We start from the raw sequence: 288,358 nt of genomic DNA, 5'->3' as shown, positions 1-288,358 counted from the left end.
TGATACCTATTCTTAGGGCTCAAATGTGAAATCCGCAACTACCATTTCAATCTTTTAAATATATTTCAATTTTGATTCATTTATGTTGTGTCTACTCACTCAGCCTAAGACATTGTGCTCATTGCTGAGAATATCAAGGTAAATGGAACCTTATTCTTGTCCATAATGTCATATAGACATTAGAACTCTGAGTTCCTTTTTTTTCTTTTTTTTAGAATATATGCTGTCAAATTAAGCATCCCCCTTTTTTTTTTTAACTCAAGTACATAGAACTAGTTGTGATCATCAGTTTAAATATTAAACTTTCCTTGTGTTTATTACAAGTTTGGGGAAGCTAGTTCCTCATGATATCTCTGATTTCCAATTTGCTTCCCTATCAGCTTATGAGAGAATTTTCCCATGGTAAAGTCAAAGTCTTTCCTTTTCTGTCCTTGGGACCAATGTATTTCTCTCTCCCCAGAAGCTATGAACTAATCACTCATTACAAGGCCCCTGTAGCATAGCTTTCAACATGTTCTCTACCAATTAGGCATGGTCTCCTTTATTATAGGCATCTTTACTCAAGCTTGGTTGAAATCCTGTTTTCATGAGGTAATCTTTAAATATTCCTAAAGAAATTGGAGCAACTTAGCACAATGGATAGAGCACTAGTCCTGGAGTCAGGAGGACCTAAGTTCAAATTTGACCTCTAGTCACTTAATACTTACTAGCTATGTGACTTAACACATAACCCAATTGCCTCACAAAAAAAAGAAAAAAGAAATCTGAGAAAACTTTATGATTCTTGTCCTTGGAGCATTTTAATTTTTTAGAAACTTGGCCTAAGCTTGGACAATATCACTTATTGCATTATCAGTACAAAGTGGGTCCTGGGGAGCAGACACCCTTCCAAACTTACTACTTAGACATCAGCAGCTCAAGCCAGGTTACAGAACCTGACTGTAACATTTGCTAAATGGGGACAGACACCCAAACCTTCATTTTGTCATTTGTAAAACAGATGACATTGGTCTCCATGGTCCTCAAGGTCCCTTGAGCCAAAGAGGCAGTGGACTGAGGAGCACCCAAAGAAACTGCCCTTCAGACTTCTGGGGCTGAGCCAAGATGGTGGTGCAAAGCTAACTTGCTCCTGGAGCCTTTCTCTGCCAAAGATAAATGAAGCCTTTACTCTGACATTCATGCTACAGATCTCACCAAGAAAAAGAGAAGATTCAAAGAAGTTTTCAACTGCAGCCATTGTGGAGGATCTTTTGTGAAGGTCTCTTTCTTTGGGGGAAAAGGGGAAGTAAAGTCCAGGAGGCGGAAGAGTGGAGAAAGCCAGCAGGAGGCTTTTAGCCACAGTGCAATCCAGGGACCGACCCCTTAATATTAACAGAGGTCCTGGCAGCTAGATAGCAAGCCAACAGGGAGGATCCCAACCTCAAACAAAGTCTGAACCCTGAGAGCACCAGGGTAAAAGACAGGACTGGGTTGTAAACAATCCTCTGTTAAGTCAGAACCTGGACATAAAGGAGGAAACAAACCTCTGCAAAGGCAACGCCTGGACTGCATAGGCAACATTTTGGTGAACAACAAGCCAGGGATGGGACCCCAGCCCTAGCAAAATAAAAGCTTGAATCTCTACTCCACATACTCCAAGAGCAGAACTAAAACAACAAAAATGAACAAAAAAGCTAAAAAAGTGCTCACTATAGAAAAATACTTCATAAATTAAGATGACAGCAATGTCATCTTTGAAGAGGAGAGCACCAAAAAATTACTCACAGAAGTATCAAAACAGTTTATAAACTGAACTCAAATACAAAAGCTCATCAAAGAGCTTAAAAAAATAATTTAAAAACCAAATAAGAGAGGATGAAGAAAAAATGGAAAAAAGAAATGAAAGTCATGCAGGAAAATTGTGACATATTGACCAAAGAAATCAAGTCCATTAAAAATAAAAATAACCACCTGAAAAGGAAACACAGAAGATAATTGAAGAAAATAAAATCTTAAAAATTAGAATTGAACAATTAGAAACTAATGAATCTGCAAGACTACAAGATTCCATCAAACAAAATACAAAGGCTGAAAAAATTGAAGAAAATGTAAAGTACCTTCTGGGGAAAATGAATGACTTGGAAAATAGATACAGGAGAGACAATCTACAAATCATTGGACTACTAGAAAGCCTGGACCAACAGAAGAACCTGGAAAACATCATGCAGGAAAGTATATGGGAAAACTGCCCCAACCTACTAGAACAAGATAACAATTTTGTAACAATTGAAAGAATTCACAGAACCCCTCCAGAAAGAGACCCCAGGATAAAAATTCCTAGAGCTGTAATAGCCAAATTCCAGAACCCTCAAATAAAAAGAGAGAATATTGCAAGCAGCAAAAAAGAAAACAATTCAAATACAAAGGGAACACAATCAGACTAACACAGGACCTATCAGCCTCAACATTGAAGGATCAGAAGAACTAGAATAACATATTTCAGAGAATTAAAGACCTGGGATTACAAACCAAAATGTACTGTCCTGCAAAATTCAGCATATACTGTCAGGGGAAAAGATGGATGTTCAATGAAATATAGGACTTCCAGAACTTCCTGACACAAAGACCAGAACTGAATAGAGAATTCAATCACCAAATACACAACTGAAGAGTTACATAAAAAAAAAAGTAAATGAAAAAGGGGACTGAAAAACAAAATTGTTTTAAACAAATGTTGGTCCCTAAAAGAGAAGATATAACAATTCTAATTCTTTAGAACTTTACTTCTTTAAGGAAAATCAGAGGGTAGAATGATATTGAAGACAATGAACCTAAAGGGATGGGTATAATTGGGTCTTGTCTCTCAGTTGAAGAGGTTCAAGATCACATCATTACTTTTGAGACAAAAAGTCCTGAATAAAGAGGCAGGAGTGTTAACTTCGACTCACTTCAATCACAAGGTGCTAAGTACCTTGTCTAATAAGGGCATCATAAGCTGCTAGGACCTGAGACAGTGTCTCTGTTACTTACAATCATTTGTAAAGTTCTTAGTGAGATCTCCAGAGCCTCCCAATACTTAGAGATCTTCAAGATTCTTACTGTTAATTAGATCTGCATCCAGTGCTTCACTTAACAAGGGGGAAAGTACCCTGGGTGGGGAGGGGGTGTAAAATGTGAAAGAAAATAGGCCTGGGGGAAGGGGCACAAATAGTTGAAGAAATGATATGGCTTTGGATGATACTTTGGCTCATGAAAAGGATTGTGTGTATTTGAAAGATACTTGAAAAGGGGTAAGGTAAAAAAAAATGTTTATGATTACAATTTGATGTAATTTGAGTCAACATTGCTTATCAAGCAATCAAGCAAATAATCTGTGATGCTATCTGGATCACAATAGTATCTTATCAAGCAATCAGTTATTAGAACTGTGATTGATGATACCTGATTAATAATATCTGAAAGATTTATAATTTTAGAGGGAAAGGGAGAATGTGAATACTGAGTAAATCCTATTCAATGGATTTAGCTCAGTGGGGGGATTAAGATACATTCCCACTTGGGTTTAAAAATCTAGCTTAATCTACAGGTGGGGAGGGGACAGGGAATGGGAAAGATAAGGGAAGAAGGGACTGATAAAAGGAAAGGAAAAGTATAAGTGAAAATAAACTGAAAGTTAAATTCCTAAAAGAAAAGTCAAAGGGGAAAATAAAATAGTAAAATTTTGGTGAGGAGGAATAAGAGAAAGGAAAGAGATAAATATAAATGGAAAAATATAACATGGAGGGAAATATAGGATTAGTAATTTAACTATAAATGTGAATGGGAGGAACTGTCCCATAAAACACAAGTGGATAGCAGAATGTATTAAAAATCAGAATCCTACAACATGTTGTTTACAAGAAACACATTTGAACCAGAGAGATGCACACAGGGTTAAGGTAAAAGGTTGGAGGAAAATATATCATGCCTCAGCTAAAGTGAAAAAATCTGAGGTAGCAATCCTAATCTCAAAGTAAAAGCAAAAATCAATCCCATTAAAAGGGATAAGGAAGGAAACTACATCTCCTTAAAAAGCACCATTAGTAATGAAACTATATCATTACAAAACATGTATGCACCTAGTGGTATAGCATCCAGATTCCTAGAGGAAAAGTTGATTGAACAAGGAGAAATAGACAGCAAAATTTTAATAATGGGAGACCTCAATCTAACTCTCTCAGAACTAGATAAATCTAAAAACAAAATAAACAAGAAGGAAGTTAAGAAGGTGAATGAAATCTTAGAAAACTTAGACATGATAGACCTCTGGAGAAAATTTAATGGGGAGAGAAAAGAATATACTTTTTTCTTGGCAGTCCATGGCACCTTCACCAAAACTGACCATGTACTAGGGCACAAAATCTTTCAAATCAAATGCAGAAAGGCAGAAATAATAAATACACAATTCTCAGACCAGGGAAAGATAAACCAAAAGCTAATTGGAAATTAAATAACTTTATCTTAAATAATGGGTGAATCAAACAGCAAATAATAGAAATAATAATTATATCTAAGAAAAGGACAAAATTAGATATACCAAAATTTATGGGATTCAGCAAAGGTAGTTTTGAGGGGAAACTATATCTCTAAATGCCTGTGTGAATAAAATAGAGAAAGAGGAGATCAATGAATTGAATATGCAACTAAAAAAACTGAAAAAGAACAAATTAAACAACCCCAATTAAATGCCAAATTAGAAATTCTGAAAATCAAGGGAGAGAGTAATAAAATGGAAAGCAAGAAAACCATTGATCTCTCAAATAAAACTAAGAGTTGGTTTTATGAAAAAGTCAGAATAGACAAACCTCTGGTTAATCTGATTATTAAAAAAAGAAAGAAGATAACCAAATTACCAGTATCAAAAATGAAAAGGGTAAACTAATCATCAACGAGTAGGAAATTAAAGAGATAATTCAGAGCTACTTTGCCAAACTATAAATCAATAAATTGAACAACTTGAGTGAAATGGATATTTACAAAAATACAAACTGCTCAGATTAACAGAAGATGAAATAAATTACTTAAATAACACCATTTCAGAAAAAAAACAAATTGAGAAAACCATCATTAAACTCCCTAAGATAAAGTCTCCAGGTCCAGATGGATTTACAAGTGAATTATACCAAACATTTAACGAACAATTAGTTCCTATTCTACATAAACTGTTTTTAAAAATAGGAGAGGAAGGAGTTCTACCAAATTCCTTTGATGATATCAACATGGTGCTGATACCTATACCAGGAAGAACCAAAACAGACAAAGAAAAATATAGACCAATCTCCCTAATGCACATTGATACAAAAATTCTAAACAAAATTTTAGCAATGAGACTACAGCAAATTATTACTAGGATAATACACCATGATCAGGTTGGATTTTTACTAGGCAGTCAGGGATGGTTCAACATTAGGAAAACACTCAACATATTTAAACATATCAATAGTAAAAGCAACAGAAATCATATTATTATCTTAATTGATGTAGAAAAAAGCCTTTGATAAAGCACAACATCCGTTTCTATTAAAAATACTAGAAAGTTTAGGGATAAATGGAGTTTTCCTTAAAATAATAAATAGTACCTATTTAAAACCATCAACAAATATTGTATTTAATAGGAAAAAACTCAGAGCATTTCCAATAAATTCATGGGTGAAACAAGGATGTCCAATATCACTATTACTATTCAATATAGTATTGGAAATGGTAGCAGTAACAATAAGAGAAGAAAAAGAAATTGAAAGAATCAGAATTGGCAATGAGGAAGCAAAACTTTCACTATTTACAGATGATATGATGGTATACCTAGAGAACCCAAGAAAATCTTCTAAAAAAAACTCCTTGAAGCAATTAACAAAGCAAAGTAGCAGGATATAAAATAAACCCATATAAATCATCAGCATTTCTATATATGAACAACAAATCCCAAGAACAAGAAATAGAAGAGAAATTCCATTTAAAATAATTGTACCTCCCAAGACAAACTCAGAAACTGTATGAACACAATTATAAAACTCTCCTCATCCAAATAAAGTCAGATCTAAATAATAGGAAAAATGTCAAATGTTCTTATTAGGTCGAGCTAATATAATAAAAATGACAATTCTACCCCAATTAAATTACTTATTCAGTGCCATACCAATCAAACTACCAAGCTAGAAAAAAATAGTAACAAAATTCATCTGGAGCAACAAAAGGACAAGAATAGCAAGGGAACTGATGGAAAAAAAATGTAACAGAAGGTAGCCTAGCTCTACTAAATCTAAAACTATTCTATAAAGTAGCAGTCATCAACGCTATCTAGTCCTGGTTAAAAAATAGAGTAATGGATCAGTGGATTAGGATAGATTAAAAATAAACTGCAGTAAGTTACTACAGCAATCTATTGTTTGACAAACCCAAAGACATCAGCTTCTAGGATAAGAACTCACTATTTGATAAAAATTGCTGGGAAAACTGAAAAATAGCATGGCAAAAACTAGGCATAGATCCACATCTCACACCCCATACCAAAATAAGGTCAAAATGGGTACAGGATCTAGACAGAAAGAGCAATACTATAGATATGTTAATAGACTAAAAATTATCTATCTGATCTATGGAAAAGGGATAAATTTATGACCAAACAAGAATTAGAGCACATTAATAAACTGCAAAATGAATGATTTTGACTATATTAAATTAAAAATAAAAATCAGTGCTTGCCAAAATTCGAAAAAAAAAAGTGGAAAGCTGGGAAACAATCTTCACAACCAGGAGTTCTGATAAAGGTCTCATTTCTAAAATATATAGAGAATTGCACCAAATTTATAAGGTCATAAGTCATTCCCCAATTGATAAATGGCCAAAGGATATGAACAGACAGTTTTCAAATGAAGAAATTAAAGACATATATAATCATATGAAAAAATGCTCTAAAATCACTATTAATTAGAGAAATGCAAATGAAAACAACAATGAGATATTCATCTCACATTTATTAGATGAGCCCAGATGAGAAAAAGGGAAGATGATCAATTCTGGAGAGGTTGTGGGAGGATTGAGACATTAATGCATTGCTGCTGGAGTTGTGAACGGATCTAACTTTCCTGGAGAGCAATATGGAACTATGCACAAAGAGCAATAAAACTGTTCATACCCTTTGACCCGGCAATTCCAGTTCTAGGACTATATCCAGAAGAAATTGTAAAAAAAATGGGAAAAGTCCCACATGTTCCAAAATAGTCATAGCAGCCCTTTTTGTATGGCAAAGAGTTGTAAATTGAGGAGATTCCCATCAAGGAATGCTAAGTAAGATATGGTACATGAATACTATGGAATATTATTGTTCTATAAGGAATCATAAACAGTTGGATTCTACAGAAGCATGGAATGATTTACAGGATCTGATGCTGAGTGAAAGGAGTAGAGCCAAGAGAACAATTTACACGTCAATATTATGAGATGAACAACCTTGATGGAAGCAACCCCTTTCCGCAGTCCAGAGAGTGAAGACAACTGTATTTGATGGATTATGGACTAGATTATCCCCAACCAGAGGAAGAAAAACAAAACAAAAAACCACCCCTACCAAATTGGAAGAACACTTTATAAAAAGTATCTCTTATGTGTCTCTTTCCTTTAATCCTAATTCTTCATGCCAAAATTACTAATTTGTAAATATTTTTAACAAACTATGAGTGTAAAATACTAACCTAACTGTTCCCTACTGAGGGGAGAAGGCTGGGAAGGAAGGGTGGAGGGAAATTTTGTAACTTGGAAATATGCATGTACAAATGGATGAAAATTTTAAAAATGCAAAAAATAAAGAACCTCCCCTTCTTTGGCTCAGAATTCTCCTCTTAGTGTCCTATGTCCTGTGTTGATTATTTCCCTCCCCACATTGTTTCCTGTTAATAGTCTGAAAGATTATAATGACAGAGGGTAATTTGTGCCCACTATCGCTTCTGAGGTTTACAACACCCGTGTGAAGCATTGGTGCAAATATCACTGCATTTATACTTCAAAGGACCTGTAATTTCAATTGCAAGTTAATTCCTAATTTTTATCTAATATAAGTTTCCAAAAGCAGGGGAAGGAGATTGGTGGACCTAAGGGATCATTGTATTGCCCTTAGGCTTTTCCATTGAGCTAATTATTATAATAGAGTATAGTTGATTGTTGTTTTTCACTCTTGTCCAACTCTTTGTGACCCTATTTGGGGTTTTCTTGGCAGAGACACTAGAGTGGTTTTCTATTTTATTCTCCAGCTCATTTTATAGATGAAGAAACCGAGGCAAAAAGGATGAAGTGACTTGCCTGGGGCCACACAGCTGAAGCAGGATTTGAACTCAGGTCTTCCTGACTTTTGTCTTGACACTCTCTCTCTCTATTCACTGTGCCACCTATTTCCCTGATATTGCAATTAGTCACTCAAAAAATATTCATTAAGGGTCCACCATGGGCTAAGCAGTATGATAAGGAGCTTATATTGTGGTCAGAGAGATAACAAGTAAATAAATATATGACAATTGTATACTTTGTAAATTGTAAACACAAATTGTAGAATTGTGTACATATGTACGAAGACAGGGCTTTAGGTTTTAGGAACCATTTTCTAATAAGCAAAAGTATTAAAAAGTGAAACAGATTGCCTCAAGGATTATTTGTTACCAATCTCTGCAGGCCTTCCCGCAAAGGATAGATGGCCAGTTTGGGGGACTTACTAAGGGAAATGCTATTTCTGTGGAGGTGACTCTGTATGGCAAAGAGAGGAAGAGATTCACAGGAAGAGAATTTGATTTTAAATCCCATCCTTGTCAATTAGTATCTGTGTAATCTCTGTGGACCTCTATTTCTTCATGTGTAGCATGAAGGATTTAGACTCAGCACTCTTCTAATCATAAACTATGATGATAGGAAGATAACCTCTTTCCCTCAAATCTTCTCCTGGATGGCTGCCTCTGGTTCACAGATTAATCAGGACTAGAATATAGATTTCTTCCTCAGAGTGGTGTTCCATCTCAGTGTTGGAGATTTGGAATGAAAGTGAGAAGAGTACCAAAAACTATTTTGCAGAGCTAGAAAAAATAATAATGAAATTCATCTGGAAGAATAAAAGATCAAGAATAACAAAGGAATTAATGAAAAACATGCACAGAAGGTGACCTAGCTGTACCAGATCTAAAACAATATTATGAAGTGGCAGTCATTAAAACATGTCTGGTACTGTCTAAGAAATAGAAAAGTGGATCAGTGGAATAATTAGCTGTAAAAGAAAAGGTAGTAATGATGTAATCTACAGTTTAATAAACCTAATAACTTTAACTTCTAGGATAAGAAGCCATTATTTGACAAAAACTCCTGGGAAAAGTGGAAATAGTATGAAAAAAAAAGTAGACATAGACCTACATCTATTCTAACATTGAAATGGAGCAGGATTTATACATAAAAGGTGATACCATAAACCAAATAGGAGAACAAGGAATGGTCTATCTATCAAATCTATGGAATAGGGAGAAGTTTATAACCAAAGGAAAAGATAGATAACAAAATAAAATGCAAAATCTAGGATCCTATGACATATATATTCAAGCTAGATTCCAGAAAAGGTTTTCTTCTCTAGTTCCTGGGACTGACTGAGTTCTAGAATATGGGACATCCTTCTAAGGTAGATCCTAAAGTACACATATGGTTGAAAACAATGTGACATTTTTACAGCAGACATTATTCCAGGACTCATTTCTGTAGAATGGGTATATATATATATATATATATATATATATATATATATATATATATATATATATATATATATGATATATATATTATATATATATGCCAGATATTATCATATAATATTTAGAAATTCTATCTCATTTACAACAATTGTGCAAGGCAGATGCTGTTATTATCCTCATTTTATAGTTGAGGGAAAATGCAGAAGTTAAGTGATTTGCCCAGGATCATACAGTGAGGAAAGGATTTGAATTTTAGATTGATTGATTTTAGATTGATTTTAGACCCACCATTCTATTCACTGAATCATCTAACTGTCTCAAGGCATGCCAAACAAGATGACCTGGACACCACTGGAAATGTGAGTTCCTCTGTTGACCTTGGTTACCTGGTCATGGAAATGATCTTTCTCTTAGGACCTATCTTAATAGACATATCATGATGTGGAAAGAATCATGGAATTGGAGGCAGAGGCCCTGGGTTTGAATACTGACTCTGCTCTTGTTGACAGTTTCTGTGATCTCAACTAACTCCTAACCTCTATAAAGGTCTCAAACTCCTCCTCCAAAAAAATGAGGTAAAATTAATCATATTGATTCATGAAAATGTCACTAATCCCTGAGGTTGCTTGGACACAATTTGTCCGTGGTAGAGTCATACTAGTAGTTCATATTTTTTTATTAGACTTTTGCAAGGCAATGGGGTTAAGTGGCTTGCCCAAGGCCACACAGCCAGGTAATTATTAAGTGTCTGAGGCCAGATTTGAACTCAGGTCCTCCTGACTCCAGGGCCGGTGCTCTATCCACTGTACCACCTAGCCGCCCCCATATTTTTCTTAATATCCTGTCTGCACTTTGACAAAATAATTGGTCTGGTTGCTTCTAGTTTCCCTGTTCCTAAAGTGCAGCATTGATTATGTTAACTCTCTATTAATGCTAGCACAAAATGTAATATCTTCTTCTTGATGCATAAAGACTTAGTTTCATTTACAGCTCAGTTCTCATGTCACCTCTTTTCTGAAGTCTCCCTTGATCACTCTAGCTGTCAGGGCTCTTTCCCTCTTCAAATAACCTTATATTTACTTCTCTGTGTACATGCTGTGTATGTAGTTGATCTCTAAGTGTTTGGTAGCTCTGTCTAAGTCATTTCAGTTTCTGTGAAACTAGTACTGTTTTATGACCTTTTTTCCAGATCAACAATGTACTTCTCCCTTGGTCAACAATAGATTTTTATGGCTTTTATGATCACATGGAGGATGGAGCCAAGCTAATCTCCTAAGAGAAATATCAATTAAGGAGAATTGGTAACAGTTCACACAGAATCAACTCTGCAAATTAGAATCTCAAGGACTGTCTAGATCGGCCCATATATATGAAAGGAATATCCATTGTAATATATCATACCAACAATTGCCTTCCTCTACCTAGAGATCCCTAAGGAATGGAAAACCACCATTCTTTATATGATCTGGAGGTTGGATAGAATGGGGGGTGGTGGAAGGAAGGAACCCCTGAGTCCCTTCTCCTTTCAGTACTATTTCAATCATCACTGGGATCAAAGGAGTCATCTCAATCCTAAAGATGAGAATGAAGCCAAGAATTGGTCAAAGCTGACTCGTGTGGATCCTTTGGAAGATGCTTATGGCTCTAGCTAAGTAGCCAATAAGGAAAACCACCCCCCTCCCCCCCAATCACAATAGGTCAGTTGGAAACAGAATTTCCACACGTTCACTTCCCTCATATGTTACCATTACATGGTAACATCACTTCCTTCACATGTTACCAAAATTCTGCTGGAAGCAACTCCCTGATATTTTCCACATTAGCTGATGGGGCTTAACATGAACCAAACACTCCTTACACTTGCTTAACCTTGCTTTGGGACATGTAAGTTTTCCCATGCATTTCTGAATTCTTACAGCACAGTCACCATTCCCCAATTAATGGGCTTCTACTGTGATTATAATTCTTTGCTGTTACTATAGAAAGTATGCTACATGTTGATGTCTGCAAATTATAATGAATGGATGAATGGTTGGATAAAAATACATTTAACACAAGCTTGCCACTATTCTAGGAGTCAGGGCAAAAGTACAAAAGGGAGACAATCCATGTCCTCAGAAAGTTTATATTTGGATAGGGGAGACATTAATTATCATTATTTTAGTTATTATAAGTAGAAGTAATGAACATCTATCAAGTGTTTTGAGATTTGGAAAGAGATTTATAAATATCTCATTTTATCCTTACAGCAATCTTATAGTAAATAAGAGGTAGGGAGTATTCTTTTTCCCATTTTGCAGATGAGTAAGCAGAGGGAAAACCAGGCTGCACAGGGGATTAGAGTGGCAAGGCTGGAGTCAGGAAGTTACATCTTTCTGAGAGCAAATCTGGCCTCAGACACTTACAATTTGTGTGACCCTGAGCAAGTCATTTACACTTGGCAAGATCCCTGTTTGTCTTAGGTTCCTCATCCATAAAATGATTTGGAAAAAGAAATGGCAAACAATTCCAGTATCTTAACCAAGAAAATCCCAAATAGGGTAATGAAGAGTTGGAAGTTGCTAGAAAAAAAATGATTAAATGACAATAACAATAAGCTGAAGCAGAGAGAGGTTAGGTAGCTAGGGGATTCAGTAATTACAGACAACTCAAAAGTAGATATGCAAAAACAAAATATACTCAGGATGAACTGGAGATGTTCTACAGAGGAAAAGCATTAGCCTAAAGGGGGATCAGGAAAGTCTTCCTATGGAAGATAGAACTGAGTTGAGATTTGAAAGAAATCAGGAGTTGGATATGAGGAAGGAGAGGATTTTAGGTAGGAGAGACAGCCTAGAAAAATTTCCTGAGCTGAACAATGGAGTATCAAAAACAAAACAAATACAACCAAGTAACCAAGAAATGGAGTCCCCACACTTTATGGAATCAAAGAGATGAAGCAATGTGTTAAGAGGAAGCTTTTGAGTCTGACTTTGGGGAACTGAGAAAGTCTTCCACCTCGTGATCAAGGTAGTACACTTGTTCATGAGGGTGATAGGATCTCACTTCCTAAGTGAAAGGTCAAATGTAAGATCAGAAAGTTCCCAGTATAGGGACAGCAATAAGAGATGAATGGAGCAGGGTGGAAAGTTGTTTATTGAAGGAAGGATTGGCAGGCTGGCTCAGAAAAGACTCCAGCAGTGGAATTGGGGTGCACATTTTTATAGAATATGTAATATAGGAAGCAGGGTGTTAGATTCAATAGGGATTGAGAGTCCTTTGGGGTCTCCATTTGAGGTTGTGGATTGTTTCGGGTGTCTCTGGAGATTGAGAATTGTTTGGAGCTTCTAGGGAAGTTGAGAGTCATAATGTTTTTTTCGGGAAATGATACTCATAGGGGTTCAGCTGTGCAAGAATGAAATCTAATACTAAGTAGTGAGATAGTTTATGTGCAAGTACTCAGATCTGAATGGGGAAATGAGACCAGAATTTACAGGAAGAATTGAATTTAGATGTCACTCCAGGACTTGTTACCTGGGGTTGCCTTAAAGAAACTCCCTGGGAGGCCCTACACTTTTACTCCTTTCCATATTCCAGTTAGGTGCTGCAATAGGTAAAGTATCAGCCCTGGAAACAGGAGGAGCTGAGTTCAAATCTAGATTTTTGTTGTTTGACCTTGACATTTACTAGTTATATGATCTTGAGCAAGTCACTTAAACCTGATTGCCTCATATCCAGGATCATTACCAGTCATCCTGATGTCTATATCTGGCCACTGGACCTAGATGCTCTAGAGATGAAAGAGAGGCTGGTGACTTTAGCCTCACTCAAATTCAATTCACTTGCTTGTCACGGCATCATGTCCCTGATGTCATGATCTTTTTGAAAATGAGCCAGGTGGTGCAGTGCATAGAGCACCAGCCCTGGAGTTAGGAAGACCTGAGTTCAAATCTTATCTCAAACACTAGAAACTTACTAATTGTGTGACCTTAGACAAGTCACTTAGTCTCATTGCCTTGCAAAACAAGAGAGGGGGAGAGAGAATAAAGGATGAACATTATCATGATCATTCCATTGACTGTGATTGCAATAGAAGAGGTGCAAGATTGAGGAGAGGAGGAGATTGGGGAAAAATACTCATTTGGGGGCATCTTTTGGGCATCAATGTTGAACATTTACTCCGAGGTAGCAAAACTGGCTAGAGGGTCTTTTCTTGGGAACCCCTCTGGGCAGCTGTACCTGTAGATAGATATCCCACCCACCTCCTACCTCCCTGCAGCTGAACCTGAGAGTCTGAACATTCATTCAGTAAACACTGAGACCCCCATTCCCTCCCCCTGTTACAAGCTAAAACAAGTTTCAACATTTACTTGCAAAACCTGGAGTTCCAAATTCTTTCTCTTCCTCCCACCTCACTCCCCCCTCATTGAGAAAGCAAGTTACTTGGCAAAGGTTAAAAATGTGTAGTCAGGAAAAGCATTACTATAACAGTCATGTTGTAAAAGTAAATGTAATCCCGCCCCCCCCAAAAGAGAAACCTCAAGAAAAATGAAGTGAAAAAAAAAGGTATGCTTCAGTCTGTATTCAGACACAAGCTCTGTCTTTGGGATGGATAGCATTCTTTATCATAAGTCCTTTAGAGTTCTTTTGGGTCACAGCATTGCTGAGAAAAGGTAAGTCATTCACAGCTGATCATCCATTGCTTTTAATTTGTATCAGGTACATGTCCCATTGAATGTGTCCATGTAAGTTTTTTACTGAGAGCATCCTGTTCATCATTTTCCATTACAGAACAGCATTTCATTTCAATCACATACCACAATTTGTTCAGTCATTCCCCAACCTCTTTGCATCATCTCAATTTCTAACTCTCCTCCACCTCTCTCTCTCTCTCTCTCTCTCTCTCTCTCTCTCTCTCTCTCACACACACACACACACACACACACACAGAATTGTTGAATCATTTAATAGTGCATCGATGTCTTCAAAATAACCTCAGGCAATATAAGATACTTCGGAGTCTATTTGCCAAGACACTCAGAATCTTTTTGAAAACAATTATAAAACACTTCTCACACAAATTAAATCAGATTTAAATAACTGGGCAAATATCAACTGCTCATGGATAGGTAGAGCTAATATAATAAAAATGACAATTCTGCCAAAACTAAACTATCTGTTTAGTGCCCTACCAATCAAAATTCCAAAAAATTACTTTAATGGGTTAGAAAAAATTGCAAGTAAATTCATATGCAGAAATAAAAAGTCAAGAATTTCCAGGACTACCTGGTCTAAAATTATATTATAAAGCATCAGTCATCAAAACTGTTTGGTAATGGCTAAGAAATAGATTGGTGGACCAGTGGAATAGACTAGGTGCAATAGCAGGAAATGATTATAGTAATCTGCTGTTTGATAAACCCAAAGAGTCCAGCTATTGGGATAAAAACTCCCTCTTTGATAAAAACTTCTAGGATAATTGGAAGTTAGTATGGAAGAAACTTAGATTAGACCAACACCTCACACCCTTTACCAAGATAAGATCCAAATGGTTACAGGACTTGCTGTGGAGTTTGAACAAAGTTCAAGGACTATTCCCTTTAATTTAGGAAACAAACAGCTAGCTTATTGTCTGATCTTGTTACCTCTTAGACTTCTCTTTAAGGATAAGATTTCTCTCTCATCACACCCAATTTGGAGCAAGGTACAACATGGAAACAAAGTAAAGACTGACCGAGTGCTTTCTGTGGGGGGAGCTCTTCTCTCAGCTATCTCCGTTTGCTTAACTTGATTACACACCTCCTTTCCCAGCTTGTAACCATCTCTTTAAGATGACTAGCCCCTTGGTTGTTCTCCTCAGCTGTTAAAGTACCTAAACTTGATTCCGCTGACTACTTTCCCTCATCAGGGACCAGCGGTGTCTTGCTTTCACTTTGGTCTTTCTTAATCTCAACTTCTGCTAGTCTGTACTCTGAGAAACTCACGGGCCGGCTGCTGCTGCCGCCGCCGAGGCAGCTGGGTGTCGGGCTGGTGGCGGCCGCGGGGCAGAGCAGCGGCAGCGGCGGCCGGGCCGGCCCAAGCTCGGAGGCGGCGGCCCGGGAGAGCCCGGCGGAGGCTGCGGCCGCCCCGCTCCGCCCCGCCCCGCTCCGCTTCCCCGCGGCCTCGGCGGCCCCGGCCCCGGCCCCGGCCCCGGCCCCGGCCCCGGCCCCGGCCCCGGCCCCGGCCCTGGCCCCGGGCCCGGCTCCGCGGAGGGCAGCGCGCGTCGGCTGCAGGGCGGCCGCTCCGGAAGAGAATATCTTGGAGCCAGAGATAAGGAAGGGATCAGGGCTCTCTGGAGGAGTCGAGCATCCAGCACCCTAGGAACCCAGACGGTCTCTGACAGGGAGTGTCCCTGGAGCTGAACAAGGCAAATTTGCTTTGGATGACCTGGGAACTGGAATAGTGGGAAGTCCTGATTGATTCTCTCGCCCAATAATACAAATAGACCAGGAGCCCTTGGACTGTTTGGAGCCAGTTGCTAAAGGCGGAGAAGCACCATGGAGGGCGACTGTCTCAGCTGCATGAAGTATCTGATGTTTGTTTTCAATTTCTTCATATTTCGGGGGGGGGGGGGGTGCCTGCCTCCTGGGCGTCGGGATCTCGGTCATGGTGGACCCCACTGGGTTTGGAGAGATTGTGGCCGCTAACCCCCTTCTCTTCACGGGAGCCTACATCCTGCTGGACATGGGGGCCCACCGCCAACTCTCCCACAGTGCAGGTAGGATCACAGGTCTAGAGCTGGAAGGGGCCTTGGAGACCAAGCTTTGCCCAAGAACACAGTTTCTGTCATGCCATGGCACGCTATGTCGTTTCTGTCGTGCTATGACACCTCATGTCGTTTCCGTCCTGCTATACTATCCCATGTCCTATCTGACACGCCATCCAACCCCATGTCGTTTCTGTCACGTCACAGCATCCCATGTGGTTTCTGTCACTCCACGTCACAGGGGTCCTAGAACATGCCAGGCCGCCCCATCTCATGATGTTTCTGTCATGCCGTGCCGTCCCATGTCATTTCTGTCACGCCGTCCCATCCCATGTCGTTTCCGTCATGCCGTCCGACACCATGTCGTTTCTGACACGGCATCCCACCCCGTGTACTTTTCTGACACGCGATGCCATCCCATGTCATTTCTGACACGCCATCCCATCCCATGTCGTTTCTGTCATGCCGTCCCATCCCATGTCGTTTCTGACACGCCATCCTATCTCATGTCATTTCTGACACGCCATCCCATCCCATGTCGTTTCTGACACGCCATCCCATCCCATGTCCTTTCTGACACGCTATCCATTTCCGTTTCCTCACCTATAGAATGAGCTAAAGAAGGAAATGGCAAAAAATAAAAATAAAAATCCTTTAGTATTTTTGCCAAGTGAAACCCAAATGGGGTCATGAAGAGTCAGACAGAACTGAAACAACTAAAAAATAACAAATTAGTCTTTATCCCACTTTTATTGGTCTTGAGGCCAATACTCTGCAGAGAAATAAATGCCTCATTTCCTTGGGGACAATGGGAAGGTCATTAAGGACCAGGGAGATCAGAGAATCTTCCATAAAGGAAGTGACATCTCAATTGTTCCCTCTTTTTCCTTTCCAAACACCATGTGCATTTCTCCCAATAAATGCTATGCAATCTGGCTTCCAACAATCAATAGGGGAAAGAAACCTCAGGCTGATACACTGAGTCATTTCCACAGCTCTCCTTTACCTCACAGGGTTCATTCTCAAATGACTTTGAATAGAAGAGAGGTGATACCTATTCTTAGGGCTCAAATGTGAAATCCGCATCTACCATTTCAATCTTTTAAATATATTTCAATTTTGATTCATTCATCTGACACGCGATGCCAACCCATGTTCTTTCTGACATGCCATCCTGCCCCATGTCGTTTCTGTCACGCCGTCCCATCCCATGTCGTTTCTCACACGCCATCAGATCCCATGTCCTTTCTGACACGCCATGCCATCCCATGTCTTTTATCACACGCTATCCCTTCCCATGTCGTTTCTGACACGCCATCAGAGCCCATGTCTTTTCTGACACACGATGCCTGCCCATGTGGTTTCTGACACGCCATCAGAGCCCATGTCGTTTCTGACACGCGATGTCATCCCATGTCGTTTCTGACACGCGATGTCATCCCATGTCGTTTCTGACACGCCATCCCATCCCATGTCCTTTTTGACACGCTATGCCATCCCATGTCCTTTCTGACACGCTATCCCTTTCCATCCCATGTCGTTTCTGACACGCCATCAGAGCCCATGTCGTTTCTGACACGCTATCCCTTTCCATGTCGTTTCTGACACGGCATCCCATCCCATGTCGTTTCTGACACGCCATCAGAGCCCATGTCATTTCTGACACGCGATGTCATCCCATGTCATTTCTGACACGCCATCCCATCCCCTGTCGTTTCTGTCACGCCGTCCGACCCCGTGTAGGTTCTGACACGCCATTCCATCCCTTCTTTTTTAGGACACGCCATCCCATCCCATGTCATTTCTGACACGCCATCCCATCCTATGTCGTTTCTGACACGCGATGCCATCCCATGTCGAGGGAGAGGGAGGAGGTGAGAGGAGGGTAGGAAGGGGGGGAATTATAAAATTCAAAACCTTGCAAAAAAATGACTGGTGGAAACTACTATTGTATAAAATTGGAAAACAAATAAAATATTTATATAATTAAAAAAAGAAAAAGAAAATTTAAGTGACCTATCCAGAGTCACAAAGTTTGTTTGCACATGCCCTGAAGGAGAAGCTAGGTGGCAAAGTGAATAGAACTGTGCTTATCATCAGTTGAATGATAATACATGTCCATAGATTTCTACAAATCAAGAAAGGGTATTTTTAGAAGTAAGCTTTCTTTACCTTGCTTGTGTCATAGACCCCCTTGAGCATCTATTGAAACCTATGAGTCTCTTCTCAGGCACAAAATAAAATACAAGAATTATAAAGGAAACTGCTATCTTAAGGGCAGAGTCTGTTTTTCCTTTTTTATCTTTGAATTTGCAAAGGGGGAGCTAGGTAGTATGGCAGATAGAGTACCCAGTCTGGAATCAGGAAGATCTAAGTTCAAATCTAACCTCGGACACTTATGACCTTGGGCAAATCACTTAACCCTGTTTGCCTCAGTTTCCTCACCTATAGAATGAGCTAAAGAAGGAAATGGCAAAAAATAAAAATAAAAATCCTTTAGTATTTTTGCCAAGTGAAACCCAAATGGGGTCATGAAGAGTCAGACAGAACTGAAACAACTAAAAAATAACAAATTAGTCTTTATCCCACTTTTATTGGTCTTGAGGCCAATACTCTGCAGAGAAATAAATGCCTCATTTCCTTGGGGACAATGGGAAGATCATTAAGGACCAGGGAGATCAGAGAATCTTCCATAAAGGAAGTGACATCTCAATTGTTCCCTCTTTTTCCTTTCCAAACACCATGTGCATTTCTCCCAATAAATGCTATGCAATCTGGCTTCCAACAATCAATAGGGGAAAGAAACCTCAGGCTGATACACTGAGTCATTTCCACAGCTCTCCTTTACCTCACAGGGTTCATTCTTCCTAGGGTTCAAGGTACAAGTCTTTGATAAGAAGCAAGTTTAACTGGTGAAAAGTTTGAAGGGGATTAGGTCAGGGGATTCAGGGTTTCCAAGGAAACCCGTTTCCTTTGGCAAATGTAGAAACAAGGTCAAAACTGGTAAAAAGCCACTCTCTAAGTCTCTAGCTCACTCTTAACTCCTTGACAATTATTACTTCCTATTTCTAATTTTTAATCAATATTGGATCTTTAATAGAGTATTAGATGAGACTCTCTAACCAAAGGAAAGGTGTTAAAATGATAATGACCATATATTGTGTTTTGCATTTGTCCTCTGGGAAGGATCTCTTTCCACCCCCGACCTGTGTTTCAATTATTTCCTTCCACTCAGAAACCATTGTGGAAGTGGCTCAGTTTTTCAGGGTGGACTTGGAACCATGAGGACAATGTGGCCATTTTTATTTCTTATCTACTCTCTTCAAAGAACTGTGATATCATTCTGGAAGTGTTGTTGTTCATTTCTGACTCATGCTGTCCATGGAGTTTGCCATATTCTCGGGTAGATTAAGGGAAACAGAATTTCCCAGGGTAAGATGTCTAGTAAATGTCTGAGGCTAGATTTGAACTCAGGTCTTCCTGATTCTAGGTCCAGCAAGCTAGCTGCTGAACTACCCAGTTGTTTGTGGAGAAGGGAAGGAAATGGTCTTGCTACAGATGTGTAATGTTGCATGTTCTTTCAAATGAGCTCATTGTATTGCTCTTGTTCATTTTTTTCAGTTATTGGCTTGATGTGAGACATAAGTGCATCTCTGATTAAAAGTAAAAGAAATCAATACAACAAATGACGTTGAATAGAAGAGAGGTGATACCTATTCTTAGGGCCAAATGTGAAATCCGCATCTACCATTTCAATCTTTTAAATATATTTCAATTTTGATTCATTCATCTGACACGCGATGCCAACCCATGTTCTTTCTGACATGCCATCCTGCCCCATGTCGTTTCTGTCACGCCGTCCCATCCCATGTCATTTCTGACACGCCATCCGATCCCATGTCCTTTCTGACACGCCATCCCATCCCATGTCGTTTCTGACACGCCATAAGAGCCCATGTCATTTCTGACACGCCATCCCATCCCCTGTCGTTTCTGTCACGCCATGCCATCCCATGTCATTTCTGACATGCCATCCCATCCACTGTCGTTTCTGACACGCCATCCGACCCCGTGTAGTTTCTGACACGCCATTCCATCCCTTCTCTTTTAGGACACTCCATCCCATCCCATGTCATTTTTGACACGCCATCAGAGCCCATGTCATTTCTGACACGCCATCCCATCCCCTGTCGTTTCTGACACGCCTTCCCATCCCCTGTCGTTTCTGTCACGCCAACAGAGCCCATGACATTTCTGACACGCGATGCCATCCCATGATTTCTGACACGCCATCCCTGACACGCCATTCCATCCCTTCTATTTTAGGACACGCCATCCCATCCCATGTCATTTCTGACACGCCATCCCATCCCATGTCGTTTCTGACACGCCATAAGAGCCCATGTCGTTTCTGACACGCGATGCCATCCCATGTCTTTTCTGACACGCCATCCCATCCCCTGTCGTTTCTGTCACGCATTCCGACCCCATGTCGTTTCTGACACGCCACCCCATCCCATGTCTTTTCTGACACGCGATGTCATCCCATGTCGTTTCTGACACGCCATCCCATCCCATGTCCTTTTTGACACGCTATCCCATCCCATGTTTTTTCTGACACGCCATCAGATCCCATGTCCTTTCTGACACGTCATCCCATCCCATGTCGTTTCTGACACGCGATGCCATCCCATGTCGTTTCTGACACGCGATGCCATCCCATGTCGTTTCTGACACGCGATCCCATCCCATGTCGTTTCTGACACGCGACGCCATCCCATGACGTTTCTGACACGCCATCCCATGTCCTTTCTGACACGCGATGCCATCTCATGTCGTTTCTGACACGCTATCCCTTTCCATGTCGTTTCTGACACGGCATCCCATCCCATGTCGTTTCTGACACGCGATGCCATCCCATGTCGTTTCTGACACGCCATCAGAGCCCATGTCGTTTCTGACACGCGATGTCATCCCATGTCATTTCTGACACGCCATCCCATCCCCTGTCGTTTCTGTCACGCCATCCGACCCAGTGTAGTTTCTGACACGCCATTCCATCCCTTCTCTTTTAGGACACTCCATCCCATCCCATGTCATTTTTGACACGCCATCCCATCCTATGTCGTTTCTGACACACCATCCCATCCCATGTCTTTTCTGACACACGGTGCCTTCCCATGTGGTTTCTGACACACCATCCCATCCCATGTCATTTCTGACACGCCATCCCATCCTATGTCGTTTCTAACACGCGATGCCGTCCCATGTCGAGGGAGAGGGAGGAGGTGAGAGGAGGGTAGGAAGGGGGGGAATTATAAAATTCAAAACCTTGCAAAAAATGACTGGTGGAAACTACTATTGTATAAAATTGGAAAACAAATAAAATATTTATATAAATAAAAAAAGAAAAAGAAAATTTAAGTGACCTATCCAGAGTCACAAAGTTTGTTTGCACATGCCCTGAAGGAGAAGCTAGGTGGCAAAGTGAATAGAACTGTGCTTATCATCAGTTGAATGATAATACATGTCCATAGCTTTCTACAAATCAAGAAAGGGTATTTTTAGAAGTAAGCTTTCTTTACCTTGCTCGTGTCATAGACCCCCTTGAGCATCTATTGAAACCTATGAGTCTCTTCTCAGGCACAAAATAAAATACAAGAATTATAAAGGAAACTGCTATCTTAAGGGCAGAGTCTGTTTTTCCTTTTTTATCTTTGAATTTGCAAAGGGGGAGCTAGGTAGTATGGTAGATAGAGTACCCAATCTGGAATCAGGAAGATCTAAGTTCAAATCTAACCTCGGACACTTATGACCTTGGGCAAATCACTTAACCCTGTTGGCCTCAGTTTCCTCACCTATAGAATGAGCTAAAGAAGGAAATGGCAAAAAATAAAAATAAAAATCCTTTAGTATTTTTGCCAAGTGAAACCCAAATGGGGTCATGAAGAGTCAGACAGAACTGAAACAACTAAAAAATAACAAATTAGTCTTTATCCCACTTTTATTGGTCTTGAGGCCAATACTCTGCAGAGAAATAAATGCCTCATTTCCTTGGGGACAATGGGAAGATCATTAAGGACCAGGGAGATCAGAGAATCTTCCATAAAGGAAGTGACATCTCAATTGTTCCCTCTTTTTCCTTTCCAAACACCATGTGCATTTCTCCCAATAAATGCTATGCAATCTGGCTTCCAACAATCAACAGGGGAAAGAAACCTCAGGCTGATACACTGAGTCATTTCCACAGCTCTCCTTTACCTCACAGGGTTCATTCTTCCTAGGGTTCAAGGTACAAGTCTTTGATAAGAAGCAAGTTTAACTGGTGAAAAGTTTGAAGGGGATTAGGTCAGGGGATTCAGGGTTTCCAAGGAAACCCGTTTCCTTTGGCAAATGTAGAAACAAGGTCAAAACTGGTAAAAAGCCACTCTCTAAGTCTCTAGCTCACTCTTAACTCCTTGACAATTATTACTTCCTATTTCTAATTTTTAATCAATATTGGATCTTTAATAGAGTATTAGATGAGACTCTCTAACCAAAGGAAAGGTGTTAAAATGATAATGACCATATATTGTGTTTTGCATTTGTCCTCTGGGAAGGATCTCTTTCCACCCCCCACCTGTGTTTCAATTATTTCCTTCCACTCAGAAACCATTGTGGAAGTGGCTCAGTTTTTCAGGGTGGACTTGGAACCATGAGGACAATGTGGCCATTTTTATTTCTTATCTACTCTCTTCAAAGAACTGTGATATCATTCTGGAAGTGTTGTTGTTCATTTCTGACTCATGCTGTCCATGGAGTTTGCCATATTCTCGGGTAGATTAAGGGAAACAGAATTTCCCAGGGTAAGATGGCTAGTAAATGTCTGAGGCTAGATTTGAACTCAGGTCTTCCTGATTCTAGGTCCAGCAAGCTAGCTGCTGAACCACCCAGTTGTTTGTGGAGAAGGGAAGGAAATGGTCTTGCTACAGATGTGTAATGTTGCATGTTCTTTCAAATGAGCTCATTGTATTGCTCTTGTTCATTTTTTTCAGTTATTGGCTTGATGTGAGACATAAGTGCATCTCTGATTCAAAGTAAAAGAAATCAATACAACAAATGACTTTGAATAGAAGAGAGGTGATACCTATTCTTAGGGCTCAAATGTGAAATCCGCATCTACCATTTCAATCTTTTAAATATATTTCAATTTTGATTCATTCATCTGACACGCGATGCCAACCCATGTTCTTTCTGACATGCCATCCTGCCCCATGTCGTTTCTGTCACGCCGTCCCATCCCATGTCGTTTCTCACACGCCATCAGATCCCATGTCCTTTCTGACACGCCATCCCATCCCATGTCGTTTCTGACACGCCATCCCATCCCATGTCCTTTTTGACACGCTATCCCATCCCATGTTTTTTCTGACACGCCATCAGAGCCCATGTCTTTTCTGACACACGATGCCTCATCCCATGTCATTTCTGACACGCCATCCCATCCCCTGTCCTTTCTATCGCGCCATCCGACCCCGTGTAGTTTCTGACACGCCATTCCATCCCTTCTCTTTTAGGACACTCCATCCCATCCCATGTCATTTTTGACACGCCATCAGAGGCCATGTCATTTCTGACACGCCATCCCATCCCCTATCGTTTCTGACACGCCTTCCCATCCCCTGTCGTTTCTGTCACGCCAACAGAGCCCATGACATTTCTGACACGCGATGCCATCCCATGATTTCTGACACGCCATCCCTGACACGCCATTCCATCCCTTCTATTTTAGGACACGCCATCCCATCCCATGTCATTTCTGACACGCCATCAGATCCCATGTCCTTTCTGACACGCCATCCCATCCCATGTCATTTCTGACACGCCATCAGATCCCATGTCCTTTCTGACACGCCATCCCATCCCATGTCGTTTCTGACACGCCATCAGAGCCCATGTCATTTCTGACACGCGATGCCATCCCATCTCTTTTCCGACACGCCATCCCATCCCCTGTCGTTTCTGTCACGACGTCCGACCCCATGTCGTTTCTGACACGCCACCCCATCCCATGTCATTTCTGACACGCCATCCCATCCCATGTCTTTTCTGAGACACGGTGCCTTCCCATGTGGTTTCTGACACGCCATCCCATCCCCTGTCGTTTCTGTCACGCCGTCCGACCCCGTGTAGTTTCTGACACGCCATTCCATCCCTTCTTTTTTAGGACACGCCATCCCATCCCATGTCATTTCTGACACGCCATCCCATCCTATGTCGTTTCTGACACGCGATGCCGTCCCATGTCGAGGGAGAGGGAGGAGGTGAGAGGAGGGTAGGAAGGGGGGGAATTATAAAATTCAAAACCTTGCAAAAAATGACTGGTGGAAACTACTATTGTATAAAATTGGAAAACAAATAAAATATTTATATAATTAAAAAAAGAAAAAGAAAATTTAAGTGACCTATCCAGAGTCACAAAGTTTGTTTGCACATGCCCTGAAGGAGAAGCTAGGTGGCAAAGTGAATAGAACTGTGCTTATCATCAGTTGAATGATAATACATGTCCATAGCTTTCTACAAATCAAGAAAGGGTATTTTTAGAAGTAAGCTTTCTTTACCTTGCTCGTGTCATAGACCCCCTTGAGCATCTATTGAAACCTATGAGTCTCTTCTCAGGCACAAAATAAAATACAAGAACTATAAAGGAAACTGCTATCTTAAGGGCAGAGTCTGTTTTTCCTTTTTTATCTTTGAATTTGCAAAGGGGGAGCTAGGTAGTATGGTAGATAGAGTACCCAATCTGGAATCAGGAAGATCTAAGTTCAAATCTAACCTCGGACACTTATGACCTTGGGCAAATCACTTAACCCTGTTGGCCTCAGTTTCCTCACCTATAGAATGAGCTAAAGAAGGAAATGGCAAAAAATAAAAATAAAAATCCTTTAGTATTTTTGCCAAGTGAAACCCAAATGGGGTCATGAAGAGTCAGACAGAACTGAAACAACTAAAAAATAACAAATTAGTCTTTATCCCACTTTTATTGGTCTTGAGGCCAATACTCTGCAGAGAAATAAATGCCTCATTTCCTTGGGGACAATGGGAAGATCATTAAGGACCAGGGAGATCAGAGAATCTTCCATAAAGGAAGTGACATCTCAATTGTTCCCTCTTTTTCCTTTCCAAACACCATGTGCATTTCTCCCAATAAATGCTATGCAATCTGGCTTCCAACAATCAATAGGGGAAAGAAACCTCAGGCTGATACACTGAGTCATTTCCACAGCTCTCCTTTACCTCACAGGGTTCATTCTTCCTAGGGTTCAAGGTACAAGTCTTTGATAAGAAGCAAGTTTAACTGGTTAAAAGTTTGAAGGGGATTAGGTCAGGGGATTCAGGGTTTCCAAGGAAACCCGTTTCCTTTGGCAAATGTAGAAACAAGGTCAAAACTGGTAAAAAGCCACTCTCTAAGTCTCTAGCTCACTCTTAACTCCTTGACAATTATTACTTCCTATTTCTAATTTTTAATCAATATTGGATCTTTAATAGAGTATTAGATGAGACTCTCTAACCAAAGGAAAGGTGTTAAAATGATAATGACCATATATTGTGTTTTGCATTTGTCCTCTGGGAAGGATCTCTTTCCACCCCCGACCTGTGTTTCAATTATTTCCTTCCACTCAGAAACCATTGTGGAAGTGGCTCAGTTTTTCAGGGTGGACTTGGAACCATGAGGACAATGTGGCCATTTTTATTTCTTATCTACTCTCTTCAAAGAACTGTGATATCATTCTGGAAGTGTTGTTGTTCATTTCTGACTCATGCTCTCCATGGAGTTTGCCATATTCTCGGGTAGATTAAGGGAAACAGAATTTCCCAGGGTAAGATGGCTAGTAAATGTCTGAGGCTAGATTTGAACTCAGGTCTTCCTGATTCTAGGTCCAGCAAGCTAGCTGCTGAACCACCCAGTTGTTTGTGGAGAAGGGAAGGAAATGGTCTTGCTACAGATGTGTAATGTTGCATGTTCTTTCAAATGAGCTCATTGTATTGCTATTGTTCATTTTTTTCAGTTATTGGCTTGATGTGAGACATAAGTGCATCTCTGATTCAAAGTAAAAGAAATCAATACAACAAATGACTTTGAATAGAAGAGAGGTGATACCTATTCTTAGGGCTCAAATGTGAAATCCGCATCTACCATTTCAATCTTTTAAATATATTTCAATTTTGATTCATTCATCTGACACGCGATGCCAACCCATGTTCTTTCTGACATGCCATCCTGCCCCATGTCGTTTCTGTCACGCCGTCCCATCCCATGTCGTTTCTCACACGCCATCAGATCCCATGTCCTTTCTGACACGCCATCCCATCCCATGTCGTTTCTGACACGCCATCAGAGCCCATGTCTTTTCTGACACGCTATCCCTTCCCATGTCGTTTCTGACACGCCATCAGAGCCCATGTCATTTCTGACACGCCATCCCATCCCCTGTCGTTTCTGTCACGCCATCCGACCCCGTGTAGTTTCTGACACGCCATTCCATCCCTTCTCTTTTAGGACACTCCATCCCATCCCATGTCATTTTTGACACGCCATCCCATCCTATGTCGTTTCTGACACGCGATGCCATCTCATGTCGTTTCTGACACGCCTTCCCATCCCCTGTCGTTTCTGTCACGCCAACAGAGCCCATGACATTTCTGACACGCGATGCCATCCCATGATTTCTGACACGCCATCCCTGACACGCCATCCCATCCCATGTCATTTCTGACACGCCATCAGATCCCATGTCCTTTCTGACACGCCATCCCATCCCATGTCGTTTCTGACACGCCATCAGAGCCCATGTCCTTTCTGACACGCGATGCCATCCCATCTCTTTTCCGACACGCCATCCCATCCCCTGTCGTTTCTGTCACGCCGTCCGACCCCATGTCGTTTCTGACACGCCACCCCATCCCATGTCATTTCTGACACGCCATCCCATCCCATGTCTTTTCTGACACACGGTGCCTTCCCATGTGGTTTCTGACACGCCATCCCATCCCCTGTCGTTTCTGTCACGCCGTCCGACCCCCGTGTAGTTTCTGACACGCCATTCCATCCCTTCTTTTTTAGGACACGCTATCCCATCCCATGTCATTTCTGACACGCCATCCCATCCTATGTCGTTTCTGACACGCGATGCCATCCCATGTCGAGGGAGAGGGAGGAGGTGAGAGGAGGGTAGGAAGGGGGGGAATTATAAAATTCAAAACCTTGCAAAAAAATGACTGGTGGAAACTACTATTGTATAAAATTGGAAAACAAATAAAATATTTATATCATTAAAAAAAGAAAAAGAAAATTTAAGTGACCTATCCAGATTCACAAAGTGAGTTTGCACATGCCCTGAAGGAGAAGCTAAGTGGCAAAGTGAATAGAACTGTGCTTATCATCAGTTGAATGATAATACATGTCCATAGCTTTCTACAAATCAAGAAAGGGTATTTTTAGAAGTTAGCTTTCTTTACCTTGCTCGTGTCATAGACCCCCTTGAGCATCTATTGAAACCTATGAGTCTCTTCTCAGGCACAAAATAAAATACAAGAATTATAAAGGAAACTGCTATCTTAAGGGCAGAGTCTGTTTTTCCTTTTTTATCTTTGAATTTGCAAAGGGGGAGCTAGGTAGTATGGTAGATAGAGTACCCAGTCTGGAATCAGGAAGATCTAAGTTCAAATCTAACCTCGGACACTTATGACCTTGGGCAAATCACTTAACCCTGTTTGCCTCAGTTTCCTCACCTATAGAATGAGCTAAAGAAGGAAATGGCAAAAAATAAAAATAAAAATCCTTTAGTATTTTTGCCAAGTGAAACCCAAATGGGGTCATGAAGAGTCAGACAGAACTGAAACAACTAAAAAATAACAAATTAGTCTTTATCCCACTTTTATTGGTCTTGAGGCCAATACTCTGCAGAGAAATAAATGCCTCATTTCCTTGGGGACAATGGGAAGATCATTAAGGACCAGGGAGATCAGAGAATCTTCCATAAAGGAAGTGACATCTCAATTGTTCCCTCTTTTTCCTTTCCAAACACCATGTGCATTTCTCCCAATAAATGCTATGCAATCTGGCTTCCAACAATCAATAGGGGAAAGAAACCTCAGGCTGATACACTGAGTCATTTCCACAGCTCTCCTTTACCTCACAGGGTTCATTCTCCCTAGGGTTCAAGGTACAAGTCTTTGATAAGAAGCAAGTTTAACTGGTGAAAAGTTTGAAGGGGATTAGGTCAGGGGATTCAGGGTTTCCAAGGAAACCCGTTTCCTTTGGCAAATGTAGAAACAAGGTCAAAACTGGTAAAAAGCCACTCTCTAAGTCTCTAGCTCACTCTTAACTCCTTGACAATTATTACTTCCTATTTCTAATTTTTAATCAATATTGGATCTTTAATAGAGTATTAGATGAGACTCTCTAACCAAAGGAAAGGTGTTAAAATGATAATGACCATATATTGTGTTTTGCATTTGTCCTCTGGGAAGGATCTCTTTCCACCCCCGACCTGTGTTTCAATTATTTCCTTCCACTCAGAAACCATTGTGGAAGTGGCTCAGTTTTTCAGGGTGGACTTGGAACCATGAGGACAATGTGGCCATTTTTATTTCTTATCTACTCTCTTCAAAGAACTGTGATATCATTCTGGAAGTGTTGTTGTTCATTTCTGACTCATGCTGTCCATGGAGTTTGCCATATTCTCGGGTAGATTAAGGGAAACAGAATTTCCCAGGGTAAGATGGCTAGTAAATGTCTGAGGCTAGATTTGAACTCAGGTCTTCCTGATTCTAGGTCCAGCAAGCTAGCTGCTGAACCACCCAGTTGTTTGTGGAGAAGGGAAGGAAATGGTCTTGCTACAGATGTGTAATGTTGCATGTTCTTTCAAATGAGCTCATTGTATTGCTCTTGTTCATTTTTTTCAGTTATTGGCTTGATGTGAGACATAAGTGCATCTCTGATTCAAAGTAAAAGAAATCAATACAACAAATGACTTTGAATAGAAGAGAGGTGATACCTATTCTTAGGGCTCAAATGTGAAATCCGCATCTACCATTTCAATCTTTTAAATATATTTCAATTTTGATTCATTCATCTGACACGCGATGCCAACCCATGTTCTTTCTGACATGCCATCCTGCCCCATGTCGTTTCTGTCACGCCGTCCCATCCCATGTCGTTTCTCACACGCCATCAGATCCCATGTCCTTTCTGACACGCCATCCCATCCCATGTCGTTTCTGACACGCCATAAGAGCCCATGTCATTTCTGACACGCGATGCCACCCCATGTCTTTTCTGACACGCTATCCCTTCCCATGTCGTTTCTGACACGCGATGTCATCCCATGTCATTTCTGACACGCCATCCGACCCCGTGTAGTTTCTGACACGCCATTCCATCCCATGTCTTTTCTGACACGCCATCCCATCCCATGTCGTTTCTGTCACGCATTCCGACCCCATGTCGTTTCTGACACGCCACCCCATCCCATGTCTTTTCTGACACACGATGCCTGCCCATGTGGTTTCTGACACGCCATCAGAGCCCATGTCGTTTCTGACACGCGATGTCATCCCATGTCGTTTCTGACACGCGATGTCATCCCATGTCGTTTCTGACACGCCATCCCATCCCATGTCCTTTTTGACACGCTATCCCATCCCATGTCGTTTCTGACACGCCATCAGATCCCATGTCCTTTCTGACACGTCATCCCATCCCATGTCGTTTCTGACACGCGATGCCATCCCATGTCGTTTCTTCTGACACGCGATGCCATCCCATGTCGTTTCTGACACGCCATCAGAGCCCATGTCATTTCTGACACGCGATGTCATCCCATGTCATTTCTGACATGCCATGTGGTTTCTGACACATCCCACTGTCGTTTCTGTCACGCCGTCCGACCCCGTGTAGGTTCTGACACGCCATTCCATCCCTTCTTTTTTAGGACACGCCATCCCATCCCATGTCATTTCTGACACGCCATCCCATCCTATGTCGTTTCTGACACGCGATGCCATCCCATGTCGAGGGAGAGGGAGGAGGTGAGAGGAGGGTAGGAAGGGGGGGAATTATAAAATTCAAAACCTTGCAAAAAAATGACTGGTGGAAACTACTATTGTATAAAATTGGAAAACAAATAAAATATTTATATCATTAAAAAAAGAAAAAGAAAATTTAAGTGACCTATCCAGAGTCACAAAGTGAGTTTGCACATGCCCTGAAGGAGAAGCTAGGTGGCAAAGTGAATAGAACTGTGCTTATCATCAGTTGAATGATAATACATGTCCATAGCTTTCTACAAATCAAGAAAGGGTATTTTTAGAAGTAAGCTTTCTTTACCTTGCTCGTGTCATAGACCCCCTTGAGCATCTATTGAAACCTATGAGTCTCTTCTCAGGCACAAAATAAAATACAAGAATTATAAAGGAAACTGCTATCTTAAGGGCAGAGTCTGTTTTTCCTTTTTTATCTTTGAATTTGCAAAGGGGGAGCTAGGTAGTATGGTAGATAGAGTACCCAGTCTGGAATCAGGAAGATCTAAGTTCAAATCTAACCTCGGACACTTATGACCTTGGGCAAATCACTTAACCCTGTTTGCCTCAGTTTCCTCACCTATAGAATGAGCTAAAGAAGGAAATGGCAAAAAATAAAAATAAAAATCCTTTAGTATTTTTGCCAAGTGAAACCCAAATGGGGTCATGAAGAGTCAGACAGAACTGAAACAACTAAAAAATAACAAATTAGTCTTTATCCCACTTTTATTGGTCTTGAGGCCAATACTCTGCAGAGAAATAAATGCCTCATTTCCTTGGGGACAATGGGAAGATCATTAAGGACCAGGGAGATCAGAGAATCTTCCATAAAGGAAGTGACATCTCAATTGTTCCCTCTTTTTCCTTTCCAAACACCATGTGCATTTCTCCCAATAAATGCTATGCAATCTGGCTTCCAACAATCAATAGGGGAAAGAAACCTCAGGCTGATACACTGAGTCATTTCCACAGCTCTCCTTTACCTCACAGGGTTCATTCTTCCTAGGGTTCAAGGTACAAGTCTTTGATAAGAAGCAAGTTTAACTGGTTAAAAGTTTGAAGGGGATTAGGTCAGGGGATTCAGGGTTTCCAAGGAAACCCGTTTCCTTTGGCAAATGTAGAAACAAGGTCAAAACTGGTAAAAAGCCACTCTCTAAGTCTCTAGCTCACTCTTAACTCCTTGACAATTATTACTTCCTATTTCTAATTTTTAATCAATATTGGATCTTTAATAGAGTATTAGATGAGACTCTCTAACCAAAGGAAAGGTGTTAAAATGATAATGACCATATATTGTGTTTTGCATTTGTCCTCTGGGAAGGATCTCTTTCCACCCCCGACCTGTGTTTCAATTATTTCCTTCCACTCAGAAACCATTGTGGAAGTGGCTCAGTTTTTCAGGGTGGACTTGGAACCATGAGGACAATGTGGCCATTTTTATTTCTTATCTACTCTCTTCAAAGAACTGTGATATCATTCTGGAAGTGTTGTTGTTCATTTCTGACTCATGCTCTCCATGGAGTTTGCCATATTCTCGGGTAGATTAAGGGAAACAGAATTTCCCAGGGTAAGATGGCTAGTAAATGTCTGAGGCTAGATTTGAACTCAGGTCTTCCTGATTCTAGGTCCAGCAAGCTAGCTGCTGAACCACCCAGTTGTTTGTGGAGAAGGGAAGGAAATGGTCTTGCTACAGATGTGTAATGTTGCATGTTCTTTCAAATGAGCTCATTGTATTGCTCTTGTTCATTTTTTTCAGTTATTGGCTTGATGTGAGACATAAGTGCATCTCTGATTCAAAGTAAAAGAAATCAATACAACAAATGACTTTGAATAGAAGAGAGGTGATACCTATTCTTAGGGCTCAAATGTGAAATCCGCATCTACCATTTCAATCTTTTAAATATATTTCAATTTTGATTCATTCATCTGACACGCGATGCCAACCCATGTTCTTTCTGACATGCCATCCTGCCCCATGTCGTTTCTGTCACGCCGTCCCATCCCATGTCGTTTCTCACACGCCATCAGATCCCATGTCCTTTCTGACACGCCATCCCATCCCATGTCGTTTCTGACACGCCATCCCATCCCATGTCCTTTTTGACACGCTATCCCATCCCATGTTTTTTCTGACACGCCATCAGAGCCCATGTCTTTTCTGACACACGATGCCTGCCCATGTGGTTTCTGACACGCCATCAGAGCCCATGTCGTTTCTGACACGCGATGTCATCCCATGTCGTTTCTGACACGCGATGTCATCCCATGTCATTTCTGACACGCCATCCCATCCCATGTCCTTTTTGACACGCTATCCCATCCCATGTTTTTTCTGACACGCCATCAGATCCCATGTCCTTTCTGACACGTCATCCCATCCCATGTCGTTTCTGACACGCGATGCCATCCCATGTCGTTTCTGACACGCGATGCCATCCCATGTCGTTTCTGACAAGCCATCAGAGCCCATGTCATTTCTGACACGCGATGTCATCCCATGTCATTTCTGACATGCCATCCCATCCACTGTCGTTTCTGTCACGCCAACAGAGCCCATGACATTTCTGACACGCCATCCCATCCCCTGTCGTTTCTGACACGCCAACAGAGCCCATGACATTTCTGACACGCGATGCCATCTCATGTCGTTTCTGACACGCTATCCCTTTCCATCCCATGTCGTTTCTGACACGCCATCAGATCCCATGTCCTTTCTGACACGCCATCCGATCCCATGTCGTTTCTGACACGCGATCCCATCCCATGTCGTTTCTGACACGCGACGCCATCCCATGACGTTTCTGACACGCCATCCCATGTCCTTTCTGACACGCGATGCCATCTCATGTCGTTTCTGACACGCTATCCCTTTCCATGTCGTTTCTGACACGGCATCCCATCCCATGTCGTTTCTGACACGCCATCAGAGCCCATGTCATTTCTGACACGAGATGTCATCCCATGTCATTTCTGACACGCCATCCCATCCCCTGTTGTTTCTGTCACGCCGTCCGACCCCGTGTAGGTTCTGACACGCCATTCCATCCCTTCTTTTTTAGGACACGCCATCCCATCCCATGTCATTTCTGACACGCCATCCCATCCTATGTCGTTTCTGACACGCGATGCCATCCCATGTCGAGGGAGAGGGAGGAGGTGAGAGGAGGGTAGGAAGGGGGGGAATTATAAAATTCAAAACCTTGCAAAAAATGACTGGTGGAAACTACTATTGTATAAAATTGGAAAACAAATAAAATATTTATATAAATAAAAAAAGAAAAAGAAAATTTAAGTGACCTATCCAGAGTCACAAAGTGAGTTTGCACATGCCCTGAAGGAGAAGGTAGGTGGCAAAGTGAATAGAACTGTGCTTATCATCAGTTGAATGATAATACATGTCCATAGCTTTCTACAAATCAAGAAAGGGTATTTTTAGAAGTAAGCTTTCTTTACCTTGCTCGTGTCATAGACCCCCTTGAGCATCTATTGAAACCTATGAGTCTCTTCTCAGGCACAAAATAAAATACAAGAATTATAAAGGAAACTGCTATCTTAAGGGCAGAGTCTGTTTTTCCTTTTTTATCTTTGAATTTGCAAAGGGGGAGCTAGGTAGTATGGTAGATAGAGTACCCAGTCTGGAATCAGGAAGATCTAAGTTCAAATCTAACCTCGGACACTTATGACCTTGGGCAAATCACTTAACCCTGTTTGCCTCAGTTTCCTCACCTATAGAATGAGCTAAAGAAGGAAATGGCAAAAAATAAAAATAAAAATCCTTTAGTATTTTTGCCAAGTGAAACCCAAATGGGGTCATGAAGAGTCAGACAGAACTGAAACAACTAAAAAATAACAAATTAGTCTTTATCCCACTTTTATTGGTCTTGAGGCCAATACTCTGCAGAGAAATAAATGCCTCATTTCCTTGGGGACAATGGGAAGATCATTAAGGACCAGGGAGATCAGAGAATCTTCCATAAAGGAAGTGACATCTCAATTGTTCCCTCTTTTTCCTTTCCAAACACCATGTGCATTTCTCCCAATAAATGCTATGCAATCTGGCTTCCAACAATCAATAGGGGAAAGAAACCTCAGGCTGATACACTGAGTCATTTCCACAGCTCTCCTTTACCTCACAGGGTTCATTCTTCCTAGGGTTCAAGGTACAAGTCTTTGATAAGAAGCAAGTTTAACTGGTTAAAAGTTTGAAGGGGATTAGGTCAGGGGATTCAGGGTTTCCAAGGAAACCCGTTTCCTTTGGCAAATGTAGAAACAAGGTCAAAACTGGTAAAAAGCCACTCTCTAAGTCTCTAGCTCACTCTTAACTCCTTGACAATTATTACTTCCTATTTCTAATTTTTAATCAATATTGGATCTTTAATAGAGTATTAGATGAGACTCTCTAACCAAAGGAAAGGTGTTAAAATGATAATGACCATATATTGTGTTTTGCATTTGTCCTCTGGGAAGGATCTCTTTCCACCCCCCACCTGTGTTTCAATTATTTCCTTCCACTCAGAAACCATTGTGGAAGTGGCTCAGTTTTTCAGGGTGGACTTGGAACCATGAGGACAATGTGGCCATTTTTATTTCTTATCTACTCTCTTCAAAGAACTGTGATATCATTCTGGAAGTGTTGTTGTTCATTTCTGACTCATGCTCTCCATGGAGTTTGCCATATTCTCGGGTAGATTAAGGGAAACAGAATTTCCCAGGGTAAGATGGCTAGTAAATGTCTGAGGCTAGATTTGAACTCAGGTCTTCCTGATTCTAGGTCCAGCAAGCTAGCTGCTGAACCACCCAGTTGTTTGTGGAGAAGGGAAGGAAATGGTCTTGCTACAGATGTGTAATGTTGCATGTTCTTTCAAATGAGCTCATTGTATTACTCTTGTTCATTTTTTTCAGTTATTGGCTTGATGTGAGACATAAGTGCATCTCTGATTCAAAGTAAAAGAAATCAATACAACAAATGACTTTGAATAGAAGAGAGGTGATACCTATTCTTAGGGCTCAAATGTGAAATCCGCATCTACCATTTCAATCTTTTAAATATATTTCAATTTTGATTCATTCATCTGACACGCGATGCCAACCCATGTTCTTTCTGACATGCCATCCTGCCCCATGTCGTTTCTGTCACGCCGTCCCATCCCATGTCGTTTCTCACACGCCATCAGATCCCATGTCCTTTCTGACACGCCATCCCATCCCATGTCGTTTCTGACACGCCATCAGAAGCCCATGTCTTTTCTGACACGCTATCCCTTCCCATGTCGTTTCTGACATGCGGTCTCATCCCATGTCATTTCTGACACGCCATCCCATCCCCTGTCGTTTCTGCACGCCATCCGACCCCGTGTAGTTTCTGACACGCCATTCCATCCCTTCTCTTTTAGGACACTCCATCCCATCCCATGTCATTTTTGACACGCCATCCCAGACCCATGTCGTTTCTGACACGCGATGCCATCCCATGTCGTTTCTGACACGCGATGCCATCCCATGTCGTTTCTGACACGCCACAGAGCCCATGCCATCCCATTCCTGACACGCATGTCCCATGTCATTCTGACACGCCATCCCATCCATGTCGTTTCTGTCACGCCAACAGAGCCCATGACATTTCTGACACGCCATCCCATCCCCTGTCGTTTCTGACACGCCACCCTGACACCCATCCATCCCTTCTATTTTAGGACACGCCATCCCATCCCATGTCATTTCTGACACACGATGCCATCCCATGTCTTTTATCACACGCTATCCCTTCCCATGTCGTTTCTGACACGCCATCAGATCCCATGTCCTTTCTGACACGTCATCCCATCCCATGTCGTTTCTGACACGCGATGCCATCCCATGTCGTTTCTGACACGCGATGCCATCCCATGTCGTTTCTGACACGCCATCAGAGCCCATGTCATTTCTGACACGCGATGTCATCCCATGTCATTTCTGACATGCCATCCCATCCACTGTCGTTTCTGTCACGCCGTCCGACCCCGTGTAGGTTCTGACACGCCATTCCATCCCTTCTTTTTTAGGACACGCCATCCCATCCCATGTCATTTCTGACACGCCATCCCATCCTATGTCGTTTCTGACACGCGATGCCATCCCATGTCGAGGGAGAGGGAGGAGGTGAGAGGAGGGTAGGAAGGGGGGGAATTATAAAATTCAAAACCTTGCAAAAAAATGACTGGTGGAAACTACTATTGTATAAAATTGGAAAACAAATAAAATATTTATATCATTAAAAAAAGAAAAAGAAAATTTAAGTGACCTATCCAGAGTCACAAAGTGAGTTTGCACATGCCCTGAAGGAGAAGCTAGGTGGCAAAGTGAATAGAACTGTGCTTATCATCAGTTGAATGATAATACATGTCCATAGCTTTCTACAAATCAAGAAAGGGTATTTTTAGAAGTAAGCTTTCTTTACCTTGCTCGTGTCATAGACCCCCTTGAGCATCTATTGAAACCTATGAGTCTCTTCTCAGGCACAAAATAAAATACAAGAATTATAAAGGAAACTGCTATCTTAAGGGCAGAGTCTGTTTTTCCTTTTTTATCTTTGAATTTGCAAAGGGGGAGCTAGGTAGTATGGTAGATAGAGTACCCAGTCTGGAATCAGGAAGATCTAAGTTCAAATCTAACCTCGGACACTTATGACCTTGGGCAAATCACTTAACCCTGTTTGCCTCAGTTTCCTCACCTATAGAATGAGCTAAAGAAGGAAATGGCAAAAAATAAAAATAAAAATCCTTTAGTATTTTTGCCAAGTGAAACCCAAATGGGGTCATGAAGAGTCAGACAGAACTGAAACAACTAAAAAATAACAAATTAGTCTTTATCCCACTTTTATTGGTCTTGAGGCCAATACTCTGCAGAGAAATAAATGCCTCATTTCCTTGGGGACAATGGGAAGATCATTAAGGACCAGGGAGATCAGAGAATCTTCCATAAAGGAAGTGACATCTCAATTGTTCCCTCTTTTTCCTTTCCAAACACCATGTGCATTTCTCCCAATAAATGCTATGCAATCTGGCTTCCAACAATCAATAGGGGAAAGAAACCTCAGGCTGATACACTGAGTCATTTCCACAGCTCTCCTTTACCTCACAGGGTTCATTCTTCCTAGGGTTCAAGGTACAAGTCTTTGATAAGAAGCAAGTTTAACTGGTTAAAAGTTTGAAGGGGATTAGGTCAGGGGATTCAGGGTTTCCAAGGAAACCCGTTTCCTTTGGCAAATGTAGAAACAAGGTCAAAACTGGTAAAAAGCCACTCTCTAAGTCTCTAGCTCACTCTTAACTCCTTGACAATTATTACTTCCTATTTCTAATTTTTAATCAATATTGGATCTTTAATAGAGTATTAGATGAGACTCTCTAACCAAAGGAAAGGTGTTAAAATGATAATGACCATATATTGTGTTTTGCATTTGTCCTCTGGGAAGGATCTCTTTCCACCCCCGACCTGTGTTTCAATTATTTCCTTCCACTCAGAAACCATTGTGGAAGTGGCTCAGTTTTTCAGGGTGGACTTGGAACCATGAGGACAATGTGGCCATTTTTATTTCTTATCTACTCTCTTCAAAGAACTGTGATATCATTCTGGAAGTGTTGTTGTTCATTTCTGACTCATGCTGTCCATGGAGTTTGCCATATTCTCGGGTAGATTAAGGGAAACAGAATTTCCCAGGGTAAGATGGCTAGTAAATGTCTGAGGCTAGATTTGAACTCAGGTCTTCCTGATTCTAGGTCCAGCAAGCTAGCTGCTGAACCACCCAGTTGTTTGTGGAGAAGGGAAGGAAATGGTCTTGCTACAGATGTGTAATGTTGCATGTTCTTTCAAATGAGCTCATTGTATTGCTCTTGTTCATTTTTTTCAGTTATTGGCTTGATGTGAGACATAAGTGCATCTCTGATTAAAAGTAAAAGAAATCAATACAACAAATGACGTTGAATAGAAGAGAGGTGATACCTATTCTTAGGGCTCAAATGTGAAATCCGCATCTACCATTTCAATCTTTTAAATATATTTCAATTTTGATTCATTCATCTGACACGCGATGCCAACCCATGTTCTTTCTGACATGCCATCCTGCCCCATGTCGTTTCTGTCACGCCGTCCCATCCCATGTCGTTTCTCACACGCCATCAGATCCCATGTCCTTTCTGACACGCCATCCCATCCCATGTCGTTTCTGACACGCCATCAGAGCCCATGTCTTTTCTGACACGCTATCCCTTCCCATGTCGTTTCTGACACGCGATGTCATCCCATGTCATTTCTGACACGCCATCAGAGCCCATGTCGTTTCTGACACGCGATGCCATCCCATGTCGTTTCTGACACGCGATGTCATCCCATGTCGTTTCTGACACGCCATCCCATCCCATGTCCTTTTTGACACGCTATCCCATCCCATGTTTTTTCTGACACGCCATCAGATCCCATGTCCTTTCTGACACGTCATCCCATCCCATGTCGTTTCTGACACGCGATGCCATCCCATGTCGTTTCTGACACGCGATGCCATCCCATGTCGTTTCTGACACGCCATCAGAGCCCATGTCATTTCTGACACGCGATGTCATCCCATGTCATTTCTGACATGCCATCCCATCCACTGTCGTTTCTGTCACGCCAACAGAGCCCATGACATTTCTGACACGCCATCCCATCCCCTGTCGTTTCTGACACGCCAACAGAGCCCATGACATTTCTGACACGCGATGCCATCTCATGTCGTTTCTGACACGCTATCCCTTTCCATCCCATGTCGTTTCTGACACGCCATCAGATCCCATGTCCTTTCTGACACGCCATCCGATCCCATGTCGTTTCTGACACGCGATCCCATCCCATGTCGTTTCTGACACGCGACGCCATCCCATGACGTTTCTGACACGCCATCCCATGTCCTTTCTGACACGCGATGCCATCTCATGTCGTTTCTGACACGCTATCCCTTTCCATGTCGTTTCTGACACGGCATCCCATCCCATGTCGTTTCTGACACGCCATCAGAGCCCATGTCATTTCTGACACGAGATGTCATCCCATGTCATTTCTGACACGCCATCCCATCCCCTGTTGTTTCTGTCACGCCGTCCGACCCCGTGTAGGTTCTGACACGCCATTCCATCCCTTCTTTTTTAGGACACGCCATCCCATCCCATGTCATTTCTGACACGCCATCCCATCCTATGTCGTTTCTGACACGCGATGCCATCCCATGTCGAGGGAGAGGGAGGAGGTGAGAGGAGGGTAGGAAGGGGGGGAATTATAAAATTCAAAACCTTGCAAAAAAATGACTGGTGGAAACTACTATTGTATAAAATTGGAAAACAAATAAAATATTTATATCATTAAAAAAAGAAAAAGAAAATTTAAGTGACCTATCCAGAGTCACAAAGTGAGTTTGCACATGCCCTGAAGGAGAAGCTAGGTGGCAAAGTGAATAGAACTGTGCTTATCATCAGTTGAATGATAATACATGTCCATAGCTTTCTACAAATCAAGAAAGGGTATTTTTAGAAGTAAGCTTTCTTTACCTTGCTCGTGTCATAGACCCCCTTGAGCATCTATTGAAACCTATGAGTCTCTTCTCAGGCACAAAATAAAATACAAGAATTATAAAGGAAACTGCTATCTTAAGGGCAGAGTCTGTTTTTCCTTTTTTATCTTTGAATTTGCAAAGGGGGAGCTAGGTAGTATGGTAGATAGAGTACCCAATCTGGAATCAGGAAGATCTAAGTTCAAATCTAACCTCGGACACTTATGACCTTGGGCAAATCACTTAACCCTGTTGGCCTCAGTTTCCTCACCTATAGAATGAGCTAAAGAAGGAAATGGCAAAAAATAAAAATAAAAATCCTTTAGTATTTTTGCCAAGTGAAACCCAAATGGGGTCATGAAGAGTCAGACAGAACTGAAACAACTAAAAAATAACAAATTAGTCTTTATCCCACTTTTATTGGTCTTGAGGCCAATACTCTGCAGAGAAATAAATGCCTCATTTCCTTGGGGACAATGGGAAGATCATTAAGGACCAGGGAGATCAGAGAATCTTCCATAAAGGAAGTGACATCTCAATTGTTCCCTCTTTTTCCTTTCCAAACACCATGTGCATTTCTCCCAATAAATGCTATGCAATCTGGCTTCCAACAATCAATAGGGGAAAGAAACCTCAGGCTGATACACTGAGTCATTTCCACAGCTCTCCTTTACCTCACAGGGTTCATTCTTCCTAGGGTTCAAGGTACAAGTCTTTGATAAGAAGCAAGTTTAACTGGTGAAAAGTTTGAAGGGGATTAGGTCAGGGGATTCAGGGTTTCCAAGGAAACCCGTTTCCTTTGGCAAATGTAGAAACAAGGTCAAAACTGGTAAAAAGCCACTCTCTAAGTCTCTAGCTCACTCTTAACTCCTTGACAATTATTACTTCCTATTTCTAATTTTTAATCAATATTGGATCTTTAATAGAGTATTAGATGAGACTCTCTAACCAAAGGAAAGGTGTTAAAATGATAATGACCATATATTGTGTTTTGCATTTGTCCTCTGGGAAGGATCTCTTTCCACCCCCCACCTGTGTTTCAATTATTTCCTTCCACTCAGAAACCATTGTGGAAGTGGCTCAGTTTTTCAGGGTGGACTTGGAACCATGAGGACAATGTGGCCATTTTTATTTCTTATCTACTCTCTTCAAAGAACTGTGATATCATTCTGGAAGTGTTGTTGTTCATTTCTGACTCATGCTGTCCATGGAGTTTGCCATATTCTCGGGTAGATTAAGGGAAACAGAATTTCCCAGGGTAAGATGGCTAGTAAATGTCTGAGGCTAGATTTGAACTCAGGTCTTCCTGATTCTAGGTCCAGCAAGCTAGCTGCTGAACCACCCAGTTGTTTGTGGAGAAGGGAAGGAAATGGTCTTGCTACAGATGTGTAATGTTGCATGTTCTTTCAAATGAGCTCATTGTATTGCTCTTGTTCATTTTTTTCAGTTATTGGCTTGATGTGAGACATAAGTGCATCTCTGATTCAAAGTAAAAGAAATCAATACAACAAATGACTTTGAATAGAAGAGAGGTGATACCTATTCTTAGGGCTCAAATGTGAAATCCGCATCTACCATTTCAATCTTTTAAATATATTTCAATTTTGATTCATTCATCTGACACGCGATGCCAACCCATGTTCTTTCTGACATGCCATCCTGCCCCATGTCGTTTCTGTCACGCTGTCCCATCCCATGTCGTTTCTCACACGCCATCAGATCCCATGTCCTTTCTGACACGCCATCCCATCCCATGTCGTTTCTGACACGCCATCAGAGCCCATGTCTTTTCTGACACGCTATCCCTTCCCATGTCGTTTCTGACACGTGATGTCATCCCATGTCATTTCTGACACGCCATCCCATCCCCTGTCGTTTCTGTCACGCCATCCGACCCCGTGTAGTTTCTGACACGCCATTCCATCCCTTCTCTTTTAGGACACTCCATCCCATCCCATGTCGTTTCTGACACGCCATCAGAGACCCTGTCATTTCTGACACGCCATCCCATCCCCTGTCGTTTCTGACACGCCATCCCATCCCCTGTCGTTTCTGTCACGCCAACAGAGCCCATGACATTTCTGACACGCGATGCCATCCCATGATTTCTGACACGCCATCCCTGACACGCCATTCCATCCCTTCTATTTTAGGACACGCCATCCCATCCCATGTCATTTCTGACACGCCATCCGATCCCATGTCCTTTCTGACACGCCATCCCATCCCATGTCGTTTCTGACACGCCATCAGAGCCCATGTCATTTCTGACACGCGATGCCATCCCATGTCTTTTCTGACACGCCATCCCATCCCATGGCGTTTCTGACACGCTATCCCTTCCCATGTCGTTTCTGACACGCCATCCCATCCCCTGTCGTTTCTGTCACGCCAACAGAGCCCATGACATTTCTGACACGCGATGTCATCCCATGTCATTTCTGACACGCCATCCCATCCCCTGTCGTTTCTGTCACGCCGTCCGACCCCGTGTAGGTTCTGACACGCCATTCCATCCCTTCTTTTTTAGGACACGCCATCCCATCCCATGTCATTTCTGACACGCCATCCCATCCTATGTCGTTTCTGACACGCGATGCCATCCCATGTCGAGGGAGAGGGAGGAGGTGAGAGGAGGGTAGGAAGGGGGGGAATTATAAAATTCAAAACCTTGCAAAAAATGACTGGTGGAAACTACTATTGTATAAAATTGGAAAACAAATAAAATATTTATATAAATAAAAAAAGAAAAAGAAAATTTAAGTGACCTATCCAGATTCACAAAGTGAGTTTGCACATGCCCTGAAGGAGAAGCTAGGTGGCAAAGTGAATAGAACTGTGCTTATCATCAGTTGAATGATAATACATGTCCATAGCTTTCTACAAATCAAGAAAGGGTATTTTTAGAAGTAAGCTTTCTTTACCTTGCTCGTGTCATAGACCCCCTTGAGCATCTATTGAAACCTATGAGTCTCTTCTCAGGCACAAAATAAAATACAAGAATTATAAAGGAAACTGCTATCTTAAGGGCAGAGTCTGTTTTTCCTTTTTTATCTTTGAATTTGCAAAGGGGGAGCTAGGTAGTATGGTAGATAGAGTACCCAATCTGGAATCAGGAAGATCTAAGTTCAAATCTAACCTCGGACACTTATGACCTTGGGCAAATCACTTAACCCTGTTGGCCTCAGTTTCCTCACCTATAGAATGAGCTAAAGAAGGAAATGGCAAAAAATAAAAATAAAAATCCTTTAGTATTTTTGCCAAGTGAAACCCAAATGGGGTCATGAAGAGTCAGACAGAACTGAAACAACTAAAAAATAACAAATTAGTCTTTATCCCACTTTTATTGGTCTTGAGGCCAATACTCTGCAGAGAAATAAATGCCTCATTTCCTTGGGGACAATGGGAAGATCATTAAGGACCAGGGAGATCAGAGAATCTTCCATAAAGGAAGTGACATCTCAATTGTTCCCTCTTTTTCCTTTCCAAACACCATGTGCATTTCTCCCAATAAATGCTATGCAATCTGGCTTCCAACAATCAATAGGGGAAAGAAACCTCAGGCTGATACACTGAGTCATTTCCACAGCTCTCCTTTACCTCACAGGGTTCATTCTTCCTAGGGTTCAAGGTACAAGTCTTTGATAAGAAGCAAGTTTAACTGGTGAAAAGTTTGAAGGGGATTAGGTCAGGGGATTCAGGGTTTCCAAGGAAACCCGTTTCCTTTGGCAAATGTAGAAACAAGGTCAAAACTGGTAAAAAGCCACTCTCTAAGTCTCTAGCTCACTCTTAACTCCTTGACAATTATTACTTCCTATTTCTAATTTTTAATCAATATTGGATCTTTAATAGAGTATTAGATGAGACTCTCTAACCAAAGGAAAGGTGTTAAAATGATAATGACCATATATTGTGTTTTGCATTTGTCCTCTGGGAAGGATCTCTTTCCACCCCCCACCTGTGTTTCAATTATTTCCTTCCACTCAGAAACCATTGTGGAAGTGGCTCAGATTTTCAGGGTGGACTTGGAACCATGAGGACAATGTGGCCATTTTTATTTCTTATCTACTCTCTTCAAAGAACTGTGATATCATTCTGGAAGTGTTGTTGTTCATTTCTGACTCATGCTGTCCATGGAGCTTGCCATATTCTCGGGTAGATTAAGGGAAACAGAATTTCCCAGGGTAAGATGTCTAGTAAATGTCTGAGGCTAGATTTGAACTCAGGTCTTCCTGATTCTAGGTCCAGCAAGCTAGCTGCTGAACCACCCAGTTGTTTGTGGAGAAGGGAAGGAAATGGTCTTGCTACAGATGTGTAATGTTGCATGTTCTTTCAAATGAGCTCATTGTATTGCCCTTGTTCATTTTTTTCAGTTATTGGCTTGATGTGAGACATAAGTGCATCTCTGATTAAAAGTAAAAGAAATCAATACAACAAATGACGTTGAATAGAAGAGAGGTGATACCTATTCTTAGGGCTCAAATGTGAAATCCGCATCTACCATTTCAATCTTTTAAATATATTTCAATTTTGATTCATTCATCTGACACGCGATGCCAACCCATGTTCTTTCTGACATGCCATCCTGCCCCATGTCGTTTCTGTCACGCCGTCCATCCCATGTCGTTTCTCACACGCCATCAGATCCCATGTCCTTTCTGACACGCCATCCCATCCCATGTCGTTTCTGACACGCCATCAGAGCCCATGTCTTTTCTGACACGCTATCCCTTCCCATGTCGTTTCTGACACGTGATGTCATCCCATGTCATTTCTGACACGCCATCCCATCCCCTGTCGTTTCTGTCACGCCATCCGACCCCGTGTAGTTTCTGACACGCCATTCCATCCCTTCTCTTTTAGGACACTCCATCCCATCCCATGTCATTTTTGACACGCCATCAGAGCCCATGTCATTTCTGACACGCCATCCCATCCCCTGTCGTTTCTGACACGCCATCCCATCCCCTGTCGTTTCTGTCACGCCAACAGAGCCCATGACATTTCTGACACGCGATGCCATCCCATGATTTCTGACACGCCATCCCTGACACGCCATTCCATCCCTTCTATTTTAGGACACGCCATCCCATCCCATGTCATTTCTGACACGCCATCAGATCCCATGTCCTTTCTGACACGCCATCCCATCCCATGTCATTTCTGACACGCCATCAGATCCCATGTCCTTTCTGACACGCGATGCCATCCCATCTCTTTTCCGACACGCCATCCCATCCCCTGTCGTTTCTGTCACGACGTCCGACCCCATGTCGTTTCTGACACGCCACCCCATCCCATGTCATTTCTGACACACCATCCCATCCCATGTCTTTTCTGACACACGGTGCCTTCCCGTGTGGTTTCTGACACGCCATCCCATCCCCTGTCGTTTCTGTCACGCCGTCCGACCCCGTGTAGTTTCTGACACGCCATTCCATCCCTTCTTTTTTAGGACACGCCATCCCATCCCATGTCATTTCTGACACGCCATCCCATCCTATGTCGTTTCTGACACGCGATGCCGTCCCATGTCGAGGGAGAGGGAGGAGGTGAGAGGAGGGTAGGAAGGGGGGGAATTATAAAATTCAAAACCTTGCAAAAAATGACTGGTGGAAACTACTATTGTATAAAATTGGAAAACAAATAAAATATTTATATAATTAAAAAAAGAAAAAGAAAATTTAAGTGACCTATCCAGAGTCACAAAGTTTGTTTGCACATGCCCTGAAGGAGAAGCTAGGTGGCAAAGTGAATAGAACTGTGCTTATCATCAGTTGAATGATAATACATGTCCATAGCTTTCTACAAATCAAGAAAGGGTATTTTTAGAAGTAAGCTTTCTTTACCTTGCTCGTGTCATAGACCCCCTTGAGCATCTATTGAAACCTATGAGTCTCTTCTCAGGCACAAAATAAAATACAAGAACTATAAAGGAAACTGCTATCTTAAGGGCAGAGTCTGTTTTTCCTTTTTTATCTTTGAATTTGCAAAGGGGGAGCTAGGTAGTATGGTAGATAGAGTACCCAATCTGGAATCAGGAAGATCTAAGTTCAAATCTAACCTCGGACACTTATGACCTTGGGCAAATCACTTAACCCTGTTGGCCTCAGTTTCCTCACCTATAGAATGAGCTAAAGAAGGAAATGGCAAAAAATAAAAATAAAAATCCTTTAGTATTTTTGCCAAGTGAAACCCAAATGGGGTCATGAAGAGTCAGACAGAACTGAAACAACTAAAAAATAACAAATTAGTCTTTATCCCACTTTTATTGGTCTTGAGGCCAATACTCTGCAGAGAAATAAATGCCTCATTTCCTTGGGGACAATGGGAAGATCATTAAGGACCAGGGAGATCAGAGAATCTTCCATAAAGGAAGTGACATCTCAATTGTTCCCTCTTTTTCCTTTCCAAACACCATGTGCATTTCTCCCAATAAATGCTATGCAATCTGGCTTCCAACAATCAATAGGGGAAAGAAACCTCAGGCTGATACACTGAGTCATTTCCACAGCTCTCCTTTACCTCACAGGGTTCATTCTTCCTAGGGTTCAAGGTACAAGTCTTTGATAAGAAGCAAGTTTAACTGGTGAAAAGTTTGAAGGGGATTAGGTCAGGGGATTCAGGGTTTCCAAGGAAACCCGTTTCCTTTGGCAAATGTAGAAACAAGGTCAAAACTGGTAAAAAGCCACTCTCTAAGTCTCTAGCTCACTCTTAACTCCTTGACAATTATTACTTCCTATTTCTAATTTTTAATCAATATTGGATCTTTAATAGAGTATTAGATGAGACTCTCTAACCAAAGGAAAGGTGTTAAAATGATAATGACCATATATTGTGTTTTGCATTTGTCCTCTGGGAAGGATCTCTTTCCACCCCCCACCTGTGTTTCAATTATTTCCTTCCACTCAGAAACCATTGTGGAAGTGGCTCAGTTTTTCAGGGTGGACTTGGAACCATGAGGACAATGTGGCCATTTTTATTTCTTATCTACTCTCTTCAAAGAACTGTGATATCATTCTGGAAGTGTTGTTGTTCATTTCTGACTCATGCTGTCCATGGAGTTTGCCATATTCTCGGGTAGATTAAGGGAAACAGAATTTCCCAGGGTAAGATGGCTAGTAAATGTCTGAGGCTAGATTTGAACTCAGGTCTTCCTGATTCTAGGTCCAGCAAGCTAGCTGCTGAACCACCCAGTTGTTTGTGGAGAAGGGAAGGAAATGGTCTTGCTACAGATGTGTAATGTTGCATGTTCTTTCAAATGAGCTCATTGTATTGCTCTTGTTCATTTTTTTCAGTTATTGGCTTGATGTGAGACATAAGTGCATCTCTGATTCAAAGTAAAAGAAATCAATACAACAAATGGCTTTGAATAGAAGAGAGGTGATACCTATTCTTAGGGCTCAAATGTGAAATCCGCATCTACCATTTCAATCTTTTAAATATATTTCAATTTTGATTCATTCATCTGACACGCGATGCCAACCCATGTTCTTTCTGACATGCCATCCTGCCCCATGTCGTTTCTGTCACGCCGTCCCATCCCATGTCGTTTCTCACACGCCATCAGATCCCATGTCCTTTCTGACACGCCATCCCATCCCATGTCGTTTCTGACACGCCATCAGAGCCCATGTCTTTTCTGACACGCTGTCCCTTCCCATGTCGTTTCTGACACGCGATCTCATCCCATGTCATTTCTGACACGCCATCCCATCCCCTGTCCTTTCTATCACGCCATCCGACCCCGTGTAGTTTCTGACACGCCATTCCATCCCTTCTCTTTTAGGACACTCCATCCCATCCCATGTCATTTTTGACACGCCATCAGAGCCCATGTCATTTCTGACACGCCATCCCATCCCCTGTCGTTTCTGACACGCCTTCCCATCCCCTGTCGTTTCTGTCACGCCAACAGAGCCCATGACATTTCTGACACGCGATGTCATCCCATGTCGTTTCTGACACGCGATGTCATCCCATGTCGTTTCTGACACACCATCCCATCCCATGTCCTTTTTGACACGCTATCCCATCCCATGTTTTTTCTGACACGCCATCAGATCCCATGTGCTTTCTGACACGTCATCCCATCCCATGTCGTTTCTGACACGCGATGCCATCCCATGTCGTTTCTTCTGACACGCGATGCCATCCCATGTCGTTTCTGACACGCCATCAGAGCCCATGTCATTTCTGACACGCGATGTCATCCCATGTCATTTCTGACATGCCATCCCATCCACTGTCGTTTCTGTCACGCCGTCCGACCCCGTGTAGGTTCTGACACGCCATTCCATCCCTTCTTTTTTAGGACACGCCATCCCATCCCATGTCATTTCTGACACGCCATCCCATCCTATGTCGTTTCTGACACGCGATGCCATCCCATGTCGAGGGAGAGGGAGGAGGTGAGAGGAGGGTAGGAAGGGGGGGAATTATAAAATTCAAAACCTTGCAAAAAATGACTGGTGGAAACTACTATTGTATAAAATTGGAAAACAAATAAAATATTTATATAATTAAAAAAAGAAAAAGAAAATTTAAGTGACCTATCCAGAGTCACAAAGTTTGTTTGCACATGCCCTGAAGGAGAAGCTAGGTGGCAAAGTGAATAGAACTGTGCTTATCATCAGTTGAATGATAATACATGTCCATAGCTTTCTACAAATCAAGAAAGGGTATTTTTAGAAGTAAGCTTTCTTTACCTTGCTCGTGTCATAGACCCCCTTGAGCATCTATTGAAACCTATGAGTCTCTTCTCAGGCACAAAATAAAATACAAGAATTATAAAGGAAACTGCTATCTTAAGGGCAGAGTCTGTTTTTCCTTTTTTATCTTTGAATTTGCAAAGGGGGAGCTAGGTAGTATGGTAGATAGAGTACCCAATCTGGAATCAGGAAGATCTAAGTTCAAATCTAACCTCGGACACTTATGACCTTGGGCAAATCACTTAACCCTGTTGGCCTCAGTTTCCTCACCTATAGAATGAGCTAAAGAAGGAAATGGCAAAAAATAAAAATAAAAATCCTTTAGTATTTTTGCCAAGTGAAACCCAAATGGGGTCATGAAGAGTCAGACAGAACTGAAACAACTAAAAAATAACAAATTAGTCTTTATCCCACTTTTATTGGTCTTGAGGCCAATACTCTGCAGAGAAATAAATGCCTCATTTCCTTGGGGACAATGGGAAGATCATTAAGGACCAGGGAGATCAGAGAATCTTCCATAAAGGAAGTGACATCTCAATTGTTCCCTCTTTTTCCTTTCCAAACACCATGTGCATTTCTCCCAATAAATGCTATGCAATCTGGCTTCCAACAATCAATAGGGGAAAGAAACCTCAGGCTGATACACTGAGTCATTTCCACAGCTCTCCTTTACCTCACAGGGTTCATTCTTCCTAGGGTTCAAGGTACAAGTCTTTGATAAGAAGCAAGTTTAACTGGTGAAAAGTTTGAAGGGGATTAGGTCAGGGGATTCAGGGTTTCCAAGGAAACCCGTTTCCTTTGGCAAATGTAGAAACAAGGTCAAAACTGGTAAAAAGCCACTCTCTAAGTCTCTAGCTCACTCTTAACTCCTTGACAATTATTACTTCCTATTTCTAATTTTTAATCAATATTGGATCTTTAATAGAGTATTAGATGAGACTCTCTAACCAAAGGAAAGGTGTTAAAATGATAATGACCATATATTGTGTTTTGCATTTGTCCTCTGGGAAGGATCTCTTTCCACCCCCCACCTGTGTTTCAATTATTTCCTTCCACTCAGAAACCATTGTGGAAGTGGCTCAGTTTTTCAGGGTGGACTTGGAACCATGAGGACAATGTGGCCATTTTTATTTCTTATCTACTCTCTTCAAAGAACTGTGATATCATTCTGGAAGTGTTGTTGTTCATTTCTGACTCATGCTGTCCATGGAGTTTGCCATATTCTCGGGTAGATTAAGGGAAACAGAATTTCCCAGGGTAAGATGGCTAGTAAATGTCTGAGGCTAGATTTGAACTCAGGTCTTCCTGATTCTAGGTCCAGCAAGCTAGCTGCTGAACCACCCAGTTGTTTGTGGAGAAGGGAAGGAAATGGTCTTGCTACAGATGTGTAATGTTGCATGTTCTTTCAAATGAGCTCATTGTATTGCTCTTGTTCATTTTTTTCAGTTATTGGCTTGATGTGAGACATAAGTGCATCTCTGATTCAAAGTAAAAGAAATCAATACAACAAATGACTTTGAATAGAAGAGAGGTGATACCTATTCTTAGGGCTCAAATGTGAAATCCGCATCTACCATTTCAATCTTTTAAATATATTTCAATTTTGATTCATTCATCTGACACGCGATGCCAACCCATGTTCTTTCTGACATGCCATCCTGCCCCATGTCGTTTCTGTCACGCTGTCCCATCCCATGTCGTTTCTCACACGCCATCAGATCCCATGTCCTTTCTGACACGCCATCCCATCCCATGTCGTTTCTGACACGCCATCAGAGCCCATGTCTTTTCTGACACGCTGTCCCTTCCCATGTCGTTTCTGACACGCGATCTCATCCCATGTCATTTCTGACACGCCATCCCATCCCCTGTCCTTTCTATCGCGCCATCCGACCCCGTGTAGTTTCTGACACGCCATTCCATCCCTTCTCTTTTAGGACACTCCATCCCATCCCATGTCATTTTTGACACGCCATCAGAGCCCATGTCATTTCTGACACGCCATCCCATCCCCTGTCGTTTCTGACAAGCCTTCCCATCCCCTGTCGTTTCTGTCACGCCAACAGAGCCCATGACATTTCTGACACGCGATGCCATCCCATGATTTCTGACACGCCATCCCTGACACGCCATTCCATCCCTTCTATTTTAGGACACGCCGTCCCATCCCATGTCGTTTCTCACACGCCATCAGATCCCATGTCCTTTCTGACACGCCATCCCATCCCATGTCGTTTCTGACACGCCATCAGAGCCCATGTCCTTTCTGACACGCGATGCCATCCCATCTCTTTTCCGACACGCCATCCCATCCCCTGTCGTTTCTGTCACGACGTCCGACCCCATGTCGTTTCTGACACGCCACCCCATCCCATGTCATTTCTGACACACCATCCCATCCCATGTCTTTTCTGACACACGGTGCCTTCCCATGTGGTTTCTGACACACCATCCCATCCCATGTCATTTCTGACACGCCATCCCATCCCCTGTCGTTTCTGTCACGCCATCCGACCCCGTGTAGTTTCTGACACGCCATTCCATCCCTTCTCTTTTAGGACACTCCATCCCATCCCATGTCATTTTTGACACGCCATCCCATCCTATGTCGTTTCTGACACGCGATGCCATCTCATGTCGTTTCTGACACGCGATGCCATCCCATGTCTTTTATCACACGCTATCCCTTCCCATGTCGTTTCTGACACGCCATCAGAGACCATGTCGTTTCTGTCACGCCAACAGAGCCCATGACATTTCTGACACGCCATCCCATCCCATATCGTTTCTGTCACGCCGTCCGACCCCGTGTAGTTTCTGACACGCCATTCCATCCCTTTTCTTTTAGGACGCTCCATCCCATCCCATGTCATTTCAGACACGCCATCCCATCCCATGTCGTTTCTGACACGCGATGTCATCCCATGTCGTTTCTGACACGCGATGCCATCCCATGTCATTTCTGACACGCGATGTCATCCCATGTCATTTCTGACACGCCATCCCATCCCCTGTCGTTTCTGTCACGCCGTCCGACCCCGTGTAGGTTCTGACACGCCATTCCATCCCTTCTTTTTTAGGACACGCCATCCCATCTCATGTCGTTTCTGACACGCGATGCCATCCCATGTCGTTTCTGACACACGATGCCATCCCATGTCTTTTATCACACGCTATCCCTTCCCATGTCGTTTCTGACACGCCATCAGAGACCATTTCTGACACGCCATCCCATCCCCTGTCGTTTCTGACACGCCATCCCATCCCCTGTCGTTTCTGTCACGCCAACAGAGCCCATGACATTTCTGACACGCGATGCCATCCCATGATTTCTGACACGCCATCCCTGACACGCCATTCCATCCCTTCTATTTTAGGACACGCCATCCCATCCCATGTCGTTTCTGACACGCCATCCGACCCCGTGTATTTTCTAACACGCCATTCCATCCCTTCTTTTTTAGGACACGCCATCAGATCCCATGTCATTTCTGACACGCCATCCGATCCCATGTCGTTTCTGACACGCCATGTCCCATGTCATTTCTGACACGCCATTTCACCCCTTCCCTTTTAGACACGGCATCCCATCCCATGTCCTTTCTGACACGCCATCCCATCCCATGTCGTTTCTGACACGACATCAGAGCCCATGTCTTTCTGACACGCGATGCCATCCCATGTCGTTTCTGACACGCCATCAGATCCCATGTCGCTTCTGACACGCCATCTGATCCCATGTCGTTTCTGACACGCGGTGCCATCCCATGTCGTTTCTGACACGCGATGCCATCCCATGTCGTTTCTGACACACTATGCCATCCCATGTCGTTTCTGACGCGCCATCCCATCCCCTGTCCTTTCTGACACGCGATGCCATCTCCTGTCGTTTCTGACACGCTATCCCTTTCCATGTCGTTTCTGACACGGCATCCCATCCCATGTCGTTTCTGACACGCCATCAGAGCCCATGTCATTTCTGACACGCGATGTCATCCCCTGTCGTTTCTGTCACGCCGTCCAACCCCGTGTAGTTTCTGACACGCCATTCCATCCTTTCTTTCTTAGGACACGCCATCCCATCCCATGTCATTTCTGACACGCCATCCCATCCTATGTCGTTTCTGACACGCGATGCCATCCCATGTCGAGGGAGAGGGAGGAGGTGAGAGGAGGGTAGGAAGGGGGGGAATTATAAAATTCAAAACCTTGCAAAGAAATGAGTGGTGGAAACTACTATTGTATAAAATTGGAAAAGAAATAAAATATTTATATAATTAAAAAAAGAAAAGGAAAATGTAAGTGACCTATCCAGAGTCACAAAGTTAGTTTGCACATGCCCTGAAGGAGAAGCTAGGTGGCAAAGTGAATAGAACTGTGCTTATCATCAGTTGAATGATAATACATGTCCATAGCTTTCTACAAATCAAGAAAGGGTATTTTTAGAAGTAAGCTTTCTTTACCTTGCTTGTGTCATAGACCCCCTTGAGCATCTATTGAAACCTATGAGTCTCTTCTCAGGCACAAAATAAAATACAAGAATTATAAAGGAAACTGCTATCTTAAGGGCAGAGTCTGTTTTTCCTTTTTTATCTTTGAATTTGCAAAGGGGGAGCTAGGTAGTATGGCAGATAGAGTACCCAGTCTGGAATCAGGAAGATCTAAGTTCAAATCTAACCTCGGACACTTATGACCTTGGGCAAATCACTTAACCCTGTTGGCCTCAGTTTCCTCACCTATAGAATGAGCTAAAGAAGGAAATGGCAAAAAATAAAAATAAAAATCCTTTAGTATTTTTGCCAAGTGAAACCCAAATGGGGTCATGAAGAGTCAGACAGAACTGAAACAACTAAAAAATAACAAATTAGTCTTTATCCCACTTTTATTGGTCTTGAGGCCAATACTCTGCAGAGAAATAAATGCCTCATTTCCTTGGGGACAATGGGAAGATCATTAAGGACCAGGGAGATCAGAGAATCTTCCATAAAGGAAGTGACATCTCAATTGTTCCCTCTTTTTCCTTTCCAAACACCATGTGCATTTCTCCCAATAAATGCTATGCAATCTGGCTTCCAACAATCAATAGGGGAAAGAAACCTCAGGCTGATACACTGAGTCATTTCTTACATGTGATGCCATCCCATGTCCTTTCTGACATGTCACAGCATCCCGTGTGGTTTCTGTCTCTCCAAGTCACAAGGGGCCTAGAACATGCCAGGCTGTCCCATCTCATGACGTTTCTGTCATGCCGTGCCTTCCCATGTCATTTCTGACACGCCATCCCATCCCATGTCGTTTCTGACACGCCATCATATCCCATGTCCTTTCTTGCACGCCATCCCATGTCGTTTCTCACATGCCATCCCAACCCATGTCGTTTCTTACACGCAATCCCAACCCATGTCCTGTCTGACATGCCATCCCATCCCATGCCGTTTCTGACACGTCATCCCATCCCATGTCGTTTCTGACACGCCATCCCATCCCATGTCGTTTCTGACACGTGATGCCATCCCGTGTCCTATGTGACGTGCCGTCCGACCCCATGTCATTTCTGTCACGCCATCCCATCCCATGTCGTTTCTGTCACACCGTCCGACTCCGTGTCGTTTCTGACACGCCATCCCATCCAGTGTCGTATCTGACATGTCATCCCATCCGGTGCCCTTTCTGACATGCCATCCCATCCCATTTCCTTTCTGGCAGTCATCCCATCCCATTTTGTTTCTTACACGTGATGTCATCCCATGTCCTTTCTGACACTTCACAGCATCCCATGTGGTTTCTGTCACTCCACGTCACAGGGGGCCTAGAACATGCCAGGCCGCCCCATCTCATGACGTTTCTGTCATGCCGTGCCTTCCCATGTCCTTTCTTACACGCCATCCCATCCCATGTCGTTTCTGACACGCCATCAACTCCCATGTCCTTTTTGACACGCGATGCCATCCCATGTCTTTTCTGACACGCCATCCCACCCCATATCCTTTCCCATGTCGTTTCTGACACGCTGTCCCATCCCATGTCGTTTGTGACACGCCATCCTACCCCATGTCGTTTCTGACACGCCATCCCATCCCATGTCGTTTTTTGACACGCCGTCCCATCCCATGTCCTTTCTGACACGTGATGCCATCCCATGTCGTTTCTGACACGTCACAGCATCCCATGTGGTTTCTGTCACTCCACGTCACAGGGGGCCTAGAACTTAAGTGACTTGCCCGAGGCCACACAGGCTAGGTCATTATTAAGTGTCTGAGGTTGGATTTGAACTCGGGTCATCCTGACTCCAGGGCTGGTGCTCTCTCTACCGCACCACTTAGCTGCCCCCTGGCCTCTTAATTTCCACCAGATGGCTTTCCAGTTTTTCCAGCAGTGTTAGTTGATTAGTGAGTCCATAGTCCAATAGTTGGAAGACTTGGCTTCTTTGAACACTTTCTTATGATGTTTCTTACACTGATTACTTCAGGGTTTTGTGTCTTAATCAACTTTTCTATTTTACAACTACTACTTAATAGATTTGGTAATTATTGTTTTTAGGGGGGTTTTGCCCTTTGTATCTCTCCTTAGCCCCCATATATTCATGGTACTACTGAAGGATAATTTACCTGTATACCTCCTTCTTCATCCTCTCAACGATGTCACACTTTGGGCCACATGGTTGATATTCATTGGTCCTGGCTGCAATGAAGCAAAAACTGACACGGACTCTGGAAAATTATGGTTCAATGGAGCACAACAATTTTATTCACCAAAGAGCTCTCCAAATAATCAGAATTCTATTGGCAATGGAGGGTCTCCTGCCAGTAACATATGACTAATACAACATACTTGTTAATAACACTAACCTTTTAATTAAATTAATAGCATCTGTGAAAGACAAACTCAGTTGATAGAAAATATAAAAATTTTTGCTGTACAAATTTTACATCACATTCAAAAAAGGAAAAAAGTCCATTTTTTTTAACCCTATGAGACTCTGTTTACATAGACAGGTGAAATCTCAGGGGATGTTACCAGCCCCCCCCTCTCTCCCACACCATTTTCACATTTATGTGTCCCCAAAATAGCAAGAAACAAAAACAAACCTACAGGCACATCTTTAAATATCATCAGAAACATCATAAATGTTGCAGAACGACTCCATCGTCTCATGCATAAGTAAAGAATGGTCATTGAGAAATCCAGTCAGTAACCGCCATCCTTATTGGAAACTAGAACCTACTAGAATTCAAAACGCCAAGTGAGCTGTCCAAGTTGGACATCCAGATAGAAAGAATGGCAGCCAGCATCAGGAGGGATGGTGAAGGGGTGGCTAGAAGACAGGATTTCCCTGGGGAATTAGGAAGTGACTTCTAAGGCCTTAAGGTTTATTCCCATCTAAAGCAAAGTTTGCATTTGGGCCTTACTTTAAAAAAAAGTGGGTAAGGACCAGTTCCCAAATAGGGTGAAGGACTCCAGGGTTTTCTCCTCAAACAGTTGTCAATAATTCACAGTTTATTTCATAGACAAAACTGGGGAAAACAAACATGCAAGCAATTCAGTTAAGTTTCATTTCACAGTCACCTCAAAAAATGAACAAAAAAGTCAACTGGGGGTCAAATATTTCAGTTGATTTCCTCATCTTTAAAAACAGATCCACCCCCTCAAACACACACACACACACACACACACACACACACACACACGAGTCAGCAGGGAAAAGAGAGGAGGGAAATTTAGATGTTTTCTAGCTCCTTCCTTTATTAAATAAAAAGGAAATGAATTGGAAATGGGCGGTTAAGCCCTGACAAAGAAATGGAGTCACTCAGTACCTAAGGGTTTCTCTTAACTGCCGAAGCTATACCAACATCCATCCTACCCACCTGTGAGGGAATCCTTGAAGGTGTTTGTTCTATTCCCATGAGCCCAGTCACAAGGCCCTGACCCTGACCCTGATTCAAGCTCCTACCTATTCCGCCACATTATTAAATGTGCACTTTGTCCCATTTTTTTAAGATGGATTTAATTTATTGGTGTAGGGGTCTCCCAGTGAGGAGATTCCTTATATCATGCAGAATGATTCCTATTCTTAGAGAATTAATTGGGGGGGGGTGATTTGCTCAGTCACCTGGACAGGATGGGATACAATATTGTTCTTTGTACCTCCCCCCAGACTTAGCATAGTACCTGGATAATAATAGGTGACTAATTAATAATTGACTATGATACTTTGAAAGAGGAACTTGAAACAAAGGGCTAGGATTTGAACCCATAACTGACTTCAGGTTTGGCTGTCTAATCATTCCATCACACTGTCTCTAATTTACTCCTTTTAGGTTACTAGAGTGTCCTTCTTGGCTCTATCTTATCCATGTGAGGCACAAATCCTCTGGGGAGGCAGTGGCTTGTGAAATTTCAAGTTGAAGGGGGAAGAGAGTCAGCACTGGAAAGGTCTGGGGAAAACCCTTTTTCCTTAAAAAGGGAAGGTGGAGGGGTGGCTAGGTGGCACAGTGGAAAAAGCACCAGCCCTGGAGTCAGGAGTAACTGGGTTCAAATCCAGTCTCAGACACTTAATAATTACCTTTCTGTGTGGCCTTGGGCAAGCCACTTAACCCCATTTGCCTTGCAAAAACCTTTTTAAAAAAAGGGAAGGTGGGGTAGACCCAGCCTGGAAAATCCCCATGGAATCGGACACACATGAACACACTCAACTCAAATGCAACAAAAATAAGCAGCTCTGCCTCCTGCCTCTAGCGTGACCCACCTGTGGTCCCTATTAACTCATTAGCGCTCTTTTCCTCTCCCTGGGTTTTGGCTTCATCCATTTTAAACAAAGACTTAAAGGCTTCTGAGGTCTCTTTTTGGCTCTGACATTGGATGACACAGATATTAAGATATGGGACAAATGATATAAAGTGGTCAGAAGGAAGATTCCTCTCGGCCAAGGTGGGTGGAGATGGGGCAGAAGGGAGAAGAGGGGGATCATCGGGGCCTAAGATTCCTGTGATCTTCCCTCAGATTACTGTCCCTGGGGCTCTGTAAGCTGAAAGGCTTTACTTCCAAAGGAGGGGCTGAAACAGGGTGATTTCTCATCTCCTTCCCTATTCCCAGAGGGGTTTCCTCCATCAGCAGATAAATGGGAGTTCTTGGGACCCTCACAGTCCTGGAATACTATGTGAATGATTGGGTGGTGATGTTTGATGGCATGCCACTGACGAGAACATTTATGAAGAAGGGTTTCAGGGAGCTTGTACCTTCTTTCGAGTGGGGATGGGAATGGGGTTCTTCAGGTCTGGACTTACTGACAGATGGTGAAGGTGAAGAATAAGAGAAGAGGGATGGGTACCCACCAGGACCAGAATGAGCATGGGGTGTTTGACCTGTACATTACAAACTCCCAAGGATTTTTCGGGAGCAATATGGAAAGTCACTGCTTAGGAACCTGGCCCTAGTCAAACTCTGGGCTGGGCTGAAAGGTGGGGCCTCCTAAAGTTTTTCAAATCTAAGCCTAAATAACCACGACAGCATTGGCCTTCATTGTCCAAGTCCCATTTGGGAGGATGGGGGCAAACAGCAAGTGTTATCTGGGTCTAAACTCAGAACCTAGACATTGAATTCACATCCATATGTGAAAGAATAGTCACACTCCAGTCTCAGGGGACTGAGATTCAAAGCCCACCTTAGAGACTATTTGTGTGACCTTGTTCAAGTCATTCACCTTTCTAAGGCTATTGCATCAGAACTAAAGGGTCGGATTAGATCAGCAATTCATGAATAGATTTCAAAGGCTTCTCTGAAAGACCACCTCTGTAGGACAAATTCATCTATCTACACTTAGGGGTTTCTCTCAACATGTCACAGAACTATTCCATCTTTTTTTTTAGTTTTTTTTTGCAAGACAATGGGGTTAAGTGACTTGCCCAAGGCCACACAGCTAGGGAATTAAGTGTCTGAGGTTGGATTTGAACTCAGGTCCTCCTGACTCCAGAGCTGGTGCTCTATCCTCTGTGCCACCTAGCCGCACCAGGACTCTTCATCTTAAGTCGGGTCTTCTCAAATCTGATACAGCTGCTGATACAACCTCCCCACAGCTTCACCGGGGTGTTCTTTCTGGGAAAAGGGTGGGAAAAACCAGATCAGGTAGTCCTCTTACATGTTACGTCATAGATTTGAGCTGGAAGGGACCCTAGAGGGCTCTATCTAGTGAAACCCCCTTGTTTTACAGTTGGGGAAACTGAGTGCAAGGGAGGGGAAAATGATTTCAGTCCATTCTACAGGTAAGGAAACTGAGGCTCAGAAAATACTGCTTGCCCAAGGTCACATAGCTAACAAACAACAGAGGTTGGATTGGAATTCCAGTTCTCTAGTATCAGATACCATATTTTTCATTGTATTATGCTACCCCATGTGTCTCAAGGTTCTCCCCTATTAAGAGTCATTTTTCACTGGTTCATGGAAGGCAACAAATGGTAAGTTTAGGGTTTAGAATAAAGGGGCCAATTGAAGGTCAGAATGCCCGAGCCAGAAGGGATCCCAGAGACCATCTAGTCTATAGCCAAAAGGACTCTCCTCTATACTGTACCTGATAAGTGGTAAGACCTCCAAGGTGGGGAGAGTAGGGAAGGGCTATGTGAGTGTGTGGGGGAGATATGCCCTCTCCCCCCCTGCCCCAAAAGACCCAATCTTGGTTTACTGGGTCCTGCATCTACCCCAACTTGGGGAGTCTGATGGATTTCTAGGATTCACTTTGCTAAGGAATGATCCTTTCACCCCAACACCACCATTTAGGCCAACCAAACATTCATGCTATAGACACTTGGGTCACTTTTATTATTACCTAGTTTAAAAAAAATAGTTCATTCAACAGAAAAGTTACATGTAAACTTATTATCTGTCTGGATTTTACACATACACATATACATATAAAATCCATATATATGTGTGTGCATGTGATCACACACATATATTTTGTATGTTGTATGTGTCTGTACACACACACACACACACAATGTGCAGCTCTACATTCAGGAGACAAATGCATATCTGTACAAACAGTCTACACGATAGCAGGTCATCAGGCTCCTGGCTGGCTGTGTTGGGATGATTCTAAGAAGGTGGCTGAGGTTTTGCAGCGTTGAATTCTTTTTTGGGGGGAGGGGAAAGGGGCAGAGATGGAATATGGGAGAACAACAAACCCACAAAACAAAAACTTAAAATAAATCAACAGCAGTGAGAAACATTGCACACCAGGCTAAATCTTTGGATTACTGGACTCCGGGATGCCCATGCCAAACCTTTCAAACCGGGACACAACTTTGCTACTGTTAATGCTGAAAAAAGGAAGAAAAACACAGTTTTAGCTTCTTGGGGTTTTCCATTGGAAAGCTTCAAAACAAGGGAGGCAGGGGGGGTCTCTCCAGCCCAACAAGGAGCTCAGACCTCTGACAAAAAGGTTGCCAGTATTCCACCAGTCACAAGACCTAGTCACCCTTCTAGTACTTGCCCCTTGGAAGAGATGGAAGGCGAGTGCCATTTTGTTTTCATGGATATTGGTCTTGGCAGACCAAAAAACATCTTAGGTTTGGAGGAAGGTAAAAAGAAGGGGTGAGAAGGAAGTGAAGTGAAACGACCGAGTCTCATGATAAAAAGCATCCTAAGGCAGGCTGCTCCAGGGGGTAAGGTTCCCATCTGATAAGCAGAGGAAGTCTAGGAGACAGGAAAATTGAGGTTCAAGTCCCAACTTGGTGATTTATTGCACTCAGCCTTGGGTGAGTCATGTAACCCTCTCTTAGCCTCAGGATCACAAAGATAAAAGGATAATAACCACAGAATGTTATCTGTAAAGTGTTTCACCAATCTTAAAGCACCCTAAGAGGCCCAACTTTTTGAGTGGAGAGCCATTAAAGGGTATTGAAAGCAAGGGACATTTTTGAAGTAAGGAAATTAATCTTTATAAATTACATTTGGGTGAAGAGATGGAGGCTGTGGACAAAGGATATGGCAATCACCATCACTGTGGGGTGGTTTGACATCATCATCATCATCTTCAGACTGGCCCACAATAAATTTTGGGTCAGAAGGGATCTCTATGAAATCATTTCCCCTATCCCTTTCATTATTACAGATTGGGTAACGGAGGCTCAGAGAAGCAAGTGACTTCCTCAAGGTCGCAAAGTAGTTAAGAACTGAGAAAGGAATGGAACTTGGGACCTTGGACTCCTAATAGAATAGTTTTTGCCCCTGCAAAACACACCCTCTAGATTTACTATATTAAAAGGAGGGTTGCATTAAATGTGAGGCCCTTAATGTTGGGAAAAACTCCTGAGGATGTATAATGACCCCCCTGGTGCTTGCAAAGCAAATTTAAGGGTAGCCCTTGTGACATCGACCCATCTGACACAACTGTCCACAAAAGCTGCAGCCACAGGAAATTTTCTTCCATGGACATTCCAGGCAGGGGTCCTCCTGATCATAGGACCGTGAGTTTAAGGTGGAAGTCCATGAATTTTTCCTTTATAAATTCTGATCATTGTATTTCAAAAGAACTGGTTTCCTTTGTAATCCTGTATATTTTATTTTAAGCTTTTTTTTTGCAAGGCAAATGGGGTTAAGTGGCTTGTCCAAGGTCACGCAGCTAGGTAATAATTAAGTGTCTGAGGTCGGATTTGGACTCAGGTCCTCCTGACTCCAGGGCCGGTGCTCTATCCACTGCACCACCTAGCCGCCCTTTATTTTAAGCTTTTAAAAATATGACTCCACAGGCTTCATAAGACCACTGTCTAAGGAGTCCAGGGCACAAACGAGGTCTAAGAGCCTCTAAAACTTCAGAGGCCCAGATGGATTCTGTGCTTTGCCCTAGGTCACTCTGGTGGCAAGGCTGGAATTTGAATGGTTCCAAATCACTTGGGTGAAGGGCTGAAAATCCTTCTCAGATTTATTTACGTTTATAGGTTCTTGCTACAGCCTTAGACCTTTGATATTGCCTGTAAGATAGATGAGCAACATCCCACACCCCTGTACATGGGCTCCAGTCCACTGCCTTGGGAAGAACTGCCCAAACACAGAAGTTACATTCAGGAGAGATCCGAGTGCTAGAGGGGAATAAACATAGGCAGCCATATCCAACAGTTAGTGGAGTTACTTCCCAAAAAGGAGCATGTGTTACACAAGCAAAAACAACTATAACACGCATAAAAACAATAACAAAACAAGAAAGCTTTTTTGTTTTAATAAAAAAATACTTCTGGAGAAAGGATTCGGTGAGGCGGAAGTTACATCCCCCTTGGTTAATGCAAAGAATCCACGTTTGCATTTTAGTCAGTAGAGGCAACTGTTTGGAGTTGAGAAGTCGATTAGAAGAGAGGGAAAAAAGGCGAGGAGTCATGCAAGGCAGCGCCAGGAGCTACAACCTAGAAAAAGAAACAGACAGACAAAAACAGCAAAATAGACACAGACACACACCGTTGGAAAATAGTGAAAAATACTGGGAGCAAGCATTAGAGAAATGTTAGCTTGGGAGTCCCTAAGAATGATGAGGGCAGGGGATTAGATCTGGAGGAGTGGTGTGGCCCACAGGTCATTGCCCTGAATGTTATAGTATTATTTCTACACAACCCAAAGCCAGCCCCAAAAACTCCCCAAAACCAAATATTCTCTGAACAGAGGGCTGACAAGTGATTATCAACTGATCAGGAAGTAGACTGACCACCAGACCCTCAAATAAAATCTTTTTGGTTGACTTATAATTAAAGTAGATTAAAAAAAAAACCCATGGCCCACTTTTTGACTTTCTTACCCAGATTCAGAGAATAAACAGACTAAATGATGCCCTATGAGGTCATACCTGGCCTACCATGATTAGCTTAGAAGGCATGTTAGCCTTGACCCAGGAGGCTTGGCTTAGATTTTGGACCTCCAACCCCAGGTGGTCCAGTCTGAGGAGGCCCTAATAAGTTCCTAATAAATAGTGGTTGTGCCCAAAATTTGGGACATTATGCTACTGCAGATAAAAGGAAATTTAGAAATAATTATCTTAACTCTAAAAGCAACTTATCCAGCATACATTATAGAGCAAGTTTTGGCTTAGAAGACAAAGGAAGGAGCAGAAATGTGGAATTCCCCAGTCTCACTTCCAAATGAATCACTCTATTGTCATTAAAACTCAAAAGGGTAACTAGGGCTTTGTAACCTGGGCTCTGTCTTACAGCACTGAACAAAAGAGGGAGCAGACAGTGATTGTGCTTTCCTTCCACAGGTGAAACCAGTGAATTTCACATCTTAAAAGAGGTTCCTTTCTAAAGTTCACCCCCACAACTCTTAAACTGATTCAGGGACATCTTTTGTGTTGATTGGCCTAGGACACTTTTAGTGGTTGGCACCAAAGCAAGAGACCCAGTTGGGCTGGCTATGGTAGCAACCTTCTTATTTTTCCTACCAACTCAATGTAGTAGGATTGTTTATTATATGACCATATCTACAGAAAGACTTTCCCAACCACTCTTAATTTTCATACCTTTCTTTTCTTAATCAGTTCCTATTTATCACATATATAGATTGTTTGTACATGGTTGTTTGCTTGCTGTTTCCCTCATTAGATCATAAGCTCCTTGAGGGCAGGGGTTATCTTTTGACTCTTTCTGTCTCCCAAGAGTTACCACAGCATCTGGTTTAGAGTTGGCACTTCATAAATGCTTATTGAAAGGAATCTAACTTTACTGATGTAGCAGAAAAAAAAAGACTAGACTTCGAGACAAGAAGTTTTAAGTTCAAATCCTGCCTTCTATGATTAATAGCTTTGTTAGCCTTGGTAAATCTCTTTACATCATTTATTCATCTGTAAAAGGGAAATAATAATGGTACCTACATTCCAGGGTTGTTCGGAGGAGAAAATGAGAAAACCTATAGAAGATGTTTTGCAAACCCTGAAGTGATACAAAAATCCTAGTTATTCAACATGTGATTTTATCCATGATTTTATCCATTTTAACCTGGATCAGAGATTTAAGAAAGACAGGAAGGCTCCTACTTGGGTTGATAAATTCAAGGATTTCACCTGGAGAAGTTCTACCAGTGTTATTGGTACCCCCTAAATTTTGGCACTCTGGGTCAGAATCCCAAGTGCCCCACCCTAGTTAAGCTTTTGCACTTAGTGATATATAGTAATTTAGGGTAAGATTTGGGGATTCAGAAGGTTTCTGGTTCAATCCTGAGAATGAACACTTTGAAATGATAGGTCAAATTCTGTATCATGATGCTACAATTCTCCATCATAGTTAAGATTTCCAAGCCCCCATGATAATCAACCTTGATGGACTCACTCATTCCATCAGTGCAACAATCAGGGACAATTTTGGGCTATCTGAAATGGAGATTACCATCTGTATCCAGAGAAACAACTGTGGAGTTTGAACAAAGACCAAGGACCTTTAATTTAGGGGGGAAAAACCCTGATATATTATTGTCTGATCTTGCTATCTCTTTTACTTTATGTTTCTTCCTTAAGGATATGATTTCTCTCTCATCACATTCAATTTGGATCAATGTACAACATGGAAACAATGTAAAGACTGGAAAATTGGCTTCTGTTGGGGGTAAGGGGGAGTAAGATTAGGGGAAAAATTGTAAAACTCAAAATAAATAAAATCTTAAAAAAAAAAAATTCCAAGTCCCAGCCCGGCTCTGGCTCATATGGAACCTGTATCTTCAATGTCTGGCACAAGTTGGACTGTAAGATCCTTGAGGATAGGGATTGTGTTATATTTTCATATATATATATATATATATATTTAACCACACAAAATAAATGCTTGCTGATACTGCTGCTGTTTATTAATTCCTATTGATTGATTGATGATGGAATAACATGGTATTTGCACTATTACAATTTGCCCTTCATTTTGGAGAAGGAATGTAACTATGTGAAGTTTCCAAAATTCAAAAAAAATCAAATTAAGTGATCATCCCCAAAGGAAATTTGTCATTGGCACCTCTCCCTCCCCCAAATGATGGATAAGGTCAAAGTCAAGAGGAGAGACAAAGTCCAGTGTATCTGGGTAGAGCTGGGAATGATTGGACAAAGGAATTTAGAGATGAAAGGGAAGCCTATACAGGCAGAGATGCTCTTCTTTAGGCAGGGTCCAGAGAAAAGTACCATCTTTAATCCAGAGGGGAATTTTAATATGAACAAATGATGGGAAAGGTGAATGGGAGAAGTGTCTAAGGAGGAGGTGAGCCCTCTTATGTGTGAGACACAGAAACATAAACAGAGCCTTTCTGGAATGGTCTTGTGCCTCACAGAAGGGGCTGTGTCTTTCAGTGGTGAACTTTGTCTAGGATGTTGTGAGGCCTCAGGCCAGACCATACCAATAAACTGCCCCAAGGGGATCTGAATGGAGCTAACATCTTTTTTTTTTTTTGGTCAGTCCACTGTTACCTTTGCTTTGGTCTCCCAGGAGTCCTCTCCCCAAAGTAGAAAGATAGCAGAGAAAACTGGAAAGCCAGAAATACTTCCTGACTGATCCTGGGGTTTTATTTCCTTGGGGAATATCCATGATGGAAAGTCCATTCACTGATACAAATTAGTAATTCCTCCATAACTTAATTCAACTGGAGCACTGAGAGTCTAAGTGACTTGACCAGAGGCACAAAACTAAAATTATAATCAAAATGACTAGATTTACAATAGTATTCATGCTGGCAAAGGACTTTACAACTACAACCCGATGATCTAGTCAATATTGGATCCAGGTCTTCCTGATTCCAAGGCTAGCCCTCTGTCAATTATTCTTTATTACCCTTCTCCTTTAGTCAGTGAAATATGAATTAATTTCTGCATTTTCACAGAGGGAGAATATTCTAAAAATCTCTGAGGGTCTTAGTCAATGCAAAGACCAAATTCACATAACTGTTTTTCTATTTGAGGGAGTAGATAATTAATTCATTGGGAAATAAGAAAGCATCAATCCCTCAAGTAGCCAGTTCAATTTTTTTAAACCCACTTTGTTGTATGGGAGTTAAAAAAAAACAACAAAAAACAAAAACCATGAATCAGGAGCCAAAAGGGGAAGGGGAAGAAAGAAAGGATGTAGAACATGTGAAGGGCAAATCAGTACAATGGTGAGAAACAGACAATCAATAGAACACACACTATTCCTCCAAGAGGGGACAGAAGGTCTCCTTAAATTCGGGGTGGTAGTAGCGCCCTTTGGAGTAGCGATTCCGCCAGCGTCTGAGGCTAAACCATGCCGCCATATTGATGTTTGGAGAGATGTGGAATGCCATCCAGGACAGTCAGAAGCCAACAGGATGGAGGGTTGAGATGAGAACAAGATGAAGGACACGACAGGAAATGGAGTGGTAGAGAAAGAGGAGATGTGACAGGCCAGATTTGAGGAGAATTACACCCCAGGATAGATGTCAATGGAAAAGAGAAGAGAAAAATGAGAATTAGAAGCCAAGTTTGGGAAGACAGGAATCAAGAATAGAAAGGTGCTGGTGTTCACCAGAAGCAGATATATTGGCATTTGGGTCCTTGGTCCATTCTGTTTCAGGGGATCTTTTTTTTTTTAAAAAAAAATCATTTAAAATTATTTTTATATAGTTCATTAAATATTTCCCTATTATATGTAAAATAATTTTTAACAATCATTTTTTCAAAAATTTGAGTTTAGCATCTCTCCCTGATGTACTATAATATTAGATTATTAGAGGTAAAAGGGACCTGGGGGGGGGGTCACAGGTTCTTAGATCTAGAGGTAGAAGGGACCCGGGAGGTCAACTAGTGCCTCAGTTTTATAGAAAAGAAAATTGAGGCCCAAGAGGTCAAATCAAATGTTCAAGGTGTCAGAGCTATCTTCAGTCACTTATAATGCATCAGTGCCTATCTCAAGAGAAATTGCCAATCTGTATTAGTGAGAATTCCCTACCTCAACAGATCATTTCTGCTCTACCCAAACTGCTCTGTGGGGCACTCTTCCGACTTTTAAGTAGAAGACTTATGAAGTGCTTCTAAAAATATCATAATTAGATGACCTCTAAAGTTTCTTCTGCCTCTAAGTTAATGATCTAATGAAAGGTGAAACATTTTTTTTCTTTGTCCATTATTCATTCAAGCCAAACCTCAAGGAGGAGATCAGAATAGAAGAAAAGCTCCCTGCTAACACAAGCTGACATTATCTAGGTTGTATTTTTTAGTTATTTTATTCAACATTTCCCAATTATATTTCTGGGCTGACTTGAGTTTGAGATCTCAGGTTTGAAAGTTAAGAGATTTGCACAGGGTCCCACAGCCAGTGACTATTAGGGTATCTAGACTCTAGGTCTGGGTGAACTGCTTATTCTTACCATGTTGCCTCTCTCACTTGTAATAGAAGGGGGAATGGACTGGATGACCCTGCCCCTCGATTTCCCTTTCACCTCTAAACTTCACTAAGTCAGAATTATGATCTCTCCAATCACACTCAAAGTTGGAAGTTTGACTTCCTCCCTTTCCAAAGCCAAAAGCCCCATGGGCCCCTGATGAAATGCAGCTCAAGGATTGAGTTTAACCTAATGCCTTGGCTCTAACAATTCACTGAGGGCCACCATTTTATCCATCAGTGTTCCTATCCCAGGAATGCCAATATATCTTTGACAAATGGAAATGTCCCACCAACACAAGACTACAATTGAACTAATTACACCAGACAGTTGTTTGAGATGAATGCATTTGGAAACTAGATTCTAAGCATATGGTCTGAAATGGGGCATCATGAAATTAAGGAAGAAGTAAGTGCTTTTGGTCAATACATATGACTTAGAATTAAATTAGGGACCTAATCTAGGGGATTTAAATTCTGTGTGTGTGTGTGTGTGTGTGTGTGTGTGTGTGTATACACTATGATTAGAACACATTGATTTAGAACTGGAAGGTATCTAAAATCATCAAATCTAAATTTATTTATTTTACAGGTGAGGAAACTGAGGCCCAACTGGCTTAAAGGATTTGCCCAAAGTCACATAGCAGTTAAGGCACCAAGCCAAGATTCAAACCTAGGTCTTCAGCCTCCAAATCCAGTCTTCTTCTAGGTTACAAATGGCACTGGATATTGATGTGAACTGTGGCTCAGCTAGTTACTTGCCTGCATCAAATGGGATAAAGTACATCCTCTCTCCTGGCTTGTGTCTGTGTGTGTGTGTGTATCTGTGTGCGTGTGTGAGGAGAAGGCTTAGGGGTGCCCTTAACATAGACAAGTGAGAAATCCTATTTTTACATAAAGATAATTTTTTTAGGTGGGGGATATAGAGGAGGGTGTAAATGATGCTTCCTCATTTCTCACTGACCTTTAATATTTGCAAAAGTCATCCCTTCCATGGGAGGAAGGGTTTCAGCACCAATGGTCCCCCTCCCCTTCCCCTTCCCTAAGGTGAGAATTGGATACATGTGGGAGAGCACTGAGGGAAAGATGTTCACCATGCCTGATCTCCTTCCCCAAAGCCCCCCCCATCATAGCAGTGATCCCCTCTCCCTCGCTGGCTCCTGTTGCAACTTTCATCCAGCAGCAGGGCAAGGGCAGGCCTGCATAGACTTGTTCAGGCCTCTGGCACTTTAGAGCAGAAGGTGCAGGAGAGGGGTGGGCATGGCAACCTGGGGAGAGACCCTCGGGCTTCCAGCCTGGCTCTAGGGGATACTTACTCAGCCGATTTCCAGAAGTGGCCTGGGTGAGAGAGGCGACGGTTCAGTTTGGGCAGTTTTTCCATCATTTCCATCAGAAGGGGAAAGCTGGGTCGCTCCTGCAGGTCGAAGGCCCAGCAAGCAGACAGGATCTCCTACAACATAAGTCATTCATTTATCCATTCATTCCACAAGCCTTTACTGTGTGAGACCTCTTAAGTTAGACAAAATTGAGGGAAACAAGGATGGAGGGACTAAAAGAAACTATTCCTATCTATGCTGTGAGGGCTGTAGGTGTGTGTGGGGGGGGGGAGGGGGGACTCGTAGACAGACCAAGAAATACTAAGTCATTTAGGAGTGAGGAAACACTAAAGTTGGAAGGATTGAGAAAGGCTTCCTACAGGACCTGAACCATGGAGGACAAAGAGGATTTTTAAGGAGCTGTGCTGAGGAGGGCTGTGCTTGGGGGACTGGGCAAAGGTGCAAAGGCTGGAGATGGAGAGTGACAAGTAGACTGGTTTGGAGGAAGGTGGAAAATTGAACAAAGAAAATTAAATTAAACAAAGGGGAAACATTCCTGGAGAGGTGAGTTTTAACATCAAACAGAGAAACAAACATCCTTGTAAGACACATACTCGCTTAGAAAACCACAAATTAACACCCTCTACAGACACTTTTCTAGAATCACATTTCTTTAAATGCATAAAACATATGACAAGAATTGAAAAGGAAACTAATTTTACCGAAATGTCATTAAGCAGAGTTTTTTTTTTAAAGTTCACAGACCCCAGATTCAGGACCCTTGTCTACTTGTGGGTTCTTCTGACCCTCCCCTACAATTGTCTTCAGAATCCTGCTGGCCAACCCACCCCCTGCCCCAGCTCCTACTTGAAGTCTCCCAGAAAGGCGGCCACCATGGCCAGAGGGTGGCCTGGTGCTGCCGGCGGCCACTTACACTGACTTCCTTCCCCAAGCTGATCCCCGCCAGGACGTGTTTGACTCCTTGCCCGCTTCCAATCTGCCAGATCAGGGCCTCAGCAGCTTGGGTCTGGAAAGGCCAGTCTCTTGCTTGTAGTTCATACCAAACCGTCCTGCAAAGACCATCCATACTGAAGTGGGACAGTAGGGAAAGCAGAGTAGGCCAGTGGGGACCAGGCTGGATTCTAGGTAGGTCTGGATGGCCTCTGGGGTCCTTCTCCCTCCAGGTCTGTGAATCTATGACCCCAAGTCTTCCTTGAACCCTCTCCCTCCTCCCCCACTAAGATTACTTGAGACTTTGAGGGTAGAGAAGAATCAGCACAGAAAAGATGCCCGAGGTCTAATAATTCACTCCCAAATCTTAGCCTATTCTATATGTGAGAATAGTTCAGAGGTAAGGTGATCTGTAGAGTCACTGAAGGAAGAAAAGAAGGTAGGGGAGGGGAAGAAAGAAACAAAAAGGGAGGAAGAGAGGGAGGAAGAGGAAGGAAGGAAGGAAGGAAGGAAGGAAGGAAGGAAGGAAGGAAGGAAGGAAGGAAGGAAGGAAGGAAGGAGGAAGGGGAGGGAGGAAGGAAGGAGGGAGGGAGGAGGGGAGGGAAGGAGGGAGGAGGGGAGGGAAGGAGGGAGGAAGGAAGGAAGAGAGGGAGGGAGGAAGAAAGAAAGGAAGGAAAGGAGGGAGGGAGGGGAGGGAGGGGGAGGAAGGAAGGAAGGAAGGAAGGAAGGAAGGAAGGAAGGAAGGAAGGAAGGGCTACAGAATTAGAATAACACAATTTCATAGTCAAAAGGGACCTTAGAGCAACTAGGGCATAGTGGATAAGACCCTGGAGTCAGAAGGACCTGAGTTCAAATCTGAACTCAGACACTTAATTGCCTAGCTGTGTGCCCTTGGACAAGCCACTTAAACCCATTGCCTTAAATAAAATTTTTTAAAAAATTTAAAAAGGGGACCTCAGCAGCCATTCCGTTTTACCCATCTGACCAATGACCAACCAGCTCTGACCCAAAGGTCTCCAAGGAAAACAAAACCAAGACAATCCCTTTCAGTCCTAAACCCTAAAGTTTGGAAGTTTTCTCTTCCCATCGAGCCTAATTTTGCCTCTTGGCTGCTTCCTCTGCCCCTCCTCCACTACCTCCCAAGGGGCTCTGGAGGAATCTCTTCTCTCGTGCCCAGACTAACCACTTGGATATTTGGACTCTCATGGCCTGGAGTCTCCTCCTCTCAAGGTTTTTCTTTAGTTGACTCAACTACTCATAATTGAGTTGGGTCAGGAGGCACTTTGACTTGGGGGGGGGGGTCTCCAAAGTAGATCAGTCACCCAAGGTACTGGACCTTGAGGCTAATAAAAATAACACTAATCAGCATTTCTATTGCAATACCTAGGCTTGCAAAGGGCTCTACAAATTGTATCTCATTTAATTCTTGCAACAAACTTGGGAAGGAGGTGCTATGCTGAGAACCATTTTACAGACAGAGAAAATGAGGCATTTTGTTGTTCTTTGTCCAACTTTTCATCATGTATGTACTTGTTCATGGGGTTTTCTTGGAAAAGATACCATAGTGGTTTGCCATTTCCTTCTCCAATTTATTTGAAAGATGAGAAACCAGAGGCAAACAAGGTGAACTGACTTATCTAGGATCTAATAAGTGTCTGAGGCTGGATCTGAGCTTAGCTTTCTGGTACTCTAGTCACTGTGCCACCTGGTTACTCCCCATGCCCACCCAACATGAGGCACGCAGAGGCTAGTAGACATTTGAAGGAAGATTTGAACTCAGGTCTTCCTGACTCAAGGTCCTGGGCTCTACCCACTGCACAACCCATCTATCTGCCTCTAGTGAATGGTACATGCTGGGCTGGTGACGCAGTAGACTATGAAGTAGTAAATTGTTGAATTTAAGAGTCAGGCAGACCTGGGTTCAAATCCTGCCTCTCCCACTTCTCAGCTATGGAACCTCTGGCAAGTCTGGCCATAACCATTTCTTTGCCATGCCTGTCAGTTTGAATAAAAGGAAAGGTAACCTTTTCAAGCCTCAGTTTCCTCATCCAAAAAAGGGATTGACAATACATATCCCTCCTTTACCCCACTCCTATATAGACAGTGCATAGATATTCCAACTTTTGAAATATTGCTAGGTTTTCCTAAGTTTTTTTCCCTCTTCTTCCTGTTTTCCTTTTTTCTTTACAATATTATTAAGGGCAGCTAGATGGCACAGTAGATAGAGCACCCACTCTGGAGTCAGGAGTACCTGGGTTCAAATCTGGCCTCAGACACTTAATAATTAATCACCTAGCTTAATAATTACCTTGGGCAAGCCACTTAACCCCACTGACTTGCAAAAAATTAAAAAAAAATATTGTTATATTTGATGGCTATCTAGAGGGCTAAGAAAAAGAGATATTCCCAATAGAAATGTAGGGGATGTAAAAAGAATAGATACTAAGGAAAATGCATTCCAGTAAATAAAACTTGTCATAATGGGGTGGGGCTGGGAGTGCTAAAGTTAGTGAGTAATATTTGGGTTCAAGTCCTGATTCTGACACAATCCAGTGTCTGACACTTGCTAGCTGTGGGACACTGGGGAAGTCATTTAATCCTGTTTGCCTCAGTTTCCTCATCTGTAAAATGAGCTGGAGAGGAAATGGCAAGCCCCTTCATTATCTTTGGCAAGAAAACTCCAAATGGGGTCACAAAGAATTAGATACAATTGGAAAACAACTGAACAGCATAGACCTAGTAGGTATGGAGTCAGAAGACTTATCTTTATGAGTTCAAAACTGACCTCAGACACTTACTAGTTGTGTGACCTTGAACAAGTCAATTCACCCTATTTGCCAGTTTTCTCATCTGCAAAATGTGCTGGTCAGGGAAATGGCAAACCAAGAAAACCCCAATTGGGTCATAGGGTTGGTGAAAACAATTAAACAGCACTAACAGTTCAACCTCTTTGTGCCCTCAGATACTATAAGGTTATCAGTTGCAGATGAGTTGCCAACCTATATCAGTAAAGGGAGTTTCCATACTGGAAGTTCTCGACTGATAAAATCATAGATCCAATTCATCCCCTCCCTCAAAAATCTGCAATACCTTAACCAACTCTCTCATAGGGTTGTTGTGACAGTCAAGTCACGACATTAAATTGTGTATATATATATATATATATAGAGAGAGAGAGAGAGAGAGAGAGATAGACATACTAACATATATAACATACATATTATATTACATATTGTTTATATTAATATTTTATATTGGATAGACACATAGGTGGATAGCTAGTTAGAAAGATAGAGTCATGTCAGCTAGCATCATCATCATCCTCAGCAAAGGTTCCCAGGCTCCCAAGGCTCTTTATTGAGTGACCTCTTTGCCATCATTCTCTGACTCCAATTGCATATTATTACTTTCTAAAGTTTCCTTCGCTCATCAATTTAAACTGTTATCGTTTGAGTCACCTTTTCTCTTCACAAAGCTTCATTATCCCCATGATTTGTTCATGATGGCTTATGGTGGCCAAGGGGCCCTTCAAGGACTGTATGATATGACTCAAGCATCAAAGGGAGTTAATCATCAGCAGATCTACCACTGGCTTCCTTCAGGTCTCACATTCTGCAAGAAGCCGCCTTCCTCTTTCTGCCCCCCCCATTAAGATTTCCTCCTTTCTTAATCTTGTTGGGACCTCCCCTGTTAGACTGTAAGCTCCTGGAGGGCAGGGACAGGTTACTTCTTGTTGAAACACCCATAGGAGCCTAACAAATACTTGCTGACTCACTGACCACTAACATGGGGAGCATTTGGGGGGGATTTGCATTGCCATCGATGTTCTATATTCTTGGCCTAGGTTCCCTCATAGCCCAAGCAAGGAGAAAATAGAAGAAGAGCCCAGGGCATCAGCTCACCCAAAGGCATACACATCTGCGGCTCTGGAGAAGGGCAGTTTATCTTCATCTTTCCCAGGAGTCATCTCCCGGACGATTTCAGGGGCCAGGTAGCACAGCCAATCGTGTGGCAGCTTCAGCTCATTCTCTCGCCTGAATTATAAAAAGACAGAAAAAAAGAAATGGGAGAATTTGGCATTTCCAGGGTTCCCCTTTGCTTCCATGAAATAAATTTCCTATATTGGCTGATCTAGGGAAGGCAATAAACAGATTAGATCAGGGATTCTGAACCTGGAGTCCATGAACTTGGTTTTTAAAAATACTTTTATAACTGTATTTCAGTGGAATTTATTTTCTTTGTCACCCAATGTATATTACTTTATGCATTTAAAGTAAAGATTCTAAGAAGGGGCCGACAGGCTTCATGCTGGTCCAGGACAAAGACAAGGCAAAAAATTCCTGTCTCCAAGCAGCAAATTTAAACTGTAAAATCCCAAATCAGAATTAGACTGGGATTCTGGGTTGCATTGTTGTAGGCCTAACACAAAAGGAGTAAACAGCTATCCCCAGATGGTTGGGTAGTTTGGTTGATTTTTTTAATTACCATTTCACTGTCTTTAGTGGTATGGGAGCTGTCCAGCCACTGAACAGAATATAAGTCTGCTCTGCTAAATGAGGGAGCTGGATCAGGTGGAACATCCCTGGCTCCTGGGCCGCCTCACCTGTCCTCCTGCACCACGCCGGAGATCCCAAACAGCCCGAAGTCCGTGATGACCACCTTGCCATTGTCATAGAAGATGTTCTTGGACTTCAGGTCTTTGTGTACAATGCCTTTGGCGTGAAGGTAGCCCATGCCCTGGAGAAGAGACCCACACAGACAAGTCAGAGTCCTGAGTCTGTGGGCTTCCAGACCAGAAAAAAGGACTGTGGCTCTGAAGGTGCCAGATTTAGACTTGGGTCCCTTGAAAATGGGTGTTGGAGCATGGAGGGTGTGTGTGTGTGTGTGTGTAAGGTAATAATAGGGCAGGGCCATTCCCTGCCATGCCACACACTGAGTCTTCTTTGAAAGACATTAACTAGAAAGAAGGAAGTGAATTCTTCCATCTCGTTTTCTTGGATCTGTCAACTCTCCTTCTTTCTATTTTCTCCATGCCAGCCTGTTTGATATCCATACTCACCTTTGGGAAGAAAAAATTCCTGTTGTTTTTTTTTTCAGACTAGATTTATCTTGTACATTCTGATTTATATATGCTATCTCCCTAATAAAATGGAAGCTCCTTGAGGGCAGGAATAGTCTTGGTTTTATCTCCAGCTTAGAACAGTAGCACAGTGACATATTTTAAGAACTTAGTTGATGGTTGACTAATTGATCATTGATTATAAGAGGTGATGGATGGGGAAGGAGAGGGGCTGTGAATGCAGAAGCAGTAACCTAGGGTGAGGCTGACCCTAGGCTAAGCCCACTCTATCAGCTCTGTCTTTCTCTGAGAGTATCAGAAAAGCATTTAAAACAGCTCCTTGACAGCCCTCCCCTGACTGCCTAATCTTGAATGAAGCAAGAGATTCCAGGAAAGGAGAGTTTCCTGCATCCAGATTGACCCCAACCAAGCTCCAGGGTCCATTTCCAAAACAGTGAATTAGGCCATGTTCATTTTCCCCACCCCACCCTTCCTTACTCCCTCGATGTTTCCTTTCTAGCTGCCAGAGACTCCTCTCATCCCCTCCAGGAGCGATGACCCTAGCTAGACCTTGTGAAAAGGTCTCCTCTTTTCATCCAGACCAGAGAAGCTAGCTAAGGGAAGGGAATGATATCAGAGACATCAGGAGTAAGATGGAAAATGAGTCTGTTCAGGCTCTGAGAATCCTCAGCTTCCTTCATCTTTTTCATGAGGTCTTTTCTGCCTGGCGTATGCACACACACACACACACACACACACACACACCTCCAAGTGCCCACTCCCCAAATAACCCTGTATTCTGTCTATGTCCTGTACTTCCTTAGAGGTGCCAGCATCAACACGTGGAGGGCAGGCTGTTTCACTGAATGTGTCTGGTATATGGTAAGAATTTACAATGCTTGGTGATCAACTAAAGTACAGTTGGGAAAGATATAGCTAATGGACAGGGGACCTTCGGACGGCTGTCACTCACTCCGGAACATCTCCCAGTTCCTTTAAAGCTCATAGATCTAAGTCCATGTTTATGACTCATCTCAGGATTTGGTCAGGGAAGAAGGCAGGGGTCACCTCTTTCAGGGGAGATTTAGACTTTGTACAAATCCTGAAGTAGAGGAAGGGGGGTTCAATCTCATTTAAACCTCAGGAGTCAGCAAACACAAAATCAGGGTTTGATCTCTCTTTTTGTTGATTGCTCAGACTTAAAAAGTGATGGAGAAAATATGAAGATGCACATTCCATTTTAAAATGTGTCCAGAGAACGGGCTTTCACCCCCCCACCCCCACCTTGAAGAAGTAGTTGTTAAACATTTATCAGCACAGTCTTCAGTGGAAACAATTATAAGTTCATAGACTTTGAGCTAGAAAGGACCTCAGAGGCCCTCATTTTACAGATGAGGAAACTGAGCTCCAAGGAGGGAAGTGATTTACTCAGGGTCACACACAGAACAACTGGCAAAATTAGGATGGAAGTTGAGGTCTGGGGACTCCCAAACCAACAGCTTTCTACCACTTCCCTGCTGTTCCTTGATTTGTATGTGGAAGAGATGGGGGAGGGGGGCTGACATACAATAAAAATTATGAAAATAGTTGACATTCACAGAGAGCCCAATTAAAGTCTGAAATATTCTACATAAACTAGCTCGCTGGAGTTTCAAACAACACAGGAGCTAGCTGGTGCAGTGGATACAGAGCTAGGCCTGGATACAGGAAGACCCAAGTTCAAATCCTGCTCTGACACTTACTGGCTATGTGACCTTGGGTAAGTCATTTAGCCTCTGTTTGCCTCAGCATTCTCATCTGTAAAATGGGGATAATGGTAATATCTAGCACCAAAGGTTATTGTGAGGCTTAGATAAGATAGTAATTGTAAAGCACTTGACTAAAAGGAAGTAAATATTAGCCATTATAATTATTATTAATTTACAAAAGAAGAAACTGAGGTACAGCAAGATGGTCTGCCCAGGGATATGTGGCTTATCAATGTCAGAGACAGACTTTCGGACTCCATGTCCAGAGCTATCTATTACAGCATGGAAAGGGAAGAAAATAGAAATTTTAGGAATGTTCTTATTTTTTTAATACTGGGCCACGAATGAAGTTTTTTTTGGGCTGGGGACACAACCATGCCCTTTGCTCTGCCCTGTGACTAGAGACAGATTTTGTAAGACCCCGACCAGTATTAGGTCTGTAAGCATCTTCAGTAGGGGCAGGAAATAGCTGGCCCGAGGGCCATAAAAAGTCCATTAAATCATTTGATCTAGTGAGGGCAACTGCAATTAGCATTCTAAATTCATTAAATCTAGGAGCTTTTAGGGTAAATTAATTAAACATTTGAACATGTAGCAGGCTAATTTTTATGTTAATAAGTTTGTATGGCCTGTGAATGATGTTATAAAATATCTAAATAGCTCTTGGTAGATAAAAGGTTGCCCACTCCTGGCACTCTGTTCAGAAACATAAAACAGATTAGGCCCAAGTTAACTTCTTTATCAAATAATTTTATTTGATGATGATAATGATAATTAATTGTATTTGATACATTTAATGAGTGGTGGACTTGTCTGAGCAAAGACTAGATCTGTGTCTATGGGCAAGAGGCACCTCTTTGGGCCCCCAGGAGATTCTCTGAAAAACAAGGGACCAAACTGTAGCATCCGTGGAAGAAGCTTCCATGCTAGGAGTTATTTTAACTGAAGAAATCCTAGAGCTAATATCTTCTCCTCCTCCAATCTTTATATAGACATAGAGAAGAAGGGGAGGGGAAGGAAAGGGGAAGAAGAAAAGAAAAAGAAACCAGGAAGGCAAGAGAGAGGGAGAAAGCAGGGAGAGATGGAGGGAGAGGGGAGAGGAGAAAAGGAAGAGGTAGAGAAAAGAGAAGGGGAAGAAGGGATAGGAAAAGGAAGGAAATGGGAAGAGGAGAGGAAAATATGGAGGGAGAATAGAGGAAGAGAAAAGGGAATAGGAGAAAAGAGAGAAGAAGGAATAGAAAGAAGAGGGAAATGGGGAGAAATAGGGATAGGGAAGAGAAGGAAGGGGAGAAGGAGAGAAGTGAAAGAGAAGGAGGGGAAGATGGAGAGAGAGAGGGAGAGAGAAGAAAGGGGAGGGGAGAAGTGGAAGAAAGGAAGGGAGAGGGGAAATGGAAGGAGATTGAGATTGAGTCGGGTGGCCACTAACTCCCTCTGTGATGCTGAGAAACTCCCTTGCCCTTTCTGGACATGTTTCATCCTCTAAAAAAACGGAGTCGTCTAGATCAGAGTTTTGGAATCTGGAGACTGTGAATTTGTGTTTGACAAGATTTTTTTTTTAGGTTTTTGCAAGGCAAATGGGGTTAAGTGGCTTGCCCAAGGCCACACAGCTAGGTAATTATTAACTGTCTGAGACTGGATTTGAACCCAGGTACCCCTGACTCCAGGGCCAGTGCTTTATCCACTGCGCCACCTAGCCGCCCCCTGACAAGATTTGATAATTATATTTTGCTTTGGTTTTGCTTGCCCAAGTTCAAATCCAGTTTCAGACACTTCCTAGAGCTGAGTGATCACGGGGAAAGGCACTTAACCTCTGTTTGCTTCAGTGTCCTCAACAGTAAAATAGGAATGATAATAGCACCTATCACCCAAGATTATTCTATTTAATGAGATCATTTAGCACTTATAATAGAATCTTAATAAATGCTTGTTCCCTTCCCTTTCCCCTCTTATATATTTAACTTTATTCGTAGTTCTGAGAAGGGGTCCAAAGGTGTTACTAAAATGTGACCAAAGGGGTCCAAGACACAAAAATAATAACAACCTCTAATTTCGTCATTTTTATAGATCATGGGCAGAGAGGCTGAAAGTCACCCATTTCTGTCAGCTACGGGCTGGGTGCTGGGGACAAAAATAAACCAACAGGCCTTGCCTGCCCTCGGGAAGCTTACAGATTATTGCACAGCATCGCAATGGAGGGGAGGCAAAAGTTGGAAAAATCATATTCCATAGAAAGTTGACCATCTGCTTACCTTGATGATCTCCTGAGCAATCTGTCTGGTTTTGTTGATATCCAGGCTCGTCTTGGGATCCCTCACAAAGGAGTGAAGTGTCCGTCCTTTACAGAAGCTGTAGGAGAGTGAAGGGGAGATGGAAGAGATAGGAAAAGACCCCATGAACGGCTGCCCTCCTCTGTCCAACGAGAAGGCTGTCCCAGGAGGGATCTCAGGCCTAATATCTACTGAGTGGAGGGCTGAGTCATCTGGTGAAAAGAGAGCTGGTTCTGGTGTGGTAGGGCTTGAGTTCAAATTCCTCCCCATTTATGAGTCCTGTCATCTTAAGTGTCACCCAGAGACTCAGTTTCCTCATCTGTAAAAGGCTGGGTGAATGAGGTACAGTGGGAAGATCATTAAAATTAAAAGTCCTCAGGCATCCATTTTGCCATCTATAAAATGAATTGATCAGACCAGATACCTCTGAGTATAGCATATCAACTTTAGATCAAGAATTCTGTGGTCCTATGATAATAGCTCATATGTCTGCAGTGGTTTAAGGTTTGCAAAGCCTATGGCAGGAGTTCTTACTATCCCCGTTTTACAGATAAGGACCAAGAGGTTAAGTGACTTGCCAACGATCACACAGTAAGAGAGGTGAGATTTGAACTCAGGTCTTCCTGGCTCCTTGCTTGGTGTTCTATCCACCATGCTACCCTGCTGCCTTCAAGACCTACAAAGTTAAAATGTGGGCACTATGATATTGAATGTGAACATGTGGTTCCTTCCCATCTTTGCAAAGGTTGGGAGTTACAGGTATGGGATGCAGCATATTCTATTGAATTTGGTGTGGAAACCGTGGTGAATTTTGCTAAACCAGTTTTGTTTTTTTATCTTTTGTGAATACGAGATGACTTTCTAGATGACGAGGATGAGATGGATACATTGGGGCATAAAGGTGATATAGAAACAAGATAATTCAATTGCCTTTTAAAAAGAAAACGAGCCTGCAGTCCCAGATCCTCTGATTACCTGGTGATGATGGCAAGGTGAGGGGGATTCATACAAGCCCCCATGAAGAGCACCACATTCTCATGTCGCGTCTGTCTGTAATTCATCACCTCCTTCTTAAACAGCTTGAGATGGTCCTGGTTGTTGCCGTCGATCTCCAGAAGACGAATGGCCACTTCCCCATGCCATCTGCCCCGGTAGACTTTCCCCCACCTTCCCTGCCCGATGGGCTCCCCCAGTTCCACCTGCTCAAAGGGAATGTCCCACTCCTGCAGGTAGACACTAGTCTTGCTGGCTTTTCGAGAGATCATCCCTTTCCATGGCTTCCGGGAATTGGGGAGGTCTTCCAACTCATCCTCATCGTCTTCCAGCTCTGACTTACTTGCCTCTTGTTCTTCCACCTAGGAGGAAAAAAAACAAAAAAAAAGGAGATATGAGTCAAATCAGAAACTGTAGGGTCCAAAGAGGGAGCCACTGGACAGGACATCATAGAAATCCAGACTCAACCTCAAAAAGACATGTAAGTCCCAGCTGGTTGGGATTCCACCAGCTCCTCTGAGATCCTTCCAGCCCCAACATTCCATGATGCATGATCTATCAGTGCCTAATGAACAGTACTGAAGAATTCTACAGATTTTTTTGCTAGTGGTCAGAGCAAAGAGGAAGAATGATCAATTTAGGTTTTGTTGTTGGGCTTTTTGTAGATATTTTTATTATCAAACGATTTCTGTTCTTTAATCAAACCTCTTATATCCAGAAACCAGACTACAGAATAATAATATAGTAATAATGGTAACAGCTAGCATTTCGATAGCACCTGGATCCTCACAACATCCTTGGGAGGTAGATGTTATTGCTACTCTCATTTTATCAATGAGAAAACTGAGGCAGGCAGAGGTTAAGTGTCCTGCCCAGGGACATAATCTAGTAAGTGTGTGAACTCACATTTGAACTGAGGTCTTCCTGATTTCACTGCTCCACCTTACTTCCAACCTGCATTTCAAATTGGCCTTAAGGAAGCAGCTGAAGTGGAGAAAAAGAGCAAGAGTGGACTTGGACGTAAGATGACCTGAATTCTAATCCTGCCTCAGACACTGCTTAGCTGTGTGACCTTGGGTAAATCACTTCACCTCTTCCTCATCTAAAAAATTCTTCTCAGGAGTGTTATGAGGATCAAATGAGATTAATATATGTACTAATACTTTGCGGATCTTAAGGAACTCATGTTAGCTGTCATTAGTTTTAGGGATAAAAATGTAAAGGGAAGCAAAACTCATGAATTTTCTAATTGTTCTTCTCTCCTGTGAGCATTAGCCTAGAACCTACTGTAACATATAACTGGAGTTGTTCCTTTGGCTCTAAGGGTAGCACCATTTCTCGATTTTCCCAAAGGGTAGAAAGCTGCTTTATGCCCATTCATCTGATAGTGATATTAAGGCATCCATAAGACAGGGAAAGGAAGTGATTGACCTAGGGATCTCCGCTGTGCCCTCTCCAAGCTCACCTCTGTTTCATGGTCCTCAGCCCTGCTGGCCTTTGGTTGGTCATTGACCCTAGAAAGAGAAGGATTTATTAAAGAGTTTTAAAAGCAGACCTTTCTGGTTTTCATGGAGATGGAAAGTTAAACTGCAGTCAAGTCTGCTGTTTTCCCCCAAGTCATGATTTTTTAATTTCAAATAACTATCTATGGTGAAGTTACTAAAAGTTTCTGGGAAAAATACATTTTTAATCCACCTCTATTTTTCCCAGTTCAACACTGAAAAGAGTATTCAGGTTCATTTTGGTGATGTTTTAATCCCACAGGATTAGAATGAGGAGATCAGGGTTTAGCCTTAGCTGTGCTAATGTTGTGTGTGACCTTGAAAAAGTCACTTCCCCAATATGGGCTGGTTTCTTCTTTCTTTAAAGGACAGAGTTGATATGGAGTACAATTTATACAATAGCAGCAACCAAGAAAAAACAAGCAATTTCAAAAGATTTAAAAACTCTGATCACTTATGATTCCAGATTCAATGATGAAGTATGCCACTCCACCTCCAGAAAGAGATGGATGCATTTTGTTTGACTATGAATATTTATTGCAAAAGTTAGTTTTTCTTTCTTTCTATTAAATTGGGTATGGGGAGGGGAAGTAAGTGCTTGTTAATTGATAAAAATGAGACAGTTGACAAGATTGGTCCTTTCCAGCTCTGAGCATTCATTTTCTCTCTCCCATATCCCAGTCACAGTTTACCACAAAGCCCTTCAGTGTTACATATGAGCAACAAAAAGAAACACCACCATTGAATAGACAGGTTGAATAGATACTAGGCCAATAAAACATTTTTGACCACAAAGTGGGTGACTTATTTGAATGTCTACACTGATAACAAAGTTTGACTTTAATCTGCTGGGTACCCACTCAACAAATACCAAGAAATACATACCAAATACATACATCCACAAGCACTGCTACTTTGAAAAAAAAGTTTTGGTTTTTCTTTTTTATTAATTTATGAAAGGGCAGGGAGAGAGAAAAGCAAATAGAGATTAAGAAATTCTCTGTTTGGGCGGCTAGGTGGTACAATGGATAGAGCACCGGCCCTGGAGTCAGGAGGAGGACCTGAGTTCAAATCCGACCTCAGACACTTAATAATTACCTAGCTGTATGGCCTTGGGCAAGCCACTTAACCCCATTTGCCTTGCAAAAACCTAAAAAAAAATTCTCTGTTGAACTGAAAGGAGGGATATGAATTTGAGGGAGATGCTTACCGCGTTTCTTCAGCTGCATCAGGGACTTGGGGTGCTTGGGGTGGGTTGGAAATGTCTAAATAAAACAAAAATATAATATTAAGAATGAGGGGCCATGTTTCCTATTCACTGAAGGTCAAGGGGACAGAGAAAGGGTGGGGACTAAACCTTTGAAAATAATTTCTTAAATTAATTGATTTCTTTCTCCTAAAGGAAATCTACCCAAATGGAAAGACTTTAATAGACTTAATTCCATATCCCTAATGCATTCCACTTCAATAAAAGTATATTTTTGCAGTTGTGATCAATCAGCAAACATTTATTAATCACCTTGTGCCAGGCTAAGAGGTAGAGGCAAATCTTTTTTCTGACACATAATGGTTGTGAAACCTTGGGCAGGTTGCTTGATTTCCTTGGGTCTCAGCTTGCTCATCCAAAAAAGGAGAATGGTTGGACTAGCTGGCCTAATGCTATCACTCTGATACTAAATGAACCTCATCCACCAAAACTGCTGCCATAACAGCCCAAAAGATCTTCCTGACTCTCCTCTTTCCTCCCTCCAGTCTACCTTTTACCCTTCTAGATGAATTTTCTTTATGCAGGTCATGTCATTCTTTTGCAGAAGACAGAATCTTTGCCTCTATCCTACTCAATGAATATAATTTAAGAAGTGAGAGCATGAGAGGTCATAAATCTCGTAAGCTCAGAAGTTTAAATGTATTGTCAGCAATATGATGAGCCCCTGTGAGGTGGAAATCAGTTTACTTTAAAGGTTAGAAACAGGCCAAATCAAGGGCAAGCCAATCAGCAGTGGTGTTGGACCAATGAGTAGGTCAAGTATTTCCAGTCTGGGATAAATGGGGAGGTCTCATCTTTAAAAAAAAAACAAAAACAAAAACAAAAATTCTGACCCAGTCTTATTTTACCTAATTCAACAGAAGCATTTGGGTAGATTTCTATGAACTTCAATGTAGAAAGTTTTGATTGTGTTCAATTCATATTTAGAAAACACAAATATTCAACTGTTAGAATATTATAGAGATTCTCAATGACACATGATAACTCAAGTTTAGAATATGTTCACATATATAAAGTCTTTAAGATACAGAGAAGTATGTAGTATAGACAAAATACTCTAGAAGAACCAAGATGTCTGAATTTTATTCTTGGCTCTGTTACTACCTAGCTGCCTCCCTCTGCTATAGAGGATCATAAATATAGAGCTGGAAAGGAACCATCAACGGCTAGTTCAAGTTCTCACTTTAAAGATGAGGAATCGAGTCTCAGAGTGATTTTCTTAAGATCACAAAGCAGAACCCAGGCTCGCTGCTTCCAAATCCATTTTACAAGTTGTCTACCTGAGTGTCTCCTCCTCTGTAAAACGGGAAGAAGAGGAGGAAGAGAAGGAGGGAGTGGAAGACAGTATTGCCAGTTGATTAGAACAGGCTACTTCACTAAGGGGAAAAAATGTGGAGGTGGGGAGATGGAGACAACTCAGAATGATTAATAAATCTCCATCAATATAAGGTCTGACTTTGAGAGAATTTGGCCAATTCCTCTTATCAACTGAACTGTCTCATGTCAATTGCACTGAGCCATGTCAGTCGCACTGCTGTCCTGTCAGCCGCACTGCTGTCCTGTCAGCCGCACTGAGCCGTGTCAGTCGCACTGCTGTCCTGTCAGCCTCACTGAGCCGTGTCAGCCGCACTGCTGTCCTGTCAGCCGCACTGAGCCGTGTCAGCCGCACTGCTGTCCTGTCAGCCGCACTGAGCCGTGTCAGCCGCACTGCTGTCCTGTCAGCCGCACTGAGCCGTGTCAGCCGCACTGCTGTCCTGTCAGCCGCACTGAGCCGTGTCAGCCGCACTGCTGTCCTGTCAGCCGCACTGAGCCGTGTCAGCCGCACTGCTGTCCTGTCAGCCGCACTGAGCCGTGTCAGCCGCACTGCTGTCCTGTCAGCCGCACTGAGCCGTGTCAGTCGCACTGCTGTCCTGTCAGCACTGAGCCGTGTCAGTCGCACTGCTGTCCTGTCAGCAGCACTGAGCCGTGTCAGTCGCACTGCTGTCCTGTCAGCACTGAGCCGTGTCAGCCGCACTGCTGCCCTGTCAGCAGCACTGAGCCGTGTCATGCTGTCCTGTCAGCCTCACTGAGCCGTGTCAGTCGCACGCACTGCTGTCCTGTCAGCCGCACTGAGCCGTGTCAGTCGCACTGCTGTCCTGTCAGCCTCACTGAGCCGTGTCAGTCGCACTGCTGTCCTGTCAGCCTCACTGAGCAGCTGCTGTTGTCAGCCGCACTGCTGTCCTGTCAGCCGCACTGAGCCGTGTCAGTCGCACCACTGCTGCCCTGTCAGCTGTCCTGTCAGCCGCACTGAGCCGTGTCAGTCGCACTGCTGTCCTGTCAGCCTCACTGAGCCGTGTCAGTCGCACTGCTGTCCTGTCAGCCGCACTGAGCCGTGTCAGTCGCACTGCTGTCCTGTCAGCCGCACTGAGCCGTGTCAGTCGCACTGCTGTCCTGTCAGCCGCACTGAGCCGTGTCAGTTGCACTGCTGTCCTGTCAGTCACAGTGAGTCCTGTCAGTTGGCTCTATGCCAGTCACTAAGCCACTTTGCACAGTGCTCCACCTAAATGTCTTGGGGACTCTGTTTCCTCATTTGGAGCATGTAAAACTCCATGTTTATGAACCTACATTTGCTTCTTTGAAACTTTCAGCCATTGCTCTTGTTTCTACCCCTTGGAGTCAAAGAAGAAGCCAAATTCTTCTTCCATAGGCCAATTTTTCAATTGCTTGTTCCTCCCAACTTCCAGTGCTCTCTTCTCTCAGCTCCTTCAGACAACCCTCCTATGCCATCTGGCTAAAGCTCTTTGTCACTCTAATTGCCCCCCTACAGAGGCTCTCCAGCCTACCACTCTCCTTCCTAAAATGTGACCTCTGCAAAAGAACATATTACTTCAAAATGAGTCAGCTTTCATTCTCTGTAAAACAGGGATACTGGAGGTCACTGATCTCTTCTTTGCCATTCTGATATTTAGAAGCGGTATCATTTCTCTGATACCAGAAGATGTTGAAAGAGCAAGTCTGTACATACATACATACACTGAGTCCTTAGCGCCATCCAGTGGCTGGCAGCCAAGGAATTTCCTATTTAAAGTTCTTTCCCTTGTAGGATGCCTCATAGACTAAATGGAAAACATTTCTCTGCTACATTCCACAGTGGATATGGAATTTAAATCCAATTGTTAAGGTGGCACATCAGGAAAAGTGTTGAACTTGGAGTCACAAGTCTTGGGTTCAAATGTCAACACTGCTACTCACTTCCTGGGTGACCAAGGGTAAGTTCTTCTTTTCTTTTTTTTTTTACAGGTTTGGAAAGCATAGAGATTTATTAAAGGAAGTTACAACATATTAAGAAAGTAATAGAAAAGTTTAAAAGAGTTTAAAGAGAAGACCATGTGGATTGCTGATTGAATTGGCCAGGTCAGCTGATCAGGGTTCAGCAGGAGACTGGAAGGTAAAAAAGCAAGTTCTTACTTTCTCTATGACTCAGTTTCCTCCTCTGTAATAGGAGAAGACTGGGACTCAACAGTTTGTAAGGTTTTTTTTCCAGTTCTAAAGCTTTGATCCTATAATTAAAAACTATAATCTGTTCTCCATTCATGCAATTGCTTTGAAACCCTTTTTGGGGGATCTAAAGATATTCCTCACGGTGGCCAGAAGGTGGCACTGTGCAGCAAGTCTAGGCAGGCCAATGGCTGTATCTTATGAATTCAACAGTGCACCAGGGACTCAGTTTCCCCACCTGTAAAGTGGAATAGCATCTGCCTTGCAACTACAAGTAGGGAAGATGAATGAACAAGAAAACAATCAGCACAGAGGGGGTGGGAGAAGAGGGGCACTGCTTATCTTATGAGTTGAGAACCCATCATATCTCAGGAATGTGTGTGTTGGGAGAGGAGGATGTAGCTTGGTGGATATGATCATGTGCTCATGAAAGTCACTTCAACTCCCTGGGACATAGTTTCCTCTTCCAAAATCTTGGCTTCTTCCCCTAATGCCTATAAATATATATTCCCACCCCCATACTTAAATAAACTTCCATTTTGCACCATTATCCTTTATCTCTTCATGATTCAGCTTCTAAAATGGTCTACCCTTTCCTCATTGCCCCTTCCCTTTTCAAGCCCTTGCAACCTGTTCCCCAGCTCCACCTTTAATGGATATAATGTCCTCCATCTGTCTCTCACCTACTAAGTCCAATGGTATACTTGGTCTCTCCAGTTTTTGACACTCTCCCCACTTTTTCTTGCTTTCTATGATACTGTTCTCTCCTGATTCTCCTCTAACCTATCAGACAATTCCTCCTAAATAATTTTTGCGGGATTATCATCTATCTCCTTTTTCCTAACCCCAGTAATCCTTCAAGGCTCTATCCTGGACTTTTTTTTCTCTATATACAGTCTAAACCTGGTGAGCTTTCATAAATCCAATGGCCATATCTTTCTGCTCAGCCCTAGTCTCTCTCCTGAGCTCCAGTCCTGTTTGCTGGATGATTCCACCTGGATACCCCATGGACAATTTAAGTTTAACCCTTTCTAAATAGAACTCATCTTCCCCTCTAAACCTCTCCCTCTCCTCCTGATTCTTCTCTCTATCCTTCAGGACCCCTAGGGTAGCAAACTTTGAAATCATCCCCAAATCGTCCTTCTCCTTCCCTTTTATCTCCTAGAGGGAGGTAGGAAGCAGTGTATATAGCACGGGGCCTGGAGTTAGAAAAAATGTGAGTTCAAATCTGGACCAGGTATATACTAGCTGTGTGACCCTATGCATGTCACTTCATTTCAAAGAGTACCAGATAATTCTCTAAGGCTATAAATTAAGTAGTCGAAGCTGTCCTGCATTGCTAAGTCATCCATTATACCAATGAAATTACAGGTCCAGTGAAACACACACACACACAAAATGCTATATAATCAGGAAGAGAAAAGCACCATTGGAAACCAGTTAGTATAATCTTGTTTTGTGGAGGAGGGAACTCAAGATCCAGAAGAAACAAAGCTAAGTCTAGACCTTGGGTCACCTGACTCTCAGGCTAGACCTGGGTTAACCATAGCTCCCCCTCCAGTGGCATGGCCCCTTCCAGCCCTCCTCCTCCTCCTCTCCCCATCATATAGTGTCCACTGAGCTCAGGGACAGCTCTCACGAGCCATACAGGGAGAGGCTCACCCAAGACAGGAAAGGCAGAGGTAAATGGGGTGACAAGTGGTTAGTAGAATCCATACCAACGACTCACCTGGGAAGATAAACTGCTGTCTATGATGGAAGTAGTGGGCAGCTTGAAATAAAAGAGGAAAGCGAATCACACAGACAAACAACAAACACAGCCACGAGAAAAATGTTAATAGAGATGGTCAGTGGCAGGCACGTGCATTAAATGACCTAGACTCGGGGGTAACCTGGGGCACCTGGTTAATTGAGATCTTATCCTTTGCCCGCTCCCCACAGGCCTCTCAGAGAAGAAGGCAAAGAGAAAAGGGTGGATGGTCCAAGGTTAAAACAGAGCTGGCAGAGAAAAGGGGAAAAGGAACTGTTTGGAAATGGGGACAGGTCCCAAAGTCCCAGTGTCAAAGGATTTTGCATTGTTGTCTGTGTGAAAAGAATGGAGGCCTTTGGGGGCAGCTAGGTGGCACAGTGGATAAAGCACCAGCCCTGGAGTCAGGAGTAGCTGAGTTCAAATACGACCTCAGACACTTAATAATTACCTAGCTGTGTGGCCTTGGGCAAGCCACTTAACCCCATGGCCTTGCAAAAATTAAAAAAAAAAAGAATGGAGGGCTTAGAGAGAAGAGACATGTGACCTTAGATAGTCTGCCCCTTTCTCGACTCACTCCAGTAAATATATGAGAGACTGGAACAGATCACTTGTAGAGGCCTGACCCCTAAACTCTACACCTCTCAGCTAACTCATGGGAACCAGTTTGGGGTCTGACCCTCACTGGATCTCCCTGGGAGATCTCATTGGATTCCCCAGAATCCTTTTTTCAAAGTATGGCTCTCGGTCTCAGTTTATATCTAAAAATGGGGCTAATCACCCTTCCTCCCCCAAGTTACAGGTGTGTGTAAATGGAGGCTGGGCATGGCGGAAAGCACCTTGGAAAAGTTAAAAGGACCTGGAAAGTCAAGGCATAATCTTCATTATTAATGACAGCCCTAATCAAAGAATCAAAGCTTGGTTTTGAGGGGTCCATTCAACTGGGCAGGGTTATAAGTGGGTGAGCCTTCATTTATGACTTTTGGCTGAAGCTGTGCCACCTTGGGCAAGTCACTTATCCACACTGCCTTGCAAACGCCCCCCCCAAAAAACATTTAGAGGTACCTAAGGGGCATAGTAGATAGAGCACCGGCCCTGGAGCCAGGAGGACCTGAGTTCAAATCTATCCTCAGATACTTAGCAATTACCTAGCTGTGTGATCTTCGGCAAGTCACTTAACCCCACTGCCTTGCCAAAAAAAAAAAAACCCAACAACAAAAGACAACTTTCGGCTATAGCTTCCACCACTGAGAGGGCTGAAGACATCTCTGGGGTTAGGTTACCTCCTCAGTCATTCACACTTCAGTGAGGATGGTGGGTGATTAAGGTTTGCTTATGGATCAGAGCAAACTCTTTGTACTGGGTCTATACAATGGGGCTACAGCAGACATTCAGAGAGAGATCCAGAGAGCTGATTTCACACAAGAGAAAGAAATCAGATTTAGGGAAGCTTGGGCAATCACACAGCCCCTACCCCGACCCTGGGAGTCACTTATGGCAGCCAGGAAGATCAGAAAGGTGGAAGGAGCAGTGTTGGGACCCTAGAAGAAGAGGGGGGAGGCATGTGGGGCCCCAGGAGAAGAGGGAGCCACAACCCAGCTCCTCTGGACTGGTTCTAATCCATATTAGCCTCAGCCTACCAAACTATCCCTGAGCCTTAAGATACCCCCATCCTCAATAAGGGGGTGAATGGGTCGATAGAGAAAGATTGAAGCTGCTCAGAACTGAGTTGAAGAAGCAGAAGAGAGAAACAGGAAATCCATTGGGACTGAGATCATTCAGTGCCACGAGCTGGCAGAGATTTATGTTAGCTCCCAATTTAAGTCACAGAGAATTCCTGTGGCATGTGCAGAGCTCTGAGAAATGATCTCAAGAGGGAAGCAGTCCTCAGCTATTTCTGCTCTCAGGATCCTCCTTCCCCACCCACTCAATCCTCCGATCTCCAACCCCCCCCCCCCAAAACCCAGTCTCTCTCTTCAGACAGGCAGAGGTGCTTCAGGGAAGGCAGCAAACTCATAATACTTGAAGATGAGCCAAAGTCTTATCTACACCAAGAAGGAAAAGCCTATGAGATCTCCTCTCTGGGTTAGATCACACCCCTGCCACTCCCTTTTACTGTCCTTTATCCATCAAATAAATATAAGAGAGATGCAGGAATGGACCATTAATAAAGGCTACTAAGCCCTGACTCTCCCAGATGCCTCATTCTAGACAGATGACCCCCCACTCTCATCACCACCCACCGAATCTCACATCCCTTCTAACCTTTTCTCAAAATGTGGCTCTAAGATGAAAACCTGAAATTCAAAAAAGTATTTTGAGGTTTCAAAGTATTTGGAGAGCATTAGCTCAGTGGGCATTACCATGCTGGAGCATCATAATATCCCTGTGAGTGGTATTATCCCCATTTTACAGATGGGGAAACTGAGATTCTGAGTGACATAGTGACTTGTCCATTATCCCCACAGCTAATAACCAGGTCTCTCCTCCTGACCCCGCATTCAGTGCGCTTCCAAGGATAACAAACTTTCCTACTATGAAAGTTGCTGCGCTTTCATTCTTTTCAGTCATGTCTAACTCTTCAAGATCCCTTTGGGGATTTTTCTGAAAAAGTTACTGGAGTGGTCTGTCAATTCCTTCTCATTTTACAGGTTAGGAAACTGAGGCAAACAGATTAAGTGACTTGCCCAGAGTCACATAGCTAATAAGTATCTGAGCTGGATTTAAACTCAGGCCTTACTGAACCCAGGCCCAGAACATTATTTTACTGTAATGGTATAATCTTAAAACTGGAATAAATTATATGATAAGGATTTTTGAAAATTTTGATCAGAATTAAGCTTTAGCCAGTGGGGTCTGGTAGGAATAGGCCTGACAAATCCAATACTACACAACCCACTTGTCAAAGAAAGAAATCTTAAGTCCAGACCAAGGCCAGACAGGGCAGACCTTGACCAACAGCAGCTGCACGTGGTCAATGAAGGAAAAACTCCAAGGTGCTATAAAACCAGGGCAGAGAGTTCCTCTTCCAGCAAATACATTTATGAGACTGAATTTCAATACAACAAAGAACAAAGCCCCAGTGGGGAAGCCTTCTCTGCCGATGTGGATTGGGAGCCATTCTCTGAGAGCGGTCACAACTCCAGGGTCCGAGTCATACTTGAACCCAGGCCTTTTTGACTCTGAATTTTACTCTCATTCCCCACCCCCCATGCTGCTCTCCTTGGGGATAAATGGAGCTGGGGTCAGCCTCTACTAGCTTCCTTCTCCATCACTGCCAACTCTGCCTCATTTCTAAGCCCAACTGGCCAACTGGCCAATGGAGGTCACTCCTCGTAGGGGAAGAGCTGGGGGATAGAATTCTCACTCTTCTCACACAATTAAATGCTAATGAGTTAGAGTCATGCTCCTGGCATGAACCTGAAAATTGTTACTTCTCAGAAGGAAGTGCTTACCTGGCCTGCATTCATTCTCCAAGTGGCCTAAGCCTACCCCTGACTACATATTCTGCAGCCCAGGGGATAGCCCTAAAATGACCATTCTTCAGCAGAATCCACCTTCCATGAAGGGAGAGAAAGTTCTGCATAGTTTCAAAGATCTAGCCAGTGGGCCTGCTAGGAATAAAGCTGAAAATCCAATACTGTGCAACCCATTTTTTAAAGAATGAAATCTTAAGGACAGACCAAGGTCAGACCTGAGGTAACAGCAGTTCCCCTAAGACCCAAGAAGAGCCAACAGAGAAAGTTCACTGGAGACATAGAAAATCCAGATTCCACCACCCAGACAGAACCTGCCAAGAGCTCCCCAAGCATCAGACCCCAAGCAGTCACCTGGGAAATTAAACCTGCTGTCCCGCTGAGCCATCGGGGAGGGGTTCGGGGGTGTCGTTGCACTGGGGGGATTGGAAGACTGGAAGGGTGCTGGGGAGGAGGGTGTGGAGGAGGTGGTGGATGATGGATTACTGCTGGAGTCCAGGTGATTCACAGCCGGGGGGTGTTCCTGAAAGACATGAGGGATTAGATGCAGACATTCTCCAATGTGAGAGATCTAATGGTGGCCCACTTGAGGACCCAGCAGATCTGCCAGTCTGGGAGAGGCTCTCCTGTCCATGAAGCCACTAAAATCTCTTCTCCTAGAGCGACCAAAGAGTGTCCAACTGGATTGAAGGGACCTTGCTGTATGGGAGTCCAGATAAAGAGGTGGGAATTGTGCCAGGTCTTAGAAGAAAGTAAGATCTGGATAAGCTAGGAAGAGATTGTGTGTGTGTGTGTGTGTGTGTGTGTGTGTGTGTTTATGAAGGAGGGAAGATTACATCATGAGCAAAGGCAAGAGGGTGGGGAAAACTGAAACTGAGCAGGGGCCAGAGAGGAGGAGATAGACTGGTGGAGCAAATGCTCATGTTGAGGAAATGGAAAAAAATGGGACAATAATAGTAATATTAATAATAGCAGGGGCAAGTAGGTGGTGCAGAGGATAGAGTATTGATTCTGGAGTCAAGAAAATCCAGCCTCACACTTACTGTGCCACCCTGAGCTACTCATTTAACTTTGCCTCAGTTTCCTCATCTGTAAAATGAACTAGAGAAGAAAATGGCAAACCACTCCTATATTTTGACCAAGAAAACCCCAATTTCTTCCTCACAAAAAATATAATAGTTGGAATATGTTAGAATAGTTCAAGATTTCAAAGCCCTTTCAGATGTGATTTCATCTGACCAATAGCAGGAGCTCAGGGAGCATCAAATTTTGGTACACCCTGAGTGACAGGCAAAGGGGTCTGGACTGTCTATAGAAGCCACAGAAAATGACCTTGGCCAAGTTTTTTGTTCCTGGTCTTTGAGGAGGGCAGTGACAGGATGAAAAATTGCCCATGTACAGACTGAAGGGAGAAAGTGGAGGCAGGAAGCCTGCAAGGAGGCTGCTGAGCCCTTTCCACTGAACAGCCAGAACCCAACTTGCCCTTTTCCATCTGCTATCTTTAGCCCCTGCTCGACTGACTGGGCCTTGGTGTGCTGACCAGGGGCAGGCACCACTTGTAGTCACTACGGCCTTTTCCTCATACATCTGTAGGCACTGACACGCAGGCACTGGGAGGGAGAATGAGGAGATGCCTTCAGGCTTAACAAGTGGGGGAGCCAAGGGCATACTAAGCCAGGGCAGGATAGCATCACAGGTCATTAAAAAAGACAGACATAGGGGTGGCTAGGTGGCACAGTGGATGGAGCACTGGCCCTGGAGTTAGGAGTACCTGAGTTCAAATCTGGCCTCAGACACTTAATAATTACCTAGCTGTGTGGCCTTGGGCAAGCTACTTAACGCCATTGCCTTGCAAGAAACTTAAAAAAAAAACCATATAAGAAAAGACAGACATGCCCACATGTGGGGTGCAGAGAAAAATACCTAACCTAGTACCAGTACCTGAGTACCAGTCCTCAGGGAAGGGAGGTCACAGCATGCCCTCTGCCCTGGTTCAAGGGTCATTTCTTGAACCATGCCAGAATTAAATCTATATGAAGGACATTCTCCTTGCTAATCAGTTTGCTAAAAAACAGTGATGGGTGGCTCTGGTTAAGTGAATAATTTTTCTATTTTGAGTCTGAATTAGCAGAAAAAAATGAACAGAATTATAAACTCATGATGTAAGTTCCAGGAATTTAAAAATCATGGCCCAAGGCTCAAACTGGGACCATTTTCTGTTTAAAGTAAGCTGAAAAGATTTAAACATTTTACCTAACATTTATCACTTTAAGGCTTGCAAAGCATTTCACTGATACTTCAGAGTAGCTGGGTGATGCAGAAGATAAAGCATCAGCTCTGGAGTTGGGCAGATTTGAGTTCAAATCCCACCTCAGGTTCTGTGACCTGGGCAAGTCACTTCTGTTTAACTCAGTTTCCTCTTTTGTAAAAGGGGGATAATAACAGAGATTACTGTGAGAATAAAATGATTGGAAACATTGAAGCATTATATAAATGCTAGTTATGATTATTGCTGTTATCATTATTTTATTATAAATCCTAACAACAATTACTATCATTATGATATCCTCACAACAACTCTTTAAAGTAGCTGCTATTTTGGGATGGCTAGGTGGCACAGTGGATAAAGCACCGGCCTTGGAGTCAGGGGTACCTGGGTTCAAATCCAGTCTCAGACACTTAATAATTACCTAGCTGTGTGGCCTTGGGCAAGCCACTTAACCCCATTTGCCTTGCAAAAAACCTAAAAAATAAAATAAAATAAAATAAAAAAATAAAAATAAAGTAGCTGCTATTCAACATGGGGGTGATGATCAACCTTGATAGACTTGCTCATTCCATCAGTGCAACAACCAGGGACAATTCTGGGCTATCTACAATGGAGAATACCATCTGTATCCAGAGAAAGAATTGTGGACTTTGAATAAAGACCAAAGACTATTACCTTCAAATTAGAAAAAAAAATCCATTATCTTATTATGTAATTTTCCTATCTCATACTTTATTTTTCTTCCTTAAGGATATGATTCCTCTGTCATGGCATTCAACTGAAATCAATGTATACTGTGGAAACAATGTAGAGACTAACAGACTGCCTTCTATGGGGGGGCAGAGCAAGAATGGGGGGGAATTGTAAAACTCAAAATAAATAAAATCTTTCTAAAAAAATAAAGTGCTATTATCATTTCATTTTACAGATAAGGAAATTGAGGCTGAGAGGGGTTAAAAGTTTTGACAAGAGTCACATAGTAGTAGAGTATCTAAGGCAGGATTTGAACTTGTCTTCCCAATTCTAAATTTAGGGCTTTACTTCCACTAAGCCCTCCTGTGTGGATTACCTGCCCCTACAAGAATGGGAGTGCCTTTTGAGCAGGGACTAATTTTGAAATTCTTTTTGTACCCATAACACTCTGCAGCACAATCTCTGCCATATGGCAATATCTTAATAAATCTTTTTTTTCTATCATTTGTTCATTTTGTCCAGAACAAGACTGGGAGATGTGGCTACATAGAGACAAATGGAATCAATGGACTTTGAGGTCCTTTCCATCTCTGATACTTTGTGATTTAAAGATCCTCTAAATTAATTCCCAAGGCAACTGAAGGCAGGACTCAAAAGTCAATAAATCTAGGAAGTTTTAGGGATGAATTAATTAAATATTTCACCACATATAGTCCTGGAACGATATTATAAATATCCAAATGGCCCTTAGCAGAAAAAAGGCTCCTCATCCCTGCTCCAAATAGTTATCACTCACCTGTATTTATCACTTTTAGAGTTTTAAAATACTTGAAAGATTCAAATGCCCCTTTATTATATTCAGACTATGCTAACACTCAATTTCTCATTAAGCCATGGGAGCGACTATGAGTTCTCAAAGGCTGTGCTTTTGGAAGGTGAGTTCTACAATGTTCTACCAAGCTGGAAATGATGATTATTATTCAGTTGTTTTCAACAAAACTCCCCATTTGGGGTTTTATTGTCAAAGATTCTGGAGTGATATGTCACTTCCTTTTCCAGATCATTTTTATAGATGAAGAAACGGAGGCAAGCAGGGTTAAATGACTAGCCGAGGGAGTATCAGAGACTGGATGTGGACTTAGAAAGATGAGTCTTCGTGACTCCAGACTCAGTTCTCTGGTCCATATGCCCCTCATCTGCAGATTATTCTCATTAGGTCCAAAGACACTTATCCATCCATGAGCCATCCACCAGATAACAGATTTTGGGGGCCACAAGTCTCAAGATACAGTGACTAAAGCAGGAAGGGTTACAATCTGTGTTGGTGGAAAGCACATCCAAGTCCACATACTTAGCATATTTAAGTGTACACAGCAATGGAAAATAAGGCTTTGTTCATTGAAAGTTTTATTAGACCTGCTTTAATGCCCACTTAAGAATCATTTGTGATATGGGCATTTTTTGCAAATCTCCACAAAGTCATCCCCAAGTGGCCAGACCACCTGTATAAAGTGAAGCTGCTTTGGACCACTCCCACACGGACTCAGAATTACAGTTTGGAAGGGGGTGGAGGCTAGATATATCCATACACAGGACTTGGGCTATAAGACAGAGCTCTACCTGCTACCTGGGCCCTGGCTCTAACCATTGGGACCACTCTCTATTTACCTTCTTTGTCAGTGCTTTGGGGAGGGTTCCAAAATGGGACTCTGTGGATCTATCCACTGGGTTGTTGATGTCTGAAGGCACAGATTCTGTCCTCCGGAGTCTTGATACTGGGGAGAAAAATCAGGGTGGGTCAGAGTCTCCATTAAGTCTCAACTTAGAAGAGCAGACAGGACTAAAAACCTGAAGACTCACCTGGTAGGAATGATATTCTACAAACAGGGACTTCTTTTGTACATTTGTTATGGCACTTTAACCTAAAGAGGAAAGAGAACCAAGAGTGCATCAAAGGGCTCATCTAGTTTTGTTTTTATTTTTTTCATTCTGAACTTAAACAGCAAATAACCCAAGCATTTTCATAGATAAAGGAGAAAAGGAGAAAGAAAGATTGGATATGAAATTGCAAGTCTCCATTATGTACGAATTGGGTTTTTTTCCTGAATATATGCTCCTATCAATATTTAATGTTCAAAGCCGTCCCAATTATCTGTGATTCTTCCTGGCCTTCCTTCTATTCTGTTAGGTACTTTTAAAAATGATTCAATGACTTTTTTCTTTCCTTCTTCCTTCTCTCCTTCCTTCCTTTCCTTCTCCCTCTTCCTCTCTTCCAAACTGAAAATACAATGAGAAAAAAATTCTAAGGACTCTTTCAAAGCAATAATCTTTATGAGACTCTCCTGAGGTCATCTGGGGATAGGTCACAGGTGATCCTGCCAGTGATTCAGCTGGGATTGGCCTGGAGAGCAGTTTCTCAGGTTTTTCTCCCCACTGCATGGATCCCCAAATTTCAATGTTCCAAAATGAGCATCCTGTTTTCCTTTCCCTTATTGCTGGGTTTTCCTTAGAGCTAACCATCCCTTCCTTTCTCACCTGCCCCACTCTCTTAGCACAGGTAGATTCCATTTTTAGAACTAAATTAGAACTAAGAAACCAGACAAATTAGAAGATAAGTAATTGCAAAGAGATTGGAGAGATTCCTTTAAACTAGGGCGGGAGGGGGCAGGAATGGGATAAATCAGTGACTAGCTCTATCGCAATAGGATCCAGGAGGTAAATGGGCCTGGAGTACCCAAGGACTTGTTAACTATGTGAAAGAGAGCCCAGGAGAGGTGAGGAGGAAAAGCTGATGGAAAAATTTAAAGGGGAAGTAATTGGGACAATTGAGGATAAATTCAGAGACTACAAAGAATCTCTGAAAGCATAATGGAAATCATAGAGGAAAAAAGGATGGAAGGATAATAATTGACAGATGCCAGCTGGTCCAAACTCCTCATTTTGCAGAAAGGGAAACTGAGGTCCAGGAGATTAAGTGACTTGCCCAGGGTCACACAGAGACTAAAGAGCAGAGCCAGAATTTTAAGCCAGGTCTTCTTATTCCAATTCTATTAATAAATAATTTACAAGATCACATCTTGTTCTTAATAATAGTTATTCATTTTAGCCATTAATTAAAGCTAGTAATAATAATAGTTCTTAATAATAATAAGACCTAACTTTTTCTGGCACACGTTATCATTATTAGGGATGGGACTTGGACCTATGATTTCACTAGTTTAGGGAAGACCTGAGTAAGGAAATTTCTTCTAAATGCAGGTCAGCGTCTTCTCTGTAATGATAAGTCTCCAGTAGCCTAGAGGTCTTGTCCAGAGTCATATAGCCATATTAGTGGTGGATCTTACCCCCAGTCTTCCTGGTTTTTACGGTGAACTCTAGGGGATATGAAAGGCAGTCAAAACAAAGATGGGCCTGAAGATAGAAGGCTCATCTTCCTGAGTTCAAATCCAGCTTTAGAAACATACTAGCTGTGTGACTCTGGGCAAGTCACTTAACCCTGCCCGCCTCAGTTTCCTCATCTTTAAAATGAATTCATGAAGAAAATGGCAAACTACTCCAGGAAAACTCATTCACAAAACCCCAAAGGGGATCAGGACTGCAAAAACTGCGCCACGACAATAACAAATTTGCTGTGCCGCAATGCCTCTTATTATTATTTGTAATATCGATCAGATGACTTTTCCTAGAAAGGGGGGAAAGGCAAAAGGAAATGAAAGAGAGGGGAAAGGAGACCAAAAAGGAGAGAATCACCTAAGTAAGTCTTCCCCTCCGAACCTGCGCATCTGCCCATTTCACACACATCCTGGGGGCCATTTCTGCCCCTAGCCCTGGCCCCATCCTCACCTGCAGTGCTTACACTTCACTCCAAACATCCTGGGGGCCATTTCTGCCCCTAGCCCTGGCCCCATCCTCACCTGCAGTGCTTACACTTCACTCCAAACATCATGCTCTTCTGGCACACATGACAAATTTGGGACAGCCAAGACTTTGTGGAGAATCTGAACAAAATAAAATAACACTGAGTACCCCACCACCACATAATGAGAACCAAGCTAGGGAACCCCTTCCTCCCTGGCTCTCGTAAGCTAAGCCAAACCCCAGGAAGGTAGATGAGGAGAAGCCTCTGCAATGAACAATGACCTGAGGAAAGCTATTTCCATAGAAGAATGGCAAGCTGGGGAGAAGCTACAGTGGGGTCCTGATTCCTGGATAATTGTTTGGTCCACAGATTCAATATCAGGTGTCAGAATCCCAGAATTCCAAAGATATAAGAACTCAGGGAGTTCTTAGGGACCAGAGAAGCCAATTCTCTTCTTAGACTGAGGAAGACATTGAGAGAGTGAGGACATAGCTGCTCAATAGAGAGGTTTCTTGACTTCCAGTCCAGTGTCCTCTCTGTTCTTCTCTCTCTCTCTCTCTCTCTCTCTCTCTCTCTCTCTCTCTCTCTCTCTCTCTCTCTCTCCTTGCCTGGAACCCAGGCTAGTAAACAAACAAACAAGCAAGCAAATAAAAGTCCCCCCTGGCATCTTGTCTGATTCAACCTAAATATAAAGATTCAGATGGACAGAGGGAGACTGAGGTAATAGAATTAGAGTCACTGAGCCCTTTGAGGTCTCTCATGGAACTGCTCCCCTCTCTCCTCCATGTGTTCAAGACCCTGTGGGAAGGAGGAAGCTTGAGTGGCCACAGTCAACTTTTCTCAGGACATCTTTCACCAGTGGGCTTACCTGTGGGTCACTGAAAGGCCGATGTCTCTTCGTACCATCTGTGGGGATCCGTGGGGGAGATCTGATGGCAAAGAATGGGGTTTGGGCAAGGTGAGGGGTGCCTTCCTCTCTGGGTACATCACAAGTCAGAAACCAATCTCAGACTAGGAAAGGGGTGGGAGGAAGAGGAAAACCAACCATCTCTCTTCTTTCTATGAGGGTCTCCAAATAAGCTTCCAGATTTCTCTTGGGGAAAACTTATCTAAGCTGCCTTCAACTCTTCTTCCCCTCCCTTTTTCTCCTTTATTGGAGCTGCCAATATATCGTGGTGTCATGAGATATCTGAACCTCAATCATCATTAACATTTCATAAGTTAACTAGGGAAAAATAAAATACTAAATAAATTATTTAAAAAGAAAAAAAGAAATTCCACAAATTTTAACATGGAAAAACACAAAAGAATCATATATTTCAAATTGGGGTTATGTGAATGACACATTCACATATTTAGGATCACAATTTGGACCTGGAAGAGACCACAGAAGCCAACTCCCCCATTTTACAGATGCCAGAGAGGCAGAGCAACCAAGCTCACATAGGCAGTAAATGGCAGCACTGGGACCTGAATCCTAGGTTAAAGCTTCAAAGTAAGATAGATTTAGGACAGGAAGGGACCATAGAGACCATCTAGAACAGGTCTCTCATTTTACAGAAGAGGAAAAAGAGGACCAGAAAAAAGCAATGACTTATCCAAGGTCAAACAGGTAGTAGGTGACAAAAGTATTATATTAACTTACATGTTCTGAGTTCAAATCCAATAGTTTTTCTACCTTAGGTTGGATGGGTATGTCACTCTAACTAGCTGGTCCTAGACCATGTTTCCAGTCATCCAGGCTGGCCATCTTCTCACCATCTGCCCCTAACACCTGCATGTATACCCTGTCACCCCCTTCCCTTCTTCTTTGCTTGAAGATTGTCATCAATTCAATCTTGACATTGCCTCTGGAAAGATTAAGTTGAAACCAACTACATCCACTCCCCATTCCCATGACTTTCCAAAATAAGACATGCTTTCCAGGTCCTGGCTCTATTAAAATATAAACTCCTTGAGGTCAGGTAATGTCTTGCTTTTGTATTTTTAGCATTTATGCTTATTAAGGCATATATAGCCTTAGTGATTTTCATTCATTCACTATAATGACATCCCACAGATTTAGAGCCCTTTAGTGGAGAAACTGAAATTCAGAGGTTAAATGACTTTCCCAGGGTCACACAGATCAGACATGTCTAAGACAATTCAAATTCAGGTCTTCCTCACTACAGAGCTAGCACAGTGCCTCTTAGCCTCTCTAACTCCAAATCTGGGGCCTTTTCCTCCATACCAAGGTGTCTCCTCACACAGTTCCTTCCTGAACGAGCCCTGGTGGGAAATGGCCAGGGAAGGGAAGGGGGTTTTAGCTTGATTTGCTCTGAGGAGGGGAGCCTCCTTCACCAGGCCCCACAGACCAGCAAACACCATGCCTCATTATGAAGCCCCCAGATGACTAAGGCATGAACCCCCAAGGTAGGCAGGGAGAAAGGGGCAACTACAAGGGATGGTTCACTCAGGCACAGAGATACCAGACAAGGTTAGATGGTGAAAGAGTCTGCTAGGTTTGTTCATTTCACCATGGCTTGGTACATAGTAGGGGTTTAATAAATACTTAGTGACTATCAATCAGGGCTCAGAGATGACAGATGGAGAAAGAGTCATTAAAGATTTGTTTACTCCATACAGGGCTTAGCATAATCATTGGTACACGGCAGGGGCTTAATAAATGTCTATTCTGTAAAGTCAAGTTCAAAAGTGTCATTTCTTGATATTTCTTGATATTTCATCTCATTTACTGAGGGGAAAGAAACGTACAATAGAAGCTCCACGACAGGCCCTGGGGGGAGAGGAGGGTGAAGGGAGATAGGCGTAGATCTGTGATTGCCTGTCCATAAGGAATTCCAAAATAGGGAATCAAGTACTCTTTCCCAATCCACTCTTCCTTCTGGGCTCATTCCCTGGAGGAAGATCATATGATAAGGGGGGATAATTATAAAAGGGATAGTAATAACCTTGAAAGGGATAGGGGGAGCCGGTTTGGGAGTCAGGAAGCCCTGGTTCTAGGTCTATCTCTAAAAAAATTGGCTCTGGGCCCTTGGAAAAGATGTCCAAACAACTCTGGAAGAAACAGTATAAACTTGTCAACTTTTTTTTCAAACATTTTGATAACTATATGCTGATATAATTAGTTTCCTTTGTTATCCTATGCATTTTATTTTATGCCTTTAAAAACATTGTTCTGAGGACTCATAGGCTTCACCAGAAGGAATCTGTGACAGAAATCTAAAAACCCCTGCTTGAAGACTTTAAGTCATGGGTCACAACATCATCATCACCATCACCATCTCCACCATCATCACCACCTCCACCATCATCATCACCATCACCATTTCCACCATCACCACCACCATCATTATCATCGCTATCACCACCACCATCAACACTATCATCACTACCATCTCCACCTCCATCACCACCACCACCACCATCACCATCTCCACCATCATCATCACCATCACTACCACCACTACCATCCTCCTCTTCCTCCTTCTCTTCCTCCTCCTCCTCCTCCTCCTCAGTCTTGAGGCCACAATTGCCTTTATAACAAGGGATGACTTGGAAAGTTCCAAGTGGACATCCCTAGATGGCGCTCCTCCCTCTACAATTTCAAGGTCACATACCTAGCCATTCATGTCTGTTTCCAGACAGCAACAGCTATTGAGATACAAACACACATCCAAACCTTTCTATCTCTCCTTTCAACTGATAAAACTCATAAACTTTAGCTTGGTCAGGAAAAAGCCCACAGTGGCTGATGGTTTCTGCATAGACTTTTTTTTGTTTTTCTGCAAGGCAATGGTGTTAAGTAACTTGCTCAAGATCACACAGCTAGGTAATTATTAAGTGTCTGAGGCCGGATTACAACTCAGGTTCTCCTGACTCCAGGACCAATGGTCTATCCATTGCACCACCTAGCCCCTTCTGCATAGACTTCTTAAGAGGAAGGGATACTAGCAGTTTTGATTTAAGGATCTATTGATAACAAGTTATTAAGGCAAATTAAGGATGGCTGGACTACAACGATGATGATGATGATGATGATGATGATGATGCCTTTTCTATTGCTGTTTTTAACATTTACAAAAAGTTCTTCAGAGGATGTGTATCAAATTCTACTTGATGCTTCCTTTCTGGTCAAGTCCCTTTTCTATACTTTACTTTCCTCCTTTGCAAAGTGAGAGGGTTGAAACAATCCTGCCAGTTCCAGAACTAGGATCCCATGATCTACCTTTGGCTTTTTTAATCTTAAAATATCTCGCTAGTCTTTCCCAAACACTGGGAAAGGCAGTGGTGCTGATATTATCTACTTTTTACAGATGTGGAAATGTCGGCCAAGAGGGTCTAAGTGACTTGCCTGTGGCTGATAAAAGGGCGGGGCCAGGAGTCTTTCCTGACTCTGGGGCTAGAACTCTTTCTGTCCTACTCTACTTGAGACAGATGGCGTGTTTCTGAATAAAAGCAAAGAAAACCAGGCTAAGCACACATTAAATGCTTGGCCAACCCATGCCTCTTGACTGAACTGACTCTTAGATGACTTGAGTTGAGAATGACTTTTGAACCTGTAAGAGGCTTCCCTTTCAGGAAAAGGAAGGAGATTCAAGAAGCAACTCTGGCATAAAGGCAAAATAGCTAGGCAAGGGTAGGGGGAGGAGAGTTAGAAACAGCTGGAAGACTCAGGCTGGTCTGCCCGACAAGATGCCCTAGTCTATCTGAACATAATCAGGAGCAGCCCAGAGGTACCACACCACACCACACTGCAAGCTTCCAGGCAGGTCCTCCCCCTCCTCCAAAACCCAGCTGCTTCACGGGCAAATAAAGAAAGCATCCAAATTTCAGAGAAGACACATGTGGGTACTCAAGGGACCACAGTGAACATGGAGCACACGTCACACTGGTTGTGGGGTCCCTGGGGCCCACGGGCCTTCTCCAAGTTATCGTTGTAGCTGAATTTCACTGGTTTCCGAGCCCCCAGCTATTTCACAATACATCTGGCCACATCATTGTTTCCAGGCTCCAAAGGAGGATGAAGGAAGGAGGAGCCCAGAAGGGCAGCCCCAGTGTGGGAGAGGACGATGCTCTCCGGCCCCCAAGGAAACATATGCACACATCATGGGGAAAGTGAACTCTCTTACCGAACCTAGAGGAGAAAAGAAAAAGAGAAAATGCGTCAGCACTTGGACTCAAGGTCACAAAGCAAGACAAGCTGCAGATTGGAGACAGCTGGTTTCTAGAATGTTCCACCTCTGGAGAAGAGGGCATGATGGTGATCTCAGTTCTAGGCTAGAACTGGAATCCAATCCGGTCAGGATGCTTGGGGCAAGATCTGCCAGCTCCTGGCTCAGTTCTAAAGGAGAGGTTTGAATGGGAGGGTCCTAGAAGGTATTTCATTGCCATCTCTTAGAATCCTTGTTTTTCTTTCAAGGACTGACAATTAAATGTTGCCTCCTCTAGGAAGGCCAGAGGAATCTCTTCCTTTTCTAAGATCCTAAATCACTGTATCCTTTATAACACACTTAAACATGGCAGCTGCCCTTGGATGTATTTATTGGTATACTTTTATGTGATTTTTTTCCTTTATTTCTATTTTCCAATTATATGTAAAGACAGTTTTCAAATTCATTTTTTGTAATATTTTGAGTTCCAATTTTTCTCCCTCCCTCCCTTCCCTTTCCCCTTCCCCTTTATTTTATATAAACATTTCTAGGTACATGTGGTCTCCCTCAGTGGAGTCTATACTCCAACAGCACCCAATACAAACTCTGGTTCACAGTAAGCACTTAACCATTTGTTGATTGATTGATTTGTATCCCCAGACCCTGGCAAATAGCAGCTGCTAAAAATAATGGCTCCTTTCTTGGTTAATTTGAGTCCCCAGCACCTAGGACAGCTCATAAGAGATACTTAATAGGACTCATTGATTGATTGATTGACGTACATGGACCCCACCTCCATCCCCAAGATCACTGATAACAGAAGTAGGGCTCTAATGTCTTTTTACCTTCCCATAATAGCTTGTGTTCAAAAGACACTCAGAATATACCTATTGATTGTTGAGAGAGGAAATATAAAAAGTGAGTATAAAAAGACTGCTGGGACACGCCGACAGACTGCCAAGAATAACTCACATTTCTAAAGGCTTCCAAGTTCACAAACTGGGCCCTGGCCACCGGGTCTCTTGGGATTTTCACCAAACTTGAAGTGGATGGGTACAAGCCTTATTCCCATTTTACAGGTGAGGAAACTAAGGGGTTAAAGCAACTATCCCAGAGTTGGGCAGAATTTGAATCCAGGTCTTCCAAGTCACAGAGCCCCAGCCCTCCCTACCTGGGCTCCAGGGAAGTGAAGGTACTGGTCCATAGACACAGGGGAGTAAGCAGCAGAATGGATTGGAACCCACGTCCTCTGACTCCAGAAATCTTCCCATTCACTCTACCCAGTGGGTCTATAGTAGTTCTCAGATTCGTGGTTCTCAGGACTCCTATTGCTATTCTGTTATTTCAGTTGTATCTGACTCTTCATGACCCTTTCTGGGGCCAGAGACATTGAAGTGGTTTCGCCATTTCCTTCTCCAGCTCATTTTATAGATGAGGACACTGAGGCAAACAGGGTGAAATGACTTGCCCAGAGTCACACAGCTAGTGAGTATCTGAGGCTGGATTTGAATTCAGGTCTTCCTGACTCTAGATCCATCACTCCATTCACAGTACCTCAAAGTGCTTCTCTGTGTGTGCCTATGTGTATGCATACACTGTATGTGGTACACACATGCTATGGGCATGTATTTGTATGTACACATCTAAATGTATATATACATAAAGATTTTCTGTCTATATGTGCATGTATGTATTAAACTATTTTCATAGATTTAATGAGTTCCATGTAGGAAATATTCTCTGTTGGTTCAGGTGGAAACTAATCTGCAAGTCTTCAAGAGTGAACCCCAGGGTCTCACAAGTTAAGTGACTTATCCAAGGTCACACGGAGCTCCAGGTCTTCTGGACTCCAAGGCCTGCTCTCTAACCACACAGTCATCTCTCTCTCTCTCTCTCTCTCTCTCTCTCTCTCTCTCTCTCTCTCTCTCTCTCTCTCTCCTTTCATCAAATGCTAAAGTTTTAATTATTCTCTGTCACTTTAAAAAAGGGAGGATCATCCCTGGGGCCCAGGGACTGCAGGACAAATCAACTAACTGGTGAGAATTCTCTTTGCCTGGGATTCTGCCTGGGATCACCCAGGCCCCACCCTCCAGAGCAGGCCCCACCCCACCTCCTCTCAGGATACAGCCCTTCTCTGCCTCTAGGACAAAGGGCACTGCAAGATCTTGCCAACTGGGCCATCACAGATCCAGGATGTGTCCATGCCCAAGCACACCCATCAATAAGGAGTCCTATTATTGATCCATTTATCATTTACTGTGTTTACTTAGCTTTCTAACTTGCTGAGCAACAGTCAGTGACAAGCCCCAAGTCTTAGTTGGCTTCCCTCCCTAGCTTAGGTTGACTCTTCCTCCCACAACTGCTGAGAAGGGAGTTCTTTACTATGTGGACAGATCCCCTGCTCAGTGTGAGGCGACACAGGCCTTTAGAAGAACATGATACCAACAGAGGCAGCCTGAGGAGTGGAATTAGAACCCCAAAACTTGGGGCAGGGCAGGTGGACTCCCACCTGGAGGGCCCCCCTTTGCTTTGCCTCCTGGTTTCCATCAAGTCTCAGCTTAAGTGCCACCAATTCCAAGGAGTCTTTCTCAGACCAGCAGCTGCAAATACTTCCTTCTCTCAAGAGATCACCTTCCACCCTCTTTTTAACTATCTATCCATTCATCCATCTATCAATCACCTATCTATATCTAATCTAGCTAGCTAGCTATCCTTTTGATCATTCTTTCTTTTTATCTTTCTATCAAAATATCTTTTTTATCTATTTTTTGAGCTTTCTATTTATCTTTCTATCAAGATATCTTTCTATCAATCTATCTTTCGATCAGTTTATCTTTTTATCTCCTTTTCGTTCTATCAAGATGTCCTTTTACTTAGCTAACTTTGTTTTTTAAGGTTTTGGTTTTTTTTAGCAAGGCAATGGGGTTAAGTGGCTTGCCCAAGACCACCCAGCTAGGTAATTAATTATTAAATGTCTGAGGTCGGATTTGAACTCAGGTACTCCTGACTCCAGGGCCAGTGCTCTATCCACTGACCCACCTAGCCACCCCCTTAGCTAATTTTTGATCATTCTTTTTAACATTCTTTTTATCTACCTTTCTAGCAATCTACATTTCTTTTTTTTAAAGAAAGATTTTATTTATTTTGAGTTTTACAATTTTCCCCCCATTCTTGCTTCTCTCTCCCACCCCCCACAGAAGGCAGAGTGTTAGTCTTTACATTGTATCCATGGTATACATTTATCTAAGTTGATAACATTTCTTTTTTTAATCTATCAACCTTTTATCTATCCTTCTATTTTATCTTTCTATCAGGTTATCCATCCATCTATCTTTTGATCATTCTCTTTCTTTCTATCTTTTTATCTACCTATCTTTCTATCATCCGAATAACTTTTCTATCCATCCATCCATCTTTCTTTCCTTCCTCCCTCTTTCTCTCTCCCTTCCTTCTTTCCTTTCTTCCTTTCCTTCATTCCTGCTTTCCTTCTTTTCATCCTTTCTTCCTTCTTTCTTTCCTCTCATTCTCTCTCTCTCTCTCTCTCTCTCTCTCTCTCTCTCTCTCTCTCACACACACACACACACACACACATACACACACACAAACACACATTCCACTTCAAACACCCCCTCCTTGAAGAATCCTTCCCTGACTCTTCCCATGAAGCAAGAACCTTTTCCCTAGATCTTCAGCCCACAGTATGACCCATGTTCAGGCATTTACATATCATTTCATGTTACTGATAATGTCCCAAGACTCTATATACATCAGGCAACTTCCCAGGACTTATCTATTCAATCAAAAAAAGGTGGTGACTTGCACAGGTGGAGGAGATCCCACATTGGGAGAATCTTAGACGGTTGAAAACACAGGTCTTTGAGTCTAAATAGACCACCCCATGGTCCAACCCTCAACTGTACCAGCTGTAGGAGGGCAGAGGAACTCTTTAAGCTTACCTTCTAGCACAAATGCTTTGAACACTAAATAGTTAACAAATATTTTGTAATTGTTAAATTGAATTGAGGGAAGGGAGTAGAAAATCATAAAAGAAAGGGCCTACTGCAAAGGTCTCCTCTCCTACCTCAAATCAAGGTCAGGGAGGAAAGCCCCCCCTCCCCAGAATTGGGGAACCTTGGAGTTTCTTACTAAGGTAGAGTTCTGTGTGAGAAGCTAGCCTTGGGGCATCTGGGGAGAACTAGGAAGAGAAGGAGTGGCTACCAGGCTTGACTGAAGCTCCTTTCTGGCCAGAGACTAGTGGAGTTTAAGACTAGTGGAGCTTAGAACATCTGTTGTCCTCCAGGGATGAGGTGGAGAAAAGGCAGTATTTGTTGTCTGGAAAGATGCTCAAAATGATCTGCTTTGATATCCTAATAAGGCAAATTGGTGGTGTTTTGGATAGAGCCCTGGGCTGAGACTCAGCAAGACCTAAGTTCAAATCCAACTTCAGACACTCACTGTATGACCCTGGGCAAGTTGCTTAGCTTCTGTCTGCTCTGTCTAGTTCCTTATCTACAAAATGGCAATAATAACAGTCTTTCCATCATAAGAATCATATAAGAGCTCTACAAGGCACTTTGTAAACCCCAGAAATAGTATTATCTTGTAAATATTTATGCATGTAAGTGGAAAGACCAAATAAAATTTAAAATCAAAAAACAAATAAATACATAAATACCTAAATAAATAATATTATCCAGATCTCTGACAACACAAACCCCAAACAAACACCACAAACAAAGGATCTCCATCCACCTGGTGACCTAGGGAACGGCCTCCATTCTACAGACTGGGAAACAGGCATAGAAAGTCTTGGGTCTATGAGTCAGAAGAGACATCTAAGCCAATACCCATCGAGCTTCAAGAAGACAAGGGGCAAATAAAATGTACCACTGGTAATAACAATGGCAGTGGGTGATAATTATAGGCTTTAAGATGTGTGTACAGAGCACTTTATAATCCTTACTTAATTCTTACTACCCTGTATTATTATTCCCATTTTCAAGATAAGAAAATTGAGTCCAGAGAGGCTGAGTCATTTGCCCAAGAGTCACCCAGCTAGTATGGGCTCAAACCCCCATCGGCAGACTCCCACGCCCTCTGGTCAACCCCTATCAGCCCCCCAGAGACACTTACTTGATGGCAGGAACCTCGTCGATTCTGTTTCCAAGTTGGGACTCATGGGATTTGCTCCTGGTAAGGGCTGGGAAGTTGGGAAGTAATTGGAAAACTTTGCGGCTGGGCGGGGGTGGCGTCCGGGGGGGCTTGAGCTTGTTCTGCCGTCGCAGCTGAGGCGTGGTTGGGGGGGTAATGAAGCTGTGAGGGCTCCGAGGGGTGAGTCTACCGCTGTGATGCAGGGAAATATAGCTGTCCGAGAGGCCCTCGCCATAAGCAGAGAGGCCCTGGCTCTGGGACAGAGCCTCCGACGTGGGAAGGGCGGACACGGAGACGGAGCGGGCCTGCTGGCCGCTGTTGCCTTTACTGAGTTGGGAAGCCCCAGGAGTCAAAGTCAAGCCAGCTGGAGAAAGGGTGTCCACCGGAGGTCCTGAGCCACTCTCTCTCCTGGCTTCTAGCGGGCTCCATGTTGGGTCATCCTTGGGTTCCCCACCTGTGGGCCCATGGGGTCAGATCATAGACCCATAGAACATCAGGGGAGGAAGGCACCTCAGTTATCATCTACTCCAACCCTCTCACCTGACCAAGGAGGAGGCTGAAGCCCAGAAGAGGATAGGGGCTCGCCCAAGGTCACACAGTAAAACCGAGGCAAACTAGCCAGGACTAGAAACCAGGCCTCTTCCTACTAGGCTCCTCTAATCCCATTACTGAGCAGAGTGTGCGAGCAGATAGAGGAGAGGTGGATCTGTAAGAGGTTAGTAAAGGGAATCCAGGTGTGTTGGAGGCATCCTTGCATTGAGAAATCCTAAGCTGCCAAAATACACCACTGAAGGCTTTTTCTGCTACAGACACAGTCATAGGATAGAAAGATGGGGTTCTTAGACCTATCAAGGCCCTTGGAGATCCTTTTGTCCAACCCTAGCCTTTGACCAAAAATGAGACCAAAGTGCAGAGTGGAAGTGACTTGTCTAAGCTCATTAACTCAGAGATGGAATTCAAAACCAGACTTTCTGTTTCCAAATCCAAGGGGCTTTTCCCCCACCCCAAGACATGTCCTTGTTTTGAGAAAACCAAAGCTGCCAATTTACATCACTGAAGAGACTCAGATCTCAAAAGGTAGGCCTCACTCAGCCACATAGAGCTTTGTGTGACCAACAGCAGCTCTCCCTTGGTGTATTTTAATTATTTAAGATATACACACATATGGGGCGGCTAGGTGGCACAGTGGATAAAGCACCGGCCCTGGAGTCAGGAGTACCTGAGTTCAAATCTGGCCTCAGACACTTAATAATTACCTAGCTGTGTGGCCTTGGGCAAGCCACTTAACCCCATTTGCTTTACAAAAACCTAAAAAAATATATACACACATACCTTGGGGTGGGGAGAAAGCCCCTTGGATGTGACTAGCTTTGAATTCCATCTCTAAGCTATATGACCTTAGACAAGTCACTTCTACTCTCTGCAACTCAGTTTCATTTTCTGTCAAATGCAAAGGTTGCAACAAATGATCCCCAAGGTCTTTGCCAGGTCTAAAAATCACATCTTTCTAGCCTATGACTACATCTGAGGCAGAAAAAGCTAGGGCTGCCAACCCAACCTTACGTAACTTCTCGGGTCAGGGCAGTCAAGGACTGGCTGCAATCTCTCGTGATGCATCCCTGGTCAGAGATGGAATTCTAAGCTCAGAAGACCAGGGTTTTCAGATCCTCCTGTTCCAAGTGGGCCTGCCCCTAGCCCACAGGCAAGGACTGTTCTCCATCTCAGCCAGGACCCAAGAGGAAAAGGTCTAGATTCTAGTCCTGATAGGGATGCATCATAAATCTAGATCTGGAAGGGGACTTAGAAATGATTTCATCCAGGCCCCTCATTTTATAGAGGAGGAAATCCAGGGAGGGTGGGAAGCGCCTTGCCCAGAGTCACCCAAGTTCGATGTGACAGTTAGGATTCAAACTTTGGTGCTTTGACCCTGATTCTAGACCTCTTTCCACTGCAGTGCACTGTCTCCCCCATGACCTGGGGCCAAAGTAATTCACCTTGCTGAGCCTCAGCCTCCTTAGCTGTAAAATGGGGACATGAGATCCTAGAGCACACAGCCGCTGGACCGAGGTTGGGTTGGGGTGGGGTCTAGGGATTAAAGGTCATCACAGATGATCTCCAGAGGTGAAAAAAAATCATTCATAGAGTCTACAAAAGATTAGTTCAGGTTAAGTAAGTAAAGATATAGACAGGAAGACAGACAAACAAACAGGAAGACAGATGGACAGACGTGAGGTTTCTGGGTTCAAATCCTGGGTCTGCCACTTACTACCTGCTGTGAAACTGGGCAAGTTACTCCCCCTTCCTGGGCCTCAGTTTCCTCATCTGTAAAATGGAGGAGTGGGACTAGATGGTCTCTAAGTGCCCTTGCAGATCTCAGTTACAATCCCATGGCAAATCATAAGCTCAAGACTTCCAGGACAACAGAACCAACCCCAAGCTTCCCTGACAGAACACTCTCCAAATTGTCATTCTGTGCTCTTCAGCCTACTCCACTTCTACCTCCCCCACCCCAGGAAAAAAGTCCCTGGTGGTTTCCAATCGAAAGACCAATGAGATGCTGAGTCAGATCTCATCGTCTCCGCCACCCTTGCCCTCTTTGTGGGGCAGCAAGGAGCAGACTCTGACCCTTTAAGAGAGCCCCCCCCCCCACGCAGGCCCATCCTCCAGGAGCCCTGAGTGACAGAGGAGGATGGGAGGGGGCTGGGGAGAGTTTCAGTTACAGGCCCACCTTGGAAAGGCAAAGGAAGCCCTACCTAAGCCGGTCACTTTCCGGAGGCAGGAGAGGGCGTAATGTATGCGGCTGACCTCATCGGAGCTGGCACCACAATGCCTCATGGTATCCTTCACTTTCGTATCGTTCATCTCCAGCAAAGCATCCAGTGTGAGCTCTCCGGAGATTTTCTGGGAGAGAGTAAGAAAAGAGAAGAAAGAGAGAGAAGAGAAGAGAGAAAGGATCTGTGTGTGGCCAGACACGTCTCCTGGGCAACTTGGGAGCATGAAGGGGATGCCCCTTCTGACTGACACCCCCAGCTCCAGAGTCACAGCCCCACAAAAAAGAGGGTGGGTGACCAGAGACCCAAGGATGAACTTCTCCTCCCTCTGGCTGCCCAAGTGAGTGGCAGCTGAGTGGCAAGGGCAGCTGGTGGCTAAGTTGGCCCCTTCCCAGAAGCAGCTGCCTGTCTGTGGAAGCAGACAGAGAACTCTGTACCACCCCCTCTCCACGCCTACTTTCTCCAGAAAACAGCAGCTGAAACAGAAGGGTGAAGGCCCAACAGGGTTATAGATGGGCAAAGAAAAATCAATGGTTGGGAGTTCAGGGGGGAGAAGTTATGGGACATTTCCTGTGGTTATTTTTCCTACTTGCAAAGTAAACTTTAAGTATTTTTTTTTTCAAAAATTTAAGAATGACAAAATGATTCACCTAAGGTAAAAAAAAATAGTAAAGATTTTTCATGTAGTCAGTCCATCTGGTGCCATGGAAAGGGGGTTTGGATTGGCATCACAAGAACTAGCATTCCTGTCTCCACATCTCTCACATACACGCTTCTCTCCATTCCCAACTCCTTGGTTCGATCTTCTTACACCTTCCATCGCCCTATGGATGTTAGAGACTCAGTTACACTGACCTCATCCTTTTCCTTGAATAAGATAATTCTAAGGGTGTTTTCTCTGACTTTCCCCCAAATGCATGGAATGCTCTCCTTTTTCACTGCTATCTCTTGAAATTCCATGATTTCCTTCAAGACTCAACTCAAACACTATCCCCCCAGGCCCTTCTTAGTTCTCCCAGCTGCAAGAGACTTCCCCCTCTAAAGCTGTTGTCATTGTTGGGTCATTTCAGTTGTATCTAGATTTAGGATTTTCTTGGCAAAAATACTGAAATGATTTGCCATTTCCTTCTCCAACTCATTTTACAAATGAGGAAACCAAGGCAAATAGGGTGAAGAGACTTGTCACAGCTAATAAGTATTTGAAGCTGGACTGGAACCCAGGTCTTCCTGATGCCAGGGGCTACCCCTTCCCACCAAGCATCTGAATCTGCCTTTGTTCTGAAAAATGGAAAAAAGGCCCAAATAAGATCAACTGCTATAGAGACTCTCAAGAGCATTTCCACTTACAAGGAGAGAAAGCATAAAGATTTTATTTTAAGAAATAGGATGAACTGTTTCATGAGTCAATTCCTGCTTCAGCAGAACTATCAGGAGCAAGAAGGAACCAACAGAAATTGGCATGGAAGGCGCCCATGACCAGATGACAGAACCAGCAGCCCATAGGTCATCAGGCTGGGCACGGGGTTTTCCAACAATAAATGACATTCTCTTAGGCACCAAGGAGACTGTATAGGGTCTGATCGAAGCCTGCAATTGGGGGTTCTGCCAGAGACAATCATCCGGCAATATGCCTGTAATCTTCATGTCCTCTGATTCAGTTTGTCCTCAGAACCCTCCATTCAGCAAGAAACCAAGATGGTGGGGGCAGCTAGGTGGTGCTGTGGATGAACACCAGCCCTGGATTCAGGAGAACCTGAGTTCAAATCTGGCCTCAGACACTTAATAATTACCCAGCTGTGTGGCCTTGGGCAAGCCACTTTGCCTTGCAAAAACCAAAAAGAAAAAAAAGTCTTATAAAAAAGAATGAAACTAAGATGGCATAAGGGGGAGGGTGCTAGTCTTAGACTCTGAGGGGCCTGGATTCAAGTCCTATTTCACACTTCCTTACAATGTGATCATGGTCAAATCCTTTAACCTCTGATTCAGTAGAATTAAAAGCTGATAGATGTAACATCTACTTCAAAATGTTGTTGTGAAGCTCAAATGACATAATATGTGTAAAATATCTCATAAATGTCAGCTTTTATTAACATATGAAATGGGAGAAAAGCTGGCTTGCCATCCTGGCCAATTTTCAGTTTCCTAAAATCTGAGAAGTTGATGCAAATAAAGTTGCAGACCATTATGGTTCAGACAAATTCAATTTCCTCATCTGTAAAATGGAAGAGGGGCTCTTTCTAACTCTAACCAATCTATGGTCAAATATTACAGAGTTGAAAGATCACTGAATTTGGAGTCAGGAAAGATCAGCACTTAGCACAGTGCCTTAGCATAGCATATGGTAGGCATTTAATAAATGTTTACTGATTGACTTTATTATTGATCTGGAACTGAATCCCAAACAAGCTACTGCTTGCCTACTAGGGTAGGTCACCTTAACTCTGGAAGCCTCAATTGTGATCTCTGAATATGCTAAGTGCAGGAGATACAAACAGTAAAGTAGAGATAGTCCCTCATCTCAAGGAGTTCATATTTTGATGAGGAAGACAAGCACATATGATTTTTTTTTACAGGTCAGATGGAAAAGGTCCATGATCCTTAGGATTCAGCAGCAAAACATCTAGTAATCTATCATTTTTAGTGCTATAACTACTGATAAAAATAAACATATCCATTTCTGATTCCAAACCATAGCCAAAGACTTTGATGGGAAGTATTTCTATTTTATTTTCTATTATTACCTTTAATGCATTCTCTATTGTGACCAAAATGATCTATTTGCTTTGCTCTATTTTTTATATTTTATTTATTTGTTTTTTTTCAACTACATGCAATGAGTTTTTACCAAGCATTTTTTGCAAGGTTTTGAGTTTTACAATTTTTCTCCCTCCCTCCCTCCCAAAAGCAATCTGAGATAGGCTCTACATTTGTAACCATGCTAAATATACATCAATACTGAACATGCTGTGAAAGAAGAAGCAGATCCAAACAGAAGAAAGAAAACATTAGAGAGAAAAAAATGAAATAATACATGAGACAAGTTTAAAAAATTGAAGATAATAAGCTTTGGTCTTCATTTAAACTCCACAATTCCTTCTCTGGATATGGATGGTATTTTCCATCACATGTCCCTTAAAATTGTCTTTGATTATTGTTCCGTTGAAATAAACAAGTCCATCATGGTTGATCACACTTGCTACTCTCTTTATATGATATCATCTCCTACCACTAAACCTTTGTACAGGATGTCCACTATTCCTAGCATGCCTACTTTCCTCTCTTCTACTTCTTAGAATCTCTACCTTTCCTTCAAGATTCACCTGAGATACCACTTATCCCAGCAAATTATTGCTACTCGCACTCCTTCTTCAAATAACTCTGTATTTTGTATTTACTTCTCTTTCTATGTGGATGGCATATCCTCCCCCTGCAGAATGTAAACTTGCTGAAGGCAAGGTTTGTTTCAATTGTTTCTTTGCATCCCAGAGAAAGTCAGAGGACCTGGAAAAAATAATTGTTTCATAAATGTTTGTTGATGTGAGCCAAATTGCTTAATTAACAGTTCTTTTCTTGTTAAATCCCTTTTAGGGACTTGCCAGATTGGTATTGTTCAATTGTTCCAGTCATGTCTGCAGTCATGCCCAGTCATGCAAAACCATCTGGGGTTTTCTTGGCAAAGATACTGAAGTGGTTTGACATTTCCTTTTCCAGTTCATTTTATAGATGAGAAAACTGAAACAAAGTGACTTGCCCAGGGTCATATAGCTACTAAGTGTCTGACGCCAGATTTTAACTCAGGAAGATGAATCTCTCTGGTTTCAGGTCTGGCTCTCTATCCACCATGAAGCTGCCCCATAGACCATGGCAGAAACTATGCCTGAAAAACAAGGCCATCTTTCCTCCTGAACTACCACATCGATGGTTTTTTCCACTTCCATTTTACCTGCTTCTCCTAAAAATCATAGAAATTAAAAGATGCTTGGTACAGTCAATAAATCTGTCTCTAGCAGCTACACAGCCAACCAAAAAAAAAAAATTAAAATATTCCAGAGTAAATTCAATTAGCATATTTGTCACCACCACCCAAACAAACTATGCTTTGAAGTTAACTCTGCTCAACACACAATGTCATTTTAAGAATCATTTACACTTTACAGAATCCAATTTCTGCCCCTGGGCTAATAGGGAACCAAACAGGATGATTTTTTAAATATTCCATATTTATTTCAAATTTTTGTTAAAATGACCTTTTGTTTTCTCCCCAAGGGGAAAAACACAAACATGTTTATAATGGCTTCAAAATTTCTGGAACTGTTCTGCATCTAAGCTAAGAATTCTTAACCTTTTTATTATCATGAAGCCCTTTGCAATCTGCTGAAATCTACTAAACCTTTTCAAAAGAATGTGTTCGGGTTTTTTTTAATAATTAAAGGAAATAATAACTTTCAGTTAGAAATTAGTGAAAAGAAAAATGTTATTTTTTTACCCTTCCAAGTTTATGGACTCATACACTGAAATCTATTAAACTTCAGGTTAAGCACTCCTAATCTGGAGTAGCTAGGTGGTGCAGTGGATAGGGCACCAGCCCTGGAATCAGGAAGACCTGAATTCAAATTTGACCTCAGACACTTAATAATTACCTAGCTGTGTGACCTTGGGAAAGTCACTTAACCCCATTGCCTTGCAAAAACAAAATCAAACAAACAAACAAAAAAGAACACTTAATCTAAGGAAAGATTTCTCCTCTCAGACCCAGGGAAATAGAGACACTGGAAGCTAGGCAGGGGCAGATAGGGGATACAAGGAGAAGTCTATCAGCAGTTGGAGCTTGGCAAAAGCAGAACAATGAGGTAGGTTCCTCTTCCCTGGAGACCATCCAGCAAAGATTTGTCTCATTGACTGATTGATAAGTTGAAGGAATTGCTTGGTGGGGTAAGGGAGGCTACTGGGGTCCCTTTGACTGAAATTCTGTGATTCCAGAAGGCCACAAAAGACACAATAGGTTACATTAAGAAGGTTCCATGAGCAGTTACCTCCCTGAATAGAATAGACTCTGGAGACACAAGTTTCACCTTATTAAAGTGAGTTATTTATATTTATTCTACATTTCCATGGGGCAAGGATGGGATATCATTAGCAGATCAGAATTCAGTTGTAAGAAATAAGTTCTGGGAATCAAGTCTTGCTCTGAAAAGTCCCACCAAGATTGCAAAGTTTGCATGATTGATAAAGGTCTTCTATCAAAAATAGGGGGAAAAAAATTGACCATGTGCTAGGACATAAAAACCTCATAATCAAATGCAGAAAGGCAGAAATATGAATACATCCTTTTCAGAACATAATGCAATAAAAATCACGTGCAATAATGGGCAATGGAGAGACAGACCTAAAACTAATTAGAAACTAAATAGCCTCATTTTAATGAATGAGTGGATGAAACAACAAATCATGGAAAGAATTAATATTTTCATCCAAGACAATGACAATAACAAGACATCATACCAAAATTTATGGGATAGAGCCAAAGCAGTTATTAGGGGATATATTATATCTCTAAATGCTTGCATGAATAAAATAGAGAAAGAGGAAATCAATGAACTGAGCATCCAACTAAAAAAGTTAGAGAAAGAACAAATTAACCCCCCCAATTAAATACCAAATTAGAAATTCTAAAAATTAAGAGAAATTAATAAAATCAAAAGCAAGAAAACTATCAAACTACTAAATAAAACCAAGAGTTGGTTTTATAAAAAAAACAATAAAATAGATAGACCTTTGATTAATTTGATTTAAAAAGGAAGAAAACCAAATTACTAGTATCAAAAATGAAAAAACACCATCAATGAGGAGAAAATTAAAGTAATAATTTGATACTATTTTGCCCAACATTATGCCAATAATTTGATAATCTAAGTGATATGCATAAATATTTACACAAATATAAATTGCCCAAGTTAAATGAAGAGGAAATTAAATATCTAAATAACCCTATCTCAGAAAAAGAAATTCAACACATCATTAATGAACTCCCTATGAAAAAATCTCCAGGCCAGATGAATTCACAAATAAATTCTACCAAACTTTCAAGAAACAATTGGGTGGCTAGGTGGCGTAGTGGATAAAGCACCGGCCCTGGAGTCAGGAGTACCTGGGTTCAAATCCCACTTCAGACACTTAATAATTACCTAGCTGTGTGGCCTTGGGCAAGCCACTTAACCCCATTTGCCTTGCAAAAAAAAAAAAAACTAAACTAAAAAAAAGAGAGAAACAATTGGTTCCAATTCTATATAAACTATCTGGAAAAATAGGTGAAGATGGAACTCTGACTAATTCCTTCCATGACACTAATATGGTGCTGATATCTAAACCAGGAAGAGCCAAATGGAGAAAGAAAACTAAAGACCAATTTCCCCAATGAATATGGATGCAAAAATTGCAAATAAAATACTAGCAAAACAATTACAACAGGCAATCACTAGGGTAATACACTATGACCAAGCAGGGCTTATTCCAGGCATGCAGGGTTGGTTCAATATTAGTAAAAGCTGTCAGCATAATTGACTATATTAATGCAAACCTAACAGAAATCATAGGATTATCTCAATAGATCCTGCAAAAACCTTTGACAAAACACAGCACCCATTCCTACTAAAACACTAGAGAGTTAGGAATAAACGAATTGTTCCTTAGAATGATGAGCAGCATCTATCTGAAGCTATTAACATGCATTATATGCAATGGGGATAGGTTTGAGGCATTCCCAATAAGATCAGGAGGGAAACAAGGCTACCCATTATCACCACTACTATTGAATATTGTACTAGAAATGTTAGCTTCATCGATAAGAGAAGAAAAAGAAATTGAAGGAATTCGAATTGGGAAGGAAGAGACAAAACTCTCACTCTTTGCAGATGATATGACAGTATACCTAGAGAATCTTAAAAAATCATCCTAAAAAACTACTGGAAATAATTAGTGACATTAGCAAAGTTGCAAGATATAAAATAAACCCACATAAATCCTCAGCATTTCTTTATATTATTTACAAGATACAACAGCAAGAGCTAGAAAAAGAAATTCCATTTAATTTAACTTCAGACAACATAAAATACTTTGGATTCTACCTGCCAAGGCAGACTCAGAAACTCTATGAAAACAACTATAAAACACTTCTCATACAAATAAAATCAGATTTAAATAAGTGGGTAAATATCAAGTGCTCACAGGTAGGCTGAACTAGCATAATAAAAATGATAATTCTACATAAATTAAACTACTTATTTTGTGCCAAATCAATCAAACTTACAAAAATGTACTTTAACGAGCCAGAAAAATAGTAACTAAATTCATTCAGAGAAACAAAAAAAAAAAAATCAAAAATGCAAAAGAAGGTTGGCTTAGCCCTACCAGATCAAAAATTATATTATAAAGCATCAGTCATCAAAACTGTCTGGTATTGGCCAAGATATAGAGGGGTGGATCACTGGAATAGCCTAAGTACAAAAGAGACAGCAGGAAATGATTATAGTAACCTGCTGTTTGATAAACCCTAAGAGGCCAGCTTCTTTATTGAATTCATTCTTCAATAAAAACTGTTAGGAAAACTGGAAGATAGTATGACAGAAACTAAGATTAGACATCTCACACCCTAGACCAAGATGAGATCAAAATGGGTGAAGGATTTAGATATAAAAGACAATATTATAAGCAAATTAGGAGAACAAGAAACAGTTTACCCATCAGATCTATAGAAAGGGGAGGAGTTTATGACCCAAGAAGTCATTAAGTCATTAATGACCCAAGAAGACACAGAGAACACTAAAAAACAAACTGGATAATTTTGATCATGTTAAATTGAAAAGCTTTTGAACAAACAAAACCACTCTTACCAAGATAAAAAAAAATGTAGTAAACTGGGAAACAACTTTTACAAGTAGTATTTCAGATAAAGGATTCATTTCTAAAATATACAGAAGTGAGTCAAATTTATACAAAAATATGCCATTCCCCAATTGACAAATGGTCAAAGAATATGCATAAGAAATTTGCAAATGAGGAAATCAAAGCTATCTATACTCATATAAAAAAACTGCTCTAAGTCATTAATGATTAAAGAAATGCAAATTAAAGCATCTCTGAGGTACTACCTCACACCTCTCAGATTAGCCAATATGACCAGAAAGGACAATGATTAGTGTTGGAAGGAATGTGGGAAATCTGGGACACTACCGCATTGTTGGTGGAGCTGTGAACTGATCTAACTTTTCTGGAGAGTAATTTGGAATTATACCCAAAGGGCAGTAAAAATGTGCACACCATTTGATACAATAATATCACTACTGGGTCTATATCCTGAAGAGATCATGACAAAAAAACACATACAAAAATATTCATAGCATCTCTGCTTGTAGTGGCAAAGAATTGGAAATTGAGGGGATATTCATCAATTGGAGAATGGCTGAACAAATTGTGATAATATATGTTTGTTATGGAATACTATTGTTCTATTAGAAACCAGAAGGGATGGGATTTCAGAGAAGCCTGGAAAGGCTTACATGAACTGATGCTGAGTGAGATGAGCAGAACCAGAAGAATATTGTACATCCTAACAACAAGGGGTGATGATCAACCTTGATGGACTTGTTCACTCTATCAGTACAATGATCAGGAACAAATTTAGAGGATTGGTGATGGAAAATACCATCTGTATCCAGAAAAGGAACTGTGGGGTTTAAATGAAGACCAAAGTCTTCAATTTTTAAAATATTTAATTTTTAATTCAATTTTTAAATTTTTTAAATTTTTAAAAAGTTGTCATACGTTATATGATTTTGCTAACTAATATTTTCTTCCTTATGAATATGCTTTTTCTCTCAACACATTCAATTTTTGATCTTTGCATATGATGGAAAAAATGTAAAGACTATTATCAGATTGCCTTCTATTGGGTGGAGAGAGAGAAAAGGGAGGGAGGGGAAAATTTAAAAATAGCAAAAAAAAATGGTAGAAAATTCTAAAAAACATAGGAAAATTCAGATAATGCTGACCCTCCTCTCCATTATTTCTTCACCCCTCCCTAATCATCCTTCCTCCCATGGATGGTTTATGGCAAAAGGGCAGGAAACCAAGAGATAGTCCACTTCCAACAAATAATATTTATCTAGAATCGAACATTAAACATAGCATTCACTGTTCAAGGTGCTAAGATGAGAAGATGAGAAAATGTCCAGCACCTACTTTCAAAGAGCTTCTGGTCCCAAGGGGGTTAGAAGAGTTAAGAATTGTATAAAGACAAGGTAGGATGTGATGTGATACAAGGGAGAGTCTGATAAAGGGAAACAAGAAGCCCAGACAAAATGGTCATCTGAAATAGAAGAAGGTGGAGTTCATTTTCAGTGAGAGGGTGGATCTAGAAAGACTTCAAGAATCTAGGTGGCACCAGAATGTTTTCTTAAAGGAGAGGATAAGTTTTTAAAAATTTAAATAATATCTTGTGGTTTTTACATCACCTTCATTTCCAAATATATTGTGTTTTGTTTTCCTTCCTGGGCAGCTAACCCTTCTGACTAAAAATTATTTTAAAAGGGGGGGAAAAAGGGAAGTTTAGCAAAAATAAATAAATATCTAACCAGATCTGAGAGAATCTCTGTAAAAAGAGGGAAGTACATTTCACAGGATGATAGCTTTACAGTTGATCCGTCAAGTCTAACCCTCCCATTTTACAGAGGAAATGGGGAAACTGAGGATCAATCTGATAAAGCCTGTACCAGAATCATACCACTAGTAAGTGTCTGAGTAGAATTTGAACTTAGAGTTCAAAAAACAATTTATTGCCTGCCACTAAGACCTGAGATACGCTAGAAGGTACTCCAGGCTTGCCTTCAAATTTCATATAGAGGCAAGACAGTCCCATGCCAGTTGTTATGTAATTTGGGGTAAGTCCCTTTCATCAATCAATGAATCTTGTTGTGCTCATCTGTAGAATAGGTATAATAAAACTTGTACTACCCACCTCACAAGGTCATAAGAGACAATGAGGAAAATGTGGTCAAAAAAACTTAAAACTACTGATTTTTAAAGTGGGTGTCATTACTTCTCTTTTTCCTCCCCCCCTTCAACTTCTCCCAGTCAATTCACCCTATATCCTCTAACCTTCTTCCTGAAGCTTCCCCAATTCTACCAGGTCACCATACTCTCTCCCTTTTCCAATATGTTTTATCCTTAGAATCACAAAATCATATATTTTTAAACTAGAAATAACCCCTGGAAATCAATTGCCTGGCTTAACTCTTTCAACTCTTAATAAAACTCTTGCTTTATTACTATAATTTTTAAAAAATTAGTAAATTTTTTCTTCTCTTTTGCCTCAACTTTCCCTTTGGAAAAAATAAAAATGGGGGAAAAACCCTTTGTAATAAATATGCATTATCAAGCAAGCAAAAATATTCCACATTGGTCACATCCAAAAATAATGCACCCTGAATCCATCATTTCTCTTGTAGGAAGAGAGTAGCATATTTCATCCTTGGGCTCAGGAATCAGAGTCAGTCCTTGCATCAAGCATTGTTTTTCAGCCTTCCAAAATTATCTCTACAATGCTTTTTTACTAGTGTAGAAATTGTTCTTCCCTTGATTTCCTTACATATAAGTCTACTTCCCCAGGTAATTTCTGATTTCATAATAACATTCCATTCTGTTCATCATTTGTTCAGTCATTCCCCAACTGATAAGCCTAACCCTATTAGTCCTTTGTCACTACAAAAATAGCTGCTCTAAATATTTGTGTACATATTTTCCCCTGCATTCTCCTTATTGTATAGATGAGGAAATTAGCCCAGAGAGGAAACATATCTTATCCAGTATCACACAGGGAGTAAGAGATTCAGGGCAAGAAGCTAGGTCTTTTGTCTACCAGTCCAGACTGTCCCCCCCCAGTTTTCCCTCTAGTAATGATAATGATAATAATGTTGTTTGTCCTTTGTTTCTGAAGAGGACCAATGACATCATAAACAAAATATGAGTTGTGTTGAAATGAATCAGAACTGCATGAAGTTATCGGTCTTACTCTCTCTTCCTGAGTCATTGAAGTCTAGTGGCAGGACAAAAGTGAGGACAATGGGTGACAGCCCAGGATGCAGCAGACGACATCTTCAAAAGCCCAAGCTAGCTCTCAGCATTTACCTTCATGGCTGTAGGACAAACCTAGCTTCTGTCCATTCCACTAGGAAAAGTCTTCACGTGCTTGGAGCAAACATCCCCCCCACCTACCGATGGGTTTGAAACCTGTGGGTTACCTTCAGCCTGGTTTAGCTTGTCTCCCCAAACCAGAATGTGGCTACAGTTACAGCTTCTTGAAGCCACAAGTGAGAGTCCAATGACAAGTGGACAGCAAAGGTGGATGAGCAGCCCTGAAAAGGGTTTGACAAGCCTTCACATCAGAGGTGCTAGTCCCTGAATATCTCATATACCCCAAATGATAATAATACTAATAATAGCTAGTATTTATATAATGCTTCAAAGTTTGCAGAAGTGAATAGAGTGCTGGGCCTGGACTCAGAAAGATCTGAGTTCAAATCTGACTTCAGGTTCTAACTAGCTGTGTGACCATAGGCAAGTCACTTAATCTCTGTTTGCCTTAGCTCCTCATCTGGAAGAAATGGGGACTCACCGGAGAAGGAAATAGCAAACCACTCCTTTGGATGCTGTTTTACCCTCTTATTCTCAGGATTAAATAGGTCAACAAATTTAGAATTGGAAGAGACCCTCAAAGGAATTCAGGGTTCTTTCAACTGTACTATCTGACCCTTTTAGACTGAAGGGAGGAATAAACTGGAACATTTACTTTTCCCCCCAAAAGAGATGGCTCACATGCCAGTGAGGACTTGCCCTGTGTCTAGGGGTAATGAAACTGTGAATCACAGAATGTCAGAATTGGAAGGAATATGAGAAAGCATCATCCAACCCAACCCCCTCACTGGAGAGATTTGTGAGTCAAAAGTGATTTTATTTCAACTTTTCTTGATAATACTGAAAATGGAAAGAGATGAGTGAGCCAGTTTCACCCTCTGTGGGAAGTGAAATCTTAGGAAGGCACCTACCAACTTTGAAACTCTCTTGGTTTGACCAAGCCTGAGCCAAACTAACAACCCTTGAGGCCTAAATGCATGTCAATGCACTACAGAGTCAGTTAATGACATATTTTCTGTGAACTCTTCCCTAATCTGCTAAACTGTAATAAACATTCCCCTATCACCCCCTTACTTTCCCCTCAAAAATTTTATAAAGTAAGAGCTTCATGCAAAACCATGTTTTTTTTACTTCTCTCTAACATACTTGCATTAACCATGAAAGACCGAGGAACTCAATTAACATGGTGACCAGTGTTGATCCTGAAAGATTCATGATGAAACATGTTATCAACTTCCTTTGACATATTTGTAACAGGTTTTGTTTTTCTTAATTTCTCAATGGAGGGAGAAGGTAAAGATGGGCGGGAAATGGAGGAAAAGAATAAGCATTTATACACGGCCAACCATGGGCCAGACACTCTGCTAAGTACTTTATAAATAATATCTCATTTGAATATGAACACCAAATAAAATTGATTTTTAAGACCAAAAAATGTATAGTTACATTATATTACTAGGATGTACTATTATGTTTTATAGTCAAATCAATTATTTATTATATTTATGTTACTTAGTATTTTATTTTTATATATAACTTAAGCATTCATTCAATCTAATTATTTAAGTATTTATTAAATAGGGGCGGCTAGGTGACGCAGTGGACAAAGCACCAGCCCTGGAGTCAGGAGGACCTGGGTTCAAATCCTGTCTCAGACACTTCATAATTACCTAGCTGTGTGGCCTTGGGCAAGCCACTTAAACCCATTTGCCTTGCAAAAACCTAAAAAAAAATTAAAATTAAAAAAAATTTAAAACAAGTATTTATTGAATACTTACCACGTCCCAGGAATTATGTTAGGTGGAGGAAGGTACTATTCTCTAACTAAATTTTTGAGGGAGTTTTTTTATACAAACTTGCTAGTGCCCCTGACTTCACAGTAAAATATATAGTAGGCATTTGATATGTATTTGCTGATTTAAATACAAAGCAACAAATTGGATTTAAATCCAAGAATTTCAATCCCTGTTAAGTTGTTTTTGGCAAATCTTTCAAAAGACTGTCTTTGGGGGATTGAATGTCTAGATTCCAGCAAACCCAGTATGAAGGAATTGCTTCCAAATCACAAAGTGACAAAAGAGAGAATGGAAGGAGCAAATATTTAAAGTTGGAAGGGTTCTGAGAGGTCATCTATTTCAACCTAAGAGGTCATTTAGTCTAACTTTAAAGATGAAGAAATGAAATACCAATGTTCTACTTAGGTAAAACTGGGCTGAGAATAGATCCTTTTGTCTAGATTGGGAGGTGGTAGTCTGGATAGGGAGGGGGTGGTCTGTGTAGAGATGAGTCTCTTTGTTCAAGAGTGACATAATTGGGGTGGCTAGATGGTAAAGTGGATAGAGCACTGACCCTGAAGTCAGGAGAACCTGAGTTCACATTTGGCCTCAGATACTTGATAGTTACTAGCTGTATGACCTTGGAGAAGTCACTTAATCCCACTGCATCACCAAAAAAAAAAAAAAACTGACATAAACGGAATCCATCTCCCAGACCATACTTAGAATAAACCTAACCCTCATTATAATATTCATTCTCTCATCAATTGTGAGCCAATCAGAATTGATTACAAGGGTGAGCAGCCCACAAGATTCAGATCTTGCTGCCAAGAAAGTCACTGGGCTAAGTTTGTTAATCATTTGCTAGCCATAATTAGTAAAATGATTGTTAATCACCCAGAAATTATCTCTCAGAATTTTTCATTACTCAATGAAAAAAATATAAATTATCAATAAAAATTTATTTTTACATGGAAAGAGGGAGAATGTGCCACTGTGCCCCTAGTTGCTCCCTAGAGGGGACAGAGGTGTAGAAGAGGGGGTAGTCAGACAGACACAGACAGAAAAGGGGAGAAGGAGAGGGAGAGAGGGAGAGGGGGAGAGGGAGGGGATGGGGGAGGGAGAGGGGGAGGGAGAGGGGGAGGGGGAGGGGAGGGAAAGGGGGAGGGGAGAGAGAGGGGGAGGGGAGAGGGAAAGGGGGAGGGGGAGGGGGAGGGAGAGGGGAGGGAGAGAAAGAGAGGAGAGGAAGGAGAGAGACAGAGAAAAAGATGGAGAGAGAGGGAGGAGAGAAAGAAGAGAAGAAAGAGACACAGACAGGGAAGGAACAGAAGACAGAGACAGACAGAAAGGAGTAAAAGAGAAAGGAGATTAAGACAGAGAAAAAGGTGAGGGAGAGAGAATCAGAGACAGAAAGAGGAGACAGAGAGAGAGAGAGACAGAGACAGAGATGGAGACGGAGACGGAGATGGAGAGGGGAGGGGAGAGGAGAGAGAGAGAGACAAACAGGCATAGAAAAATGGGGAGACAGAGAGAGGAGAGAAAGAACAGAAAGGAGGGGAGACTAATAAACACAGAAGGGGAGAGAAGCTAGAGAGAAACACAGTGAGAGAGAAAAGAGAGGGAGAAACAAGCAAAGAGGAGAGGGAAGGAGAAGTAGAGAGAGAGAGACAGAGAGAGACAAAGAGACAGAGACAGAGGAGAGAAAGAAGAGAAAAAGAGGAGAGGGAGACAGACACAGACAGAAGGGGGGAGAGAAGCTAGAGAGAAGGAAAGACAAACATAAAGAGGAGAGGGAGGGAGGGAGAGAGAGGGAGAGAGAGAGAGAGAGAGAGAGAGAGAGAGAGAGAGAGTTATTAACCCAGAATAAAAGACAAGAGACTGGGAAAAGCCAGAGTCAGAGCCAGAATATCTAAACATTATTTTTTAAAATATTTAGCTTGCTCTCTTGGAGATGGCTACAGAGCCGATAAAGGAGATCCAGCCGGCAGGCAGAGCTTATCTGTGGCATCCCTGAGCCTTGGGGCATGGGAGCCCAGCAGCCTGGCAGCCCCCAAGGTTGGCATGGAGAAGGAAGCGGGTAGCCTCTCCTAATCCCATGGAGATCTCTATAGCAGAACACTCCCTCAGATGCCCAGAGCAGGTAGCAGCCTCCCCATTCTACTTCAACTCAAGCAGGTAGCGCCCACAGAGCCTCCCTGGCCCTACTCTTGCCAGTGTCCTGACACTAGGGCTGCATTCCCTACCCTGAAGGTGAAGTCCCGGACATCAGGCTACGCTGGGAGCCAGGAGAGGCAAAGCACACGAATCCAGATGCCACAGTTGTTGGGGGGATGGAGTCAGAAAAGTCATTCACTGTCCTCGGCAACACAGTGGCCAGCTATGGAAGTATCCTCAAGGCTACCTGAAGGGCACGGGTAAGCTGGAGGAATTACCTTTTCCATTTTCCACATGGGGAAAATAAGGACAAGACAGGAAGCTTAATTTTCTTGCCTGTAGTCAAACAAAAAGCCAACAGTAGAGCTAGAACTTGGGTTCCAGGATCAACTCTCCCTCGTCATTCAACAAGCATTTATTAATCACCTTCTACATACAGGACACTGCGTGGCAATGAGGGGTAGACAAACAAAATGAAAAATCACTCCTGCCCTTAAGAAGCTTACATTTTTAGTGGAAACACAATCCAGAAACCTGGCAATAAATAAAAGAGGTACAGCTCCTGGCCCAGCATTTTCCAAGTCAGGAAGACGTGGGTCTGTCTCCCCTTCTGATCCAGAAGCAATCCCCTAAGACCATAAACTGTAGAGCAGGTTTCCATTGATTGATGGAGTGTTCATCATCCACAGACTCACACTTCAGGACCATAATAAGTGAAAGGGCAGTCATTTTATAGATTGTCTTATTGTTACAAAGACTTGGATTTGAATCCCTTATCTGACACATCACAATGAAGGGCCCTTAGACCTTGTGTAAAATAGGATTAGAGTTCTCCTGGCTCCACATCTCTGACCTTATGCTTTCCTGAAGAAAAACAATGACTTTGGTGAAGAACTATCAATGAGGGGTTTTTGTGAGGTCCTCTGTCCCAAACTGGATGAAGCTAGAACCCCAGACAGATCCTAGCCAGGTTCCAAGTCACCTTCTTCTAGCAGATGCACCAGGCCTGCCCTGCTCCTTCTACCACTACCACTTACCTTGCCCACAGGAAGCCTTGATAGAGGATAAAACCCACAAAACCCCAGTCCCTTCTGCTTTGGTTAGAGCTATCTATAGAACACTCCAGGGCCTCAAGCCACACCTCAACTAGTAAGGAAGGCTAACAATGTGTGGTCACTAAAAATCCAGAATTTACCCAGTAGCTAAAGGATCAAGCAGGCAGATTAACCAGCAGCTTGTTTTGCATGGAGGAAGAGGGTTATCTACTTTTCAAGTGTGTAGAGCATTCCTTCACCACAGAAAAAAATATGCAATAGATTTGCTCTAGGCCAAAGTTTCTTGAAATGGCAGGTAACCTGGGACAAAGGGTTAAAAAGAAAAACAAACTTGGAACCGGATAGTCTGGGGCAATGGACCAGAGTTCAAATCCTAGCCCAGACACTAATTAGCTAGGTAACTGGGCAAGTCCCTTAACCTTGTTATGTTCCTCATCTGTAAAATCAGGGGGTTTTGATAGATGGCTTTCTAAAGTCACTTCCAGTTCAACACCCATGGTCTTCTGTTATGATCTGTGTGACTTAGTGATATCCCCTTTCCCTCTATGGGCCTCAGTTTCCTCATCTGTAAAATAAGGGGGTTGGACTAGTGGGGCCCTAAGTGCTCTACTAGCTCTAAACCTATGGCCCTTGTTTACTTACTCCCTCTGAGGGACTTAAGATTTCACTTCCCCTTCTCTAAGCCTCTGTTTGCTCTTTTGTAAAAATTAGTTATGAAGCACCTGCTGTAAACCAGGCAACACCCCACCGGGCCCCTGACGACATTCTCTCATTGAATCTTCACAACAACCCTAGTAGGTAGTTGTTACTATTATTCCCATCTCATAGCTGAGAAACTAAAGCAATCAGAGGTTCAGTGACTCGTCCAGGGTCATATAACGATCAAGGATCTGAGGTCAAATTTGAACTCATCTGGTGATGGACCTGGAATCAAGAAGACCTGATTTCAAATCTGGCCTCAGACACGTACTAGCTGTGTGATCCTCAGAAAATCACTTTATCTTGTTTGCCTCAGTTTCCTCATCTGTCAAATGTACTGGAGAAGGAAATGGAAAATTACTCTAGTATCTTTGCCCAGAAAACCCCTAAATAGGTGAACACATCGGAAAACAGATGAACAACAAATTCTGAAGCACTTCATTGCCCCTAGGTTGAACTGCACGCTCTCCAAGCTTAGCCCCCTTCCATCTCTAGAGTCTATGATCCTCGAACAGGTAACTGCACACTGTAGGCCCATAATAAATGTTTGTTCAATGTCCCCATCCTTCCAAGCTTAGCCCCTTCCATCTCTAGAATCCATGGTCCTTGAACAGATACTGCATATTGTAGGCTCATAATAAATGCTTGTTCAATGTCTCCATCCTCATACCCCAATAGTGGGCCCTCAGAATGGGGATCTATCTCTGTTGGACATGAAAAGGAAAGAAGATTGATTCTCGAGAAGGTGCATGGGCAGTGTTGGGCCACTCTGGGCAATTCTGGGTGAATGAGGAAGAAGTCCGGCCATCTGGGCTCTCTCTATCCTTGGCTCACCAGGGTTGGGGTAGGGCCATTCCAGAGGACTAAGAATAATGCTAGCTGAAATTTCATGCCCTTTAAAGCTTAGAAAGTGTAAACTCATTCAGTCCTTGCCACAACCTACAAGACAAGTGCTGCAGAGATTATCATCTCCATTTGACAGATGGGGAAACTGAGACCCAGTCTCCCTATGATGGGAAGAGCACCAATTCCAGAGCCTGAATTTGAAATTTAGCCAGCCTGCTACCAGCTGCCTAGGAGACCTGGGCCAGGTCAGTTTACTTTCTGCTTCATTCTTGGAATCCTAAGCTTCCTTCAAGGCTCAACCTCCCTGATCCCCTCAGCAGTTAGTACTCTCCCCCCCCCTCAAATTGCATTTATTCATATTTTATGTTGGATCCTGGAGGAAAATGGAAGCTCCAGAGGAGGGCAGGCTCACAGAAAAAAATTAATAAGCACCTGCTTATTAAGCCTCTGGAGCCAGTGTTAAAATACCAAAAATAATAGTTTTAGCCATAGGTCCCAGATATGGAGCAGCGAGGGGCCTTAGAGATCATGTAGTCCAGGAATTCTTAACTTTTTTTTTGGGGGGGGGGGTTCCTTAGGCAGTAATCTCATGAAGCCCAGGGAGGGACCCTTCTCATGCCATTGAATGCATAAAATGAAAAGACTCAGAATTACACAGGAAATCTATCAAAGTATGGAGACTTAGATCAGAATTTAGAAAATAATTGATATTTATATATTAATATTATGTATCTGTGTGTGTGTGTGTGTGTGTGTGTGTGTGTGTCAATTTGACAAAGCTTTAGAATTTAAGTTCCTTAAGAATTCTTTGTGTTGCTTTATATTCATAGCCCTTAGTACAAGGGCCAGGCACAGTAAGAGTTGGGGAAAGGTGGATTGCCTGAGTACATTAAATCCATTATCTTCAAGAGCTTCCCAATAACCTGGTGAGGGTGGTAAAGTGTGTATTATGATTCCTAATTACAGAGGAGGACACAGGCTCAGAAGTTAATGACTCACCCAGGGTCACAAATCTAAGAATTAGAGGTTGGCAATAATGATAATAACAAGAGTAGCTACTACTACTACTACTACTACCACCATCACTACTACTACCACTGCTTCTACCACTGCCACTACTACCACTACTACCACTATCAGTACTACTACCACTACTACTACCACTACCACTCTTCTTCCTCCTCTTTCTCCTCTTCCCCTTCTTCTTTTCCTATTCCTTCTAACTCCTACTCCTACTGCTACCACTATCACCAACACCAACACCATATATATGTATATGTGTGTGTCTAAAACCAGATCGCACACCCCCTTTTCCTTTGAAAATCCTAAATTCTCTTCCTTCTCTTTCCCCAAGCAAGTGGTGGAGTGAAAGGAGTGAGGGACTAGGAGCTATGAGCCCTGGATCTAATCCTAGTTTTGGAAACCCTAGATATGTTATTTCTTTTTTCTCTAAAAATCAAGCTTTCTAGGCAACCTCTAAAAGGAGGTTGGATGAAGCAGTCTACAAAGTCCCTTTCAACTCTTGTATCCTAACATTATGGACCTAGAGAAAAGTGGGGACATGGGCTCTAGACCCTGGTCTTCCTGATGCCAACCCTGGTGCTCTAACCACTGAGCCACCATGCTGTGCAATTCAGCACTTGACTTCCTGGCTCCCTCCATTTCAAAAAAGTGCTCTCTACTCAATCCTCTCATAGATAAAGTGACTTGCCCAAGGTCACACTGGTATTAAGGAGGAGAATCAGGATTGGGATCCAGGCTTTCTGTTTCCAAACACAATATTTATTTTACTGAATAGGTTAAAGCAATGCAAAACCCTCCTAAAGGGCAGTCTGCTTTTTCTTTTTTTTAAAAAAAAAATTTGATTATTCTTTTTTTTTATTAGTGTTTTTTTGCAAGGCAATGGAGTTAAGTGGCTTGCCCAAGGCCACACAGCTAGGTCATTATTAAGTGTCTGAGGCCAGATTTGAACTCAGGTACTCCTGACTCCAGGGCCAGTGCTCTATCCAGTGCGCCACCTAGCCACCCCTAGTCTGCTTTTTCCAAAGGGCTTTCACTTCTACCTTGTGGGGGAAAAAACCAGGTAAAGGGGTTCATCTACCTCTAACTGGGCTACACACAACTGATTCCCAGCTTTGGAGTGTTTTCCCTAGGCAGAGGGATGGCATTAGTTCCTAAGAACTGAGGCATACCAGATCTGGAACTTCAGAGTCCATGTCCTCTTACAGAAAATGAAACTGAGGCTCAGGAAGGTTGTGACTTAAAAGTCAAAGGGAAGATCTGAAGCCAGGTCCTTTGACTTCAAAGCCACTGACAATTCTTTCTACAGTCTCTGGGCATTTCCACGAAGCAAGAACCCCATGTTCTCCAAGTTGAGAGACAGGGCCTAGAAGTTAGGGTGGGAAGACTCAGAAAGCCCCCCCTTCTGAAATATTCCCTCTGGAAAATGATATTTCCAGGGGAGCCTTTGGGTCACAGGCTGGCAGGAAGCCCCTTCCCAGAGGTTCCCTCCTGCTGGCTCAGGCAGTGACCTTAGGGAGAGGGAAGAGAGACATGAGGACAAGAATAGTTGGCTATTCCGGGAGGGAGAGGAGGGGCCTGAGCAGTTAAGTGCGTCAGTCTGGAGAGGGGGGTTTCTATGGAGATCGGCAAGGAAATGAAGAGACCAGCCTATCTGTGGCCCTAGCAAGCCCCCCCCCCCAACATTGCAGCTCACCCATCATGTTCTACATGGAACTTCCCCTGTTTGTCCACCCCTCTTGTCCTTTGGGCACCCTAGCAGGTCCTCCCTCTCTTTCCTCAGCCCAGGTGGGGGGGGGGGGGGGCTGGGAGCCAGGAGCTCTGGGTCTAATCCCAACTCTGCCAGGCAGTCTCTTGGTAACCCAGGGCAAATTATTTCACTTCCCTCTAAAAAGTCTAGTTTTCTACAAGGAGGTTGGGAGGCCGGCCGCCTCTAAAGTTGCCTTCACTACAGTACCCTGTCCTTATGGACTCCGGATGTCCAGCAGAGAGAAGTGGGCACACGGCTTCCAAATTCAGAACACGAGGAAGTCAGACTCATCCAAAGAGAAGGCTTTTTGAACAAAATAGGTCCTTAGTTAATATTTGTGAAACTAGATGGATGGGGCACTCTCCCCTTCTAAAGTAACAGCAGAAATGTTCCATGTCTCACCCCAAATACAAGGCAAGGCCTCTGTGGCATTTGGAGCATCAGGAACAGTTGGGTGTACCCCTACACCCAAGGTTCTCCCTTCTCTCTCATTACTTCCCCACTTTTGTTGACATGGAAAAAATAAAAGATGAGTCACCAACTTCAGAACTGGAAGGGACCTCAGAAATTAATCCTCTAATCCAAGCCTTCTCAAACTTTTTGGTTCCTCTATACCGGGTGTTAAACTTGTGGCCGAAAGGTCACAAAACTCTCAAGTGAAACTTTAACCAAATTAAAGTATAATTGGGAAATTTAAACAAAATAAACAAAACTACAACCTTGTTGTCTGTTGCTCAATCATTTGAGTTGATCCCATTTGGGGTTTTCTTGACAAAGAGAGATATTAGAGTGGTTTTGTCATTTCCTTATAGAGTTCATTTAACAAATGACAAAATTGAGGCAAACAGGGCTAAGTGATTTGTCCAGGGTCACAAAGCTATTAAGTGTTTAAGGCCAGATTTGAAATCAGGTTACAGATTTAGAGTTAGAAGGGCCCTCAGAAGTGTCATTGTTCATCTTTCTCATTTTACAGTTGAGGAAATTGAAATCTGGAGAGGATAAGAGAGACAAGCCCCAGGTTACATGAGTAATATCAGAAATGATTTTGAATTACAGTCCTCTGACTTCAAATCCTTTCACCAAAAGCTATAGGAAGCACTGGTCCAGAGTCAGTGGGACCTGAGTTAAAATCTAGCCTCAGATACTTCATATTAACTAGCTGCATGACCCTGGGAAAGTCACTTAACCCCAATTTCCCCACGAAAAAAAAATCAATAAAATCAAAAGCAGCAGAGATGTCCAAATCACAGATTATCGCTGGCATCATGATATCTATTACAGGAGAGGGGTGAGGCAGAGGGATTTCAAGGCAGACTCTGTGGCTCATGGCCAAAAATCTGGCCACTTGTTGAAGACTATTAGCATTGGCCCTCCAGGATTGTTATGAGGATTTGAAGATTATAATTGTAAAGCATTTCCCACAATGCTCGGCACATAGTGATTTACAAATATAAGCTAATATTATCATTAAATTCAATTGCTTGCAGAAAACTTCTCGGATCAAATTTTGAACAAAAAGCACATTTCTAGGGTGGGTCCATCATTCAATGTGGAAAGTGGATAATCTCTCTGGAACCTACTCAAAGGCCACACCTACACTCCTTTCTCATTGCCCCAGCTGGAGGTTTGTTTGATAATCAGGGCAAGATGGTACCCATGAGTCATGCCCAGGGTCTTTGGCCCTACCCAAATAGTCCAAGTGACCCCAAGTATTTGAGAATCCCCAATTTAAAAAAATAAGCTCTTGTGATGCATGCTGATTGTGGGACCCCAAGAAAGTCAGTTTACTTCAAGGTTAAATTCTGAAAGATTATAAAATTGTAAAGGGGGTACCACTCTGCATTAAAAGAGGGTGTTTCACAGACCAGTAAAATTACAGTTTCAATTCTTTTTCCTTGAACATTGCCCCCCAACCTCAGAAAACAAAAAACAAAACCCAGTGCCTAGAAGATAACGTGAGGTAATGGAAAGAGAATCAACTCTGGCAAGAGATGACACGAGGCCAACCAAATATCACATCTGATTTTTACTAGATCATAAACAAGTCATAACTTCTCTAAACCTCAGTTTTTTTCCTTTGTAAAACGAAGGGGATGAACCAGATGGCCTCTCAAGTCCCTTTTATAAGCCCATGAATATTTATTGAAGTGAGCTGAATCAGGAATCAGCACCCCCCACCTAGGAATCTAGGCAATAGAGAATTAGAGCCTGCATAGAAAACTCAGCTAAGTGAGACAGGGCCTAACTCCACACTCCCAGCCAAGGCCATTACTAGTCTTAAGAGTATAAACATGGTTGAGCCTAGAGACCAGTGGAGGTCCATGAGTCTGGAGAACACTGGAGAGCAATTTGGCATGTACTAGACCAAGGGGTGAGATAGTATCAAGGGCTGACAGCCTCATTCCATGGAGTGAGTATATCATACTGAAGGGAGATGGGGATGGGAAGGATCTCCCCAGAGAGCAGACAATAATGTGAGAGCTCTGGATTCAGAATTAGGGAAACTGAGGAGGGGAGAAATAAGAACAGCAGAGGCCCCTAGAAAGTAACCACCTGGCACCATCGCACCCCAGAGACTAGAACAACAGAGAACTGTTTTTCCAAGGCCTTTGGTCCACATGCTGAAGCAGTGATAATCTCCCCACTGAAGCTCCCCAGGGAGACAGAGTTGTCCACTTCCTATCCCAATCAAGACTCCCAGAAGTCCAGCCCTCTGTACCAAACCTATAGATAACTTCCTTTCTGCTGAAAACCCACAAGCTCCTTCCTACCCACACTTCTCCTGGGAAACCCACAGCTATTCTTGACCAGAGTCCAATTTCAAAAAGAGGAGTAACCAACTGTAGGCAAGTCTATAAGGGGATTACGGGCCCCATGACCTTGGCTCAGCCAGGCTTTCGGAGCCTGCCACCTGCCTGTCCCTTGGACTGAGCACCAAGCTGTATTAAGTCCCAGAGGAGGAGGAAAGAGGGGAAGGGGGAAGATTAAAAAAGAAGAAAAGAAAAGGAATAAGCAGCTTTCTCCCATGCCAGACATAGGCAGTGGCTTAATCTAAAATTAGCTGGCCAGGGGTCCCTGGAGGTGGGGACTGGGGAGATGGAAGGAGGAAGGGAACTGTTTCAGGACTCAGTTGCCCATATCCCCTTCAGGACCACTTTTCCTGTTGGCCAGTGCCAGCCAGTCTCCATCCCTGCCCCCACATTCCCCGTCTCCCCAAAGCCAACAACAGCTTAAGGAATAAACCTGCCAGGACCTAATGATTCACTAATAGAGTTTGTGGCTTCAGAAGCAACACTGACTCAGCCAGGGTTCAGGGGCCATAAGCCTCCCCAGTTAGAAAAGTCCCTGAGACTGGGGACCAGAGGGTTTTCTTTCTTCTGAAATCATCTCTGCATATCCAGTTCCTCAGAGGAGAGCTATACACACTCAGCACCCCCAGAACAATCTAAGAAACAGCACGGGACAAAGAGCAGACAGGGGTCTTAGGGGTCATCTGTCCAGCTCTCTCATGATCCAGAGTAGGCAACTGAGTCTTTAGGAAAGGAAATGACTCATCCAAGGTCACATGAGTAAAGTAAGAAGTTGGCCTAGGATTCAAGACCAATTGTCTGATTCTCAACCCAACAATATCAGTCCTGGAGAGAGAAAGAGACAGGGAAAAGACAAAGACAGAGAGACAGTGATGATAAAGGGAGAGAGGGAGGGAGGGAGGGAGAGAGAGACAGACAGACAGAGAGAGAGAGAGACAGAGAGACAGAGAGACAGAGACAGAGAAGGAGGGGGAGAAAGGAAGAGAAAGAGACAGAGAGAAACAGAGACAGAGACTACAGGCTATAAGTTCCTTGAAAATGGGTATGGTATTATTTAAGTTGGAAGAATGGAAAGAGCTCTGGATTTAGAATTAGGGAAACTGAGTTCAAAATCCAGTTCTTCTACTTATGATTTGTATGACCTTGGACAAGTCACCCCATTTTCCCTGAGCCTAAACTTCCTCATCTGTAAAATGGGAAGACAAGGGAATTGGATTGGATTGGATGGTCTCTGAAGGCTCTCCTGGCTTCAGGGCTAGGATCTTATGATGGTGAAATGAAGGAAATAACTATTTAACTTCATTAAGCCTCAGTTTCCTTTTCTATAAAGAAAACTTTCTTATTTGAGCTATCAGACATCTAAATTGTATTTTTTTCCTTTTAACCAACTCATAAGCACTATGTTCTCAATCTATTAGCCTGATTGCCTCAGACCAAATTGCTTTCCTTAAGACATCCAAAATTTCATTTTTATCTCTAATCCTGAAATAGTAATAGTAACTATAAGCTACTTGAAGGTAAGAGATAGGTCCTATTTATACCTTGAAAGTAGCAGATGCTGAACAAATGGCTCCTGATTGATGTCTAAAAATAGTTTATAAACAGCTTTCAGAGCACATATTATCATCTTTATATTAATGAGGACTAGTTATGGATAGTTTATAGAATAGTTATGAATTTTAAAATCAATATGCCTGATACATAGCAGAAATGAAGAAAAAAAAGGGAAGAGGAGGAGGAAATGGTGGAGGAGAAGGAGAAGAAGATAAGTATGAAGAAGGTGATGACAACTCCTAAGGTCCTTTCCATCTCAAGTTGTATCTAAAACTAGAGGATCTGTAAAGTCCCCTTCAGTTCTAAGTTCTATCTTCCTATAAGAAGAGAAAGATAAGCACCAACAATGGAACCTCAGAAAAATCTAGTAGCAGAAATCACAAATGTGACCTACACACCCACACTCACATAACACCCCACAGGGAGGTGGAGGGAGAAGAATGTTTTGATTGCAAAGTATTTCATATAATTTCTTCATTTGTGCCTCTTCAACAACCTTAATAGGTTCCATTATTCTCCTCATTTTATAAATAAAGAAATTGCGGCACAAGTTTATAGGATCTTAGAGTTGAACCTAGAAAGGACCTCAGGGTCATTTAACCCCATTCCTTTGCCAAAGGAAAATGAGTGATGTGTCCAAGGTCACCCAGATAGTAAGCAACTATCTGGTGGGATTATCTAGGACCCCCATCTCTAGAGTCCAAGCTCTTTCCACTGTACAAAGCTTACTCCCTGAGACTCACTGTCTTAGGTGAAAATGGAGTTTACCAGGAGGCTTTTCTAAGATTCCTTCATTGTCCCAGGACCTCCCAACTTTTCCCTCCTCTAACTTATTCATTTGTTCTGTCAAGAGATATACAGGAGAAATGCACAGTGCTGTCCTAGGTGCTGATGGAGATGTATAGATAAGATAGTCATTGACCTCATTGAGCTTACAATCTAAAAATTTTCTTCTTTTCCAGAAATAAAATTAAGAATCTATTTACCCATCCTCTGTCTTCCTAGACATACCTCTCTAGCACATTCAATTTAGGAGAATCTGTGAGTGACCTCACAGACAGCACACTAGACACAGCCTTGAGTTTGGGCCTGGGTCTCACCCCAGACATGCGATGTCACCTTTAATCAAATCACTTGCTGCTCTGTATTTACCTCTATAAATTGGGGGAAAATAAAGGTCACCCCTCCCTACACATGTATTTCTCCACCTTCAAGTCCTCCCATCTGCAAAGTCCTGTCCAACTTTCCTTCACTTTCCTTCTTTACCAATTTAAAAAAAGAAACAAAAACATTACATCACCATCCGTTCCAGAACATAAGAGGGTCTGAGATCATTACAAAATTTTAGCTGTTTCTGTGGCAGCTTCATCACTGGCCAGAAGTGCCCTTCCTAACTTATCTTTTTTCATCTATCTAAAGAACTCTGACAGAAAGAAGCCAACTGATTCCCTGGGGGCCATACCCTCTTCTCCTCTCATTTGTTGTTATCACAGCTGGCCCAAAGATCTAGAAGCACTGCAAGTCCAAGTCATAACCTCATCAGACAGATCTCAACCTTCTCAAGATATCCTCCAGCAGTTGGGTTCAGAGGCCAGACTTGGAAGAGATGAATATCCAGGAAAGAATAGCTCAAACAAAAAAAAAGGAGAATGCAGAAAGGAGATGAAAGATCACAGAGCTGGAAGGACCTCAGAATCACTGAATTCAATCCCCTCATTTCACAGATGATGCCCAGGGAGGCCAAGCAACTTGAACAAAGACTTGACAACATCCATATAACAAATTGTGGGGGCCAAGGGAGGAGGAGGGGAAAAGGGAGAGAAATATAGAAACTAAAGTTTTAAAAAATGAGTGTAAATTATTTTACACATAACTGGGGGAAAAACAGAATGCTTAATAAAAAATAAAACAAAAGAGAACCAGAACATTACTAAAAGGAAAAGAAAAGGAAAACATGTTCTAGGAGCAAAGGGACTCACCCTTCAGGAAGAAGCCACCAATAGGCTGGAGGTTTACAAAAAGATTTAAACAACAGAGAAAATAGGAAGCGAGACACAACCCAGAGCTGCTGCAGACATTGGACCCTCCCCCTGTATTCCCTGTATTCAGTATCTCTAAAAAATGCTTAGAGAACCCAGAGGAAGGAAGGACATACCTTAGAGCCCAGCAGTTCCACAGAACCCAAGTCCCAGACTTCTCTCAGCTCCACTGGTGAAGGGAGTCCCGCAGCCTCAGGAGCTCTGGTGGGCACCCAGCCCCACAAACAGTGCATGGTAGGTTTGATATCATCGACTCATAGGGGCTGAGGGCCGGGGAGGTGACAGGCACCTGGGGGATCTCCAGCAATGAGGGGACAGGAAGGGATATTGCTATAGTTTTCCTGACTCCACAAGATACAAAAATAGGTCTGTGCCATTGGGGCTAGAGGAGTCAGCAGAACTTGGAGAGGAGCAGCAGGTGCTGTATTTCAGAAGATGGGCAAGCTGACATGTATGTGGAGATTTATTTTTGGTGTCATTGGGGACTCCCAGCCCAAGTCTCCATTGTACAAACTAAGACTGCCCAATTTTAGGGGCTGTATCACTCTGTTACTTCCCTCACTCTTCAAGAATGTGGACTGAGTCACTTTTTAAAATGTACCCCTCCTCCCTACTCCTCTCCAATTAATCACCTGGGAAGCCCCTACCCCCAAGATGGGAACTTTAACTCCTCTCACATATTCCCTCTCCATCCTCCCCCTTCAAAGAGCTGGGAGGTAAGGGTCTTCAAAAATTGCCAACCTGTCCTATTTTTACAACCTGAGAATAGACCCTCTCCCTACATCTTTAAGCCTCCAACAGGCTTGACCTGATATACTAAACTTCCTCCTATTTCCTAGCTCTACCTAAAGGATCTCTCCAATTTTCAGAAGGAAAATACTGAATACTGGGTTTAAGTGTGGAAGCGTATTAAAAATTCCCCTTTTAATGTCTCTAGAAATAAGATTTCTTCTCTAAAGCCCTTTCCAGACTCCTAGAAGAAATTCCTTGGAAAGGTCAGACACAAGGGAAAGGGGTCTTTCTTGAAGTAGATGGTATTATTAAAGGCCATAACCAGAAATTTAAAAGTCTTTCTTGTCCAGTTAAGAACAATGCCTTTGACTGTAGACAAGGACCAGGTAATCGAATCATTTGCATCATGTTGCCTCGCTTGGCCAGGCCTCCTCCTAATAACCAGGATATAGATCCAGTCAAAGAAGGCAGTTAAGTGGCTCAGTGGAAAGCGCATTGGGCCTGAAATCAGAAAGACCCAAGTTCAAATCTCATTTCACTTACCAGATGTATGACTCAGGCAAGTCACTTAACCTGTTTGCCTTAATCCAAAGAAAAGCAAATGTGAAACTGGGAAGGAGTCTGATTCCAGGTCCTGCATCACCTAGCTGCCCCTACCTAATACATGTGTATGTGTGTGTTTCTATATAGTTGTATCAATATCTATCCAGCTCTATGGATCTAGACATGAATATCACTTACACATACATATACATACATAGAAACATATGCATGTCTCACCTACTAAAAAGTCTTTTCCCTTTGTCTGACCAGTCTCACTCACCTTTTCAAAGGTTTTCTCCCAGGAGTCTGGAAAGGGTTTTAGAAAACAAATGTTATTTCTTCATAGAAACTAAAAAAGATTTTTAATCTGCTTAATTAGAACCTGTATTGAATGTATAAATCAAAGCATAGATATAAAACACATATATCCCAGTATGTGTGTATGTAAAATGTATATTGACATATGAATTTCACTGAACAAAAGATTAATAAAAATAAGGATAGCTAGATATATATGTATGTACATCTATTTCTTTTATTTTTCTAATGTCTTATTTTCACTAACAATTTTCTTCATAATGTGATGGAGCATTTAAAAACCTTATTCTAAGGCTAGGTGGCGCAGTGGATAGAGCACCAGTCTTGGAGTCAGGAGTACCTGGGTTCAAATGTGACCTCAGACACTTGATAATTACCTAGCCGTATGGCCTTGGGCAAGCCACTTAACCCCATTGCCTTGAAAAAAAATCTAAAAAAAACCTTTATTCTAAAAGGGGGTCTATAGGCTTTATAAAATTTCCAAAAAGGTCCACGCCAAAAAAAAAAGTTAAGAACCACTTAGATGATTTCAAAGGTTTCTTCTACCTCTCAATGCCTTTATTCCACCCAGAAGGAGCTGAGTTTGAATCTCAGATCTATTTAAATCTCTGTCCCTCTGTTTCTAGGATGAGGTCTACCCTGCCAACTTTTAGATTCCCTTAGGCTTTAGGGAATTCATTTCAATTTGGGATAAGGCAATGGAGTCCTAAGGGAAGCCCTTTGGATGAGAAGATCTGAAGAGGTCTCAGCCATGATTCTAGTGCCACACTTGATATGTGACCAGACTTTGGAATAGGTTGTAGTCCTCTGTTTTTCCATCTATGTAATAGAAGACTGGTTGTATAAGTAAGTCTAGCACAAAATGCAGGATACTCAGATTCTCAGAAGAGATTTATTACATTGAGACAAGGAAAAAGAATAGAGATAATTTAATGGAGATACAGACCAAGATTTTAAACCCATCCCCAGTGGAGACTAGACTTTGAAAGGCTGTGACAACCAATAGGGTTTTGGAACCCAGATGGTCTGTGCCAGTCTCTAGATACCCAACTCTCAATAATCAGGAAGAAATGGCTTTCAAGAAGCCACCAGGAGGAGGGAGAGAGGGGAGAAATGTGAGTCCTGAGCCCCAGAAACACTCAGGTCACCCCAGAGGAGGGAGACAAGGATCTCTCTCATTACATCTGCTAGAGCATCATCACAGCTGGGCAGACAACATCCATCTCTTCCTCCCAGAAACCTGAGTCTGATCCATTGGGGAAAAACAACTGCCTTCCTTCTCCACCTCCAACCCTCTCCCCATCACAGAACACAGGACTACCTCCCCTATCCCCCGACAGAAGGCAAATCTCACTTTCCCCAGCCCACATGGGGCAGCTTATCATTTAAGATAACTTGTTCTGCATCTCCCTTGGCAAGAGTGGCCAAGGCTACCAGTGGCCAAGGTTTCTGACAATGTTTTCATTAGAAGGGATCAAACTCATCAGAACTCTGAAGGCAGAGGGGAATCAGCCCACATACCCCCATCGAGTCCCAGAATCCTAGAACAGACATATTCCCTCCTCCTGATGCTAATTTCCAAGTTTATACCTTGAAGGTTTTTCTTTTTTATCGGTCTTTTGTTTTTACATACCTAGATTTCTTCATCTCTTTATCTCCTACCCCCTCCCAGAGAACCATGCCTTATAAAAAAAAGTTAAAAAGAAAAAAGTAGAAGAGGGGAAAAAAGTTTATTAAAAGAGAGCAACACATCAACAATAAATCTGCCATTTCAAACAATATGTCACCTCCCACCTCTTCAAAAGAGTAAGGGATGTAGGTCAAGTAGAGGGGTGGGAGATGTTGGAGTTTTCTCTTAGAGACAATTGATGATTTTGCATTGTTCTGTTCGATTGTATTGGGTGTGATAACTCTTTCTACTGACACTGCTGTAGGTCACTACATGTAGTTTTTCCTGGTTATGCTAATTTCACTTTGCATCAGTTCCTGTTAAGTCTTTCCACAATTCTTTGGAATCATCAAATTCATCATTCCTCACAGCAAGTCATATTCAATGTATTTAACCCTTCCCCAATCAATGGGCATCTACTTTTGTTTTCAGTTCTTTGCTACCATGAAAAATGATGCTAACAATATTTCAGTGTACAGGTATGTTTTTGTCAATGATCTCCTTCCCCAAAAGACACTTCAAAGGACCAACAGAGTGCTTTAGAAAATGGGCAAATTGTGATCTTTTGGAATTCATTGCCTACCTTATCCCTGAAGTGGTAATGGTGGAAGTCAGAAAAAGAAGGATGGGGATTATAAATTCAAAGGTAACATTTCTGCAGCAAATATTAATGAAAGAAAGGAATGGCATTCTTAGGCTTTTGAAATTGGTACCATAAAGCCTAGGTAAACCAGAGTGTCATATAACATGTCTCCTGGACTAGGGCCAGAGACAGAATATTAGATATTCTCTTTCTAGTGTGGCATTTCTTGAATCACTCCCTACTCAAAATCATAGACTGACTCCCTGCTGCCTACATCAGATTCCACATTATCCTACAGCCACCTTAATATCTCATTTAAAGATGTCAGATTTTTCCTATTTACCTGAACCTTTTTCCAGATTCTGTATGCTGTTCCCATTCCTCTAATGAAAGAGTATTTAGATAGAGGTCCTCCCAGGGGAGGAATAAACAGAGTGAGAAAAATCATGATAACCTAAATTAGTGTACAGATTTGATACTATCAATCATCACTTAAGGGAATATGAATTAAGCAAAATAACAAAATTCATATAGGACGACCAAAGGCATATAATCTAAAGGGAAGTTTTAAGAAAATCAGATCGAAGGGCCGGACCTCAAATTAAATCAGAATATCAAAAATTATTTGGTACTGACTGAAAAATAGAAAAGTAGATCAGTAGAAAGACTAGAAAACAAATTAGAAATAATTTAATTCAATGACTTAGCTAGTCTCAGCAATACAGTGATCTGCAGCAATCTCAATGAACTCAACGGAAAATGCTATCCACTCCCAGAGAAAGAACTGACAAAATCTGAATGCAATCTGAAGCATACTATTTTTTCACTTTATTTTTTTACAGTGGGATTTTTTCGTCTGTGTTTTCTTTCACAACGTGACTAATAGGGAAATATGTTTTGCATGATTGCACATGTAAAATCTATGTCAAATTGGCTTTACTGCCTCAGGGAGGGAGGGAGAGAATTTGGAACTCAAAATTTTAAAAAAATAAATGTTAAAAATTGTTTTTACATGTAATTAAAGAAAAAATTGAAAATGTTTAATTAATAAATGAGTGTAATAAGTACCTGATAAATTTTGATGACCATAGGCAAAGCTCTAGTCACTTCACCCTAATTATGGCTGAATCCAACAATCAGTTACACAATTTTTATTTTTCATTTAAATAGGAATCCCTCTCCTTTGCATCTGTTAGTGAGTTAGGCTCACTAAAACTTTGAGACATAACCAAATACAGGTCTTAGATAGGTGCAATGCCCTACTTCCTGCCCCATGTAAACAATCATCTGCCTTGTAGAGCAAGCTTGACCAACTTCTTCTACCTTAAAAACAAAAATAACCGATGGTATAGATTCATTCAGGAAGATAGAAGGTAGATAGAAGGAAAGACTTTAAGTACTGGAGAAGCTAAAGCAATAAAAATTACAGCCCCTGAAAAAATCTCAATATCTCTCTCTCTCTCTCTCTCTCTCTCTCTCTCTCTCTCTCTCTCTCTCTCTCTCTCTCTCTCTTTCCCTTTTTTCTCCCCTTCATTCCTTCCCTTTCTCTACCTCTCCTTTTTTGCTAGTCTGATCCACGATGCTGGTAGGTCTCAAGGGATTTCCCATTTTCCATGTAATATAAGACTACATGGAAGAGCTGAGAAAATGAACCACACTTCCATCTCTTCAAGTCTATGGAGCTGAAATATACTATGACATATGCTATCAGATACAAATGATGTGTTGGTTTTGCTGAAATGACTTTTTTCTTCTTTTTAATCTTTTAATCTTTGTTTCAAGGGTAACAAAGTACACTGGGTGAGGTGGGAAGGAGGAACATAATCAAAAATAAGAGAACGGCAGTAGAGAGAAGGCAAAGAATATTAAAAAGTCGTCTTCTCTTCCAATGATGGGGAAGGCAGAGTACTAATGATAGGGAAGAAGAAAAGAGAAGGGTAAAATGGTCTTTCAGAATTATTGGAAATTCAGGCCAACTACTATTTGTTAGCCAACATTTATTAAACACTTACAATGAACCAGTCCATGCTCTCAACCAGGTCAAAGTCTCAAGGGGGAACAGAATATTCAAACAACTATGAACTAAAAATTTATAAGGGATAAATTGGGGGTAACATCAGAGAGAGGGTACTAATGTTAAGGAGAACTGAGAATATTTTCTTGCAGGAAATGCCAACTTCAGATATGACTAGTAGGAAGCCAGAAAAGCCAGGAGGCAGAGATGAGAAGGAAGAGAGTTCCAAGAATGGGGGACAGCTGGTAAAAATTCCAAAAGAAAGGAGATGGCCTAGTCAGCAAAGGAGATCAGTGTCATTGGATCTCAGAGTACGTGGAAGGGAGTAAGGTTTAAGGCTGGAAAGGTAAGAAGGGGCCAGGTTATGGAGAGTTTTAAAAGATAAACCAAAGATTTTATATTTGATTCTGGAAGTAATAGGGAGCCACTGGAGTTTATGGAATGAAAGTAAAGATGATGAAGTCAGACCTGAGCTTTAGGAAGAGCAATTTGACCAAAGAATGAAAGAAAGACTGGAGTGGGGAGAAGATCACAGACAACTATGTCAAGAGATGAGGGGGCATGGAGGAGATGTATAAGAAATGCCACAAAGGAACTAGCAATAGAATCTGATCACAGATTAGATATAGAAGTGGTGAGAATGAGGAATCAAAGATGAAACCCAGGTTGTGAGCCTGGGGTGACTGGGAGAATGGTGGTGCCCCACAGCAAACGAGAAGTTCAAAAGAAGGGAAGGTTTTGGGGAAAATCACGAATTCAATTTTGGTCATGTTGTCTGGCTCACTTTCTCCCTTCTCCTAAGGTAATGAGGATAAAACGAGATATTTATAAAATGTTTTACAAGCTTTAAAATGGTATAAAACGCCACTTATTGTCATCGTTGTCATCATCATCATTATCATCATTCTCAATGTCTGGTCCAGCGTTCTTTCTATTCAATTTCAAATTTAAATGGTTGCCCAACTGAATTAATTCCTCACTGCTCCTATGTGATCATTCTCCATCTATCATCCCCTCCTTCCCTTTTAGCTTCTTATTCTTTTCCTCTCAAATAGCTTCCTCCCCAAGGCCAGGAGTATCTAATTCCTCCTACAACTCTATTCCCAACAATGAGATCCATGATCAGAAAGCCACTTGTGTGGTTCACATTAATATTTGACCCTTATAATTAACAATTAATACTCTTCTGCTCACAAGACACCTGGCAGAAGTCAATTAGACAATGAATTGGGCAACAGATGGTTGGGTTCTACTGGCCAACTGGTTCAAGTGTGTTAATTAGCTTATTATTGTCATCATTATTATGGCAGAAAAACCCTTCAAGCAAACCACACCTTGAGGTCAGGTAGACTGCAATGTCCTACAAATCACAATTCAGATAGCTGGGTCCTATGCATTAATAAGCATACACATTTATTTACATGGTGCTGTAAAGTTTACATGAACATTTTCTTTGTGACAACCCCACAAGATAGAAAGTGTATATAGCCATCATCTCCATTTCATTGATAAGCAAACTGAGAATCTAAGAGGCTAAGTGACTTTCCCATGGCCACACATTCGTAAAGATAAAGATAAAATTCCAGGCTCCAGACTCTACTGCCTCTCTCACAAACATAATTTAGGCCTCCCATCAGTTTTAAAAAAAAAAACTTCCCTTGATTTTCCTCTGCCCTCAAGCCACTATTCCCCTCCTCTTCCCCAGTTACTGATAAATTTCTTGGAAAAATAGCCTGTCTGCTGACACCACTTCCTTTCCACCCAGTGCCTTGGAGTTCTTTTCAAACTGTCTGCTGTCCTATTGTGACCTCCTAACCTCCAACTCCGATGGACTTGCCTCCATTCCCATTTCCTCCACTCCTCTCAGCAGCATTTGACATGAAAGGCCACCCCCTCCCCTCTTTCTTGGAATTCTCTCCTCCCTTTTTTTTGCACATGGATAGTTCATATGGGGTTTCCTACTTGTCTTTCAGTTCCTTCTTGGTTTATGATGCCCTCTTTTCCTCCCATCCCATACACATTAGCATGCCTCAAGTTCCCTTGGCTCTGATCTTAATAAACATTTATTAGGCTCCTTCAGACCTGGCCAGACTGATGCCCAGACAAGAGACACCCGATCCATCATGGACCCACATTTCCAACTTTGGGAACCTGCCAGAGTTGGCAGACCACCAGCAGATACTCTGATACCCAAAGCCGCTTCCATTCCTTAAGAATGTATCCAAGAAGGAGGCAGGAAAATGGGACTGTGGATAGACATGAGGAAGACTTGAGTTCAAACCTGACTTAAATACTGATTAGTTGTGTAATCTTGGATATTTAGCCTGTGTATCTCTTTCCTTAAAGATGGTCTCTAGAGTCCCTTTCACCTCTAAATAAACCTATGATCCTATAATTCCTTAAGATTCAGATTAGGATTAGAATCCTATCTGAGGGGGCAGCTAGGTGGTGTAGTGGATAAAGCACCAGCCCTGGAGTCAGGAGTACCTGGGTTCAAATCTGGTCTCAAACACTTAATAATGACCTAGCTGTGTGGCCTTGAGCAAGCCACTTAAACCCCGTTTGCCTTGCAAAAATCTAAAACAAAAAAAAAAAAAAAAAGAATCCTATCTGAACCTAGGTCCTCTGACTCCTTCGTCAAAGTCCCCTACACACACACACACACACACACACACACACACACACACACACAGACACACACACACACACACACACACACACACACACACAACACTCAGGGTCCATGTGATAGTCTTTCATATATAAGCAAGATAAGATGATCAGACACGTGCTGAGGAGTTGCAGATGGTCCTACAATGCTCTGGAAGCTACCATTGCCAGAATCCCCAAATCCCAAAGACATCTGGTCCATCTCTTACTCATCTCTTTCTCCCCTCCTCCTTCTGATTTCCAGCCCCAGTCTTGCTACTCACCCACTGCGCAACTGGACGATGGGTTACTGGACACTGGATTCCTGCCTGGCACTCATTGCCTGTCTGATCTGTAACAAGTCACTTATAACTGTCAGGGTCTCCTCTCTTCTGTAAAGTGAGAGTTAGACTAATCTGGGAGGGGGAGGTCCTGGGGCAGGTTTGTTTCTTTTTTTCTTTCATTGTAATTACAGCACTTAGCAGAATACCTTTCACATAGTAGCCACTTACTATTTGTTGACTAACTTGAAATCACTTGATAATAGAATAATCTTCTCTAAGCAGAAATTGAGAGGTCAAGGAAGGGGGATTAGACTCTATGTTAGCACCAACCAGTAGGACTGTGGGTAAGTCATTTCATTTCTCTGAGACTCAGTACCCCCTTCTATAAAATAGGCATATTGGCATCGTCTGCTCTGAGTCTCTGAGTAACTCACAAGGTCAGGTTGCTGGATCCGCCGAGAGCCCCCCGACCCCGACCACACCAGCCCTTTCCCCACCCCACCTGGTCATGACTCCCCAGCTGAAGGACTCACCTGTACCACCTCTGGACTCACGTTCAGCGTGTAGAGCCAGTCGCTGAAGCGCGGGTAGCTGTTGAGTTCCACCGTCCGTTCCCCGGGGGCCACACTAAGCTTGCACTGCCGCTGTTTGCAGATGTACCGAACCAGTTTGGCCTGTTGGGAAGCCCAGAAAACAAGAGATTCAACAAAGCAAGATCTCACTCGCCTCTCTGCTGAACAAGCCAAAGTAAAGACACAGGCCCTGAAGTGGGGGTGGGGGGTGGGAGGAGAGAGGCAGATCAGCTCAGAACATTAAAGGGGTTCAGAGTCACACCTGGTTGAAGGTCTGCAAAGAGCCTCACATGAAATCACAACAAACCCAGGACGAAGCCATCATTATTGCAAAATAATTTTACAAATAAGGAAACTGAGGCTGAAAACTGTTAAGTGACTTGCTATGGGTCATGTGGCTGATCAGTATTTGGGAAGGACTTGAACTCAGGACCGCCCAACAGGCCCAATATTGCTCTACCTAATAACATCTCAATTTAGAGATATTAGGGATTTGTGAGAACAGCTAGTCTAACCTCCTCAGTGTACATATGAGGGTCTTGAGTCCTCGTACAGATACAAGGATAAAAGTAGAAGAACTGGGATTTGAATCCAAGTCCTACTTCATTCAGGTTCTATCATGACTTTAAAAATGCAGGAGGTGCGAAGCTCATCAAGAAGAGGTAAGAAAATATATTTCTATCCTCATGGAAGAGGTGGTGGACTATGGATATGAAACACTACATATATTGTCCCACCCAACTGATAGCTTAGCTTTGCTGAACTGATTTCTATGTTTTCCCCTTCTCTTTCTTTCTTATTTTTGCAGTTATTGTGTCATACTTTGTTGCTGGGAAAGCATTATACAATGATTTGGGCAGTAACATATGACTTCTTCTTTATCCATATTATTTTCTTGTAAGCTAATATCCCATTCTTTTTCAAAATTTAGATTTATTATTTTTTCCAATTTCCACAATTGGGTTCATTTTTTGTTGTTTTGGGGGTTGTGCATGGGTTGGTGGGTTTTGTTGTTGTTGATTTGAGTTTTTTTGGTTACAAGGATTGGGTTTGCTGGCTGGGGGTGTCAGAAGATAGATATACATATATATATATACAGAAATAAAAATGATATATAAAAATGGAAGATGTCAATAAAAAAGCCAAATTTTTAAATCACCTGTCTACTCTCCACTACCATTACCCAAGAGGTTGAAATAGGTTCAAATAACCAGAAAAAAAGAGATTTGGATTGGACAGAAGGAAAGACTGGTGAGTAAGGATTCACTGCCTTGAGTTACTACTACTACTACTACTACTACTACTACTACTACTACTACTACCACTACTACCACCACCCCACCACATTCATATAGTGCTTTAAAGATTGCAGGTGATTATTATATAGAAGTTTATTTGGTCCTTACAATTCCTCCATTAGTTGGTAAACCCTCACATTCATGATACTTGAGGGACAATCTATCTTGGCATCAGGAGGCAGAACCAAATGACCTCAACAAGGTTCAGGTTCTCCCAAGATCTCTTGCAAAACCTAAAACCAAAGGGTGTGAGTAAAAAAGGCCTGTAGAGCCTCTTTTTTCCTCACCTCTGAGCTGTACCCTCTCAGAATCACAACTGAAATCAACTCAACATCCCCTTGATGGGTAAAGGAGCAACCTCAAGTTCCCCATTTCTGAGGGGATTAAATTATTATTAAAAATAATTAATTATTCAAGAGCCATTCGACTCAAAGGTGAAATTCCTCTGGGATATAGTTTGGGATACAAACCACCTAGTCAGGCTGAGGAATATAGATGAAGTCACCTTAGTATTTATCACAATAGTAGCAAAAGTCAAGATTTTATTAGTAGTGACAGGCAACGGTGATTATTTTATTATCCGCTAACTTTTGAATTGTCCTAAATTCAAATAAATCATCATCTGGGAATTTTCATGGCCAGGTCATACAGTTCTGTAAGTCAGATGTCATGATCCTGGCAGAATCCTTCTAGGGTGATCCTAATTGCCTAAACCCCATCTCTAGGAAGCATGACTTGGACAGATGGACAGAAGTTTCCTGGAACTCTCCAGGAATAACAGAAGGAAACCCTCAAACTTCTTCACTGAGTCTCCTCACAGGATGCCCTGCTGGGTTCCAAGTTAAGTCTTTTTTTTTTTAGGTTTTTGTGCATGGCAATGGAGTTAAGTGGCTTGCCCAAGGCCACACAGGTAATTATTGTCTGAGGCTAGATTTGAACTCAGGTACTCCTGACTCCAGGGCCAGTGCTCTATCCACTGCACCACCTAGCCACCCCCTCCAAGTTAAGTCTTAAACTCTATGTTTGGTCCTTAATGGGGAAGAAGAAATTTTCTTTGTTTTTTGTTTGTTTAATTTTACAAACACTTCTGAGCTTGCTCCTATCCTTGGTGATGACCCTGACCATAGAGGTGAATTTACTCTCCATCTTCCAACAGGATAAATGGTTTGTCTTCCTAACCTCTGTGGGATTGTGGCCAGAGCCCACTGGCAGATGTCCTACCTGAAATAACCTGAGCCTAGGGTCTGAGAATGACTTCTCCTGGTTATTTCTGGGTGACAGCCAATCTGACTAGAGCTGGAGGTAAACCCCCAATCCCTCATGCCTCACAAAATCAGTCTTGGAACTCAAAAGGAAGGGTCATTTTGTTCAACTTTCTACCAATTCTGGGATTTTTCCTACAATATCCCTGCCTCATCTTCTGTTTTTTAAAAAAAAATCAATACTACTATCTTTTCACTAATGAATTCCTTACAAAAAAGGGGAAAATCTCAACAAAATTAACCAACACATGAACCAAGAATAATATTGGGTATGATGACGATTCCCTAGGATTTAGCACACTGGCTTGTTGACTGATACAAGAGAAACTGTATTTAACATTCTACAACCATAGTGTTTCACTCCATCACTGTGCTTTCTCAAATGTCTTCTTTGAGGTCAGATTTGGTCATTATAATGATGCAACTTTCTATTTTAAACTTTTTTTAATTAATCATCAGTCTTTAATAAACGCTAAGGATGCCAAGAAAGTCCAAAAGATAGTTTCTTCCCTCAAGGAGCTGACATTCTGATAGGGAGACAATATATGACCAATAACCAACCTGTATGAGAGAGCATAAATGGATAATCTCAATGGGGAGGCACTAGCAGGAGGTGGGGACTAGTAGTGGGAGGGGGGACCAGAGAGAATGCAAGGACTCATTAAGTGCTCCTAAATATTAAAGATAAAAATCTGCCTCTTGCAGAAAGTGAGATTTGAGTTGAATATTGAAAGAAGTGAATCAATCAATAAACTCTTATTAAGCACCTACAATGAGCTAAATACTTTAAGCATTGGGAATATCAAATTTTTTTAAAAGTAGGTAAAATACAACCCCCTGGTTTCAAGGAGCTTACAATCAAAAGGGGAAGAGAGCATGTAAACAAATACATATGAACCAAGTTCTGTACAAAATAAATAGGAAACTATAAACAGAGGGAAGACACTGGGATTAAGAAGGATTGGGGAAGACCAGAAGCTTTTAAAAGTAAAAAATGAGAGCATTCCAGCATGGAGAACAGCTGATACAAAGGTCCAGGGTCAGGAGATGGGAGCATCATATGCCAGAAAGAACAAAAAGTCCATTGTCAGTGGATTGTAAAGTATATTCCTTCTCCAATGATGTTTACTAGTTCACCTGGTTCTGCTTAGTTCCATTTCACCTAAGTCTTCCACACTGGTCTCTCTGGAGCAGTAATATTCTATCAGTTATACACCACGGTCATTCCCCAATCTCTGGTATGTTTTGAATCTAGCTCTTTGCTACTTTTTTGAAAAAGGAGGTATACTTACAGTAATATCTGGGCTTGTTTCCCCTTCAATCCTCTTAAAATTGATTACATTGGGCGTCTTTCTTAGTATACTTCAGCAAATACTTATACTGTATCTATTATATCCCTCGGAGATACCCCCCCAGCTCTTCGGATAGAAAGCTGAAGGGGCCTATTAACTGGCTCAAGTTCCTCATTTCAGAGAGAGAAGCTGGAAGCTAGAGTTGACCTAGCTAGCTCATTACCAAATGGTAAACAAACCACAAAGGTAGGATTTGAACCCAGGGCTTTTGCCTTCATCCAGTGTTCTTGCCTCCATATCCCAGGTTGCTGTATTAGATGTTGGGGAAGCTACAAAGGTCCACGGTTTGGCTCCCTGGCCAGATTAAAGAATAACAAATTAGGATGTGGCCATTTATGGGCTCACTGTCTTAGTTTTTGCTGTTGATCAGTTGTTTTAGTTGTGTCTGACTCTTCATGAGCCCATTTGGGATTTTCTGGGCAAAGATACTAGGGTGGTTTGCTGTTTCTATCTCCAACTCATTTGACGAATGAGGAAACTAAGGCAAAGGGGGTTAGTGATTTTCTCAGAATCCCACAGCTAGGGCGGCTAGGTGGCACAGTGGATAGAGAACAGACCCTGGAGTCAGGAGGACCTGAGTTCAAATCCAGTCTCAGACACTTAATGATTACCTAGCTGTGTGGCCTTGGGCAAGCCACTTAACTCCATTTGCCTTGCAAAAAAAAACAAAAAACAAGAGAATCAAACAGCTCATAAGTCTGGAAGCAGAAGAACAGAATAGAAACACCAATACTTAAACTTATACGTGACCTTAGACAAGTCTCTTCCTTTTTCTGGACCCCCAAAACAAAAAAAGGACCCTGATGGAAAGATTGCTTCCAAGTCTAAAGCCATGATCTCATGACAACACTCTTTATCACAAGCAGGGGAGGCAGGCACGCTTTGTTCCCTGCCCATCATTCTGGAACTACAGGCCATGTTCCAGGAAATCAAATCCTTCTTTTCTCCACCATTTACATAGCCAGCTGTTCCCTCCCTATCTAGTGCTTTCTCTACTTCTGTCACAACCACCAGCAGGAAGAAGCAATGAAAACACCACCTGTGCTCCCAACTCCTTCAGTTTCCTAGCCAGAATTCCTTCAAACCCTCTCTAGAGATATAGCCCAGATTCCTTCTGACAGCGTCATTCATTCCCACATAAATCCACAGAAGTGGGGAGTGGTCGATGAACTTAAGTCTTGAGAGGGTCCCTTAGAACTCAAATACACACACATCCATACATGCACATGTGTCTGGGCAAATTATATATATATATATATATATATATATATATATATATATATGGAAGTAGGTATGAATATGAAATATGTATATGCTCTAGGAGAAAAAAAGCTCCACTCCTTTTCCACTGAGTCTTTCTTTTAGAGAATGTGGGACCCAAACCATTCTGAGGTTGGCTATTAGCCTACTAGCTCCTCAGGTGGCTGGACCTTTCTGGCTAAACGTAGTATCAAAATCTGAATTTTTTGGCAGTACATAAATGCAAAAAGATGAAATCTTATTTACCTATACAAATAAACACACAAAGGAGCAAAGTGGATGAAGATGCCAAGACAGGGCAGGGGATAGTGCCAAGTCAGAACCTGGCACCACTTCAAAATCTGAGCAAATGTGGCAAGGGAAACCTATAATACTTGTTAAGAATTTGTTACATATATTAAGAATTCATTTTTACAGGATGGAAGAGCATCCCAAAGGGTAGGATAGGCTAAGTGTACAGAGCTGGCCCAGGTAGCTGAAAGTGTAGAAACCCCTTCTGGTTGGGTTAGCCATTGGTGAAGATGGCTCACGACCAAGAGCTTTTGATAAGCTCATGAAACTTATAAAGCCTGTAAGAAGAAATGACTCAGGCAGAACTGGGATATTTTCTGGTATTTAAAAAGGCAGGAAATGTCTCATTCTCAGAGGGTGAAGCAAGCAAACAATCTGCAGCATTCAGGAGAGATGTGGCTCATAAGTCCAAAATTTTTTAATAGTTTTTTTTTTAATTTTTCCACACTTTTCCAAAAGTTGAATGTGATGGAAATACTGGTGGGGTGGCATGATAGTAAATTCAAAGTATGTTCCCGAAGGAAATTTAACATCTAGTAGCATTTTCTCTCTACCACAGAACTATTAGTTCTTTTTTTAAGAATAAAAATAATTATTAATATTAATAATATGGAGTTTCAGAAACAAGGCAGACTTGAAGAATTACCTAGGACTCTCATCTCTCCAACTCCTGACCAATATGTTCAAATATTGCAAGGCTGTGAAAAGAAGGAATGTTACAGTGAATTGAGTTCTGACAGTGGAGTCAAAAATTCTACCACTGACTTTATTAACTGTGTAGGGCATCATTTGACAGCCTTGGGCCTCAGTTTATTCATCTGTAAAATGAGGAGGTTGAATAAGTTGATGGTCTTTGGAGTGCCTCCCACCTCTACTTCTAAGATCCTATGATTCTGAGTCAGAAGTCATGAATTCAGATCTTGGTCCTGCCTATCACTTATTCTCTCTAGGTCTCTAGTCTACTCCTTCCTTCCTTCCTTCCTTCCTTCCTTCCTTCCTTCCTTCCTTCCCTCCCTCCTTCCTTCCTTCTTTCCTTCCTTTCTTTCTCAAATTTGACCTCAGTCTCTCTCTTTTTTCCAAAAAGTAAATGTATTTTTTGTAAATGTAAAGACAGTTTACATATAAAGATAGTTGTCAACAAATCATTTTTAGTATGGTTTTGAGTTCCATATTTTTCTCCCTTTCTTCCTTTTCTCCTCCCTCTCCTATAGAAAGTAATCTAAGTTATACATGTATAACCATGTTAAACATATGACCTCAGTCTCTGACTAGCTGTGTGACCTTGAGTAAGTCACTTAACTTTATTTACTTCAGTTTCCTCATCTATAAAATAAGATGGAAAAGGAAATGGTAAACTACTTTCTTTGCCAAAAAATAAAAAATAAAATGGAGTCACAAAAGATTGAAATGACTAAACAACGATTAATAATAATAATGATAACAATAATAAAGTATTTACAGAAGCTGTTTCTGTCTGTCATGGCAAAGAAATGAATACATCTCAAATGGGGAATAGCTGATGTTATATGAACGTTGATAGAACGTTGATGATATATAAGACCCTAAAAATGAAGAAGGTTCCAAAGAAAGCTGGAAGGCTTCTACCAACACAGCCCTCTTCTCCCTGGATCACAGCACTTGGAGCCAACAAAGACATGACCAGAAATGATACCTCCCTGATTCCGGAAATGTGGCTTGACCAAACTTGCACACCCGTCTCTAATCTGGCATCAGGATCCATCTCAGCCCAAATCTACCAACTGGTTGTTCTCACCAGGCCTGGAGGGATAGGCAGGAAGCTGATTCAAGCCAGAAGACCCAAATCAGAAAGGGCCCCTTCACCCTTTTGATAAGACTCACTGCTTAGAATATGAAGCCAAGATAGGCAGACCTCACATACCAGGAAATTGTGCTACTCACCCCCCACAGCCGTGGTCCTCTAAAACATATCAAGAAGCCAAATCTGCAAAGTATGTAGGGCAGGAAGGAGGAAGAATTAAGTTTGTTTCTTTTGGGTTTTTTGGAGGCTATTGGGACTAAGTGACTCGCCCAGGGTCTCAAAGCCAACTAGTATCTGAGACTGGATTTGAACTCAGGTCTTCCTGATCAGGGTAGGTCTCTATCCATAGTATCACCGAGCTGCTCCTTAGAATTTGATTTAAAAGCCAAAGATGTGAGTTCAAATCAAAGACTCCATCACTGGTTTCTTGGGGGCTTTGGAGCAAGTCACATTCCTCTCTAGTCGTTCTTCTCTATTAAATAAAGGGGTTGGACTAGTGAATGCAAAGCCAAAAGTAAAATAGTTTCTGCCCTCAAATGCTTACATTCATCTAAAAAATGATTTCAATGATATCTTGTTTTTCTATCAACTATGTTTCTCCCTGTATTCCTATTGCTCCTTTCTCCCAAAGAGTTTTGCTTTATCATAAAGATTTTTGAGGAGGGGAAAGAATTAGAGAGGAAGGTGGAGGGAAAGAGGAAGGGAGGAGAGGAAGGAAAGAAGGAACGAAACTAGGGAAGGAAGGGAGGGAAGGAGCAAGAGGAGGGAAGGAAGAGAAAGGAGAGAGGGAGAAAGGAGGGAAAGAATGGGAGTAGGAAGGAAAGGAGAGAGATGGAGAGAAGGAGGGAAGGAACCAAAGGTAGGAAAGGAAAGGAGGGGAGGAATGAGAGTAGGGGGAAATGGAAGAGGGACGGAGAGAAGGAGGGAAGGAAGAGGAAGGGAAAGAGGGAGAAAGGAGGGAAAGAATGAGAGTAAGAAGAGAGATGAAGGGAGACAGGGAAATGAAAAAGAAATGCGGGTAGGAAGAAATGAGGATAGGGAAGGAAGGAAGAGAGAAGGATCAAGAGGAGAGAGGGAAGGAAGAGGAAAAAGGGAGAGAGGAAAAGGAAAAGAAAGGAAGGAGGGGAAAGAAGGGAATGGACGAGAGTAGGGAACAGAAGGAGAAAGAAGGAGGAAAGGAGAGAAGGAAGGGAGAGAGAAAGAGGAACAAGAGCAGAGAAGGAAGGGAGAGAGAAAGAGGAAAGGGAGGGAGGGGGAAAGGGAGAAATGAATAAGAGTAAGGAAGGGAGAAAGGGAGAGAGAATTCAGCAAAATCAAAAACCTATCAGCTGCTGAGTGAGATAAGTAGAACCAGAAAAACATTGTGCACCCTAACAGCAACATAAGGGTGATGATCAACCTTGGACTCACTCATTGCATCAGGGACAATTTGGGGCTGTCTGCAATGGAGAATACCATCCGTATCCAGAGAAAGAACTGTAGAGTTTGAACAAAGACCAAGGACTATTACCTTTAATTTAGCGGGGAAAAACCCTGATATCTTATTGTCTGATCTTGCTAACTCTTATACTTTATGTTTCTTCCTTAAGGATATCATTTCTGTCTCATCACATTCAATTTGGATCAATGTATACCATGGAAACAATGTAAAGAATGTCAAATTGTCTTCTGTGGTGGGGGGGGAGTAAGATTAGGGGAAAAATTGTTAAGACTCAAAATAAATAAAATCTTTATAATTAAAAAAACCTATCAGCATATCAAAAAATCTGCTGTTCTAGGCAATTTTCACATATGTGGACCTCCACCTCTGCAAAAATAGCAGGAGGTATCTATTGTGTCTCCTCTTTGGAGCTCAGCTTAGTCTTTATCATTTCATAACACTGAGATTACGGCTGTAGACGTCAGATACAGGGTTTTCCTGGAAAAAGCTTCCATTTTAGTAGCAAAGCCAATGTAAAAACATAATCACATAGACCAAGCAGATACTAGATAATCTTGGCAAATGCCACCCCCCACCTCCTGAACCCCTCTGCTGCTGGAGGACCAGGAAAGGCCTCTCATAAAAAATGCTTAGAAGCTGAGTTTTGAAGAAAATCAGGGGTTGCCAGGGATGGGTGAGGAGGGAGGGTGCAATAGGTATGCACTTCAAAAACAGAGCAGTGGGCACAGGTCAGGAATGCTGGATGGCAGGACCAGGGAAAGGTGGTCATGTATAATAAGGGCAGAAAACCAGAATGGTATCAGGTTGTGAAGAGCTTTAAATGCCAAATCAGAAGCTGAGATTTGACCCTAAAGGTAATAGGGAGCCACTGGAGATTGTGGACCAAGAGAGAGATGTGGCCGGACCAGAACTTTAGAACAGAGTTGTTAAACACAGGCCGGGGCTGCATTTGTCTCATAAGACACAGAGTGGGGCTAGATCAAAATAAATAAAAATACAATAACACATAGATAATGTTGACCTGTGGTCTTCTAGGTCAATGCGTGTCCCTCAAGATCCTTAGGTACAGTTTTATGGGTTCTCTCCCATGTCTATTTGAGTTGGACATTGTTGCTTTAAAAACTCACAGTAGAGGGCCAGTTAGGTGGCACAGTGAATACAGCACCAGCCCTGGAGTCAGGAGGACCTGAGTTCAAATTCAGCCTTAGGCACTTAATAAGTACCTAGCTGTGTGACCTTGGGCAAGTCACTTAATCCTACTGCCTTACAAAAAAAAAATCACTGTAGAGCAGGAGTGGGGAAACTTTTCTCTGCCAAGGGCCAAAACTTAAAAATTAACCTGTCATATTTGGTCACTTAATTAATTCACTCCTAAAAAGCCCCAAGATTTATTGAATTTCGAGTCCCTCTTGCATTTGCCTTGGCAGAACCATACCACATGATTTATGGGTCTTATAAGGCCAGGGTCAGAGGCTCCCCACGCCTGTTGTAGAGGCTGAGATAGCCCGGAGTAAGAAGAGACTTGAGGCTGGAGATTAGATTATTGATGACACTTGGCCTTCATTCTCTAAGAAGACCGTGACAAGCATACAAATTGAATTTGGGTGAGGGGGACTATGCTACATCACCAGCCTCACTTTCTCCTCCAAAGCCATCTGGGTCCAGTGGCCAGATATGAATCAGATGACCCTGGATGCGAGGCAATCAGGGTTAAGTGACTTGCCCAAGGTCATAGAGCTATTAAGTATCTGAGGTCAGATTTGAACTCAGGCCCTCCTGACTCCAGGGTTGGTGCTCTATTCATATTGGAATAGTTCTGAAGGAGGTGATATGGACCTGAAGGAAGTCAGTGAAGAAAAGGGAGGGAAGGAAGGCAACAGATGAAGATGGCATTAGAGGGTATATGTGGCAAACTCCTGGCAATGTGGGGTGAGAGCTAGGAGCTGAGAGGGTCAGCTTTGGTGGTCAACCTGGGAGACTGGAAGGCTAGAGATCTATTTCAATAGAAATAAGTGATTTCCAAGGGTGCCATTCCCCCTTTAAAAGACAATGAGGACCAAAAGCATAATTAGGAAAGGGAAGTCTATGTATTCACAACCACAGTTTTGCTTGGACGTTCCAGCGGCCTCAACAGACCAGGACCAGGCTTTGAGTAGGGCAACCAATCAACCAGAAACCCCACAACCCCACAAAGTTATGGGTCATGGGTCTTGGCCAGGATAACCCTGATGTCTAAACCCCAATTCAAGAAGTTTACATTCAAGTCTAAATTCAAGGGAAGACAAAATGTGAAAGAAGCCTGGATATCGCAGTCCAAAGGCTGGGGGCAGGAACCACAAGGGAGCTTCTGAGCCACTTCATCCGGCCAGGATGGACGCAGGCATGGTCCCCATTCTCTTGGCAGCAACAGCAGCATCAACATCCTGGGTTGATTCAGCTTAGACTCAGCTCCAACAGCATCCACCACTGAGGCGTTTTACTCTGGAGCACCCGCCAACTCTCTTGGATTCTATTCCAACCAATTCAGTCTAACAAAGAGCTACTATAGGCAAAGCACCAAGGAAAGAACAGGAGGTTTACAACTGAAAAGCAGCTAATCCAATGCCCTCATTTTACAGATGAAGAAACTGAGGCCCACAGAGGTGAAGCAACAATTCAGGGGTGGGGTGTGAAAGGGTAAGAAACACGCCTACTATTTGCCAGGAATTTTCTTCAAGGACTCCCAATTTATAGTTAGAGAAATTGGGGCAGGTAAAAGTTAAATGACTGGTCCAAGGTGATTTAGAATGTGTTTGAGGTGTGACCAGAACCCAGACTTCCTGGCACTGAGGCTGACTCTCTGTCCACCATTTCATGCTCTCTCCACTATGCCAAAGGACAAAAGCTAAATGAAAAACAACCTCTGCCACACAAGGTCCTTGGGAAGAATTGAGAAAATGGCCCTCTCCCTTCTTTCCACAGGTGTGGAATATTGTATAGGTTTGTCAAATATGGGTGATGCTTTGACTTCACATCTATAACCTGTACCAAACTGCTTGTTTTCTCAGTGGAGGGGAAGGAGAATTTGGAACTCAAAGTTTTAAAAACAAATGCTAAAACTTGTTTTTACATGTTACCAGGGGAAAATAAAAATACTAAATAAATATTTTTTTAAAATATAGTGATGCTCATTCAATTTTTTTAAGTTCTTTTTTCCAAGGCAAATGGGGTTAAGTGGCTTGCCCAAGGCCACACAGCTAGGTAATTATTAAGTGTCTGAGACTGGATTTGAACCCAAGTACTCCTGACTCCAAGGCCAGTGCTTTATCCACTACGCCACCTAGCCGCCCCATGCTCATTCAATAAAGCCTTTATCAGATTGCCTTCTGTTGGGGGGGGGAGGGAAGAAGAGAGAAAAAATTGTAAACTTCAAAGCCTTGAAAAAAATGATTGTACATAATTGGAAAACAAAATATTTATATAATAAAAAACTTTTAAAAATTAAAAATATGGTGATGCTTTGATGGAACTGCTTATTGACCCTTTCTTTTTTTATTCTTTGTCATAAAGGATGGATGGCTCAATGAATGATGGAGGTGGAAGGGATACTGGGCATAGAAGTGATAGAAAAAGGTAGCAATAGAAAAACAAATAAACATTTTAAGCCTCTGCTCCTGAATCTGTGAAAGCCAATGAAATGACTTCATATATTACTGAAAGAATTGAATGAATGGGGATAAAGTCCAATCAACACTGACATTTTATTTTATATTTAAGGTGGCTGCTCTCTGGTCCAGAGAAGGTTACTCTGACTAGGCAGTCCACAAAACTGAGAGCTGGAGGATCCCTTAGCATCATATAGCCCTCCTGTCACTCATCCTGCAGTTGAAAAAATAGTCCCAAAGAGAACAAATGGTTTGCCCAAAGTCACAGAGGTCAAAATCAGCAGAAGAGTCCAAGATTCAGAACAAGCCAGGCCCTGGGAGGGCATTGCTGGCCAGGTATGTGAACCCCTAGGGCCAGGGAAAGATTAACAAGGAGACACATCTGCTAGGTCAAGGTGACTCGTTGAGATAGGGACAGAGACTCCCTACATTGAAAATTAACCAGATAAACAATTTCCTTCGTATAGGGCAAAATTCTGCCAATATGAAAATAAGATATGGGTCCAACTCCAGAACAGAAAGATGACGAAGGCTCAAGTCTCCATCCAAGCCAAGGGGAACCATGGTTGGGATGTCTCAAGATGTGTTGCTAAACTTGGGCGAGGGGAGTCAGGGTCCCAGTCTCCAAAGGCTCCCACAAACTTGGCTACTCCTAAAATTCCTTCTCCCCCTCTGCCCTAGAAAAATCCTGGCCCTGAGGCCCCCCATCCTAAATAGTGATTCCCATTCAGAATGGCCACTTTAAGAAGCATCTCTCTGTCTCTCTTCCTACCTCTTTCTGTCTCTGTCTCTCTGTGTGTCTGTCTCTGTCTCTTTGTCTCTCTCTAGCCCTCTTGCTCTCTCGCTCTCTTCCTCCCTCACCCTCATCCTTCTCCTCTCTCTCCCTACCTCCCTCCTCTCTCCTTTCTCCTTCCCTCTCTATCTCTCCCTCCCTTTCTCCCTTCTCTTTCCCTCTCCTCCCCTTCCCACCCAGAGCTCTGACGCTTAAGGGACAGAATTGAAACTTGGAGAACTGGTTTGAGTCTCAGAGAAAAAAATCACAGAGACTGACGGTTTCCTGTAATTTGGGGCAAAGAAGGCCAAGACCTCTTCCAGTAAAAGGAGATTCTCCTTGGTGATCTGGGCACCCCAGAGATATTGGGGACCTGCAGAAACTCAGCAGAGTGAAATCACATGTGCTAAGATACAAACCTCTAGAGGAGACTCACCTCTCTGGGTCCTCAGTTGACCTGACCAATATAATCTTAAAAAACAAATGACATTTATATGGGGCTTTGAGACTGGCAAAGCATTTTATATACGAGGCTCAAAACAGCTCTACCAGGCAGGTATCATGATATCCCCGTCATGTGGAAAAGGAATTAATTTAGTTTGTTCTTCTTGGCCACAGAAGGCAGAACATGGAGGTAGATTTAGGTTCTACATAAGGAAAAACCTCCTAATAATCAGAGCTGTCCAAAAGTGGAATAGGCTATATTGGAAGGAAGTGAATTTGGTCTTTAAGCCCAAGTCTAAACCATTTTGTAGGGGATTCTTCATCAAGAACAGATGGTTATTAAGATTCCCTTCCAATCTGGACCTACATCTTGTTATGTTGTGGAGCCTGTGATTCCACTGTGGTGGATGGTAGTCCTGGAGTAAGAGGAACAGAGTCAAAATCCTGCTTCTGATGGCTACTTCCTGAATGATCACTTGGAGAGACAGAGCCTGGAGTAAGGAAGACCTGAATTCAAATCTAGTCTCAGATATTTGTTCGCTGTGTAGCCCCAGACAAGTCACCTTACCCTGTTTGCCTCAGTTTCCCCATTTATTAAATGAGCTGGAGAAGGAAATGGCAAACTGCTCCAATATTTTTGCCAAGAAGATCCCCAAAAGGGCCACAAAGAGTTGGATGTGACAGGAAAACCAGTTAAAGTGACTTTCCTAGGATCACACAGCTACAAAGTTTCTGAGGCCAGATTTGAACTCTGGAAGATGTGTTTTTCTGACTCTAGTACTGAATTCTATCCACTGTGCTATCTAGCTACTCTATTTTATAGATGAGAAAATCAAGATTCAGAGAGGTAAAGTGATTTATCCTGAGTCACACTGGTAGCAAGCATCAGGTAAGATCTAAAACCTACCTCCAAGACTACTACACCGCACTTTTTTATCCCTCTCCAAAAATGTTCACTTTACCCTTCCACACAGCCTCAAGGCTGAAATTTAGTTTTCTGAATTCCTGTCGGCAAATTCAACTTTTTTTGAAAAAATCCTACCATTTGGCAGTCAAGGTCAACTTGTTGCAAAACCTCTTTCTGAGAATCTTAGAAGACCTCTGGGTTTTGTGACGCAACTAAGAAATCAACACAGAGACGTGGGGTTGACCAGAAGACCACAAACACTGGCCTGAGAGAAGCTGCTGGCAAGATTCCTGTAGGCTTACAACTTCTCCTGCCTGAGAGCTGACCACCAGTCCCTCACAACTCAGGCCAATGTGAACAGGGCAGCGAGCACATTGAGAGAAGGGAGGCTACGATGGGAAGGAAACCAACTCCTTCCAACCCAAACCACTGCTAAACCTTGTATTCCACCATTCTATTCCATTCCCTTACCTCCCACTTAAAACTCCTCCAAGGATGCCTGCCAGTCCTCATTTGTCCAGAGACAAAATAACCAGCTGTCCCTCTGGAGACACCAGCTCGCCTTCTAGCCGTGACGTCAAAGTCACAGTTGGAAAGCTTCAAACACAAACAAACAAGTCCACACAAGACCACAAGGCCAGACTTTCTCATGGAGAAGATGGAATAACCACATCTGGGAAGGTTCAGCCTTGGCCCCTAAAGAGGTAGGGGCCGTGTGGTATTGCAAAACCCAAAGCTTTATGACAGATTACAGATGCTAGGGTCAAAACACAATTCTGAAATCTATCAGGGATGCCTGGGGACAGAAAAAGTCCCCCAGTGGTCACTGAGAAATAATTTTCCTTTCCTTAAAAATCCACAAAGTCCCCAAATGATGAGCAATCAGTAGGCATTCTATTAAGATTATCTTAATAATTGTCTTATTAAGACTATCCTGGGTCATAGGGTACAAAATCAAAGCTAAAACCATCCTATCTTCAAGGAGATTACATTCTATCAGATACTACAGGTACATATATAAATACATACAAAATAAAAGCAAAGTAAGGCCAAGTATTTTTTTTAAAAAGTGAACTGGCAGTGGGTGGAGAGGGAATCAGGTTAGTAAGACTCATTAGGAGATAATTCTTAAACTCTAGATATCTCCAGACAATGGTTTTTTCACTTACAAAAAGAGATTCGATGACCTCAAAGTCACTGAAACTTCAATCTTTCAATTAAACCACAAATGTTCCTCTTTCTCTTTGGGTTAAACTGGAAAGAACAGTCAGGATAATCTGGATTCAAATCCTGCCTCAAATACTAGTTGTGTGACCTTGGGTAAATCACTTCCCCCCCCCCCCCCAAGCCTCAGTATCCTCATCCATAGACTCAGAAGATTGGGTTAGCTGTCCCCTGATATACATCTGGAAGGCACTCACCCCACCCAGATAAAATCACAGGTATCCCAAAAACCCCCAACAAGATCTCCGTAACAGGGTTCATCAAGCTTCTATAAACATAGTAGAAAGGGGAAGTTGTTAATTGTTATGGAAAGTCAACTTTCCAAGGGAAGTAGATATCATGGCATCACATGGGTTCATAGCTTCCCAGCAAAGCCAAAGCATCTCCACCCAACCCCACCACCTAGACTAGGCAGTGAGGACACGGGAAGCTTTCCTTGCTTGTGCCCAGCCAGTCAATGACTGACCGCACCAACCCCTCTACCAGGGCCACTCACGTCCAAGACACCTCAGGATTGCCCATCTCTCCTTATCCCCTCCATTCCTTTGACTCTTTAAGACTTAGAGGTCTTTTATCCCACTTGGTTCTCCCAGTCTCTTTGAGTTTTCAAATGAAAGCAAATGCTTCAGTCAGATCATCATGTCTATCTCAACAACATTCACTGAGAGATATTTTGAAATCGCTTTTTAAATGAGAGAAAGATGGCCCATATTAATAACCTCATCCCTGTTTCCATGGCTTCTCAAAGAAGCGAGAAGGGCTCTGCTCCACAGTTGTATGAAATAACATAGAATTTCTACTCAGTGTCTTGAAGACACCTCTGGGGTACCCTCACATAAACTTGGTACAAATCCCAATACCCACAGCTAGGTTCTCTGGGGGGACTTGGGATAGTAGCAATAACAGTGGACCTCGACAGACCTTTTAGCAACAATTTCTCAAAGTTTCAAAGGTTTCAGACATTATCATCTCCTCATGACCAATCCATGACGGAAGGGCAATGGGTATTATTATCCACATTTTAGAGATGAGGAAACAGAGCAATGCTTATTAGTGTCAATCTAATAGTATGTGATCATGTCACGTGACTGCTTTATAGCTGGGAGCCCAGTTCTTATATATGTGCTTTTTTTTTTAGGTTTTTTTGGCAAGGCAAATGGGGTTAAGTGGCTTGCCCAAGGCCACACAGCTAATTAATTATTAAGTGTCTGAGACCGGATTTGAACCCAGGTACTCCTGACTCCAAGGCTGGTGCTTTATCCACTACACCACCTAGCTGCCCCCTGGGAGTCCAATTCTTAATCAATGCATAAGACTTGATGAAAGGTATTTTATCAGACTAGAGGCAATATGAAATTGCCCGGACTTTGAGAGATAGTGGAGAAAGGCTGAGGTCCATTGGATCATGGAGAATTCAGCATAACTGAACAACAAGTTACTACTTTAATTACATAAGTTTATAGCTGGGAAATCTATGCTTTATGATATATTATTAGTTCCATTCATGATATATTTGCTACTATGATCAGGACAGCATAGTAAAATGGTCAAAGACTTGGGTTCATATGCCCTTAGATCCTTATACAATGTATACCTATGTAAATCTCTTAGCCTCAGTTTCGTCAGCTGCGAAATAGGGACAATACTTGATTTCACAGGATGGTTGTGGGTTCAAATGGAACCTCATTAAATGCTTTGTATACATTAAACCACCATTTCAGCTGTAAATGTCAGTTATAAGTATTACTTCTCCTTTAATATTGCAGGTGTGGTGATTTCATTGGAATGGGGACATAATTGGACAATTAAAAAACCAACTCTTTTATACCTTAGGAGATGGTATTCCTAAGATGTTATATGCAAACTATAATTGGTACCTGGTGACCAACATACCTCTCTCTCTCTTGTTGCTTTTCTGCCACATTAGTCTTATCTGATTCTTTGTGACCCCATTTGGGGTTTTCTTGGCAAAGATCCTGGAGAAGTCACCTAACCCTGTTTGCCTCAGTTTCCTCATCTGTAAAATGGACTGGAGAAGGAAATGGCAAACCACCCTAGTATCTGAAGGGGTCACAGTCAGACATGACTAAAAAACAACTCAACAACAATACCAGAAATGTGCTAAATAGATCTTGGAAAAACACTTCCCTGACCCCATCTAGAAAATAAAACCTGCTAAACCACACTTGTATAATAGATACTAAGAGCAATTTTATTAGCATTTTAACTATGAAGAGCTCTTTCCTTCCTGACTACCCAAGGAATGACCCATATCACAAGCTAGAAGGCAGGAAGGAAAGGAGTGGAAAGCAAAGGATCATTTGGAGTCCATTTCTTAAATAAATTAACCTACCAGGACAACTTTCCATCTGCCAAAAGGTGGTCAATCCCCAAAAAGATTACATCAGCCCAAAGGCATTTCCCAGTTCTGCCAATCTGAATCCTCTGATTGACCTACCCTGATTGAATTAGCTAAGGGAAACTCCCAACTAGAAGATTCCATTTCTATCTAACAGCAAAGAGAAATATTTTTATTACTCAATTCTACAAGTAGTTTCTTTAAAAACCAAGACTCTCCTAAGATTCATTAGAGGTTTCAGACATTCATCATCCATGGAGGGTAATTCAGTAATCTAAGCCATAGCAACCTTTTTCTTTAACCGGTGTCTAAATCTAACTTTGCCATACATTATCTTATTATTTTAAGGCCTCAAAACAATTCTATGAGGAACTATTATCCCTGTTTTATAAACGAGGACTTCACTGAGCCTAAGGCATCTGCAACTAGTCACTTAGTTATTAGTGAGGCAAGATCTAAACCCAGATATTCCAGACGCTGTATTTGGCGTCCTGTCCACTAAGCCTTGACGCCGACTTTCTGGGCACTTGTTACTCTTATTCTAACCCAGGTGATATACAGGGGAAGAACCTGGTAATTACTCTCATAAAGCTATCCCACCCTTTTTTCCCATCTATCTATTCCTTCTATCAAGATAGATTCAAACTTTTACCTACCCTTGAAATCCTTTCAGGAATTGAATCATAATTGTCTATCTCTATCTATCTATCTGTCTGTCTGTCTATCTATCTCTGTATCTATCTATCTAGGTATCTATCTTTTTAACTATCTATGTATCTATCTATATATCTCTTTCTAACTATCTATCTATCTATCTATCTATCCACCTGCATATACATACACAACATTTATTTATTATGTTTTCAGTCAGTAGCCAGCAATTAGGGAAAAGCTTCTCTGAATTAATACTTAGAAAAACTATAAAATGTGCCTGTCATACAAACACATTTTCTCTCTCCCTCCTCTTTCTTTCTCTCCTTTTTTCACTTTTTCACTTTGTATCTGTCCCTCCATCTCTCTCTCTGTCTGTCTCTCTTGTCTCCATCTCTCTTTATCTTCTGGTTATGTCTATTTCTTTCTATCTCTCTGTCTCTGAGTCAACATTTCTCTCTCTCTCTCTCTCTCTCTCTCTCTCTGTCTGATTAAATATTATCTCACTTGATCCTCACAACAACTCTGGAAGGTAGGTTGCTAATAATTATCCCCATTTTACAGATGAGGAAATTGAGGCAAACAGAGGTTGTGAATTGGTCAGGGTCATACAACTAGCAAGTGTCTGAGGTGGAATTTGAATGCAGGACTGCCATCTCTGAATTGTCCAGCAACCACGCTGTGACCATTGGCCAGTCTTGGGCCACCACCCTACCTTTCTAGCCCCATTACACACACACACACACACACACACACACTGGAAATTTCTGGAAGATGGGATGTCCCTTCTTGGGATGCAATTGTGTCAGCCCCTGGAAAATCCTCTGCACTATATCCCACTCCATCCCAAACTTTTTAGCCTTTGAGAAGTCAGAGGGATCTCCAAGCCACATGAAGCGGTAGGGAAGAGACAGGATTCACCCAACACTCATGCTAAAACAGGAGCCAATGTCAATTCTAAATGGCCCATCTTGAGAGAATATCAAGTGACTGTGGGGACATTGATCCCACAAGCCAAAAACCAGGCTGGGAGACTTCCAGGATAAAGGAAGGGCCAAGGAGACCAGAGGATGGGCAGTTTTATGGGAAGTGCCGGGCAGCTAGCCCCAGAAAAACATGGCAGGAAGAAAACTGGACAATCTGGAAATGGAAGAAAAGACTTGGAGCCAACATTGCCAGACCACCCAAGGTTGTGTGTTTTTAAAAAGCCCTTTTTCACATGTGGTCAGGGAGCTGGGGATGTCACTTTTTTTACTCCTCAGGAGGCACCAAAAAGCCATCATCTCAAAGGAGGAAGATTAGATAATATTTATGGATTATGGAAAGTCAAAAAGAGGACAGACCCCAAGCCCCAGACTAAAACCCCAACTGGATGAGGACACAATGAGATGCATCATCAGTTTTAATACAGAAGGATATCACACATTAGTTGTGTGACTTTCATCAAGTCACTGAACCCTCTCTGGGTCTTAGTTTTCAATAAAATAAGACAATGAGACAGGATGACTTCTAAGGTCACTTGGGGGCTCTAAAATTCCATCTGATTTGCAATATTCATTTTTTCCCCCAATCCCTGTCATTATCCATGATGAATTCTTTCTTTTAAAAAAAACTTGTTTTGTAACTATAAGATTTTTTAAATGTTCTTTTCACAAAATCACACACACACACACACACACACATACACACACACACACACACACACACACACACACACACACACACACACACACACAAACAAAGAATTATAACTATTTTACAAACAAAGAGACTGAGGCTCCAAGGGTCCAGACTTTTAATCACTTTCCATTAATAAAAGTGAGAAGTGAAACTAAAACTCAGCCTTTCTCTCTAAGTCATAGAAACAATTCTCCTAACTCTCTTGTGTTTATTTTGTGTATTTTTAGCTATAGCAATTTTGTGGCATCACAAAATATCATATATAGCAATATATCATTTACACAGCACTTTAAGGTTTTTTTAAAACATATATTAAAGGGCGGCTAGGTGGCGCAGTGGACAGAGAACCAGCCCTGGAGTCAGGAGGACATGAGTTCAAATGTGGCCTCAAACACTTAATAATGACCTAGCTGTGTGGCCTTGGGCAAGCCACTTAACCCCACTGCCTTGCAAAAAGAAAAAAATCTTAAAAAAATATTAATTCATTTGATCTTCACACAAACCCTTTGAGTTGGTATTCTTTTTATCCTTCCCATTTTAGAGAGGAGTGAATTTAGCATTTTTTGAGGGAGGGAGGGAAGGCAATCAGGGTTAAGTGATTTGCCCAGGGTCACACTGCTAGTATATATCTGAGACTGAATTTGAACTCATCTTCCTGATTCCAAGCCTGGTGCTCTATCCACTGAGCCACCTCACTACCCCTTCCTTACTGGGATCATGCCTTCTGACTTATAGGACTTGTTTCTTTCTTTGTTTTTACATCTGTCATTGTGGTAGGTACCTTAAAAATACTTCCTGATGGTTGTAATTAAAATGGGACAAAGCAACTGGAACCCACTGACCCTCTGGGACGTTCTGGAATACAATAGGATCCCAGAAATCCAAATTTATGCACTCTTTGCAATGAGGGAGATTCACTCTGTAGGAATTCCTGCATGACTGTCTTTATTTTTGCTTTTTTGGCTAACATGCACATACCCTAAATAATTTTCATTCCAACTGTCTGTGCAGTAGGTGATGAACCTCTCCCTAGGAAGGAATCGTTGAGATGGATACTTGAGACTCTGACAATGCAGGGAATGTCTGTCAGATAATGACATTCCAAAGAAAAAAGCATGCACTTTAATGGACTGATTAATTGATCTCCCATTTTGCCCTTTGTAATCAGTTGACCAATAAGCTTTCTATATCAAACACCATGAAAAGCTAAAAAAAAAAAATAATCAGAATAATCCCAATACCTGTCCTCAGGAATCTTCTATTCTAATGGGAAGACAACATGTTAATAACTAGGTACCTCTAAGATAAAGAGTGGATGCAGGCTATCTGAAAGGGGGATGCACTAGCAGCTGGATAGCTTCAGAAAGGCCTCCTGATGAAAATGGGATCTGAGTTGAGTCTAGAAGGAAGTCTTCTACTGGCTCCTTATGTACCTAACACTAAGTTCTCCCCTAACCTCCTGCTATCATCCTCTCAACCTATTATCCTAAATAGACATTTTCCCCTCTTCACAGCTAAATTTCTAGGAAAAAATACATCTTGTTTCCTCCATTATCCCAACCCCCTACAATCTTGCTTCTGTACTCCTGCTATCCCCAAAACTTGATCTCTCTGAAGGATACAATAAGAATCTTGTTAAAAGCCAAATATACTTCCCTTTTCTCAATCCTAATTTTCTTTTTTTAAGGTTTTGCAAGGCAATGGGGTTAAGTGGCTTGCCCAAGGTCACATAACTAGGTAATTAGCAAGTGTCTGAGTCCAAATTTGAACTCAGGTCCTCCTGACTCCAAGGCCAGTGCTCTATGTGCTGTGCCACCTAGCTACCCCTTCAATACTGATTTTCTTTACCCCTCAGTATCACTTGAACTATTGACCATGTCATCCTTCTTCTGAATTCTCTCTTTTGTGGGGTCTATCTGAATTATCCAACTGGTTGCTTCTTCTCAGTCTCCTTCCCTTCTTCATCTCCTTCTAAGTGTGGATGTCCCCAAAGGCTTTGTCCTCTCTCTTTGCAGCAATCTCTTCTGCACTCATTGCTTCAATCACCTTCATGTGGGTGACTCCAAAATCTTTATGCCTAACCTTCATTTCCCTGTGCCTGTGAAGCCATCATCAAGATGTCCTCTAAGGCAAAAGATGCAAAATGGCACTCATCACCTGCTCCTCCTCTGAAAATGGTGCCAGAATATGCCCAATTGCCCAAGCTCAAAATCTGGGAAATCATCTTTGACTTTTCCTTGACTTCCTCGATGTTCATTCAGTTGCCAAGATCCCTTACAGCTCCTAAACTGTTTGATCATCATCATGAGTATCCATCACAACTCATGGACCAAGAGAGAGGAGATGACCTAGATAAAAGTGAGGCTGAACGCAAACCCCCAATTCTCTGACTCCCGAATCCAATATTCTCTGTAATGTACCCTAGAAATCTAAAAGGGCATGACTACATCATGTAACCATATAGGCCAACCAAAACAGTTCATTGTGCTGCTTCACAACTGAACTCCAGAGCAGGGGGACCTCAGATGGGCTACCCTCCCACCTTCCAAAGACCAACTCTACAACAGACATTCCTATTTGGGATGCTGCTGCTGAGAGATGCTTGCTTTAAACAGTTCCTCAGGAAAATAACTGATGCTTTCCCACAGTCAGGGGGTACTGGTAGGGAGCTGTGGTTTAGTCCAGCTATTCTGGAAAGCTATTTAGAGTTATATCCCCAAAGTTATTAAACTATGTGTACCCTTTGATACAACTATATATAATAGGACCACTTGTCCTAATATCAAAGAGATGAAAACAAGAGGAAAAGGTCCTAAATGTGCCAAAATATTTACAACAGTTTTTTCTGTGGTGACAAAGAACTGGAAACTAAAAGAGTGTCCATAGATTGGGGTATGGGTGAACAAAATCTGATGAGCCCCATAATTACAGATATAATGAAATACTCTTGTGTCATTTTTAAAAATGAGGAAATAGATAACTTCAGAGGAAACTGGGCAGATATCTGTGAACTGGAGCAGAGTGAAGGTACACAATGACAACAAGATCATGGAGAAAAGTGACTCTGAAAGTCTTTAGAATTCTGATCAATATAAATAATAAACCATGAGCCCAGAGATTAAAAATGAAATATATGCCCCATCCCCTGCCAGAGGGGTGATAAATTTAAAATGCCCAGAAGGCCATACACTTGGGCACATGACCAATGTGAAAATTCATCTTGCTGGACAGCATATCTTTATCATGAAGGAGAGATAGTGATAATGATTGCAGTAATTAATTAATAATAAAGCAATTATTAGATTGATTAAATTAACTATTAAATTAAGCCTTTGAATTATACATTCCATAAAAAGGGAATGGAATTTTTTAAAGGCAATGGTAATAGGATCAAATTAGACTTGGAAAAAAATGACCCCAAAACATGCAAAGGTCCCTTCCTGGTGAAGCATCGTGATCAGCTTCCTTTCCTTCCAGACCCTGGAGTTGAGACAGGATTACCCCCTAACAGGGGGTACCTACTCCCCAAACAATGCCCTATAGGGAAACACTGACTATGAGCCACACAGCTGCTTGAATGTTTAAGGATTAAAGGAGAAAAAAAAATATCTACATGAATCCAGACACTGAGTTCAAAAAAGACTGACCTTCTAATTTCTAGCCAGGCAAGAGGAAAGTGAGCCATCTATCACTGGAGGCAGAAAAGACCAAAAAAAGAATCCCATGAAATACGCTAGCATCCACAGACCTTCGGTCAGGTATACGCACTCTCCCTCTATAGTTTCCTCTTCTAATTAGTAGACTACAAGCAACATTTCTATTCCTACTTTTCCTCAGGGGGTGAGGAAAGAAAAAGAAAAAAGCTCTCCGATCTGGCCTATTTATAGTTCTCTGATCCAAGGAGAGAGAGAGCCCCTCTGTGTATTTAAGTGGCTAATGGAGCAGTTTACAGCAGAGAAAGATATAGGCAGCCTCTTGAGTAATCCAGAATTTCACTTAAGACACAGACCACAAGGAGAAGTGAACTTCAGCACAACCACATCCCCCAAAAAGACAGTATCTCCAAGGGCCATCTAGGAAAGGGACACTCTTGGACATAGGCCACTTCCAGAGACTGGGGTTCTGCCTCTATGCACACAGGTTTTTTAAGACCCATGTGTTCAATCTAACCCTCCATAGAGGGGAGGTCCCATATCCAGAAGGTTGATCTAGGTAGGATAAAGGTGTATCCTGAGATAGAAGCAGTTATTGGTGACTTGCCCCATATAGACATAGCAGGTGATTTTACTGGTGTATGGATTTGCTCTCTAAGGTAGGTCACTTTTTCATTGCAAATCAACCCAGGTGGTGGTCCTAACTCAGAGCCTGCCTCTCTATCTACTTTATCATAATGCCATTTAATAATAATTACATAGTATACTTAATATATTCTATATCAAATTAAAATAATAAATTATTATATACATCTAACAATATAATTATATAAAATAAATTAAATAAATGCATATTTATTGTAAAATATGTATGGTAATTTATTATTTTAATTTAAAATATTACTATTATAATAATTTCAAAAAGAAACAAATTTGCCAAAATTTAACACTGAGAAAGTGCTCTCTCCCATGTTTGCAGAGTCCATCCCCAATCCTGATGCACATCTCCTCACCCCCTTCTACACTTTTCAATCTCATCTCCTCTATTCCCTGATCTTTCTACTTGACATTTCCTAATACACTTTCTAGTCCTCCCTGGATCAGAAGGCTAGAAGCATACCTCACACTTGCTAGTCTTCATTAACTCACAGAGGACCGCTCCCCATCTTCCAAACATGAAGCTCAAAACCATCCTTGAAGACCCAACAAATGAACTGAATTGTCACAGACCAAATCTGTCGTCTACAACTACCCAGACATAATATCACTGAGTCATGAGACCCTAAAGACAACACAACAAATAAATATCATTTTCCAGCTATGCGAAGTGAAAAGCTTTTAAAAGCTAATGATCAAGAAGAAACCAAAAGCAAGCTAAGCTTCATATCATTCCTGCTATCTTCTACTTGGTTCATCTAAAGTGCTTTCATTGAACCCACATAAAGGAACTTACTTGCCCCCCAAAAAAGCTGCCATTTTATCCCTCATTTTTCTCCACCTGTGCAAAAAATCCCAAAAATAACAGAAATCAAAAACATTACACACACACACACACACACACACACACACACATATCAGAAATCACCAGAGCAAGAAAAGGACTTGCCCCAAGACTATTTCTATTCAATCTTCATCAAAACAGATGAGAATGATAGAACAACAATGATGCTAATAATTGCTGACACTGACATCATATTACAAGCTATTTTCCATAGATTAGCTCATTGGAGTCTGTGGGGAAGGTACCACAGATATCATCATTTCCATTACATAAATGAGAAGACAGATGCTCACTGACAAGCCCAGAAGCAGGCAGCTGATAGGTATCAGAGGTAGCATTTCTGACTCCAAGCCTAACATACCACACTGCCTTTAATAAGTTAAGCTCCCCTCCCACCAGGGCTGTTCTCCTAGGACCATGGCCTTCCTAGTATCAGGACCAGCCCCACTAAGGCATGGTTTTGAAGTCTCCTCGAGGTTAGAGAGCTTTTTCTGTCTTCCTCAGAAAGGAAATGGTTTCTCAACAGGTTGCTCCACACACAGAAGTCTGCAAAGCAGAAGCCTGCCAACCAGGAGGCAAGGGGGGCACAAGACAGTGGGTTCTCTTCAATTTGCCAGCCCTAAGGGAGAAACATGCTGAGGCTAGAGAAAAAAATAGGGTCAAGTTTTGCTCACTTTTCAATATCACAGGTTTTGTGCCAAGACACAAAAAGAATGGCTACAATAATACCAAAGTCTGGTCTCTCTTAGAATTGGGGTTCTGCCTCTTCTAAACTGTCTCAAAACCCGGGGCGTGCAGATTATCACGGCTGGATTATGCCCCACCCACAAGCTGAGTTACGAACATGGCAAAGAATGAGAATAATCTTCCTGTTGTCTTCTGTATTTAGGTACAGGAAAAACTGCTCTGGACAAGTGGGGGAGTTGGGAAAGCCATCAGAACACTCTCAACTGCCGGCTATTTTTAGAGACATATTTTTATTTTGAAGCCCCATTCATTCCAAGGTATTTAAGGTCCATACACACAAAAGTTAATTTTAAATTTTTTTTAAAAAAACTCATCTCACCACAGGCTTATATTACATGAAGGAAGACAGGTGCCTGTTCCTTCTGAAATTATATTAATATGTAATTTTCATTTATTTCTTTATTCATCTGTGTAGATGTTGTAGAGGCTCCCCATTCCAATGGAATGTAAGCTTCTTGGGGGCAGGAATTGATTGTTGGGTGTTTTTTTTCTTTTTTTATATATACTCTTTCTGTCTCCAGTATCTAGCACAATGGCTGGCATTAATGTTTGCTGAACAAATGAACTTATTTATCAGGAACTTAGAAACATAGGATCATAAATCTAGAACTGAAAGGGACCTTATAAGGACCCTCTCTCATTTTGCAGATGAGGAAACTGAGGCAGAGTGTAACTTGCCTCACAGTGAGTCTATGAGGCAGGATCTAAACTCAAGTTTTCCTGATTAAGCCCCTCACTCTCTATCCTCTCCATCCCTTGTTATAGGATAGGGCTGTGCAAAACAATGGGATGACAAACACAAAAGCCAGACAGCCCCTGCTCTCAGGTAGCTTGCATTCTAGTAAGGGTAGTGGTAGTCAGCAAAGGGAGTTTTGGGGTAGGGAGCCTCAGGGATGATGAGTGAAGGTATGGGGTGATCAAAGGAGACCCCTACCAGAAGGTTATGTTGATTGGAAGACTATACTCAAATCAAAAACCAAAGAAAAACATTCAGGCCAGAGAGTGGACAGCTGGACAGAATGTAAAGCATCCGATCTGGGAAGGGCTGCAAGCTCAGCCAATGCTCACTCACCAATCAAATCTCAGGGAGGGAATTCCAAAGTTGGAATGAATGAAGATATCTCAGAGTTCCAAAATTAATGAGTGGGCCTGGACAGGGGAAGAGCAACTTTTGGAGCCTTCACTTGGATTGGGATAGGAGGGACTACAATAATGAAAGACTGGATTTCCAGGGCCAGCACAGACTGGAATGAAAATAGTAAAGGAAGTAAAATGTCTCAAGCATTTGGTGAGAAACTTATACTGTGGGTCTCGGTTACCCCTCATTGCCATTCGGATGGAGGCCTTCAAAGTTATTCAGTTTTAACATAGGTTATATAGCTCCCAACCTTTAAGTATTTTGGTGGGGAGGCGGAGGTGGGGAATGAGAAGAGTCAGCTAGGTGGATTAGAGAGCTGGACCTGGAATCAGGAAGGCCTCAGTTCAAATCCAGACTCTTAACAACTTAAACAACGTGACCTTGAATAAGTCACTTGACCTGTTTGCCTCAGTTTCCTTATCTATAAAATGAGTTGGAGAAAAAAAAATGGCCAAGAAAACTCCAAATGGGGTCATGAAGAGTCAAACATGATTGAAATGACTGAGCAAGAGAAAATAAATGATAATAAAACTATTATGAAATGAGTTGTTCTCATCATCATCATTAGCGAAGCTAAAGCAGTCAGGGAGAACTGGGTTTAAGTCCAGTCACTGACTCTGAACTAGATGGGTGACTCTGGGTCAGACAACCACTTTGTGGGTCTCCTTAGCCAGAAACCAGTTGTGATCTGGGGAGACAGCCCAAGTCTCCTTCCCTCATTCACATGATATATAAGAGTCAAGTATTCAGTCTACTGATTTTTTTTCCTTCTTTGTCCTTTAATATTCTGTCTGCTTAGTTATGGCTCTTTGGATCCCTTATGAATCTCCCCAAAGGCCCAGAATCACGGGTGCAGGTTAGAGAACCTTTCTTCTAAAATGCTTCTTTAACTCTAAATCAATGGCCCCTCTCCCAGCATGGGAGGCAGCCTGGGGCAGGAGGTCTGAAAAACAGATGAGGAAGAGAGGTCACAGCAGGGGTTCCAAGGGATGGAGACATGATTTCCTATAACCAATGGATCCAATAGCAATTCCAGCCACAAACCTTAACCCAAGATCACAAGGATTCCTCCTCTTTCTAGAAAGCTCATGAGCCCTGGTTCCTACTTCCTGATCTGCCAAAGACTAACCAAGTGACCTTGGGTAAGTAAGTCATCGTCCTCTTTAGGGCTGCAGCTTCAACTGTTAAAATAAGAGAGTTCGACCCTTGGTTCTCTTTTATCACTAGTATCTATGACTCTTTAAAAGTTTTCAGAAGTGCTTCACATGTTTTTTCATCCCTTTTGATTCTCACCATTAAGACAATATAATTATCCCCAATTTACAGATAAGAAACTGAGGCTAATGGGGCGGCTAGGTGGCACAGTGGATAAAGCACCAGCCCTGGAGTTCAAATCCGGTCGCAGACACTTAATAATGACCTAGCTGTGTGGCCTTGGGCAAGCCACTTAACCCCATTTGCCTTGCAAAAACCTTAAAAAAAAAAGAAACTGAGGCTAAGACAGGCTGTGACTTGTCTATGGAAGAATTTAAACTCCAGTCTTCCTGACTCCACTTTGCCATCTAGCCACCTCCATCAAATACAACCTCGGACGCTCTCAAGCTGTGCCAGGCTGGGTAAGTCACAATATCTGGGCGCCTCATTTCTTCATATATAAAATGGAGATGATAAATGTGAGTTTAAAATAACATAATAACTGTAAATTTTTTCAAAAATGTTCAAGTACTATAGAAATGTGAGTGCCTGGCATACAGTAGGGGCTTAATAAATGCTTGTTTGTTTCTTCCTCCTTCTATAATTATTATCAGCAATAGTAGTAAGACCTCACAAGGAGGTGAAAATGATGAAAAATAACCCAAAACCAGAAATATGAGTGGCTGGCATACAGAAGGGACTTAATAAATGCTTATTTGTTTCTTCCTCCTACTATTACTATTAGCAATGTTAGTAACACATTACAAGGAGTTAGATATGAGAAAAAAATGTGAAAAAACAGAAATGCCTGGCATATAATAGGGGTTAATAAATGCTTCCCTCCCATTATTATTAGCAATAGTAGTAACACATCCAAAGAATCAGTCATGACTGGAAATGACTGAACAACAATTGAAATGTGAGTGCTTGCAATACAATTAGGACTTAATAAATACTTGCTTGTTTCCTTCCTCCTATCATCATTGACAGCTGTAATACATCATGAAGAGGCAAGTCCAACTGAACAACAACAGGAACATATATGAGTGCATACATCAGGAGCTTAATAAAATCTTGTTCCCTTCCTCCTATTGTTATTAGTGATAGCAGAGATGCATAGCTTGTTTCCTTTGGCACCAGAAAGATATCACACCAAGAGGGGATGGTGTGGGCATCTGGGTCTCCTCCCCCATTGCACATATCAAGGTGGCTCCATTTGAAAGGAATGGTATTTGTGGTTCTAGATGCCACATGGCAGACAAACACAAGAGGATGCCACATTATTTGGCCTCCTTGTCATTAAAATCATATCCTCTTTTCAAACTTAAAAAGTACCCTAGTCTCTACTTTTTAATTACGTTCCCCTCCTGGTTCAATTTATAGCATTACCATTGCCTTTTGTGTTTAGATTAAGTTCCCTCTAGAATCTCTAGTATCTCTCTCTCTCTTCTCCTACCCAATAAGCTTCCCTTGATAAAAGATATCTTTAAAAGGGGGGACGGGGGAGGTGGTTAAGTGGCATAGTGGATAGAGCACCGGCCCTGAAGTCAGGAGTACCTGAGTTCAAATCCGGCCTCAGACACTGAATAATTACCTAGCTGTGTGGCCTTGGGCAAGTCACTTAACCCCATTTGCCTTGCAAAATCCTAAAAAGAACACACACACCAAAAAGGGGGGGGGGGCAGGAGGGAAAAGAGAGACAGTTCATCAGTTATGTATGCCAGCCCCCATGGTCCTCCACATCGGCAATAACCACTTAGGAAAGGTTTGTCAGTCTGACAATCAGTGAGCCCCACTCTAAAAATGTTTCTAGAGGCTGGAGTTACAAAAAAAGGTAAAGGACATTCCCCAACAATTCTGGCCCCATTCAGTTCTCTAGGAAGGCCAAGAAGGATAAAGTGCCTTCAGTTCATTGCAAAGCCAATGGGAGTCTCTCCCATCCCTTCACACACCCAGGCTGGGCACAGCCTCCAAGGGCTGGATCCAATGACCACCATGGCAGAACCTTTAAAAGATTATTGTGATGCTGCCCCAGAGAAAACTGTCCTCTTTCACCAAGAAGTCACTTTTCTCTGTATTTACACTTGATAAAAACTCTCCCATAAATGAGCCTGGGAAGAAAAAGGACCAGATGATCTAAGATCATTGATTGAGAATTCCAAGGGACCAGGGGTGATCTGGTCCAATCCCATTGGGGTTTTGTCTGTTTGAGTTGAGGAAATGAAGGTGAGTTGACCATACTATTGGCAGGTGGACAGGGGCAGAATTCAAACCTGGGACCTCTGGCTCCAAACTCAACAGAGCTTTCTCAGCAGCATCTCAGAACAGAAACTCAGATCCTCCTTGAGCCAATCCAACCCCTTTGGTGAAAACTGTTTTCTGGATCAGGGATTCAATTACCAAATTTTCCAGTCTGACATTTGGAGAGCTGATTTTGGCCCAGAGAGCATTTACAAGCCACATGTCAGCTGCCTCTCCAAACGGGCCCGGTGTCCTCTTCTTTATTCATGGGAGAATCACAAGCGCATCCTTGGAGACAGTGCGCATCCTTGGTGACAAGCACAGGAGCTGAGAAAGGCTCAGGTTTTAGAAAGTGGATAACTGCTAGCACAGGGGATAGATTAACTGTATTATTTAGAGGCATCAGAGCCTATTGGATCTGGAGCCAAGAAGACCCAGCTTCAGGTTCTCCTTCTGACCCAGTGTCAAGTCCCTTCACCTCATGATCCTTGGTTTCCTCAACTGTAAAATGGGAAGGATGCAGCCCAGAGCCTGACAGGGCTAAAAACAATTTAATACCAACAAAAATAAGGATAAAATAAGGTAATTAATTGCAAAGTGATCTGAATATAAGCAGTGATTTAAATATTTGTTCCTTCCCCTTCATATCTTTTCAGAGATTACCTTCCATCTACTGAGTATATAATTATTCACATGCTGTCTAAGCTCCCTGAGGGTTTGCCTTTGTATTCTCCAGTGTTTATGACAATGCACACAGTAGGCACATAATGAACATTTGTTGACTAACTCCTTATCGACTAACTGAGAAGATCACTTTTCAACTACTTAATATATATACCTTATATTTAACTATCTTCCCCAGTAGACTATAAGCTCTCTGAAGGCAGGCACTGATCATGTATACAGTAGGCACAAAATAAATGCTTGTTGATTGACTAACTTTGATGATCACCTTTCATCTACTTAATATATATCTTACATTTACCTAGTTATTTATATGCTGACTTCCCTGGTAGAATGTAAGCTCCCTGAGGGCAGGCACTGGCTTTGCCTTTGTATTCTCCAGTGCTTATGACAATGCACACAGTAGGCACATAATAAATGTTTGTTGATTGACTCCTTGTTGGCTAACTTAGAAGATCACTTTTCATCTACTTAATATATATCTTATATTCATCTATCTTCCCCGGTAGACAGTAAGCTCCCTGAAGGCAGGCACTGGTCATGTATACAGTAGGCACACAATAAATACTTGTTGATTGACTAACTTTAATGGTCACCTTTCATCTACTTAATATACATCTTATATTTACCTAGTTATTTATATGCTGACTTCTCTGGTAGAATGTAAGCTCCCTGAGGGCAGGCACTGGTTTTGCTTTTCTTTGTATTCTCCAGTGGTTATGACTGTACACACAGTAGGGACATAATAAATGCTTGCTGGCTGACTGACTCTGAAGCTCAGCCCCCATCTACTTCTCCTTCCTGACTAGGTCCTAGTAACATCACAAACTCTCATCTCTTTGCAAAGCTTTGTAAAGTTCTCAGAATCCACCTCCCCTGGAGTTATGGGGATCCCTGCACAGAATGGTGAAGACCTGAGAGCAGTTTAGGAATTTCAGGCAGTGGTGATGGTGCAGTGGTGGGCGCAAGGCTTGGAGTCAAGAAGATATTCTTTCAAATCTGACCTCAGAGACTTCCTGACTGTGACCCTGGGCACATTTCTTAACCTTACCTACCTCAATTTCCTCAACTATAAAATGGGATAAACAATAAACAGTTAACTTAGTGAGGATCAAATAAGATACTATTTGTAAAGAGTTCGACATGATCCCAGTATGCAGTAGGCATTTAACAGTTGCTTATTTCCTTTCTTCTAAGTCTTCTCCAATGCCAAGTACAATTCCCAGTATTCAGTGGGCACTTGATAACTGCTTATTTCCTTAATAAATGCTTGACTGACTTTGACTATTACCCAGTAAGGACCTGGACATCCCTGTGTTCAAAATGCCCCTGCTGGCTAGCTAAATCTACAGAGTTGGTTTCGCGCCCTTCCCACAGAGGGAGGCCCTCAACAATGACGTCACCCATGGATACAAAGACAAGATAGGGAGAAGTGTCTTGGGGCTGGTTCTATAGTAACGGGTCGCCCTCAGCACGAGGTTCAAACAATAAACCTACCCCCAACACTCTCAGGTGAAAGCAATTCTCTTATGGCCCACAAGCAGCTGGGAAAGATGAAAAACAGACAGGAGGAGCCAATAGGAAGGTGAAAAGGGCTGTTGGCAAGAAGGCTCCCAGGGTCTCAGAAGCTCCCAATCCAAGCCTGCAAAAAAGGCCTTTAGACTCTCCCCCCCCAAAAGGGTCCATAGCTGAGACCCAGAAGAAGACCCCAGGGCCACACCCCAAGTTCTGGACTTTCAGCAGTTCCAAATGGTGTTATGTGAGAATGTGGGAGGCTTGACTCAAACCCCCAAGTCCCATCATGATGCCCACCTAGAACAATGCCGCATCAAGAGCAAATTCACAACCAACACCCAACAAAAGGCAACTCACACCAAGAAGTGAGACTTGAAAGGAGCAGTCTGGGGAGGGTCCTGGGAGTTCCCCTCCCACAGCCTTTCCTGACAGTTCCAAGGGCCATTCTACACTGGATTCCTCTTTGCCCACCTTCTTCCACAAAAATTCAAAACAGGACTCTGGTTTGGTGTTTATTTATGGTTTGAATTAAAATCCAAAGCAAGGTCTTTTGAATTATTCCAGGTACAAGCGGCCACAAACTGGATTAACTAACTAATCCCTGGAGGGTGAGAGTCTCCTGCCAGTTTTCCACATTAGGAAGGAAGAGAAGAGGGAGAGAGAGAAAAAATGAAACAGAGACAGAGAGGAGGGAGAACAAGAGAAAGGGAGAGAGAAAGAAAGGCAGAGGAGAAGGAAAGAAAAAAGATACAGACAGAAAGGAGGGATGGAGAGAGAGAATGAGGCAGAGACAAAGGAGAGAGCAAGAGAAAAGGGAGGGAGAGACACAGAGAAAGACAGAGTCAAGAGATACAGAGAGAGAGAGAGATACAGACAGAGAGAAAGGACTGGAGAGATAGAATAAGGAGACAGAAAGGAGAGAAAGCAAGAGAAAAGAGGGAGGGGGAGAGAGAGAGAGAGAGGAGAGAGAGAGAGAGAGAGAGAGAGAGAGAGAGAGAGAGAGAGAGAGAACACATCATTCAAGTTACAGACCTGGACATAAAAGAGACAGCAAAGTGGTTGGGAAGAAGGAAGTATGGGACAATGGGAAGCACTTAGTGAAGAAACCAGATGAGAAGGCCCTATGGCTTGGTGGTATGAACACCAGATTTGAATCCACAAGACACAAGTTCAAATCTGACCTCAGACACTTAGTAGCTGTGTGAACCTGGACAAGTCACTTCATCCTGTTTGCCTCAGTTTCCTCATCTGTCAAATGAGCTGGAGAAGAATATAGCCAACTGCTCCAAAATCTATCCACTCTATCCACTGAGGGTGTCTGATCCAACCCCTTCAATTTACAGATGGGGAAATAGGGACCCAAGGAGGTTAAGTGATTTTGCCCAAAAATGCTTAGAAGTTAGTAGAAAAGCCCAGGATTCTAGATCTGGTCCTCTTTCCGCAGTGCTACAGAATGGCACCAACCACAGTTGATTGAAAATGGAAAATGAGTTTAGAGAACACCAAAAACAAATAAAACCACAATGGCACCTACCCTCTGCCTGATAGGAGAGAAAAAAGACAGAACCCTCAAGAAAGACACTAGAACCAAAAACACAGCAGCTGGGGACCAGTCAGTATAAAAGGAAGCTATTCTACACTCATCGTTCCTTCAATAACAAGGATCAATCCCCAGGTCTTTAACCTGAGGATCTGGGTCCAATCAGACCAAGGCTGGTAGAAGGGTCCTCTCACTAATCTCTCTTGTTCTGATTTTCTTGACCAGGGTTCTCCCTGGGAATGTGAGAAATGGGCTCCAGCTACAAGGAAAGAAGCTCTATCCTCTCCTTTCAATATTCCAGGTAGCCCTGGAGTTAGGCGGCAGGACAAAGCTTCAGGAGAGGGCGGCAATCCTCCCTGAAGAAAACGCAGCTTAGAACAGCCCCCCCAAAAATGATGTAGATAGCAATGTACTGACCCCTTCCCCGGCTGTCACGGGACAACACGTTGTTGATCTTCCAATACTATAGCAATGGGACAAGTTGGTGTTTCCATCTTTAAAGAGGAATTTCCTAAGTGGAAGCTAAAGGAAAGACAAGGACTAGTGATTTATTTCCAAAAAAGAAAGACAACACCAAGCAGGCATCTGAGTGACTGAACACACACAATGACTCTACTATGTGGATGGAAATCGGGTGGTTAGGAGAAGGGATTGTTAAGGAGACAGCAACAGACAAAAATATTCTAGTCTTCATTAAAAAAGCAGTTTCCATAATGGAAATTCTCTATCTTGATGAACTCACAGGTTTCAACACCCTTTATCATCACACACACCCACAAAATAATCTTAGCAAGTTTTCGTTTACATACCCCAAGTCCCCAGCTTGGCTCCATTTCACTGGGAGATCATCTAGGCCAAACCACCCCCCATTTTATAGATGAGGACACTGAGACCCAGGAAAAATAGGTGAATTCAGTTTCACAAGACCCTAGATGAAGACCTGGAAGATAACTCAAAGGTCATGGGATACATTTCTTTAGAGTAGTGGTTCTCAAAATTTTGATTAAATAAAAAATTTGGTTAAATTTAAAATTAAAGCCCCTTCCCCAAGAAGGGATATGGTAGTCTATTGGAAATAGAGTACTATACTGGAAATAGAGAGTACTATATTAGAAATACTATATTAGAAATTTAAATGGATGTATTTTTTAAAAATATTAATTCAATTAACATAACACTTTTATGGAAAATAACTAGTTCCCCCCAAAAAATGAAGGAGAAGAATGGCATTGAGCTGGGGGGGGCATATTTTTATAAATCTCTAACATCTGGCATATTAGAAGCCTCTGAGAATCCCGTTTCTATATTCAATCTGTCTGGCAATGTTGAAGTATATGAAACATCACACAGATATGTAATTGGAGAAAGAAGGAGTACTTAAAAGTCATCTTGGCATTGTTATGAAAATTGTTTTGCCCTCAAGGGTTTCCCCCTAAAAGGGTCTCAGGAATCCCCAGGGGTCTGTGGACCACACTTGAAGAATTAAAGTGAGGATTTTACAGATAAGGAAACCGAACCCCAAAAGTTCCAGAATCAGTGACCTAGAGTCAGGAGGGACCTCGGAGGTCATCTTCATTCTACAGGTGAAGAAAGTGAGGAGCAGTCAAGCCAATTTACTTGCCCAGGAACACACAAGTGAGTGGGAGAACAGTGATTCAAACTCTGGTCTCTGACCAAGTTCAACCTCCTTTCCAAGGGCCGCTACACTTTGATTCCTTCACCAATGCTTCTAAATGATTGCCTTTGGTCCAAATTACCCTAGTCCATTAGGAAAGGGCTTGTCCAGAGCTGAGGCCTTTCAGTGGGCATGGAGGGAGAAATCCTAAGAAGATGCTTGTAAATAACATCCAAGTCTTGACCCTTGGCCAGTTGTCAGCTGAAATGTCCCTTTAATACAAAAAAAAAAGTGGGGGGGAGGAGAGGCAAGGTAAAAGAAAGCCCCATTGTCACCCCTCTGTGTGTTTTTTGTAATGGAAAAACTCATATAGACAAGGGACACACACACAAAGGGCCTGATTATCATTCCTGACCATGGCCTCCTGATTGTCAGACTGAGCTCATCCCAAGTCAAATGGTAGGGAGAAAGTCTGCCCAGTCCAAAAGGGACATGGGAGGGCAAGAACAGGCCACCTCAACCATCAGAAGCAGGGATCCAACATCTGGGCCTTGGATGGAAGCCTGGAGGAGATACGGCAACCTCCCACTGTAACCCAACAGCCCCGAGAAAGAAAAGTCTCCCCAGGATCGGACCCAAATCCCCTCATCCACCCCACACTTCATAATTAATTTATGGCTGGTACGTCCTCGGGAGGAATGGCGGGCAGCCCATCCCCACCCACACAGTATCCCTGTGATATTTTTATTCTCTAATGTTTGAGTAACCAAAAAATAATAATATTAGGTAATTACTGGGGCAGAAAGCTTATTCAAATGATGAATACTTGGATCACAGTCCTGGAGGAAAAAGGAACCTTGGAGGCCTCCCCTCTGACCCTTCTCATTTTACAGATGAGGCAACTGAGACCTGGTCTGAATTCAGTGACTTGTTCAAGGTCATATAGGTTGTAAGCCCCCAAAAGAAGGTTGGAAGGAGGCTTTGAATACCATGAAGCATCACCTTTCAGTGTTGCATGTAGGGAAAGGCTTTAGAGGCCATGGTTTCCTCTTCCAATTTTACATGTAGGGAAACTGAGTCCCACCCAACCCATAATAAATATTGATGGATGAATAAATGAAAGGACAAGTGAGGTGAGAGAAGGAATGTCAATATTCTCAGCTCTGTTGGCTTCCAAGGATGCCAGACTCCCAATGTCCCAAGTTTAAATCCCCCCTTCCAATCCTTATCAGCAGTGTGGTGACCCTAGGTAAGTCTCACATAGGCCTCAGTGCCTATATATGTAAAATGAGAGGGGAGTGAGACTCAATGGCCTCTGAATCTCTGCCTCGTTCTAAATCTAGGACCCCAGGACCCTCAGCATCAAGCCCAGAGTTCTGCTAATAGACCAATGAATTCAGTTGAGGTCAGCAAGGACCACCATATATTAACCACACCACCAAACCCCAGATCCAAAGATAGATCATGAATTGCCAACAGAGAAGGACCTTGAAGGTCCACCCCCCTCATTTTATAGCTGTTTCTGAGAACCCAGAGAGGTCAAGCAATTTGTGCAAGGTCACACAGCTTCTAGGGAGGAGGCTCTCCCCTCCCATTGCTTCATCAGTTTTAGGTAATGACCCTTCGGAACCCTAAAATAGAGTTCTAATCTCTTTTTTTGGTGACTGACAGTCAAGTGAAACTCAAGACCCCTACTCAGAATAATATTTTAAATGCTAAAAGACATATCATAAAGTGAAATATAGTTAAAAGTTTAAAAAAAACTTAAAAAAAAAAAAACCTTAGGTGAGAATCACATCCAAATTGAACCTCCAAAGTTGATCCCCTGCTTCTGCTGCCTCTCTCGCTTATCTGTAGCCTCTAATTTAGACTGTCAGGGGAATAAGAAGGAAGGGCAGAGAGCAAACTCAAAGGAACAAGGGTAAGATCAATATGTTTCTGCTAAAATCATAATACTGATCATTTTTAGCCCTGGAGAAGGAGGAAAAATGTACCATCCTTTCATTGAAGAAATGGGGGACTGTGCGAGTGGCTTTGCTAAGGCTTTTATGCTTAGTGTTTTGTAACAAGGGAAGGTGCACTAGAGGCAGGCCAGTGTGATATCTGGACATGACTGTCATATGAAAGCAAATCAATAATATCAGATAATATCAATATCAATAATAAATAACATCATACTTTAAGAATAATGAATATCAATAAATAAAAATGTATGAAGCACCGACCATGTGAAAAGACTGGACTAAGTGCTATAGGTAAAAGATAGCCGCTGCCCTCAAGGCACTTACAATCTAGTAGACAAACATGCAATTAAAATCATTACTAAGCATACTATATGCATTATGGATAGGGAATAATTACAGAGGGAAAGGGTTGGGGAAGGCTGCCTGTCGGAGGTGGGGTTTTATCTGGGACTTGAAGTCAAACTTCAAGGTTCCCAAAATATGATAATTGCTATTGTGAAAATGGAAAGCCAAACCTGTCACATCCTGAACCTCAGACTGGATGGGGCATCTGGGGGGGGGGGGGGGCTTCCAAGTCCATCACATCTCACACACTTCACAAGCTATGTAACTATTAGTGTCCCTCACTGTGCCTCACTTTCCCCTTCCATAAAATAATGATGATAACCTTTGCATAAACTATGTCAAAGGATTGTTACACCAAAAGACTCTTGGGAAACATTACTAAAATATATTATAAATGATATATTGAATAATGATATATTATATATTGATGTTAATAATTAATATTAATTTGATATTATCTTATACTATATATACTATATACATGTTATAAATATTATTACATTGCACAATTATTATATTATACAATATACATATATAATACAATACAATACATAATCTAATACAAAATACAATCACTAGGACTTACTTCCAGAAATTAAAGGGCAGAGACAGGATCTGAACCCAGGTCTTCCTGAGCTCTAGTCCAAGGAGAGGGAGACAATACCTACAAGAAGCTTCAGTAACATTGGATAGAAAGGTCCCGTGTCCTTAGGATACTATTAATAGCAAAGCAAGTGATAGCGTCTCTTCTTTACAGTCATTTCCACTGATAAAACCATTTCTGTTTGTGGTTGTGCACCAGCTGACTGTGTTGAAGGCTTCCATGGTGGGGTGCTGGGGTGGCAGGGCCCTCATGGCCAAGGGTAATGCCAGGCTGCATTTCCTTCCATGGTCTCCCTGGATGATGGTGGTAGGGGCTGGGCTGGGTACAGGGCCACTGATCTGAAGGAGGGGCTGCCCACAGATGGCAGGGAGTCAGCAACTGGCATCAGTAGTGTTGGCTACAGCAAGCTCCCCCATCCACCTTTGGGCAGAGCAGTAATCTCAGTGGAGAAGAAAGGCAGCTCTTGGAGGAGAGCTTCACACAATGTAGGTGTGTTAGCAAAGATTTCTGATGGATTGATGAAGGTTTTTCCAAAGGTTTTCAAGTCAAGTTTCCCGCCCAATAGCCACATCAATTCCTGATTGGAAGGGTGGGTTTTAAGTTCTCATCCAGTTTCCTTGATATCCCCAGGAAGCACCTTTCCCTCATCACTGACCTCCTTATGGTCTTTCAGGAAATGCAAACCAAAGCCATCTGAAGGTGGCCGCTGTCTGACCTGCGCCAACAGAATACACAGATGGCCCCTGAGCCAGCAGGAGCCATGGTCAACGGAAGCCAGTGAGGAAGAAGGTCATCTCTCAGAGGGTTCCGCTCCCCCTTGGTCCCAAGGGAACGTTCTGCAGGCCACCAAGCTCATTGTCCCAAGGACAAAGAAGACCCCCACAGAGTAAGATCTCCAGTCTTGGGGTCTCTTCCAGTGTGGGGTGCAAAAGTCTCCACTATTTCATTCAACAAGCACATGCAGAATAAGAATTCACCTTCTATCAGGCTCAAAAGTACTTTTGAGTGCACATATAACTACAAATGGAGAAGAAAAGGTTCAGGGTAGCACTAAATGTAGTCAGAGGACCAGGGGCCAGACCCTTGCTCAGCCACTGACCACCTTTGTGGCCTGGAGCAATTCCCTCTCTGAACCTCAGTCTGCTCATCTGTAAAAGGAAGGGTTTGGACCAGGTGACCCCTAAGTGCCCATTAAAATATATAAGTGTGTATATGAATATGTGTGTGAGTATGTGTGTCTTATATAAATATGTATAATATCTGTATATATATATATATATGTAAAAATGTGTAAATTTATATTTATATTTATCTCTAGATCTATGAGTCCATAGTTCAGAAAACTTCCCGTAGAGAAACTCCCTCTGCCAATACAGATTGGAGAATTAAGAGTGTGGCCTGAAGCCTTCAGAGGATCAATGACCTTGCCAGGGTCTCCAAACCAGAATTTGAACCTGAGTATCTTAGCCCCAAGTCCACCACTCTTTTCATTTTGCCAAGATGCCCCTTCATTTATTCAACACCTTCAGTAGGCACTTAGCTGTTTGCTACAGAGGAAAAAAGGGGGAGTGAAACACTGTCTCTTCCCTCATAGAGCTTGGTATTGGTCAACCTGGACTGAGAGTGCCGGGCACGACCAACGGCCCCTCCCCTGGGGATCTAGCTGAGCTTTCAATGGGTAAAAGTCTCTGCCACTGCCCACGAACCTCATGCATCTGTGCAAAAGAGCCCCAGACCCACAAGAAGCCTCCAGGCAACCATGTTGGGGTCTAGGGCACAATCTGTATGGCCCCCACCCCCAAACATGGCACAGAGGAAAGCCTCTCAGGCCCAAGTTAGTCTAAGTTTAGTCACGTTTCTGACAAGCTTGATTATCTTGTTTCCTGGTACACGGCTAATTCAGAAATAGCTCAAGCAAAGGAAAAAGAGAAAGAGGAGGAAGGGAGGTAGGCCAACTCAAGGCAAATTCACCAACAGCACTGAGAAGAACTGGGGGGGGCGGGGCGGGAAGACAGAACTAACCAAAGCAACTAGAGAGACTTCATGTGGATATAGATATATATCTGCCTCTAGACACACGTCACATACATATACACAATCTATCTTATATACATATATTCATGTAATATCCATTATATAGAATGCATACATAGGTCACACATATCATATTGGACTGTGTATATAGATATGTATGTATTATATATGAATGTGTGTTTTGTATCTACAAGTAACATACAGGTCATATATGTCATATACAAGTTATCAGACACATATATATCATTCATGGATACCTGAACTGTACTATATATGATGTGCGTGTATATGTCTGTACATGTTGTGTGCACAGGACATGTGTGCACATTTACATGCATTATACATGGACTATGCTGTGTGCATTATGTTATTATATGTGTGCAGGTGTGTGTCTATACAGTTTCATCATATAAGTGCATGCATTTGTACCTGTGGTTTATATATGATACATAGAGATAGCATGTATTTCTATGTATATGAGTTGCATGGTATGTAATACAGCACACATGCATGATTACAAGTATGTTGTGAGTTACTACACATGCATGTATGTAACATATTTTATACATTTACAGGTATATTTTATACACATAAATATGTATTTATTCATGCAGTATGTCTTATACACCCTTAAATATATTCACACATATATACATGCTGTGTGTATGCAGAATATACATGTTGTATGAGATGCATGTGTCACCCATGCAGCATGGTACGTGGCCGTATCATTATATACACACATAATGTATACTTTATGCATATACATGTTGACCTGTGGCGTGCATGTTATACACATGATCATGAGTGTTCTACACACATGTTGGACATGTGGTGTGCGTTATGTACTCGTTGGATCATGTTGCACGAGTATGCCTATGTGTGCATGCAGGTATTACATGGGTGTTTGTATGAAAACATGTGTGCATACACATAGCAGGGTAAGCATGGCAATCTAAGGCTATTGACTGTGGGGACCGAAGCCCCAACAGTGCATAGCTTTGAGTCACAGAACTCCAAAAACTGAAGTCAAAATTCATCCAGAGAGCAATGGGCAAGGACATGGTGGCAGAGAACCAACTATATATAAAACACATGGTAAATGCACGGGAGAATCCAGATAAAGGGTGTCTGACATGAACTGAACAAGGATGGGCCAGCTGGGTGGTGAGAGCAGGGGACAACTGATGGGCCCCTTGGGCCACAATGAGGAGTCTCTGGAGAGCAGCCCAGAGCACACCGGCCTGAGACATAGGAAAGGGTCTGGTGGGCTAGTTTGCATCAGTAAAATGGTCATGCTCCATTCCGTGAATTCTCCTGGGGGTTCTCACTCATCCATTCACAGGCCGTGCCTCCCCCCTTATGCACTATCCACCTCCAGAAAATGTAAGCTCATGGGCCGCAGGGGGCTACTTCCTGTCACTGTCTTTGGAGCTGGGATCCCCACATAGTATCTGGTGCACAGAAAACATCTGCAAAATATAGAAAGTGAATGTGGGAGTAGAAATGCACCTGCCAAGGTGAGCTCACCTGCTATCTGGGGAAGAGGTTCCAAGTGGAGATCAGAGCCAGAGAGATGGACTTAGACTTTTAGAATCTGAGAAATCCCTTTTCCCAGCAGCAATGAGGGAGACGCTCTAACAACAGCCACTTTCTTCATTTCCTTCTTAAGCTTTATAGAGTCACAGAATGTCACTTCAGAAGAGACCTCAGTGGCCACCTGCTCTAACCCTTTCCCCAAAAAAAGCCTCCTTGAAACAAAGCCCAAAAGTGATCTCATTTCTTCTCACCACCATTAAGGCTGCCCAGTCCACCTCGGGACAGCGTACCAGTTGGGGTGTTTCCCCCTTACATCATCATGCTTAAATCTGCCTCCCAGAAAATCCACCCATTCTGCCCTTCTCTCTCTCTGTCTGTCTCTCTCTCTCTGAATCTCCTTTCTCTGTGTCTCTGTTTCTGTCTTTCTGTGTCTGTCTCTCTGTCTCTCTGTCTTTCTCTGTCTCTCTCTGACTCTGTCTCTATCTCTCTTGTCTCTCTCTCTGTCTCTCTCATAGACATAGAGAGAGAGAGGGAGATAGGGACAGAGAAAGAGATAGAGATAGAGAGAGATAGAGATAGAGATAGCGATAGAGACAGATAGAGAGACAGAGACAGAGACAGAAACAGAGAGATAGAGATATAGAGATATAGAGATCCAGATCCAGATATAGATCTTTCTCCCTTTCTTTTCTATCTCACCTGAATGATCCAAGGCTAAACCCTCTCCCCCTCCAGAGGAGGTTTATTAGTTAGAGATGAATGAAACCCAAGGATACCCACAGAGACACTACTGTGCCTGAGTGAGTGGAGACCTCAAGCCCCATCCAGCCTAGCCCCTAGATGGGGCCCAAGCCACTGGTCCTGGTCCAGAGCCAGGAAGCCTAAGCCCCAGCCCATCACCAGCCTCTGCCCAGTCTGTCTGTGGGGCACCTAAGTCCCCCAATGTGATTTTCTAACCTGACCAAAAACCATTCTGGTGGCACAACCAGTTTTTGCTATAAAAATGCCACAATCTCTCAAGTTGCAAAAGTGGGCAAACTTCACAAAGCTCCCCCAGTGGCACATGTGTCCTTGCCCCAAGTTGGGCAGCTTCCTAAGGTGATATACAAGCAAGCATGAGGTGGGGGAGGATGGGCAAAGAGGGCAGGGTGCCCTCTTTCAGAGGCAAAGAAGAAAAGGATGGGGAACTGAAAGAGGCAAATAGACTCCTGGTAAATAAATTTAAAAGTCAAGTTATTTTCGGGGGGGGGGAGTTGGTTAGGAGAAAGGGGTTAAAGAATATGAAAGAAGGCCCAGGAGAAATGGACAGAAAGGAAAAGGTCTAGGCAATGCGACCAAGTTATCTAAAGTTAAAATTGGGGGGGCAGAGGATAGGGGAACCAAGGGACCTAGTCACTGTTCATCAGAGTCTAGACATACCTCTTTGTGGTCCAACATCAAAGGACCAAAAAGTGGTAGATCTGGGCATTTTGGGGACTTGATCAATGTGGGAATGTGTTCTGCCTGATGATGCATATTTGATACAAAACTCTGCTTTTTTTCCCCTTTTTTTAATGGGTGGCAAGGAGTTGGATAGAAAATAAATACTTGCTAATTTAAAAAAAATAATAAAGAACTGGCAGGTTTGGCATCTACTCTTTTCAAAACAACAATTATCTAGTTGAATATGCAAGAGATTGGGTCTTAGGTAAAAAGGGGGAAGGAAGAAAAACAATTTTGTCTCTCGGCTACACCCATTAAAACTGCTTTTACTGGATCTTCCTTCCAGAGACCACCAAAAATGCCTTTTAAAGATCTCCTAAAACCTCCCCCTGCCCCCAAGGTGATGGCTTTTTAAATTACCAGACTGGTCTCTTGCTGCTTCACAGTATGCTTTGGGGCCACTTGCCCACCACCAGTACCTTGGTATTTGCAAGTTCAGCAAACAGAGACCACCATCCATCAAACCCCACCATTAATCTGCTCTCCACATTCCGACAGAGGCTAAACAGCTGACAGCAAGAATCTAAATCTGCCAAGAGCTGCTTAATACAGGGACAGGAATAGAGATTGAGCCTGTGATTCACTGAGGAACCTGACAAGAGGAAAAACTTCTCTTTACCAATGGGACTCAGCATCTTCTTTGCATCTTTAGTTTGAGGTACTTTGAACTGTGACTTGCCCAGGGTCATACAGCTATGAGTGTCTGATCCTCTGCCAACGGAGTTCATCTCCTTTGTATCTTTTTTTCGTTTGTTTTGGAGACAATCAGACTTAGGTGACTTGCCCCACCTGGTGTCTAAGGTCAAATGTGAACTCAGGTGCTCCTAATTTGTGATTTAACATTCTCAGAGAATGATTTAAAACAGTGGTATCAACGCAACTAAATCCTAGATGACACTTCACGTTGTCTGCATTTTGATTTCGAAAATCATACATTAGCATTATTTATATTCTACTATGTTTTTTAATTCGTTTTGATAATTATTTCCTAATTATACTTTAATTTGATTCCAGTCACATTCAGAACACTTGAGGCCTCTGTTGGACATGAGAGATGGCCTGAAGGACAGGAGAGATGACTCAAATCAATTACCTCATTTTACAAAAGAGGACATTGAACTTTCCAGAAGGGAATTGGCTGGCCCAAGGTCAAAGTGCCAGTCTACACTAAAATACAAGGCTCCTGACCTCCAGTCCTGGGCTCTTGCTATCATAGTAGGCATGATCAAGAATATTAGACCTTGACAGTCATCTAATTCAAAGAGGCTATGATAGAAGTGTCTCACCTCAGGTCACCACAGTCAAGAGCCATGGTCCATATCCCCCTCATTTATGGAGAGGAAGAAGCAGTTGCCTCTTTTCCTCATAAAGTTTGTTTTTCCCACTCCCAGAAGATAAGTTAGAATGGAAAACTCCAGACAACTTAGTGATGGCCACCCAGTCAACAAAACACCACGGAATCCAAGTAGTCCACTAAAGGAGTCTTAGGAAGGGGAAGTGACCAACAGAAAATTCCCTCAACCACCTAGTACCTGTGTCCCAGTCACACAACTCTATGTATTTAAGAATTTAGGTTGCATTAAAACTAATTTGCTAATAAAAAAGTCACATGTCTGAGAGCCTCACCTGGAAGGGTTAAAAGGAGTAGTGTCTCTGAAATCATAAGCCTAATGTCCAAATCTCAAGTCAGGTTTACTGACTGTGTGACCACAGGCAAAGTCACTTCAACTCCTGGGGCCTCGGTTTTCTCATCTGTAAAATGAGACAGTTCAACAAAGACCCTCCCTAAGATCCTGACTCCCTTCACCTCTCTAGAACTTATCTCAAAAACATGAAGAGGTTCAACTAGACAAATTCTCAATTTCCTTCCATTTCTCAATCTTTGAATAACACCACCTGCCTCCCCTTATTCACAGGGGGACAGTCCCTAATTCAACAAATCACCACCACAAAAATAAAATAAAACAGAACTGGGGAGATGAGAAACAGAGTAACTCCCTCCCCACCAAGTTTCTAAGACAGGGCCAAGGTAACATTCACCTCAAAACTCAACCAGCCTAAACCTCCAACCTTACTGCCCTTCCCTCTGCCAGAATAAACAGGAAGAGACAGAGGATTTTAGGTCAAGAAATACTATAAAGAGTTTAAGGTTGTTTCATCCAGTCCTGGTGCTTAGAAGGTTTAACAAAGACTTGCATCTTCCATATAGCCTGCCCAGCCTCCAGTACTTCAGGTAAAGTTAATTGTTGAGAAGTTAGAATGTCAGAGAGAATCTCTCTAGCTTGACAAGTTGGAGTCTATGACCTACTTTATCTCTTTTCTCACAAAGTCCAAAGCAGCTGCCATAACAACAACAAAAAAAAAAAAAAAAACCAGCTTCTTCTTACCCAAAAAAACTTAGTCCCACCTGTTCATCAAGTTGAAAGACCAGGATGTCTAACAACGGCTGGCGACATCTTCTTGTTTATATATTATATATACATCTAAAGGCCACACACACACACACACACACACACGTATGTATGTATCAAATCAAGAAGACCTGGATTCAAATCTCACCTCTAACACAAACTGATAGTAAGACCCTAGGTAAGTCACTTTACCTCCTGGCCTGAGACAACTCTAAAATCATAAGCCAAGGAAGAGATGTCGGGCTATACCAGCCAAGGCAATTTTTCTTCCCTGGGAGTCCCTACAACATACAAACTTTACACCTTGTGTAAAGTCCCTACAGCATACACCTTTACACACATCCCCAGGTCTCACCTAGGTGGCTACAGGGTAGCTGGTTCCAGACAAGGATAAAAAGTCAAGTCTTGGCTCCCTCACTTGCTAACTGTATGATCTGAGAGCCCCCTTCTAGTGCTATGGTCCTACCCATCCAGATCCACAAATGCCCCACACAGAGAAGGAGGGAGGTCACCTCCCTAATCCTTGGTCCCCATCTGTTTACTTTGTTGGAGAGCTGGGTCCCTGCTCCTTCTCATTAACAGCTTCTTTTCTCCCATTTGCCACCTAGGGGGTTGGAGGGGCCAGGTGACGGAGAGAAGCTCCCTTCCCTCTTCCAGAACATCCCCTACACACATATACTCATCTTCTGAGTCAAGGCATGGGGATTTCCATAACACCTGCTGAAACACGCCCTCAATGAAAAGCAGTCCCGGGGGGGGGGGGGGGGGGGGGGGGGGGCCTTCATCACTGCCCCAGGCAGCTGTGGTGAAGGCAAGACCTCCTCTTCAAGCTTAATCAGAGGTGACCAAATAGAGGGGCTTCAGGGGTCGACTGGTGTAATGCCATCTTACAAAGGAGGAAACTGAAGCCAAAGGTGGTTGACTAGACCAAGATAGAAAGCAATGAACCAATGGGATGCTCTTCATCCAAAGGATGTTTGGCCAACAAAGATTAGCCCTCCAATCTAGTGAATGATAAAGTGATGAACTCCAATGAAGCAAGATGTCAGCCTAAGTAATATATAAAAAAATCTGGGGCATCATTTTGCTGGGCAGCTGACATAGGGGAAAGGAGGATCACAGAGTTTTTTATTGAATGGGCAATAGCTTTAAAGAGTGGACCATCAGTACTAAGGTTGATTCCTACTAAGAGAATGCCAAAACAGAAGCGAAAAGGAAATCATTAGATTGTAAGCTCCTTGAGGGCAAGGACTAACTTTGGTCTCCATTTATATCCACAGCATGTAGTCTAAAATAGGTTCCAAATAAATGTTCACAGATTGAATCTGGTTGTAAATGAGGTGACCAGACTTTTTTCCAGACCCTCTCCAGCCTGCAATCTTGCTTGAAGTGACCAAGTCATTAGACAGAATACTGGTGATTGCCCTTAGCTTAGTCACAGGAGGGGAATGCTAGGAAGGGTTAGTAGATGGATATTCCCATCGGTCCTCCTCCCAGACAAGTGAAATCCAAATGACCCACCCTGGGAATAGTCCTGAACTGGAATCAGAGGACCTCACTATTCAGGCTTTCTACCTATGTGGTGGCCATGGGCAACTCACACCAATTCCTGGTCTTTGATTTCCTCTCATATTAAATAGAGACTAGGCGGCTAACCTTTCCAGACCTCAATCTGGGATGCTATGGAAGCTTTCCAGCTTGCTCATCCTAAGAACGCAGACCTAACACATGCTGCTTGCCATCATCTGGGAATGAACCCAGGGAACCAATGGAGGCCAGAATGATTGATTTCCCCAGATTTCTGGAAAGGCCAGAGCTGAACTAATCACCCAACAAAGCAAAGCATTCCTCATTCTGTGGCCCCTTCCCCACGGAAACCCTGGACCTAGCCACCGAGGTGGAGAGGTCTACTGCTAAAAGAGACCCACCTGTGTGGCCTCCATTCAAAGAGGCCTCCCAAGAGAAAGGCCCCCTCCCAGAATCAGGACTAGTACCTGGGCTGCACTGTGCCCTAAGACACAACCAAGTAAGTCCTAGGCTGTGCAACCAAAGCCTGCTGGGGAAGAATAAAAGAAGAATAGTTAGGTAGATGCCATCAAAGGGCTTCATTGTTCTTCCCCCCACTTATCAACCCTGACCCCCTAATTCAGAAGGAGCCTTTGGATAAGCTGTATCCAAAGATACAGCTGAGACTTGGAGACTACCATCTACCATTCTGTACCCACTTTACCTTTATATGAGTAGTTTCCCCAGTTAAAAATTGGGATTATTTTATGTTCTTATCTTTGCATCCCCAGGACCTAGTAAATGCCTAATACATATTTGTAATTTGGTTAGTTAACTGAAATAAAATCTTTCTCCCCTCTTTTGTCTCTCCTCTCTCCCTCTCTATCCCTCCTCTTCACCTCTTTGTTCATCTTTTTCTCCCTTCTTCCCCCTCTCTCTATCCCTTTGTCTCTCCCCCTTCTCTTTCTATCTTGCCTCCTTCCTGCCTTTTCTTTCTCCATCTTTTTCTCTTCATCCCCCCCTTTCATCTCTCTTTCTGCCATAGTCTCCTCCCTTCCTCCTTCCCCTCCTTTTTCACACATGAGCCATTAAAATCTAGAATAAATCTTTAACCACTCCCCCTCTTTTGATACCTTTCAGGGCTTCAACAAAAGTGAAAAGTTTCACAATTGGTGCATTTGGAGAGAAATATACAGACATCTGCATAAAGATCCCTCTACTTTCACCAAGCAAGACCTTTCCTAAAAGGGAACAGAAACAATCTGCAACCTCTTCTCTTTATCTAGGCTTGAACCTTTCTCTTCTCAGCTGCAAGGACAGAAAGAGTTTGACATGTTACTGCAGAGGGAGGAGCAGCAAGAGAAAAGGGGCTTCACCCTGGCCCCCACAGGGAAGGGACAGTCCAGGTGTGTGTGTGTGACTGCTGCCTCAATGTGTCCTCTACAAATAACCAACCTGCAACTGGAATGAACTCTGAAGCCTTTCTAATCCAATCTTCTCACTAAGGCCCTGGACAGCTAGGTGGCACAGTGGGTAGAGTGCCAGGCCTGGAATCAGAAGACCTGAGTTCAAATCCAGATTCAGACATGAGCTGTGTGACCCTGGGAAAGTCACTTGACCTTGTTTGCCTCACTTTCCTCCTCTGTAAAATGAGCTGGAGAAGGAAATCACTTCAGGATCTTTGCCAAGAAAAATCCCAAATGGGGTCACAAAGAGTCAGACACCACAGAAACAACAGCAACAAAACAAAGATCAGCGGAGAGAAGTAATTTGCTTCACCTTCTATCTTGCCTCCCTCCCTGCTCATGGCTTTTCCTTTCTCCATCCTTTTCTCTCTTCTTTCCCCTCTCTCTATCCCTTTGTCTCTCCTCACTGCCTCTCCTTTCTCTACATCATACTTACCAGTTAAGGTAAGATAGGAAAGCCCCAAAGTCCCTTCTTTGACTCACTTTGTTGTGTTCATGTACACCACCACCACCACTAACTACTACTACTACTACCACCACTACTACTACTATTACCACCACCACCAACTACTACTACTACTACTGATGATGATGATGAAAGTATATATATATATATATATTATATATATTATATATATGTATATGCTACTTACATGAGCTATATTTATCTATCTAAATAGCACATAGAGGGCTCTAAAGTTTGCAAAGCAAACTCTCCTCCTAATAATCCTGGGAGATGAATTCTATTATTAACTCCATTTGAAATAACTAAAGAATTTAAGTGATTTGCTCAGGGCCACACAATTAGTAGACACCTGAGTTTAACTCAGGTGCCCAAACCTATAAGTTCAATACCAGCCTTCTGGGTGGAGGAGGTTGGGGGTTGGAGGCCATGGAGAACTGAGGCAAGCCATCCCCATTTCCCACCCTCCTCCTTCCCACTCCCTCCACTGCCATCTTCCCCACATCACAAAGGCAGACAGAACCATCCAGATCTCCCGACCGCCCCATGATTATCCCTGGCTAGGCGAGCTCCAAGAATGTGCTGACAGCCCGAGATTATAAATGAGCCTCTTACTTTGTAAAAGGCTCAGGACAAGGAAAGCTGTGCCCTATACAATGGTCTCTTGTGAATGCCCTCATGTCCAGACTCTAGACTCCTCCTCTCCTTACCAGCCTCTGCAGTGGACCCACCCCCTTTAAGAAGCTAAAGGGTTAAAAAGAGAAATAATTAATGATTCGAAATGAGAAACAAAGAATTTTACGAAGGTCAAGGACATCACACCTAGAATAGAAACTGGGCTGTCCCCATGGCTGGGTGAGGTGAGCATGTGGTGTGGAATGAGTCAAGTCAGTCTGATGTGATCAAGTCTCTGAATTCGATCAAGGCTGACTCCAATCTTTGAGAGCTTATCAATCAACAACAGAAGTGACGAGGGGCTCCCCAAATATAAAACTCCAGAGTCCAGGGAAAAGACAGAACAACACAGCTGTGGTCAAAACCGAATCTGCATGGGAATTCTTACTCAAAAGTCACCCTTCCATATAAACTCATATAAAATGTTAAAAGCACTCTTGAACTGGAGAGTCAGGAGGACTTGAGTTCCAGTGTGACCTAGTTGTGGGACCTTGGGCAAGTCATGTAACCTCAACTGCCTCCAAAAAAAAAGGCATTTTAAAAAATACTATCTAAAATCCACCAACCCCTCCAAAAAGGGGCATAGGTCATATATATCTGAAATGGAAGGGATTCAGGAGACCAATTAATCCAACTCCTTTATTGTTCAGCTGAGGAAACTGAGGCCAGAGTGTAGTTAATGTGTCCAAGCTCATATTGGCAGTAAGCATCAGAGGTAAGATTTGAACTCAGGTTCCCTGACTCCAGGCCTGTGATTCTTCCATTATACCATGCTGATGGATGTCAGATTGGGGATGAGACTTGCCTCTCTTTTTTTTTTCACTGCATTCCCAGCAGATCAGAAGGGTATCTTTTGATCTATAAATAAATACCAAATTTATTTGTTATTTATTTGATATTTATTATCATCATTCAGCTGAATGAATGATGTTAGACTCAAGCCCTAGGGATATCAGTAGCAAGGCTACAGGACTTCCCACAGGAGGTAAAGGACCCCAAAACTTCCAAGAATCCACCAGTTCTGAGAGATAGTAAGTCATTGGATGAGAGAGAAATCCAGGAGAATGAGCACCCGGATACTCAAACTTTCACAGGAGAATGGTTTGGGGGGATTTGGGGGGGTCGAGTCAACTCAACCCTGGAATTTCAATATGTCTGTTCTATCTACACCACAACTTTCTCTCCCCCCCCTTTCTCCCACAGAAGAAGAAAACCACTCATTTGCCTTCCAGAAATTTACCAGATCTGTTATGATTTAACGTTTCCTGTTTATATCATCAGAGGCAAAAAAAAATAAGATTTTAAAGGGGCAATGCAGCTGTCACATGCATAACTATGGCAGCCCTGAAATGAGGTGCTGCCGCACCAGATTATGGCAGCATGAAATGGTAAGCTTGGAAGGGATCTCAGAGGTCAACCCTCTCTAGATGGGAGACAAGTTTGTGGAGGGCAAAAGTCTTGGGCAAGGTCAAGCAACTAGGAAGTCTAGATTCAAACCTGGGCCTCCTGGACCATAATGGCTAATTGGCAGAATGAAGAAATATCACAAGAAAATGAGTTTTAAGATTTGGGGGTTGTAGATTTAGAACCACAAGAGTCTTAAAGTATTATTTATAATTTACCTTGATTTTATTTTTTTATACACACAAGTAATATGCTACCATCCCCAAATCACTATAGATTTATTCTAAACTCCATCTATATCACCATCGATTAGGGAGAGGGGGAGGGAGGCTATGGCCCTCATGCTTTTACTACCATAGGGATATTCTGGTGTGGAAACTCCTTCCACCATTTCAGATCAGCCAGTCTTGTTTTACAGTCTTATGAGATAAGTGAGTGTGGGATGGAAAGTTTTGAAGAGTTCCCTGGGGTCACAGCCAGTGGGGATGGGAGGCAAGACAAGATCCAAGATGAAGGCCAAAAAGGCCTGGAAAAGGTCTCCTCTACTCCTCTCATTTTAGAGATGAGGAGCTTGAGACCCAAGGAAGGAAAATGACTGCCAGAATGGAATGACTGCCCAATGTCCCACAGTGGCCCAGCTGAGATTGTTTTTCCAAACCCAGTATTCTTTCCACTCTATCAACTGGGTGACTCAATGAGCAGAAAGTCAGGAAGACCTGATTTCAAAATCCACCTCAACTGTATGATCTTGGACAAGTCACCTAACCCTTCTCTGCCTCAGTTTGCTCATCTGTAAAATGGGGATAATAAAAAGAGTTTACCTCCCAGGATTATTGTGAAGACCAAAATTTAAAACTACTTTGCATTATATGAAGGCTAGCCATTAATAGGAGTCAATCATGTCCCACTTGGGACCCCAAAAGTCTAAGGCTGACTTCCATATAATGCTCCATGCTCCTTCCATCATCAACAATGACCTAGAAGAAGTGATTTGGTTTTTGCTTGTAGTTTGTTTGCTTTTTACAATCCAGATCTCATTAACTTTATTGATTTCATTGGGGATTTCACTGATGGAGGGAAATTCATCTCTCACCCATCCCAGAAATTTCCTTAACCAGAGATCTGCACCTACAGTATTTAAACTTACAAAGTTGCTAAGGCCATGGGTTCAAGTCCCACCACTGGCAGTGTGAGCCTAGCCAAATCTCTCAGCACTTCAAAGCTGGTGGGTATTAGGGGTGGGGCTTGCACCCAGGATCACTAGATCCCAAAGCCAGCTTGGTTCTCTAGTTACTAAGCCAGGATGCCAACACCACTCCAAAAAAGCCTCTTCCCTCCCATTTGAGAATGCTGAAGGGCAATCCTGAGACAAGCCCCCCCCCAAAAAAAAAAAAACAGGCTCTAGGGAAATTCCACCTAAAAGGGATTTTTAAAGCTTTATTTCATCAAAGAGGAAAACAACGGCAGGACCAAAGTAGAGCTAACTGAGCCTGAAAGCAACAGATACAGAGAATATATAAATGACACACCAGGACCCTAGAGAGGGGTGTACGGGGGTGGGGAGTATGCCCAGAATTAGTACAACAGCTCTGGGCTTAATCATTAACCACCCAGGCCCACCCAGGCCCATCCAAGCCTGGGCAAGGGTTGCTATGGTGCTGGAGGGTGGGCACAGATCTCTTCTGTCTGGGGACTCCCTGGAAGCTCTCCCCTCCTGACTACCCCACCACCATCACACATACACCCACATACCGTCACTCCCTGGGGGACTCTAGAAGTGGAACAGTAGCTAAGGACAAACCATTCTGGCAATAGTCAAGATTTCTGAATAAGGGATTCAATAGCTACCAGGAGAGTCCATTCTCAGTCAAAGAAACATTGATGGATACTGGGGGGCGATCCACAGAAAAGGCAAAAAAAAACCAATGCATGCCCTCAAGGAGCTTATATACTCTTAACAGAATCCTTGGTCTTTCCCTTTCTCCCATTCCCTCCAGAGTTTTATTTAGGAGAGAAATCTTTATTGCTATTTTCCCCCTATATATCAATTATTCAGGAATTTTCCTTCTTTGAAAATTAGTATGACAAAGGGGTAAGACCAGGATTCTTTTCCCTCTAGTGTTTGAATAAACAAAGAAAGAAGAGGGGGAAGGGAAGAAGGATGCTGGAACCTTAGAATAAGGCTGACACTACATATTTGGAAATCAGGGTCCGGAAAAGGTTTGTCACACAGCTGGTGAGCTCCACCACACAGATCGGAACTCAGACCCTCAGACTTTGGCTCCAATTCTCTTTCCATCCTTAGGTCTCTACCCCAGACAGGGTTGTTTTATTGCGGTTCAGTTGTTCGTTTGGCTTGTGCATCCTTCTCCAGTTCAAATCCTACCTGTGTGACCTGAAACCAATTATTTCTTTACCTTGAGTCTTCATTTTGTTGTTGTTGTTGTCGTCGTTCAGTTATTTCTGTGGTGTTTTGATTCTTTGTGACCCCATTTGGGGTTTTCTTGACAAAGATACTGGAGTAGTTCACCATTTCTCTCTAGATCATTTGGCAGATGAGAAAACTGAGGCAAACAGGATGAAGAGACTTGTGCAAGGTCACAAAGTATCTGAGGTTAGATTTGAATTCAGGTCTTCCTGACTCCAGGCCTGGTGCTCTAACCACTGAACCATCTTGCTGCCTCTACTCAGCATTTTAACAACCATTAAAATAGCCAATTCTGCTAGCAGACAGAAAAAGAGGCCACTTCTCCAAATCAGACACTAAGAAAAACTATCCAATTTAATATTCCAGGAAAAACCACTGGCCAACATCAGAAAACCCAAACTGGTCAAGCATTTTCATCATTCTCTCTGGTTCCGAGTAAAGCTTGATCTGGTTCACCCAGAGTAGATAAAGGAGAGAAGATCATCCAAAGTAAAGCCTGTCAGCCAGGCCTCCAGCCGCCCCCCCGCCCCCAGCCAAGACCCCAGATGGATTCCCACACTTTAAGAGGAATTTAGGGGAAGCTAGGAATCCAGTTATATCTCCCTCAACAGTTACTCAAGTCCTAGAACCAACTGATTCCCTTGGGTAAGAGAGAGTTTGACAACAGAACATATTCAAATGTTGTTAAGTAAAGTAAAAAAATGCAACCATTATCATTTTCTTCGTTGCTATTATTATTTTGCTTAGGGCTAACTTTCAGAGCTTTACTTTTGTTTTTAAATGAGTCTTTAAAAAGATTACGTTTTATCAGCTTTACAATAAAAACTGAACATGCATATGACTGACACAGCAACTTAACCAAAGAGTCTCTTGGAAACACGTTAGTTTGGTTTTGTACGTCATCCTCTGCACAGATAGTGTGCAGAGATGTGGGGGGGGGGGGGGCTATGGATATGGAATACTAAATATGCTAGTGAACTGTGTTAAGACAGTTTTCTCACCCTTTTTCCCCCCTTTCTTTTTTAATTTTATGGTATAAGGTAAGGGTTCTCAAAGTGTGGTCCGCAAACTCTTAGAGGTTCCTAAGACTTTTCAGGAGGTTTAAGAGGAAGGTCAGAAGTATTTTCATAATGACATTATTTCCTTATTAAAATACTCTTCCCTTTTCCAATTATATATCTGTGTGAGGCTTGAATTTCTTCATATTTCAACCAAAATAACATATTTTGGTTATTTGTTGAATTAAGACTCATTGAACGTAGAAGCAAATGAGAATAGTCATCTTCTATTAATGAATGTTCAATCATTTTTCAATATGTTTAATTCTTCAAAGCTCTATTGGGCTTTTCTTGACAGAGATACTGGAGTGGTTTGCCATTTCTTTCTCCAGTTCATTTGACAGATGAGCAAAATAAGAAAAACAGGGATAAGTGACTTGTCCAGGGTCATACAGTATCTGAGGTCAGATCTGAATTCAGGTCTTTCTGACTCCAGGTCAGGCTCTCTATCCATTCCCCACCTAGCTGTCCATCAGACATTAAAGAGATGTGTAAAATTATGTAACAATAATGCCATTTTTTCTGTTTGAAAAATATATTATTTCTATTAACATGCAATGGTTTATTATTACTATTTTAAATGAATTAATAAATCTAATAAGTTTAAATATCAATAGCTATAAATCACATAAAGGTCTCTGGGGTCTTCAGTTTTTAAGAGTATAATGGGGTCCTGGGACCAAAATGTTCAAGAACCATTTTTAGTTAGGGATGGTGCACTGAATGAGGGAGTCAGGAGCACACTGGGAATTGAAGGTGAAATAAAAATCTAAACAATAATGTCTTCACTGGCCTAAATCCAGGTCTTTTCTGTGCCTTTCTGGGGCAGGATATCAGTTGTTTGGTTTGTTTGTTTTTTTTACTCATGATGTCAAACCCTGTCCCACCTACAAGACAGGTGATTCTTGTGATCTGTTAAGGAGAGAGGGAGAACATAATTTATCCATGTCCCAAAATATCACTGGAAGACAGACAGACAAAAACAAAATAAGTTATCCCTCCCAGGAAGGTCAAATACTGAAGTTGAAATTTAAATACTGTGACCACATAATGAGAGAAAACAGGACTCACTGGAAAAGATCTGAAGTTGAGAAAAATAGAAGACAAAAGGAAAAGGGGATGGTAGAGGATGAAGCAGATGGATGACTGGTTTATGGAAACAACGAATACAAGCCTGGACAGACTTAGGGAGATGGCAGAGAATGGAGGGGCCTGAAGAGTTATGGTACATGGGGTCAGGATGAATTGGACACGATTCAACAACTCAACATTTCAAACCCCTTCTGGTGGGACCTGGTCTTAAGCCTCCTAGATTTAGAGCTGGAAGGAGCCTGACAGGTCATCAAGGAGGCTGACCCTCCACTGGAGAAAGGAGGAAACTGAGGCTAGTAACAGAGGAAGGATTTGAATCATGGTTTCCCTGACTCCCACCCAATCTTTGATTCTTTGATCTTTCCACTTGGTAAGGTCTTTGGTAAGGTCTAGTAGTATGCTCACGTTCTCGCTCTCTCTCTCTCTCTCTCTCTCTCTCTCTCTCTCTCTCTCTCTCTCTCTCTCTCTCTCTCTCCCCCCTACCCTTTATTTGATTAACGTAACACAGGAAGTAATGGAAACTCCCAACTAATATCAGTCTAAGGAACAGATGAGAAGGATGGATGGTCCCTTGCCCCTTATTTGCAAATGTGGGAAATGACTTGGTAAGATGCTTTGATTGGTTTTGCTGAGCCTCCTTTCCCTTTTTTTAAAATATTTTCAGAGTTTCTGGGTGGGGGATGGAAGGGAGATCTAAAAGCCAAAGATACAGAAAAAAACAAACCATCAGCTAACTGGGAGAGGGCAGGGTTCAACTATTTTATTACCCCCAAGGTTTTGCTTAAGACTTAGTAGAAAAATTGGAGAATATGTCATTTTGAAATTTTGAAACTGAAAGGGACCTCAGAGGTCATCATTTAGTGTAGACACACACACACACACACACACACACACACACATTCTCTCTCTCTCTCTCTCTCTCTCTCTCTCTCTCTCTCTCTCTCTCTCTCATTTTCTAGAGGAAATGCAGACCCAGAGAAGTTAAGTTGTTTACCTGAGGTCACTGGACTAATTTTGGGGATCTCAGGACTAGAGTTTACTCCTGACTCTCTCGCCCTCAACAGTTACTCAAGTCCTAGAACCAATTGATTCCCTTGGGTAAGAGAGAATTTGACAACAGAACATATTCAAATGTTGTTAAGTAAAGTAAAAAAATGCAACCATTATCATTTTCGTCGTTGCTATTATTATTTTGCTTAGGGCTAACTTTCAGAGCTTTACTTTTGTTTTTAAATGGGTCTTTAAAAAGATTACATTTTATCAGCTTTACAATAAAAACTGAACATGCATATGACTGACACAGCAACTTAACCAAAGAGTCTCTTGGAAACACGTTAGTTTGGTTTTGTACGTCATCCTCTGCACAGAGCCGGCTCCCTCATCTTCCTTTTTTCTTTCCCATGCTGCATCCTTTCATGCAGACCCCCCCCTCTCTTTTACACACAGCCCCTGGTTCTTGTCCTTCTTTTATATACTCTGTGGTGGTGGCTCCCCAGCCTTTGGGCCCTTAGGTGATTTCCAGTTTTCATCATAGTATAAATAGCTCTATCTGTATACAGATTTTTTTAAAACTACTTCCTTGGGACACAGTCTTTTTAGTGGGAATCTTGGGTCAAAGCCAGCATTTTTCTGGTCTTCGCTTCCAGACCGCTTCCCAGAAAGCACCTGGTCACAATCACTGCCACCAGCATGGGTTCACCTATTGCCCCTCAGCCTTGCAGGCTTTGACATTAGCTCGATAAGTCAAAAACACTCAAAATGTGGTCTCTCTTTAACAATGACTCTCTCCGGTAGCACCAATGGGGAATGGGGAGAGGAGACACCACCCCCAGATCAAGGAAGAGATTTCTGAAAATAACTCCCAAATCTACTCGTTTTGGCCTGGCCAGCTCATCCCTACACCATGAGCTCCTGGGTCAGTTTAAAAACCCAAGTCATTTCAGGTTCTCCCACAACCAAGGCCACGAAAGAAATCCTACATAAAGTGATTTTTTTAAATTTTAATCAATTTTTTAAATTATTGAATCATAAGGCTAAGTAGTCACTTCTCTGTCATGCAACTCCTCTCCCAAGTTAAGAGTACAAGCAGATTCATCAAGTTCCCCCAGTTCTATAACAGGAAGTACCCAAATCCAATGCTCCCATTTGCAGATGAGGCCCAGACCCTGCCCAGGGTCATGGGAGTAAAAATGGTGTCTTAGATTTGGAGCTGAAAGGTCTCCTCAGGGAGGAACCTGGAGCCAGGGAGGTGACTTACTCAAGTACAGAGGTATTAAACATTAAAGGTGAGGTTCAAACCCAGACCCCCCCCCAGGCTCCAAAATGGGCTTTTTACAGCCCCACCACCAAAAGCCTCCACCTTCAACTCCTATTTGTAACTTAAGATTTTGCTTTCTAGTTTCACTGCCTCAGATTCAATAAGGAAGTGAATGGGTTCCCAGGCTTTCTTCTTAAAGAGGAAGAAAACAAAAGGAGTAGAATAAAGAAGGCATCAAAAGACAGATAAAGAGAGGGCCACCTGTCCTGACTTGGCTCCCCAGCCTCCCCCACCCCCATTCTGGTCCCCGTATCCCAACAGATAATAGAAAAGTCCCAGACCTGAGCATTCAAGAAGGGGTCCTGCCCATCCCTGGCACAATCACTCCAACTCCTTGCTCCGACGAGACACCTATCCACCCCTTCAATGGCCCAGTCCAGAACTGGGAAGGAAAACCTCCAATGTCCACACACAACTTACAGGTCTCTCACTCTTGAGAGAAGCCACTTTGCCAGAGAAAGCCCCACCACCACCTTGGAAACCCAGCTGACGGGGCAGCTGCCTCTCCTGCCCAAGCCTCAGCTAGAGGTGGAATCTTACTCGGTTCAGTCTTCTCCCTCCACGCTAAAGCCAGGGCAGGCCAGGAGCTTACCTGAGGCACCTGTACCTGGGCCTGGAAGCCAGCCGACTGCCAAGCCAGCCTCCTGCCCACACCCTGCCCTCGGGGACCAGGGAACCACCCAACGGACCTCACCTAGTAATAGGCCAGGATAAAAGCCTGTGTGTGGGGTGGGGGGAGGCAGCTTCCTGGAATGTTGGGGCCGTGGACTGAATGAACAGGAGAATTCCTTATCAAAACAATCCAACTTGATAAGGCCAACAGCTGTCCTCCCTGGCAGGGGGGGAAGAGAGAGGACTTGGGTATTTCACAGCTTACTCAGGAAAACACCAGACTTAAAAGCCAGGGGATCTAACCCAATACTTTCATTTTGTTGTGAAGGCCACTGGAAGTGACTTACTCAAGGACACACAGACTGTAAGTGGCAAAGTTGAGATTTGAACCCACATCCAACACAGGAGGGGGGTCCTATCCCCCTGCACCAGATTCTTAAGAAGCCAGAACTTTTAGGGGCAGCTTGGTGATGCAGTGGATAGATCTCTGGCTCTGGAGTCAGGAGGATCTGAGTTCAAATCCAGCCTCAGATACTTATTACCTATGTGACCTTGCAAATAAATAAATAAATAAAAGGAAAAAGGCAGAAATTTCATTGTTTCTTGGCCTAATCCTCCATAAGGGACAGAACCACTGGGGTCTTTTTCCACCTACCTCCCAAAAAAAGGAAGCCTTCCCCAGTCCACTGCTGCTGACGCCGCTGCCCAAAAATCCTGTCTCTTTGTCTAATCCACAAGCCCCAGATGCTATTTGGGTTTCAAGACCAGTCCAGCTTTGCTTTCTAGTTCTCCTGACCCATACCGAAATCTCGAGGAACATTTAAAAATACTTCCTTTTAAAAACAACCACCACCTCCATTCACCACCAAGAGGCAAAGTCTTTTCATTCTTCAGTCTCCAATCTCTGTCAGGTAACCTTTTCCAGATCCCTACACCTTCCCTCGAAGCTTTGTTTTCAAGTTTCCATTATTGTCAGTCTGAGCAACAGGAAGGGGGGCTGGGGGGGGGGGGACGAGGGGACCTGGGGCAAGCAGTCTCTAGTCTTGGTCCTGGTTCCTAGTGACATACAAGCATTTCCGGGCCTCCATCCCAGACATCAAAGGCAGAATATTACAAGCATCTGGATTCAGAGATGGTCTGAGGTTGAAATCAAAAGCTTCTCAGAATTCCTGAAATGTTCCCTGGCTATTTAGAAAGAAGCCAGGAGGGAGAGAGGATAAGCCAGGCAACAGCTAAAACCTCATTTAACCCAGAATAAAGGGGGGAAATAAGACAACAGAAGCCAGGGGATTGTTAGAAGCACTGGACAGAAATCCTCCTTTATTCTACAAGCATTAAGCAACTACTGTCTGCCAGACACCAAGCTAGGGACCAAAACTACATAAAAAAAAAAAAAAATCCCTGCCCTCTAGGAGCCTGCACTCAGTTGGAGAGTAACAAGAACCCAGGAAGGTACATCATCTACAAACTAGAGAAGACATCATTACAAAGGGGAGGAAACCAGCCACCAGATAGATTAGGGTGGCCTTCCAGAGGAGGTGGCATCTGGACTGAGCCTTGGGTGAAGTCAGGGACTGACCAAAGAGGGAAGGGGAGGCTTCCAGGCTTGAGGACAACCCATGCAAAGGTCTGGAGAGAAGGAAAGAAATGTCCTTTATAAGGATCAACAAGGAGCTCATGAAAAAGCCAGTCAGCAAACACCTACTATGAGCATAGCTAAGTGGCACAAGTGAATAGGAGTGGGTCTGGAGGCAGGGAGATGGGTTCAAACCCAGTCTTGGACACTTACTAGTTATGTGAGCCTAGCTAGGCGAGTCACTTTACCCCGTTTGCCCCAGTTTCCTCATCTGTCAAATGAGCCGGAGGAGGAAATGACAAACCATTCTAGGATCTTTGTCAAGCTGGTGAAGATCCTTAGCACTGGCCCTGGAGTCAGGAGGACCTGAGTTCAAATGCGGCTTCAGACACTTAACGATTACCTTGTTGTGAGACCTTGGGCAAGTCACTTAACCCCATAGCCTTGCCAAAAAAAAAAAAAGAAAGAAAGAAAGAAATATGGCAGAGACCCAATAAGGTCAAGAAGAGTTGGACTCTTGATCCATGACTGAAATGACTGGAAAACACTATGCGTCAGGCACGCAGATTAAGTTCAGAAAGACCAAAGCTTGACTGATTCCTCTGGGAGTGATTTGTCTAACCCATCTGAAGAGATGACATCATAGAGAGAGAAGGGGGAGACCTTGGATGATGAACTAGGAAAGGAAAGTATGGGAGACTAGTCCAAGAGGAATCCCAGGACAGAGAATCTCCTCAAAGCTAAGTAGGGGAGAGGGTCAAATGTTGCCTACAGGTCAGATGGATTAGATTAAGAAATCAGACAATGAAGGAAGAAATCACCAGAAGTCTTAGAGAGAGCCATTTCACTAAAGTGGAAGAGACAAACGAAGGAGTTGAGAGGTGAATGGGAAGTGAAGGGCCAAGCATGGACAGTTTTTCTAAGAGTTTGACTATGAAAGGGAGGAATATGGAGGATAATGGCTCAAAGGCAGGAAAGGATGGAGTGAAGATTTGGGACAAATGGCCAGAGCCCAGGAGCTACAGTCAGAAGACCTGTCCATTCTCAGATACTTCCTAACCGTGTGACTCTGGGTAAGTCACCTCGACTTCTGTCTGCAACTGTTTGGTCAAATGAGGATTGGTAACAGCATACATCTACCAGAGAGAACTAGATAATATTTGAAAAGTACTCTGTAAATCTGAGAGAGCTTTTGTAAATGCTGGTTAATTTTATCATCACTGTTATCATTATTATTAAGCAATTCAAAGGATAAAGGAAATTCAGGCCATAAAAGGAATAATCAATCAGACAGACTCTCGATAGAGATAGGGTTGCCCTCACTGTCCTTCAGTTTCAAAAAGGATCAAAATGGCATCATTATGGTGGAGTCAGATGGGAAGGTGTTGTTTGTTCTTTGTTCTCAAAGAGGACCATGACACCAGGGAGGTGATACTATGACAAGCACATGAATTGGATTTGAGTGAGGAAGAGCTGTGCAAAGTGTCATTTTCTCCTTCCTATTTGGGTCCAGGGGCCAGATAGAGATCAGGACATCGGGAGATGACCCCAAGAAGGGAAAGTAGGGAATGGAAGAAGGACACAAGTGTTCAGGAGCTAATGTTGGCCAGAAAGACCATCTTTTCCTTAGGTTAGCACTTTTAAAACTCATCTCTTCCTCTGAGACCATAGCAAAGGAACAAAGTGTGTGTGAGGGAAGGGAGGGAGAGATATTGAGGCAAAGTTTTGCATTAGGGAGATAAAGAAACTCTGGAGGGGTGAACTCATTTTTCTCTGCTAAGCAAGAAAAGGAAGGTGTGGCAGAGAGAGGAAAAGAGAAAAAGTGTGGAATAGACACTTCAGGGAGGGAGATAGTGAGTCTACCTGGGAAAAGATATAGGCCGAGTTGAATTCACCTCCTGTAAAATTGTAGGCAGTTATAGGGTTTCTTCCATCCATGATCAGCAGCAAAGACAAGGGGTGGGAATCCTCCAAGGCCAGTTTGAAAGGGGTTGAGGTCCAATATGACAAGATCATAAGGGACTGAAAGAACATGAGGGAAGAGGAGGTTGAATTAGAGTATCAGCGTCTTGAAATGAAGTAGGGATGATAACATGGTCCAGAAAAACTAGGAAGGATTTGGAGGGAGAATATAAGTGAAATTCACAGAGGGATGGAAAGATTAGAGAGAATCAGGTCAGAGAGGAATTTTAAGGTTCTGGATGGTAAAGGTGGCCTACTTGTGGGCCAAGATGAGACCAAGCACAAAAACTTCTCGGTGTGGCTGAGGACACCCCAGAGCTGAAGTAACTGAGGTTTGGGTATTTCTTGACAAGCCACAAAATGTTTAACTACGATGAAGAAACGATAGAATTCAAATATTTTTGACCAAGAAAATGTTTTCTAGATAATAACTAAAGATATAACCTGAGAAAGGGTCAGCTGGTTGGGAGACAGCTTTGAAAATAGGAAAGTTCATTGGTCAGGGGGAATCAACCAAGAAATTCCCAGGAGACAACAGGACTCTCAGGCAAAAGGAGGTCTTTTGTTATAGTGGTCACTGAGAAGACCATAATCAAAGAGATGGCAGCTAGGAGGAAGGATGAACAATTCAGCTGTAGATACCCAGGGACGAACCCCAGGCACTTTCCCCTATTACTGCTCTGTCAGACAAGCACTAAGTACAGGATGCTAGATCCGCAATCTGCGCCAAAATTGTGGCCCCTCCCACTCTTGGAAGACCTTGGGGCATGCCTTTAAACCTCTCCAGGCCTCAGTTTCCTCACTTGCAAAATAAAGGGGTTGAATGAGATGGTCTCTGAGATCCCCTGTGGTTCCAAATGAATGAGGAGTTTGGTGTTGCTTTGATGATGGTACTTTTTAAATTTAGCTTGATGACACACCCCAAAGGAAAAGTTATTACATACCAGAGGTAGAAGAGAGACTCAGCAAGTACAAATTAAGAGCATATTATCCTGGACTAAGGGTGATTTAAGGTCAATGAGACAGAAACAGAATGATCTAATCTTTGCTCCAAGCTTATATGATCTCAGGTATTTCCTATCTGTGTGGCCCTGGGCAAGTCACTCACTCTCTGTTTGCCTCAGTTTCCTCAATTGAAATGTGGGGATTTTCCCTAGGTGGTTGTGAGAATCAAATAAGATATTTGTAAAAGAGTTTAGAACAGTAACTGGCAGACAGTAGGTCCTATATAAATGTCTATTCCCTCTCCCCCCCCCCAACCCCAAATGTAACCTGAAGAGTCCAAATGAAGAGACATCAGTCCATGACTCAGCTCTGGCTTAAAAAACAAAACCTTCCAGGCCAAAAGATAATATGTGAAGAACTCCACATTTGCCCCAGTTGTTACAGAATTATTATCTCCAGCTTGTGTGCCTGCCTCATTCTGCCAACTACAGTAAGGCAGTCAAGCGTCTTAGAAAACACTGGTTTGAAAGAGGGTGAGAGAACAAGGATTAGGCTCTGACTGGAAGTGTTTTCTCATCTATAGAGGACCTGCTTATCTCATTGCATAAATTAGATAATACATGAGGCAGTATGGTACAGTAGAAAGAGCACTGAATTTAATTCAAATCAGAGGATTAGGGTTCAAATACTTTGCAGTTCAAGACTTATGCCATTAGGAGCATATGATTTTTTTCCTTCCAAAGTTTCAATTTGTTCATTTCTAAGATGACAATCAATCTTTCAGTCCCCTTCCATCTCTAAATCCTATGCTTCTATAAATTTTGTAGAAAAGGAATAGTGATCTTAAATACATAACAAAGCAAGTATGGCTCTACTTAGCATACGTCTATACTCTCTGGAATCACAAATTTAAAACTAGAAGGAACCTTAGAGATTATTAGATCCTCATAAAGAAGAGAAAACTAAGACCCTGGAAACTCTCAGTAATTCAGCCACTTCAATAAAAATCAATCATGAAAACATTTGTGAAACGCCAACTGTAGCAGGCACTAGAGTTACTAAGACAAAACTGTACCAGCCATCTGAGACACAAATTATTCAGTTCAAGTTTTCAAAATGCTTTATGAAAAAAATCATGAGGGGTGGCTAGGTGGCACAGTGGATAGAGCACCAGCCCTGGAGTCAGGAGGACCTGAGTTCAAATCCAGCCTCAGACACTTAATAATTACCTAGTGTGGACCTTGGGCAAGCTACTTAACCCTGTTTGCCTTGCAAAAAAAAAAGAAAGAAAAAAACCTTAAAAAAAAAAAGAAAATCATGATTAGGAATTTCTGTACCTGGAGTAGGACAACAGGTACTAGGAACAGTTCCACTTCAAATGCAGTCACTTCATGAGTGGGAAAAGTTTAGCAGACTGTCTGAGGAACTTAGTAGGAAGAATAGTTCCCAGAATGGGAAGTTTACTGGGGAGCCAAAGAGGTCTGAGTGGTGGGGCAAGAATACTGATCTCTAAAAAAGAAGAAATCTGGGAGCAGCTAGGTGGCACAGTGTATAGAACACTGGCTCTGGAGTCAGGAGGCCCTGAGTTCAAATTTGACCTCAGACATTTAATTACCTAGCTGTGTAGCCTTGGGCAAGTCCCTTAACCCCATTGCCTTGCAAAAACTAAAAAGAAGAAGAAGAAGAAGAAGAAGAAGAAGAAGAAGAAGAAGAAGAAGAAGAAGAAATTACTTCCTCTCAACTCCAAGTTAGTACACTGGGGAAAGCCTATTCTTCCCACTACTAATGGCATAGCTTACAGATTCTCTTAGAGCAACAGGTATAAAAAGACAGTATGAATACAAATAAATACAGGAAGCCCTTATCTTCCAGGAAGAACATATACCCTTTAAGCACCTGTCTGTAGCAATTGAAGGGTTATAAACGGCCCTTCTCTAGAAAAAAACTGCTTTGAAAATAATTGGCTATTGAAGAAGAAATAAATAGCAATATTCCTATTTTGGGTGGAGAGTTTTGCTAATTAGTAACTGAACTCATAACTATTTTTTTCTCCTATGTTGATCTAACTAGGGAATAATATTCAAATTACATGGACACAACCATACAGGTTGGCTACAATTTAATTCAGTCCAATAATCATTTACTTTTCACCACAATGGGGATACAAAGACAAAAATGAAATGGCATCTCTCTCAAGAAGCTTACATTCTACTGAATTATAGAAAGTTCTGTACAAACCTTTGGTCAACTTCATTGTCCCTCATTGGGTCCTTGACTTTGTCTGGTCCAAGGAAATGAATCTGCATTATAGTCGCCCCCCCCCCCCCAAAAGCAAGCAATAAAGATATTAGCACACAGCTTCTTATCAAGGTACCTTATCAATGACTTATGTCATTACCTTGGCCAAGGGAACAATCAGAATGCCTCTTCAACTTCTCTGGAATTTGGATCCTGGATTTGAATATATAACTCTCAGGCAAAGGTCAGGTTGAGGTGAGTTTTTTCTTTTTTTTGTTTTTGTTTTTGTTTTTTGCAAGGCAGGAGGTTAAGTGACTTGTCCAAGGTCACAAAGTTAGGTAATTATTGTCTAAGGCCACATTTGAACTCAGGTTCTCTCTATTCACTATGCCACTTAGCTGCCAAGGTGAGGTTTTTCAAGAAAATCTATATTAAACAGACTGAAATTCTATGATAAAAAATGCCTCAACACTATTAGAATCTAAGCTTTTTGAGGGCAGTAACTGTCTTGTTCCTTTGAGTCACCTCCTACAAGAAAGCCTCTCCTGGTTTCCCAGTTGTTAATATATCTCCCCTTCAAAAAAAAATTATGCCTATTTATGTTGTATACTTTCTCAATTTACTTATTTGAGGAAAATGTTATATTAATCTGCCCACAGACTATGTAAACTCCTTGAGGACAGAGACTATCAATCACAGTTTTGTACTTAAAACCTCAGGAACTTAGTAAGCACTTATTAAATGTGGCAGCATGGGCAATAGAAAAACCTCTGGTCTTGGAGTCAAAGACCAAGTCCCATAATCTCTTTAGACCTCGATTTCCTCATCCATAAATAATATATCTCCCAGTTCAGGATCTATGATCCAAGAAGTCATTCTATAACCTTCCTGGTTCTCAGTTTCCAATTCTATATAATAAGGAGACTGTATTCGAAGACCTCTAGATGACTGATTCTAAAATGCAAGACTTATAGGTGTCTCTGTGCATAACAAGAAGAGTATGGAGATAATCTCTTTAAATTTATCTCTCTCTACATTAGTAATTTTTTTTTAGATTTTTTTGCAAGGCAACTGGGGGGTTAAGTGGCTTGCCCAAGGCCACACGGCTAGGTAATTATTAAGTGTCTGAGGCCGGATTTGAACCCAGGTACTCCTGACTCCAGGACCAGTGCTTTATCCACTGCGCCACCTAGCCACCCCCTAGATTAGTAGTTCTTAACCTGAAATACATGAATGAATTTCAGGGAGTCTGAAAATATGGATGAAGGAGAAAATGACATCTTAATTTTCTCCAACCCCTGGCTGAGTTTAGCATTTCCTCTAATTATTTAAAAATATCATTCTGAAAAAAATAAATAAAAAAATAAAAACCAAAAACAGCATTCATGAGCAGCTAGATGGTCCAATAACAAGGACCTGACTTAAAATTGGACTTCAGACACTTGATACTTACAAGTTGTATGACCCTATTCAAGTCACTTAACCTGACTGCCTCAAAAACAAATTGGTCTGAGAAGAGGTCTCTAGGCTTCACCAGACTGCTGCCCAAGAAACTTGGGACTCAAAAAAAAAATTGAAGACCTCCACTCTAAATCTCTAAATGCTTCATGAACCCCTGTTTTAGGGGTCCTCCTGTCATCCACCATCTAATCCCCTCCAGAATTCACCAAATGTTTTATTACTTTAAGATGAAGAGGGCCTCTCCCCAGGCCAGGTTTTGTTGCTGTTGTTCTTACTTTGTTTTTAAATCAAATGATGGTGCTGATAAATAATTTCATGACCCTGTGGCACTTATAAGCTCAGTTAAAAAAGAAACAGTTCATTAAATTAGACATCCAAGGGCTGGGTTAGCAGTTAATGCTTCCCCAACAGATGGCAAATAGACCTAGAACAGGCAGCCGCCCCCAGAACAGCAGCAAGAAAAGAAGAAAATGGGGCTAGACAGAAGCAGCAAAGACATCAAGCAGACAGGCCACCAACAATTAGCTTTTATTGGATGGTGTCACAGTCTATGCATTAGCCTCTACTCTTTCCCTTGAAAGGTTTCAACAATCACCCATCTGCCACTGAGGATCACAAACTTGGGACTGAAAGGACCCCAGAGACTAACTCATTCAACATTTTTCTTTTATGGCAAGTTGATATCTGAAAATCAAGTAACTGGCCAAGGTCACCCAGGTGACCTTAGATCCAGCCAGGATTCTAACCCAAATCATCTAATTCCCAACTTGAGGTTCTTTCCACTATAGGTCACTTCACTTCTCAAGGCTTCAGTGTCCTTGACTATAAAACCAAAGAACTAGAAGGAAAGGAAAGACTTCGGAGAACTTTTCCTAGCTCAAAGAGTCTGTCATAAAGACAACAATGGTATCGTAGACAAAGGAGGCAAGAGGACTGCTTGGTCTGACCAACCTTATTAAGCAGTTGATGATGTTGTTTGTCCTTCATTCTCAAAGACCATGATATCAGGAAAATGACACCGTGACAAGTACATGAATTGGATTTGAATTGGGGGTGGGGAAGCTGTGCTAAATCAATAGCCTCAATTTCTCTTCCAGAACCATGTGGGTCCAGTGGCCAGATAGGAATTAGGATGACTGGAGATGGTCCTGGTTGTGAGGAGATCAGGGTTAAGTGACTTGCCCAAGGTCACACAGCTAGTATGTATCTGAGGTCACATTTGAATTCAGGTCCTCTTGACTCCAGGGCTTAAATCAGCCCTACCATTCTCTCCCCCTCATCCCCTACAGACTACTTTGACTTAACTTTACTGGCAGGTGAGCCATTTGGAAAGCAGGATATGAAGAGCATTCTATGGATTGAGCAGGAAGCTCAAATGAACTGACAGGAGTAAAGGCAGCACATACAATAGAATAGGCATCTGAGAACTCAAGAAACCTCTTCTTTGTAGGAGTTTTCACCTGGAGATCTCTGAGAATATTTATATTAAAGATAATGATTTCTCTGAATCCTCAGGTTGTGAATGGTCACCAACCTCTGGAGCCCCTCCTGGGACATAAGATAAATTAGCATCCATAGGTGAGCTTGGCTCACCTAGCCCAGGCTCTACCCATACTTATGTTCACAATGGCTGATCCAACCCACCCAATCCAATTCTATAGTATAGTATATTTACTATTTATACAATATATGTAATATTTATATAGCATATACACTAAACTATGTAATTATAGTATAATATAAAAATATGATGAGGAGAAATAAAAGTAAATCTATCTGGAGTGTTACGTTCAGTTCTGGTACCATATTTCAGGAGGCGAAAACTATGACTAGAACTCCAGAGGTCTGAAGACCATGTCCCATAAGGATCCTAAGTCCTAGAAAACACTTTGAGAAAACACCCTAACCCTCTCTAAAAATTCAAAAGGTTCTCAAATCTAGGAGGGCTAAGCATGACCCAAAAGGGCCAAACAGGAAGCAATGGATGCAAGCTGTGGAAACAGTTTTAGATATGAATATAAGGCAAAACTTCTTGCAGGGGAAAACCATCCAAGAACAGACTGGGATTTCCTGGGGAAGTGGTGGGTTCTCCCTTACTAGATGTTTTCAGAGAAATGGCTGGAGGATCAATTGTCAGACAGGTGGTAGAGGGAAATCTTATTCTGGAGATAAGGGCCTCTAGGGTTCCATGATCCCCCCAAAATGGAGGTCCATTTGAGACTGCCTCAAAGGAACCCATAGAGGTCTTCTACTGAAAGGGCAGAGGGCAACCTACTCTTGCTGACCTGTTTTTAACCACAGTGAAAAGGGATGGGAAGCATTTTGAGGTGACATTCTAATTTACAAAGGGGAGGAGGAGAGAGAGGAGGGAGAAAAGCCACAAAAACCCTGAAAAGGTCATTTCAATTAGCTATTTTTAAATAAACCCTCCAGCACAAGACTAATAAAAACCCATCTTACAACACTTAATGAGGTGGTTGGTTACTCTTTTAAAAAACTAGTGTTAACCAATAAATCCTTAGAGGTATCTGTAAACACACACACACACACAGACACACACACACAGAGACACACATCTGTCCAATGACAAATTCATCTTAACAGGTTTACTATGACCTACCGGGCCATCCATACCTGCATTCTCTCTAAAGGACAATGAGCCCTTGCTAAAGAATTCTTAGGATCAAATATCTATCTGGAAGTGACTTTAGAATTTTTCCAAAAATGAGGAAATGGAAACCCAAAAGGGATCAGTGAATTCTCCCAGGTCATACAGAAAACAAATGGCAGAGCCTGGATCCAAAGCCAGATCTGATGAGTTTCAAGTTGAAGTTCCAAGTTCAACATGGTTTTTCATTAGATCTCTCCATTTACCTATAGAATACCCTCAACTTCTCCAGCCCATCCAGTTTTGTCTCCATCCACCAAAGGAGGTACCGGGTCCATTAAGTATCACTGATATAGCAAAGTATTGTAGACTTAAAGCTGGAAGGAACCTCAGACACCATGGCATCCAACTCTCTCATCCCCCCATATTACAGATGAGGAATCTGAGGTCCAGAGAAAAGTGAGGTAACTTGACCAGTCACACTCTAGTAAATGGCTTGAACCAGGAATGCAGCTCAACATCCTGATTCCAAATCTGGTCTCTTCCTGGTCTACACCCTACCAGGAAGACTCTCTCAGCATATTTTAGAAAAAAGATCAGTCATCATGGATCGACTTAGTGTAGAGGAGATTTAAGTCTGAATCCTACCTCTGACACTTACCAGAGGTATGATATTGGGCAAATCACTTAAACCTCACTAAGTTTCAGCTTCCCCTATGTAAAACAGGAATAACACAACAAACACCCACAAGTGTAGGAGGAAGCCCAAGGAAGATAATGCGTATTAAGCATTTGAATGGTCTATAAATGTCCACTCTTGTCATTATCCCTAGACAAAAGACAGGGAAACTAGGAAGAAGGGAGAAACACAATTAAAAGATTAACTTATATGTAATTATAGAGACCAAACTTGTCCTCAAAGAAGAGAAGAGAAAATACACCTTTGCTTCTTTGCAAAGGTGGGGGGATTATGATGCAAAATATTACACAGATTATCAGAATTAGTAGATGTGTATGTTAATTTTGGTGAATAGCTAGTTTTGTAGGGAGACTTGAAGAGATTATTATATTGGATAATAAAAAGGATGCTATGTAAATTAGTACTTTTTAAAAATATTCAGCTTAGCAGGAGATAGAAAAGGAAATACAAAAAAGATCCCTGACTCTCTCTCAAAACTATTTTCTGCTTTTGTTCCTTAACTCCTATTATTTGTACATTTCTCAATGAAGCTACATCTGCTATTAGAGCCCCTTGAGTCAGAGGTAACAGTCCCAGGAGCATCTACATGTAAAGGCAGGAGATCTACCAGGACCCAAGTTCCTTTGTTCCACACAGTCATAAGGATGCAACACAATGCAAGGGGGCATCTTGAATTTGAAGTCAAAGGACCTGGGTGGTTTCCTTTCCTCTGCAAAACAAGAGTGGGAACTAGGTCCCTTCTGAATCTAAATCTATGATAAGACAAAGGGCAAAGACAGCCCAAGGAAAGCAAGGAAGAGATTCCCTTCCAAACTGGAGTATCCAAGGAAAGCAAGGAAGGGATTACCTTCCAGAACATAGTATAGCCTGAGGAGCTACAAAGCCAACTTCCCCTCCACCTATATCTGCAAAGTAACCTAGAAAAGCAGAAGGAAAGACCCAGCTATCTGGCAGGGACATGACATAATACCAAAGAAAAGCCCCTTATCTTCTGCTAATAAGTTGCCAGCCTTGTGCTCATCAGTCTACTTTTCAACATATAATATATAGACAGACCCACAAAGTATATAAACACATTCCCCTAAGGGGAATTCAATGGAAAAAGAGCCAGTCCATATGAGAAACATGGTTTCAAGCATCAGCTCAGACATTTACTAGCTCTGTGATGCTAGACAAGATCATGGGCTCTCTGTGCCTCAACTTTCCCATCTGTAACACGTTCTGCAGACTTATTCTGTTCTGCAGACTTATTCTTGAAGGTCTCCCTAAGGATCAAGGGCATCAAACACAAAGTTCTGTGTAAATATAAATTAATGTTCAGGTCACTGGATTTGGATCAAAACCTTAGAGAACATCCAATCCAACCTCTTTACTACAGTGAAGGACATTGGAGGCCCAGAGGGAAGCAATTCAGACAATGTCACACAGTCAAAAGCTGAGATGTCAATCCAAATTGCTCTACTCCAAATCCGGAGCTTTTCCTACCAGCCCTCCAAGGTCTCTTCCATCTCTGAGACTATGTTTGCTGGTTCTTCCTTTATTCAGGAACTTACCCACCACATATGTCTCAGCATGCTCAAGCCTCACTGTGTCCCCCATTTAAACATCTGGAATAGAGATAGCTGGCATAAGGGGCCCAGATATTCAGGATGAGTCAGAAGTACACTCAGAGTCAGAGCCCATTCACCCAGGGGACTGATGGCCTCAGTTTGGTCATGCTGCCCCTTCTAAGCCCATGGGAGACATAAGAGACTCTTCAGGGTTCCTGACGCCATCCTGGGGCTCCAGGACGATTTATTAGACCTTGGGGCCACTCCCATGACCAAGCCTTGAATCTTGTTAGCATCTGCCCTCTCCTGCTGTGCTAAAGGGAACAGGGTAAACCTGATTAAAGAGCCATAGGCAAGCTAGGCGTGACCCAGCCATGTTCTGTAGCCTCCGATACTTAAAAAAAAATTTTTTTTTAAGTTTACCATTTCAGCTCTCAGTTAGGAAACAGGCACCAGTCTTTCCAGCTCAACAGGCCCAGAGAGGCCAAGCAGTGGACAATGAAGGCCCCACAGAGCCAGGATCTGTCTTGGCTCCAAAGCTCAGAACCATCTATTTACTTCAGAGAATCCTTAAAAGACTTTTTATAGAATTAGAAAATATTAGAGTTGGAAGAGACCATCAGCCAAGGAACATGTGTTTATCAAGGGTCCTGGAGAAGCAAAGACAAAAAAGAAACAGTGTCTTCCCACAAAGAACTTAGCATGATCCCCCTCATTTTATAGATGGGAAAACTGAGGTCTAGGGGGGGTTCAATCCAATGCTTTTTATCATTCCTTCAGAGCAAGCCCAGCAGGACCCTTACCACACATTCAGATACTTAGCAAGTACAAAATACCACAGGGCTAACAGAGAAAAGCAAGCAACATAAGGACCTACCATCATAAAGTTTACATACAAGTATAATATAAAGGGAAGTAAAAAACAAATATCTAAGAATAAATTCTGGACAAGATTGCTTATTTGACTGAGATCAATGAATCCACATCTCCCTTTAATCTACTACCACTTGAAATAGGAGGTAGCTTGATTAGTAGAAAGAGCACATCACTGGGGTAAGGGGTAAGGACAGAAAGGGGAAATTAAAAAATCTAGTCCTCGTTTTGCACTAGCTAGGTATGGTATCCTGAAAAAGCCACTTTGCCACTTAAAACCTCAGTTCCTTCAACTACAAAATGGGATGAGCTCTGAGGTCTCTTTCAGCTTTGATATCCGGGTGAACCCGAAGGATTTCTAGTAGCAGCTGCCTCTTTTAATATCCTAAGATTCCACCTCTTGAAATCTGAGGAGAGAGAAGTTGAGGGTTTTGCCACTGGAGAGGTAAATAGGAGAGCAAAAGTTCAAACCAGGGGCAATTGGTATTCATGACCAACCCAAAGGCTGTTCACCTCAACATATTCAAATCAACCAACATTAATTAAGGATCAACTATGAGAGAAAGAGGAGAATCAGGAAAGGGCTCATGAGGACATGGCACCCCACTCAGCACCAATTTCTTGAACACTTATATTGTGCTAGTGTCTAGCTAGAATCGAAAGAGGTTCTAGAAGACTAGAACCTTAATGAACTGGGTTCCCCATCTCCAAAAGTCTTAAAGGGCTGCACATGGTAAGCCCTTGGTGATGATTTGTTGGATGGATGAATAAAAATCTTGAGTACATCTAAACCCTCTTAGCTCTAAATCAATGAGCCAAAAGATTATAGTCTTAGTGATAATCCAGGTCAACCAAGAACTGGTTCTTTAAAAAAAAAAAATCACTCAACAAAAAAGAAAGAAATAGACAAAGGATGGCAGGAAGGAAGGGAGGAAGGAAGGGAGGGAGGAAGGAAGGGAGGGAGGGAAAAAAATCAGACAGCAGAACTGAGATCTGAATATTTGAATCCAAGTCTTCAAGATTCCAAATCTGACATTCTCTACCATATTATGCTGGCCTTAAAAGGGCAGCTCAATAGCACAGTAGGTAGAACACTGACCTTGGAGTCAGGAAGACAGGAGTTTGAATCCAGCCCTAGTTCACCAGTTGTGTGAACTTGGGCAAGTCACTTAGCCCCTTTGCCTTGCAAAAACCAAATAATAAATAATAAAAACAATAAAAATAAAGAAGACATTATTTCAGTCCTAAGTGGTTAAAGAGAGAAATGTCAGGTTCACATTTTTATCTCCTTTCATTCTCAGATTTCTTGGCTCAATCTGACTCCTAAAGGAGAGATAGAGACATAATGAAAGAAAGGAGGGAAAGAACAAGAAAAGGGGGGTAGGGAGGGAAAGAGAAATGAGGGGAAGGAAAAAGGGTGGGCAGGGAGAAGGAGGGAGAGAGACTGAGTGAAACAAAGAGTGAAACAAAGGGAGAGAGAGAGAGAAAAATAGAGACAGTGAAACAAAGGAGTGAAAGAAAGAGGGAGAGAGTTGGAGACAGAGACGGAATGAAACAACAAGCAAAAGAGGGAGAGAGGAAGAGAGACAGAGTGAAAAAGAGGAAGAAGGAAAGAGTGAGAGAGGGAACATAAGAGAAAAAGAGGAAGAGGGAAGGAGGGAGAAAGAGGCAGGGAAGGGAAGGTGAGCAGGAGAGAGAGAAACAAACAGAGATAGAAAGAGAGAGTGATACAGAGAAAGAATGAAAGGAGAGGAAAGGAGAGAAAGGAGGAAAGAGACAGAAAAAGTGAAACAAAGAAACCAAAAGAGAGGGAGGACAGGGAAAGAGAGAGAAGGAGGAGGGAGAGAGGGAAAGAGAGAGAGAGACAGAGACAGAGACAGAGAGACAGAGAGGTGAAAGAAAGAGGCAGAGAGGGAAAGATTCAGTCAGGGAGAGTGAAACAGAACGAGTGAAAGGGAGAGAGAGGAAGAGAGAAAAAGAGAGTGAAACAGAGAAAGAGAGAAGGAGAGCAAGAGATAAAGAGGAAAAGGGAGGAAAAGGAAGAGAAAGAAAGACAGAAACAGAGAGAGAGAGAGAAAGAGTAAAACAGAAAGAATGAAAGGAGAGGAGGGAGACAGACAGTGAAACAAGTAAAGAGTGAAAGGGGAGAGAGGGAGAGCAAGAGATAAAGAGGAAAAGAAAGAGACAGAGAAGAAGGAGAGAGAAAGAAATAGAAAGAGTAAAACAGAGAGAATGAGAGAAGAGGGAGGGAGAGACAGAGAATGAAGCAGAGAGAGAGAGAGAGAGAGAGAGACTTATATCCTTAAAATATCCCTCTGCACGAGTCTTGCAAGTTTACTGTTAAGGCAAGAGAACTGCTATGCTTCTTGAAATAAATCTCCACTGCCCACTAGGCTGGGGTGCCAGCCTCTGTGTGTACCTGAGACAAGCCACCCAGGAACTCATCATTCAATATGGACCCAAAGGGAGAACAGCCCTTCATTTTTCCACAAGGACAATTCAAAACCATTTCAGAAATGCTTCTGGAGGCCTTCTCCAGAAGACTGATTTCTTGCCCAATCCCAGGCTGGAATTTGAGACCCAAGGCCACACTGTGAGAGGCTTTACTTCCCTTTAAACCTCTTATCACCTAAAACTGTAGAGGTGAAAGCTACAGAATAGAAAATGAGGTTCCTTTCAACTATCAGAATGACTGTTCTTTCCAAGTTTCCATTCAACCATGATTCTTTCAAGTCAACTCTGAGCCTTCTGAGGTTTAGGAGTAAAGCTATTCTGGGTTTTCCAAAGGTCCTCTTTAGTGTACCTTACTCTAAAGCATTAAGCAGTTTGACTTGGTTTAAAAAAAAGTAGGGGACAAGAGAGGCATCTTGGGGTGAGTCCAGGCTTGGTCATTTTCTGGGAACATGACTGTAGGCAAGTCACTATGTAGAAGGACATCACATTCAAAGTCAGAGGAAAAGGGTTCAAATCTTGAGCAGTACAATGGGTAAGTCTCTTCATCGATGCTCCTAAAACCCTTTAATCCCCCTAAGACTCAAATTCCTCATCTTTAAATGGTAACAGTGAAGGTTAAGAGATTTTTAAACTTTCAAGTGCTAGGAAAAATACAAAAAAAAAACAAAAAACAAAACTCCAACCAAACAAAAACCTTCTGTCTGTAAGGTGCTTTAAGACAATGGCATCAAACTCAAATAGAAATAGATCCTTGGGGGTCACTTGTCTTAGAAAATCACAAATTCACATTATCTGTGTTGTATTTTCATTTATTTTTTCCTAATTACATTTTAATCTGATGTCCTGGCTACATTGAGGCCACTGAGAGTCTGATATCCCTATTTTCTTTACAGTGCCCTATAAGGGATCAGTAATCACTCCAAGGAGTTTGGTCTGATCATCCATATCCAGATGTTAATATACATTTGAATGGACACTCTAAGAGAATAAAGATTCTTGACCATCTATGTATGTCCTGGACCCTTTCAGCAGCCTGGGAAAACTTCATAGTCTTTTTCAGAATTGTGTTTTTTTAAAGACATGAAATAAAATACAGAAGATCACAGAGGAAGTCAAAGGTTAATGAAAATAAAGATGTAATTTTTTTCCCATTCAAGTTCACAGATTGCCTGAAATCTACCCACAGACTCCTTAAGGTTAAAAAATTAGGATTAGCAAGCTCTACCAAAGAATTTATCTACTAAGAGGTGGGATAGACATTGTAAATAGCCAAGGAGCTGGCTGAAAAAAAAAAAAAGAAAAGAAAAAAGCTTTCAGGAAATGACAATGTTCTATCACTGATCTCAAGCTTTCCAAGGAACATCTCTTCAATGCTAACACTGAGCCTGAGTTACTATATGGCATGACCTCTAAGGATGAAAAATCAGTATTAAACTGAGGATAATCATGGTGAGGCACATTGTGGGTGTGAGCAGGATGCAAAGCTAGCCAACAAAGGCTAGGGTCAAAGGTGTCATCAAGGATGTTTTCCTGTAGGAGAGGAAGAGAAGATGGACCATTGTCATGGCAAGAGGGAGGGGCAGCAGATGGGCTAGTCACAATGGTAAGATCAAGAGACAGCTAATGGGAAGCCACACTGATTCCACCAGTGTCTTACTAAGATCCAAAGAAAAATAAAGAAGCAGCCAATTCATTGGGTAGACATAGCAGGTAAGCTTTTGGGGGGACATCATCCAGAGCTGTGCAAAGATGGGTAGGTATGAATGGGATGCATTCTTCCTCATGGGAGGGACATTCAAAATCAATGAGATAATAAAAATCAATGAGATAATCAATTCATTTAAGGAGAGATGACGGCTAGAATACTGAACTTGGGAGTCAAGAAGACCTGAGTTTGACATTTTTCTGTGTGACCCTGACTTCTGTGGTCACCTCACTTCAATTTCCTCATCTATAAGATGGGGGGGGGGGGATTCAGTGACCTAAAAGATCCCTCTTAGTTCTAAAACTATGACCCTATTAGTATTTATAATTTATAAAAATTTGTTTGTTAAAATTTTAATAATAATAACTAACACAAAGCACTTTATAACACCTTATACGTATTAACTCATTAGTTCTTCACTGCAACGCACAATCCTCTGAGGTGGATGCTATTAACGTACCCAGACTGAGAGAGAGTAAGTGAGTTGACCAGGGTCACGTGGCTGGCTAGTCTCTGAGAAAGAATTTTGATTCTCAGCCCTGTCTTCTACTTTACACACATTATCTCCTATAACAGATAAGTAAGTTATTTGTTAGGTGCCATTATATAATACATATAATTATAAATAAAATTTTGTATCAAGTCCTAAGCTATGTGCTTGGATGTGAAGTTATGATCCCCACATGGTACAGTGAAGCAAGCAAAGAGAAGAATGTCATCCTGCAACCCTCAGTCACAGTCCTAATGCCACCAACTTCCCACCAAGAGCCCAGGTCAAAGAGCTGTTCTGGAACCCATAAAAGCACAATACTGTTGTCCCACTATCTTAGCACAGTAGTACCACTGCCTCTTTAGCTCAGGAATCAGATCTCTGTTGTTGTTCAGGTGTGTCAAACTCTTTGTGACCCCATGGACTTATCTATGGGGTCTTAGCAAAGATACTGGAGTGGTTTTCCATTTCCTTCAGTGTATCCCCATTTTATAGTTAAGGAACTGAGGCAAATAGGGATTAAGTGACTTACTCAGGATCACACACATGCCTGAGACTGAATTTGAACTCAGATCTTTCTGGTTTTGGGCCCACACTCTTTCCACTTAGTCACCCCCAAATCCATACTACCATCAAACAACAGAAATATTTATGAATGAATTCAAACATGTAAAAAAATGAAAAATGGAAACATGGGTCAAAGTACATACCCTCTAAATTGGAAGGAGCCTCATCGGCCATCTGGTCTACCTTCATGCCAACAAAGCATCTCTACCTAAAAGACCTCTACATGTATTTGAGCCTCTGACTGAAGATTTCAAGAGAAAAGAACCTCACTCCTTCCCAGGAAAGCTCTTTCCATTTGAGAATAGCTCTAATTGTAAGAAAATTTTACCTTATGTATTTGTATATAATAGATATCTGAGGTCTTCCCCTCTGAGATAACTTTCTATCTACCCTGAATAGACCTAGTATAGATGTAGTTATGTACAAGTAGTCTCCACCATTAGATTCTAAAATTCTTGGGGCAGAGACCATAGTTCCCCTTTCTGTGCTTCCCCAGGACTTGATCCTAATCCTAGAAAAACAGCTGGTGCTTAATAAATGCATGTTGACTCACTATGATGTGAGACCTAAATGTGCTACTTTCATTCACTGTTCCTAGTTCTGCCTTCTGGGAACAGAGTAAATCTAATCCCCCTTCTCACTTCTAGCTGTTTTTATCTCTCATGATAATTTTTAGATTCTCTCTAAATCTTTTCTAATCCAGGCTAAACATCTTTGAGTGTCTCAACTGATTCTTGATTAGTGAGGCAGTGTGGGACAATGAAAAGACTACTGGTTCAGTAATCAAAGGATCTGGATTCAAATTCTGCCTCCCAAGTCTTGGTAGCAGTGTGACGAGAAGCAAAGCTATACCCCAGTTTCCTCAACTACAAAGTTGGGAAGTGGGAAGGATAGACTAAATGGATACAGAGGCTCCTTTCAGTTCTAGTGGAGGATCCTATGATCCGATGTTCTCCCTAGCTGTCCTCTTGTGGATGCATGTTCCAGCTTTGTTTCTAAAATATGAGACCTAGAAAGCAACACAATCCAGATGGAGTCTGGCCTGGGCTCCCTGTAGTGAAACCATCATGTCCCTCTTTATCTAGCTCAACATCATAGAGGTTTTGTCTAGTTTCTTGATCATATGTTTAATTCAAATTTAGCTTGCAGTCTGCTTAAACCCCCAGATTTTTTTGATTGGTTGACAAAGTCTCACTATGATTACAATTGTCCACATCTGCCCTTCCAGTATAACAGAACCCAAAGTATCAGACACCACAGACCGTGGGTCAACAAACTACCAGGTCACATACTACCTGCCATTTGTTTTTGTACAGCCAAAAGCTGAGCATAATCTTTTATATGCTTTGATTTGACCCTCAGGCCTTAAGTTTGCAAACCTGGAAGGCTCTCAGACACTCCTCATCTTAGACATGAGCAAACTAAGGTGCCAAATGACTTATACAAAGTCTCTGGACCTCCCATTTCAACAGGAGACAACCAAGAGTAGCAGAAAACATTGCCTTCCAAACAGGCTGAAGTGGCATAGCTTAAAGTCTAGGCTGAAATGTGCAGCTAAGGACAAATTTCCTTGGGTCTTAAACAAAACTATAAAGTCTAAGTAACTTTGGCTGGGGCTCCTGTCCAATACTGCTGACGTACTGGCCCAATAAACAAGAGGTCAAGAGGTAGGAATTCCAGCAGAAGGGAAAAAACTCAGCAGAAACTTGAGTAACTGAAGGAAAGGAGGTTAAGACACAGCTTTGTGTCACATCTCCAAGAGAAAGAACAAAGAACAGGGGCATACAATGAACTAGACCAGTCGAAGAGCCACACCCAGTAATGCCCTGGCAGAGAAACAAGTGGGCAGAGACGAGGGTCCAGCAGAGTCTGAGGGAGAGATGGTCAGCCGGAGGAGTGCGTGAATAGAAAGGGAAAGACAGACAGAGAGAGAGAAGAGAGACAGACAGATCAAGTCAGAGAAAAAAACAGAAAGACATTCAGACAGAGAGAGAGAGAGAGAGAGAGAGAGAGAGAGAGAGAGAGAGAGAGAGACAAGTCAGAAAGAAAGAAGGAAGGTAGAGGCAGAGACAGAGGGTCATAGTGGGGGGGGGGAGAGAGAGAGAGAGAGAGAGAGAGAGAGAGAGAGAGAGAGAGAGAGAGAGAACACAAGTCAGATAGAGACTGACAAAAAGAAAGGGTTTGTTTGTTTTTAAAAGTAAGATGATGGGTCCTGATCCTTTAGCACTGGAACTGGAATGGATATGGCCATAACCACCATTTTCCAAAAGAAAGAAGAAATGAAATGGGTTAGATTTTGTTCCCATCCTTTACTCCCAGATACATTTTTATATACTTCTTTTTTTCTAGACTTAAGAATGATTATTTATCTTTAAAAATATTTGTTCCAGTCCTCAAACCCCAGATGAGCATCAATTTTCCACCAGCCTCCCCCTCCAGGCAGAGCCTCCTGTGCCCATCTTGTCCTATGCCTGCAGCCAGGGCAGGGGGAGGCCCCCTGGGGTCAAACCCCCAGCATGGAACACTGGTTTCTGCTGCTATGGGTTCCGTGTCTGCCAGGAGGCTGCAGCCAGATTCTTCTGCAGAGCTGCCTGCCAGGGGAGGATTCAGGCCTCCCTATCATCAAGGAGATTTGCAAAAGAGTTTCTGAACTGCAAGACTGTATTAGAGAAAACTCATCTCTGCTATTCCTACCCTACCCCACACCCACTCCCCTCCTTGTTCTAACAAGTGATTATTCTCACCCCAACTGGGGGCACAGGCTGACACCCAACTTGTGGGTTAACAGAATCGTTCCAGTCCATCACCTTCATCTCTCCTTCTAGAAAGAAGAGGGGGTCAAGGGAAGCTCAGGAGAGTATAGCCAATGTGTCTTTTTAGAAGGGTTTCTCCCTCTCCTGGATTCCTCCCCCAGAAGGCTCAGAGATTACCCTGAATCTCTGAGGTAGAACTGGGGGGAGGAGGGTCTGAAATCCTATCCCAGATACATACTAACTGTTCATTCTTTGGTGCATTGCTTAACTCTCCCAGCCTCAGTTTCCTCAACTGTAAAACAAAGGGCTTAAGCTGTACAGCCTCTTGGGTCCTTTTCCAGGGCAATCTAAAGAACCTGATTCTTTTGCAGATTACTCAAAGGGATATTATCAGCCATTTAGCACACTTAGTGAGGACTACTAAACTGGCTATGAGATGATGAGTTTTCCACCCTTCTCAATGACCATCTAAAAGAATGGTCTACACAACCATAGGCATGCAAAAAATATATGAAAGGAGTAGAAACAAGAGTAGACTTCCAAGAAAAGAGAGAAGACACAAGCAGTCTGCAGCAGATGGCGTCTGGGGCTGAAAGATGAGTAGCCAGAGGCATGAACCACAAGGGCACCAAGCCAGGAGAGCCCTGGGACAGTAGAAGGAGGTGGTGGCAGCAAATTTGGGGGAGCAGAGATAAAGGCAGATCCCTGGGACCTGGCCAACAGGTCTACAGACTAATGAGACTTCCTCAGATTTGATCAATAAATGACATGAATTTTAGGGAACTAAACAAAGTGGGGGAGAGATTAGAGATGAAAGAAACTGTTCTCCCTAGGAGGGGAGCTCTACGTTCTGATCACTTTCTCTTAAAAGAGACTGGGATATCAGCATCATCTATGTCCATCCCTGTTCTAAATAAATAAAAGCATTCTAAGTAGATGCTGACTGGATGTCTGAGGTGATGTGCAAGAGCAGAACCTGCTGAGGCCACTAGGGGAAGAGGTAAACCAAGCCAGATTATCATTTTTTTTTAACAGAATCTTTAGCAATATGCCATGGTTTCTTGTCCTTCATTATCAAGGAAGACCAAAATGACATCACTATGCTTGGGACCTAGCAAAAGCTATGGCCTACTCATGCTCTCATTGTACTGCTCTATGGGTGACCTGAAATTTAAATTCTAAGATGGTGGCAGTCCATAGATTCCAGCCAGATATAATTATCAGAATGATGGACTTCTTGCATTTGGTTTTTGGTTCTTTGATGACTTAGTCTCCCTATCTCACCCATGCAACAAGGACAACAGCTGCTCACAGGCTAATACCATTTCTAGTTAGCACATTAGTTCTGACCTCCTGTTTGCAATCTAGACTGTTTATGCCCTCCTTGGGCACCCCAGTGCACCATCCCCTGCTCCCAGAGGTTAATCATATTCATACTGGACTTGGACAAACATCTAATCAGCTTCCCAAACTGGGACCATCCATTAGCCTCAGCCTCCCAAATGGGAGAAGACTACAAGAAATGGCAATGATGGTAACAAAATCTTTCTCTTAATTCAATTCTGGAACCAGTTCCCTACCCATCTGGAAGGATAAATGACTGAAAAGTCAGGGGTCAAGAGTTCAAATCTCAACTCAGACACTTTCCAGACTAAATTTGGATACTTCAGTTTCTTCTGACTCAGTTTCCTCATTTACAAAATGAAAGGGCTGAACTCGGTAGCCTCAGAGACCTCTTCCAGTTCTGGAAATCTTATTTTAGGATCCTGTAAATTCTGGAGGACTAATTTAATAGAATGATCATCCAGCTACCAATCATAATCAACGGTGCTGGACCCCAACCATGAGGAGATAAAATGAGAGGCACAGATGAACGAAACAACCCCAAATAAAGCCCAGTCTCGTAGTACCCATTCATATTGCCCAATCTTATCACAATAGAGAAAATGGTTCCTTTCTTTTGCATCCACTTCCTCCCACCCCTTCCCCTGAAACTCAGCCCTAAGACTTTCCTTATTTTAAATGAATGAATAAGCATTTCTTACTGAAGCTCTTTCCATGGGCCAGACATCATATTAAGGGCCAGGTTTACAAATACCAGAAAGCAGAATCGGAGTTTCGGTGGGAGGGAAAGGTTTTCATAGAAACTTGATTCTGGCTGGGGATGGTGGTACGAGTCTAGAGTTTCTGTCCTGGGGAAGCTGAGGCTGGAGGATCATCTGAGTTCAAGAATTCTGAGGTGCTGTAGGACTAGTCACCTGATGACCCCACGAAGACCAGGAGGCCTCCAAGCTACCCAAAGAGGGCAGATCAGGTCCAAGGCTCAAACACAGCCATCAAAGGAAATCTGTGCCCATCAGCAATGAGAGCAGCCCAAAAGGGGTTATTGAATTGAAGGGGGTGAGGAGGGAGGAGACGAAAGAGTAGAAAGAGTGCAAAAGAGAGAAAGAAAAGAGAAACAGCAATGGAAGGAGGGAAGGAAGGAAAGGAGGAAGGGAGGAAGGGAGGGAGGAAGGGAGGGAGGAAGGGAGGAAGGGAAGAAGGGAGGGAGGGAGGAGGGGAGGAAGGGAAGAAGGGAGAAAGAGAGGGAGGGAGGAAGGGAGGAAGGGAGGAAGGAAGGAAGGATGACATGGGGCGATCCTGGGTTCTTTTAGTCTTAGAGAATTCCATGGCATATCCTGAATGATATACCAGGTTAATAAGGATATCAGAGGCAGAATCTGAACTCAGGTCTTCCTAACTCCAGGTCTCTCCTCACTCCACTATCTCACACTGCTTCTTGCTCCTTGCATTGCTATCCCCATTTACTAATGGGAAAAACATAGGCAGAGGAAGATTTACAAGTCTATGAAGAAAGAAGCGGGGGAAAGGCACAGATAGTAAATGTCAGAAGCAAGGTGAAAATTTATGTCACATGGCCCTCAAACCATCAAACCACACAGCTTCTCACATCCAGGAGAAGAGAAATTACTCACTTAAGGTCAACCAGGGAGTTGGGTGGGTGGCCTCCACAGTTGGGGCTCTCAACCTACCACCAGCTCCTCCTCCAGGGCATCTAACCTCCTGGAGGCAAAATACAAGAGGCTGGGCCTCCATCTTTAGAGATTTCTGTGAGCATTCGTGGTCCCCTAGAGAGCCTTGGGAAGCCCTTATTCTGTGTCTCTTCAGTTACTGCAGAAGTAGAGATGTTCATAGGAGATGAAGCAGAAATAGACAATGGTGGATCTTTATCACCAAGGAGAGGATGTGCCCACAGAGATGATTTTTCATTAGATAAGTCCCCCCCCCAAGAGAAAGAGGTTCTCTGACCAATGAACCAAAGATTTACAGCTGGAAAGATCCATAGGATCCTAGATTTAGACCTAGAAGGGTCCTTCTAGTCCAACTCCCTTATTCTATTCTGAGTTGAGTAGGAAACCAAGGCCCCAGAGAGGGAAAGTGATTTATCCCACACATCAGTTTGAATCAGTTAGATTCAAACCCAGCACCTCTGACACAAAATCTACACTTCTTCCACCCTATTGCAATGCTCCCAATGACCTTAGAGATGAAGGATTTCACCCAAGCTCATTTTCCAGCTCTAAACCTTTAGATAGATTTCTTTGTCAAATAAGAAGGGGCTGTGTGACCCTGGACAAGTTACTTAACCCTGATTGTTCCCCCCGCAAAAAATGAGGAAGGGGTAGGTAGAAGGATGACCCCAGAGTCCCAAGGTGAAATGGCAAATCACATATAAACTCAGATGCAGATGGCATCAATGCCACCACTCACAGACAGAGGCACATGTCTCTGAGATAATGAGCATCCTATATGATGGTAGTTTTTTCTTTTCTTTTCATTTCTTTTTTTTCTTACAACTTAAAAGTGTAAAGAAAATAAACACCATCCACACACTTGAGTCTCCACCAGACCAGGAAGTGGCTCAAACCAAACAGGGCCAGAGAGGAAGTTTAGTTTGAGCTGTCTGAGGCAAAGACGAGATCTGGTTTGTCCGAGGCTGACCGTATTGTCAGAGCCTGCTTCTTCCTCTAATATGAGACTACCCTTCCCTTTGACAGGAGAAGGTGGAAATGGCCTCCATCCCTGAACCAGGGACTTCTTGGCCACCTGGCAAGAATTAGCACCCTCTCCCCTCCTTCCTCTGGGTAACACCCTCTTCTGAGGGGCTGGGTCATTTTCTTGGGCTCTGGAAGAGCCGGCAAGCTAGCTTGAGAATCTGCCCAGTCTTATCTATAAGGTTTACCTCATCCCACAACCAACTATTTTGCCATAGCCTGACCCTTTCCCCTTCCCCCACCTACTCCCCCCCAAACCTTCTGCCTCACCAAAATAACAAGTTTCCATGATCTAATGGATTCTTCCAAATGGTAAAACACATCACTTCACTTAACCTCAGGGGATGAAAGTTCATTCCATTTGCCCTCCCAACAGTTCAAGATTCTCTAGCTCTCTTCTCCCCAGATGGGGTGTGGGGAGTCGAGGAAGCCACGTAAAGGAGACCGAGAAGGGTACCGTTAGATGTCATCATGCTGCCACCCCCACTTTCTGGTTCCAACGTTGATTGTGAACACCTAAAAATACCCACCTGCCTCACCATTCTCAAGCCCACAGAGTCAGCACCCAGCACCAAACTTCCCCACCAAAGTTAAAAAGCCTTCTCAAAACAGAAATGAAAGTTCTTTTGATATCATAACCACAGCAGCTCCGGAGAACCAGATAAAGGGTTCTGCTCAAGATTCTGTCATCTTGAAGCATCAGAGACGCCCCAAGAACAAGTTCTTGGGCAACCAGTCTATGGGAAAGAGAAGTGAGCTTGGGCTGGGGAGACCCAGGCACTAACCTGGGGGGGGGGGGCGGTGCTCTACGTCCAACATTCATTTCTCCAAGCCTTTGGGTCATCCTCTGAAAGGGAGTGTGGCTAGGCAATATCATCATGAATTCTAGGAGTTGGAACTCAGTAACACAATTCAACAGAACATCAACTATGGGCTTAGTGCTAGGAAAGACACAAGACCCAATCTCTACCCTCAGGGAGTTTATAGTCTAATATAGGAGGGCAAAAGGGAAGGGGAAGACTTATAGCCAAAAAATGAGATAGCACATTCTGGTAAATGACATAGATAAAAACTCTTGGGGCAATAGGGGTAGAAAGGGGAGAATTAAAAGGGAGGAGGGGTGGAAGGAGGGAAGGGATACCCAGTAGAATAAAAGGAAAGCCATGTGAGTGAAGGCACAGAAAAATACATACACTCACATAACTCACACACACACTCACACCTCACTCTTAATAATTAAACACCCCAGCCTACTTTAGCCACTATTTCATCCTAAGTGTCAGCCCATAGAATCATAGATTTAAAGTTGAAAGAGGCCTCAGAAAACTGAATATAGACCAATCTCTCTTTTTTATAGTTGAGGAAACTGAGGCCCAGAAAGATTTAATAGTATGTTGACAGTCTAGTCCTTACATTAATATACAAGCCAAATAACTCCCTTTTTAAAAAAAATTATTGATTTGTTATTTTTACATTGATTTTTTGAAATTTTAAATTCTCTCCCACCCTTCCTGCCTCCAACCTCCTTCGAAAGCAATCTGTTACTGATTATACATATAACATCACGCATCATATTGCAAAAGAAAACAAAAAAACAAAAAACAACAAAAATAAAGGAAGGAAAAAAGTCTTCTTCAGTCTCCACTCTGAGTTCATCAACTCTTGCTCTCTCTGAAGATAGGTAGCATTTTTGATCATGCGTCCTTTGACACTGTCTTGGATCACTGCCTTGATTAGAATAGCAGGTCTTTCACATTTGATCATCTTAACAATATTGCCGTTACTGTATGCAATGCAAATAATAACTCCCATCGTGAGTGAGCCCCTTTATCAGTCAACCAACAAATAGGCATGGCTTTTATGTTTAGAGATAGACAGTTAAAGTCTAACCCAGATGATGAGTAAGGGGGATGACTTCCAACTCTCTTCCATCTAACTTGGACCAGGCTGCTACTGTGTCTACAAACCCTAACACAACATGGGGGACTTTGCTACCACCAAATACCCCCCCCAACCTGGGACCTGGAAGACAGACTTATCTCTGTCTACAAGGTCTGCCTGCAATCAAACCCCATTCTTGCTAATGCATCATTTCAGAAACGAAAGCCCTGGGCCCCGTTATTCTGTTTTGATCTAAGCTCACTTGTCTGCTCACCCCAGTGGAAGAGGTGAATGAAATAAAATGCCCTAGGCCAAGGAGACCTTGCAGCATTCTCAGCTCCACTTTATAGATAAGGCAACTGAGAAGCAAAAGATAAAAAGTTTAAAGGGCATGTGGTATCATGGAAATGGGCCTGGGCTGGGAGTCAGAGGCCTGCCTCCAATTCTTCTATATGAGTGGCACACCCAATGAGAAAGGTATTTTAACCTCTTCAAACTCAAGTTCCCCATCTGTAAAATGGGATCAATGATGCTGGAACTTATAAGGCCTATTTAAATAGGCAAATTCGGATCATTAAAAAATGATCTTAAAAATCCAATCCAATCCTCAAATTTGACAGGAAAGGAAATGAATTGACCAAAGTCACATAGCTAATACCTACCATGCTACATTTCCCTGAATTTATAGAGGGAGGGGGGAAAATACAGCCTAGAAGGAACTTGGGTTTTACTAGCAACAAAGTTAACACTGGGATCTAAGATTTTCACTAACAGTCTAGATCCTAACAGAAATAAAGCATCCTTTCTAATATTAGTAGGTGGAAAGACACTCTTAAAAAGAACTCGATATGAAAAGACACCTCCTTCTTCTCCCTCTCCTTTACCTAGGTGAGGGGCTAGGGGTGTGGATCACTGCATATATATTATCAGACTGTTTTAATATGTTGAGAAATTGGGCTAAACTGTTTTTCCCATTTTTTTGTTCTTTATTATAAGAAAGGACTGTATGAAAAAGGGAGGGGGGAAGAAAAACAAATCTGTTAATAAAAATTTTTTCTAAAACAACTTGAGATTTCATTATAGAAGGATGTCACTTGGAAGCCTCAGCTGAATTTCTTTTCCATGTAATAAAATCAAAGAGTTAACAAAACAGGATTTACACAATGTTACCCATAGGTGAGTAGACAAGTGATTGTCCTTGTATGACTTTCTATTATCAGATCATACTTTCTAGGCAGTAGTGAGACAAGGCTAGTCAACCAGGGGCGGGCCAGGCGCAGGAAGGGGATGGGCAAGTTTCTGGGTACAAGACTACGGCCCTCACATCAACAGGCCAAAAAAGGACTGTAAGGTAAGAAACCAACATCCCCACAGGTGAGAAATAAGGAGAAGCTCAGGAAGGCAGGAATAAAACAGGAAAGGAAAATTGGGTCTTGAAGTCAACATGGTAATCATGAGTGGAGGCAGCTCAGCTAGGGCAGCCACAGAAAGGATTCCAGACCAAGGCTGACCACGGGGCAGACTTGCATTCTTTGGCCTCCATCGTCCCCCAGGCCCAGAAGCAGGCGGTCTTGGGTCAGGAGGTGTATGCAAAAGGTAGATACAAGTAGAACTTGGCCTGCAGGTGTGTAGAAAGAGTCAAGTGACCTTCTGTGACGCACGGGAGTGTTGTCACAGATAGATGACAGTAGCTCAATACTAACACTGACCTGATTCCAGGCTAACTGAGATAACCAACCTCATCATCCCGAGAGCAGTTGGGTGATCATCAGGAAGACTCATCTTCCTGAGTTCAAATCTGGCTACAGATGTGTAATAGCTGTACGGCCCTGGGCAAGTCAGTATCCTGTTTGCCTCAGTTTTCCTCGTCTGTCAAATGAGTTGGAGGAGGAACTGGCAAATCACTCCAATCTTTTTCCAAGAAAACCCCAGCAATAACAACTTGACTTGTGTTAGAAAACAGCATTCATATTCAGAGAAGGGACTATGGCGTCTGAATGCAGACCAAAGTTACCATTTTCAATTTTTTTGTTGTTTTATGGGGTTTTTTCCTCTCATGGTTTTTTCTCTTTGTTCTAATTCTTTTTTCACAACATGATTAATACGGAAATATATTTAACATAGTTAAACAGGGTATAATCAGTGTATGTTAGACTGCTTTCTATTGGGGGGAGGCAGAAAAATGTGAAATTCAATTACCAACAAAAAATTTTTTTAAAAGAGGGAAAAAAATCTTTTTCTTGGAACGGTGTCTAGAACATAATAGGCTTCTAATAAATGTTTATGGACTAGATAACATTGTAAATCATAACATGATTAATTGACCTAATAGGAATGAACCATTGCTTCAACTCACTCCAATCCTAAGACATTCAGCATGGAGCTCTGCTACTTACTCCATATAACCTCTACCTCTTGGGTGGCATTCAAGATTCTGCCCAAGGACCAGATTGCCCCAGTTGTTAGCAACATTCCTCTACCCACATGGCTACATATTTATTTTACCTTTATCCTCTTTTTACTGAAGTTAACTTACCTCATTAGTAAAATGGGTATAATATTGGCAGTCCCTGTCTCTTGATAACTTGAAGCACAAAGTTCAATAAGACTATGGGAAACCATAGCGTGCTCTCTACACATGGGCTCGGGTCTGTCCATTTACTCCATAATAGCTTCCAAAAATAATTGATATAGATCAGGTTTGGCACATGGCAAAAGGACGTTAAGGACACCTTAACAGCGCCATCTTTAACTAGTGAGCCTTCAAATCAACATGGCAAAGTAGGAAGAGTACTAAATCTGAAGTCTGAGGGCCTGGGTTCAGATCTCACCTCTGTCCCCAGCTGGGTGACTTTTGGCAAGTGTTTTAGCTTCCCCTGGGCCTCAGTTTCCTCATCTGTACAAATAAGAAGGTTGAGCTAAATGACCTCACAGGATCCCTCCCAGATCAAAATCTATGATACTATGAATGTAAATGAGTTCATTTTTCAGAGACCAAATAGAGATTTACAATTCACAAAATCCTTCATGTCATTCCAAACTAATACCAATATAGCCCCTGGTTGTTCAAAAAGCTCCTTTCTATAAAAGGACACACAAACACATCCACACATTAAAAGATTATAGATTTAGAACTAAAAGGGATCATAGTAGCCTTCTCATTTAACATATGAGGAAACTGAGGCTCACATAGATTAAATGACTTTCTCAGAGACATACAACTAAAGACTGAAGAAGGATCTGGTTTTCAGGTCTTCCAGACTTCAAGATCAACACATCACACTAACCTCGAGTCAGTTAAGTGGGGAGTGGATAATCACACCTAACCCCCAAGGTTACTAAGAGGATCAAATAAGATAATCTGTATCAAGTATTTAGGACAGTGACCAGCATACAGTAGCTGCTCCATAAATGCTTCCATTTCTTCTTTTTTTGTTGTTGTTTTTGCAAGGCAGTGGGGTTAAGTGACTTGCCCAAGGTCACATAGCAAGGTAATTATTAAGTGTCTGAGGCCACATTTGAACCCAAATCCTCCTGATTCCAGGACCAGGGCTCTATCCACTGCATCACCTAGCTGCCCTGATTCATTTCTTCTTTACACCAGGTCAACTGTCTTGAATAGTAAGTTCAGGGTTCAAACCCTCCCCCAACCCACCAAATATCATTTTTCCTTAACAGCAACTCCCTTAAGGGCAGAGCTACCCAATCATAATCTCCCTTTCTCCCTGCTCCCCACCCCTGCCCACAAGATTAAAATTGGGGAGAAAGAATTCAGAGGGAAAAAGGGGGGATGCAGTGGAAAGGGAAGGGCACCACTCCCCAGACACCATCTTGGGCTCACTTCCCCAATAGAGGTGCCTGGATATACCAATGGAGGATGTCAACATGCCAATTCAGACCGACCTCTACCCGCTGGAGCCAGTACCTCCCCTTCCCTCTAAGGTCATTCTCAGCACCCCCTCCCAGGTTTCTCTCTTCCTCAATCCACAACACTTAGCTATCAGGGGTTCTCAAGAACAATTCCTCTTTCAGGAATCATGGCAAACTAGAGGCATGTCACAGGACTGGAGATGGGGCCTATTTTCAAAAAAAGGAAGAAGAGGAATGCTTCAAACCATAAGCCAGGCAAGACTGGCACAAAATCTGGGGAAAGTTTTTAGAATGGTCTTAAAGGGACAGTTTGGAAAGCACTTAGAAAAGGAATAGAGTCACTGAAAACCAGCATGAGAACATTAAACTGCATCAAAGAAAATGAAGTCTAACAGACAGATAATAACATTAATGTCTTAATCTTGGTTCCAGAAAATCAATTTCACAAATACAATATTAGAGCAAAGGAGACAGCCAGGAAGTATCACCTCTGGAAGAGATCTGAGGGTCCAAGCAGACCACAAGCTCAAACTGAATCAACAATGGCAGACAAGAAAACCAAGAAGCTCTTGGGCTGGGTGGAGAAGCAGTGCTGAGCAGAGTGGAATGGTTTCATTCTCCTTGTCATAGCCAGAACACATCTAGAAAATCATGTTAATTAGCTCCGGCCATCCCAGTTTAGGAAGAACATTGAGGTGGGTAGCCATCTAGGGGAGGGAAACTAGAAATAGTGAGAGGTCTCAAGTTCATGCCACATGAGGATCCACTGGGGTAATAGGTAGTGTTTGTATGGCACTTGAAAATAGGCAAAATGCATGGCCTAAGTCAGTTCATTTGACTTTCAAAACATCCCTGGAAGGAAGGTGTTATTATTATCCAAATTTCACATATAAGTAAATTGAGGCACTAAGACACAGCACACAGCTATCTACCAAGCGTCTGAAGCAAGATTCAAAGTCAGGTCTTTCTGATTCCAAAACCAACTTTCCACTGAGCCACTTGTCTGCCTGGAATGCCACAGGTGCCTAATAAATGCTAATGAACTGAATCCAGGGTTCCACAAATAAAAAGGAAATAATGATAATTTTAAATAGTTCATATTTCTAGAACATCTACTATGAGTCAGGCCTCATGCTTTTTGTTCATTCATTCAGTTCAGTCCCATTCACTATGTCACCTAGGGCAAGTCACTGGCCCTTTCTGAGGGAGGCTATTTCCTCCTTGCTATCAGTGAAGGGGTTGGCTTATAATGAATTATGAGATCCATTCCAGCTCTGACATTCTGAGTCTTATTCTGTGAATGGGGGAAGGAATCAAAGATAAAACAGAGGCAGGTTTGGCTGGGTGCAGTCTTTGCCCTAAAGCAAAGGGGAGGTGGTACAAAGAGACCCAGCAGAAGGCAGAAGACTGCTCCAACATGGAACACCCAGCAGACAAAGAGAGAAGGAGGACTGGCTTTGGCAGAAGAATCCTCCAACATGGAAGACCCAACAGGCAGCAAAGAGAGAAGAAGGACTGGTTTCAGAATCAGAGAACCAGGATGCCTGCCTGACCAAAAGTACCTGGGTAACCTTGTAAATGTCACCTAATGTCTGCCCAGATGGCCATCAGGGTCTCAACTCAACTGAGAGTCTTCAACTCTCAGGCACTTGTCCTATGAATGTAACACCCAAGCCCCAAGTCAGGAAATGGAACCCCTTTATAAAACCAAGAAGGAAATGCCTCTTGCACATATCTTTACTGTAGAGGCATTCTATTTATCACCCCAGTCTTTGGTGGTGCTCACCTTGCCAGAAACTTAAAAGTTGAGCAAATATTCTTTGCCAAGAGATTTTCCAATTGAAAGACAGATGTGCACATCAACAAGAGAAAAGAGGCTTTGCTGTTGTAGATTTTTCCCCAAAAATATGAGTCTGTCTTTATATATGAGGATATATGTATATGTGTATATATATATATATATATATATATATATATATATATATATAATCTGTCCACATAGGAGTTCTATGTTGTATGTGTATGTGAGTATGGAGGTCTGTATGTGTGTTGTAAATATTAAATAGGGTTCCTCTGTCACACACGTCCATCTGCCAGCTAATTTGCTTTATCTCATGGAAATACAAAACTCTATTTTCTAGTTAAAAGGTTGGCCAGCATAGTATGAATCAGGAGAGAGGCCAGGCCAGTGGGCCCCATATCCCCACTGGCCTGGCCCCTGACCTGCACCTGGAAATCAGTGGCTCACAAAAGAAGCCTCCTCCTCTCTTCCAGAGGCCACCACCAGAAACAGGAAGCTGCTTCCTTTCCTTTACACACAGAATATGCATTTCCTTTTTCTTTTTAAAAGGAATTCCCGGTTTCCAGCCCTTCCCTCTTCTCCTCCCCCTCCCTCTCTCACCCTCATAGAGATTTCCTCATCCCATCCAAGGAATCCTTTAGGATTTAAAGGAGATCAGATTTCCCAACTCAAACCACAGTGGAGACTGAAGAATTAAGCTCTCCTTCTACCAGGATAGGCCATCCACCGTCCTCCAAGGCTCAAAGGACAGAGACTGTGGGGAAGTTGAGGAAGACAGGATTTTTAAGTATCTGAGTTTTTATGAAAATATCTTTCAGATCCATTTGCCCACTAGTCTGGGGATGAGCAGTCCTCCACATATAGTTCAATGGTACAGACCATAAATAATACTAGTCATCTCACACTTCTCTCAAGCACTCACATAGTCAGGGAAATCACCATTATAGAGGAGACTCTGGACCTCCTCTCCCAAAGCAGGACTGGCTACAATCAGAGATGGAGGGGTAGCCCCTGGGGGAGCCAGGTGGCTATATCAAAAGGTACTGACTCAAGTCCCCATTCTGTGTTACACACACACACACACACACACACACACACACACACACACCAGGCAGAAACTAGATAATGCTTCCAATTAACCGATTAACATTCATTAGCTTTTCTGAAGGGATAATGACCAACAAACTAATATAGAACCAGAACTGAAATACAACTTCCCTCCCAACGTGTAAGAAACCTCAGTGAATCCTCCATGACACCACAATTCCTTAAAGTATTGGCTGAAACTTAGCTCATTTTAAATGTGTTTCATCAGACCATGCGCCTAACTGAGTGACTCCTAGGGTTATAATTATATCTATTTTACACATTGAGAAACTGAGGCTAAAGAGAGAAGAAATTCCACAATCTAGCTCCAGCCTATCTTTCCAAACTCATTTCTCATTTCTCTCCATAAGGACTTCATAAATGTTCTTGATAATTTTATATTACATCCAAAAGGGCTCACAAAAAGTTGATCCTGGGTTTCAAAGGAACACAAGGGTGCTTCCTAAAGTCCTTCCCAATCTCCCCTTCCCCCCAACTATTAGTAGTGCTTCTCTCCCCCTTCCCCCAAATTACTTCATGTTGATGTTGTATTCACTATCTATGGGCAACAGCAGGAAGTTGAACAGTACCCAAAAGGCAGGGGCTGCTTCACTGAGGTCTATTCCCAGACCCCAGGAACATAATAAATGCTTCTAGAATCAATAAAATAGAACTGCCCGGGTTCAAATCCCAGCTCTGTTTCTTATTATCTTAGAAACTGAGGCCAAGGCATTTTCTCTCACTGGGTCTCAAGCTTCTTGATTTGTGAAATAAATTAATTCTAACGTCTCTTTCTTTGCTCGCATCAGCTGACCGCAGAGGACCCTATCCTCCCCTCCCCTCCCCTCTACCGCCCAACCTCAGGAGTTTATCATTTCTTGCTTATGACCTCAATGGTTTATAATTCCTTCCTCATTTTTTGCTCCCTGGCAGATAAATGGCCTTAAGCTTAACCAGAAGGGTCTGTTCTTCGAGCAAGGGAGGGAGAAAGGGAGAAGGTCACAATAGGAAAAGCTGCTGAAATGAAAACAAAAGAATTTGAAGTCAGCCTGGATTCAAGCCCCAGTTCTGATATTATTATTATTATTATTATTATTAATTAGAATAAGAATAAATAACTCACATGTATATAATGCTTACAGTGTGCTTAGCACTTTACAATTACTATCTCATTTGATCATTTCACTATATTAGGTTATCATCCTACTTAAACAATTTCATAGTTTATTCGATAAGTTTGAAATAAATGTGAGCTCGTAATAAAAATAATAGGGTAGAGAAGCAACATGGTACTGTTGTAAAAATAGTTGGTTCTTTTTCTTCAGTTGTTTGCAGTCATGTCCAACTCTTCATGACCCCATCTGGGATTTTCTTGACAAAGGTACTAGTGTGGTTTGCTTCTCCAGCTCATCTGACAGATGAGGAAACTGAGGCAAACCAGTTAATGACTTGCCCAGGGACACACACTAGTAAGTGTTTGAGAATTTGAACTCAGGTCTTCCTGACTCCAAGACTGGTACTTTCTCCACCACTCCACCTGGCTACCTTAATAGTCATTGAATTTGGGTTCAGATCCTACCTATTAATTACTGTGTGACCTTGGTCAAGTCACTTGTCTCATCTGTAAAATGAGATCTCAGCTTTTACCTAGCCCTTGGCCTCAGACAAACAGAGACCTGCCACTGGACTTCCACCTGGAAGGAAGAGTAAGGCTGAAGACTCTGTACAGCTCTGTCTCATTTAAATCCTTCTCCTAACAGTCAAGACATCAGCCTGTGATGCCACCATTGCTCTTCATCACTACCTACAAAATGAGGGGAGTCGTACTTGATGACTTCTAAGGTCCCTTGCAGCTCTTAGCCTCTGAACTTCTACTAGCATTACCATTACTAAAAATTAGGTCCCGGGCAACTGTTTTTGAAGAGCTCTGTGAAAGAGGAGAGGAAAGAGGGGAATTCAGAAAAGGGGGAGGGGGGTTGCAGCAATGGATTTAACTCCCAGAACCAGTATGGTGCAACCCAAACTGGACTAAAATGGAATTAGGACATGATTTACCAAAATATAATAAAATATAAGTAATATGAATAATAGGTGGCCTTCTAAAGTTGGCCTCATGGGGATCCTTAGTTAGAGTTTCTTGGCCCCCATCTCTACTAGATTTTGACAAGGCTGTAGTTTTAGGTTTCCTGCAGAGCAGAGAGGAAAGGCATCTGGGTTGCTCTGAGGAAGCCAGCTAGAGATCCCAACAGAGATGTGCTGGGGTTCCCACCCCTCAGCTCCAGCTGCCAGCAGCTTGGGTCAAGCCTTCCCATTGGAGCCACCAGAGCCTGGAGGTGCCATATTCCTCTGGGAAGCCAGGGGGATGAAGCTGGGCTCTTTGGGAATGTGGGTAGGCAAGGCCTTTCACAGCTTTACTGTTCATTTCTGTCCTGAATAAATATTACACATTTCAAAAACCAAATCATTGCCCTCTCACAGCATTGCTCGGGGTCCCAAGGCTCAGAAGAGACTGGACCCCTGCTACACGGTAACAGAGATAGGACTAAATGAAGAGATCTTTTTTTAAAATAGAAGAGCATTTGTTTCTTATCAGGAAGGATTTGTACACAAATATCAAACTGTAGCTGCCCAGAATGGCCAGGAATGTTCAAACAGACTAAGATCAAACCTGATCTATGGTCATCCCAGACCAGGCTGTAAGATCCAGAGGACCCCTGTCTGGCATTGGATGCAAAACCCCAACAGATTTCACATCACCCAACAAAAGGATGACCCTTTCATCACTCTGTATCATGCTATCATTAGCAGTTAAGACAGAGGCCTAATTCATACTTGCCGTGTTTCTGAGGGCAGAAGGAAAGGAGCAAGAGAGGGAGAATGCCTCGAAAAAGGCCTAATTCATACTTGCCGTGTTTCTGAGGGCAGAAGGAAAGGAGCAAGAGAGGGAGAATGCCTCGAAAAAACAAGATTACTTCATCTCTTTTATTTCTAGAAGCAACTCATCCAATGAAGAAACACCACAACCACCCACAGAGGCAGAGGCAAGGGTGATGGGCGGGCACTGGGGGGAACACTTACATCAACCATCTTGAAGAGACTTTACCATGCAGATAAAACTCAGCTGTGAGTGAGGATGCATCTTTTCACAGAAGAACATGCCCAGAGAATTTAGGAGAGTCAAGACAATGTATTCCAATGAACTCAACCCAATGGGCAAAATGCACAACAGAGAGAAGACCACAAACCACAGATCTAGCGATAGAGTGACAGCCATATACATAGAGACAGAGGCACAAATGTACGCTGGCATTCAAGTCATGCTACATTTCCCTGAATTTATAGAGGGAGGGGGAAAATACAGCCTAGAAGGAACTTGGGTTTTACTAGCAACAAAGTTAACACTGGGATCTAAGATTTTCACTAACAGTCTAGATCCTAACAGAAATAAAGCATCCTTTCTAATATTAGTAGGTGGAAAGACACTCTTAAAAAGAACTCGATATGAAAAGACACCTCCTTCTTCTCCCTCTCCTTTACCTAGGTGAGGGGCTAGGGGTGTGGATCACTGCATATATATTATCAGACTGTTTTAATATGTTGAGAAATTGGGCTAAACTGTTTTTCCCATTTTTTTGTTCTTTATTATAAGAAAGGACTGTATGAAAAAGGGAGGGGGGAAGAAAAACAAATCTGTTAATAAAAATTTTTTCTAAAACAACTTGAGATTTCATTATAGAAGGATGTCACTTGGAAGCCTCAGCTGAATTTCTTTTCCATGTAATAAAATCAAAGAGTTAACAAAACAGGATTTACACAATGTTACCCATAGGTGAGTAGACAAGTGATTGTCCTTGTATGACTTTCTATTATCAGATCATACTTTCTAGGCAGTAGTGAGACAAGGCTAGTCAACCAGGGGCGGGCCAGGCGCAGGAAGGGGATGGGCAAGTTTCTGGGTACAAGACTACGGCCCTCACATCAACAGGCCAAAAAAGGACTGTAAGGTAAGAAACCAACATCCCCACAGGTGAGAAATAAGGAGAAGCTCAGGAAGGCAGGAATAAAACAGGAAAGGAAAATTGGGTCTTGAAGTCAACATGGTAATCATGAGTGGAGGCAGCTCAGCTAGGGCAGCCACAGAAAGGATTCCAGACCAAGGCTGACCACGGGGCAGACTTGCATTCTTTGGCCTCCATCGTCCCCCAGGCCCAGAAGCAGGCGGTCTTGGGTCAGGAGGTGTATGCAAAAGGTAGATACAAGTAGAACTTGGCCTGCAGGTGTGTAGAAAGAGTCAAGTGACCTTCTGTGACGCACGGGAGTGTTGTCACAGATAGATGACAGTAGCTCAATACTAACACTGACCTGATTCCAGGCTAACTGAGATAACCAACCTCATCATCCCGAGAGCAGTTGGGTGATCATCAGGAAGACTCATCTTCCTGAGTTCAAATCTGGCTACAGATGTGTAATAGCTGTACGGCCCTGGGCAAGTCAGTATCCTGTTTGCCTCAGTTTTCCTCGTCTGTCAAATGAGTTGGAGGAGGAACTGGCAAATCACTCCAATCTTTTTCCAAGAAAACCCCAGCAATAACAACTTGACTTGTGTTAGAAAACAGCATTCATATTCAGAGAAGGGACTATGGCGTCTGAATGCAGACCAAAGTTACCATTTTCAATTTTTTTGTTGTTTTATGGGGTTTTTTCCTCTCATGGTTTTTTCTCTTTGTTCTAATTCTTTTTTCACAACATGATTAATACGGAAATATATTTAACATAGTTAAACAGGGTATAATCAGTGTATGTTAGACTGCTTTCTATTGGGGGGAGGCAGAAAAATGTGAAATTCAATTACCAACAAAAAATTTTTTTAAAAGAGGGAAAAAAATCTTTTTCTTGGAACGGTGTCTAGAACATAATAGGCTTCTAATAAATGTTTATGGACTAGATAACATTGTAAATCATAACATGATTAATTGACCTAATAGGAATGAACCATTGCTTCAACTCACTCCAATCCTAAGACATTCAGCATGGAGCTCTGCTACTTACTCCATATAACCTCTACCTCTTGGGTGGCATTCAAGATTCTGCCCAAGGACCAGATTGCCCCAGTTGTTAGCAACATTCCTCTACCCACATGGCTACATATTTATTTTACCTTTATCCTCTTTTTACTGAAGTTAACTTACCTCATTAGTAAAATGGGTATAATATTGGCAGTCCCTGTCTCTTGATAACTTGAAGCACAAAGTTCAATAAGACTATGGGAAACCATAGCGTGCTCTCTACACATGGGCTCGGGTCTGTCCATTTACTCCATAATAGCTTCCAAAAATAATTGATATAGATCAGGTTTGGCACATGGCAAAAGGACGTTAAGGACACCTTAACAGCGCCATCTTTAACTAGTGAGCCTTCAAATCAACATGGCAAAGTAGGAAGAGTACTAAATCTGAAGTCTGAGGGCCTGGGTTCAGATCTCACCTCTGTCCCCAGCTGGGTGACTTTTGGCAAGTGTTTTAGCTTCCCCTGGGCCTCAGTTTCCTCATCTGTACAAATAAGAAGGTTGAGCTAAATGACCTCACAGGATCCCTCCCAGATCAAAATCTATGATACTATGAATGTAAATGAGTTCATTTTTCAGAGACCAAATAGAGATTTACAATTCACAAAATCCTTCATGTCATTCCAAACTAATACCAATATAGCCCCTGGTTGTTCAAAAAGCTCCTTTCTATAAAAGGACACACAAACACATCCACACATTAAAAGATTATAGATTTAGAACTAAAAGGGATCATAGTAGCCTTCTCATTTAACATATGAGGAAACTGAGGCTCACATAGATTAAATGACTTTCTCAGAGACATACAACTAAAGACTGAAGAAGGATCTGGTTTTCAGGTCTTCCAGACTTCAAGATCAACACATCACACTAACCTCGAGTCAGTTAAGTGGGGAGTGGATAATCACACCTAACCCCCAAGGTTACTAAGAGGATCAAATAAGATAATCTGTATCAAGTATTTAGGACAGTGACCAGCATACAGTAGCTGCTCCATAAATGCTTCCATTTCTTCTTTTTTTTGTTGTTGTTTTTGCAAGGCAGTGGGGTTAAGTGACTTGCCCAAGGTCACATAGCAAGGTAATTATTAAGTGTCTGAGGCCACATTTGAACCCAAATCCTCCTGATTCCAGGACCAGGGCTCTATCCACTGCATCACCTAGCTGCCCTGATTCATTTCTTCTTTACACCAGGTCAACTGTCTTGAATAGTAAGTTCAGGGTTCAAACCCTCCCCCAACCCACCAAATATCATTTTTCCTTAACAGCAACTCCCTTAAGGGCAGAGCTACCCAATCATAATCTCCCTTTCTCCCTGCTCCCCACCCCTGCCCACAAGATTAAAATTGGGGAGAAAGAATTCAGAGGGAAAAAGGGGGGATGCAGTGGAAAGGGAAGGGCACCACTCCCCAGACACCATCTTGGGCTCACTTCCCCAATAGAGGTGCCTGGATATACCAATGGAGGATGTCAACATGCCAATTCAGACCGACCTCTACCCGCTGGAGCCAGTACCTCCCCTTCCCTCTAAGGTCATTCTCAGCACCCCCTCCCAGGTTTCTCTCTTCCTCAATCCACAACACTTAGCTATCAGGGGTTCTCAAGAACAATTCCTCTTTCAGGAATCATGGCAAACTAGAGGCATGTCACAGGACTGGAGATGGGGCCTATTTTCAAAAAAAGGAAGAAGAGGAATGCTTCAAACCATAAGCCAGGCAAGACTGGCACAAAATCTGGGGAAAGTTTTTAGAATGGTCTTAAAGGGACAGTTTGGAAAGCACTTAGAAAAGGAATAGAGTCACTGAAAACCAGCATGAGAACATTAAACTGCATCAAAGAAAATGAAGTCTAACAGACAGATAATAACATTAATGTCTTAATCTTGGTTCCAGAAAATCAATTTCACAAATACAATATTAGAGCAAAGGAGACAGCCAGGAAGTATCACCTCTGGAAGAGATCTGAGGGTCCAAGCAGACCACAAGCTCAAACTGAATCAACAATGGCAGACAAGAAAACCAAGAAGCTCTTGGGCTGGGTGGAGAAGCAGTGCTGAGCAGAGTGGAATGGTTTCATTCTCCTTGTCATAGCCAGAACACATCTAGAAAATCATGTTAATTAGCTCCGGCCATCCCAGTTTAGGAAGAACATTGAGGTGGGTAGCCATCTAGGGGAGGGAAACTAGAAATAGTGAGAGGTCTCAAGTTCATGCCACATGAGGATCCACTGGGGTAATAGGTAGTGTTTGTATGGCACTTGAAAATAGGCAAAATGCATGGCCTAAGTCAGTTCATTTGACTTTCAAAACATCCCTGGAAGGAAGGTGTTATTATTATCCAAATTTCACATATAAGTAAATTGAGGCACTAAGACACAGCACACAGCTATCTACCAAGCGTCTGAAGCAAGATTCAAAGTCAGGTCTTTCTGATTCCAAAACCAACTTTCCACTGAGCCACTTGTCTGCCTGGAATGCCACAGGTGCCTAATAAATGCTAATGAACTGAATCCAGGGTTCCACAAATAAAAAGGAAATAATGATAATTTTAAATAGTTCATATTTCTAGAACATCTACTATGAGTCAGGCCTCATGCTTTTTGTTCATTCATTCAGTTCAGTCCCATTCACTATGTCACCTAGGGCAAGTCACTGGCCCTTTCTGAGGGAGGCTATTTCCTCCTTGCTATCAGTGAAGGGGTTGGCTTATAATGAATTATGAGATCCATTCCAGCTCTGACATTCTGAGTCTTATTCTGTGAATGGGGGAAGGAATCAAAGATAAAACAGAGGCAGGTTTGGCTGGGTGCAGTCTTTGCCCTAAAGCAAAGGGGAGGTGGTACAAAGAGACCCAGCAGAAGGCAGAAGACTGCTCCAACATGGAACACCCAGCAGACAAAGAGAGAAGGAGGACTGGCTTTGGCAGAAGAATCCTCCAACATGGAAGACCCAACAGGCAGCAAAGAGAGAAGAAGGACTGGTTTCAGAATCAGAGAACCAGGATGCCTGCCTGACCAAAAGTACCTGGGTAACCTTGTAAATGTCACCTAATGTCTGCCCAGATGGCCATCAGGGTCTCAACTCAACTGAGAGTCTTCAACTCTCAGGCACTTGTCCTATGAATGTAACACCCAAGCCCCAAGTCAGGAAATGGAACCCCTTTATAAAACCAAGAAGGAAATGCCTCTTGCACATATCTTTACTGTAGAGGCATTCTATTTATCACCCCAGTCTTTGGTGGTGCTCACCTTGCCAGAAACTTAAAAGTTGAGCAAATATTCTTTGCCAAGAGATTTTCCAATTGAAAGACAGATGTGCACATCAACAAGAGAAAAGAGGCTTTGCTGTTGTAGATTTTTCCCCAAAAATATGAGTCTGTCTTTATATATGAGGATATATGTATATGTGTATATATATATATATATATATATATATATATATATGTATATAATCTGTCCACATAGGAGTTCTATGTTGTATGTGTATGTGAGTATGGAGGTCTGTATGTGTGTTGTAAATATTAAATAGGGTTCCTCTGTCACACACGTCCATCTGCCAGCTAATTTGCTTTATCTCATGGAAATACAAAACTCTATTTTCTAGTTAAAAGGTTGGCCAGCATAGTATGAATCAGGAGAGAGGCCAGGCCAGTGGGCCCCATATCCCCACTGGCCTGGCCCCTGACCTGCACCTGGAAATCAGTGGCTCACAAAAGAAGCCTCCTCCTCTCTTCCAGAGGCCACCACCAGAAACAGGAAGCTGCTTCCTTTCCTTTACACACAGAATATGCATTTCCTTTTTCTTTTTAAAAGGAATTCCCGGTTTCCAGCCCTTCCCTCTTCTCCTCCCCCTCCCTCTCTCACCCTCATAGAGATTTCCTCATCCCATCCAAGGAATCCTTTAGGATTTAAAGGAGATCAGATTTCCCAACTCAAACCACAGTGGAGACTGAAGAATTAAGCTCTCCTTCTACCAGGATAGGCCATCCACCGTCCTCCAAGGCTCAAAGGACAGAGACTGTGGGGAAGTTGAGGAAGACAGGATTTTTAAGTATCTGAGTTTTTATGAAAATATCTTTCAGATCCATTTGCCCACTAGTCTGGGGATGAGCAGTCCTCCACATATAGTTCAATGGTACAGACCATAAATAATACTAGTCATCTCACACTTCTCTCAAGCACTCACATAGTCAGGGAAATCACCATTATAGAGGAGACTCTGGACCTCCTCTCCCAAAGCAGGACTGGCTACAATCAGAGATGGAGGGGTAGCCCCTGGGGGAGCCAGGTGGCTATATCAAAAGGTACTGACTCAAGTCCCCATTCTGTGTTACACACACACACACACACACACACACACACACACACACACACCAGGCAGAAACTAGATAATGCTTCCAATTAACCGATTAACATTCATTAGCTTTTCTGAAGGGATAATGACCAACAAACTAATATAGAACCAGAACTGAAATACAACTTCCCTCCCAACGTGTAAGAAACCTCAGTGAATCCTCCATGACACCACAATTCCTTAAAGTATTGGCTGAAACTTAGCTCATTTTAAATGTGTTTCATCAGACCATGCGCCTAACTGAGTGACTCCTAGGGTTATAATTATATCTATTTTACACATTGAGAAACTGAGGCTAAAGAGAGAAGAAATTCCACAATCTAGCTCCAGCCTATCTTTCCAAACTCATTTCTCATTTCTCTCCATAAGGACTTCATAAATGTTCTTGATAATTTTATATTACATCCAAAAGGGCTCACAAAAAGTTGATCCTGGGTTTCAAAGGAACACAAGGGTGCTTCCTAAAGTCCTTCCCAATCTCCCCTTCCCCCCAACTATTAGTAGTGCTTCTCTCCCCCTTCCCCCAAATTACTTCATGTTGATGTTGTATTCACTATCTATGGGCAACAGCAGGAAGTTGAACAGTACCCAAAAGGCAGGGGCTGCTTCACTGAGGTCTATTCCCAGACCCCAGGAACATAATAAATGCTTCTAGAATCAATAAAATAGAACTGCCCGGGTTCAAATCCCAGCTCTGTTTCTTATTATCTTAGAAACTGAGGCCAAGGCATTTTCTCTCACTGGGTCTCAAGCTTCTTGATTTGTGAAATAAATTAATTCTAACGTCTCTTTCTTTGCTCGCATCAGCTGACCGAATTAGCACCCTCTCCCCTCCTTCCTCTGGGTAACACCCTCTTCTGAGGGGCTGGGTCATTTTCTTGGGCTCTGGAAGAGCCGGCAAGCTAGCTTGAGAATCTGCCCAGTCTTATCTATAAGGTTTACCTCATCCCACAACCAACTATTTTGCCATAGCCTGACCCTTTCCCCCTTCCCCCACCTACTCCCCCCCCAAACCTTCTGCCTCACCAAAATAACAAGTTTCCATGATCTAATGGATTCTTCCAAATGGTAAAACACATCACTTCACTTAACCTCAGGGGATGAAAGTTCATTCCATTTGCCCTCCCAACAGTTCAAGATTCTCTAGCTCTCTTCTCCCCAGATGGGGTGTGGGGAGTCGAGGAAGCCACGTAAAGGAGACCGAGAAGGGTACCGTTAGATGTCATCATGCTGCCACCCCCCACTTTCTGGTTCCAACGTTGATTGTGAACACCTAAAAATACCCACCTGCCTCACCATTCTCAAGCCCACAGAGTCAGCACCCAGCACCAAACTTCCCCACCAAAGTTAAAAAGCCTTCTCAAAACAGAAATGAAAGTTCTTTTGATATCATAACCACAGCAGCTCCGGAGAACCAGATAAAGGGTTCTGCTCAAGATTCTGTCCATCTTGAAGCATCAGAGACGCCCCAAGAACAAGTTCTTGGGCAACCAGTCTATGGGAAAGAGAAGTGAGCTTGGGCTGGGGAGACCCAGGCACTAACCTGGGGGGGGGGGCGGTGCTCTACGTCCAACATTCATTTCTCCAAGCCTTTGGGTCATCCTCTGAAAGGGAGTGTGGCTAGGCAATATCATCATGAATTCTAGGAGTTGGAACTCAGTAACACAATTCAACAGAACATCAACTATGGGCTTAGTGCTAGGAAAGACACAAGACCCAATCTCTACCCTCAGGGAGTTTATAGTCTAATATAGGAGGGCAAAAGGGAAGGGGAAGACTTATAGCCAAAAAATGAGATAGCACATTCTGGTAAATGACATAGATAAAAACTCTTGGGGGCAATAGGGGTAGAAAGGGGGAGAATTAAAAGGGAGGAGGGGGTGGAAAGAGGGAAGGGATACCCAGTAGAATAAAAGGAAAGCCATGTGAGTGAAGGCACAGAAAAATACATACACTCACATAACTCACACACACACTCACACCTCACTCTTAATAATTAAACACCCCAGCCTACTTTAGCCACTATTTCATCCTAAGTGTCAGCCCATAGAATCATAGATTTAAAGTTGAAAGAGGCCTCAGAAAACTGAATATAGACCAATCTCTCTTTTTTATAGTTGAGGAAACTGAGGCGCAGAAAGATTTAATAGTATGTTGACAGTCTAGTCCTTACATTAATATACAAGCCAAATAACTCCCCTTTTTAAAAAAATTATTGATTTGTTATTTTTTACATTGATTTTTTGAAATTTTTAAATTCTCTCCCACCCTTCCTGCCTCCAACCTCCTTCGAAAGCAATCTGTTACTGATTATACATATAACATCACGCATCATATTGCAAAAGAAAACAAAAAAACAAAAAACAACAAAAATAAAGGAAGGAAAAAAGTCTTCTTCAGTCTCCACTCTGAGTTCATCAACTCTTGCTCTCTCTGAAGATAGGTAGCATTTTTGATCATGCGTCCTTTGACACTGTCTTGGATCACTGCCTTGATTAGAATAGCAGGTCTTTCACATTTGATCATCTTAACAATATTGCCGTTACTGTATGCAATGCAAATAATAACTCCCATCGTGAGTGAGCCCCTTTATCAGTCAACCAACAAATAGGCATGGCGTTTATGTTTAGAGATAGACAGTTAAAGTCTAACCCAGATGATGAGTAAGGGGGATGACTTCCAACTCTCTTCCATCTAACTTGGACCAGGCTGCTACTGTGTCTACAAACCCTAACACAATATGGGGGACTTTGCTACCACCAAATACCCCCCCCAACCTGGGACCTGGAAGACAGACTTGTCTCTGTCTACAAGGTCTGCCTGCAATCAAACCCCATTCTTGCTAATGCATCATTTCAGAAACGAAAGCCCTGGGCCCCGTTATTCCGTTTTGATCTAAGCTCACTTGTCTGCTCACCCCAGTGGAAGAGGTGAATGAAATAAAATGCCCTAGGCCCAGGAGACCTTGCAGCATTCTCAGCTCCACTTTATAGATAAGGCAACTGAGAAGCAAAAGATAAAAAGTTTAAAGGGCATGTGGTATCATGGAAATGGGCCTGGGCTGGGAGTCAGAGGCCTGCCTCCAATTCTTCTATATGAGTGGCACACCCAATGAGAAAGGTATTTTAACCTCTTCAAACTCAAGTTCCCCATCTGTAAAATGGGATCAATGATGCTGGAACTTATAAGGCCTATTTAAATAGGCAAATTCGGATCATTAAAAAATGATCTTAAAAATCCAATCCAATCCTCAAATTTGACAGGAAAGGAAATGAATTGACCAAAGTCACATAGCTAATACCTACCATGCTACATTTCCCTGAATTTATAGAGGGAGGGGGGAAAATACAGCCTAGAAGGAACTTGGGTTTTACTAGCAACAAAGTTAACACTGGGATCTAAGATTTTCACTAACAGTCTAGATCCTAACAGAAATAAAGCATCCTTTCTAATATTAGTAGGTGGAAAGACACTCTTAAAAAGAACTCGATATGAAAAGACACCTCCTTCTTCTCCCTCTCCTTTACCTAGGTGAGGGGCTAGGGGTGTGGATCACTGCATATATATTATCAGACTGTTTTAATATGTTGAGAAATTGGGCTAAACTGTTTTTCCCATTTTTTTGTTCTTTATTATAAGAAAGGACTGTATGAAAAAGGGAGGGGGGAAGAAAAACAAATCTGTTAATAAAAATTTTTTCTAAAACAACTTGAGATTTCATTATAGAAGGATGTCACTTGGAAGCCTCAGCTGAATTTCTTTTCCATGTAATAAAATCAAAGAGTTAACAAAACAGGATTTACACAATGTTACCCATAGGTGAGTAGACAAGTGATTGTCTTTGTATGACTTTCTATTATCAGATCATACTTTCTAGGCAGTAGTGAGACAAGGCTAGTCAACCAGGGGCGGGCCAGGCGCAGGAAGGGGATGGGCAAGTTTCTGGGTACAAGACTACGGCCCTCACATCAACAGGCCAAAAAAGGACTGTAAGGTAAGAAACCAACATCCCCACAGGTGAGAAATAAGGAGAAGCTCAGGAAGGCAGGAATAAAACAGGAAAGGAAAATTGGGTCTTGAAGTCAACATGGTAATCATGAGTGGAGGCAGCTCAGCTAGGGCAGCCACAGAAAGGATTCCAGACCAAGGCTGACCACGGGGCAGACTTGCATTCTTTGGCCTCCATCGTCCCCCAGGCCCAGAAGCAGGCGGTCTTGGGTCAGGAGGTGTATGCAAAAGGTAGATACAAGTAGAACTTGGCCTGCAGGTGTGTAGAAAGAGTCAAGTGACCTTCTGTGACGCACGGGAGTGTTGTCACAGATAGATGACAGTAGCTCAATACTAACACTGACCTGATTCCAGGCTAACTGAGATAACCAACCTCATCATCCCGAGAGCAGTTGGGTGATCATCAGGAAGACTCATCTTCCTGAGTTCAAATCTAGCTACAGATGTGTAATAGCTGTACGGCCCTGGGCAAGTCAGTATCCTGTTTGCCTCAGTTTTCCTCATCTGTCAAATGAGTTGGAGGAGGAACTGGCAAATCACTCCAATCTTTTTCCAAGAAAACCCCAGCAATAACAACTTGACTTGTGTTAGAAAACACCATTCATATTCAGAGAAGGGACTATGGCGTCTGAATGCAGACCAAAGTTAACCATTTTCAATTTTTTTGTTGTTTTATGGGGTTTTTTCCTCTCATGGTTTTTTCTCTTTGTTCTAATTCTTTTTTCACAACATGATTAATACGGAAATATATTTAACATAGTTAAACAGGGTATAATCAGTGTATGTTAGACTGCTTTCTATTGGGGGGAGGCAGAAAAATGTGAAATTCAATTACCAACAAAAAAATTTTTTTAAAAGAGGGAAAAAAATCTTTTTCTTGGAACGGTGTCTAGAACATAATAGGCTTCTAATAAATGTTTATGGACTAGATAACATTGTAAATCATAACATGATTAATTGACCTAATAGGAATGAACCATTGCTTCAACTCACTCCAATCCTAAGACATTCAGCATGGAGCTCTGCTACTTACTCCATATAACCTCTGCCTCTTGGGTGGCATTCAAGATTCTGCCCAAGGACCAGATTGCCCCAATTGTTAGCAACATTCCTCTACCCACATGGCTACATATTTATTTTACCTTTATCCTCTTTTTACTGAAGTTAACTTACCTCATTAGTAAAATGGGTATAATATTGGCAGTCCCTGTCTCTTGATAACTTGAAGCACAAAGTTCAATAAGACTATGGGAAACCATAGCGTGCTCTCTACACATGGGCTCGGGTCTGTCCATTTACTCCATAATAGCTTCCAAAAATAATTGATATAGATCAGGTTTGGCACATGGCGAAAGGACGTTAAGGACACCTTAACAGCGCCATCTTTAACTAGTGAGCCTTCAAATCAACATGGCAAAGTAGGAAGAGTACTAAATCTGAAGTCTGAGGGCCTGGGTTCAGATCTCACCTCTGTCCCCAGCTGGGTGACTTTTGGCAAGTGTTTTAGCTTCCCCTGGGCCTCAGTTTCCTCATCTGTACAAATAAGAAGGTTGAGCTAAATGACCTCACAGGATCCCTCCCAGATCAAAATCTATGATACTATGAATGTAAATGAGTTCATTTTTCAGAGACCAAATAGAGATTTACAATTCACAAAATCCTTCATGTCATTCCAAACTAATACCAATATAGCCCCTGGTTGTTCAAAAAGCTCCTTTCTATGAAAGGACACACAAACACATCCACACATTAAAAGATTATAGATTTAGAACTAAAAGGGATCATAGTAGCCTTCTCATTTAACATATGAGGAAACTGAGGCTCACATAGATTAAATGACTTTCTCAGAGACATACAACTAAAGACTGAAGAAGGATCTGGTTTTCAGGTCTTCCAGACTTCAAGATCAACACATCACACTAACCTCGAGTCAGTTAAGTGGGGAGTGGATAATCACACCTAACCCCCAAGGTTACTAAGAGGATCAAATAAGATAATCTGTATCAAGTATTTAGGACAGTGACCAGCATACAGTAGCTGCTCCATAAATGCTTCCATTTCTTCTTTTTTTGTTGTTGTTTTTGCAAGGCAGTGGGGTTAAGTGACTTGCCCAAGGTCACATAGCAAGGTAATTATTAAGTGTCTGAGGCCACATTTGAACCCAAATCCTCCTGATTCCAGGACCAGGGCTCTATCCACTGCATCACCTAGCTGCCCTGATTCATTTCTTCTTTACACCAGGTCAACTGTCTTGAATAGTAAGTTCAGGGTTCAAACCCTTCCCCAACCCACCAAATATCATTTTTCCTTAACAGCAACTCCCTTAAGGGCAGAGCTACCCAATCATAATCTCCCTTTCTCCCTGCTCCCCACCCCTGCCCACAAGATTAAAATTGGGGAGAAAGAATTCAGAGGGAAAAAGGGGGGATGCAGTGGAAAGGGAAGGGCACCACTCCCCAGACACCATCTTGGGCTCACTTCCCCAATAGAGGTGCCTGGATATACCAATGGAGGATGTCAACATGCCAATTCAGACCGACCTCTACCCGCTGGAGCCAGTACCTCCCCTTCCCTCTAAGGTCATTCTCAGCACCCCCTCCCAGGTTTCTCTCTTCCTCAATCCACAACACTTAGCTATCAGGGGTTCTCAAGAACAATTCCTCTTTCAGGAATCATGGCAAACTAGAGGCATGTCACAGGACTGGAGATGGGGCCTATTTTCAAAAAAAGGAAGAAGAGGAATGCTTCAAACCATAAGCCAGGCAAGACTGGCACAAAATCTGGGGAAAGTTTTTAGAATGGTCTTAAAGGGACAGTTTGGAAAGCACTTAGAAAAGGAATAGAGTCACTGAAAACCAGCATGAGAACATTAAACTGCATCAAAGAAAATGAAGTCTAACAGACAGATAATAACATTAATGTCTTAATCTTGGTTCCAGAAAATCAATTTCACAAATACAATATTAGAGCAAAGGAGACAGCCAGGAAGTATCACCTCTGGAAGAGATCTGAGGGTCCAAGCAGACCACAAGCTCAAACTGAATCAACAATGGCAGACAAGAAAACCAAGAAGCTCTTGGGCTGGGTGGAGAAGCAGCGCTGAGCAGAGTGGAATGATTTCATTCTCCTTGTCATAGCCAGAACACATCTAGAAAATCATGTTAATTAGCTCCGGCCATCCCAGTTTAGGAAGAACATTGAGGTGGGTAGCCATCTAGGTGAGGGAAACTAGAAACAGTGAGAGGTCTCAAGTTCATGCCACATGAGGATCCACTGGGGTAATAGGTAGTGTTTGTATGGCACTTGAAAATAGGCAAAATGCATGGCCTAAGTCAGTTCATTTGACTTTCAAAACATCCCTGGAAGGAAGGTGTTATTATCCAAATTTCGCATATAAGTAAATTGAGGCACTAAGACACAGCACACAGCTATCTACCAAGCGTCTGAAGCAAGATTCAAAGTCAGGTCTTTCTGATTCCAAAACCAACTTTCCACTGAGCCACTTGTCTGCCTGGAATGCCACAGGTGCCTAATAAATGCTAATGAACTGAATCCAGGGTTCCACAAATAAAAAGGAAATAATGATAATTTTAAATAGTTCATATTTCTAGAACATCTACTATGAGTCAGGCCTCATGCTTTTTGTTCATTCATTCAGTTCAGTCCCATTCACTATGTCACCTAGGGCAAGTCACTGGCCCTTTCTGAGGGAGGCTATTTCCTCCTTGCTATCAGTGAAGGGGTTGGCTTATAATGAATTATGAGATCCATTCCAGCTCTGACATTCTGAGTCTTATTCTGTGAATGGGGGAAGGAATCAAAGATAAAACAGAGGCAGGTTTGGCTGGGTGCAGTCTTTGCTCTAAAGCAAAGGGGAGGTGGTACAAAGAGACCCAGCAGAAGGCAGAAGACTGCTCCAACATGGAACACCCAGCAGACAAAGAGAGAAAGAGGACTGGCTTTGGCAGAAGAATCCTCCAACATGGAAGACCCAACAGGCAGCAAAGAGAGAAGAAGGACTGGTTTCAGAATCAGAGAACCAGGATGCCTGCCTGACCAAAAGTACCTGGGTAACCTTGTAAATGTCACCTAATGTCTGCCCAGATGGCCATCAGGGTCTCAACTCAACTGAGAGTCTTCAACTCTCAGGCACTTGTCCTATGAATGTAACACCCAAGCCCCAAGTCAGGAAATGGAACCCCTTTATAAAACCAAGAAGGAAATGCCTCTTGCACATATCTTTACTGTAGAGGCATTCTATTTATCACCCCAGTCTTTGGTGGTGCTCACCTTGCCAGAAACTTAAAAGTTGAGCAAATATTCTTTGCCAAGAGATTTTCCAATTGAAAGACAGATGTGCACATCAACAAGAGAAAAGAGGCTTTGCTGTTGTAGATTTTTCCCCAAAAATATGAGTCTGTCTTTATATATGAGGATATATGTATATGTGTATATATATATATATATATATATATATATATATATATATATATAATCTGTCCACATAGGAGTTCTATGTTGTATGTGTATGTGAGTATGGAGGTCTGTATGTGTGTTGTAAATATTAAATAGGGTTCCTCTGTCACACATGTCCATCTGCCAGCTAATTTGCTTTATCTCATGGAAATACAAAACTCTATTTTCTAGTTAAAAGGTTGGCCAGCATAGTATGAATCAGGAGAGAGGCCAGGCCAGTGGGCCCCATATCCCCACTGGCCTGGCCCCTGACCTGCACCTGGAAATCAGTGGCTCACAAAAGAAGCCTCCTCCTCTCTTCCAGAGGCCACCACCAGAAACAGGAAGCTGCTTCCTTTCCTTTACACACAGAATATGCATTTCCTTTTTCTTTTTAAAAGGAATTCCCGGTTTCCAGCCCTTCCCTCTTCTCCTCCCCCTCCCTCTCTCACCCTCATAGAGATTTCCTCATCCCATCCAAGGGATCCTTTAGGATTTAAAGGAGATCAGATTTCCCAACTCAAACCACAGTGGAGACTGAAGAATTAAGCTCTCCTTCTACCAGGATAGGCCATCCACCGTCCTCCAAGGCTCAAAGGACAGAGACTGTGGGGAAGTTGAGGAAGACAGGATTTTTAAGTATCTGAGTTTTTATGAAAATATCTTTCAGATCCATTTGCCCACTAGTCTGGGGATGAGCAGTCCTCCACATATAGTTCAATGGTACAGACCATAAATAATACTAGTCATCTCACACTTCTCTCGCACTCACATAGTCAGGGAAATCACCATTATAGAGGAGACTCTGGACCTCCTCTCCCAAAGCAGGACTGGCTACAATCAGAGATGGAGGGGTAGCCCCTGGGGGAGCCAGGTGGCTATATCAAAAGGTACTGACTCAAGTCCCCATTCTGTGTTATACACACACACACACACACACACACCAGGCAGAAACTAGATAATGCTTCCATTTAACCGATTAACATTCATTAGCTTTTCCGAAGGGATAATGACCAACAAACTAATATAGAACCAGAACTGAAATACAACTTCCCTCCCAACGTGTAAGAAACCTCAGTGAATCCTCCATGACACCACAATTCCTTAAAGTATTGGCTGAAACTTAGCTCATTTTAAATGTGTTTCATCAGACCATGCGCCTAACTGAGTGACTCCTAGGGTTATAATTATATCTATTTTACACATTGAGAAACTGAGGCTAAAGAGAGAAGAAATTCCACAATCTAGCTCCAGCCTATCTTTCCAAACTCATTTCTCATTTCTCTCCATAAGGACTTCATAAATGTTCTTGATAATTTCATATTACATCCAAAAAAGGGCTCACAAAAAGTTGATCCTGGGTTTCAAAGGAACACAAGGGTGCTTCCTAAAGTCCTTCCCAATCTCCCCTTCCCCTCAACTATTAGTAGTGCTTCTCTCCCCCTTCCCCCAAATTACTTCATGTTGATGTTGTATTCACTATCTATGGGCAACAGCAGGAAGTTGAACAGTACCCAAAAGGCAGGGGCTGCTTCACTGAGGTCTATTCCCAGACCCCAGGAACATAATAAATGCTTCTAGAATCAATAAAATAGAACTGCCCGGGTTCAAATCCCAGCTCTGTTTCTTATTATCTTAGAAACTGAGGCCAAGGCATTTTCTCTCACTGGGTCTCAAGCTTCTTGATTTGTGAAATAAATTAATTCTAACGTCTCTTTCTTTGCTCGCATCAGCTGACCGCAGAGGACCCTATCCTCCCCTCCCCTCCCCTCTACCGCCCAACCTCAGGAGTTTATCATTTCTTGCTTATGACCTCAATGGTTTATAATTCCTTCCTCATTTTTTGCTCCCTGGCAGATAAATGGCCTTAAGCTTAACCAGAAGGGTCTGTTCTTCGAGCAAGGGAGGGAGAAAGGGAGAAGGTCACAATAGGAAAAGCTGCTGAAATGAAAACAAAAGAATTTGAAGTCAGATAGCCTGGATTCAAGCCCCAGTTCTGATATTATTATTATTATTATTATTATTAATTAGAATAAGAATAAATAACTCACATGTATATAATGCTTACAGTGTGCTTAGCACTTTACAATTACTATCTCATTTGATCATTTCACTATATTAGGTTATCATCCTACTTAAACAATTTCATAGTTTATTCGATAAGTTTGAAATAAATGTGAGCTCGTAATAAAAATAATAGGGTAGAGAAGCAACATGGTACTGTTGTAAAAATAGTTGGTTCTTTTTCTTCAGTTGTTTGCAGTCATGTCCAACTCTTCATGACCCCATCTGGGATTTTCTTGACAAAGGTACTAGTGTGGTTTGCTTCTCCAGCTCATCTGACAGATGAGGAAACTGAGGCAAACCAGTTAATGACTTGCCCAGGGACACACACTAGTAAGTGTTTGAGAATTTGAACTCAGGTCTTCCTGACTCCAAGACTGGTACTTTCTCCACCACTCCACCTGGCTACCTTAATAGTCATTGAATTTGGGTTCAGATCCTACCTATTAATTACTGTGTGACCTTGGTCAACTCACTTGTCTCATCTGTAAAATGAGATCTCAGCTTTTACCTAGCCCTTGGCCTCAGACAAACAGAGACCTGCCACTGGACTTCCACCTGGAAGGAAGAGTAAGGCTGAAGATTCTGTACAGCTCTGTCTCATTTAAATCCTTCTCCTAACAGTCAAGACATCAGCCTGTGATGCCACCATTGCTCTTCATCACTACCTACAAAATGAGGGGAGTCGTACTTGATGACTTCTAAGGTCCCTTGCAGCTCTTAGCCTCTGAACTTCTACTAGCATTACCATTACTAAAAATTAGGTCCTGGGCAACTGTTTTTGAAGAGCTCTGTGAAAGAGGAGAGGAAAGAGGGGAATTCAGAAAAGGGGGAGGGGGGTTGCAGCAATGGATTTAACTCCCAGAACCAGTATGGTGCAACCCAAACTGGACTAAAATGGAATTAGGACATGATTTACCAAAATATAATAAAATATAAGTAATATGAATAATAGGTGGCCTTCTAAAGTTGGCCTCATGGGGATCCTTAGTTAGAGTTTCTTGGCCCCCATCTCTACTAGATTTTGACAAGGCTGTAGTTTTAGGTTTCCTGCAGAGCAGAGAGGAAAGGCATCTGGGTTGCTCTGAGGAAGCCAGCTAGAGATCCCAACAGAGATGTGCTGGGGTTCCCACCCCTCAGCTCCAGCTGCCAGCAGCTTGGGTCAAGCCTTCCCATTGGAGCCACCAGAGCCTGGAGGTGCCATATTCCTCTGGGAAGCCAGGGGGATGAAGCTGGGCTCTTTGGGAATGTGGGTAGGCAAGGCCTTTCACAGCTTTACTGTTCATTTCTGTCCTGAATAAATATTACACATTTCAAAAACCAAATCATTGCCCTCTCACAGCATTGCTCGGGGTCCCAAGGCTCAGAAGAGACTGGACCCCTGCTACACGGTAACAGAGATAGGACTAAATGAAGAGATCTTTTTTTAAAATAGAAGAGCATTTGTTTCTTATCAGGAAGGATTTGTACACAAATATCAAACTGTAGCTGCCCAGAATGGCCAGGAATGTTCAAACAGACTAAGATCAAACCTGATCTATGGTCATCCCAGACCAGGCTGTAAGATCCAGAGGACCCCTGTCTGGCATTGGATGCAAAACCCCAACAGATTTCACATCACCCAACAAAAGGATGACCCTTTCATCACTCTGTATCATGCTATCATTAGCAGTTAAGACAGAGGCCTAATTCATACTTGCCGTGTTTCTGAGGGCAGAAGGAAAGGAGCAAGAGAGGGAGAATGCCTCGAAAAAGGCCTAATTCATACTTGCCGTGTTTCTGAGGGCAGAAGGAAAGGAGCAAGAGAGGGAGAATGCCTCGAAAAAACAAGATTACTTCATCTCTTTTATTTCTAGAAGCAACTCATCCAATGAAGAAACACCACCACCACCCACAGAGGCAGAGGCAAGGGTGATGGGCGGGCACTGGGGGAACACTTACATCAACCATCTTGAAGAGACTTTACCATGCAGATAAAACTCAGCTGTGAGTGAGGATGCATCTTTTCACAGAAGAACATGCCCAGAGAATTTAGGAGAGTCAAGACAATGTATTCCAATGAATTCAACCCAATGGGCAAAATGCACAACAGAGAGAAGACCACAAACCACAGATCTAGCGATAGAGTGACAGCCATATACATAGAGACAGAGGCACAAATGTACGCTGGCATTCAAGTGTCTTTTTGTACAAATAGTTATTCATATGCATGTTTTTGAAATATGTTATTCACACACCTGTATATGTATATGGAATGGATCCCAGTTTTAAGGTTAGAAGTCTTTTAATGAACTCTTCATTTATTTTTTTTTTAACAGAAGCCTGGAGTCTGAGAAAAGGGGTCCATTTCTAATGCTTTCTACTTGTATGACCACAGATATATCACCTAACCACATTAAGCCTCAGTTTCCTCATCCACAAAAATGAGATTGAACCAGATATGACCCTCTCATCCCACAACGGACAAGTTGTAGAAAGACTCCCCCCTGTCCCCTGCCCTTACCATTCCACCAACTCTGGGCTTCTTGACTGCTCCAAGGGTTTAGAAGACATGGGAGTCAACTCAGATAAGATGGAGGCCATCCAGGCCTTACTACGGATCTACACTTGATAGTTCTCAGACACTTTGACCTGACTTACTTATATAAGCTAAGGATGCCTAGGTCTTATCACCTGCCCCACCTCTCAACCCTCAGAAGGGCCTTTCCTCTTGCCCTGTGTTGAAATCTATTTAATCTGTTGTCTTCCCCAAATAGAGTGAGATTTCCAGAGAGAAATCACCATTTCCCTTTTTTATTTTCTAGATCCTGGTGGGTAGCACAGATATTGGGTCAAAGAAAGCATTTAATAAATACTCTTTTCCTTCATTCATTTATTCATTGTGAGGTTCCTTCCACTTCATATTCTTGGATTCTATGATGAGCTCATAGATCCATCAAAATAGTCACCCCTGCCAGCATTAGCAGTTCAGACAGAGTTCTAATTTACAGTTGTGTTTCTGAGGGTGGAAGGAAAGGAGAAGAGAGGGGAATGCCTCTAAAAACTGAGATTACTTCACCTCTTTTATTTCCAGAAGCAACTCATCCAGTGAAGAAACACCACCACCACCCACAGAAGAAGAGGCAAAGATGACACATACACACACCCATCTAGAGGGCCCAAAAGGGAACCCCAGGAATGTTCTAAGCCTCAGTATCTCTCTGCTGTTGGAATGGCACAAGTTCAATCAAACTCATCTTCCCTTCTCTTAAAAGTTTCCTGATCTTTCCGCTTGTTTCTCTGCAGAAGCTGGGGAATGTGGGTGCTGAAAGTCTGGCATTTCCAACATGTCGGTTAGTTTTGCTGATTTGTTTTTCCCCTGCTTGTTTTTCATTATTTATTATACTAATAGTTCTCTGGGCAGGGAATGTAAAAATGAAAAGGAGCCATGTAAAATTCCTTGCTTCCTGTAACTAGAATAGTATCATTCAATCATAAAACATTAAGTCTGGAAGGACTCAATAATGACTGGTACATAATAGGCACTTCATAAGTTTTTATTGGTCGACCGACCGTAAGATGTCATCTTCTTCAAACTCCTTAACAAAGGAGGAAACTAAGTCAAGAAATGGGCAATGATGCCCAAGGTTACACAATGAATTGGTGATAGAATCCCCTCCCTCCCACTGGAACCCAAACCTACTGACACTGCTCTTGACCATAGGTTGCTGTTGCCTCTTTTCCATATTAATGACTCATTTTCCTTATGAGGATCTAACCCCAGAGCCAGACGCTGAGTAAGTTGACAATCAACACCTTTATGGTTGATGATGAAACAGAGGTTACAAGGAAATTAAATGTCTTGCCTAATGGCACCCCAAGCCTACAATCCAAATGACCTGACTCCCAAGCCAGTCTTTCACCCACTGGGTCATCCCGCCTCTCTGACAAGCCTTTAATCCCTAAAACAAATACCTGTGCCTAAATTGGACAAAATTTCACTTAGCTAATGCTAAGGTCCCTTAGAGAAGGAGTGGCAGAACTTCTGCCCGGATGATTTTTAAGACAAGAAAAGATTAAGGATTAGATCCAACCTACTCTAAGATGTAAACCTTAGGCCAACACCTTCATTTTGTAGAGTTCAAGGAAGAAAAGAGAGCCAGGATTCCAAGTACAAATCTAGAGGTCTTCCTATATTAATTCAATTTAATAAACATTAAGGGCACCAAAAAAACCCTAAAAGACAGTACTTACCCTCAAGAAATTTACAGTCTAAAGGGGGAGAAAGCATGCAAATAAATATATAAATTGCTTATTTATTGTTCAGTAGCTTTCAGTCATGTCCAATTGTGTATGGCCTCCAATATCCATCTGGCATTTTCTCAGCAGAGATACAGAGTGGTTTGTCATTTCCTTCTCCAGCTCTTTTGACAAAAGAGGAAACTGAGGCAAACAAGATGAAGTGACTTGCCTAGTGTCATACAACTAATAGGTATGTGAGACCAGATTGGAACTCAGAAAGATGAGTCTAACTGACTTCAAGCCCAGCTCTCAATCCACGATACCAAATCTATACAAAGTATGTCATAAACAGGATAAATAGGAAAAAATTAACAGTGGGAAAGCATTAGAATTAAGAGGGATTAAGAGTGACTTCCCAGGGGGTGGCTAGGTGGCACAATGGATAGAGCACTAGCCCTAGAGTCAGGAGGACCTGAGTTCAAATCCTACCTCAGACTTAATAATTACCTAGCTGTGTGGCCTTGGGCAAGCCACTTAACCCCATTGCCTTACAAAAACTAAAAAAATAAAATAAAAAAAAAGGTGACTTCCCATTGATGGTCGAATCTTAGCTGGGTCTTCAAGGAAGGCAAGGAAGTGAGTAGTTGGAGTAGAAGAGAAAGAAAATTCCAAGTGTCTTCTTCATGAAACAGTCAGAAGGGTCATGCTACTGGACTGAAGAGAATGTGGTGGAGAATAAGGTATAAAAAGATTGGAAAGGTAGAAATCAGCTAGGTAGAGCATTTTGTATTTACTCCACTGAAGACTATTGAGTGACGGAGTGACATGGTCAAATCTGAGATTCAGGGAAATCACTTAAGTGGAGGAATAGAGCATGGATTGGAGTAGAAAGGGACATGAGACAAGTAGACTCCACAAGCAGGCTACTGGAATAATCCAGGTGTGAGGTGATCAAGGAAGAGAAGATGTCAGAGGAGAGAAGGGGGTACATTTAAGAAATGCTGCAAAGGTGAAATCAAGCTGGAGAACAGACTGAATATGAAAGAGAATGGGAGGAAAAATGAGAAATCCAGGAAAACTCCTAGATCATGAGCCTGAGAGACTGGGAATATGGTGTTGCTCTCTGAAGTAACAGAGAGATAGCAGAGTGAAAGGGTTTAGGGGAAAAGAAAACTTCTATTTTAAATATTTTGAAGTTAAAATACCTACTGAACATTCCAATTGGAAATGTCTGAAAGGCAGTTGGAGACATGAGATTGGGGGTCCAAAGAGAGAATGGGAGAGGAAAGAGAGAGATCTAAGAGTCACCAGCATAGAGATAGTAATTAAATTCATGGGAGGTGAGGAGCTCATCAAATGAAGTAGTAGAGCAGGGGAAGAGAACAGAGCCTGGCAGAATCTTGAGGGACACCTATGGCCAGAGGGTATGATCTGGAAGAAAATCCAGGAAAGGAGACTGAGGATGGTCAGATAGGAGAAGAACCAGAAGAGACATAGAGAGAAACAAAAAGATGAGGCGGGGGGGGGGGGGAAGAGGGGGAAGGGAGGAAGGGAAAGAGAGAGAGAGAGAGAGAGAGAGAGAGAGAGAGAGAGAGAGAGAGAGAGCAGTGTCCTAAAAAGCTAGGGAAAAGGAAGGATCAAGAAGAAGGGAAACAATAGTGTCAAAGACTGCATTGCAGAGAGGTCAAGGAAGATAAGAACTGAAAAAAGACCAGTAAAAATCATTGGTAACTCTGGAGAAAGCAGTTTTGGTGGAATGATAAGATTGGAAGCCCAATTGTAAAGGGTGAAGGAAAAAAATGGAGGCATCTCCTATAGGTGGCCTTTTCCAAGGAAACATAGCTACAAAGGGCAGAAGAGAGAAAGTTAGAGGGGTTGGATGGATCAGATGAGGATTTTTTTAGGATGCAGAAGACTTGGGTATGTTTGTAGGCAGTAGAAAATGAGCCAGCAGAGAGAGAGAGAGAGAGAGGTAAAGTAAGGCAACCTAGCAGTACCATATTAAAAACTATATTACAAAGCAGTAATCATCAAAGTTGATATGGTATTGGTTAAGAAATAGAGCGGTGGATCACACAAAATACACAGTAGCAAAAGACCATAGAAATCTAGAGTTTGATAAAGGCAAAGATTCAGGCTTTGGAGGCAAGAACTCATCTGTTGATAAAAATTGATGGGAAAATTGGAAAACAGTTTAGAAGAAAGTTGGCACAGAACAACATTTCACACCAAATCCCAAGATATGGTCAAAAGGGGTTACATGATTTAGATATAAAGGGGATATCCTAAGTAAATTAAGGGAGCAAAGAAAAATGTATCTGTCAGATCTATGGATTAAGGTTAAGAGTTTAGGTCAAAACAAGAGACAGTGAGAATCCTAGGAAGCAAATGGAAAATTTCAATTATATGAAATTAAAAGACTTTTGCACAAACAAAACTAATGCAGCCAAAATTAGACAGAAAGAAGAAATTAGGAGAAAAAAATTTTACACTGAGATAAAAGCAAGTACAGGATAAAAAGTAGCCTTAGTAAGGAGTAAGATCACATCATCATTTGAACTAGTGAAAGAGGAAAGATTGCAAAAGGCACCTGAGTGATAAGAGATGAAGAGGGGAGAAAAAGACACTGACCAGAAAGATTCCTTCCAGGTCAAGGCATCCTCCATAGAAAGTGGCAATTTCCATTCTAAAGGTCTTACCTTCCATTTAGGGACTAGACAAAGAAGGGTCTTACAAATGCATGCGGAATTCCAGACATGAGATTCCAGATTTCTTGCCCTGATACACTGTGAAAACAGTGGTATTTAGTTAAAAAAAAAAAAAAAAAAACTAGAGCCTCCAGCATGGGATGCAACTGCTATTTAAAAACATATTTCTTCTCATGCTCCCCACCTCCTGACCAGGAGGTGATGGACTTAAGATATATAAGGAGATTTTGTGGACATGGTAAATGCAGAAATTTGTTACACTTGACTAACAAACAAGGATTTGGGGTATTTTTTATATTTTTTTTTATCCCAATGTGTGTGGTGGAGTGGAGAGGGAAGAGGAAGAAAAACTTGATTTTTATTAATTGAAAAAAAGTAATTTAAAAAAGTCATTTTTCTTCATTTCTCATTTCTTCATTTTTCCTAACTTGACCCAAACCCTCAGCTGGACCTGCTCAGCAGAGCCTCCTTTCACACAACTCATCTCAGAAAGATGGATGAAAACTTATCTTATTAGGGGATAGGTGGTTCAGGGCCTTTTAGTGACTCAAACCAGGAGAGGGGTTTTTCACAAACAGGTAATAATGAAACTATTGTCTTCCCTCATTAGTTTGTAAACTCCAAGAGGGCAGGCACTATTTTTCTTTAGGGCTTATCACAAATAAGTAAATGATTTCTGTTGTCTTTTGGTGTTTAGCTTGTTTGCTTTTGCTTTGTTTTCAGTTTTAAAGGATCCTTAAGAGACCCCATTTTAGGTTGTCTTGACAGAAATACTGGAAAGGTTATTTCCTTCTGCAGTTCATTTGACAGATGAGGAAACTGAGGCACAGAAGGTTAAATGACTTGCCTGGGGTCACACAATTAGAGTCAGAGGTTGGGTTTGAATAAGTGTTTACTGACTGACTGACTGACCAACATAGGACAAATAATTCCCTCTTAAACGGTTCTGTTCTACTGGGGTCCATTAGAATGGGAGCTCCTGGACAAAAAGAACAGTTTTTGTCTTTCCAAAGTTTCTTCAGAGCTTGATCCAGGGCTTAGAACCTCCTTAATGAATGCTTGCTGACTATAAAATGAGGAGACTGGACTCTGATCTCTAAAGTCCCTTCCAGTCTCAAGATTGTAGACTTGGAGGGACCTCAGAGCTCCTATAGTCCAATCCCTGCATTTTACAGATAAAGAAACTGAAGTTCCAGTAGTTAAATGGCTTGCTCAAGGTCACACAAATATTAAATGAGAAGGGCAGGATTCAAACACTTGTTCCCCCAACCCCAAATCTCTTTCCCACTGTACTATTCATGAAAGAGAACAGCATCCCTGGAGTTCCAGAATTCTAGAATAAAGAAAACCAGGCTGCCTGCCATCTGAAACCACCCACTCCAATCCACAACTATCCCAGGCTCCTCTCATAAAGGAGCAATGAATTCCTCCAGTCTTGTTCATTGTTTTCCCCAAGTGGGAACCTCTGGGTCCCCCAGAAGCACAGACCAGAATTAGACCCCTCACCTCAACCCAACCCAACCCCAAGCAATCTGCAATCCAATTTGTCCCTTCATATATGTCAGAAAAACAATATAACTCAATAAATAGTCTTATCTTAGTAGTTTACAGGAGAAATGCAAGGGCATATGGGTTTGTCCCTTGGGGGTAAAAAGGGCAGAGGTGTCCACTAGAGAAGAAACCCTTGATTGTGCTTGACTTTTAATCAGGGTCCATTAGCCATACATAGTCAGGAATATATCAGATTCATAGACTCTAGTAATGAATTCATCTACAGAGCTTGGAAAAATCACTCAGGCCTAGAGATTTGGCAAAGCTAGCTACTTTGACTAGAGAAAGACCACGGAGTAGGCAGTGGTCTCCTGGAGGACAATGGCATGTGAATAAGTGGGCTATGTATAAATATGAGACAGACGATGGTGTCATTTCCAGAGAGGTAATAGTTAAATCCATGGAACTTGATGAGATGGCCAAGTGAGAATATGTTCAGGGTGTCTTTAGTGTAGTTTTATGGAAACCTATAAAAGACAAGTTAAGAATTCAACAAAAGAAAAATAAAGAGAACACAAGTAAGATTTAGAGTGAAGGGCACTCTAGGTGGTACATGAAGGAACACCACTGAGTTCAGATGCAGCTTCAGAGTTACTAGCTGTATGACCCTGGGCAAATCACTTAACACTGATGAAAGGAAGGGAAGGAGGGGAGGAAGGAGGAAGAAGGAAGGAAGGAAGGAAGGAAGGAAGGAAGGAAGGAAGGAAGGAAGGAAGGAAGGAAGGAAGGAAGGAAGGAAGGAAGGAAGGAGGATTGGAAGGGAGGGAGAGAGGGAGAAAGGGAGGGAGCAAAAAAGATGCTTTCTCTGCTTCCTGGAATGTGTGTTTGTGTAAGAGAAATTGAGGCAACAGAGAAAGAGCAAAGAAAAGACGGCATTGATTACAGTAAGGAAGGAGACAGTTCTGCCAGTTGTAGCATTACCCCACAGATCATGGAACTTAATCCTTTCATTTTATTGTTTGTTTTTGGTGGGGAAGGCAAATCGGGGTTAAGTGATCTGCCCAGAATGACCGTTAATAAGTGTCTTGAGGCTGGATTTGAACTCGGGTCCTCCTGACTCCAGGACTGGCTCTCTATTCCCCCTGTACCAACTAGCTGCACCTCCCTTCCATTTTACAAATGAAAAGACTGAGGTCCAGGGAGGCAGTAATTTATCCTAGGCCATCCAAATCCAAGGTAGAACAGTCAGAATTTGAACCCAGATCAAAAGTTCTTTCCATTCCCACATGCAGCTGCCTCTTCAAAGTTATAGAAAGAAAGCTGTCCTTTTTGGCTCAGTGCCTCCCTACTTTCTCACTTCCCACTCACTTCTCAATCCTTTGCAATCTGGCTTCCATCCCTATCCTTCCATTGAAGCTGCTCTCTCCCTAAGGTCACCCAAGATCTCTCCATGGCAACATGCAGTGGTCTTTTGCAACCCCTCTTCATCATTTGTCCCACTTGCCCACCCCTCGCCTTTTAGATACTGTCTTCTCCCTGGATTTTAGAGATGCTGATCAGTTCTAGTGCTCCTCCTTTGGATGTCAGCTCTTTCTCAATCTACTAAGCATGATTCTTCACCCTGATTCCCCAGAGCTCTGACTTGGGTTCACATCTCTCTATTCAGGGTCTCCCAAAAGTCTTTGTGTGGTTTTAAGATTTTAAATAACTTAAAAAGGAATAGCTAAGATAAAAATAATAAAAAAAAAAATAGCTAAGACTTTTGGGATACCTTGACTGTCTTCTCATTTGGTGATCTCATCAATTCCCATAAATTTAATTATCCCCTCCCCAGAGATATCTCCATGGTCTAGCTTTGTAGACAGGTCTTTCCACTAAGCCAGGTGACTCAATTGTCTTCCTTGATCAATGCCACAACAATAGGGTCCATGCTATCCTATTTCATAAGCACCTCAGTACAACTAGAATGATCCCAATCATTCTTCAGCCATTGACCATCTGTCTCCTAGACACCCTCAATCACTTCAAAATTCTTAGAGGCTCTAATTCCCTTTAAGGTAGGTCTCATACCCCACCTCGGTATTTGACAACCCCCCCCCCATCCTTTGTAAGGATCTGGTTTTTATTTATTTGTGCACATAATTTAGAATTTAAGCACCCTGAGGGGAGGGACCATCATCCCTAGCACTTTCTACACTACCAGGAGAAATAGGGATTTGAGCTGGAAAGGTCACACCATTTACACAGGAGAAAACTGAGACCCATAGAAGTTAACAGATTTGTCCAATATTATCTAACTAAAGGGGGCAACTAGAACCCAGGTCTGCCCTGATTTCAAGGGAGACATTTCCCTGGGGATGAAAAATGATTTATCTATTGACTGACTGGGCATCAGCCATTGGTCATCAGCAAGACAAAGAACTACCAATCTCCCATACTCTTTAGGCCACAGGTCTGACTCTTCAGGATGTCTATGTCCAGTTTCCCCTTTATCAAAATGTTGAATGATCCTGTACACTCAAGTCCCTTCAAATTCTCTCTCTCTCTCTCTCTCTCTCTCTCTCTCTCTCTCTCTCTCTCTCTCTCTCTCTCTCTCCCCTCCCCCCTCTTCTCTCTCCTTCCTTTCTTCCCCTTCTCTTTCTTGTCTCTTTTCTCTCTTCTCTTCCTTTCTTCTCTTTCTTCTCTCTCCCTCTCTCTTCTCTTTTTTCTTCTTTTCTTCTTCTCCCTCACTTTTTCTCTTCTTTATCTCCTTCTCTTTTTCTCTCCTCTTTCTCCTTCCTCTTTGCTCTCCCCCTCTATCTTCTCTCACTCTCCTTTCTTCCTTCCTCTTTTCTCTATCTTCTTCTTCTTCCTCCTCATCTCTCCTCTCCCCCCTTCTCTCTTTCTTTTTATCAGGTGAGGCTGGCACCTAGCCCAGCCTGCACTAGTACCTATAATAGTAATTGTATATTAGTAATAGGGACAGAAAGCAATTTGCCCAGTTGGAAGGCAACTGAGCAGCAAAGTGAAGTCAACACATAGAGAATGAGCCTCCAGGACCCTGGAATCCAGAGGCCCTTGCACACTTATCTCTTCCATAGAGTCTTTGCTGATCCACACCCCAGTGCTCCCTCCCTATAATGTATCCCCACTGCCCTAAAAAGAATGAGTATTTACTGTTTACTTATATTTTCAAAATCAGCTAGGTAGAGTAGCTATAGTCCAGATCTCAGAATCAGGAAGCCCTGCAGTCAAGTCCATTCTCTGATAGATCTATACTGGTTGTGTGACCCTAGACAACTCCCTTAATCTCCCAGTGGTCTAAAGAATTCTCTGAGTCAAAAATTCACCTTTTTTTTTTTACTCCTCTGGCAGCCTGGTGAAGCCCCTGGACCCCTCCTCTAAATCATGTTTTTAAATATGTAAATATATTTTATAAATATTAATAGCAACAGTATTTAATATAAATTGTGTCATCAATTAATATTAATATACAATACATATTACTTTAAATATAAACATACATTTACAAAGGAAATCAGTTATACTAAAATGTAGTTATTGAAATATTTCTTTTTTAAAAAATTTAAATTTAATTTAAGAAAAAAAATTTTTTTTAAATCTTTAAAAAAAAAGTTCACAAATTTCAGGTTAAGAAGATCCTGTTCAAGATCATAAGTGGGACGGCTAGGTGGCTCAGGGGATAGAGCACCAGCCCTGGAGTCAGGAGGACCTGAGTTCAAATCCGACCTCAGACACTTAATAATGACCTAGCTGTGTCACCTTGGGCAAATCACTTAACCCCATTTGCCTTGCAAAAAAAAAAAAAAAAAAAAAAACCAAAGATCATATGTGGCAGAGAGGTAGCAACCTGCACTGGTAGGGGAGCCTCCTCACCAGGGAGATCCCTAAATCTAGACTAGGGAAATCACAGCTCCAGACTGTCCATATCATTTCTCCATCCCAAATGTCTTGCTTTGCTCGTGTCTTTGCATTCCTAGCACCTAGCACCCAGTAGGTAATAAATAAATGCCAGATTGCTCTAGATTCAAATCTTTACCTCTCATTGCTTGCAGTAACTTGAACAAATCACTTCTCCTTTCCTCAGTTTCCTCCTTTAAAAAATGTGAGGCTTGGTCTCTCTAAGGCATCTTCCAGTTCTAAATTCTAGAAAATCTAAAAAACCCTGGGCCTACAGTTGTCAGGGCCTGGAAAGGGTCACAGATCAGGAGCATCCCACATTCATGTTGAGATTTCTCCAACTGGCTAATTCTACAGGTAGATGCTAGCTTCAGGGTTTTCTCCCTCCCTCTTGAAAGACTCAAAAATAAATGAGTGAATTAATGAATGAATAAATGAGATTGAATAAATAAATGAATTAAGAAATAGATATAACTAAATAAATGAATGAATACATAAATGATAGGAAGATCTCAAGTGATTGAGATAAGCCAAGGTCACCATTTGGCATTGCATTGACTAGGTCTGTTTCTACAAGTTTTTCTACTTTTTAGAACGACCTGTAAGTTCTCTGCCCAAGAAGACAAAGAATGCCCCGGTTTGGCCCTCTTCTAAAAGTCTGACATGATCAGAAGACGGGCGGACAAATGAAGAAGGCAGTAGGGAAGTCAAAATCCCTAGAAATCGGTCACATGTTTGGCCAAGCTCCTGGCTATGTCATTGGTGAGGTAGGCTGGTAGACTTCCTCCTAAATCAACTCTCCTGGGCTGGAGGAAGCAAGAGCCAGGGGGCTTGGGATCATTTTTAATTGCTCTCTATCTAGAGGGAAGTTGGTTATGCTTGTAATCAGACATCCTGATTTCAAGTTCTGATCTTGCCAATTCTGAGATGTGGGGTATCTTGGGAAAGTCAGAGAAACAGGATGACTGGCTCCCTGAATGGGGAGCTGGGGAGGAGCAGATCATCAGCTCCCACCTGATGAGGAACAAATGGTCATTCAGGTTCTGCTAGAAAACCCCTGGCCTCCTCCCCCCAGCAGGAAGTCACTTCCCTGGCGGAACAGGTCTCATTGGGAAGGAAGTCTTTTTTTTTTCTTTTTCAAATAAATCCCCCTCTTTGCAGCTTTTTCCTACCATTCATTGCTCCTCATCCCTTAGAGACCAAGCATCACACAGCTAATCATGAGACAGTGGATGGTTTCAAATCCTGTTTCTGACATGTGTGACCTTGGACTAGAATTTTGCTCCATAATTCTGGCATACACTCTGTAGGGAGGTTGGGCTGAAATGGCCTCTGAGGCCTTTTCCAGCTTGGGAACAATCATCTTGCTATCTACATCTGACTGCGAGCCCCACAAAAATTGGAAGACGTCTCTCATGTCCCCACTAAGTCCCATCTTCTCCAGCCTGAAACAACCATGGAGGTTGGTCGACTAATTATCACATTGTATAGACCTGAGGTCTTTCCCCAACTGGGCAGTAAGCTGTCCAGTTTATCAACACCTTTCTGAAACTGTAGGGTCCATCATGGGATGCTACCTTGAGATACGGATGAACCAAGGAAAAGTATAATTGCACCAGCAGCCCCCCAAGTCGTATTTTCTACCTTCCTCTCTCTCATACAATCTCTTGCCCCATCAGAGGGCAGAGGCTCTGCACCTCCTTGCTCAGAATCCTGCTATTTCATATTTCAGCCTCTTTTGTCATCTAAGAAATAAAGAAAATAACACACCTTCTAGTCAACTTCTGGGCTCCCAAGACCAGAGAAATGAGAATAGTATGGGCTCTCCCAGTAGGCAGTCCTTAGGTATTTTTGTGTGGTGTGGTGGCTATAATCAGATCTTGAGTAGCTGTTTCAAGTATGACACCCTCTGAAGGAGGAACTCCTCTCACATTGAGAAAACTAGTTATTTAGGGAAACAGATGAGGTCAACCTTGACCACTAGTCAGCACATTCCAAATTCACCCTCCCTAAGTACAAAGAGGAAGATATTGTCAAATGAATGCTGAACTTGAAACCAGACCCAAGTCCAAAACCATGCCAAAGATCCCCCCAGGAGATACACACAAAGTGAAGAACCCTTGACCTCCACCCAAAGACACCTGTCGCTGCAAAGACCTAGGGTAGAGGAATTTTCTCAACTCTCCTGCAGGGTCAACCTTCTTGTCTTACACCAGTTAATTAGTGTAGGGGTTCAGTTTGAATCCTGCCCCAGCCCGAGGCAAATCCTTGATCCTTTCTGGGTCCCCTTTTCCTCACATGTAAAATGGAGATATTAGCAGGACCATCCTCACTGGCTTTTTGTAGTTCAAACAAAATAAGGTATGAAAGTGCTATAAAGCGGCTCTATGAATGTAAACCTCTATTGTGATCTACCCATCAACCTTCTGTTCATTACTTCTGCACCCCCAGAGCCAAGTTCTCAACCCCAACAGTAGGAATTTGAATAAATGTTGGATGAATTGAAACCTGACTGACACATAGTAGGTGTTTTAATAAAGGTTTGCTGAATTGCTACTGTATAGAAAAGCACTCTCTTAGCAGTAACAAAGGATTGGGTCAATATTATCCTGGAACAAGTCCAAGACCTGGGAATGTGAGATGGTGAGGAGGCTGACATTCAATTTTACATTTTATTTCATGAAATATGTATCCAGATATACATAATGTGTGAATGACACTTGAAGGTTTGCAATGCACTTTCCTCACAAAAGACTGAGAGAGTTAGTCCAAGTATCACTCCAGATGGCCAAAGAGTTAGAGGGGACCTAAGAAGCCATTTTGTCCAACCCCTCATTTTACAGAAGAGGAAACTGAGGCACAGGGAGGTTAAGAAACCTACAGGTCATAGATTGGAGCTAGAAGGGACCTCAGAGACCATTTTGTTCAACTCCTCATTTTACAGAAGAGGAAACTGAGACATGGGGCGATATAGTAACTTGCCCTGTTCCTTGTTCCTCTAACTCCAAGTCCAGTGTACCGCACTGTCTCTAAGTTAATATTGCTCTCATTAGCCACTGTACTAAATCAATGATTTCTATCAACCGTTTCCCAGTTTTTCTTTGAATCTTTGACCTGAAAGGGATAAGTAATTTTAATTCTTGTAAAAAAAAAATACCTTTCCAGAGGGAAAAAACTGAGACCCAGAGAAGGAAAAACACAGTATGTTAATAGTACAGATGAGATTCAATCATCCCATCCAATAAATATTTATTAATCCCTTACTATGTGCCTCAAGAGACAAAAAAAAAAGCTTGCCCTCAAGGAGCTTACAATATGATTGGAGAGACAATATGCAAACAAAATTATACAAAGCAAGCTCTGTATATGATAAATGGAACTAATTAGCACTAATAAGTGCTACCATTAAGGTGTGCCTTTTCATTAAGAGATCTTAATTTAAAAAAAAAACATTTTAATCACACTCAAAAAGAGAAGGGTTGAGGAAGGCTTCCTGAAGGAAGTGGGATTTAGGTGGGACTTATGGGAAACTAGGGTGGTCAGCAGACATGAACCAAGGTCATAGAATCCCAAAGTCACCAATTTTGACTTGGAAGGGATCGCTGGGGAAGGGACCTTGGGGAAGGAGTCTGGCAACCAGCCCCAGAAAACCTAGAAGACATTTTCCACCCCTCCTGTTGTGTCATCTCTCTGGGCTTTTGCATACACCTCTGAAACATGGGAATCCCAAAGACAAGTCTCCCGGTAGAATTGTCAGTTCTTAATTATTACTATCATTGTCAACTGGGACCAGACTGGTGATTTCAGTGCTATAGATAGAACCCCCTTTCTACCACTTACTGATGGACACTTGCTCTCAGAAAGTCTTTGAAAATTGCCTGGAACCTGGGGGTTTTCAGTAACTTGCCCAAGGTCACAAAGTCACACAGAGGCCAGAACTGAACCTAGGTCTCTATGTCCTACTCTATGCTGCTCTCTAATTATTACTATAAGAAAAATAAATAATAGCAGCTTTCTTTTATACATAAAATATCTTTACAAAGGATTTCGTGGACATTCTAGATATCATTCTAGATATTCATCTGTCCCCAGCTAAATGGAGAGAGTCTGTCACCAGGAGGCTGGCCACCAACCATGGGCTTTTTTCAGTCACACGGTCTCAAGATGCCAGGCCAAGTAAAGTAGCAATAGTCGATCTATGCCTGTGGAGGGAACACCCACACCGATAAGCTGGGCAGCCCTCAAAGGATTTTTAGTTAAAAGAGGATAATCATAGTGGCACTACCTACCTCAGGGAGCTGCCAAGGGGATCAAGAGAGAGAATGTACTTTGGGAAAGTGCAAATGAAAGTTGCTATTATTAGTCTTCAAAATAACTGACTAAGGTTTACAAAGGCCTTTACATATATGTATAGACAGATGTGTGGTTTATAGATAAATCTACATTTTATTATATATAATTTTATATATTTGTTTTATGCATACATATGCTTATGTACACATATACAAATATGTATGAATGTATTTATATATGTATTCATATAAAGATATAGATATATAGAGACCTAGCCACATCATTTAACCTCTGTTTGCCTTGGAAGCAGATAGCTCAATGAAAATGGCACTGTATCTGAATTCAGGAAGAAATGAATCTAAAATCTGACCTCAAATACTTACTAACTATATTAACCCTGGGCAAGTCACTTAACCTCTTGTTTGCCTTAATCCACTGGAGAAGGAAATGGCGCTCCAGTATCCTTACCAAGAAAACCCCAAGGACAATAGGATCCTTGGGGTCATGAAGAGTCAGACCCAACTGAACAACAAATATATGGCTCTCCAATTCCTTCAACACACTGCCAACTCAGCAGATAGATGGAGAGATTTAGAAATACACTTGGCTAGGTGGCGCAGTAGATAGAGTACCGGCCCTGGAGTCAGGAGAAATGCACTTTTATGTATGTACAAATTAGTGACCCATATAATAACTATCATTTGTATAGTGGCAGGAAAATTTGCAAACATTTTAAATATATATTATCTTACTCGTTCCTAAAAACTTCCCTGTTAAGTAGGTGCTATCTCTACTTTACAGAAGGGGAAAATGATGTCGGAGAAGTTAAGTGACTTGCCCAGGGTCACACAATTCATAAACATTTGAGACAGGACATGAATTTACATCTTCCTGACGCCTAGGTCCCAAGACCTCCACCCAGGACACTAAAGCTGGAGGGGACTTCACGGGCATCAAATTCAATCTCCCTTCTTCTCCCCAGCCCCCCACTTTCTCCCACTCCAATATAAACATTTTGAGGACTCTCTTTTCTCTTTGATTACACAAGATAAGCCCTTTGACCAGACCTGGCTTTGACAAGAGCAGTCCCAATGATGCAAGGAGTTTAACTAGAGGCTGATTCTACAGAACTGGAGAAATCCCAGCTAGGCCATCTCTGAAGACACAACTTGGGAATTATTGCTCGGCTTCTCAGAGAGAGAAACTGAGACAAAGACAGAAACAGAGACTGACAGAGATAAAGAGAGAGACAAAGACTGAAACGGAGACAGAGACAATGACAGAAAGACAGAGACAGAGAAAGGTGGATAGATTAGACAGAACTTTAAAAAGCACCCTCTTGATACTGTGAAAGTGCTCTGGAAAGCCAAGGGGCTCCCAAACGGGCACCTCTTCCTCCTCACTATCTCCACCAAAAGGGCCCTCTTGTGAGAGTCACAGCATCTGGTGTAAGGAGACACTAGCACCATCTTCTTTCTGACCTGAAAATATCACAGTCTCTTCTTTTAGGGACACGGAAAAGAATCTGGATTCATCTTGGGGAGAGAGAGGACAAAGAACTGAGTCTTTCCCCCTCATTTCCATTGCAAATCCTCTATGATCCCTGGGGTGTTTCTAGCTGCTTTGGACAAAATCCCTATCCAAATGATATAACCTAAGAACACAGAGGGAAGGTCAACAGACAATCCAGGGAACTTAACTGGCAATGGGATGGTTTGGGGCTGTGGATGATCCATGCAATGGTTAAAAAAAAGGGGGGGGGGGACAAACAGGAAATTGTAACCATCCATTTCTATAGATCCTGAAGGTTAGCAAAGCTCTCACAGTAACTAATAAGGTGGGAATAACAGAGGTTATTTAACTGTAGGAGTCATTATTCCTGTTTTTTACAGATAAAGCAACTTGGCCAACCAAAATGGCCTTCTTGATGTCCCTCACAAACCACTCTCCATCTCAGCACCTTCACACGGACCTTTACCCAAGGAAACAGGAGGAAGCAAAATATAGGACAAAAGGTATTTGATCTTAAGTCAAAAAAAAAAAACAGAATTCTTTCACCACTTTCCTGTGTGACCTTGGATAAGTCATTGGGGCTCAAATCCCTTGTCTATAAAATGGAGTAGGAACTAAAAAAAGAGCCACTTCAGTTTGAAATCTATGGACCAAGGTGTCTGGGGGTAGAATTTGAACCCAGGATTGCTGCCTCAGAATTAGGGTTCCAAACTGAGGACAAGATTTTGGAGAAAGAGGAGAGGAGCCTACACCCTCTGTTCACTTGGATGAGAATAGGGATTTTTTCCCAGCCAGGCTGCTTCTTTCACCCCTATCTCTCAGAATTGAATGGTTCTATGATGGTCCAGTGCCCCCTCCAGAGGACTGTTTAGCCTCTGACTCTGATAAACACCCTTGGATCTCAGTAGTATTCGAAACCTGCTTGGTACAGTCTAAGGGGCCAGAGAGCCTGTTCTTTCTGCTTGGGAATGAAGAAGGACAACCATTATTATTATTAGTATTAGTATTATTATTAATCTGCTTGGTGTGACTAATAATAATCCTGATAATAATAATGGTTGTCCTTCATCGGGAGTTGATGCCGAGACAAGAAAAACTGGATGTGAGTGAGGGGGAGCTGCGCTAAGTCGCCAGCCTCACTCTCTCCTCCAGAGCCATCTGGGTGGGGTGACCAGATAGGAATCAAGGATTAGAGATGACCCCGGATGCACACAGGTTAAGTGATTTGCCCAAGGTCACACAGCTAGTAAGAGTCAAGGGTCTGAGGCCAGATCCAAACTCCCATTCTCCGGACTCCAAGGCCAGGGCTCTGTCCACTGGACTAAACACCAAAGAAGGGGACCACCAGCATCTCTTCCAAGAAAAAAGATTCTCTCTCCTCCACAAAGAGCACTTGAACATCAAGTCAAGAAAAAAAGGAGAAGGAAAGGAGGACGAGTCATTGTAAGAGAAGAAAGTTCACACGGAAGGCCCCAGTCAACACTGTGACCTTTACAGAAACAGATTTCTGAAAGAAGGGGGAGCAGTCTGTACCCCAGGTTCTCTGGGATGACAATGTGGATTTTTCAGTGGCTGACTCAGTTAGAGAAGTAAAGACCCCTCCTCCTTTATTCTGGCTGGTTCTCTATCAGCTGACCAATAATTAGGTAATAACAGGAACCACGGTTTTAGTATGGTGTTTTGGGGACGCTGAGGAAAGAGGGGGAAAAGCTTCCTGCCCTATGAACTCGTCTGATCCCAATGTTGGACGAATAACCTCTCCCCAAGCCCAGAGGCCATTCCCTAAGAAGCACCCCAGAAATTAAACCTTGGAAAGTCACTGGCCAGACCCAGCCTTTAAAGTCTCTGGAGGAAAGCAGTTTGGAAAGGAGGAACTTATCTTCACCCCCCTTGACTGTGAACCCCGGTGGTGGGGGAGGGAAGAAGAAGAGGGGGAAGTGAAGGGGAGGGACGGACCCTCAGACCCCAACTCCCTTCTTACATGGTTCTTCGGACCCCAGCTGAGCCTCCACTTCCCTTGGAGAGAGTGGAAGGGGCTGTCGTTTAACACCCACCGGAGCAGCGTTCCCCCACCCCAAGCACGAGTGCCCCTCGGTGCCAGTCTTCCCCACACAAGGGCCATGTTCCCAGCAGAGTCTGCCCAAGCCAAGGTCCATTTTGGGTGGAAGTCGGAGGAACAGAAGGTGGGTAATTGTTTTGATTAGCTTAATACCATGGTAACCCGATGGCCCGGCAACAAATGACTGGAGGAGAGAAGCGCCGATTCAGCAAGAAAAAAAAAACCTGTATTTTTGAAGGGTGATGCAAAGCAAAGCGGCTGGTGGAGGGGGTGCTGCAGGGACCCTGGGGGGCAGTAAAGAGAGATGTGGGGACCATGGAGGAGTGGGGGGGAGGAAAGTAAAGAGATGTGGGGACCATGAGGGGAGAAATAGAGATGTGGAGACCCTGGGGGGGAGAGATGGGGACCCTGGAGGAGTGGGGACCCTGGTGGGGTAAAGAGAGAGATGGGGACCCTGGAGGAGATGGGGACCCTGGAGGAGTGGGGGGGGGGAGTAAAGAGATGTGGGGACCATGAGGGGAGAAAGAGAGATGTGGAGACCCTGGGGGGGGAGAGAGATGTGGGGACCCTGGGGGGTTAAAGAGAGATGGGGACTGTGGAGTGGGGGGAGGGAAGTAGAGAGATGTGGGGACCCTGGGGGGGAGAGAGATGTGGGGACCCTGGGGGGGTTAAAGAGAGATGGGGACCGTGGAGTGGGGGGAGGGAAGTAAAGAGAGATGTGGGGACCCTGGGGGGAGGAGATGTGGGGACCCTGGGGGGGTAAAGAGAGATGAGGACCATGGGGAGGAGTAAAGAGATGTTGGGACCCTGGGGGGGGGAGATGGGGACCCTGGACGAGTGGGGACCCTGGTGGGGTAAAGAGAGATGGAGACCCTGGAGGAGTGGGGGGGAGGGAAGTAAAGAGAGATGTGGGGACTATGGAGGGGGAAGAGAGATGTGGGGACCCTGGGGGGAGTAAAGAGAGATGGGGACCCTGGGGGAGATGGGGACCCTGGGGGAGTGGGGGGGAGGGAAGTAAAGAGAGATGTGGGGACTATGGAGGGGGAAGAGAGATGTGGGGACCCTGGGGGGAGTAAAGAGAGATGGGGACCCTGGGGGAGATGGGGACCCTGGGGGAGTGGGGACCCTGGGGGAGTGGGGACCCTGGGGGAGGGGGCCCTGGAGGAGGGGGACCCTGGGGGAGTGGGGACCCTGGGGGAGTGGGGACCCTGGGGGAGGGGGCCCTGGGGGAGGGGGCCCTGGGGAGGGCGCTGGGGGAGGGGCCTGGGGAGACGCTGCGGGGCCACGGGGGGCGCGGGCCGGGGTCCCGGGGCGCCTACCTCCAGGGTGCGGATCTCGTGCTGGGTGAGGTCGTTGGACACGGCGCACTTGGTGCGGAGCCCCCGCAGGCTGCCCAGCGAGATGTCGATGAGCTTCTGCAGCTGGCCGCACTGCTGCAGGGCGCGCGCCCCGGCGCCCCCCGCGCCCCCCGCGCCCCCCGCGCCCCCCGCGCCCCCCGCGCCCCCCGCGCCCTCCCTCTTCTCCCCCATGGCCGCGGCTCGCCGCGCCGCTCTATCCATGCCTCGGCATCGGGGCCCGGGGCCGGGGCGCGCGGCGGGAGGAGCCCGGAGCCACCGCCGGCCGGAGCTCGCTGCCCGCCCGCCGCGCCTCCGCCGGCGCCTCGCGGGCTCTGCGGGCTCGGCGGCGCTCGGCTCGGCTCGGCTCGGCGGCGCTCGGCTGCGCTCGGCTCGGCGGCGCTCGGCTCGGCGGCGCTCGGCTCGGCGGCGCTCGGCTCGGCTCGGCTCGGCTCGGCGGCGCTCGGCTCGGCGGCGCTCGGCTCGGCGGCGCTCGGCTCGGCGGCGCTCGGCTCGGCGGCGCTCGGCTCGGCGGCGCTCGGCTCGGCTCGCGGGCGCTCTCCGGCGGGGGCCGCGGGGGCCGCCGGGACTTGTAGTTCCGGGCCGCGCACCTGCCGCCGCGGGACGGCTCCGCCCCCCGGCCCCGCCCCCCGGCCCCGCTTCCTCTATCCGGACGTCCGAAGCAGCCGGTGCCCCGCCCCGCCATCCCCGAGGCCCCGGGGCCGCGGCCGGGCCTCTCTGACCCCGGGCTCGGCCCCGGGGCGGGACAGAGGCGGCCGCGAGGCCTCTTGCCCCTTGGGCCGGGGGGGGGGGACCCCGCCGTGTGACCTTGGGCAAGTCACTGAACCCCGCTGCCCGGGCGCAGCACCCACCTCCGGGGCGGGGGCGGATCAGACAGCGTCTTAGCACCCAGCGCCGATTCCGTGCCCTCCCGGAGCCCCTCAGCGGCCGCTGTTGCCCACCCGGGACCTCTGCCCCTCCTTATAACCCCCTCAGCCTCGCCCAGCTGGTGCAAGATGGCACCAAGCGGCCGAAGAAGGCGGAATGAGCTCCAGGACCCCCGTCCCTCCCCCACCCCCATTCCCAAGCCCGTCTCCCACCTTTTCCCTAGAAGCCCCCTCCTTTTGAATGCCAACTATATACATTTCTGGCTCCCATTGTTCAGGCCGATGGCTACATGGGGGGGGGCAGTCTGCCTGAGAGGGTGGGATCAGGGCCCCCGGCCCAGGGACGTCTCGGACCTGGAAGACTTCGGAGCTCTGGGAGTCACACTTCTAAAGATGAGAAAGTCGGTCCATAAAGGCCTGAGATGACTCCCTCAGAACCCCAAAGCTCGGGGCCTTGATCGCCCATCACGGGTTCACAGCTGGACAGGGGACTTCCAATCTGTCCACTCTTGAAGAAGCAGATCCAGAGAGGCCATCCCCTGCCCAGGCCCACACAATTGTTAAGTCTAGCCTTTGAAAAAAAAATCAGAATCTGATTTCAATGGCATTAGGAATTCCCAGAGAGGACACCCCCTCTGCCCATGCAGCCTTCGCAGATGCTCACCCAACGGAGACTTCCCTGGGCTGGCGAAAGCCAGGATCATGTGTCCTAGATGTATCGGGGAGACTTCCTAACTTCACATTTTCACCTCCTTTCGCTACACTCCCCCACAATCTGAACTCCCTTATTGTGGAGCCTCCATCAGCATATGGTGATAATAGGGATAGGAGAAACACTCCATGTTCTATATATACAGTCTTGTTCCTGAGAGTGCCCTTGCAGAAATAACATTCTGCATACATTCATTCATTCATTCAGGAAATATGCCAAACTATTTGGTTTGTAGGCGTTGAGAAAAGTCAGTCTTTGTATCTTTGAACCACCTAGCTTTGAACTTGCTGAGACCTTTAATAAATATTATTGAATTGAATTGAAATATGCATTAGCTACCTCCCACAGGGGCAACGCGGCAGGATGGCTGGGTATGTCTACCTGTGCAAAAGTCTGCAGGCCCCTGCTTTGGTGATGCCCTCTGAGTTTGTTTTCTCTGTCCATGACAAAATGAAGCTTGCCCAATCGAGAAAACCTCTGCTCGTTGTTCCATTGGGGCAGGCACCTCACTTCCACCCTAACACAGGAAGGATAGCTCCCAACATAAAGGGGCTTGGGATGGCCCAGAGACTGAAGGGAGGTAAGAGTTATCAACAATCCACTCTCCTCCAAAGACTAAGGCAGCTTCCTGCATGAACACAGCCAACAGCCAGTGGTAGTGACCAAAGAATTCTATTGGGCCCTCGAAGGACCCAGGGAGGGCAACCAGCCACCAGGACAAGTATTTGTTCCCTGGAGATCCTAGGAGTCACCCCCTTGGACTTAAAATGTCAAAGACCTGAACTCTGGACAATCTCCTCTGGATCTGTGACTTTTTCCTCTGCAGGCTTGGCCTCCTTCTGACTGAGTGGCTTTCGGTTTGGAGAAGAGACTCCCACACTTGAAAAACTAGGACTGGGGGCAGTTAGTCGGGGCAGTGGGTAGAGTACCAGCCCTGGAGTCAGGAGGACCTGAGTTCAAATCCAGACTCAGTCACATAATGATTACCTAGCTGTGTGACCTTGGGTAAGTCACTTGACCCCATTGACTTGCAAAAACAAAAAAAGATTTTACAAAACCTAGTACTCCTTTCAAAAGGGTGGAGGCCAACCTGTGCTACCAAGTCTCAGACAGTAGCCAAGTGGGAACATGGTCTACAGGGCCCCTAGGACTGAAGAAACCAGAGTCATCCTTTGCTTCTTCCAATATCCCCCCAGGGAGAAATTGCTATTTGTTCCAGTATCTTTGCTCTCTGGATAAGAAGTCCCGGTGACCCAGGGAGAACTTTTGGCTCCACTCTCACAAAAAGCCCTTTGTTCAGACTGTACTGGGTTTTAGTTTCCAGAAGGAATAACTTGATGCATGAAACCCATCTATTGATAACAAAACCAAAGCTTGAATTTCTAATGGGGAATTGTCAGTGAAAGAGAAAGGTTTCTTTTTCAAATGAGTTTCCAGGGCTAGGGGAGAGTCATTATCTTTTCTGCTATTATGGAAATTGTTTCCTGAGTCTCTCTGACCTTAATTCTGGAGACTTAAGTTGTCTAAAGGCTAAATGAAGGGGGGGGGGGATTCTTTGGGGGGAAAGGCTAGTCCCTTTGTCTTTGCTGTTGAGTGTTTGTTGTTCAGTTTTTTCAGTTTTGTCTGACTGTCTATGTGGGGTTTTCTTGGCAAAGAACCTAGAGTGGTTTGTCATTTCTTCTCTCCAGCTCATTTTACAGATGAGGAAACTGAGGCAAACAGGGTCTTGCCCAGGGTCAACAGCTAGTGTCTGAGGCTGGATTTGAACTCAGGAAGAAGAGCCTTCCTGAATCCTGGCTCCATGCTCTAATCCCTGCACCCCTGGCTGACATTTCTACAACCCTTCAAAGTTTTGGAAAACTCTTTACACATACCTATGGGGTCTTGAGAAGTCAGTAATGGTATAGAACTGGACTTATAGTCAGGAAGACCCAAGTTCAAATCCTGCTACTAACATTTATAATTCATGTGGTCCTGGGGGAGTCACTGTCACCTTTCTAAGACTCAATTATCCCATCAATAAAATGACAGAAATAATAGCATCACTCTTATAGAGTAGCTCATACCATAGATCAGGAGCTGGAAGGGACCTCAGAAACCATCCAGTGCAATCTCATTTTTAGGTTGAGGAAACCAAGTCCCAGAGTTACACTGGGAGGACCAAATGAGATAATATAGGTGTAGTGAGTATACCCTGATCTGAGTTTTCCACACTGAAGCTGCTGTATATTTTCCTCAAGGTTTTATGACTAACCTGAGAGGGTCAGAGGTTGTCTTTGACTTGGAGCTCCCCCTCCAGTTGTGTTTCCCCCTAGTAGGTCTCCAACAACCACTTGCCCCAATTCCATTTAGATTGTTTAATAACAATTAATTAAGGAATATTTTTACATAAAGTTTTCCAAATTTATTTTTTTTTGTTTTTTTATTTTATTTTTGCAAGGCAAATGGGGTTAAGTGGCTTGAACCCAGGTACTCCTGACACCAAGGCCGGTGCTTTATCCACTACACCACCTAGCCACCCCAGTTTTTCAAATTTAAATAAAGTATTTCAAAGATATGAAAAAGACAAAAATAGAGACATTCCCTCTCAATGACTGGCTCTCCTTATCACAATTTGGTTTCTGGGGTGAGTCAACTCAGACTTAACTCAATTTCTTCAAAGAACTGGTTGTAAGCAAGTTAAAGCCCAAATACTCCAAGGATGCCAAATGAGTCCTTACCTCAGCTCCTGCTGGGTTGGATCCCAAAGGTTACTCTCAAAGATTATTCCTTTCTCTTCATTGCATTGATTCTTCTGAAGGCTGCCTAAACTGGTTGTCCAGGGGTTCACTCTCCTGACCTTCAAAAACTCACAGACTTGTAACCTCCAGACTCTTTACCTAAAAAAATGGAAAAAAGCAAATGCAAACGACTCAGGTTCATTTCCTAGGACCACATGTCCACAGAGGGAAGAAGATCTGAGGTTTAGGAGTATTGTCTCTCCCATCAGTTGTATCAGACCAAAAGAGGACAAGTGGCTGAAACCTGGTAGAACCTTTTAAAGGGACCATTCATGCCAACAAGAAAAGAGGTTTCTCCTAACTATAAAGTGAGCAGACCAGAACCATTTACAGAATATCTATAGATGCTCCAAAAACTCTAAGACATTTCTATTACCTGTCATCACTACTCTCCTGAAGGCAGTCTTTTCCAAATAACAAATTTGCATCAGCACTTTCCAAACCACAAAGTACAATATAAATTTGAACTATTATCACCCTATCCGAATCTAACACCAACCATCAAGGTACTATACTATCGATCCCCATTTTATAAAGGAAGAAAACTGAGATTCCGAGTATGACCTGTCCACTGTCCCACAGCTAGAAAGGATCAGAGACAAGCTTGGTGTCCCAGGTTCTCCTAGTCCAACCTTCACACTCTTTGCCTTGTAGAGCAATCCCTCTCTATTTTGGAAAAGGCACTTCTCTCCTTTGTACCTCCGTTTCCTCACCTGTAAAAATGACCATTAAGTTCCCTTTCCTCATCAAGAGTTCAATCTGTCAGTAAAAACAAGGTCCAGTTGTTACGAGACTCAAAAAAAAAAACCAAGCATATGAAATATTTTTCAAACCTTAGAAGAGGAAATTCGAGGTTTTATTCTCCCTCTCTTTTCCCAGGTTCTCATTTCTGTTGGTTGCATCTGTTTATCCTTCTGGTCTCAACTCAGATTCGAGGAAAACAGAGCAAGATCATCAGAAACTATGGAGGTCGAGGCTGTTGGTTTGAATTCCCAACTCTGCTGTTTGCCAGGTGACCTTAAGTGAGTCACGATCTTCCTGGTTGCCTTGGTTTCCTCATTTTCAAAATAAGGGGATTAAGGTAAATCACCTCTAAGATTCCTCTATTTACCACCAGCTCTGCTCCTGATTCTCCAGATTTGTAGACATCCTCACCATCAGCCCATTCACGCTGGAGATGCTGCCACCTTATTGCCCCCTACTCCAACTGAGGAGTTCTTCCTCAGGACTGCCACTTCCTCAGGAGTGCCACCATCCACCACTACTATCCTG

At 42.6% G+C, this 288,358-nt stretch overlaps 1 protein-coding gene across 5 annotated transcripts; it reads right to left on the bottom strand.

The window, feature by feature from the left end:
• Window positions 1-52,862: 52,862 nt before the first annotated feature.
• On the bottom strand, window positions 52,863-282,932 carry KSR1 (kinase suppressor of ras 1). 5 transcript variants are annotated; one of them, XM_074189015.1, is made up of 21 exons: window positions 282,693-282,932; window positions 147,041-147,181; window positions 110,809-110,956; window positions 108,038-108,509; window positions 102,884-102,888; window positions 98,620-98,680; window positions 97,807-97,890; window positions 95,753-95,814; window positions 95,561-95,667; window positions 91,285-91,453; window positions 87,437-87,478; window positions 82,174-82,228; window positions 80,927-80,975; window positions 79,444-79,823; window positions 78,451-78,547; window positions 73,998-74,131; window positions 73,297-73,428; window positions 69,378-69,513; window positions 68,444-68,577; window positions 65,918-66,004; window positions 52,863-60,101 (listed from the first exon to the last, which is right to left on the bottom strand). In XM_074189015.1, the coding sequence occupies exons 1-21, from the start codon at window positions 282,930-282,932 to the stop codon at window positions 60,023-60,025; spliced, it is 2,814 nt and encodes a 937-aa protein (XP_074045116.1). In that variant the 3' UTR covers window positions 52,863-60,022. The 5 variants fall into 5 exon arrangements, with proteins under 5 accessions (XP_074045116.1, XP_074045115.1, XP_074045113.1 ...); XM_074189014.1 differs by lacking the exon at window positions 65,918-66,004; XM_074189012.1 differs by lacking the exons at window positions 65,918-66,004; window positions 102,884-102,888; window positions 108,038-108,509.
• Window positions 282,933-288,358: the final 5,426 nt, after the last annotated feature.

The sequence above is a fragment of the Macrotis lagotis genome, chromosome 5 (assembly GCF_037893015.1).
Source record: "Macrotis lagotis isolate mMagLag1 chromosome 5, bilby.v1.9.chrom.fasta, whole genome shotgun sequence".
Lineage (NCBI taxonomy): Eukaryota > Metazoa > Chordata > Mammalia > Peramelemorphia > Peramelidae > Macrotis > Macrotis lagotis.
This window is presented reverse-complemented; position numbering and strand designations above follow the sequence as displayed.

Excerpts from the sequence above, each read along its gene's own strand:
- KSR1 (XM_074189015.1), bottom strand. The coding sequence starts at position 282,932 with ATGGATAGAGCGGCGCGGCGAGCCGCGGCCATGGGGGAGAAGAGGGAG. Across the intron at positions 108,510-110,808 it reads CCGGAAAGTGACCGGCTTAG|GTGGGGAACCCAAGGATGAC; the intron begins GTAGGGCTTCCT and ends ATGGGCCCACAG. Across the intron at positions 87,479-91,284 it reads CAGCAGGTTTAATTTCCCAG|CTGCCCACTACTTCCATCAT; the intron begins GTGACTGCTTGG and ends TTTTATTTCAAG.